General features: G+C 49.8%; 4 protein-coding genes across 13 annotated transcripts; 2 read left to right on the forward strand and 2 right to left on the reverse strand.

Annotated features, from left to right (window-relative positions):
- The first annotated feature begins 5,975 nt into the window (after positions 1-5,975).
- Positions 5,976-22,307, forward strand: LDLRAD2 (low density lipoprotein receptor class A domain containing 2). The gene is given in 6 exon segments (XM_049878203.1): positions 5,976-6,221; positions 8,379-8,819; positions 11,802-11,933; positions 21,531-21,592; positions 21,594-21,696; positions 21,827-22,307. Coding segments are annotated over 6 exon segments (906 nt in total). The 5' UTR covers positions 5,976-6,130; the 3' UTR covers positions 21,904-22,307.
- Positions 22,308-22,423: 116 nt separating this feature from the next.
- Positions 22,424-140,212, reverse strand: HSPG2 (heparan sulfate proteoglycan 2). 10 transcript variants are annotated; one of them, XM_049878195.1, is made up of 97 exons: positions 140,062-140,212; positions 96,915-97,050; positions 95,787-95,831; positions 87,148-87,257; positions 86,978-87,036; positions 86,528-86,688; positions 84,389-84,517; positions 83,858-84,103; positions 83,648-83,767; positions 81,406-81,537; positions 81,087-81,231; positions 80,843-80,994; positions 80,605-80,751; positions 78,113-78,276; positions 77,035-77,214; positions 76,743-76,939; positions 76,488-76,635; positions 75,666-75,793; positions 75,259-75,345; positions 75,115-75,173; positions 74,860-74,927; positions 73,861-74,001; positions 73,576-73,752; positions 73,206-73,385; positions 72,964-73,082; positions 72,188-72,299; positions 71,920-72,033; positions 71,710-71,837; positions 71,208-71,294; positions 70,645-70,694; positions 70,234-70,328; positions 69,796-69,936; positions 69,270-69,461; positions 63,256-63,348; positions 62,840-62,920; positions 62,220-62,450; positions 60,515-60,628; positions 59,180-59,307; positions 58,955-59,041; positions 57,860-57,918; positions 57,491-57,655; positions 57,249-57,359; positions 54,575-54,675; positions 54,300-54,480; positions 53,381-53,506; positions 53,073-53,225; positions 52,852-52,994; positions 52,000-52,135; positions 51,764-51,912; positions 51,350-51,500; positions 50,435-50,604; positions 50,202-50,349; positions 49,569-49,720; positions 49,254-49,389; positions 49,005-49,156; positions 48,132-48,267; positions 47,798-47,949; positions 47,169-47,307; positions 46,918-47,069; positions 46,118-46,253; positions 45,872-46,023; positions 45,530-45,668; positions 43,990-44,141; positions 43,631-43,778; positions 42,223-42,374; positions 41,668-41,809; positions 41,175-41,326; positions 40,640-40,781; positions 40,379-40,519; positions 39,889-40,023; positions 39,467-39,648; positions 38,665-38,860; positions 38,244-38,423; positions 37,686-37,946; positions 36,177-36,387; positions 35,226-35,323; positions 34,508-34,774; positions 33,424-33,533; positions 33,057-33,204; positions 32,860-32,976; positions 32,088-32,199; positions 31,122-31,266; positions 30,938-31,037; positions 30,681-30,790; positions 30,453-30,561; positions 29,455-29,553; positions 28,655-28,876; positions 28,124-28,368; positions 27,590-27,761; positions 27,373-27,495; positions 27,210-27,266; positions 24,908-24,983; positions 24,713-24,791; positions 24,483-24,553; positions 24,232-24,315; positions 23,772-23,875; positions 22,424-23,600 (listed from the first exon to the last, which is right to left on the reverse strand). In XM_049878195.1, exons 1-97 carry the CDS (start codon positions 140,125-140,127, stop codon positions 23,428-23,430), a joined length of 13,203 nt encoding a protein of 4,400 aa, XP_049734152.1. In that variant the 5' UTR covers positions 140,128-140,212; the 3' UTR covers positions 22,424-23,427. The 10 variants fall into 10 exon arrangements, with proteins under 10 accessions (XP_049734152.1, XP_049734151.1, XP_049734150.1 ...); XM_049878194.1 differs by having other exon boundaries at positions 57,491-57,658; XM_049878193.1 differs by having other exon boundaries at positions 73,861-74,022.
- An 11,218-nt stretch (positions 140,213-151,430) lies between these two features.
- LOC126072808 (uncharacterized) lies at positions 151,431-152,288 on the reverse strand. Its single transcript, XM_049878485.1, has one exon. It carries the CDS (start codon positions 152,286-152,288, stop codon positions 151,431-151,433), a length of 858 nt encoding a protein of 285 aa, XP_049734442.1.
- A 42,849-nt stretch (positions 152,289-195,137) lies between these two features.
- On the forward strand, positions 195,138-203,198 carry LOC126072686 (proproteinase E). The gene is made up of 8 exons (XM_049878214.1): positions 195,138-195,190; positions 196,538-196,623; positions 198,137-198,234; positions 198,353-198,487; positions 199,611-199,747; positions 200,367-200,509; positions 201,402-201,554; positions 203,115-203,198. The coding sequence occupies exons 1-8, from the start codon at positions 195,151-195,153 to the stop codon at positions 203,130-203,132; spliced, it is 810 nt and encodes a 269-aa protein (XP_049734171.1). The 5' UTR covers positions 195,138-195,150; the 3' UTR covers positions 203,133-203,198.
- Positions 203,199-233,162: the final 29,964 nt, after the last annotated feature.

A 233,162-nucleotide genomic window follows, 5' to 3' on the forward strand; every position in this document is an offset into this window, starting at 1 on the left:
CACACTAGCTCTGCCACCCATCCATCTGACTGCAGATCTTGTTGTTGTTGTTATTAGGTGCCGTTGAGTCGGTTCCAACTCATAGCGGCCCCCTGTACCACAGAACGAAACACTGCTCGGTCCTGCATCGCATCACAATCTTTGCTGTGCTTGAGCCCATTGCTGTAGCCACTGTGTTAATCCATCTGGCCTTCCTCTTTTTAGATGACCCTCCACTTCGCTAACCATGATGTCCTTCTCCAGGGACTTGCCCCTCCTGACAACATGTCCAAGGTATGTGAGAAGAAGTCTCACCATCCTCTCTTCTAAGGAGCATTCTGGCTGTACTTCTTCCAAGAAAGATTGCTCTTTCTCATGGAATTCCATGGTATATTCAATATTCTTTGCTGACACCATAATTCAAAGGCTTCAATTCTTCTTTGGTCTTATTCATTGTCCAGCTTTCACATGCACATGAGGCGACTGAAAATATCATGGCTTGGGTCAGGCGCACCTTAGTCCTCAAAATGACATCCTTGCTTTTCAACAGTTTAAAGGAGTCTTTTACAGAAGATTTGCCCAATATAAATCTCTAGGTCTTACATAAATGCAAATGAGGTAACTAATATTTGACAAGAAGCACTGCTGGTGCAGTGGTTAAAGGCTCGGTTGCTACCTGAAAAGTTGGTGGTTCTAGCCCATCAGTGGCTCTGTGGGAGAAAAGACCTGGTGATGTGCTCTTGTAAAAATTACAGCCTAGGGAACCCTATGGGGCAGTTCTACTCCTTCCTGTAGGATTGCTACAAGTCAGAATCGACTTGATGGCACACAACAACAATGACAATATTTTGACGCTAATAAGATGAGAGGTAGCCCTCACTGGAATGCAGGCAGCCCTGAGATGTTGGTATTGATAAGATGCTATGGATAGGAGTGGGACATAATTCATAAGCATGTATACTCTACAACTCACACCTTGGCTCTGTTACACTTAGAATACTTTACAACAGGCCCAAATCAATATCATAATCATAGCAAACGAGGCATGTTCTTTAACTGGTAGTGTCACAATGTACCCAGTCACTCAGGTCATATCAAACCCATTGCCATGGAGTTGATTCCAACTCAGAGAGGCCCTGTAGGACAGAGTAGAACTGCACCATAGTGTTTCCAAGGAGCAGCTGGTGGATTCAAACTGCCGACCTTTCGGTTAGTAGCCGAGCTCTTAACCGCTGTGCCATGGAGCTCCAGGTCATTTCAAGAGTCCCACAAATGCCCATAGCACATAATCTTGCCAAACCAAACCAGGAAGAGGCATACCTCCATCCGTTGCCTCTTTGTTGTAATTATTCCATGTAACTCTTCAGCTTACCATGTTCAGTGTCTATGAGTGTTCGTGACATCCTCTGTTATGTCTGTTCTGTTAGTTCTTTTTCCTAATGGCCCTTGAAATCCTTTGATGATGTTGTTGTAAATCTGCTCCATCTTTAAGTTCATTTGTCTCCCTTGAGGAAGTGAAAAGGTGTTATCATTCCTGTTGGCTCTACTGTTGGCAGATGCCTGTAAGATAAGGTTCTAAGTCTAGGCTGAGGCCCACAGGGTTTGTGTCTGGTGCTCTACTGTTACTGATACTTTTCTGATGGAGTCAATTTCCCCACTTGGGATCCCTTTGTCTGAGATTATATCTACCTTATCCAGGCAACCTGAGGGGGTCAGATGACTTTTACCTTCCATGAGAAACTGGACCATTGCTCTTTTTCTCATGACAGTTGTAGTTGGACTAATAGGATGTATTTTAGTTATTATAAAATGTTCTTGTATCCAATCATGTTTTGATCCAGATGGGATTTTCATCACCTTGGCAATCAGGTTGTGAAGTCAACTTATCGAGTTATGGTCAGTATATTCACAGGGAAAATGGGTGTATAGTGTCGAGATGATTAGAATGGTTACAATAATGTCTATCAGTTGTCATTATAAATATATATATTTTTAATTCTGGAAGAGCTAGCACAAGGCTGTTGCCTGAGATATTTAAGAGTTTCCAAGGGAATTTAGTCGCCCATGACTATCCATTTCATATTGGGGATGCCATTTACCCTGGCCTCCCACATGGTGGGCCTTAGTGGAGTAACAGATGTATACTCTCATGACCCCATAATCTTTAATATCTTTTAACTTGTTGAGAGGACTAATATTTTGGCTGTTTGAATAGCTCTAGGATGTCAGGAGGATAACTGTTTATTATGTAATTTAGACAACTTTTTCTGTCAGAATGCTCCTCTTTTTTCCATTTATTTCACCCCAAACCTGGATTTAGGTATTTTGTTAAGAGCCCATTAAGCCTTTTTACCATTTTTGCTGTTGCTGGTTTACGAGATGTGTGAAAATGTCATAAGATCCCTCTTATGGATTGAATTAGCTGGGCCATGATTCTCAGTATTGTGTGATTGCCCACAGTTTTATGTGATTTTCCTGTCTGTTGTAAATCCTATCACTATGATGTAATAACATGGATTAGCGGATTATATTGATGAGGTGTACAAGAGTAGGTAGTGTCTTAAGACAATCTCTTTTGACATATAAAAGATAGAAGTGAACAGAGAGACATGGGAACCTCCTACTACCAAGAAAGCAGTGCTGGGAGCAGAGCGCATCCTTTGGACCTGAGGTTCCTACACTGAAATGCTCCCAGACCAAGGAAAGACTGATGACAAGGACCTTCCTCCAGAGCCGGCAGAGAGAGAAAGTCTTCCCCTGGACCCGGCACCCTGAATTCAGACTTCTAGCCTACTGGACTGTGAGACAATAAACTTCTCTTTGTTAAAGCCATCCACTTATGGTATTTCTGTTATAGCAGCACTAGATAACGAAGACAAGCCCCTTCTCAACTGTGGATTGAACCTAAACACCATGTTTGGCTGTTGGGGGCATAAGCCCATTCCTTCCAAAAAGGGGTACTTCCTAAGGGTTCTGGGTAGAAGCAGACAAAGGTGGGCTCTTTAAGCCTTCTGGGCTTTGCTAGTGTTTTTCCTTCTGTCTGGAACACTGCTGACCCTCTCCTTACCTGGTTAGTTACTTACCTGGCTAGGTTCTATTCAGACTTCAGATTTCGGCTCAGACAATTCCTGGTCTGGGAAGGCAGACTGTTTCCCCCTTTTTAGTTATATGACATTGCTATACTTTGCTGTGCCTCAGTCTCCTCATCTATAAAATGAGGATGATAATAGTATCTACCTCATGGCACTATTGTGAATACATGAAAATAGTCCCTGGCAAACAGTAAGCACTCAATAAGTTAATATGATTAATTTATCATTAAAGATAATTTTTTAATACTAATTTATTATTAAGTGATTTTATTAATAATCATTACTTTTATTAATAATCGTTAATTTTATTATTCCTTGGCTTTCCTGGATACCCTAGTGGTATAGTGGTTAATAGCTACAGCAGCTAACCAAAAAGTCAGCAGTTCGAATTCAGCAGGCACTCCTTGGAGGAAACCCTATGGGGCAGTTCTACTCTGTCCTATAGGGTCGCTATGAGTTGGAATTGACTCAACAGCAGTGGGTTTGGTTTTTTTTTGTTGTTTGGTTTTCCTGCTCCAGATGGGGTTGGGATCCCTCCTCTTTGTCCCCATTGCCCTAGCTTTTATAATGTTAAATGATACTTTAAGTTTGCTTGTCTGCGAGGCTCTGAGCTGCTTAAAGGCAGAAGGATCCAGTTCCTAGAGCAGGGCAGGGACCTTCAGGATTCAAGGTCAAAGTGGGATGGCATAACAGGAAGAGAATGGGACTCGGAGCCCCATGCAAATTGTCAGTTCAGGCTCTGCCTCCCACTTGCTGGGTGACCTTGAACAAGTCTCCCAATCTCTATGAACTGATTTCCTCATCTGTAAAAGATGATTATACCACCCTCAGGGCTTTTCTGGAGTGAAGGTATTCAAAGCACCAGGCTTGGAGTTGGTGTCACTTAATAGTTTCTTACTAGTAACTTATCAAATACTTGTTGCCTGAAAGAATGTGACATATGAGATGTGACATCTTTAATGCAAAAACATCAGCCCAAAAGGAAAGAGCCCTTAGAGGTGATCCCATCTCGCTGTCCCATTTTATAGAACAACGATTCTGCAACCCAAGGCCACATCCATTAGGTGAAGCAATCGTCCCTCTCTGCAGTGACTTGAAGGAGCCCTGGGGGCTCAGTGAGAAAGCAGTCGGCTGCTAACCAAAAGGATGGGGGTTTGAACCTACCAGCTGCTCTGTGGGAGAAAGATGTGACAGTCTACTTCCATAAGGATTTACAGCCTTGGAAACCCTATGCAGTAGTTCTCTGTCCTATAGGGTCGCTGTGAGTAGGAATCGACTGCAGTGGGCCAACTTGAACAGGGAGCAAAGAGACCACAGAGGCCTCAGCCCAGAGGTGCTGAGTGCTTGCATTCTTGGGTGGAGCCAGTGGCATCACTAGGGCTGGTGTCACCCAGTGTGGTAACTCAAGTTGTCACGCCCCCGTGGACCACCTTCTGTCCCAGACCATTAAGAATCCTTAGTAATGTTTTTTATATGAATGTTACTGGTAAATCGTATTTCTCGTATATCACCCCTTGTTTTCCTTTAACTGCTACTTCATTCTCAAAAAGTTATTGACGTAGGTTCACAAATACTATTAACCACGATATTGTAGCTAAATACCAGAAAATTTAACAAAATCGCCAATTATAAAAACACCGGCAGCAACGAAAACAGCAGCCTGTGCTTGTAGCATGCAGACGAAACCACATGAGTGATTCGAAGGGTCGTTGTAATTGGGTAATAGTGACAGCTCTGACTGGAGCACGTTAGAAGGTTCAAAAAGTAAATTAGCATAGAGTTTTAGCCTTGTAGGTATGTTGATACCTGTTAGCTGGGCTTACCAAAAAAAAAAAAAAAAGTCTTTTTGTTGTCATAACTAACTACAGCGGTATTTTAATGGACATTTTGGTGTCACCCCCTCTGACGGTGTCACCCGGTGTGGTCCGCACTCCTTGCACCTCCCTACTGACACCACTAGGTGGGGCCTTAAGTTGAGAGGTGGCCTACAGCCTCCTAGGTGGCTGTTTCTAGGATGCAGGGCAGGGTTCCTCACTCTCATGTTGGCTTTGACTGCCCCCTAGTGGAAATTTTTCTCCCAAACGGGTACCTGCTGAATTTCCCAGGAGATCACTTGGGGCACTGTTCCAAATGCCCACTGTCCCATAGCTCTGTCCTTGGCCTTTTCCTCTTTCCCTATCTCACTCTCGTGGCAATCTCGCCCTGTCTCATGGCTTTACGTACCATCCATGTGCTGACCACTCCAGCAATTATGTCCCAAGTCTAGATTCCCTCCTAAACTCTGGTGAGGTGAAGGAGAAATCAGAGTGAAAAGGGACAGCACTTTGAACAGATTGTGGTTAAAATACCTTTTGTAAATTTTATAAAGACATGTAATTCCACGCAAGTGAGGGATCTTAAAGCTTAAGCTTCATGAGCTTCATGGTAAATCCACACCCCCAACCCCCAGCTGAGGGCCGATCTGAGTCCTTGGAAGTCCCTAAATGACCAGAAGAAGGCAGCCATGGGACACTGTGGGAGAAGAGCACTCCAAGCAGAGGGAACTGAGTACGCAAAGTCCCCGGGGCAGGAATACTTCAAGTTAATAGTGGAGCCGACTCCTGTTCCAGTGCTCCTTCACAACTTGCTGCCTCTCTAGGCCCTCAGAGAGGCTCTCTTGGTGTCTTCCGTCTCCCTCAAGCTCAGTTCCTAAGGTGCCAACTTGTCTAGGAAGGCCACAGCTGCCGAGACTGTGGGTCCGCCTCCCGGAAGCCCTGTTGCTGAACAGGACCTGAGTTTCCTGGTTTCCACCTGGCAGGGGGCAAGCAGACATCCTCTCTGCTTTTTCTCCCCAGGCTCCAGCCCCAGCCCCAAATCTCCATGGCAACCTCCAGCCACAACCCTGACCTGAAGGAGGATCTGGAGTGGGGAGTACAAGACCATTGTGAAGAGACCAGAGGAGGTGGTGGACTTGCCTCCCCTGCTCCTTGTGCCCTGAGGGCCTTCTCCCCTGGCCCGGTGAGGCCCCCAAAGACCCCAAGCTGGAGATTCTGCAGGTGTTTCCTGTTGCTAGGCACAGCATGGCCTGGATGAAGGTCTATCTCCTGCAGCTGCCCCAGAGGCTGCTCCTGCTGGGGGCAGCTGCCGTAACCACGTCTGCCCTGGAGACGGGTGAGTATGAGGGGGCTTGGCCAGGGCAGGCAGGAGACTTGGGTCCCCATCACTCTTAGAGACTGCCACTTCCCCAGTCATCACTCACTCCAATGGGCTGGGACTCCTTGAGTTGGGGGAGCCCAGGAAACCCTGTGCCTGGTTTTGCTTGATGCCACCAAACTCACCCTAAGCTCCTCTGGAAGCCTGGAGCAGCAAGTCACCTAGAAGCAGCGGCCTGGGAGTAGGTGGGACACCCCTCAGGGCTGGCAATGGGAAATATTGTGGACTTTGGAGTCAGACAGCCCGTGTTCATGCATTTACTCTGCCTATTCCAACACAGGGAACCCTGGTAGCGTAGTAGTTAAGTACTACAGCTGCTAATCAAAGGGCTGGCAGTTCAAATCCACCAGGCGCTCCTTGGAAGCTCTATGGGGCAATTCTACTCTGTCCTACAGGGTCGCTATGAGTTGGAAACGACTTGACAGCACTGGGTTAGGTTTGGTTTTTGGCTTCCTGCATTTGTACCCCCGAAACGGTTCTTTAGCCTAAGTTTCAGTTTCTTCAGTTGTAAAATTGGAACCATTGTGGGCCTAATTATTATTACGTATATAACCCAAACCAAACCCACTGCCATCAAGTCGATTCTGGCTCATAGCGGCCCTGTAGGATGGAGTAGAACTGCCCCATAGGGTTTCCAAGGCTGTAAATCTTTACTGAAGCAGACTGCCACATCTTCCTCCCACAGAGCGGCTCGTGGGTTCGAACCCCTGACGTTTTGGTTAGCAGCTGAATGTTTTAGCTTCTGTGCCACCAGGGCTCCTTATTTTAAGTGTATATAGCATGAGATAAACCACACAAGACACTTAGGACAGTGCCTGGAACATAGAAGGTGCTCGTTTTGCTCATTATGTAAACCCCGTCCCTATACCCTGAAAATGCTCCCACATCCTGAGCCCCGATGGAGAACTTCCTTCCTGAGAAGCCACATCCTTGCTGCCCTCAGCCACCCACTGGTGCCCCTGCCATGTACCAGGAAACCCACCTCGTCTTTTCTTTCTGTCCTTAAAAAATCAAAGCTAGTCTGAGCATTTATCTCATTTAATCCTCCCAACAGTGAGGATGCTTTGGGCTGTAATAGATGCCGAAACCGGGGCTTAAACCATAAGGACATTTATTACTTCACTTAAAAAGAGTGGCCTTAGGTTGTTTCAGAGATGGTTAATTCCATGTCTCAATCACGGCAGGGCTTCTCTGTAATTCTCATGACCTCAGGCTTACAAACTAGCTGCTGCAGCTCTGAGCATCACATCGTCATTCAACAGCTTTCAGCAGCAGAAAGAAAAAGGGGCTGCTCACCATAGTTCTCCTTCTTTTTCATCAGGAATGAAAACTTTTCCAGAAACCCCCAGCAGATCTCTCATTAAATCTCATTTGCCAGAACCAGGTCACATGCCAATTCCTAAATCTATCCGGTATAATTAGGATTACAAGGTTTGGTTTACACCAGTCGCCAAGGGAGCTGGGTTCATTGCTTCCTGAGAGCTGAGGGAATCAGGAATCTTTTAACCAGAAGAAATGGAATGGTTGTCAGGTGGGCAGGTACCAACTGTGTCTGCCTCATCCTTGAATAAGATGATAGTAATAACGAACGTTTCTATAACACTCATTAAGTGTCAGGCACTGGCCTAAGCAGCCTTTTAGTTGCAGTCCCAAAATCTAAAAAGCTCTGAAAACTAAAATTTGTCCTTAAGTAATTAATTGGCAATATCTGACCTGCACTGAGAGAAGGCTTTTTATTGCTTTTATTTGCCTGGTTTAGATAGAATGGTCATACAATTGCTCTAAAAATATGAATGTGTTTGAGCACGAAGGAGTGCTGCAGACTCCACTTGGGGCTGGAACATAATATACTGCATATCATCTTAACCATTCTAAAATCCAGAAAATTCTGAAACACATCCTAGGTTTTGAATAAGGGGTTGTGGACTTGAATTAAATCATTTAATCCTCACAAAAATCTGAGACTGGCACTATTGCTTAATCATTCCATCTTACTGATGAGAAAACTGAGGCTCAGAGGGGGTAAGTGACTGGCTTAGGGTCATACAGCTAGCAGGGGGCAGAACCAGGCTTGGAACCAGGTCACCTGGCTCCACAGTCCCTTTTTTCCTGCAGCGGACCTGGTGAACCTCTGCAGGCAGAAGTGGCAGGGGGACGGGCTGCTGTTGTGCTCGCATCCTGCCTCCCGCAGGTTCTATTTCGTGGCCCAGGACACTGACTGCGGGCTCTGGTGGTGGGCAGAGGCCCCCAGCAACAGGGTCAGGTTCCAGTTGTGCTTTTTCCTGGTCTACATCATGATTCCTGCGTTCCCAGTGCCTCTGGAATCCCTGGCCTCCAACACCTCCTGCCCAGAGTGGGATCCAGGCGCTCCTGGCTCCTACCTGCAGTTCTACAAGGGCCCATCGGGGGTGCCCTGGCCCCTGGGGCCCCCTGTCTGCGGCCTGACCATCCCCGCCCCAGTGGCATCCTCTGGATCCTCCATGGGCCTGCGCCTTGTCACTAGAGGCTGCCAGCCTCGAGTGAACTTCGTGGGTGAAGTCACCTCTTTCTGGTTGGGTGGGTCGGGGTGAAGGCCAAGATGGAAGATCAAGGCTGGGGGCAAATGCAGGCCGTGGAGCCTGGTTGCACCAAGAAGGGCCCAGCCCCATGGCTGCTGTGCTAATAGAGAGAGAGGTGGGGAGGGAAACTAGGAGGTCATGAGAGGTGGGGTCAGAGGGTCACAGCAAGGGACATTCCAAACCCAAAGAACCAACTCCATAAATCTGGCACAGGTGGATATGTATGCCGGACTGCCCTACCAGCCCTTGGCACACACACATTTGGGTATGCCTCTTACTCACACACACACACGCACCTCACACACATATACTTCCCACAGTAACATCTACACATTCACAACCGCCGCACACACACACCTCACTAACATATACCCCGCACATTCACACACAACTCACACCCACCTCGCACACCCACATACACCTCCCATAATACACACACTGCATGCATACCTCACACACTTACATCCTGCAACAGTCACACACCTCACAAACATACTCAACACACACAGCACATACCTCACACACCCACACATTTCACACACTGCACACTCACACACAATTCACATCACATGCTTCACACACAACACACCTTGCACACTCACACACACACACTTATGTTCATATACTGGCTCCTTTGTCTGGAGTGAGGCCTTCAGATGTCTGCAGGGGGGAGCAGTCAGAACTCTTGAGGCTGTAAGTAACAGAAACCGACTCAAGCAATGAAAGGGACCTCTCAGAGTTGATATTAACAATAATCGTTTAACAAGTATTGGCTTTGATCCTTTGCATGCTGGAGCTAATCTGTTCCTCGCAGCAACTCGGCCCTGCTGATAGCCTCATATTTGTAGATGGGAAACAGGCTCAGGGAGGTTAAGTGACATGCCCAGGCTCTCCCTGCTCATAGGTGAAGCAGCTGGGCTTAACGCTAGAGTATGTCCTCCCGGTCAAATTGAGCTCAAGGCTGTAGGCCCAACGGGTTCCCCTGGACTGGAGCACCTTGCTGATGTCACAGCAGAGGATGTCTCCAGTGATGGCAAGCAGATGAACTGCCAAAGCCCAGCAGATTCCCAAAACAGGAAGCGCTATCACGATCTCTGGCATAATATTCAGACTGGACAATTCAGCATGGACTTGTGAGCACTTCAAGACAAGAACGTGGGGTCTGTGAGAGCCAACACACATTCAGCAAGAGCTAGACCTTGCCATGCCTGGCCCTGGACGGCCCTTTAACACCCAAGCTGGTCGGAGAGCGCCCCCATGCCATCTTATTTGTCAAGTTCCACCTTCTTTCTTCCTTGCGTATGCACGTGGTCTGAATTTTGCGCGTGGTCTGAATTTTGGATTTGAGGCTCTCTCTCTCTCTTCCCTATTGAAGTCTCTGGCTCTGGAATGAGCTACGTGACATGTGCATCTTAAATCATGTGGCCATGATCGATGGTGCCTGGGGTCCCCTTTCTGGTTCCTGTTAGCCGTAGCAGGCCGTTTCTTTTTCTGTCACTTTGCAAACAGTTCTCACTGGCTGATTGGAAATTAGCCCACGGGCGTTGTCCTCCTCCCTCCCTGGGGTCTGTCCTCCTTTGAGGTGCAGCTGTCAGCCAGGGAGGCAAAGAATGTTGCAGCTACTCCATGGTTTTAGCAGGACTGAGCTCCAGACAGAAGGGGGCAGTGGTGAAGCCTTATCCTGACTCTGGCTTCCTTCAGTCCATTTTTTGGTCTGAATCAGGAAACTTTCGTTTTGCATCCTCGGATCATACACACATTTGAAGTTGTTCACACCTGCAAGCACACCCTGCTCACATATGACTCTCCATACATTCCCACACTAATGTTTGGGTTTTCTCCCTGACAGACATTCACTCTGACTCCTGAGCACTTCCTACAGAGCATTAGCTTTCATTTACAAATGAAAGGAACCCAACTCAAACTGGTTTAAGCCAAGGGAGATCTTGGGGTAGGGGGATCCTAAACTTGGATACTAATGGGTGGATTCTGGCATTGTTGGATCCAGGAGCTCGAATAATGTCACAGAATGGGATACTAGATAAGCACACGTGTCTGCCGTACTCTGCACACCATGTCATATAATTCTTTTACCTGGGTGCACATTCATTCATTTAATGAATGTTAATTGAGCACCAGCTATGTGCCAGGCACTGTTCTGGGCTCTAGGGATATAGCAGCAAACAAAACAGAAGTCCCTGCCCTCTTGGAGCTGACATTCGAGGGGGAGGTAGACCTTAAGCAAATAAGCAAGTAAATATGTAGTCTGCAGAAGGTGGTAAGTGCCGTAGAGGAACCCAAGCCAGGGAAAGGAGGGTAAGAGTAGTGGCATGTGTTGAACGGATGCTGTCCTTATAGGGAGGTCGGGGAGGCCTTCCAGATAAGGTGACGTTTGAGTGGAGGTCTTAGGGAATGAGCATGCAGTAACCTTAGGGAAGAGAAATCCAGGCAGAGTTCACGGCAAGAGGTGAGTTCTAAGTGAGGATTTGCTGAGAGTATTTAAGTTTACTGGGATTTCTAGATTTTCCATTGCCCTTTATAGAAACTTAGGGTGCATGTGCACACACATGCAAACACACACATACACAGTGTTTATGAGCACAGACTACAGAACCAGCCTGTCTGAGACTGAATTCACCTTCCGCTGCTTAGATATGAGCTGTGTGGCCTTGGTGAACAGCCCTAACGTCTCTGTTCCTCAGTTTTCTCATCTGTAAAATGAGGTTAAGAATAGTACTTACCCCACTGGGTTGTTGTGAAGACTAAATGAGCTGGGATGTGAAGTGTTTAAAGTCAATAAATGTCAGCCATGATCATCATCGTCGTGACCCTACACCTCTCTCCCCGTGAAACACGCATCCATACTCTTGTCGGCACGCACAAGATAACAAGCCCCCTCCTGCTCACACCTCCCACATGCCTCATTGTGTCACAGGCCCTGCCCAGGGTCCTCACCCCAGGCCTCCCCTCTTGGTCCCAGGATTCTGTGGTGGCTACTTCCGCCGTTGGAACGGCAGATGCATCCCCCCAAGTCTGGTGTGTGACCGCTGGGACATAGACAACTGTGGCGATGGCAGTGACCGGGCCTCCCAGCCACCAGCCAGCTGTAGAGGTTAGTGACCTATGTGGCTTGAGCCCCACTGAGCAGCTGGGATGTCTAGCCTTTATTCTCCTTCCTGGCGGGTAGGGTCTCAGTGAGGAGGCAGGAGGCAGGTGCATAAGCCTCCTCAACAGACCGGGGAGACTAAGGTGAAAATGTGGCTGTAGGGACTCGGGTTAGACCAGTGGATTAAGGATCAGAGAATGTTAGAGCTAGTACAATGCTAGAGATTATCCAATCCAGCTGTTTTCAAATGATATTTTAGTGGTGGGAATTTTCCCTAAATGGAACATTGCGCAGAGAGACCCAAGACAGCAAAAGAAGAGATACTGGGTTTAACTGGGGTGGGGCTCTAAGCCCTGGCTCATTGATGGCCCCCTGAACGCCCCGAGTATTGTCTTCAAGGCATATATATATATATATATATATACACATACAGGTATACATACTGATTTTTTTTCATTGTGGTAAAAAAAATATATATATAACAAAACATTGACCATTTCAACATTTCATACATACAATTCAGTGACATTAATTACGTTCATCATATTGCACGACTATGTGAATTATTTCAAATACAAGAATTAGCACAAAGCCAATTCCTATGAGGCAGAGGTCAAATATATCTCAGGCTTCCAATTCTCCAAGCTGCAGTACCATTCCATCTCTGACATTGGCCGCTCCCCCTCCCCTTAGCACTTGTGAAAAATAGTGGGGCAGGGGCATCTGAACTCCTCCAACTTCACGAGGGGAAGGAGAGTCAAGATCAACAGCCCAAGGCTGATTCCTATGAGGCAGAGGTCAACCATACCTCCTCTCTCCAAACTTTTTACCAATCCTGACAGCAGCCGTCCCCACCATGGCACTCTCTACTTCTCTGCTGAGTTTGACAATTCATTGCAATGGCCACACAGAACTCACAGACCATACTCACAGTTATGGGGTTTATTAGGGAAGCAACATGTTACAGTTCAGGATCAGGAACAACTCAGGATACAGTTCTTTGATCAGAACAGCCTCTTCTCAGCTGTGCCCACAGGCAGGCCTCTCTCTCTGGCCTTCCACCCCTCTCTCGGCCCCTCGGTCCCTCTGCCCAACCTCTGCCCTGCTTGGGCAAGTATTACAAAACTCTTTAGCTCCACTAGTAAGTGTCCAGAGGCAGGAGTGAATTAACCAGTAAGCAAGGTATGCACAGGCTTACATTAAGCATGAAACATGTGGTGAAACCCATGTGAAATTTTGCACTACAGATTAGTAAGTAAACACAAGTAAGCCCATGCATACCTTGCTTTTTGGGTAATCCTTCCCTGCCTGGGGGCACCCCACTTTGTCAAAGGCACTCAGCTCTGTCACTTCATGGGTTGGTAAGCCTGGCTCTGCTAACAAGTGCCCAGAGGCATCCCACTCCACCAGAAAGCCTCTTGTCAGAAGGTGCTTAGCTCTCATGCTCTGTTGGTTGGCACACCCACTGTAATCACCTTGCTCTGTGGGCCAGGAACCCCACTGTGCTGTCATGCACTGGTCTCCTGATGCTATTTCTCTGCTGCTACTTCTCACCATCTTGCGCGGTCTCTGGTGTTACAGCTCTCTCCCTCTCTGTGTCTCCTGGGTCTAGGAGGTTCTCAGTGCAAGGACGCCAGTCCAAAGGACATGCTCTGCTTCCCTCTCTTCTTGGTGGTAATGATTACTCCCTGTCCACCTCGGGGTTGGCTCATTTTAAGCCTAGTGGGATGGCAAAACTGACTAAATTCCCTCATTAAGGTTTCATACACTTTATTTGCATGATTCCATCCCCACAAAGGTGCCACGCACCTTATCTGCATTATTAGCCAACTACCCAATCCCCTTGGTGGGCAAGTAGAGTCCCACCCAGTCATTTGGTGGGAGTTACAAGACCCTGGTGACAAAGGCCATATAAAAGTGATTCATTGCACTGTAGCACACTTCCCTCCCCTGAGTGGGTTTGGCAATTCACTGCAACATCTTATGGAACTCATAAATTGTACTTACAGTAAAGTGGCTTATTAAGGAAATGACAGGGTCCAACTCAGGATCAGGGTTAACAGACTACAACTCAGGATCAGGATCAGGATCAGGATCAGGATCAGGATCAGGATCAGGATCAGGATCAGGATCAGGATCAGGAAGCATATAGCAAAGTCAGGAAGGTGGACCCGAAGTGAAGGGTACATCACACAGTTCTTCAGTACAGGAGAGCCCAATCAACTTCTCTCAGCCATGCGAAAAAACAGGCCCTTCTTTCTGCCTTGCACACCCCCTCTCAGTCATGCAGGCCTCCTCTTTGCCATGCACACCCCCTCTCAGCCGTGCAGGCCTCCTCTTGGCCATGCACACCCCCTCTCAGCCATGCACATCCCCTCTCAGCCATGCAGGCCTCCTCTTGGCCATGCACGGCCCCTCTCAGCCATGCATGCCCCCTCTCAGCCGTGCAGGCTTCCTCTCGGCCATGCATGCCCCCTCTCAGCCATGCACACCGCCTCTCAGCCATGCAGGCCTCCTCTTGGCCATGCATGCCCCCTCTCAGCCATGCATATGCCCTCTCAGCTGTGCTGGCCTCTCTGCCTTCGGCCTCTCTGCCATCGGCCTCTCCGTTGCTTAAGGACCGAGCTCATAGCCAGTGTAGCAGCTTTGTTCAGCTCTCTTAGGTGCACTCCTAGCAGCAGGTTTCTGCCATTACCACTGACGTCCACTGCAGGGCCCCTTCTGGGCCTGTTGCCACTGGCTCTGTCACAGGGCCCCTTCCAGACCTCTCACTATCTTCAGTGTTACAGCTCTTAACCTGTGTTACTGCTCATTTAGGAGGTTCCTCACCTCCTCTCTCTCTGCTTCTTTTTTCTTCTCTCTTTTTGCCTCTCCTACCTTTTCTCCTTTTCCTCTCTCTGAAACCTCTGTGGGATTGGCTAAATTTATAAGCAAAATTCTTGTTAATTTCAAGACATGACCCTCCCAGCAGGGCCATAAACTGACTGATCCTCTCAGTGGATCATAGTCACTTCATTTGCACAGTCTATAGTATATTGACCAATCCCTGCAAGGTGTGTAAAATAGACCAATCACAGGGCAGGCTGCAGCACCCGCCCAGACAAAAAATATCAAACCCTCATGTTGTTTATAGCTTACCCAGGAACCTGGACAAAAGTAACAAACCCTCTGGGGTAGAAAACTAGGGCAAAGGTAACTCCCCAGGGTATAGGGGAAAAATCTCTCAAGCTGTTTTTCCAAAGAACCAAGAAAAGAGGTCACATAAAGGAACTCATTTCACCACAGCAACCATCATCACTATTTCAAAATTTTCCCATCACCCTTATCAGAAACCCAGGAACTCGGTGTCTCAAGCATACTTTGAAAATCATTGATCCAATCCAACTCCCAAACTTTACAGATGGTGAAACTGAGGCCTAGAGGAGAGAAATGACTTGCCCGAGGTCACAATGTCAGCAAGTAGCATAAGCAGGAATGACTTCTGTGGACAAGTGGGACAAGGATATCCTTCCTAAGGGTCTGGAGATGTCCCACCCACCCATCAGGATGAGACTGAGGCAGGGTTGCCATGCATAGGTGAACAGTTTATTCACTGCAAAAAGGCACCTGTCTTTGCATACCAAGCACGAGTATGGTGTTAGGGTTGGGGACAACACATCTGCCCAAAGAAGGGTTATCTTTTTTCACTCAAAGTTTCCATGGGCTTATTTAAACCCTGTACCTGCTGGGCTGTGGCTGCCTAGATTGGGTGCCATTTTCCAATTTGTATAAAGGTGCTACATAGACTAATAGCAGGCCTGGCTGGAAGTGGGAAGGGTGGTCAGGGGAATAGATAAACTGACCTCCAGCGACCTCCTTTAACCTGAGGATCAGGGTGAGGGGAAGTCACGGCCTGGAGCTGGCAGAGGACAGATGGGAGCTGGGGAAAGGGTGGCACTGGGGAGGGGGTGTAAGCTCTGGGAAGGCTGCAGCCTTGTTGGTCTTCCACCTCTGTGTCCCCAGTCAGCACCTGGCACGTGCCCACAAAGCAGGTTCTCAACAAACAGCACATGTCGAATGGAAGACTCTGGACTGGATGTCAGCTGCGCCTTGGAATTGCTGCCTAACTTGTTGCCTCCATTGTTTCCTCCATGAAGGGTCTTCCAGGGTCAAATAATGTTTCTTCCAAAGCTCCATAAAACTGACAAGAGGTTAGAAATCTTACAGGATGGAGGCAGAGGACCTGGGATGTCCTAAGACGCTGGTGTGGTGGAAAGAGGGTGGGCTTTGGAGATGGACAAGCCTGACTTCAAACCCCTGTTCTACCCCTTTCTAATAATGAGCCTTGGGCCCTGGGTACTCACCTCTCTTCATCCATGCCCATCTCCTGAAACTTCTACCTGTTACTGGGGATGAACTGTGTGCCCACCTCTGAAGCCAGTCCCTCCGTGTGTGCACTTACCCTATTCCCTCTTGCCTACCCAAGGACCACACTCCTTCTGGTTCTCCTATACCATGAAACCTGGATCACTGCCATCCGCAGGCCAATATGTTGTCATTTCTGCCATCAAAACAGCAACATCAGAGAATTCTTGATGCCTCTACCTCCTCCAGCTACCACCCCATTTCTCTGCCCTTTTATAGCAAAAATCCTTGAAAGAACAGTCTAGGTCAACTGTGTCCAGTTTCTCCCCTCCCAGCCTCTCTTGAATCCACTCCAAACAGGCATTTGCACCCACCAGCCACTGAGACTGCTCTTGTCAAGGTCACCAGGGACCTCCACATTGCTGAACCCAAAGGCCTGTACTCAGTGCTTATCTGACCTGGCCTCCCAGCAGCATTGGACGAGCTTCATCGCTCCCTCCTCCTCCCAGGACCCCACAAGTCACACTTTCTCAGTCTCCTTTGCCAGTTCCTCTTTATTTCCTGGAATCTCCAGGTGGCATGAATGATTAAGTGCTCAACGAGCTCAAAGGTTGGTGGTTTGAACCCACCCAGAGGTACCTCGGAAGACAGGCCTGGTGATCTGCTTCCAAATGGTCACAGCCTTGAAAACCCCATGGAGCAGTTCCACTCTGCACACATGGGGCCGCCAGGAGTCAGAATGGACTCTACGGCACACAGCAGCATTATCTCCCTGACTCACGCACGGCACCTTGAAGCATCATCCCAAGGCTCAGTTCCTCAGGCCTTGTCTCTGTCCACACTCATTCTCTTGGCGACCTCATCTACTTGCGAACAATGTGCCCTTGACTCTGGCTCCGCATCACCAGCTGGACTTGTCCTTGAGCTCTAGTTGCATGACTGTCTCTCTTCTCGACAACTCCACATGGATGTGTAGGTGGCTGGCACCTCAAACTGAACTTGCAGAAGCTCAACTCCTGACCCCTCTCCCCACCCTGCACCTGGGCAGCCCTCCCCTTCTCACTAAGTGGCAACTTGAGATCCCAGTGGCTCAGGCCCAAAGCTGTTTAGAGTCACCCTTCAGGCCTTTTTTTCTCTCACAGCCCATCTAGAGGCCATTCACAGTCCTTCCGGTCCTCATCGGACTCTGCCACTTCTCATGCCTGCTCGGCCCATCTTCGGTTCTGAGCCACCACCATCTCTTGTCTGGGTTGTTGCAGTAACTTCCAAACTGGTCTCCTCCCTTCTGCCCTTTGCCCTACTGTGTATTCTTCCCAGGACAGCCCAGAGGAGCCTCTTTTCCTTCCTGCTTTCCTTCCTTTCTTCTTTCTCTCTCCTTCCTTCTTCTTCCCTCCCTCCCTTCCGCCCTCTCTCATACACACACTCTCTCCCCTGCCCTCCCTCCCTCCTGTTTTTTAACTTTTAATAGACTTTCTTTTTTTACAGCAGTTTCAGATTTACAGAAAAACTGAGAAGACACTATAGAAAGTCCCCAATCTACCCTGTACCCAGTTTCCTCTATTAACATCTTGTGTTCATATAATACATTTGTTACAATCAATGAACTGATACTGATACATTCTTTTTCTTTAATAATTTATCTTTGTTGTTGTTGAGAATATACACAGCACGATATACACCAATTCAACATTTTCTACACGCGTTGTTCAGCGTCGTGGATTACATTTATTGATGCATTATTATTAACCAAAGAGGGCATAGCGGTTCAGAATTCTTGCCTTCCATGTGGGAGACTCAGGTTTGCTCTCCAGCCAGTGGACCTCAGTTCAGTCACCAACCATCGGTAGAGGCTTACATGTTGCTATGATGCTGAGCAAGTTTCAGTGGAGCTTAGACACCAAGACGGACTGGTGATCTACTTTTGAAAATCAGCCACCGAAAGCCCTATGGGCAGCATTTTGTTCCATGGTGCGTGGGGCTGACTTGATGGCAGCTAACAACAATGACAATTACCAAACTAAAGTTCAGCCCTCTAAGAGCTGAACAGAAGATTTCAAAGGGCGGCTCGAGAAGACAAAGTATTATGGTGACATGTGCAGAGACCTGGAGATAGAAAACCAAAAAGAAAGAGCATGCTCGGGGTTCCTCAAGCTGAAAGAACTGAAGGAAAAATTCAAACCTCGAGTTGCAATATTGAAGGTTCTATGGGCAAAAAAATTGAATGACGCAGGAAGCATCAAAAGAAGGTGGAAGGAATACACAGAGTCACTGTGCCAAAAAGAATTGGTTGGCATTCAACCACTTCAGGAGGTAGCATATGATCAGGAACCGGTGGTACTGGAGGAAGAGGCCCAAGCTGCACTGAAGGCATGGGTAAAAAACAAGACTCCAGGAATTGACAGAATACCAACTGAGATGTTTCAACAAACGGATGCAGCGCTGGAAGTGCTCACTCCTATATGCCAAGAAATTTGGAAGACAGCTACCTGGCCAGCCGACTGGAAGAGATCCATATTTGTACCCATTCCACAGAAAGGTGGTCCAACAGAATGCAGAAATTATTGAACGATATCATTGACATCACACGCAAGTAAAATTTTGCTGAAGATCATTCAAAAGCACTTGCAGCAGTACATTGACAGGGAACTGCCAGAAATTCAAGCCAGATTCAGAAGAGGAGGTAGAACAAGGGATATCGTTGCTGATGTCAGATGGATCCTGGCTGAAAGCAGAGAGTACCAGAAAGATGTTTACCTGTGTTTTATTGACTCTGCAAAGGCATTCGACTGTGTGGGTCATAACAAATTATGGATAACATTGCGAGGAATGGGGATTCCAGAACACTTAATTGTGCTCATGAGGAACCTGTACATAGGATCCTCATGAATAGAAACCATTGTTTGAATAGATCAAGCAGAACAAGTGAATACTGCCTGGTTTAAAATGAGGAAAGACGTGTGTCAGGGTAGTATCCTTTCACCATACTTATTCAATCTGTATGCTGAGCAAATAATCCGAGAAGCTGGACTATACGAAGAAGGACAGGGCATCAGGATTGCAGGACGACTCATTAACAACCTGTGTTATGCAGATGACACAACCCTGCCTGCTGAAAGTGAAGAGGACTTGAAGCACTTACTGATGAAGATCAAAGACTATTGCCTTCAGTATGGATTACACCTCAACATAAAGAAAACGAAAATCCTCACGGCTGGACCAATAAGCAACATCATGATAAACAGAGAAAATATTGACGTTGTCAAGGATTTCATTTTACTTGGATCCACAATCAACACCCATGGAAGCAGCAGTCAAGAAATCAAAAGACGCGTTGCATTGGGCAAATGTGCTGCAAAAGACCTCTTTAAAGTGTTCAAAAGCAAAGATGTCATTTTGAGGACTAAGGTGCACCTGACCCAAGCCACGGTGTTTTCAATCACCTCATATGTATGTGAAAGCTGGACAATGAATAAGGAAGACTGAAGAAGAATTGATGCCTTTGAATCATAATTACTGAATAATTATAAGAATATTGAATATACCGTGGACTGCCAGAAGAGCAGACAAATTTGTCTTGGAGGAAGTACAGCCAGAATGCTCATTAGAAGCAAGAATGGCAAGACCTCATCCCACATATTTTGGACATGTTACCAGGAGGGATCAGTCCCTGGAGAAGAACATCTTGCTGGGTAGAGTAGAAGGTTAGTGAAAAAGAGGAAGGCTCTCAACGAGATGCGGCTGCAACAAGGGGCTCAAGCATAACAACAATTGTGAGAATGGCACAGCACCGGGCAGTGCTTTGTTCTGCTGTACATAGAGTCACTAGGAGTCAGAACAAACTCGATGGCACCTAACAACAACAACAACAACAATATCCATTATCTATTCCAGGCTCACATCCAGGATATCAGGTTACATTTACTTATCATGTTTCTTTAGGCTCCTCTTGGCTGCGGCAGTTTCTCAGACCTTCCTTGTTTTTGATGACCTTGACAGTTTTGAGAAGTTCTGGTCAGGTGTTTTGTAGGATCCTTCATTACTGGACTTCGTCTGATGTTTCCCCTCACTATAAGACTGATGTTATGGGTTTTGGGGAGGAAGAACACAGAGGTAAAGTGCCACTTTGATCACATACAAGGGTACATACTATCAACATGATTTGTGACTGCTGCTGTTGACCTTGATCGCCTGACTGAGGTAGTGTTTGTCAGGTTTCTTCACTTCAAACTTAATCACTCTCCCCCCTTGCCATACTGTACAATTTGGAAGGAAGTCACCATGCACAGCCCACAAGTAAGGACTGGGGAGTCTAGGGTAGCCTTTGAAAAATCAGTTTGGCTGATGTCACTCCCATGCTCAAAACCCCTCTGCTGAGCCCCCAACTCACTCAGCAAAAGCAAAGCTTCACAGTGCCCCAGGGGCCCTGCACCGCCTGGCTTTGTCACCTCCCACTTGCCTTCTTGCCCCCTTGGCTCGACTCCAAGGGCCCCCTCACAGTTCCTCCAGCCAAGGTGCTGCCTCTTGGGCTTTGCCATCCTCACTTCTAAGACTGATTGTTCTTTTGGCAGTCCAGACGCATGCATAAGTTGGATAATGAAAAAGGAAGACAGGGGAAGTGATGCATTTGAACTGTGGCGTTGGTGAGGACTATCGAATATACCATGAACTGCCATTTGACACGATATATTAATTTTTCTATCTTGCCAGTCTCCCAGTACTAAAATGCCAGTCTCATGAAGACATTTTTGTCTATTTTGTGCACTACTGTATCCTCCAGTCCCTAGAGCAATGTCTAGAGTGTAGTAGGCATTTGAGAAACACTAGTCAAAGGAGTGGAAGAATGACCTCCATGCCTCAGTTTCTTTATCTGTAAAATGTGGATGACATGCTTACCTTTCAGAGTTGTCACAGACCTGGAGTGTGATTCTATAGGTAAAGGGTCCAGCACAGAGCACAGTGCTTGGTGCACAGAAATCGCTCAGCACGTGTACATCCTCCTTCCCTTCCTCCCAGCAGCTTGTGTGCATCTTGAGAAGTAGCTCTGTTCATAAACCCTGGGTCCTAAAGCTACACCGTGTGAGTTCAAGTCCTCCCCTATCACTTCCAGCCGTGTGAACTTGGAAGAGACTTATTTCTCTTATCTTTAAAATGGGGATATTAATAACTACAGCCTCAGAGAGGGGGTGTGAGGATTAAAAAAGACATGAATGCCCCAGAAGGGGAAGCTCTCAGTGTTAGCTCTGTCATGTCCCACTGCAGGTCCTACCCCCATGTCCAGCCAGGTCTAGAGCACCGACAGTGACGTCCCCCAGCCCATGACTCTCTCTCTCCCCAGCTCTTGGATCTGCAGGCCCCCTCCGGACTGCCGCTGAGAGGACTACCCCTGCAGGCCAGGATCCTGCTCTCCAGGGTGCAGCATCAAAAGGTAGACAGATGGCTCTTCGTTACTCCTGTGCCCTGCTCCTCCTGCCAAGATCATGTGTCCCTCTCTGGGCATGAGGATGGGAGCAGCATGTCCAGGCTGGCGCCCGAGTGAGCTTTCTTTCTTTCTGCAGGGCCCTGGCTACGGAAGGTGGCACTGGCCTCCTTACTGCTCCTGGCCTCCACTGGCCTCCTCATTGGCCTCCTCTGATGCTGCTGCTCTCCCAGCCAGCTGGCCTGGTGGGCTGGGGCCCGGGGACTCTGTCTGAGCTTCAGTGCAGCCTGCACCATCTGCTATGCATGTCCCGGCCGGGTTGCCCCTGGGGGACCGCAGCCAAGCAGGCCAGCTGTCCAGGGTCAGGAAGGCCATCCCTAGAGAAGCTGCAGGTGTTAGAGGAGAGAGTGGGCTCTGGGGCAGACAGTCCCTGAGCTCTAAAGCCCTCTTAGGTGGGTCACTTAATCCTCTGAGACTCAGTCTGCTCCTCTGGAAAACGAGATGATTCCTGCCTCACAGGGTTGCTGTGAGGGCCACAGAAGTAACCTGGTACACAGTAGGCAGCCCTGCAGCTTGGGTAGTGGCTGGCACGGTTAGTGAAGGGCAGGACTGGCACGCCAAGGTCAGGCTGTGGGGGCCTCATTAGCCTGAAGCTGCTTTGCTTCCCTCTCAGACCTTACCTGCATTGCTGTGCTCCAACCCAGCCCACCCTAAGGTTCCACTATGCCAAGCACTAGTCAAAGACACAGGAGATAGCCCTGGCGGGGATAGCACCGTTTATTTAAGAAAAACCAAGACAACGACCACAGGAGGGTTCCTTCTAGGGTATGGAAGCCAGGTGGCCTGACCCCATGGTCTGGGGCTGCTGGTGGGAGGGCACTGACCCCCAGCTGGATCCTCAGGCTTCCTCTACCCCACAAGGCACTAACTCCGGACCACCGACACCTTCCCCCACTGTCCCCTGGGCCTTCACTTCCAGATGGGTGGTGGGATGCGGCCTGGTGTAGGTGGGGAGACCCTCTCAGTGCTGGGCTCGGCTGGTAGCAATTCCTGGTAAGAGTTGGGGTGGGGTTTCTCTTGCAGCCCCTGAGGGCAGGGTCTCTGGGCTGATGTTGGGGGGAAAGCAGGTCAAGAGGGCTTGGTGGGAGGAGGGGAGGCTGGCTGGGAAGAGGTGGAAGGGCTGGGGCATAGGCTGGTGAGGGTAGGAAGCTGCTGCCCATGGGTGAGCTGCCTTTTACTCCATAGCTGGCACTCAAGAGCTTTCACGATCCAGGGGAGGGTGCAAAGGCTGCTGCTGGCACCTTCCCTCTCGGGTAGCTGGTGAGGCACCACGTTGTAAGCTGAGGCTGGAGTGTCTGAAGGGCTTTCATAGGAATGATGGCTGCCCAAGGGCTGCAGAGATGGGGGGTCCAGCTCTACCTTGGGGAGTTCCAGCTGGGGGGCGGGCAGTAGGGGCAGTTCTGGGTTCACCCAGCCACCAGGCCCGGCCCCAGTTCCTGCAGGCCTTCTGAGACCCAGTCACATCCAACCTGCCCTGCCTGCCAGCCTTGTGGCTTTGGCCAGGTGTGTGTATGTGGGGGTGGCGTGTCCACCCTCTAGTCCAGCCCAGGGCGGTAGCAGCAAAGCGTGGCATCGCCTCAGTTTCTTACAAAAAATTCATAATAATAATATTAATAATAATATACTTGACATTGTCAGGCTGGGGCGCTGCCCAGGAGTCTGTGTGGGGCAGGCAGGTGCCTACGAGAGGCAGGGGCGCGTGTTGGCCCCTGCCTGGGCGCGGTGCTGCAGGTCCAGGGGCTGCGGGGGTGGGGCGCCAGGCCAGGCAGAGTGCAGCACCAGATTCTTGATACAGCCCGTGATGCCCGCTGAGAACCTGCCCCCAGTCAGTGTGGCCACGTTGGGGGCCCCACCTGTGGGAAGATAATTGGTAGGGGGAGCTGTCAGCTGCTGGGCCTGGGCTCTAGGAGCCCAGGAGGGGAGGAAGGCTGTGTTGGCTCCAGCTCTAGGGGAGCCCCGTTCCCTCCCAAAGACCACACAAGCCCAGGTCCAGGCCCACACAGAGACCTGAGCATAAGACATACCGATGTAGATGCTGCCCTTGGTGTTGACCGCCACGTTAGGGCCTGGGGACTGGCCGCTGACCAGCTCCTCACCGTCAACCTGGATGGAGCCTCTCCGGCCCTCTCTGCAGAGGAAATGGGTCAGGCTCCTCCCCAACCTCACCTACCCAATGCAGAGTTCCACCCTTTGCCACAGAGACTTCAGGCTGAGAAGTCTGCCCTTTCCTCCTCCCACTAGGGGAGGCCTCTAGCCTCACAAACACAGCGCCCTAGTATGCCTCCTGCTAGAGTGCTTGCCTGACCCCCACCCCTGGGCTTCTATCCCACCCTTGAAATCTGTACTGGCATATTCTCCCCCTGCCCCTACTTCAAGTTCTGCCTCCCCAGAGCTCAGTGCTGGCTTCCCTGCCCACGGTGGGGGCATCCCGTCCCACGTCGCAACGCTGGGCCCCTTTCCCTAGTGCCCGGCCAGGCGTCTTACCGCAGCACTGTCACCCGATGCCACTCGCCATCATTGATGGGGTCCTCAGAGACAAGGCGGGCCTCCCCGCTGCCCAGTTGGTAGCTGCAGGTCACATGAGTTCAAGTAGGTATGAGCTGGGGCAGGACGGACGGTGTGTGTGTGTGTATGGCTGGGGAGCTGGGAGCTGCAGTTTCCCATGGGGCTGGTCAGAGGGGAAACCATTTGATGGGGGTGGGAGGGAGATGAGTTAGGGTGCTAGGACCACCTACCTGAAGACAAGCTGCCCATCCTGAAGCCCGAGACTGATGAAGTCCTTGCCTTGGCTGGTCTCTCCCACCATCTGCCAGGGAATCATGGGGTCTCTGGGGTCCCCAGTCTAGAGAGCTGGGCCCCGCAATGCTGTAGGTCCTCCTTCCTCTCTCCCCACTGCCCTGGCCACCAAGAGAGGCTAACTCCTGCCCCCAGGCCACCCAAGACTCCAGGCCCAATGGCCACTCACCACGCCCTGCCAAAGCAGGAGGCCGTTAGCTGTGCTTGTCCGCACCTCCAGTTCTATGGTCTCGGGTGCCTCTGGCAGGCTGCATGAGGAGCAGCAGGTGAGAGGCAGAGGGGTCCACATCCCCGGTCCCCTTCCCACCTTCCTGGGACCTGTCCTCCCCACTGGGCCCACCAGTTCACCCAACACTCGGCTCACCCCCTGGAGAAGCTTCGGCCAGGTAAGGCGAGGAAGCCGCCGTCATGGAAGTAGGCTCCGTACTGCCCTGGGGCGTCTGAGGGAGAAGGGGGAATGGTGTGTCACCTGCTTACCTGCAGAAGTGCCCATCCTTCCTCAGCTCACCTGATCCCCACTTCCATGCCAACATGTACCACTACCAGGGCTCTGAACCTGCAGCCCCGGAGACCCAAGGGGCCACGGACAGAATTCAGGGGGTCTGTGAACCTGGAAGTAGGAGCCCTGGTGGCACAGTGGGTAAACAGTTGGCTGCTAACCGAAAGGTCAACAGTTCAAAACCACCAGCTGCTCTGCAGGAAAAAGATGTGGCAGTCTGCTTCTGTAAAGATTTACAGCCTTGGGAACCTTATGGGGCAGTTCTACTCTGTCCCATAGGGTTGCTATAAGTTGGAATAGACTCCATGGCAGTGGGTTTGGTTATTTTGGGTTTGTGAACTTGGATGCGGAAAAATTACATGCGTATTTTCACTCACTTTGCACTGAAAACGAGCAGTTCCTTCAATTATGGATATAGGCAACAAATCACTGTCGCAGTAGTGGGACCTGAGACTTTGTAACTAACAGAAGTCACACATACTTGTTTAGCACATGAAAGTAATTGCAAATCTTTCCAATTATTATTTATGCTTAGCACTGACTCAAAATTGTGGTAGCTATTAGACCACCACTAGATCTGCTTATTTAAAGCGTCAATAAAGAAGTGCATATAATATAAATCAACAAGTTTAAAACGTATTTTGATAACCTTGTTTGGGTATCATCGGTTTCCTTTGAAATACTATGCATCTAATTTTGTGGAGTTGATGAGGTCCATGGAGGGTGACCAACCACCCTGTTTGTCTAGTTCTGTCCTGGTTTTAGTACTGAAAGTTCCACATTCTGAGAGAAACCCCCTTCAAAAAAAAAAATCCCAAACCCACTGCTGGTCGAGTTGATTCCAACTCAACGACAGACAAGAACTGCCCCATAGGGTTTCCAAGGCTGCAATCTTTACGGAAGCAGACTGCCACATCTTTCCCCCGCGGAGCAGCTGGGTTTGAACCGCCGACCTTTTGGTTAGCAGCCAAGTGCTTTAACCACTGCACCACCAGGGCTTGAGAGAAACCCCCTAGTTCTGAGCAAAGAGTTGGTCACTTAGGTCTGTGGCACACAGAAGTTTAGGAACTCTTGTGTTACCTCCATGTGATGGATGGGAAGACAGCTCAGGGTGATGAGGGGACTTTCTCAGTTAAGTGGGAAGCCTGGATCACAACCTAGGCCTTTCGGCTCCAATGTCCATACAGTGCATGGCACCCACATCCCTGGCCCTATCTGCTCACTGCCCATCCTCCAGGCCAGTGCTGGCCACTGTACTACAAGGTGCTACAAGGGTGGGAGACGTTTTGCCAGCCTCCACCCAATGATGAGGATAACAGCTTATATTTATCGAGCACTTACTATGTGCCTGCCACTGTGCTGGGAGATTCATACGCAGTTACAAACATCGTTTCGTTAGCTGAGTCCTTAGAACCACCCACCCTGTGAACTAGATACAATATTAACAAAACTAACGTTCTGTACTCGCTCTATACCAGACACTGTTCTAGGCATTTTAAATACATTAAATCATTTTACCCTCACACGAAATTTCATCCAAAGCATCGTGGAAGGATGTTACTTATCTTCACTTCATACATGAGGAAACTGAGGCACAGAGAGGTTAAATGACTTGCCCCGAGTCACACAGGTATTAAGTGGCAAGGTTAGGATTTGAACCAGGCAGGCTGATTCTACAGTCCGAGTTTGTAACCAGTATACCATTGTCCCTCCTATTATATTAGTAATAAACAAGAAGTTATGTGTCTATAAAGCAGTTTGCACAGTGCCTGGGACATAGCAAATGCTCATTGAGCATTCATTCTTAATATCTTTACTTTAAAACAGATGGTGGAATCTTTGAGAGAAAGGGTTCTGCCTTATTCATTTTAAACTTCCTGGTCGCAAAGCAAGGCTGGGCACACAACAGATGTTTGTTGACTGAATACATGACTACAGAAGAGGAAATTGAGGTCAGAGTGGCTCAAGGACTGCCCAAGTTTACTTAGCCAGTAAGTATGGGGCAGGGCCCAGCTCTGCACGGCTGTGCTCTTTACTCTGCCCATCTGCCCACGGAGCCCCTCACACGAGCCTGTCTTGCCTGGGGCCAGAAATAAGGGTGTGGGTCACTGGAAGAGGAGGAGACAAGCCCGCCCAGCTCTTCCGGCTACCCACGGCAAGTACATACCATTGCCCCCACTGCCTTCAAGATGCCAATCGGACTCGGCTGTGCCATGTCCGGAGCCTATGGGGGAAGAACAGAGTCTAGTTGGTGGGCACAGACACCTGTGGGTACTGTGTCTAGCTCCAGGGCCCAGGAGGGAGGTGGAGAGAAGCTAGGACTGGTTTACCTTGTTGGCAGCGTGGGCCAGAAAAGCCAGGGGCACAGAGGCATTGGGTGCCTTTGCAGGTGCCCCCATGCAGACAGGGCTCGTCAAGCTGGCAGGGGTTCTCCTCGTGCTCGCAGAGGTCTCCTATGGGACAGGGCAGAGTGAGTGGGCATGGGCAGTAGCTGTCACTGACCACCCCCCACTCCTCCCTCCTAAAGCTGGGGACAGGCTCACCCACCTTTGAAGCCATCTTGACACAGGCACTGGAATTCATACTCGCCAGCAGGCATGCAGGTGGCGCCATTTTGGCATGGCTGGCGCTCACATGGGGAGCTGTCGTAGCACTGCCCGATGCCCCGGCTGCCCAGGAAGCTGTAGGTGAGGTCCAGCCGTTTTCCATTCACCGACACCTGTGGGCACAGGTGCACTGAGGGACTAATGGGGGCAGAGGAGACAGAAGCACAGGGGTGTGCCAGCAGAGTAGCAGAGGGTAGCTGGGAGCCCAAGTTGGGGCTTGAGTGGTAGCATGAAATTCCCTAGGGCTGGTTAGGGAGGAAACTAAGTTGGGTGCCTACTATGTACCAGGAGCATCCATCAGTGCAGTCGGTCCTCAGTACAAAGTAGGTGTTATTAACCCCGTTTTACAGATGAGAACACTGAGGCTCAGAAAGGTGAAGGGTCTGGTCCCAGGGCCTTGGGTTAGCTGTAGGAGGAGGGGCCCAGCTTGTACGCCCTCTTCTTCCCAACTTGTCGTTTGGAGGCTGGTCCTCACCTCACCCACGCAGCCGTGGAAGTGAGTGCTAATGTTGGTGGCCAAAGGCAGCTGCACAGACGGCTCCACACCACCCAGGTAGAGAAGGGTATTCAGGTTGAGGCCCTGGCTCTTGCCTGGCGAGGAGCGCAGCACGGGGCGTCCGCCATTCACCCGCAGGCTGCCGTCCTTGTTGACGCGCTCTGCAGACACTCGGTGCCAGCGGCCCAGGGCCAGTGGCTCGGCACTCCGCAGAACAGCCAGCCCTGGGGATGACACCAGGCAGGGCTGGGTGCACAGGTGGCCCCTTACCCTACCCCACCACATACAAGGACTTAGCAGATAGGGAGCTTCCTATAGCCTGGTTTCCAAACGAGGAAATTGAGGCTCAGAGAGGGCTTGCCTAAAGTCACACACAGAGAAGAGATGTGATGGAATGGTTTGTGCGACTCCTGAATTTATTGCACCGAGCCTCCCTGGGCCATGGAGAGCCAAGGGGTACATAAAGCTTGGCATCCACAGACCCATCTCCATTGCCTGCCCAGTGCTTACCTGAGCCCAACTCGTAGCGGAACTCCAGGTGCCCGCCAACCATCGCCAGGGACACGAAGTCCTCCACGGGCCCACTCTTTCCCCCACTGAACAGTAAGATTCCATCCGGAGTCAGCGGCTTGAACTCAATGTCCAGACGTAGCTCGTGGTGTGTGTTGGTGAGGGCGGGCAGCGCCAGGTAGGAGCCGGTGCCCGACATGGAGGGGGTGGTCACTGTCACACCTGCAGCAGCCACAGCTCAGCCAGGGGCAGTGGGGATGCCAGAGTGCTCCTGGACCCCTGCCTGTCCCCCTCCCCAATCCCAGAGGCTCAGGGCCAGCTGGGCAACAGCCATAGCAGCACTGGAGGTTCATTCTCCCTGGCGCTGCAGACCAGCCTGGGAAGATCTCCAACAAGATGGGGGTCCCCTTTGGGGGCCCTCGAGTATCAGACTTAGGCTGGGCAGAGGCTTGGCCGAGTGACTTTAAGGTCGTCTGGTTCTGGAAAAATGTTATCATCCGTATGGTTCATCATAGGATCCCTGGTGTCACAATGGTTAAGTGCTTGGCTGCTAACTGAAAGGTGAGCAGTTCGAACAAACTAGCTGGTCTATGGGAGAAAAGACCTGGCAATCTGCTCCCATAAAGGTTACAGCCTGAGAAACTCTATGGGGCAGTTCTACTTTGTCCTATAAGATCGCTATGAGTTGGAATGGGCTCGATGGCACATAACAACATGATCTATTATGGCCTCAGAGTGCCCCTGCTCAGCTTCCCCACCCTACTCGGGTCCCTGGGGGTTTTAGGCCTGGTTCCACTCACCTTCCTCACACTTCAGCCCTGAGCGGCCCAGGTGGCAGCGGCAGGTGTAGCCTCGACCATCAGGCCGGTTCACGCAGGTTGCGTCAGGCCCACAGGCCTCTGGGGAGGACAAGAACCAATGAGGACGCTGAGGTGACTCTAGAGAGGATGGGGCCCTTCTGGGTGGGGCCCTGCCCATCCCACCCCAGAGGCCTGTGTTAAATTACAGCCATGCCAGCCTGGGAGGGCTGCATCACGAACTGGGCGAGGAGGTTGATAGTTGCTGTCGAGCTGATTCCGATTCGTGGCGACCCCATGTGTGCAGAGTAGAAATGCACTCCATAGGGTTTTTAAGGCTAAGACCTTTTGGAAGCAGACACCAGGCCTGTCTTCTGAGGGGTGGGTTTGGATCGCCAACCTTTCAGTAGTAGTTGAGTGCTTAACTGTGTGCACCACCCAGGGACTCCGAGGGCAAGGAGGGAGAAGTGGATTACAGCATAGGTGGGGCCCGAGGAGGCTGGGCAGGGCTAACAGCAGGGTTGGGGGAGTGGGGTAGGTGGTAGTGGGCTGGGGGGGTATGTGAATGAGTGACTGTGGTGTTCTTGAAAAGGCTGTACCTGGATAACATTGTGAGAGAAATGAGTACCTACGTAAGAGGTAATGGGGGAGAACCTGAGTAATACAGTGGGAAGGTGGTAGGTACCCAGGGAGCAGTAACTGGGAGCAGACTGAGTATCTGAGTGGCAGCAATAGGAGGAGTAGTAAGTATGTGGGTAACAGTGATGGAGGCGGGTACCTGGGTAACAGTGATGGAGGTGGGCACCTGGGGAACAGTGATGAGGATGGGTACTTGGGGAACAGTGATGGAGAGGGGCATGTACATGGGATGGGCGGGGAGTAATAATTGGGTAAGAGTAATGTAGCATGGCAAATACCTGGGTAGCATCAGGTGGGGTTAGCTATGAAGGTGGCAGAGGTAAGTACCCAGGGTGCAGTAATTGGGTGGGTTGGGCACATACCTGGGTGGCAGTGCAGGGCCTGTGAGTGCTCACAGCGGCTCCCGGTGAAGCCGGCAGGGCAGACACACACATAGCTGCTGCTCTCTGAGTCGTGGCACTGGCCCCCATTCTGCAAAGTAGTCCACGGAAGTCAAGCCGAGAACACTCTAGTACTCCCCCACTGCCCACAGGGGCTAGCCACAGCTGAGGGTAGGGGTCAGGGTGGCTAGGCGGCATGTGCATGGTCACCTGGCAGGGCCGGTCCCGGCAGGTGGGACAGTGGGAGATGCCATGTGCTGTGAGGTTGAGGTCGTGGAAAACAATCTCCTCGCCCTGGATGCGCAGCTCCCGAACACAGCCTGGGGGGTGAGCAGGCAGGATGAGTGAGGCAGGTCCTGGGAAGCCTGCCCAGCCCCAGCCCACCCCTACAATGTCCTCCCAAGCTGCCATGGGCTCTGCCAGCCAGCCGAGGCTTGGCCCTAGTTGCGAGTAGGGAAGGGGCTCACCTACAAAGCCGCTGCTCAGCCCTGCCTTGGCAATGGCACTGTAGTCAGGGTAGCCGCCCAGGTAGAGTTCCTCATTCAGGTCCAGGCCCTGAAACTTACCCTGGGGAGGTGGGGAAGTCAGGAAAAGCAGGCAGAGGCTGGGCAGGGGTGGCGGCTGGGAGTAGGGGTCAGGGCTGGGTCTCACCTGTGAGGTCCCATTGACTGGGGCCAGGTTGCCCACAACCAGGGAGCCCTGGGTGAGGCTGCGGAGCAGGGTCACAGTGTGGAACTGGCCCAGGGCCAATGGCGTGGGGTGGCGGATGGTGGCCATGCCAGAGCCCGCGTCAAACCTGCTCCATGAGGTGGGGTCGGGGCAGAAGGTGGACACAGGGTTCATACAAAGGGCTGGGGAGGGGACCCAGCATGGGCGCAGCGCCACTAGAGGAGGGCCATGGCCATTTCCTGTAGTCCCGGCTCTGGGGCTGCTCTAGGTCCTGTTCCTGCCTTGTCCTCCCACCCCATCAACCCACCCCAGCTCACCCCATTCCTGGCACTCCCCCAGGCCATCTCTCCCTACTTTGTTTCCCTGGGAACTCTTCCAGAGCAGCCCATGAAGCTCCAATACCCCCTGGCTCCAAGGCACCCCAACCATCACCTGGCTTCATTGTCCCTTGGAATAATCTCGCTCTCGGAAATTACGTTGTTTCTTCCCTTCTTTGTCTATGGCTTATCTTTCCCTTCTAGGATACATTCCTACAAGGGCTAGAGCTTGATCTGTTTTGTTGATCTCTGCATCAGTGCCTGGCACATAGTAGGTATACAGCAAATAGCTGTTGAATGAATGAATGACTCCTGACCTGCAGTAGTCCCACCAACAAGCATGCACTCAGCATCACCAAGTGCTTCTACGCATTTCATAAATGTCCGAGGTTGCTTCCTCCATCTGACTGGCATATTGTGCCTAGTCCAGCAGATTGCGTGATCGCCAAAGGTAAAGACCACGTCTCCTCCTTGCTCTAGGACCTCCTTTGCACCACTCAGCCCAGGGTGGTGGATGCCCACAGTAGTAGATGCCCAGGGTGGTGGATGCCCACAGTAGTAGATGCCCAGGGTGGTAGAGCCTTGCTGTCCTGTCTCCCAGCCCCTGTCAATGGGAAGGTGAGGGTCTCACCGGAACTCGGGCCTTCCGCCCACAAGGCCGAAGGAGATGAAGTCAGGCTGCCTGTGGGCCAGGCTGGTGGGGCTCCCTGGGGTCCGCTTCTGCCCATTGTACAGCAGCATCCCTGGGCAGGCACAGCTAGGTCAGGGCCACCCGTCCCGCTACAAGGCTGCCTATGTGCCCTAGCCCCGGGAATGACCCCAGCTCTTCCCCGAGCCTTTCTGCTCTAACCTTCTGTCCCACCCTTTGGCACATCTCACACAGGCAGGGCCTTCTCACTATTTCTGGGTTGGTCACCTAAATAGATGGGCCTTGCTGGACGCCCCTAGAGAGAAGCTGAACTTCCTTCACTACCTGAAGGAGAAGCGGGAAGCAGAGACTCACCCGAGTAGAGAAGGAGGCCTGGATAGTGAAAGGCAGAGACCCGAAAGAGATCAGAGGAGACGGATGAGAGAGAGAGAGAAGAGGTGAGAGTGAGTGATGAAAGACAGAGAGAGAGGGAGGAAGGAGGAAGATGGGACGAGAGGCTGGATATGGATGCCCCAAGGGCAGAGGAAGATGGGACCGTGGGAGGTTCGGATATACCACAGGGATGGAGGAGAGAGGAGGCGTGAAGACAGGGGCTTGACCGGGAAGCCTGGCAGGCCTGGGGGCTCCTGGGCAAGGGATGTTGAGGGACGTGGGCAGGACTCTGGGCTGCCAGGGCTTGGACTACGATGGCAGGCTACCCCAAGAGACCCCTACCCCAGGCCAGGCCCCCCAAATCAGCTCATTTCCTGCTCACCATCAGCTGAGTCGGGCCGGAAGGTGATCTTGATCTCAAACTTCCTGTAGGCGTCCTTGATGGTGGGCAGCGGCAGGAAGGAGTGAGGGGTCTGCGTGAAGTAGGGTACCACCCGCTCTGCCGGCAGAGGGCATAGTTAGAGGGGATGCCCACCTGGGAGTGTGGGTGCTGCCCAGTTCCAGCAGGGCAGGTCTTACCTGGCACCTGCAGATGGGCAAAGGCTTTGACCTTGCCCTGGCGGTTGGTGGCAGTACAGACGTAGGTGCCGGCATCCTGGGGTCGGACCGAGGGCAGCATCAACATATTGTTCTCCAGACGGCTGTCCGGTGGCAGGTTGCCATCCAGCTGCAAACACACAGCACTTGGACCTGGCCTTGGCCCATACCTCCCAAGGGTCAGTCTCCCTCCCTGCCTCAGGGCCACCGTCAGGGCTCTGTTCAGCAAATACCGAGAACTTAGGGTGTAGCCCCCAGGAAGCCTGGTGCCAGGTCCTGGGGAGACTGGATGGTTAAGACCTGTTCCCTGCCCCTCAGATATGCCCACTGGTCCTCTACCCACACTTACCTTGGACCAGGTGATGTCAGGAGTGGGGTAGCCAGAGACCATGCAGGGGAAGACAGCTGCAGAGCCAGCAGGCACACGAACCTCTGGGGGTGTTGAGATCTGGGGCAAGGCTGGGGGGAAAGGAGACATACGTCAGCAACATGATGACAGCCACCACTTGTGTGCCTAGCACTGTGCCTTGATGTGTTTACTCTTGTTCACGTCTTAGAGGGATGTACTACGTCCCCATTTTACAGATGAGAAATTGTGCCTTAGAGGGGGAGAAGTGGCTGCTCATTCCTAGTTGTACAGATAGAACCGGGCAGAGTCAGGGTTTAGGGATAGGTCCATGTGACTCCATAGCCCTAGACTCCTACTACTTCTCGGGGTGGGAGGGAGAGCTAACAGGGAAGGGGTTTCCAGGGTAGTATACATAAATAGGTTAGGGGCTAAATCATAGGGTTTGAGGTAAAAAGAAATTGCCTTCAAAGAAAACACAGACTTGTTTCTTTGCCCTGCATTCTTTGCCCTTGTTTTATACTCTGTTTTGTGTCTGTTCATGTTTATGTTATGTCTCTGTCATCAGACCGGACTATAGGTCTCCCCCATCAGGACAGGCACTCCCTGTAAGTGAAATCTAAAAAAACCTGTTGCTGTCGAGCTGATTCCAACTCATGGGAACCCCATATGTTACAGGCTGCTCTATGGGATTTTCTTGGATATAATCAGGTCACCAGGCCTTTCTTCCACCGAGGCACTGGGTGAGTCCCAACTGTCAATGTTTAGGTTAGTAGCCGACTGCAAACTGCTAGCGCCACCCAGCCTCCAGGCGAAGACTAGGTACCCTTTTCCTCTAGATGTCCATGCCCAGCTCAATTTTGCCCCAAGGCATAGTTCTTTCTCTGTAGGGCCCAGTCTGCCTCAGGAGAGCGCTCACTTTCATCCCCTGCTACCACCACTTGCTATGAAAACTGCCCTTTAAATACACAAAATGGAAAATCCCTCCAGAGAGTAGAAAAGAGTAAAGCAAGGGGGCAGGAGGCTGTGGCATCAGAAGCCCCTGCCGCACGTCCCACCCACCACAGGGGCCCCTGCTGGCCTTCACCTTGCACGAGCAGCAGCACGTGGGACTGAGTGGTGCCGGCGGCGTTGGTGGCAGTGCAGCGGTACTGTCCTGCATCGGCCAGCTCCACGTGGGCAATCCTGATGACACCTCCACTCTGTACAACGCCAGGCCGCAGGTGTCCTCCGACTTTGCTCCAGGTCACCTGGGGCTTAGGGTCACCCAGTGCCAGGCACTCGAATTCCACAGTGTGGCCGACCACCACGGTCTGCACGGAGGTCCGGATGTTAATGAGCACTGAGGGCAGGGCTAGGGGAGAAGGGAGGCAGAGTTACAGGTGAGGCCAGCCTGCCGCAGGCCTGGCCCGAGGGAGGCTGTTGACTGCCTGGAAGAGGTGTCAGTGGAGCCCTAGGCATTCATTTCTTCCTTCATTTTTTCATTCACTCACTCATTAACATACTCACCTGTTTTGCTCTTTTTGTTTATTCATTTATTCATGCATTTATCCACTTACTCATTGGTTCACTGGTTTGTCTGACCACCCGTCCATTCATCCCACTCATCTCTCTTCTTCCTCCCTTGAAATAAATTTATCAAGTCCCCTTACTCCGTGCCAGACACGAGGATGACGTAATCCAGTAATTCTCTTTATTCTTATGCATTTAAGGGACTTCCTGGGGAGCATCATTGGAGCCCCCCACCCCTTTCTTTCCCTTCTGACCTTTGTCCCCTGCTCCCAGCGGGGAAACCACCCTCCTACCTTGGACAACCAGCTGGGCACTCGCTTGGGCCTGTCCCCATGGTCCATGGGCCTGGCACACATATGTCCCTTGGCAGCTCTGGTCCAAGTTCTGGATTCTGTAAAGAAAAAATAATAAGGCATCAGGGAGGAAAAACAATGGATGAGACTGCTTTGCAATCACATGAGAGTTCAAAGCTGCCACAGATCAACACACAGTGTATCCTGCTAGTCTCCCAATCACCACACAAGGTAGGTAAGTACAGGGAAACCTGTGAGAGCTGAAACCTGACGAGACTGCCTTGTTTTTCTGGGTCTCATGAATTTTCCACCTTTGACAGGGTGTAGTCTTACCACTTTCTATCGCTCGTTTTAGCGGAAAATATTTGAGTTTTCCTTCTCTGACAGGTTTCTGGCTTTCACGGGTTTTACTGTAGGCAGGGTGGGTGTCACTATACCCACTTTACAGACAAAGACCTTCTGGTCTAGAGCTCAAGATCCCAGTTATCAAGTGGCAGAGCTGACATGTGAGGTCATCTGTATGAATCTGGGCCCAGAGCCTGTTCTCTTTCCTCTAATAGTAACATGAATATGGGCCATTGATCATTTCAGTTTCACGTCACCCACTATATAGCTGAGAAATCTGAGGCTTAGAGAGGTGAAATGACTTGCCCATGGACACTGCTTCATGCCAAGCCCGTACAAAAAAAACGAAACAAAACCCCAAACCCGCTGCCGTCAAGTCGATTCCGACCCATAGAAACCCCAAAGGACAGAGTAGAACTGTCCCATAGGGTTTCCAAGGAGCGCCTGGTGGATTCGAACTGCCGACCTTTTGGTTAGCAGCTGTAGCTCTTAACCACTACGCTACCAGGGTTTCTGCCAAGCCCATAGGTTAGGTATTTTAACTCAGCCTACTGTGTGCCCTGGGCTAGGGTGGTCAAACCCAACCCTGCCCCCACCCCCACTCACCGCAGTACCCCATCCTGCACGCTGTGGCCAGGAGGCAGCTGACCCCCTTCCTTGAACCAGCGGAGCTGGGTGCCCCGGTCACTGGGCACAGCACAGTGGAACTCCACGCTGGACCCAATGCTCTTGGTCTCCAGCTGAGGCGTCACCTGCACAGTCGGCGAGGATCTTGCTGGGATGGAGGTGTTGGGGAGAATGCCAGTGGGTGCAGAGCCTGCAGGGACAGGGACAAGGTTCTGTGTATTATGTGTGTACACATCTTGTCCCTGGTGCTCCCCAGGGACCCAGGAAACCTCCGTCACAATGTTCAAAGGATGTTCTTCTGGTAGGCTTCTGACCAAGAAAGAGGCCTTTCACTGGCAGATCCATTCATTTGCTCATTCGGGCAGTCAGTTGTCCAACAAACACATCTAAGCCTGTGGAGGGCTGGGCTCTTGTGCTTCCGCAAGGCCCTGGCCTTTGGGAGGGGAGGGCAGCCCAAGACAGAGCCAGAGTCTTGGAAAGCCTCAGACATTTTAGGGAAGGGCAGCAAAGCCTATTCCAGCTCCAGGGAGTTGGCCATAATGACAACACTTACATGTGCAGGGGTAGACAGGAAGGTGGGTGCAAACACATGCTATCACCAGCAGCTAAGTGCCTACTATATGTCCTGGGCTTTACATATGTTTGTCTTCTTAACTCAGTCTACGTGGCAGGCACCGTTTTCTCCACCTTGTTGTTGTTAGGTGCCACTGAGTCAGTTCTGACTCATGGCGACCTTATGTACAAGAGAACAAAAGACTGCCTGGTCCTGCACCATCCTTACAATTGTTATGCTCTCCACCTTAAAGATGAAGAAACTGAGGCCCAGAGAGGTTACATGGTTTGGCTGAGGTCACACAGCTTGCAAGTGATTAAGCTGTGCTCTGAACCCAGGCCTGTCTGACTCCAGAACCCAGGCTCTTAACCACTGGGCTACACGCTTTTCTACGTGCAGAATCATGAACCCGACAGCCCTTGTGTAGCTTTGTGGCATTGACATGGGAGGCCACCTCTGGGTACGTCGGGGTAGGTGATGTCGGGGTGGGTGCCACCCTGTCACACTCATCATTGTCACCATCAAGCACTGACCCAGCCCATTCTGGGGCCTGGGGCAGACAAGCCCGGGCTGCTGAGAGACTGGGCCCAGTCAGGCCCTCCCTGAGCATCCTCACAGTCTGGCATGTGAGGCAGGAGGGGGTCTTTATGTAAACACAAAAGCCCCTGGCAGTGCTTGATCAATGCCAAGGGAGGGAAGCAGCAAAGAGAGCCAGGCCCACCTGGGGCCTCACAGAACAGGGGAAGGCCACGCTGGCATGGCACAGTGGAACTCAATGCTGTGTTCCAGGTGGGGCATTCCAGGCGGGTAACAGAGGCAGGCCTTTCCACCCCTGTGCAGGTCCCCCAGCACCTGTGGCTGAATGAGTGAAGGGTTCAGTGTTGGGCCTGCAGGGAAACTGACGCCTTCTGCCACTGTGAGGCTGGAGTGCTCACCTTGGACGGTTAGCTGGGCAAAGGCCTCTGCCAAGCCTACTCTGTTGGTGACCTGGCAGCGGTAGCGGCCTGAGTCCTCGGGGGCCGTGGGCTGAAAGTGCAGCAGCTCGTTCCGGGCGACCGCCCTCCTGGGGAGGCTGCCGCCTACCCGGCTCCACTGGAAGGTGAGCGGGGGTGTCCCGTGGGCCAAGCACTGCAGCTGTACTGTCTCCCCTGCCTGCACTGAAGCGTGCTCTGGGATCGTGGTGGCATACGGTGGGCCTGGTGAGGTAGGGGAAGAGGTGAGGGTAGGGCAGGTACAGAGGTCAGGGGGGAGCATGAAGCGGGATTCAGGCAACCTGGCAAAGGATGATGGAGCCCAGAGGACTGGGGATGAGGAAAGCAAAGGACCCAGGAGGTGCTGTGGGTTTCAGGCAAGGGCAGGCTCTGGGACCTGAGGGGCAGGGGACCCTCCGGGTAGGATTCTTAGGGTTCTTTTCAGGGTGGGTGGAGCCTGGTGGGCTCAGGCCTCCATGCAGAGCAGAGAAGGGAGACTAAGGGGTGGGAAAAATGCCTTACTATCCACGTGCAGGGCAATGGTGGCCTCCGCGTGGCCGGCAGGGCTAGTGGCATTGCAGATGTACTGGCCTGAGTCCTGCTGGGCTACCCGGGGGATGATCAGCGTGTTGCCTTCCAGCCGGTGCTGCCAGGGCAGCGGGGAGCGCAGCTTGGACCAGTGGATGGTGGGGGTAGGGCTGCCTGTGTAGTGGAAGATGGCAGAGGTCACTGAGCTGCCCCAGGGAACAGCTGCAGGTGGCGATAGTAGGAGGCTGTCCTGGGTAATCCCGTCCCTCCATGGTGGGCACTAAGTGGGCACCTCTGCCATCACTGGGAGATGCCAGCAGTGATGGCCCCTCCCCGGCATACTGGCATCTTTAGATCTCTTGTGTCCCAGGGCACCAGGGCTCTGCCTGCCCTGTGTGCCAGTCCCTGTCCACACCTGTGGCTGAGCAGCGCAGGGTGGCTGTGTGTCCTGCCTCCACGGTCAGCTCAACTTCTTCCACCTGAACCTTGGGGGCCCCTGGGGCCACGGTGCCCATGTCCACAATCACCTCCACCTGCTTCTGGGCCATGCCCAGTGCATTCTGAGCTAGGCACACGTAGGTGCCTGCATCGGATGGTTTAGCTGACGAAATCTGGAAGAAAGCAAGGAGGCTGGTTATGTGGGTGCTGAGGGACAGACTCTGACATCAGCCTCCAGCTCTCACTTGGCTTTATCTCTTCTTTCTATCATTCCCTTGGTTTTTTGCTCTCCCATCTAACTGTTGCCTGGGGGCTCATCCTGCTTGTTCATGACATCCGTCAATGCCATCCATCCAGCTACTTGTCTACCCATCCGTCCACTCACCCACCCATCCATCCACGTACCCATCCATCCATCTATCCATCCAGCCAATGTCCACCAATCCATCCATCCATTCCTCCATTCATCCATCCATCTATTGTCCATCCACCCATCCATCCATCTATCCATCCATCCACTCATCCATCTATCCATCCACCCTTCCACCAATGCTCTTTCTTCCTTTCTTCCACTTACCTTCTTTCTTCTCTCCATCCTCTAATCCACCTACCCGTCCACCTATCGTATCCCTTCCTTTCTCCCTCCATCCATTCATCACCCACCAGCCCACCCATCACTCTCTCCTCTAAGCAGCCATTCCAGGCTGGGCCCTGGACTAGGCCTCAGACCCAGAGAGGAAATACCCTGGCTTCTGGTCAGTGGGAAAGCTATGCCTCACCTGTAGCACCGTGTGGCTGTCCACATGCCCATGCATCCGCTGCTCCAACTTGTGGGGGGTGCCGATGCGGGTCCAACGAGCTGAGGAGTGGGGCTCCCCCGTGCTGACACACTCCAGGGTGACAGACTTTCCGACTTTCACTCTCACGGGGCCCTCGGGGAGCACAGACACTGACGGGGGCCCTGCCCAGAGGAACAGCCACCACTGACGCATAGGGCTCCAGTGGTCACGCACACTGTCACAGGCCCTGCCACAGTAACTGTAGGCTGGCACTAGTATCCCCATTGTACTGATGTGGAAATAGGCTCAGAGAGGGAGAATGCCCAAGGTCACAGGGGAAGTCAGTGGCAGAGTCAGGATTTAAACCTGGAGGTCTGAGCTTAGAATCTGGGCTGGAGTCCCACGGGGGTGACGCCTCTCACCGTGCACACTGAGGTTCACGACACTCTGGGCCACGCCATAAGCGTTGGAGGCCACGCAGCGGTAGGCACCGTGGTTGCTGGGCCGGGTGCCCATGATGGTGATGACAGAGCCGTTGGGGCTGATGTGGATGTTGTCTGTGGAGTTGGCATGGGGGGAGGATATGGTCAGTGAGGGTTGACCTGGCCCTGGGCTGCTATTCCTCCCTTCTAAAGCCTTGGCACTGCTAGCTGGGGCACTTGTGCCTCATGCCCCTAAAGTCTGCATCCTGGGGGTAAGCAGCTCTCAGAGTCACAAATGGATGCAGATAAGAGTCCTTAGAGACTCCTGGGTCCACCCCTTTACCATACAGATAGGGACACTGAGGTCCAGAGAGGGAAAGGCCTAACCCAGGGTCATACAATGAGTCTGGTGCCACCTTAGCCTGTTCCCCGCCTGCACCACACCCTCACACTGGCCTCCAGTCCTTCCCCCACCCCCTCTCCAGCTCACCCTCTAGCTCCTCGTTCCGGGTCTTCCACTCAAGCCGTATGGGGGCTGCCCCATCATGGATGAGGCACTTGAAGCTGGCATCCTGGCCCTGCTGCACAGTGCTACTGGGCGGGTCGATGGAGATGACAGGGCTCCTGAGGCCTGGGGACAGGGAGCCAGAGGGCTGGGCTCAGCAACGGTGGGGTGGCTTAACCAATGAAGGCCCTGCCTGGGCTCCAGGGTCTTCTCCTCCCGGCCCCTCCATGCATTCACCACACTTACGGTAGGAGGATCCGGTGCTGGGTGGGACTGTGACCGTGAAGGAGGCCTCCTGCTCAGGCCCTGAGCCGCCAACCACGCGGCACACGTACTCGCCAGAATCGGCAGAGGAGATGTGGTGGAGCCGCAGCCGGGAGCCGTGGGTCTGTCGGAGCGTGAAGTGGCAGCCATTAGGCCAAGCACTGGGACAGGGCAAGTCCCCAAGCTGGGCTTTGCTAGTACCAAGTCCTGCCATAGGCTCAGGTGTTCAGGGCTCCAGCTGATGCTGATAGAGGAAGCTTCATTCATAGACCCCTAGAAATCCAACCCACCCATATTACAGAGGAGGAAGCCAAGGACCAAAAAGTGATCTAGTAGCAGAGCCTGGAGCAAAACCCAGGTCTCTCAACTCCCAGGCTGGTGAACTCTTCCCCCCAAAGCATTGTATCCCCTTGTGGTCCCCAAGCAGGCCGGGAATTATAAGAGGTTTAGGGTAGAGAAGGGAACTGCAGGTCAAACCTTGCCTCTTCTGAAACCTGCTCCATCCTGGTCCCCGTACCTGGTGCCGTGCAGGCAAGCTGCCCCCGCGCTTGTGCCATGTGACCTGGGCGTGGGCCTGCCCGGGCACCACGCAGTTCAGATCCAGCGTCTGGCCCTCAGTCACATGAGAGGAGGAGGCTTCGACGTAGATGGGCTGGGCCAATCCTGGGGCTGTGGGCACAGGGGTGGGTGAGAGAGGCAAGGTTCTGGGGGTGGGTGGCAGGGACCTTAGGGGGTGGCACTGAATGCCAACTAGTTCCCCTGGAGGTGTGGTGGCTGGAGAGTGGCTGACATGGCTGAGCTCCCTTGACCTAAAAAGGGTCCCCATCCCTAGGGGCCAAGATGCTGTTCTGAAGCTTCCCCTGGCTCGGGGCGGGGGCGGCGGGGCAGGGGCTGCAGGGCCAACATGGAGCTGAGACTCAAGAGTCCTGCTGGGGGAGCAGGAAGGAGCAAGGCCAGGAAGGGCCCCCAGGCCTGGGTCCCAGCATTGCCCATTGCTCCTTGTCACTCACCAGGAATGGGGCCTGGGCTGGAGGCCTCAATTGTGACCAGGACGGAGGCCTCCAGGGTGCCTGAGCTGCTGGTCACTTGGCATGAGTACTCGCCAGAATCAGCTGGGGACACCTGGTTCAGCCTCAGCAGAGGGCCGTGGACCTGACCAGGGTAGGGGTGAGAGTGGAGAAGGGTGAGCTGGGAGGCTGTCCAATGCCTTCAGATGTCTAAGCCCTCTGGTACCTGTGCCCCAGGACTGCCATGTACAGTTAGGTAGGTTCCATCCTTCCAAGCCACCCCCTTTGACACCACAGTGTAGAACGTAAGTTTATTGAGCACTTTTTCTGGTGGGAGGAAGTTAAGTGTCCTGAGTAAGAGGAGCCCTTTTCTGGTTTGCACCCAGGCACTGTAGGACCAGTGGTGGCCCTGCTGTGCCCAGCCTACTCTCAACCTCCTGACTTCTGCCCCAATTCTCCCCAAGCTCCCGTCTCTGGGACCACCTTCCCTTCTGGGCTGCATTCAGGCAGACTGCCCGGGGTGGGGGAGCCCACTTACTGCCTTCTCCAGCTCCGTACCTGGTGCCGGGCGGGGAGGCTGCCTCCACGCTTGCGCCACGTGACCTGGGCGTGGGCCTGCCCGGGCACCACACAGTTCAGGTCTAGCGTCTGCCCCTCAGCCACTCGAGAGGAGGAGGTCTCAATGCGGATGGGTGGGGCTCCGCCAGAGGCTAGGACACAGGGAGAGGTCAGGGAGCTGGGACACCCACCCCATGCCCTCAACCCTATACCCAGGTGCCCAGATGTTCAGACCAGAGACCTCCACAAAGGCCGCTAATATTTCCCAAGCTAGTGTAGTATGGGGCTGAGCACAGGCTCTGGGGCCAGTCTGCCTGGGTTCAAATTCCAACTCTGCTCTTCATGAGTTGTGTGACTTTTGGAAAGTTATTTCACCTCTCTGTGTCTCATTTTTTCAAACTGTAAAATGGAGAACAACTATACCTACCTCAAAAAGTGAGAACGAAATGCGTTAATATGTGTAAATGTAATGGCAGTCAGCATCTAGCAGGGGCTTATCACGCTTAGTACTTAGCAATTCCTGTAGCAGTATCCTGATTTTTCCTATGCCATGTGTCCCCTGTGCTATTAATTACTTTACATTCCGCTTTCAATTCATTCATTATAAAAAAAAAAACTTAAATACTTAGCCCCTTATAGGCAATGCTTTCCGTGAAATCATGACATGCTTGACGTGTTGCTTTTTCCTAGTTGTTATTGTTGCCATCAACTCAGCTCTGACTCATGGGGACCTTATGTGTAACAGAACGAAACGTTGCCCACTCCTGTGCCATCTTTCCTAATATGAAACTAAAAAACCAAGCCCATCGCCGTTGAGTTGCTTCCAACTCACAGCGACCCTAAAGGACAGAGTAGAGTTGTCCCATAGGGTTTCCAAGTAGTGCCTGATAGATTCGAACTGCCGACTTTTTGGTTAGCAGCCGTAGCTCTTAACCACTATGCCACCAGGGTTTCCTTTCCTAATATACCAATATTAAAATAAAAGGTGTTTATCAGAGTGCCATCTAAATCTTGCATATCCCCAGAGGAACAGTTCCAGGTTTTGGAATACTCATTTAATGGTTGAAAGAGCTCAACTATCCCCATTTCACAGATGAGGAAGGTAGAGCACAGAGAGGGGAAGTCCCTTGTGGGCAGAGGAGATGGACTCAAGCCCATATAGGCCAGACTCCAAAGTCTGTGCTCCCAGAGATGAGTAGGCACTGCCCACAGGCCAGGGACCTGGCCTGGCTCATTGGTCCTGGGTCTTCCCAGCTGACCCGGCCAGGCTGACCTTGGAGGTGGGCAGGAGGCAGAGGCCTGTTGTCACCAGGTGCCAAAAAGCATTTCCTTCCCCCAACCTCTGCCTTCTGGCCTCCCTCCTTCCCTCCCTCCTCCAGCCTCCCAGCCCCACTGCAGGGACTCTCACCAGGGATGTGGACGGCGCTAGAGCCGGAGGCCTCAATAGTGACCAGGACTGAGGCCTCCACTGGGCCAGAGCTGCCCATCACACGGCACACGTACTCGCCGGAGTCAGCCGGGGACACCTGGTGCAGCCGCAGCCGTGAGCCATGGGTCTGAGCAGGGACAGGATGGGGAGACAGAGGAGCAGAGTAAGATACCCATATGGAATCCCTGAGGGCCTGGGGCTGGGGTCTAACCCTGACCAAGGGGCACTGTACCCCAAGGGGCTCCCTGGCCTTCTTCCTGGGCAGAGGATGGAGGACAAGGCCCCTAACCAGAGTCCCTATAGCCAGCAGCCCTCCCACCATCTCCTGCTCCACGTACCCGATGGTGAGTGGGGAGGCTGCCTCCACGCTTGTGCCATGTGACCTGGGCATGCGCCTGTCCAGGGACCACACAGTTCAGATCCAGCGTCTGCCCCTCAGCCACATGTGAAGATGATGACTCAATTCTGATGGGCTGGGTACCACCAGAGGCTGGGGGGTACAGAAGCAGGAGCTCAGAGCTTTGGACACAGTCAAATTTGGGATCAACTGGAATGGTGGGATTCCCAGCCTCAGAAACCCCTAGCCCGTGGGTAATAATAGTAAAAAAAAGCAAAAAATCAGTTGCTATCTAATCGATTTCAACTCATGGCAACCCCATGTGTGTCAGAGTAGAACTGTGCTCCATAGGGTTTTCTTTTTATTTTATTTTTTTGTTTTTGTTGTCGAGAATATACACAGCAGGGCATACCAACTCAGCAATTTCTACACATACAGTTCAGTGACATTGATTACACTCTTCAAGTCGTGCAGCCATTCTTATCCTCCTTTTCCGAATTGTTCCTCCCCCATTAACATAACCTCACTGCTCCCTAACTTTCCTATCTAATCTTTTGAGTTGCTGTTGCCAATTTGATGCCATATAGTTCTTAAAAGAGCACAATGCTCAAGGCAGATATTCTTTGCTAATTAAGCTAAACTATTGTTTGGTTTAAAGAAAACTTTAGAGTATCTTTTTGGTTTACGGTTTAAAGATTATCTCAAGGCACTAGTTTTGGGGTTCATCCAGCCTCAATGGCTCCAAAAAGTCTGGATTCCATAAGAATTTGACATAGGGTTTTCAATGACTGGTCTTTTGGAAATAGATCACCAGGCCTTTCTTCCGAGGCTCCTCTGGGTAGACTCAAACCTCCAACCTTTTGGTTAGCAGCCGAGTGTGTTAACTATTTGTACTCCAATAATAATAGTATTTATTAAGCACTTATTCTTACAGTGTGCCAAGCACTGTCCTAACGAGTCGATAACGACTCATAGTGACCCCACGTGATGGAGTAGAACTGGCCCCACAGGATTTTCTAGGCTGTAATCTTTATGGGACCAGATCGCCAGGTCTTTCTCCAAGAAGCTACTGCGTGGGTTTGAACAGCAAACCTTTCGGTTAGCAGCTAAGTGAGCGCTTAACCATTCTTGTGCCAGCAGGGCTCCTTATTAACTCATTTAACCCTCATGAAATTCCTAAGCAGTACTGCAACAGACCTTTCCGCAATGATGGAAGTATCCTATACCTGCTTTGTCCAATACAGTGGCCATGAGGTACATGGGCTACCGAGCACTCGAAATGTGAGGAACTGACTTTCTAGTTTAATTGAATTTGAATTGCCACATGTGGCTTGTGGCCACCATACTGGACAGTGCAGTTCTGTGAGGCTGGAATTATTGGTATGCCTGAGAGGAAAGGAACTTGCTTAAGTCCCTTAGTGGTGCAGCCGGGGTTTGAATCTGCAGCTTTCTGTAGAGCCCCTGCCTGGACCACCACTGGGTCTGAGGACTCTGACTCCAGAACTACTCCTGCCTCGTTTCTGGGCCCTCATGAGACTCACCGGAGGGGACACTGGTGCTGGGGGAGACCGAGACCACGATGGAGGCCTCCTGGGCATCGATGTTGTTGTTGGCCCGGCATACGTACTCGCCTGAGTCAGCCACGGACATATGGTGCAACCGCAGGCGGGAGCCGTGGGTCTAGTGGGAAAAGGGAGTCGGGGACTAGCAGGATCACTGACTGGCTCAGGTCTCCTCCCAGCTTCCCTCGTCGGACCCAGGGCAGAAGGGAGGCTCCCAGGATTCTCAGCTAATGCTTCAGCCTCTCTGTCCATGGGGCTGCCTGCACTGCCCACCCCAGGAGGTAGGGGTCCCACCCCCACTACCACGGCTCCACTCTGTACCTGGTGCCGGGCGGGGAGGCTGCCCCCACGCTTGTACCACGTGATGGTGGCCTGCGGCTGCCCAGCAACCACACAGTTCAAATCCAAGGTCTGCCCTTCCAGAACCGTGGGGGATGAGGACTCGATCCTGATTGGTGGGGAAATGCTGGGCACTAGGGACAGAGAGGAACAGGCAACACAGCCAAGTCAGATGCCAGGAACGGTGCCAGGAAGCGCTCTGCCTCCCCCTGCCCTCTTTACTCTCACCGTGGGAGGAGCCGCTGCCCTGGATGGTGACGATGAGTGACGTCTCCTGGGAGCCAGCACCGTTACTGACGTGGCAAACATACTCGCCTGAGTCTGCTGGTGTCACCTGGGGGATCCGTAGCCGGGAGCCCACAATCTGAGGGAGAGCAGGTGTCAGCAGGTGGGGCAGTACCTCCATGTCTCGGGCGCTGCTGCTGCCTTCCACAGGACCCTAGGAGCCTCCCTGCTTCCCAGGGGCAGAGAGGCTGAGTGGGGCCCAGTCTCCATCACAACTTCCTCCACAGCTTGCCTAAGGCTCAAGCAGAGTACATGGCCCCTCTCTAGACTCAGGGGGGTGGGGACAGTGTCTCCAGCCTCTGTCCTGTTCCTACCTGTCACCTCTCTAGAAAGCCTTCTGAGAACTTCCCTGGCATCTGTTTGCACAGTGCCCTATGCTTCCTTCTCCTATGGCTCCTATCACACACACTGTGCTGTCGTCCTGCCTCCCTCCAGTACCAGGGGCTCCCCAAGGGCAGACACTGGGCCTTATTCAATTCTGGGTCCTCAGCGCCCAGCACAGGACATGGCATGGAATGGATTCTCAGGAAAATTTAGTGAGCGAGTGAATTATAGAATGTTCAGCTAAAATACAACATCCATCTGAAGTCAGAGGATTTCTTTGTGTATCCTCAACACTGGTATGGGGCTTGCGGAAGTATGCTCAATGTCTGTTGAATGAATGAATTGAACATAGAGTGTGGTGCTGAGAGCCCCTCCTCACTTCCATCAGTGCCAGTGTGCCCTGCCTGCTGGCTCCATACCTGGTGCCGGCTGGGTAGACTGCCGCCACGCTTATACCAGGTGATGGTGTGCGGGGCCTGGCTGGCCACCAGGCAGTTGAGGTCCAGGGTATGGCCATTGGCCAGGGAGGCCGAAGAAGACTCGATGCGGACAGGGTACACCACACCCTGGGCTGGGAAAGCAAGAAGGGAGGCAAGGTATGGGAGCTGCTGGGGGTGGAGCTGGGCCCCTAGCAGCCCCTCACCACTTGCTATGATGCTGAGACACTCACTATGGGAGGGGCCAAGGCGCTGCTGGACAGTGACGAGAACTGAGGTTTCCTGGGTGCCTGCGCTGCTGGTCACGCGGCACACATACTCCCCAGAGTCGGCAGGAGTCACGTGGGACAGCCGCAGCCTCGAGCCAAATACCTAGGCAGAGCAGGAGGGAAGCAGACTCAGAGACTGGACACTGGGGCTCATGGTCAGGCTCCCGGCCCCTTCCCTGGCTCCTCCCAGCCTGGCCCAGCCAGCTGGAACACAATGGAAGCTCTTTCAGGGAGGACTGCCATTTGGGACCCTTCTATTCTCCTGCCCCAGGGCTAAGTGGGCAGTTGGGCCTCAGAAATGGGTCCAGCCTACCACCTTATCCATGCCATGGACCACTGCAATTGGGCACCAGGGAGAAGCGGGAGACCAACATCTGTTGTCATGCTATAGGATAGGTGAAGTAGGTAGTGTGAGCCCATTTGACAGATTAGGAGATTCAGGATCAGGGAAGTCAAGTGACTGGCCTAAGGTCACATAGCAGACAAGTGGCAGAGCCGCATCTGAACCTGAATATGCCTGAATCAAGGCCTGTGCCCTTTATGCTGCAGCTATGACAGTCCTTCAGGCTCCTGCTTCGCTCCCCGACTCCTACCTGGTGCCGGGCAGGGAGGCTGCCCCCACGCTTGTGCCATGTGACCTGGGCGTGGGCCAGCCCAGAAACGAGGCAGTTCAGGTCCAGGGTCTGCCCTTCAGCCACATGTGAGGAAGATGACTCAATCCGGACTGGAGGGGTGACTCTGAGTGCTGGGGACAGAGGACAGAGGGTCAGTCCTCGGCTGGGAGGGGAGGAGAAGAGGTGTGAGTGGAGGCAGGGGCTACTAGTCTTGTGGGAGGTGGAGCTGGGTTTTTCCTCTTGATCCTGCCATTGCTGGATTGGGAGGCCCTGGAGTGGGCCCCCAACCCTCCCTCCCACCAGCATCACTCACCAGGCACAGAGCCTGCAGGCTCAATGGTGACCAGGACTGAGGCTTCTTGGGGCACAGAGCCACCCACCACGCGGCACACGTATTCTCCTGAGTCAGCAGGGGACAGCTGGTACAGTCTCAGCAATGAGCCGTGCATCTGGCCAGGACAGGGGGCGGGGTCAGAGGAAGCCCTCATAGGATCCTTGTATGTATCATCTGCAGCCCTGCCTCACTCACTGTCTCCTGAGGCCTTGCCATCAGCTCCAGATCCATTTCCCTGGCCTGTTTGGGGGTAGGGGAGTGAGCTCTTGCTCCAGGTGTGGGGTGGTGTGCAGGAGGAGCTATAGGGGATTGGGTGAACCCTAACACCATACACCATCAATTCTGAGATACACTTTCAACATCGCTGAAGTCAAGCTGCATCTCATATTATCTTACAATTATAACTGGCAGTTTTTGTTTTCTTAGAGGTATATAAAATAATAGTACATATTGCAATCAATGGTGTGCTAAAGTCTATAAACTACGGTAATATTAACAGCTAATGATATTATGGTAATACCAGTAGCTCACAGCACTTTCTATGAGCCAGAGCTCTGAGCACTTTGCATACATATTAATTTATATAACCTTCAGATAGTATCATTCCCATTTTACAGAAGCTGAAACCATGGCACAGAGAGGTTAGGTAGCTTGCCCAAGGTCATACAGCTAATGAGCGGTGGCACCAGGATTCACACGTAGGCTGGCTGGTCCTCGAGTCTGGGCTCTAACCACCGCACAGGTGCTTCTTCAATGGGGCCCAAGGTCTCCCTGCTCTGAGAGGAGCCTCCAGCCTCCCACCACCCAGGGGTCCCCTTCTCCTCTCGGTCTTTCCATTCTTCAGCTCCATACCAGGTGCCGAATGGGTAGGCTGCCCCCGCGCTTGTGCCACGTGACCTGGGCATGGGGCTGCCCAGGTACCACACAGTTCAGATCCAGGGTTTGCCCCTCGGCCACATGTGAAGAGGAGGACTCGATGCGGATGGGCTGGACGCCTCCAGGGGCTGGTGGCATAACATGGCCATGGTCATTCCAGTTCTCCAAAGCTGTTCCCACGCATCCCTATTCTCCCTCCCGGCTTAGCCTGGTGGCCCCACTCACGGTAGGCCAAGTTGGCTCCCTGGGTCCCTGTTACAGTAACTGTGATGGAGGCCTCCACACCATTACTGGCCCGGCAAACGTACTCGCCCGCATCAGCTGGGGAGGCCTGGAAGATGTACAGGCGGGAGCCGCGGACCTGGGCAGCCGTGGGCAGGAGAGTGAGAGGGGGGCTTCCAGAGCCCAGCACCCCTGCTCCCCTGAGCTAAGAATTACAGGTCCTCAGCTCAGAGGCCACTGGGACCCCCATAATCCACATGCCTCCCATCCCTGGCTTGGCCCTGGCCAGCTCCCACCCACCCTCCTGGCACTGTGTACCTGGTGTCGGGCGGGGAGGCTGCCCCCACGCTTGAACCATGTGACTGGGGCATGGGCCTGCCCTGCCACCACGCAGCTCAGATCCAGTGTCTGCCCCTCGGCCACTGTGGGAGATGAGGACTCGATCCTGACAGGTGGGACAGGTCCTGGGGCTGTGGGCACAAGGGTGAGGGTGGCAGATGCTCCTCCCAAGAGAGGGCAGGGACTGTACCCTGGAGCCAGCTCAGCCTTGTCTTCTGAGACCAGGCCCACGGTGTTGGGGTTTGGTGGCCTGGGCTTGATGTCCTCAGCTGAACAACCCCAAGGAGAGGTCAGGGTGGAGGAGGAAGGAAGTGGGGGAGAGGAGGGTAGCTGAGGCTAAGAGAGAGGCAGGAGAGGCAGGGCAGAAACAAGGAGGGACGTGGCATAGAAAGGAGTGATGAGAAGATGGTGGATGGAGGCTAAGGCCCAGAAAGGTAAAATAACTTGTTCAAGACTGACAAGGGGCAGAAGAGCCAGGATGTGAACCTAGGTCAGTCTGATTCCCCTGGGCTCCTGCCCCCAGTTCAGCAACAGGCAGAGTCACTTGGTCCTCACCACCTTGGAAGGCTTTTGACCTCTTTCAGCTTTCCACGTTATTTGGGAGTCACTCACCAGGGATGGAGCCAGAGCTGGAACTGGAGGCTTCGATGGTGACCAGGACGGAGGCCTCCAGGGGCCCGGAGCCAAGGACCACACGGCAGATGTACTCGCCTGAGTCAGCAGGGGACACCTGGTGCAGCCGCAGCAGTGAGCCGTGGGTCTGTGTACAGTGAGAGTGGGTTGGGAGGGGGCCAGAGCACCCTGATCCAATCCCTCCAGCAGGCTGGCCTAGGGGGCTGTTGTACCTGGTGCCGGGCAGGGAGGCTGCCCCCACGCTTGTGCCACGTGACCTGGGCATGGGCCTGTCCCGGTACCACGCAGTTCAGATCCAGTGTCTGTCCTTCGGCCACATGCGAGGAGGATGACTCGATGCGGATGGGCTGGGTACCGCCTGGAGCTGGGGCTCCACCGGGGGCTAGGGCACAGAGGAGCTGGCTCAGAGGCCTGGGATCCTGAGTCCCAGTCCTACAGCCCTGGGCAGAGGTGCTGGAACATGACCCGAGCTTGGGAGGCAGATGTGAGGCCTTTCTGATGCTAAGACCATGCTCTTCTGCCCCTCAGCATGGCCTGCCAGGCACCTTCTCACCTCTCTCACCTCCAACTTGGACTCAAGGCCCATTTGCCTGACCATGACCTCTTGATCTGTGATCTTAGTCTGCTCTGGCCCACAGGAAACCAGGGACATTTAGTGTCCAGGCCGCAGATGATAATAATACAATTCCTTTGTGCTCAGGAAGCACTTGACATGGGTATCATCTCATTTAAACCATACCATAACCTAGCAGGTGCACAGTATTGTCCCCATTTCATAGATGAGGAAACTGAGGTCCGGAAAGGTAAAGTAACTTGTTCAAGGCTTATAAAGGGCAGTGCTGGGATTTGAACCCAGGTCATTCTGACTTCCAACTCAGTGTTCAACCCTGCACTGCTGTTTCCTGACAAATTTTGAAAATAGCACCCTCATCATGGGGCCCCAAGCAAGCCAGATCAACCTAATCCCCATGCCCAGCCCCTCCTACCCATCTCCTGGAGCAGGGAGTAGAGGGTCAAACCTGCCTATAATGTCCTCCCTGTCCCCAGGCCCCTGGAGATCATAGGCACCTTCCTTGGGAATAGTGGGGAGATCCTAGGCTCCTGCCCAGCCCTGCCTGGCTCCTCACCTGGGGTGTAACTGGGGCCTGGCTGGGCACTGTGGACAACGGAGACAATGATGGAAGCTTCCTTGGGGCCTGACCCATTCTCCACTCGACACACGTATTCTCCAGAATCGGCTGGTGAAACCTGGGGGAGCCGTAGTCGGGAGCCGTGGACCTGGGCCAGGTAGAGGAAGAGGTATGAGGACAGGGAGGGGCCGTAGTCACCACGCCCTCTGAGCCTTAGTGAGTCTTTCAACAAACACTCACTGGCGCAGCTCTAAGCCGCCCCACACAGAAGTTGGGGATAGAAGGCCTTGAGATCTGGCCCCGCTTAAGGAGAGTGCCCTGGGCAATGCGAAGCCTCCACCTGGGCAAGATCACCCTGGCCAGAGACTTGCAACCCTAGAACCTCTGCCCCGGGCTCAGGAACCCTCATACCTGGGCGTGGGGAGGGAGGCTGCCCCCTCGCTTATACCATGTGACCTGGGCGTGGGCCTGCCCTGCCACCACACAGTTGAGGTCGAGCATCTGTCCTTCAGTCACAGAAGGGGATGAGGACTCAATCTTGACTGGCGGTGTGCTGCTGCCTAAGGCAGGGGGCCAGAATGGTGTAAGTTGGCCTCAGGGGTGCCCTGGCTGGCCCTCCCTGCTCCCTAGCCCTGGAGGCTCCTCACCTGGAAGGACGACCACCTGGATACGGGCCTGGGCGGTGCCTGCCGGGCTGGTGGCCACACAGAGGTAGAAGCCGGCGTCGGCGGTTGTGATGGCTGGGATGAGCAGTGTGGCAAAGTCTGTGCGCTCCGACCGGGCCTGCCACGGGGGAGAAGAATCAGCCATTAGAGAGTGCAAGGCAGCCTGGTAAGGGCTCGCTGACTCAGGAGAAAAGGGGGAGCATAGAAGGTAGAGGCTGGCACAGGGCCAAGAACAGGGAACAGTAGGGCACTACCAACCATCTGCCAATTTGTTGTACAGTGGTGGCTTTCGTGTTACGGTGATGCGGGAAGCTATGCCACCGGTATTTCAAATACCAGCAGGGTCACCCATGGTGGACAGGTTCCAGTGGAGTTTCCAGACTAAGAAAGACTAGGAAGAAAGGCCTGGAGATCTACTTCTGAAAGTTAGCCAGTGAAAACCCTATGGATTACAACAGAATATTGTCTGATGTAGTGCTGGAAGACGAGCCTAGTAGGTTGGAGGGCACTATACAACAGCTGCAATAGCGGACTCAATGCCAATAATCATGAAGATGGCACAGGACCAGGCAACATTTTGTTCTGTTACACATAAGGTCACCATGAACTGGAGCCGACTCAATGGCAACTAACAACAGAGCACCAAGGAGGCCTGAGCAGGTAGCAAAACAAGAGGCGGACAGTTGCTACCTGCTGGGACGTACCGTCTGAGTAGCTTGCTGTCTTGGAAGGGAAGGGAACCAGCAGACAAGGCGATGGGGTAGGAAGTGGAGGTGGGAGGGTCGGGGTGGGTGTGAGGCGTCTGCTGGGCCTGAGCCGGCCTGATCTCCTCACCTGTGGGGGGAGACTGCCCCCTTCCTTCCTCCAGGTGATGGTGGCACTGGGCACCCCTGCAGCCCTGCAATACAGCCTAACGGTGCGGCCTTCGTGTACCTGGGTCCTCTCCGGGCTCACCTGGACCCTGGGCCCACTGCCCCCTGCAGACACAGCCCGTGAGAACAGCTCCTAGGCTGTCCACCCGGTTCCCAGTCCCCACCAGCAGCCCGCCCCCTTACCGTGCACGTGGAGCATGGCCCTGGCCACGTGCTGCCCAGCGCTGCTGTGGGCACGGCACAGATACTGGGCCTGATCTGAGGACTCCACGGCTGGCAGGCGCAGGATGCCACCATGGATTTGTGCCTTCTGAGGGAGCTGGCCACCAGGGCCCCCTGATACGGAAAAGTGGGGTCAACATTCACTGGGTATGAGGCTGCCCTAGCTCTCTCCAGCCAGAGTTGTAGACCCCACAGCCTGAAGTCCTGCGCCTGCTCTCCCCCACCCAGGAGAGCCAGAGCTCTGAATGTCATTCCCACCACAGCCTCACCTGTCCACTCAAGGGTGGGTGTGGGGTTCCCCGTGGCACTGCAGCGGAACTCAGCCAGCTGCCCAGGCTGCACCGTGAGTTGTGGTGGGTGGATGGAGACCACAGGGGCAGATGGGGCACCTGAGGCTGACAGGGGAAGAGAAGAATACATGGTTAGGGTTGGGAGTGTTGTCTGATCCATGGCTACTCGCTTGGCTTCCACTCTTGCTCCCATGGCCATCTGTCCACACAGCAGCCAGAGGGAGCTTTTAGAACATCAAGGAGGTCTTGTCACTCCTTCACCTAAGACTTGGCCGTGGCTCCCCGCTGTTTTTAGAATAAGATCCAAACTCCTTACTATGGTCCACCATATTCTGCATGCTCTGGATATCCTCTACCCACGTCTCAAGGTTCCTCACTACCCTCCCTCCCTCAGCTCTAGCCACACTGGCCTTGATGTTCCTCAAACACACCAATGTGCTCCTGCCTAAGGGCCTCAGCATGTGCTGCTCCCTCGGCCAAGAACACTCTGCCAGCTTTTTACACAGCTGGACCCCTTCTCTTCCTTCGGGTCTCAGCTCAGATGTCACCTCCTCGGAGAGGCCCTCCCTGGCCACCCCAGTTAGAGTGGCCCACCCTTCCCCTACCTCATTTCTCTTTTATTACTGTTTATTCCTGTTCCAGCACTCATCACCATGTGTAATGATTTTGTTTATTCATTTGTTCCCCTGTTTATTGTCTCCCCAGCTAGAACATATACCTCAGGAGGGCAGAGATCCTGTCTGCCTTTCTTTACCCTGTATCTCTGAAGCCTAGACCGGGACCTGGCATATCGTAATGCTCAGAAACTACCAGTGAGTGAGTAAACGGTGCCCCGGTCCCGATTGTCCTAGGAGACAGCGGGGGCTGGGTTGATCAGGTAGAGGGGTGAGGGGCGTACCTTGCACATGCAATGTGGCTGTGCCCTGGTCCATGGCGAACATGTTGGAGCCAGTGCACACATAGGTGCCCGCATCACTCGGCTGTACATTGCGAATGGTCAGGATGCCATTGAAATCCATGGCTCGGGATGGCAGTTTTCCATTGTGCAGGCGGGTCCACACCAGCGTATAAGCTGGAGACTGCAGGGCAAGGGGGATGGGGTGGGAGTCATGCGTGGGCTCAGAGACCCCAAAAGATAGACCCCTTCTTGTCCCTACTCTCTGCCCTGCCCACCTTGCTCTTGGCTGTGCAGATGAAGGTGACGTCAGATCCGGGGCGCACACTCTGGCTCCGCTGCTCCTCTATGGTCACTGTGATGGGCTTGCTTGGTGCCTCTGTGGGGGTAGGAGGCTCCCCTGGTGAGCTGGGGCCTGGCCGAGACCCTATCTTATGGTCACTTTCTCCCTCCCCATCATTCTCTCTGGACCTTCCTTCTTCCTGGTCCAGCTTAGATTCTCCCAGCCCCTCCTTCCCCCCCTCATCTTGGCTCAACCTAACCTCCCAACTTCTCTCATCCTGCACCCAAGCAGCCAGCGGAGGTAGCTGGAGAACATCACACCGTGAGTTCACTTGACTCAAATTCATGATCACAGACCTCAAGTGAGCTCCTGACACTTCACACTTCCCCTCACTCCAACTGGGTTTCTCCCTCTGGTTTGAGTTTCTACACTCATAAATATCTCACATTTGTTGGGAAAATAGGAACTACTCATCAGGAATTTTCCCATCTTCCCAAGTCTACTACCTTCTCATTCCCCAAAGATGGGACCCTTCTCCCAACCCAGTCCCACCCCTCCTTCTTCTGAGTGCTGGATCCCCTCCCAAGGACTCCCTCCCATGGCTGTCCCCTCTCTTGCTACATCAGTCTCTCCTCTCTATCTCCACGGGCTCACTGCACTCCATAAATACGTTCTAGAATTTTCCATCTCTAAAAACCTCCTGCTTGACACTTCCACCAAACTACTGTATCATGTCTTGGACTCCTTCAAAGCCAAGATCTTCAAAGTTTTATCTACATTTACAGTCTATACTTCCTGCCTTCTTACCATTCTTTGCCTTATTCCAGCCTGGTTTCTACCCCATCTCTTCACTGAAAACCACTCTTCTTAAAGCTTGATCTCCAAGAGTTATTTCTCTGTTCTTATCTTACTTATCTATTAATACACTCAGCTACTAACCAAAAGGTTGGAGGTTCAAGTCCACCCAGAGGCACCCCAGAAGAAAGGCCTGGTGATCTACTTGTGAAAAATCAGCCATTAAAAACCTATGAGCCTAGTTCTACTCTGAAACACATGAGGTCACCATAAGTAGCAGTTGACTTGGCGACAACCGGTTGGTTTATTTCTCAGTGGCATCTGGCTAGGCTGACCACTCCCTCCTGGAAACATTTTCCCATCTTGGCTACCATGACACCACCTTCCCTGGTTTCCTCCCCTCTCACTGGCTGCACCCTCTTGGTCTCTTTTTCTGCCCTTCCTCCTCAACTAGACATGTCTAAGCTGGAGCTCCTTGGGGCCCTATCCTCCAGCTACATTCTACCTGGGTGATCTCACCCTGCACCATGGTTTTAAACACAATCTATGCCAGTAGCTCCCAAGTTTAGTTCTCTGGCCTGAGTTCAAGGCTCATCTTCAAATATCTGACAGACGTACCCCCTTAGATGTTCTCCCAAACATCTCAAACTTCAACAAGCTCAAAACCAAACTCATGCTTCCCTATCATCTGTTTGTAGCAGGTGTTGCTGATGCCCTGCTGTTATGGATTGAATTGTGTCCCCTTAAAATATGTGCTGGAATCCTAACTCCTATCTATACCTGTGAATCTAATCTAATGAAATATAATGTAATCATCTTCCACAGTGTAATCTAATATAATCAATTAATCAATCAGCTGAGGTCCTACCAGTGTAGGGTGGGTCCTAAATCCAATCACTTCTGGATTATAAAAACAGCAGAATGGACACAGAGACATGCACACGAGGAGGAAGACAGATGTCACATAAGGATAGTCTATAAGCCAAGGAACCAAGGAATGCCTGGGCCTACTTAAAATGAAGGAATTGACACGGCCAAGACCCTGATTTGGACTTTTAGCCTCCAGAACTAAGAAAACTAACTTCTGTTCTCTAAAGCTACCACCTTGTGGTATTTGTGTTACAGCAGCACCAGGAATCTAAGATATCTGCCCACATCCCCTCACCCTGTCACTTTGGTACATGTCTGCTTGACCTCTAGCTGCCAGTCCCTGCATTTCTTTGCATGAGGCCTTCTCAGACCACTGGAGCCCACTCTTCCTGTGGTGGGACAGAAGTGCGTGGGAATTGATGCTCTGGAATAGACCTACATCAATGGCTGATGGGAGCTGGTGTACACATACCCCAGCTCCCTCAGCCCCAGGACAGGGTGACTCCGAACAGCATGTGTTTCACCGGTCCCCAGAGTTTCCTCTGCTGGATTAAACAACAACTGCCCACAGTGGTAACTCACTTTATTGGATGCCCTCCCTCCCGCCTCACCTCCTTCATTGTTTTTCCCAGGATCCCCTCCCAAATAAATTATTTGAACTCATGTACTTGTATCAGGCTCTGCTTTTGAAAGACAACTTCCTCTTGGAGCCTCCCTCATCTCAGTAAACGGCACCCCTACCTACCCAGCTGCTGGGATCCAGACACCTGGGCATCATCTTGGACATTTCTCTTTCCCTCACTACCACAAATGAGTCCTGCCAATTCTGCCTCTAACACTGGTCTTGAATCCATTACTTCTCTGTTTCTCCATTGCCCTCATCCAGGCAGCCTCCATCCCTTCCTGGTGGATGAGCACAGTAGCTGCCTGGCTCTGCAGTCTGCAGCCCAGGTCAGGATAGGTATTCTTGGGGACAGATGGAGAGGAGGGGGCCAGGGACTCACCAGTGACCAGCAGCTCTGCCCGGCTGGTATTGGCATGATAGTGATTCCGGCAGGTGCATATGTAGACCCCTGCATCTGAGGGCTGGACACTGGGGAAGTGGAGCTCAGAGCCTGGTGGGAGGGGGATGGGAACTTGTCAGAGCCAACATACCCCTTTTCCCTCCTATCCCTATATTCAAAGATAGGTCCCCAGCCCTTCCTGAGGCAGCTCAGGGGGCTGCAGGGCCTGGGGCCATAAGTACCTTGATGGCGCTGCTGGGTGCTGCTGGGCACAGGCCGCCCATCCTCACGAGACCAGTAGAAGTAGTGGGGTGGGTTCCCACTGACCTGGCACCGCAGGGAATGGGAGCCACCTTGGGGCACTATGCTCCGAGCAGGGTGGACCTGGACCACCAGTGGGGCTTGGTCTGCTGTCAGGGGACAGGGGAGGCCATTCAGACAGGAGGACCCCAGCATGAGGCATTGCCTTAGATAGCTCTGCCCTCCCAAAGGTGCCCCTGGAGTGATCTACCCTCGGCACCGTCCCCACAGCTAATATCCCCCAAACACTAGAGATCCCCAGGCTCCCTGCCTTGTCCATCACCCCCATCCTGGGCCATGGTCTCACTTACCCTGTGGCACGCACCGGCCCCCCCGCACATTGGGGTTACCCACATAACCTGGGGCACACCTGTAAATTGGAATAAAGAACAGCTTTGTCAGGTCCCAAGGGACCCAGTGCCTCGTGGTGCGTTTGTGGGGGCCAGAAACTCAGCCTGCAGGCTCAGAGTTCTGGAAGGACCTCAGGGACCAAAGAGACCCCAACATAGGGCCTTGGTGAGCTGAGGGAAAGGGAGTGTATGCATGTTAGTAGGCTGGGGAATTGGGGAGGTAGGGCCTTTATTCTCTAAGGAAAATTCATTCAACAAATGTTTATTAAGCAACTACTAAATACCAGACACTATGCCAGTGTTGGAAATACAACAGTGAACACAATGATGTCCTTGCTCTTATGGAACTCGCTATCAAGGAGGGAAACCAACATAGAAACTCTATGTAAAACGAGAGTGAGGGAAGTGAATGGTGGCTGGGAGGGCACAGAAAGGGCCACAAATCCAGCCCTGAGAATCAGGAAGTCTTCCCAGAGGATGGAATTTCTGACCTGCTATATTCCCTTGGAAGAGGCTATACTCTTCTTTCAGAAAACTTATCATGGTTTGTATTTATATATTTGTATGATTCCTTTTTCTCTATCTTGTCTCCTATCACAAGTGGTGGACTCCCTAGGGGACTGGGACTGAATCTGAATCTGTTTTGTTCACCACCTTCTGCCACTTGGCCCACTGCATGGCACACAGTAGATGCTCAATAAAAATTTGATGAGTAAGTGAAGGAAGCTGAGTCTTGAAGGCTAAGTAGGAGTTAGCCAGGAAGAGGAAGTTTGGGGGTGAAGAATGTTTCATGCAGAGAGAATAGGATGTGCAAAGACCTGAACGCTAAGTCATGAAGTTAAGCCCAGCTGAAGTATAGAGTTTGGTGTCAGAAGTGGGATGAAACCTAAGATTGGGCTACAGGGGTGCCTGGTAAGACTGGTAAGGGCCTATTCTGAGGGAAATGGGGAATCTTAGAAGAGTTTTGGGCAGGGGAGGAGACCTTCTTGGGCAACACCATCCAGGACTCTTGCCTAGGAGTCCACTCTATGACACGCCCTTCATTTATAAACTTACTGCTCACAGTACTGGCCAGTGTAGCCAGGTTCACAGGCCGTGCAGCGGTACCCACCGGCTCCCAGGCTCTCACAGGTGCGGGAGAACCTGGTAGGGGGAGGCAAAGGTCAAGCCATGAGAAGCCCCTCCCCATCCTGCTCCTTCCACTTCTGCCTTGGAAGCCAGAGCAGTGTCCTCCACCCCTCAGCGAGAGCTCTTCCTTAGGCCTTGGACAAGGGCACCCACATGTTTTCAGGGTTGGTCAGTGGGCAGGCACAGGGCTGGCAGTCCTCAGGCGTCCCAGCCGTGGCATCTCCATAGTAGCCGGGTACACACTGCTCACAGAACTCCCCAGAGGCATTGTGCTGGCATTGCTGTGGGACACAGGGATGTCAGCCACCAGGCATTGGCAAAATTTGCCAAAAGCCTTACAATTTTGTGATCTCTATATAGAAATTCCATTTTTGTGAATTTACATTAAAAAGACAATCACGGAGGAGCACAAAGATTTCACTACAAGGATGTTCATCTCAGCAGTGTTTACAAAAGCAAAATGCTAGAAACACACCTAAACATCCATGAACAGGAAAATGGATAAATTAAAAAGTATACCTGCCCAAATAGCTATCAAAAAGGATGGCGTCGATTGTATTTCTGACATTTTTCTGCCGGAGGAAAGTAAATGTATACACCTGGGTATCTGGGGGCAAAGCTTTGAAAATACATATTTCATCATAAAAATATGTGTGGGTTTTATATTCTCCTCCAAAGATAGCCATGTTGATTTCATTAACATAGCAAGTTCTGCTCCAGGTTTGCTAGTGGCTCTGTGACCACCTGAGTCACACCTGAGCACCTACCCTGGACTATGCACATACCACCTGGAAAAGTCCAGGTATAAACAAGACTTAATGATATAGTAAGCTGTTCATGAAATAGTAAGTGAAAGAAGTTGATGACCAAGCAGGATGATCCTAGGTTTACTTTTAAAATGAAAAGTGTACCAGTATGTTTAAGTATGTGCCCAGAAAAGTAGAACTCTCCACTCTGATGTTGACAGTGATTATCTCCAGGTCATAGGACTGCAAGTGGCTTTTACTCTCTTTTTGGTTTATCTCTGTAATCTGACTTCTTCTACAGAAAACATGTGTCACACTGGTGATAATAGCAAGCACCAGAGTTTTCTTTATATTAAACCCATTACTGTCAAGTCAATTCTGACTCATAGCAACCCTGTAGTACAAAGTAGAACTGCCCCACAGGGTTTCCAAGGAGCGCCTGGTGGATTCGAATTGCCGATCTTTTAGTTAGCAGCTGCAGCTCTTAACCACTATACCACCAAGGTTTCCTTCTTTATATTAGAAGAATGTTATTCCATAGCTCTGGCCATCGCCCACATTCCTTGATGACCAGGCCTGCTGATCCACAGTCTTCGTCTCCACAAGGCCAGACTCCACAACCTTGCCCCTGACCTAGGAGTATCTTGCTGAGGCCACCTCTCCCTATCCCATAGCCAGCCCTGGTCCCCACCCCAGGCCCAGCCAAGCTGGTCCTCCCACCCTGGCCCTATTTGCATCTCACCGAGCAGGCCCCAGTCTCTGGGTGGCACAGGTCTGAGTGGCCATTGCATTCACATAGCTCACAGTGGCCGAGGTAGAGGCCACTCCCAGTGCGGGTGTAGCCTGGGGCGCAGTCCTGGAAGGCAAAGAGGAAGGCTGGTCTCCATGCAGACCCGGAATCCCCACCTCCCCACCAGGCATGAGCACCAACTGGGTGTTTCAATCCGGAGTCCATTCATTGGCTCCTGGAGAGGAAAGCCTGGGCCCAGCCCTGCTCCCCATGTGTCCCTCTACCCCACAGGCCCCATCTGGAGCAGGGCTAGTGTCCACCCCATCTTGTCTGGCCTCTCCAGCCACTCTGAATTTACAGAAATAATATGTCATCCTCAATGGGCAATCCTTCCCCATCCCCAGGCCTTTGTTTTAAAAATCCTTCTGGCAGGAAAGGTCTCTATTGAAACACTTAACCCTAAATGGAAAAAGAAGGTTCAGGAGGCCTAGATCTGGAAGGAGTCCTTGAAGATCCTCACAACTATGTTCACACTCACTAAGAGTCGGGGGAGCACAGACAAAACCAAGGACATTTTTGCACATTCTAGATGAGTAATAATGAGTTCTGAAAACAATTCATTTCCACTCACTACCCCTTCTGTGAAATCTCTCCCTCTCTCGGCCACCATCTCAAAGGGATGTTTATAAATCTGTTTTGCTTTGCTGCAAAAATGTCCACCAGGGATTCTGCTTCCCCCAGGGGTGCCCTTCAGAATGTTTTACATTTTATAACTTCGAGGGATGGAAAATTCATATATTTGGATTAGCAATTCTCGCAGCCACAGAAGAGGTGCACAGATATCAAACTGCACAGGTGAGGATTGCCCACTGGGGGGTCCTGAGATGGGGAGCTTGCTGGGCCCCACACCTGACAGCCCTGATGCCCACCTGGCATTTCTGCTCTGCCCCACCCTGCCATCCCACCTTCCTCCCATGAATCCTCCTTCTCTCAACTCCATATTCACTCATCAGCTGTTGCTTGTGCATCCCTACGAGCCTGGGGGTTCGAACTTTGCCCTTGTGGAGTTCATGGTCTCCAGCCATGCCCTGGAGAGGCCTTTGCTCTAGCTGACTGTCATCTGTTCCACCCCTGCCATCCTTCCCTCCAAATTCCCACCTCCTGTTTCTCCCCTGTCCCATCCAGCTAATTCACTACTGTCAGGTGAGTTTTCCTGGAACCCAGCTTAAATTGTGTCACTTCCTTTCCCTACTGATACTGATTAATGTCATGTTCAAGGCTGTACAAAGTGGGGTCCTCCTGGCTTTCCAGGTGTGAGCTGCTGTATTGTCTCCCTAACTCTGGTGGGGACCCCAAGGGCATGAGCAGGGGTCTTATCCTCTGGAGACTGCAGCCTGGAACTTGAGGCAGAACTTCCCAATGGTTAAAGACATACTGGCTCTGGGGTCCATCAGACCTGGGCTCAAATTAGCTTCTGCCACATGTTAGCTGTGTGCCCTTGAGTAAGTCACTCACCCCTCAGGGCCTCTATTTTCTTATTTGTTAAAGGGGGTTAATTACACATAGCTGAGGGCCATTGGGAGAAAGAAATGAGCTAATGCAAACACAGGCAGCCATTTCAATTCTGACAGTAATCACGGGCCATGGAAATGCCAGTTGGTCAGCTTGCTGATTCTGACGTGCCAGAGCACAGGTGGCTGGGCCACCATGCACTCACCTGGCAAGAGGAGCCGATGTAGCCAGGGGGGCAGCGGCACTCCTCCACTTCCAGGGCTCGGGGTCCGTTTGAGGGCCCGGGCTGGGCGACCTCCAGGCTGACTGCGCTGATGCTGGCAGCCAGCGGCACCGAGGAGAACGTAGCCCGGACCAGGAGCTCATCCAGGTCAGCTAGTGCCATCAGAAGGTGCTCGCGTGTGGCTGGCTGCCCATCAGGCCGGCGCCAGAATTCCTGGGTGGTGGAGAGTAAACGTGGGTGAGGGGTGTAGGGCTTTGCAAGACTCTCCTGCAGCAACCGCCTCCCCAATTCCTGCCTTTCAGGCACTGATCAAGGACTAGGAGGTAAGGATAGAGCAGTGGGAAGCAGGTGTAAAACCAAACCCGTTGCCATCGAGTCAGTTCTGACTTGCAGTAATCCTACAGAACAGAGTAGAACTGCCCCCACAGGGTTTCCAAGGAGAAGCTGGTGGATTCGAACTGCTGACCTTTTTGGTTAGCAGCTAAGCTCTTAACCACTGTACCACCAAGGCTCCGAGAGGCAGGGGTAGCAGGGCTCAAAGCCAGGCTCCGAGTCAGGGTAGGGGGGTAGGATCAGACAGTGCATGGCCAAAGGCCCCTCACCTCCCGGAACACGATCTCATAGCTCTTCCTTTCAGAGCCCTGTAGCGCCGGTTGGGAGGCCACCAGCATGATGTTGTTACCCTGGGGAGACATCGGTGGGATTGGGAAGAGAACCCAGGAACTGAGGGAAATCCCACTGTCCCCCACCAGCCCCAGCCTCCCCATAACACCCCGCCTCCCATCTCTCCACTCTCCTAGCTTCATGTGCTCAAAGGAGTCGGGACTATGCCCACTGCCCCCTTCTGCCAGCAGCTGAGCCTTTGCCTGGGGAGCATCCAGTCAGGCAGTGGGGGGCATAGGCCTACCCTCCGACCTGTGCCAGGCCAACCAGGTGCTGACTGAAAGGGCAGTAACCCCAAGGGGTCCCTAGCTCCCACCTTTCCCTCTGCCAAGCCAGCTTGGAGCCCGCTGCTCACCGTGATCTGGACGTCAGGGTCGGAGTGTGGGCTGCCCTGAGCCCCAGCGGTGTAGGACAGGGTGTAGTGAAGTTTCCCGCCATACGCCGCCACCTGCAAGGAGGCAAGGCCAGCAGTCGTCACAGCCTTACTCTGCCCTCCTCTGGAGGTGAGAGGGTAGAGCTTCTTGAGGCCTTTTTGTACCTGTGCTGCCCCCACCCCATAGATGCAGGTGTACAGAGAGGCCTGTGGCTACCTAGGACACGGGCCATGTCTCTCTCAGTTCCCCCACAGCCTCAGACATTGTGGGAATGACCCTGAGCAGCCTCTTTTCTGTTTTGGGGTTCCCCATTCCCCATTGCCTGACAGTCCCCAGGAAACAAGCTCCAAGTCCCTTTTCATTTTAAGGAATTTCCCCTATATCAGACAGGGTAATGGTAGTGACCACCATGGGGAGGCAGCTTCCAAAGTTCTCAGTTATGGGGGTGGGGCTGGTAGTGGCTCCCAGAGGCCTTGTGCTCCTGGATAGGTGGACTTTGCTCACAATCCATTCCCCTGCTTTCTGCAAACAGCACTCCTGGCTTCCTTTAAAGAATGGCTCTTCCCCAAATGCAGGCCATGTTGTTGGAGGAGCTTGCACTCCTCCTGCTTCACCGTGGGGACATGAGCCAGGCCTGGCCTGTCTGCATAATGCACCCCCTCCCTCCAGCCCATCAGGGTGGGCATGTGAACCAGGTCTTCCAAGAGGACTTGGTCCTGGCACTTCTGCAAGACAGAGAAACTCCCTTTTCTGGTCTGACTGTAAGCTAATACCATGGAAAGCCAGAGAAGAATGCCAAGTGAGATGAAGTCCTAACAAGCCCCTGGATCCAGCCATGCCTGATACCAGATGTCCTTGGACTTTGTAGTTAAATAAGCTAGTAGATTCTTTGTTGCAGACTAGCCATCTGCATTTGGGTTTTCTGTTGCTCACAATGGACCGGAAGAGTCCACAGGCTTACCTCAGGGGCCTTTCGTGTGGGCAGCCAAGGCCCCAGCTCTGCCCCATGGGGCTTTCCTCTCTCCTCTACCACCAGGACAGTGCTCATATCAATACCCCCACTGCACCAGGACTACCCCATTTATTCATTCAGTTGGTAAGCATTTATTAAACGCCTACTGACTACTTGCCAGGCTACCTCAGCCCTGGAGGTGTCTTCAAAAAGCTCAGGGTGTGGCAAGAAATTCATGGAGCATAGCCAAAGAACCATGAAACTACTGGTTTCCTGTTTGCTTTGAATGCCAGCAAGCTCACAGCCACTTCTGTGGCCAACTGTCCAGCAAGTTGCAGGTGTGCACAGCACAGTGGCTGAAGGAGCTGCCTCTGTAGTCTGAAAGACCCAGGTTCAAGTTCCAGTTCTACAGGCTGAGTAGGTTTGGGCAAGTCACTTAACCTTTCTGAGCCCCACCTTCCTCATGTGGAAGTGGGAGTGAAAATAACACCTACTTTGCAAGGTATTGTAAAGATTAAGACAGGACACATGAACTACTACACTCTGTACAGGCCAAACACTCAGCTTCAAGGCTGCGGGGTTTGTCATTACTCCTAGCTCCACCCTTGGCTTGAGCAGATCTTTCACCTTTGCCCTGAATGTCTTGCCTATTTCTCTGAATGGTTTTTTCTCGCGTATTTATGTGTGTTTTCTTAACTGGCACTTGAAATCATTTTTGGAACAAGATCAAGGTGATATCAATATTAACACTAAAGCCAGTGCCAATGCTAATAGTAAAAAAATGCCCAAGATGATAGAATAAGAATCAGACTATAACTGTGAGCTCTGGGAGCCCAGGGGCCTCTTCTGCATATACATGATCAGCATACAGTAAGTGCTTAATTAACGCTTCTTGGATGAATGGATGGATGAATGCAGTACTTATTGCTGGGCCAGTGATCTGGGAACAGAGTAAAGGAAGCCCAAAGAAGAGGTGCTAGGGAGATCCTCCCAAGTGAGACAACCCCTCTACCAGGGGCCAGGGACAGGTGAAGGCTAAGCACAGAGATGGGTTCAATCCCAGCTCGACCTTCATCTGAACATGGGACCCTGGGGTGACTCCCTTCTCTCCCGACCTCCGTCTACCCATGTGTGTCATAAAGTGCTTTGATGTAAAAACTGATATTTTAGGATTCTGTGACCCCAGTGACCCCAACAACTCCATGTTACCTTGTCCCCCAGGAAGGCCCGGGGCAGCTGCCAATAAAAGAGCCTTTCTGGAAGCAGAGAGAAGCCTTCGTAGGAAAGAGAGAACTAGGATAGAAGGACAGGCAGTGAGAGCTGATTGGGAGCAGGAGGGAGACCGAAGGCAGAAAGGGTCCTGACAGTGGTGGACAAGGACGGGAGGGACAACCAGCAGCAGGGCAGAGGGATAGCACCCCCACCCCCACCCTGATAGCTTAGGGTCTGACCTCGCCCTTGGGCAACATGCATCCCCTCTCTGGGCCTGGATATCCCAACTGTTCTCTCTGGGTGGCGTCTCTTCACAGCTGGCCTCTCCTCACGTCTGTATGTCCTTCTTGTGGGCCCAAGAGGATTTACATGGCACACCAGTAAATGTTCTCAAATGTAATGGCTATTTCAATGTATATTTTAAAATGTGTAACTGTTTTTTTTTTTTTTTAACTGGTGTAACTGAACTGGGTTATGATTGATTTAAAGGAACTGTTGAAGTAAACAGTCCAGGTCTTGTGCAGAAATGGAAGAAGCTGTGAAGTAGGTTCAGAAATGACTAGAGTGAGAAAAGCATGGTGGGTGGGGGTCCCTTGGTGGGTGCCTGGGCACATACCTGAGAGCCTGCTGGGAAAGGCAGAGAAGCTGGGGAGGAGGAGGAGGAAGAAGAGTAAGAGGAGGAGGAGAAAGATGGAGCTGCTCGCAGGGCGGCTGCAGGCTGGGGATCGGGGGCGAGCCACTGGGGAGGGGGGTGAGGGTGGGCAGCAAAGCTGGATAGGAGCTGCCAGATCTCAGCATCCATCCGCCTCTGGGCCTCGTCCACCTGGGGAACCAGAGAGGAAGGACAGGCAGAGGGAGGGAGCAGGGAGGAAACAGGAAGGATGCCTGTGAGGCTTTGCCTCACCCAGGCTTTGCGTAGGCCTAGTCAGTGCCCTGTCCCCAGGCTGCCCACTCACAACTGCCCATTCCTGATGCTCAGCCCTGTACCCGCTGTCCTCTGCTCCTCATCAGCCTAATGGGGATGCACTGGGACGGGCCCAGCTGACCAGGGGCGGTGACTGATGGGGAGAAGCCCACACAGAGAAGAATGCAGCTCTGCCCAGCTCAGGCCAGAGGGGCTGGAGGCCACCCCAGTGGCATTGGTGGTGGGGGCACCCGAGGCCCCTTGGGTCTGACTCTCCACAATGCTTGTGCCCCCAGCCTAAGCCACTACAGCTCTGGAATGTTTCCCAAGGACAACATAGAGTGGGCTGGGCACCAGGCTGGGGACTGAACGGGCATGGGGGGAAAAGGCGCAGGAGGGCTGGTGGCTCAGCCATGGCTCTTGGTCTAAGGACTGAGTTTTGGGTCTCTTCCCTGGGGCCCCAGACACAGCCTGCCCGGGCTAGGCCCTCAGTTACCTGGGATGCCCGCTGGGCCCTGCCCCTGCCCTCTGGGGGCTCCAGGATCCTGCCAGTTGCCACAGGTGCCCGCAACTGCTCCTCTGAGAAGGATGTGCTGTTCTAATGGGATGGAGGGCAGTTCAGACCTCCCAGGGCCCCAGGGCGGAGCCATGGACAATGTCCTCCAGCCATGGACACGGTGGTCAGAAAAGCCCACACTGACTAAGGTCAAAAACACATCCTCCCCTTCCTGGGCTTGTACACAGGGTTAACTCCAGGCCCCCTCAAAGGGACATGTGCACACAGGGGGTTAATGGCGCTGCTTGGGAGCAATGCTGGGACAAGCTCGTGGACAAGGACTAGCACTGAGTCCATTTCCCTGCCACCTCAGTCACTACTCTGGCCACAGACGGACAGCGCTAGGACCAGACTGCACAGCAGGTGAGGCCAGGTGTGGAACATAGCCCTCCTGGCTCTAACTCCCAGGGTCACAGGACTGGATACAGCAATGCCTGCCCTGGGGGCCATCGGGCACTGTCTGGGCTCATGCAGACAGGCATTACTGTGGGTACTGAGTATCATCTCCTCACGCAGTGCTTGCCCTGCCCCAAAACATGACATGCTCACATCACAGCAACTTCACACCACGCATGGCATGGGCCTACCTGGTGAGCCCGGCGCATCCGCGCAAAATATGGCTCCCTCTGTGGGGTGCAGGGAGATGCCAGGAGAGGGAGTCAGAGAGAAAGGTCTGAGAACTGTGGGGTCAAGGCAGCAGGGAGGCAGTAGAGAGGCAGACAGGGGACAAGAGAGCAGGAACTCGAGAAGGGGGAAGAGAAAAAGAGGCAGCCAGCTTGGGAAGAAGGCTGGGATACTTGGGTGTGTCTGAGTAACAGGAATGAGGCAGCCCCAGATCTCTCTCAGAAGAGTCCCTGACCTCCCTGAGGCCCTGTGTCTGGGGACATGTCTGCTGGGTACTGGCCTCAGCCAGCAGGGGACTCCTGGACCAAGCCCACTTTCCCTGGGCATCACCAAGTGGCCTTGATTGTTGGGAAGCACGATCACCCTGGAGTCTGCCCCTAAGGCCCTGCCCCCACAAATACCACCATCACCACCACATTCCAGTAGACCATGGGTGGGGGTAGCAGAGTCAGGTTTGTCTCTGACTACTGCAGCATTTTAAGGGCAGCCTCCAACCTGGGTTTGAATCCAGTATTGCTACCTGCTAGCTGTGTGACTTTGGGCAAGTTACCTAACCCCTCTCTGCCATAGTTTCCTCATTTATAAGATGGGGCAGTAGCAGTATCTGCCACCACCTGTTTGTCAGTTTGTTGTACTGTGGTGGCTTGTATGTTGCTATGATGCTGAAAGCTATGCCACTAGTATTTCAAATACCAGCAGGGACAACCACAATGGACAGGTTACAGTGGAGCTTCCAGACTAATACAACCTAGGAAGAAAGGCCTCGTGACCTACTTCTGAAAATTAGCCAGTGAAAACCCTATGGATCACAACAGATTATTGTCTAATACGGTGCTGTAAGATAAGCCCCCTAGGTCGGAAAGTGCTCAGGCACGCAGTGGCCGTAACAATGGACTCAGGCATACCAATGATTGTAAAGATGGAGCAAGTCTGGGCAACGTTTCGTTCTATTGTACAGCGGGTCACCACAAATTGGAGCCAACTCGACAGCAGCTGACAACAACAAGCAACACCTAGCTCATGTGATTTATTACATGTAAAATTGCTTGGAAGAATGCCTGGCACATAATAAGCACTCAATAAACATGATCCATCACCAAGCACTGAGCCAACAGTGTGGACGAATGAACTGTGAGTAAGCAAATGATGAAACTGAAACCATGTTCTCGTTCTTCCTCTGTTTCCAGGGGCTCACCCAGGACCTGTTTGTTCAATGTCGTTAGGCGTCATCAAGTCAGTTTCAACTCATAGCGGCCCCATGTAACAGAGTAGAAAGCTGCCCCATAGGGTTTTCTAGGCTGAAATCTTTACAGGAGCAGATCACGAGGTCTTTCTCTGGCAGAGTTGCTGGGTGGGTTTAAACTGCCAATCTTTCGGTTAGCAGCGGAGAGCCTAACCATTGCACCAAATGTTGCCACTTGGTTGCTGAATAACTGCATGAAAGCTAATGGTCATTAGCGCTGAGCACTTACTATGTGCCAGGCACGATCTCTGGTCCTCCCAGCCACCCCGGAGCTGAGGTTTCTCAGAAGGTGTCCAGCTGGTAAGTGGCAGAGCTGGGATTTAGGCTGAGGTCTATCTGACCCCAAAGGCCGTAATCATGATGGCAAATGCCAGCTGAATGGCTGGCTAAGACTGTCCTACTGGGGTCTGAGTTACTGCTGGCCCCACTGATCAGCAGGGGCTTGGGATGGAGCTGTGCTGGGGCGCTGGGGGAGGGTCTGCCATCCCACACTGTGTGTCACACCTTGTCTCCCTGGAACGTCTCCGGCAGCTGCCAGTAGAAGGACTCATGGCCAAGCTGAGCGAAGTTGCCAAAAGAGAGCTGGGCCCCGTCGGGCACGGGTTCCACGGTGAAGCTGCCTGTGAGGCGGCTGTTCCGCTGTGGGTTCACCAGGGCGAAGCCCTGGAAGTCCCCAGGGGCAAAGCGGGTGGAAATCTGGAGCAGAACAGATACGGATGTCAGCCTGGGCACTGGGCAGGCACATTGGTGGGTGTGGGTGTCCAGGAAAGGCATTAGAGTGGGTAATGGGGGGGTTGCTGAGGGAACAGGGAGGACATTAGGGTCAGGGCTGGAGGCTCTGGGCTTAGGGCTGAGATGAGCAACACTGAAGTCATGGCGAGGGGATCTGGGTAGGGGTGAGGATCAACAGGATGGGCGCTTGGATGGGCAATATGGGGACAGGGGATGGGCATCTTCATAGGCAGTGGGGACACCAGTGGGACCAGGCTCCTGACTTGCCCTGACGATGACCCAGGGAGCAGATGCTCACCAGGTGGCGGGTGTAGGAGGAGCTGGCGCACTGCTGGGTGACACCCATGCAGAAGCAGGGTAGGCAGCCATCGGGGTTGCTGGCGCTCAGGTGGAAGTGGTGGGGCCGGCAATGGCTACAGGTGAGGCCTTCCACCTGGGCCTGGGTGGAGGGACGGAAAGATGGACACAAAGGGTGCAGGAGCTTGTGTGGGTCTCCTGCACTCCAGCAGCCTCTAAGGCCACCCTTACCAACCACTCCCAGCAGTTCTGGGGAGTCGCTGCCCACCCCATGTCCAAAACCCCACTCCCATCAGATGCCGCTTGATTCCCACCAGACCCCATGCAGCGGGGCAGAGACGAGCCCTCAGGGGGAAGGTGGGAGGGGATGGTGAAAGGGAAGGCCTGGCAACCGTGGTGGCTGTGCCAGGGCCTCCCGGGGGGCAGGGCTCAGACTGACCTTGCACTGGCATTGGCCGGCAGCATCACACTGGCTGCTGACACTGCCCTGGGGGTCACAGTCACAGGGGACTGGCTGTGGCAGCTGACTGTCTCCTGAGGTTGAGGGAAGCCACAGGTGGAGCCCCAAACCTGCCACATGCACCCTATTCCCACCATAATCTGGGCATCTAGCTCACCATTGAGAGAAGGGGTGTTTATTCTGAGCACCCACCATATACTAGGCACCTTACACTTTCACTATAGCCCCCGGGGTGGGTCCTATTACTATCCCCATTTTAGAGATGAAGAAACTGAGGCTGAGAAAGGTAAAATCACTTGCTACAGTCAAAGGAGGGCACAGGCTCTGTCCCAACTTCACCCTAGGGGGACTGGGTACCTGAACCCCAATGGCCTCCCCAATCCTACTCACTTTGGCATGGCTGGCCCTGGCTGGGGTTGCCATAGTAACCTGGGGCACACCTGGGGAGAGAGAAAGCATTTGATGAAAGGAGGGTAGAACCACAGAATCCCAGAGAGCCTGCTCTGAGCCCAGGACTGCTGGGGGCCGCATGTTGAAACTCAATGACCTCACAGAGCTGGAAGAAGCCGATCAGCCTGACTCACCCATTTTATAGATGGGAAAACTGGTAAGAAAAGACCAGAGATATGCTCAAGACCACACAGCCCGTGAGTTAGCATGACCAGGCATTAAGCCAAGGACCTTCATCAAGAATGAGGGGTTTGCAGGAGGATTCTGGCCTGGCTGGGGCAGGGGATGTTGCAGGTAGGAGGTTAACAGCAGGCCAGAACCTCTGAAGGCCTTGAATGCCAGGCTAAAGGTTTAGTCTCCCTGGGAAGGGAACTGAGTATCTTCTTGGGGCTGTGTGAGGTCAAAGCAGGTGGCTCCTCTTTCCTCCTGGCCAGGAGGGCCGGACCCAGCCTAAGGACCCTAGGGATAGCCCCTCCTGCATGCCCCACCCCGCCCTGCCTCACCTCTCACAGCGGCGCCCGCTGTGGCCTGGGGAGCATGCATCACAGGTAGGGTGGCCATCTGTGTCCAGAAAGCAAGTATGCGTAGCCCTGAGAGTGGGGGTGGTGGTGGGGGGAAAACAAATTTCCAGTCAGATGGTTGGCTGCCCTTCCTCCTCTCCCTGTTCCTTCAGATCCAGGGAAGCAGGGGAAGAAAGAGTCTGGCATGTGAACTAATGTGTCTCAGTGCCAGGTGTGTGCCAGGCACTATGCCAAGAGGTCCATGTGCACTCTCTCATTCAATTCTCCTACAAGAGACTGAGGTGGGTATATCATTACCCCCATTTCACAGAGAAGGAAGTAGAGGCCCAGAGAGTGACGTGTATCTTATCCAAGGTGACACATGTGGGAAGCAGCGAGGCCAGGACTTAACCACTGCCTCTCAGAGGGGCTGGGAGGAAGGGGGCCTGAGAGGGATGGTGGACATTTTAGGGAGGGGCAGGGGCAGGCTGGAGGCTGGACGCACTGGCCAGCAGCAGGGGCTCCATGGCACGGGCATGGCTGGCAGTCCTGTGGCGTCCCCCGCTGGGCATCCCCATAGTACCCCGGCTGGCACTGCTCGCACTGAGGGCCCTCCGTGTGGTGCTGGCAGCCCTAGAGGACAGAGTGTGGGTTGAGAATGGGCCCCTGGAGGCCACAGACCCCTGGAGAGGAGAAGAAAGAGGGCAGGGCTCACCTGGCAGGCACCTGTTTCAGGTTCGCAGATCTCTGTGTGGCCATGGCAGCTGCAGCGTTCGCAGGTGCCCAGGTAGAGGCCACTGGACGTGCGTGTGTAGCCTGTGTCACAGTCCTGGGGACAGGAAGGTGGCAGTGGGAGGGGTTTCCCCAGCAGGGTCAGTTCTGGGCAGGGGGCACAGAGTGGCCGGGGCTGGGGTGAGGCCTGGGGAGGTGGGAGAGCTAAAGGAGGAGGAGCTGGCTGGACAGGTGAGGGGGGCAGGGCTCACCTGGCAGGATGGGCCACGGTACCCAGGCGGGCAGGCACACTGCTCCACTTCCAGTGCAGGGTCCTGGCCGGTGTCCTCAGGCACAGCTACGTCCATGCTGATGCCAGAGATCCTGGGCGTGACAAGAGCCACATGAATGAGCACTTACTCTGTGCCAGGCACCCCTGGAGCCTTTTACACGGACTATCTCATTCACCCTCCAATAGCCCCGTGGTGGAGACTATTGGGGCCCCGCTCAGATATCCAGCTGGGTACCTATCCTGAGCTGCTGTGAATGCTGTGACTAGCAGTTTACACCTGCAACTTTCACCGGAGACTCTAACTTTCTTGCCCAGAGGGTTATACCCACCACCCACTCCCCAGAGGTGACCAATGACAGTCTGATACAGAGGACGAGCCTGACCCCTTTGCCTCAAAGCAGGACAACTCTGCAGGGCGATTCACACTCCAAAACTGCCCATGGGATGAGGCTAGGGCTGGACTTGCCCTGAAACCACATCCTTGCTGGGGCCCTTCTCCATGCTGTTTCCCTCCTCCATCCCCTTACACCTTACAGGTTCTCCTTGTGAGTCATATGCACCCAATCCCTGCCTCAGGCTCTGCTACCACGGAGCCCAGCCTAAGACAAGCCCTGCAACGGAGGCACTGTTATTATCTCCATCGTACAGATTGGGCTATGAAAAAGGCGTGAGGCCACAATATCCGTAAGTGGCAGAACTGGAGTTGGCTCCGAGACCTGAGTCCCCCTCCTGTCCTTCGGCCCTGGTCCCAGGCACCTGGTCTCAGCTGGCTGCTGGGTGTAGGACGCCTGGATCAAGAGGGTGTCGATGCCCGCTAGCGCCATCAGCAAGTGCTCCCTAGTGACTGGCTGCCCGTCAGGCCTCTGCCATGCTCGCTGCCCAGGGAAAAACACATGTGCTGCAACCCTTGACATACTAGGGTATCAACACCCTGAGGGAGAAGAGCCCAGGGGCCACTCTCCACACACAGGAAGCGCTCCTGGGACAGTGTTGCTTACCTCCCAGAAGGGCACGGTGAAGGTGCTGGGCTGGCCAGGACTAGGCTCCTGGGACACGTGATGCTCCAAGACGATGTTGTTGCCCTGCAGCACCACCAGGGGCTGCCCGTGCAGTGGCACAGAGCCAGGCTGGGGCCGCTGTGTCACTGTGAAGCGAAGCTCTCCCCCATAGGAGGTCACCTGTGACACAGAATGGACAGGGCACTCAGCTGGACATCCACAGTCAGGCCCTGCCACTACTCCAGTCACATCCTCCATGCAGAATGTCTCGGTCTTCTCCAAAGACACCATGAGAGTCCTGCTTCCAAGCCTTTGCCTATGCTATTCCTGCTGCCTGGAATTCTCTTTCCCTTCCCCCCCTGGTGCCTACCTTGTCCCCCCGGAATCGTGGGGGGAGGTTCCAGAAGTAGGGTCCAGATAGGAGGCTGTGGAAGGAGGAGAAGACTAGCTCCCCAGCTGTGGGTGACGAGATGCCATCACTGGTGGTGTGGGTGCCTGCGGCGTTGGTCAGGCTGAACTGGGTGGGCTCCTCAGAGGCCCCATGAACCTGGAAGAAGGAGAAGGGGCTGGGATGGGGTCCTGGGCTTGGCGCTCAGCATCCCCAGTCCTAGGGTTGGAGGTCCCACCTGCCTGCCAGCCCGCCTCGCACAGGTACCTGGGCACGGCTCCAGGAGGAGCTGGTACACTGGCGGCTGACGCCCATGCAGAAGCACTTGAGGCAGCCGTCCGGGTTTCGAGCATTCAGATTGAAGGAGCCATCAGCACACTCGTTGCATAGGCGCCCCACCACATTGTTCTGCAGGCATAGAGCTGGGAGCTGCAGGATGGCCCATTGGAGGGGCTGCCTGGAGCTTCCGGCCTAATTCGCTCACATGCTAGATGGGGACCCAAGGCCCGGGGGAGCCATGGAAAGAGTACAAGTCTAAGGCATCGCTACCACATGAACACTCACCATCATTACCAATTAATGGGAGTTTATGTGACCAATTGTTTTTCCCTTTTCTCTTTGGCTGTCAGGATGCTCACAAATAAATTTAGATTTCATATATAGCAATTTGGTAAAAATAATTATTGCTACTATTTATGGAATATTTATGGAATGCTCTTAAGTACTTTGTGAGGTATGTGTTATCTCCATGCTTCAGACGAGGAAACTGAGGCTTGGGGATATGAATGACTTACATAGAGTCAGTCAATTTGCTAATCCACTAGGATTTGAGATCAGGACTGCCTGACTCCAAAAATCTGTCCAGGTGTTTCCCCCACTGACACTTGATTCTCCCTTCTCTGACTCTCTGTTTCCTCATCTGGCAAATAGGGATGCTAATACCGACATTACTGCGTCAACATGAAGATTAAACTAAGGCGAAAGCAAATGTATAGAGCAGACACAATGGTCACACAAAGAACAGGTGGCAAAGGATTTGGGAATTGACCCTAGGTCATGCTAGGTCATACTCCCCAGCCCGGGCTCATTCCCCAACGTCAAGCCACCTCTCACGGGGCGGAAGACTCGCCAGCCAGGGCTATCAGCTTCTGGCTAGGTACCGCCCACCAGTCAAGGACCTCTAGAGACGATGGAGCCTCCTTCCTGCAGCTCCTCCCTCCCTGTGTCCTGGAGGCTTCTGGGGTGGGGTAGGGACAGCGGGTGTACCTTACAGCGGCAGGCCTCCCCAGAAGTCCCCATGCTGCCTCGCTCGTCACATCGCACAATCTGCTGGGCTGGGGCACAAAGTGGGTGTTAGGAGGGCAGGTGGGAAATGGGCAGACACGGTCTGGGCAGACAATGAGGACAGAGTGGGGTAGCTCTCCAAACATCACAGGGTCTGGGCTGGGCTCCAAGACTGGAGGCTGGGGTAGGGAAGGGGAGCCTGGTGGGTAGCCAGGGGACGGTGGCTGCTATACTCACTGACAGGCCTGCACTTTCCGCCTGGCTGGATGGGGTTGCCCTCGTATCCGGGGGCACAGCTAGGGGAGACAGGGGACCATGAGTGGCACTTCCATGCCTCCACCCAGTATAGCCTGCTTCCCGTCTCCGCCAGCTCCTCCTCACCTCTCACAGCGGCGGCCTGTGTAGCCTGGCGCACACGCATCACATGTGGCTTGGCCATCTGTGTCCAGGAAGCAGGTGTCTGAGAACCTGTGGGTATCAGGTGGCCAGGCCTTACATCCCCACCCTGTGAACTGATCGCTGTCCACATGGACATAGCATGCTATGATGTTGTCTCCTGGCACACCTGGTCTTGATCTGCAGCCTCATAGCCACACTAGGAAGACAGATGGGCCCATCATGCAGAAGAGGAAACTGAGGCCCAGAGAGGCCAAGGGGTACAGAACAACTTAGTAACCAGGTTGAGATTTGAACCCAGGCCTCCCACATCCCTGCCAAGAGTATGTTCCTCACTCACTAAACTGCCTGCACCTTCCACCATATCTGTCGCGCCCCAAGCCGGGTCTGACCTGCGGGAGGCGTCGATGTATGGGCAGGGACAGGGCCGGCAGGCAGTGGCCGTGGCCTTTGTAGCATCCCCAAAGAAGCCGGTCTTGCATTTGTTGCACTGTGGTCCCTCTGTGTTGTGCTGGCAATTCTGGAGGAAGGGGGAAGGAGCGGCTCAGGTTCTACACAGCAGGCCCTTCCCTTCCCAGGGCCATACTGGGCCAGATGACAAGCTCTGGGATGCGTCCCTGAGGCCATCCAGCTCAGCCTCCTCCATCATGCTAAAATTACTCCACAGCTTCCAAGACAGGTCCTCTTTTGATGACAGGGAGCTCGCCACCTCACATGGCATCCTGTCCCATAGAGGTCCCTTATGCCTACTTTATACTAACCTAAACCTGCCTCCATCTGCACCCACTAGCCAGTTCTGCCCTCTGGAGTCTGTTTTTTCTATACCTGACAGCTCTGAGATTTGGAGATCATAGCTTTGCCCTGCTTGAGCCTTTCCTTCTGTCAGCTCCACAATCTCAGTTCCCTCCAGTACTGCTAAGAAATAAGGTATGACTTCTAGGCTCCTTCCTCTTAGGGCTAACCTCCTACAGGCCATACTTTGGATGGTACCCTCCAGGATTGGTCTGACCAGAGCAGAAAGAAAGTGGGACCTTCACCTTCCTTGTCCTGGACACTATACTTCTATTAATGCATCCAGAGATCACGATCGCTTGGCTGGCAGCCGTAACAGTCAGTGCTAAGCTTGTGGGCACAAGAGAAGCTTAGTTTGCCCTCCCATGCTGCCCTTCCCCCCATCACTGTCCATTGCCCAAGTGCCAGCTGGCACTACTCACCAGGCAGTGACCATACACAGGGTCACAGGAGCTGGCATGGCCATTGCAGTTGCAGCCAGAGCAGGTGCCTAGGTAGGGTCCACCAGGCACCCGGGTGAAGTGGGTATCACAGCTTTCGCAGGACAAGCCGGAATAGCCAATGGGGCATCTGGGGGGTAGGACCAAGAGAGTGGCTGCAGGAACTCTGACGCCCTGCTCTTTCCCTCTTATCCTTGCTGGTGTCCCCGTGTTCCCCAGCCCTGCCAGGTCAGGCACCTGCACTCCTCCACGCTGTGGGCGCGGCCATGGCTGGTGGTGTGGGTGACAGTGGTATCCATGATGATGTCACTGAGCCCCACACTGGCCATCTTGGTGTTGTACACTGTCTGGATGAGCACAGCCTCTAGGCTCTGCAGCACCTGCAGCAACTCTGCTCGCTGCACTGGCCGGCCAGACTCATGGACCCAGTGCTCCTGGTGTGGACGAAGGAGGGGGGGCCACACATCAGTATCCACCCCACCTGCAGCCTCCCTGCACCCCCAGCCCTGATGGCTGAGGCACCACCCACCTCAGAGAACTGGACCTGGCGCTGGTTCACAGCACCAGGCTGGGTGGGTGTGTGACCCCGGGAGAGTAGGCGATATCCAGCACCCACAAGGACCACGTCTGGTCGCTGTACCGGCTCCAGCGTGCCACGTGCCAGCTCATAGCGCACCTTGTAGCGCAGGGAGCCGCCGTAGGAGTCCACCTGGAGAGACAAGGTGGATCAGAGCGGGGCAGCCATGGGCACACTCGAGGCTCACTGTGTCCACCATGAGTGGCTACCTCACCGTCTACGTGCCCACACTCACGACTGATGCTCACTGTGTGCCTGGCACTAAGCTGGGCACAGGGATGCAGAGACGGGTGAGACTCAAGCTCTTCCTTTGGGGAGCTCAGTACAACGAGGGGGTATGATGGTTAATTTTGTGTCAGCTTGGCTAAGCTATGGTTCCCAGTGATTTTGCCAAACATTAGACTTGTTGCTGTTCCATAATGACATCTAATGTAACTTAATGTAATCATCTTTCCACGGTGTAACCTAATGTAATGTTATCAATCATTAAAAGAGGAGTTCCTTAGGGTGTGTTCTACCTCTAGACTACAAACAGATATTCTGGCAGAACTCAGTCTCTCAACTCTGCACTCTTCCCGTTGTCTGACCTACGGATTTTGGACGTTCCACCCCCTACAATTGTGTGAGCCAATCCCTTGAAGTAAATCTCTCTTTTGCTGGTTCTACTTCTCTAGAGAGCCCTAAGACAAGGGCAATATGAAAATGCTGTGCAAAAGGTGCCCGGGGAAGGCCACAAGAGGGGCACCAGACCCAGCCCAGGTATGCGGGAGTAGTCAGGGAGCGCTTCCGAGAGGAGGTGATGCCGAGCTCTTCCCAAAGACTGAGTCATCATTCCTCCCAACCTGAGAGTGGCTGGCAGAGACCCTACCCTGAATGAATGAGGGCTGCGCTGGGGCATGACAATACCCCCCCCAGAGCTGAGTCTGCCCTGCTGCCTACCAGCTTCAGGGGGAGCAGAGCTCACAGGCTCTGGGCATATAACGAGGAGCTCAGCCCATTCCCCACCCAGGGCAGCAGCCTGGCCCCTCACCTTGTTGCCCAGGAACTGCTTGGGCAGAGCCCAGAAAGAGTCATGGACAAGGAAGCGCCGGGACAGGTCGACCAGCTGGAACTCCTGGAGCGCGATGTCAATCTGCAGCTGGGTAGAGGAGAGGGGCTGCACGCCAGGCTGCGTGGGCATCGTCACGTTCACTCCTGTGGGTGGCAGAGGGGCTGGTGAGGTCCATAACACTGCATGTCAGGACTGCCAGAGACCCAGACCAAGGGCTGGGTCCTGCGCCTGCCTGAGACGCCCACCTCAAACAAGATGGGAACGTTCTGGTAGAAATTGAATTTAAAGAGAACTTTGGGTCTCTCTCTCAAAATCAAGAAAAAGCAGTTTTTTTCCTACTAAAGTTTTGAAGTAACGTTTCTCCCAACAAGCTCTGGGGAAAGCCAAAGCTGTGAAGTTGAGGCTGGGACCCATATGGGAAACACAGAGTCAAAGAAAGGTCAAAGGGATTCTTTGCAGCAGGACTTCTCAGAGCCTTCCGTTTGCAAACAGATCTTGGAACAGCCCTCAGGGGGCAGAAGAGAGCTACATGGGGGCTGAAGAGCACCGGCTGGAGCCACAGTGCTGGGCCCAGGTCTGGGCTCCACTGCTCCCCAGGTGTGTGAAGGACAAATGTCTCAGTTTCCCTATCTGTAAAATGGGGGTAACAGTCACCTGCTTCATGGGATTATTATGAAGATCAAATGAGCGAATTAATGTTAAATGCTTAATACAGAGCTTAAAACAAAGCAAGTGCTCAAAAAATGTTTGGCTATTGTTGCTGTTGTTATGATGGTCATCTAGTCTGATCCTCTCCTACACACAGACACACATGCATGTGTGTCTGACACACACACGCAGAAATTTTCTCTACTGCATCGTTGGCGATCTCTAAGCCAGCAGCATCTAAAAGAACTTTCTTTGATGATGACGGAAATGTTCTCGATCTGCATTGTCCAATATTCACCTTCCACGCATAGGCTACCTGCTCTCCCTGGAATCCCTGCCCACCCTGACCATCTACACAATTCCAGTCAGACAGGCCCAGGGTTCTAGCTCTCCTCTAAACAGCTGTGTGATCCCAGGGACAGCCCGCAACCTCTCAGAGCCTCAGCGCTCTCATCTGTAAAACAGTAGAAATAGCCCTGGCCTTGCAAGGATCATTGGCAATTCACGGACTGGGCATGTCACGTCCACGCTGCAGATGTGAGAACTCAACGGATGGTGGCCATGACCATTATTATCCTAAATAAACTGGGGGACAACTTTGGGAGCAAACTTAAGTTTCATGCAAATTGCTCTGAGGTTCCTTAACCAACAAAGGGACGTAATAGGCAGCATTTACTGTACACTTACTGTGTGTGGAGCTAAACCCTCTACATGCATTTAATCCTCTGTGATGAAGGACATAAAGCTCAGCGAGATGAGGGGCTGCCTGATGTCAGGAGTTAAATGACAGAGCTAAGACTTGAACCCAGGTCTGCCTGATGTCTGGGCCCACAGCTTAGCTGCCCTGCCATTCTGCTTCCGTGAAGGGGGAGGAGGGGGAGAAAGGGGGAGAGAGGGGGAGAGACGGGAAGAGAGGGGGAGGGGAGGAGAGAGGGGGGAGAGGGAGGGAGGGAGAGGAAGAGAGAGAGAGAATTCAGTCCAACTGCCTTCCTTTATGTTTGGGAAAACAGGCCCAGAGAGGCCAAGAGATTTGCCCAAAGTCACACAGGCAGGAAGTGGTATAGCTGGAGATCAGCCTGGGCTAAGAAGACATCAAAGTCTGTGCTCTTATGCTCTGGGGACCCTGCCACCTCTTGGTCTGAGGATGATGACATTAGCAAACACTTAGCGGGTGCTTACCATGGGCCAAGTACTATTCTAGGTGGCTTGCATATATTAACTCATTAAATCCTTATGACAACCTTACTGTTGTTGTTAGCTGCTGCCAAGTCAGCCTCTGACTCATGGTGAGCCCATGTGTCACAGAGTAGAACTGCCCCAAAAGGTTTTCTTGGCTGTCATCTTTACAGAAGCAGATCGCCAGGCCTTTCTTCCACAGCACCAATGGGCACATTCAAACCGCGAACCTTTCAGTTAGCAGCTGAATGCCAACTGTGCCACCCGGGCTCCTATAACAACCTAGGAGGTAGTTATTATCTTATCCCCATTTTATATATGTTCAAACTGAGACACAAGACAGTAAGTAACTTGACCAAGGGCACACAGGCTATAAGTATCGAGTCAGGATTGGAACCAGGCTCCAGAGTCCATGAACTTCATAACCTGAGGCGGGAAAATACCAAGTATGGAGGTGGTTTTTCCTAAAGGTGTTTGTTTACCCTGGACCGCTTTGCTTACAGAGCTCAGCAACCCTGTGTCACTCTGCTAACCTGGCCCCCATCTGTTCAGCGTATGCTGCTCTCCCGTATCTCCATCTAAGCCCCCCAGGGTCTGGTGTCTGCCTCTCATTCACGCAGCACCCGCCTGCCCGTCTGCCCACACACCTTTGAAGTCATCAGGCTGGTCAAAGCGCAATCGGATCTGGTCCCAGAAGCGGCGGCTGCTCTGGCACACATTGGTGATGCCAAAGCAGAAGCAGGGCAAGCAGGAAGCACTGTCCTCCAGGTAGAAGTGCCCATCAGGGCAGGGGCCTGTTGGGATGCATGGGTATGGGAGTGGGCTTAGCTGGCAGACAGCCCTGCCCCACCCCACGCCAGCACCCACCTGTCCCCTGCCCCGCACCTCGCTGTGGGATGAGCTCCAGGACCCCGTCGGGAACGCCGAGCACCATGCCACGGGCATTCATGGCCTCGCAGGTGTAGGCACCTTGGTCTGCTTCCTTCACATCACGGATGGTCAGCGTGCCACGGCCACCCTCGCTGGTCATTGTCACCCTGGTGGATACCGAGATAGAGGAGGGAGTCAGGCCTGGGGCACTGGCCCTGCCTCCCCTCATCCCCACCCCTGCCAGGGCCCAGAGCTGCACCTGGGGTGCAATGGGATGTGGCCCCAGTTGAGCCTCCAGTTGATGATGGGGGTGGGCACACCGATGGCCACGCAGGTGAAGGTCACCGTCTGGCCCCGGGAAGCCTGGATCAACTCCTGGGGAAGGGTCACCACCTGGGGGGGCACTGGGGAGACCAGAGCAGGAGTGAGGGGTGTGAGGAGCCCAGGGAGGAGGAGTGGGGGATGACCCAGAGGAGTTAAGCAGGAGAAGCATAGTGCCCAAGGCTGTGGAGAGGAACTGGAACCCTGCCCAGGCCCAGCGCCCAGATCTTGGCCCTGCTTCCCAGCTCCCTGCTCACTGCAGCCAAACTCGTCGCTACGGTCGGGGCAGTCGCTCTCCTCATCACAGTGGAAGCTGGCTGGGATGCACGTATTCGTGGAAACACAGCGGAACTCTGTGGGCCCGCACACGTCCTCGGGGCGCTTGGCAGCTGAGGGACAGAACCAGGGGGTGTGGGCACTGGAGCACTGACCTCAGGGAGGATTGATCCATTTCCTACCTGTCCCCAACAGCCCACCTTGTTCACTCTCTCTAGTTGTCCCCAGGGCCACTCATCTTGTCCACACGACACACAGCTGCCTTCACCACGCCCGGCCCTTGCTGCCACAGACTGTCCACAACACCACACCTAGCATGACACCGTCACAAGTCTATCAAACAGTATGTTGTGTCCCCAACAGTCACTCCATCTGCGTCCCCCACAACAGAATTACACCCGTCACCTCACATCACAGCCAGTGTCCCTCAGCCCCTCAGAGTCACAGAAGCACCATCTTGCCCACACAGACAAGCTCTGTCATTCTGGCACAGCCAAACTGGCCAGTATCTCTAGATACCGGGTAATACCCAACAAGGTTCTCTACTGAAAATGCCTTGCAAGTGGCCTGCAAACCCTAGTCCCCCGCAGGGCTCAGTGCTCTGGACCATAAGGCCCTGCCACCCAGGCCCCACTAACTAGCCCAAGAACGGTAGCAGGCCCCAGGGCAGCCACCTCTCAACTGGCAGGCGCCAGAGGAGGCTTGGCATCAGGCTGGGCCCAATGGAGAATCTACTAGGTGGCAACCCGGTGTTCTTCCTCAGGGAGGCTGAGTTTAAGAGAGACACTGAGACAGGGACAGGAGGGAAGACTGGTGCAGGAATGGAGGCCACACATCCACAGAGAAGGAGCTGAGTGGAGGCTAGGACCATTTGCCAATACCACCTCAGGGTCTTCTGTGTCTGGAATCCTGAAGAGGCCCAAGGCCATGCAGCTTTCACATTCTCTCTATTCTGTGCTTTGTCAACCAGGACTCGGCCTTCCTTTTACGTTTCCCCAGCAGAAGCCTCTAAGACTAAAGTCCTCAACTACTTGCTGTCTCCCAAGGGGTCACTGTTGTCAGATAATCAGCAAGCTTGGAGCCACAGGACGAGTATCATGAACCCGCCAGTCTGTGACATGATGCTGCTTCTCCTGCATTTACTGTGGGGGCAGGGAGGGTGAGGGAAGGCATAGAGGAGAAGCTGAGTCAGCTGACAGGAGAATGTCAACATGTACTCAGAGACCTGATCCAGGGACAAAAAGAAATGGTGTGGAGATTAACCTTCATCTTGGAATAACAAACCTGAGGCTGTACCTCACAGGACCAGACACACAAAATGCTCCCCGATATGGCCTCTGACTCTCCAGCCTCAGGCAACCTTTACTACGCCTCATCCATTCAGCTGACAGCCATAACATCGACTGATAGGTGGATGGGTAATGGACAGACAAATGGATGGTTGTCTGGATGGATGGATAGATGGATGAAAAGGAGGAAGGATGCTGGACAGATAAACAGATGAATAGATGGATAAAGAGCTGGGCAGATAAGATGATGGATGGACGCTTGCATGGGTGGATAGAAGGATGAGAGGATGAGAAGATGTTGTATGGATGGATAATTGGCAAATGGACAATGGATGGATGAATGTATGATTGGACAATAGAAGGACAAACAGAAAGATGGAAGAAGGTAGGATATTGGACAGATGGATGGGTAGACAGATGGACAATGGATGGACGATTGGTTGGATGGCTAGATAAATAAATGTGAGGAAGGACACAGGACAGACAAATGAAAGGATGAGTGGGTGCAGATCTAGGCATATGGATGTACAAATAACTCAGGGCCAATTCTAGATGAAAACTCTCTAGACTCAAAAGGGCAAGGCTTCGGCTCACATATACATCAAGGACCCCATCACCAAGGACTCCAGCATATCAAGCCATCTTGGCCATTTATCTAATCCACACAAAAGCATCAATACCAAAAAGAAAAGTAATGGTAACAAAAATGAAGAAAATAAACAAAGAGGCATTAGCTACAAGCAGTAAGCCACATTGCTTGCTACGAGGGCCAGCTCAGAACGAAGAGGCCTCACCGCACAGGTCAGAGAGATGGATACACCTTAAAATCTGTCCCCAGGGCCTTCACCACTCATGCAGGGAAAGCAAAAGAAACCTGCCCAAGAAGGGGCAGGGCAGGGGCAAGCTAGGCCGGGACGGGCCCCTCGGCACTCACGACAGTTGGCTTCATCGGTGCGGTCCTCGCAGTCAAAGTCACCATCACAGCGCCACAGCTTGAAGGCACAGTGCCCATTTCCACAGGCGAACTCGTTGGGCTCACAGGGTGGCGTGGGGCCTGGGTAGACCAGGCAGAGTTCAGCCAGCACCCTCCCCGGCTGGCTCCCTCCATCCCCAGCACCCCCACCTCCACGTGCCCAGTCTTCACCACAGTCCAGCTCATCGCTGCCATCCTTGCAGTCCTCCTGCCCATCACAGAGGTAGTCTTTGGGGATGCAGTGCCCACTGTGGCATGCAGCTTCATGGGATCCACAGGGCCCAGGTGTGCCTTCATCAGGGAGAGGCTGGGGAGCAAGAATGTCTGGTGGCCGCTGCACGATGGATGCTTCAGGCTGGGGTGGTAGAGGTGGTGTCTCCACCAGAGAGGGTAGCACAGAGCTCGGAACCAACTCCTCTGTGGACAGAGTCTGCTTTGAGCTGACAGGAGGGGGCGGCTCCTGCCCCTAGCCCTCCACACTGCCCAGGCCCTCCCTGTACCCCACAAAGACTACTCCCCTCCTTATCCAGTACCACCAGACTGACCCTATTATCACCCTACCATGTCCCTTTGCCTACCTCCCCTGGGTCCCTCTGCCTGCACCAAACCCTTGCAGGCCCCAGACTGACTCTGGGACCCAGGCATACCCCTGGCCCTGCCCTGCAGCCTGCAGGCCACTTGTGTCCTCAGATAGCTACTTACCACAATTGAGCTCATCAGACATGTCTCTGCAGTCGGGCCTCCGGTCACAGCGATACTCCAGGGCCACACACTCGTTGTGGCTGTGGCAGGCAAACTCGGCCTCAGTGCAGGCCCTTGAAAACTGTGGCACTGTGGGAATTGGGGGGAGTCAGAGGTGGCAGGTGGGAGCTTGGGGAAGGGTGGAGGGAGGGCACGGGCACCGCATGTCTGGAGCAGGCAGTGGCGCCCTGTGCCAGGCCATTTGTTTCCAGCAGACACAGCAAGAGCAAGGCGTACATGGTGGAGACACATCCACAGCACACATGGGACGTGGACACCAGCAGTGGCCTCACCTATCCCTTACAGAGACCCCATACACAGTCGACATGCCACACGCATGCAACCACACCACACACATGCAGGCCACAACCTGGCCCAGCGAGGACAAAGAAGGGCAGAAGGGGCGGCCTGTGGGCTGAGCCCAGCCATCTTGCCGTCATCCTTCTTTACCCTCCAGCCATTAACTTTTGTAGTTCCCCAGCTGGGTCTGGGCCAGGTTTACATTCTCACCTGGTGTCACTGCAGCCGCCACTGCGGCCTGGGGGGGCGGGGGTGTCTGTGCTGGAAAGGAAGGTGTGATCAGCAGCCGCCCACCTGGGATCTGGGAGGTGTGGGCTACAGGCTTGGGTCAGACTCATCCCTCTTGAGGTATCTCTCTTGCTCAAGAGAACCATGAAAAAGTAGGGGAAGAGGAGGCTGGACCCCGAGCAGTCTTTAGACCTGGGCCTGGTGATGCCAAAGGAGCAAACCTGATCTTTGGTTGGATTAATTGAGGTCAACTGTGCTGAACGAGGGAGGTGATGGTTGCACTATTTTTTTCCTGAGGCTACACCACGACAGGAATGGAGTTTGTTCAGTTCCGGGTTCCACTGAGTCATGGACAGTGACATGTTGAAGCCTTCTCAGAGAGAGGGGACTGGGATGGGGACAGGGCTGAGAACTACAGCCTCTGAGGAACAGTTAGGGGAACTGGGACTGTTAAGACTAGAGGAAAAAAAAGACTCAGGGTGTCAGAAACAGGAAGATGGGGTGCAGTGGAAAAAAAACCTGGGCCACCCAAGAGTACAAAGGCCAAGTCTTTGCACCTAACAGCTGTGAGACCTTGGACTAGTTTCCTATTCTCTCTGAGCTTCACTTTTTCATCTGTAAAATGAGGGCTGATCAGCCTTGCTTTCCTCACAGGTCTGGCAAGGCTGGCATAGACTCATGGTTTGGTTTAAATTGTGGCTTTTCCAATATCTGCTTATGTGAATTTGGACCAGCCACTTTTCCTTTCTAAGCCTCACTTCCCTCATTTGTAAAATGGGAGGAATAAGATCTACTTCAACGAGCACAGTGGTTAAGTGCTCGGCTGCTAATGGAAAGGTTGGTGGTTTAAAACCACCCAGTGGCTCCATGGGAGAAAGATCTGGCAATCTGTTCCCGTAAAGGTTACAAAAGAAATACCAAACCCATGGCCGTCGAGTCGACTCCGACTCATAGCAACCCTATATGACAGAGCAGAACTGCCCCATAGAGTTTCCAAGGAGTGCCTGGTGGATTCGAACTGCTGACCTTTTGGTTAGCAACTGTAGCACTTAACCACTATGCCACCAGGGTTTCCCCTGCAAAGGTTACAACCTAGAAAACCCCACTAGGACAGTTCTACTCTGTCACATGGGGTCGCTATGAGTTGAAAATCGACTTGACAACACTTAACAACAATATCTACTTCATAGGAATTCTTGTGAAAATGGAAGGCTGGATAGAAGGGCCTTAGCATAGCACCTCGCATATAAGCCGTGCTCAATCAACAATGGTTGGTTGTTATTAAATGTAAATGTGTTTTGGGCCCAAAAGTGTTGTATGAAGACAGGAATAACAGAGGGCTCTATACGTATTGGGCAGAAACCAGGTCTAATGTCTACAGATCAGAGGAAAGAGACCAGGCTCTACCCAAGCCAAGGTTGCAAAAAGATTAATGGTACAAACTTCGAAGGCAGTGAGCTCTCTGTCCCTGGTGGTGTGCAAGCCTAAGCTAGGAGCGCTCATGGTGGGGACACTGAAAGGAGGCCCACATGAGTGCGAGAACCGGAGGTGGGGACTCCAGGATGGGCTCACCTGTGCCCAGGCGTCGGAACTGGAAGCCCTGGGGAGAGGTGACGTAGGAAGCAATGGAGCCGCTGGAGATAACGGAGTGCAGCACATTCTGAATCTGGGCCCCGTCTGCATTCCCTTCTGAGCCCACATCCAGCTCCACAAAGACCCAGCCATCTAGCTCCCTAGGAACAGGGGCGGCGGGTCGGGGAGAAGGTGAGGAAGATGCCTGAGGTCTCAGAAACTCCAGTAGCCCCCTGTTCCATGCTCAGCCCCAAGCTCCTGACACTTCCCTGTTCCTGGGTGGCCTGTACCCAAAGTAGGGCAATTTAAGGTCCAAATTATCCCCCACCGATTCCTGAATTTCCACCAATAGAGATTTATCACATTAAGTCTCTCCTCTCCCAGTGTGAGCCCGGCTCCCCCGCAGGCTGCCCTCCAGGCCCCCGCCAGCCCCCGGGGGACCCTTCTCACTTGATGAACACCACGCTGACAACCTGGTCTCCGGGGATCTTCAAGTACTCCGACTCCAGCTGTGGAGGGACGCAGCAGTACACAGCACCCTCAGCCTCCAGATCCCATCACCCCACCCCCAGTCCTGCCCTGCCACACCTGGGGAGCTCCCCAAAGCCCCTTCACCTCACCGTGTCTACTACAGCCTCGGACACCTCTCGGAACTCCTCGGAGCCCGCGTCCTCCAGCTGGGGGCTGTAGTCCATGGAGTGAGTGAAATTGACCAGTGCCCGGAAATAAACTGTGGAAAGGAGGTGTCACCGTGAAGGGCCCAGCCTGACAGCAGATGGTCTCAGGCAGCTAGACCAATGGGTGGGGGTCGGGGGATGGTCTCTGGAGGTCTCTGCACAGGTTGATACCTGTGTGTCCACAGCCAGGCCCAGTACTGCCCATAATGAGCACGCGCAGCTGTGGTCCTGGAAGTCCTGCCCAGGGTCAATGCTAAGGCCCTGCCCTCGAGTGAGGGGCTTCCATTAACAGGGAAAATGTCCCAATCCAGAAATAAGGCGATAGTGCAGAAGGAGACCTCAGTGGCTCAGAGGAAGACTAGACAGGTAGGGGTAGCTTCCAGAGGAGGCTGCCCTGGGATGCGGACTACTCGCGTGCCTGGGACATGCTTCCCATTCTTCCTGGCCAGCTCCTACTCATCCCTCCGGCTCAGCTCCTCCAAGACGACTCCCTGAACTGCCCTCTTCCTCCAGTCCAGCCCTCTTATGGGCTCCCACAGCCATTAGCGCACCTTCCACAGCATTGATTCTGAATGGTTACACGTGGGCTGTGGAGCATCATGGTAAAATTCAAGGGTTCTGAGATCAGCCATGCCTCAGGCAGCTGACCTCGCCTACTTGAGCTTCTGTTTTCTCCTCCATAAAATGGGGATATTAACTGTATTTACCACACTGGGCTGCTGTGAGCCATCTTCCTGTACACAAAGAACTAGAAAATCGGAAGCTGCTGCCATTTGTTTTGTTTTGTTTTAGTCATTCTCCACCACCACGGACTCTAAGCTTGACGAGGGTGGGCACCCTGGATCTCATCCACCCTATATCCCCAGTGTTTGCATTGTGCCTGGCACATAACTCATTGCCACCAAGTCAATTCCAACTTGTAGCAGTCCTATAGGACAGAGTAGAACTACCCCACAGGGCTTCCAAGGCTGTAATCTTTAGGGAAGCAGACTGCCACATCTTTCTCCCTCGGAGCAGCTAGTGGGTTTGAACCCCTGACCTTTTGGTTAGCAGCCGAACGCTTAACCACTGTGCCACCAGGACTCCTTCCTGGCACACATACACAAAAACCAAATCTGTTGCTGTCGAGTCAATTCCAACTCATAGCAATCCTATAGGACAGTGTAGAACTGCCCCTTAAGGTTTCTAAAGAGCAGCTCGTGGAATCAAACAGTCAGCTTCTTGGTTAGCAGACAAATGCTTAACCACTACACCACCAGGGCTCCATTCCTGGCACATAAACCCATAGCCATCAAGTTGATACTGATTCACAGCGATCCTACAGGACAGAGTAGAACTGCCCAATAGGGTTTCCAAGGAGTGGCCAGTAGATTCACACTGCGGACCTTTTCGGTTAGCAGCCAAATGCTTAAAACAATACGCCACCAGGGCTCCTTCCTGGCACATACAGTAGGTGCTTAATAAGGGTCGGCTGAATGAAGTCATACCAGACTGGTGTGAACGCACACATACAGCAATCGTTTCTTAGGCACCTACTATATACAAGGCATTTTATAAATATTAAATTTCGTAAAGGTCATGAGTTCATATACAAGTTATAAATGAATTAATACGAGTTGCAAATGTGTGTGTATATATGTACATACGTGTGTTTTTAGATATATAACATATACAAAGTGCTTATATGTAAAGAGTATAAGTGGTACAGTGGTTACATGCTTGGCTGCTAACCGAAAGGTCAGTGGTTCAAACCCACCAGTGGCTCTGATGTAGAAAACACCTGGAGATCTACTCCCATGAAGATTACCGCCTAGGAAACCCTATGGGGCAGTTCTACTCTGTCCTACAGGGTCATTGTGAGTCAGAATCGACTAGATGGCATGAAACAACAACAATAAAGTGCTTAGAACAGACCTGGCACATAGTAGATGCTAAATAAATTATGCCAAATCAATTTATAATACACAGACTGGTATGTACACACATGCAACAATCTTTCTTGAGCACCTATTAAGTGCAAGATTTTTTTTCCTTAATTTTTTTTTTATTGTGCCTTAGGTGAAAGCTTACAGCTCAAGTTAATTTCTCATACAAAAATTTATACACATATTGTTTTATGATACTAGTTGCAATCCCCACAATGTGACAGCACATTACCCCCTTCCACCCTGGGTTCCCTGTGTCCGTTCAGTCAGCTCCTGACCCTTCCTGCCTTCTCATCTGGCCTCCAGACAGGAGCCGCAATTTGGTCTTGTGTATCTGACTGAACCAAGCACAATCCTCACGTGTATTATTTTTTGTTTTCTAGTCCTGTCTAATCTTTGTCTGAACAGTGGACTTCAGGAATGGTTTCGGTTCTGGGTGAACAGAGCACCCAGGGGCCATAGTTTCAGGGGTTCCTCTAGTCTGTGTCAGACCATTAAGTCTGTTCTTTTTACATGACTTTCAGTTCTGCACCTCACTTTTCTCCTGCTCCGTCACGGATTCTCTGTTGTGTTCCCTGTCACGGCAGTCATTGGTGGTAGTAGGGCACCATCTAGTTCTTTGGTCTCAGGCTGGTGGAGTCTCTGGTTTATGTGATCCTTTAGTCTCTTGGGCTAATGTTTTCCTTGTGTCTTTGGTTTTATTCATTCTCCTTTGCTCCAAGTGGGATGGGACCAGTTGAAGCACCTCAGGTGGCCCCTCACAAGCTTTTAAGACCCCAGACACCACTCACCAAAGTGGGATGCAGGATATTTTCTTAATAAACTTTGTTATGCCAACTGACCTAGATGTCCCCTGAAACTATGGTGTCCAGGACCCAGCTCCAGCTACTCTATCCCTCAAAGTGTTTGGATGTGTCCCGGAAATGTCTTAGCTTTGTGTGTAAGATATCTTTAATGCATTGAATCTCATAATATTTATTAATTAAGGTGTGAGTTATAAATGAGTTACAAAGGAGTTTAATAGAGTAGAAAGTGCTTAGAACTGAGCCTGACACATTAAAAAAAACCCAAACTCATAACATGGAGGAACCTGGAAGGCATTATGCTGAGCAAAATTAGTCAGAGGCAAAAGGACAAATATTGTATAAGACCACTATTATAAGATCTTGAGAAACAGTAAAAACTGAGAAGAACGCATACTTTTGTGGTTACGAAGGGGGGAGGGAGGGAGGGAGGGAGAGGGTTTTTTATTGATTAATCAGTAGATAAGAACTGCTTTAGGTGAAGGGAAAGACAACACTCAATACATGGAAGGTCAGCTCAATTGGACTGGACCAAAAGCAAAGAAGTTTCCGGGATAAAATGAATGCTTCAAAGGTCAGCAGAGCAAGGGCGGGGGTCTGGGGAACATGGTTTGAGGGGACTTCTAAGTCCATTCGCAAAATAATTCTATTATGAAAACATTCTGCATCCCACTTTGAAATGTGGCATCTGGGGTCTTAAATGGTAACAAGCGGCCATCTAAGATGCATCAATTGGTCTCAACCCACCTGGAGCAAAGGAAAATGAAGAACACCAAGGTCACACGACAACTAAGAGCCCAAGAGACAGAAAGGGCCACATGAACCAGAGACCTACATCATCCTGACACCAGAAGAACTAGTTGGTGCCCGGCCACAATCGATGACTGCCCTGACAGGGAGCACAACAGAGAACCCCTGAGGCCCCAGGAGATCAGTGGGATGCAGACCCCAAATTCTCATAAAAAGACCAGACTTAATGGTCTGACTGAGACTAGAGGAATCCCGGCGGCCATGGTCCCCAGACCTTCTGTTGGCACAGGACAGGAACCATCCCCGAAGACAACTCATCAGACATGAAAGGGACTGGTCAGCGGGTGGGAGAGAGATGCTGATGAAGAGTGAGCTAATTATATCAGGTGGACACTTGAGATTGTGTTGGCAACTCTTGTCTGGAGGGGGGATGGGAGGATAGAGAGAGAGGGAAGCTGGCAAAATTGTCACGAAAGGAGAGACTGAAAGGGCTGACTCAACAGGGGGAGAGCAAGTGGGAGTACGGAGTAAGATGTATGTAAACTTATATGTGACAGACTGATTGGATTTGTAAACGTTCACTTGAAGCTTAATAAAAGTTAATAAAAAAAAAAAAACCAAACTCATTGCTGTCAAGTCAATTCTGAGGGTTTCCAAGCAGCGGGGCGGCTGGTAGATTCAAACTGCTGACCTTTTGGTTAGCAGCTGAGCTCTTAAACACTGTGCTATCTGGGCTCTGAGCCTGACACACAGTCGGTACAAAATAATATGAGCTATGATATTATGAAAGGCAGCACTGCTTAGTGGTTAAAAGCCCAGACTTGAGCAAAATTGTCCTATACAGCCCTTGGGCAAGTTACATAACCTCTCTGAGCCTCCATTTCCTCATCTGTAAAATGAGGATAATAATAGCCTCCATCCCAGAGGCTGTTGTGAGGATTAAATAAGCTAATAAATGTGAAGTGCTTAGAACAATGTCTGGCACATAGGAGGGGCTACATGGATTTGCTATTATTATCATCTGGTCTTTGTGACACACACAAGGAACGGGTCTGGTTTGTTTTATTTTTTCCCGTTGAGAGAGGCATTCCTTTCTTTCACAAATCTATACTGAGGACCTACTATGTGCTAGGCAGTGTTCTAGGGCCAGGGGATATAGCATGGAACCAGACAACTTAAAATCTCAGTCCCTGTGGAGATCACCTTCTAATGGTGGTGGAAGGAAATAAAACAAATGAGCAGGGACTATACGGCACTATGGAAAAAAGGCCAAGGAGGGCATGCTGGGAAGGGTGGGCTGCCGTTTTCTACAGGGTGGCCAGGCAAGGCCTCCCTGAGAAGTGCGTGTTTGAAGGAAGAGTATGAGCCACACCACACAAAGGTTTCTGGGAGAAGAGCATTCCAGGCAGTGCAACGGCAAGCGCAAAATCCCTGAGGCAGAAGTGGGCTCAAAGAGGTGACGGATGACCAGAGCAGGGAGAGGCATCAGGTGTGCCTAACCCCAGGCCTATCCTCCTTCTGCTTCACTTCCTGTCCATCAGGCCCATCAGCCTGCACTTGCCCCTGTCCCCAGCAAAGCCAGGACCCTTTCCGTGTGTGGCTCAGCAGAAGAAAGCCCTGGGGGATCAGGATGGGGTGGGCCATGCAGGGTACAGGAGTGGACTCCTACTTTCTCAGTGGCAGGAGAGGTACTTATGAGGCATGCTGCCTACTCTGATCCATAGGGACCACGCTGGCCTGGGCTCCCGGGTGCCCGGACAGGCGGGGCTTTGCAGGCTGGAGTGTGGGGGCCGTGAGCTTGGCCACAGAGGCTCCTTGTGAGCCGGCACAGAGGCCCATTGACGGTCCCCTACCCCGGCCCCTGGCCTCAGCCTCACGGCCTGCACGGACAAGGAGGTCGGGCCTCTGCCCAGGAATGTGCCCGCTCCTGGGTGTGGGGGCCGGGCTCCACAAAGCCCCTTTCTACTAGGGCTTGGGAAGGGCTGCAGACCCTCCAGCAGGACCCCACCCCCTTCCTTCTCCCAGCCCAGGAGCAGGTCAGGGCGAGCACCCTCTCTCCTCTACCCTGTGCTGTCTCCTGTGGTAGATGCCCAAGGCTCGGGGCAGAAAGTGAGGCTGTGCCTGCTCCAAGAATCTGCTCCAGAAGCCAGGCCCCCAGAGCTGAGGGGGCCAGGGTGGCTGCAAGGGAGTGAGGCAGACTTCGGGACTGAGGGTGTTCTTTGGGTGTCCGTCCTACCTACCTTCTCCCACCAGGCCCTCATTCTGACCTCATCAGGAGAGCTCACTTGGAGCCAGAGGTTTGGGGGTGGGGGCCCAGAGCTGCCCTGCACCCAGGGTGGTGATGGGGTACACAGCTGACTATCCCTAGCTCAGAGGCAGCTGCTCCACCAATTTCTGCTGCCCACTCCCTGCTCAAAAGAGCTCCCCACACCCAGGCCCCTGAACTCCAGACCTGGGTCCCTCTGGGTCCCTTGAGGGGGCCCAGGGTCAGCCTGTCCTAAGGTGGATATTAGGTGCCTCCAGACTCTAGGGCCTTGCTCCCCAGGGGGCTGCTGTGCCCAACCCTGCCCAGTTAACAACCCAGTGGGGAGGAGCCCAAGGTCCCAGTCTATTGGGTTTAGATCCCTGAACCCAGATGGGGACTAGCTGTGCGTTGGGTGGGGAAAAAAGAGGAACAACTAGGGAGGGGCAGTGGCTGGACTCTGCAGGGAGGAGTCCCTGAGATTGGAGGAGAGAATAGGGAGGAAGGAGAGAAAAGGAAGAGCTGGGTGAGAGGGTGTGAGGGAGGCAGGGGAAGACAGAGGCCCCAGCTAGCCCAGGCGGGCCTGGGTCACTTACTGAGAGGGGACTCCTTATCAGGCTTCGAGACCATCATGCCAGCCACAGGAGGGCGACCCAGGGTCGGCCCAGAGCCTGCAAAGGGAGCAGCAAAGAGCAAGACAGGAGGGCAAGGAGATAGAGTCGGACAGAGACGTGGAGAGGGAGGGAGACAGAATCAGAGACAGAGACATGGAGAGGGAGGGAGACACAGGGAGAAGCAGAGATAGATAGAAGGAAGGTGGAAATGAGGGACAGAGAGATGAAGACAGAAACACAGAGAAGGCAGGGAGAGAATGAGAGAGAAAAGGTGAGACAAAGGCAGAGGGGAGGGAGGGATAAGGGTCAGAGATGGAGAGCCAAAGAGACAGAAAGAGACAGAGATACAAAGAGGAGAGCAGAGATAGCCAGGACGGCGGGGGGCGGGGGGGGAGATGGAGACAGGTGTTGCAGCAGGACAGACAAAAGCAGGAAAGAGAGATAAAGGTCAGAAGGTGAAAAAAAAAACTGGGTGAGGGGAGGTGGGAAGGGGTCCCAAGGAGGCAGGCAGAGCCAGGGGCTGTCAGGGAGGGTACTGGCACACTGGTGGGGCTGGGGACAAGGGCTATGGCAGAGGTAGGCAAGCCACAGCCCTGCTTGCAGGAAGAGAGAAGGGAAGGAGGAAAGAGGAAGAGTCATCTCAGAGGCTAGACTCAGGTCTGAGGTGAGGGACACAGCCTGGGCAAGGCCCCATCACAGGCAGGTTGGCCTTGCTTGGAGGGCACTGTTCTTGAGTCAGGACAAAGCAGGCACTCTGAGACGCACCTGCTGCCTCCAGCTGAGATTCAACCCAGCCCTGGGCCCGCCCCCAAGGGCAGTGGGTGGTACCAGCTTTTGAGCTGGGAGAGGCTAGGCCTCACCTCCTCCCACAAATGGGCCCCCATTCACAAGGAAAGGTCTTGGGACCTTCCCAGCCGCTGTTCCCCAACCTCACTCCTTCTCCCACTCTGGCCTCTCCCGCCCTCACAAAGGCTTCTCAGGGAGGGGAGGTGGGTGGCAGGGACTGCTCAGAGTGGGAGCCCCATGCAGAGGTCACAGATGTTTCCCAGGGAACTGTAGCCTCAGCAGGTAGGCACAGCTTGGCAAAAGGCAGCTCCTGGGGGCACACTGGCAGAGGCCACTCTGGGGCGTGGGGTGGGTGTGTGGGAACATCAGCAGAGGCCACTCTGGGGTGTGGTCTCTCCCCGAGCTCTCAGGCACCCTGTAGCCCTGCAGAGACCTGCATGTGGAGGAGCTTCAGGCAGAGTCCCAGTCCCAGGTGCTGGGAGGTCACAGTCAGGACTAGGCTACCCAGGGCCTAACCCTCCTGTCTGTACTGGCCAAGTTAGAATGCCAACCACTGGCATTTGGATGCCCCAGATATGCCAGATGAAGGGGGGTGGCCATCACTCTTAGAAAGACCCAGGCCAGACTCTCTGAAGACCTGTAGTTTGGGCAACACTGGATGGAGTGAGGCCACCCAATGGTCAGTCTGAGTCGAGTCCTCACTCCATCCTTGACCCTGATAACTCAGTGCCCCAGGTGCTGGCTCCCAGTGAGAGCAGTAGGGACTATATGGAGCTGCTGGGCCTCGTCACAGAGTAGTTCCTCCTCTACCCCAGACCCCAGGGTAGAAGGACGCAGGGCCTCGAGCCCCATCCCAGTGCTAGCTGCACAGTTCAGGTGCTGGCAGAGAGGGCACCTGACTCCCTTCCTGACACAAAGCCCAGCTCTCATCCTTCAACTCAGAACTCTTTGCCACCCAGCAGATGACCCATCATCAGGCAGGAGTTCCTTCCAAGTCCAGGTGGGGCTGATTCCACTCTGTCGGCCTGCCCAAGCCCCCTACTCCACAAAGCCCGTCTGTTCTTCCCTCCCCTGCCCTAGGGCCCCCAGCTCTATAGCAGCCACCCTCAAGCAGAGCTCTGGGGAAGCATGTCACAGCTGAGCTGCCCTGGGAGATGAGAATTTTAGCTCTGAATGCTGGCCAGCTGGCTTGCAATCCCCATCAGAACTGGGCAATTCCTGATCCCTGGCCTGAGCCTGCGGCACAGGCAAGCACAGAAGCCTGGCCATCCCGAGTGTTGCAGGGACCTGCCACTGGGTCCACACAGCTGTCACTCAGCAGGTCAGAGAACACCCCATGCAGCTCGCTCCCCACGGGAGGCCCCAGGAGCCCTTGAGACCCTCGGCCCAGGTGACGGGGCTTCCGTGCCTGGGAAGACCTGCTTGGGGCTTTCTGGGGTGCGGCAGAGCCTCAGCAACTTACCCATTTGGAAGTCCCCACTGCCCACGTCCCCACTGCCTAGGTCATCTGCAAGCAAAAGAGAGGAGACTTATTCAGCAACAACAGTATTTGTTGAGTACCTACTGGGTGTTGGGCATGGTTCTAAGCACCTGGCACATAGTGGGGAAGGGTAATGAAACCACAGAACTATTACCCTCTTTCCTCCGTGTCTAGGGATGGCTGGCCTGTAAAAATCAGCTTGGAAGCCTCCATCAGAGACGGTGTGGACCAAGGACCCAAACTCCAGGGACTCAATTATCTCTCTGGATGACCGCAGAGAAGAGGTCAGGTCAGACCTCAAGGTGAGAACAAGGAGGAGGCAAAGTAAACCCAAACCAAACCCTCTGCTGTCGGGTTGATTCTGACTCAAAGCGACTCTATAGGACAGAGTAGAACTGCCTCATAGAGTTTCCAAGGCTGTAACCTTTACAAGAGCAGGCTGCAACCTTTACGAGAGCAGGCTGCCGCATCTTTCTCTCTCATAGCTGGTGGGTTTGAATTGCTGATCTTTCGGTTAGCAGCTGAGTGCTTAACCACTGTGCAACCAAAGTTCTTTATGGAAGGAGAGTAGAACCAAAAAAAAAAAAAAAAACCCTGTTACTGTCAAATTGATTCTGATTCATGATGACCTAACGTGTTACAGAGTAGAACTGTTCCATAGGGTTTTCTTGGCTGTAATCTTTACAGAAGCAGGTAGTCAGGCCTTTCTTCCACAGCACCACTGGGTGGGTTCGAACTGCCAACCTTTAGGTTAGTAGTCCAGTGCAAACCATTTGCACCACACAGGGTCCTTCAGGCAGAGTAGAGGGGTGGGGTCATCATCCTATACTATGCACTGCCAACAGCCTTCCCAGGCCAGTCCTGACAGTCCAGTGCTATGAGAAGGAGGCTCCAGCGGCAGAGAGTGCAGTCGCTGGCCCAGGGTCACACAGGTGATGGAGGGAGACGCCGGGGTCACTGGGATGAGGGCTCTGGACACACAACTCTCAGCCCATCCTGAGGGGCCACCTGTGCAAGCTTCAGTGTGTCCCTCTAAGCACCAGTCTGCACTCCAGGGAAGAACACAGCCCCACCCATCAGCCCTCCACTCCCAGCCCCTGGAAACCTTACCTCCAGAGGCACTGTCAGCCAGCAAGTCCTCGTCATCAGAAAGGTCCAAATAGCTCCAGCCAGCCCGGCCCACCGTGACAGTCTCTGCGTCCTCGGGCAGAGACAAGCCATCGTAGGCCCTCAGCCCAGGGGTCACCTGTGGGGAGACCAGGCAGCAGACTGAGTCATGCCCTCCAGCTCCTGCCAAGCCCCAGAACCCTTCCCTCCCTTCAAGGGCAACTCAAGACTCACACCCCAAAGCCCCCAGTGCCTCAGTCAGACTTAGTCTGGTGAAGAGAGCCAAGCCAGGACTGAACCATGGTTCTTGACTTAGTTTCCCCAAATCCCATTAGCCCTTGGAGGCCTCAGAGCCCAATCCAACTCAAACAAAGCACACAATAAAATTAAAATCACTTTTGTAAGTGATGGCTCCTCTTCCTTTGGAGAAGACCAGGGACATCTGGGACATGAGTAGTGGACAGGGGGACAAAGGTGGGTAAAGAGGTGGCCTGGGCCAGCAAAGATGGAGGACACAGGCAGAATCACGGGTGAATGGGTGACAGTTGTTGCCTCCACCAGCAGCTCCTCCCCACCATTGGGCCACTGCTTCCTGCCTCAGTCCAGCCTCCAAACCTCTAGGCCTCAGGGGACACATTCCAGCTGGGTTGGAGAATTAGCTCTGGCACTTGTCACCACACTGACAGGCTCACCCCCAGCAGGGGGTGGAGTATAGCAGCTGGGCCAAGAAGGGGCAGGTCAGGTGTGGTGTCAACTCTATGTGACATCACGCTAACACTGAATCTCCCGAGCAAGTGTCACCTAAGGCTCCTGGCCCTGCCCCCATAGACCCAGAGATGAAGGCCCCAGCTGCCACTACACTTGCCTTTCCCAGGTAGGGGAATGGGCAATACATCTTTCCCCTTAGACAAGTTCAAGATGTTTCCAAAGGAGTTTTACCAGGTAACTTAGAGGAAAACAAACCCAGCGGGGAGCCCAAGGGAACCCAAGAGCCCACAAGCATGCACTCACCATGGCCCCATTCAATGCACTTGACCCAGTGACCTGGTATGAGGGCCTTAGGCCCTGCTCTGCCCTCTGCTGATCTAGCCAGAAGGAAATGGTCTTGAGTATGAAAACCAAACCCAGCCCTCGTTGGCTATGCAGGGTGGGGACAGCAGAAGAGAGGCTCAAAAAGGAGGGAAAAAAAAACCAGCCAGCCAGTCCCCCCACCCCCCAGCTCCCTACAGTCCAAGTCCCTGGCACCTTTGTGCTTTTCCTCATGCTATTCCCTCTGCTGGAGTGCCCTTCCTCCCTTTAGTTACCTGGGTCACTCCTACTCATCTCCCAACATTGAGCCTAAGCATCACCTCCTCTAACTACTCAGTAGTAAAAAGGAATACATCACTGATAGGCACAGCAACATGGGCGACTCTCAAACACGTCACATTGAGTGAAAGAAGCCAGACACAAAGACCATACATGATATGATTCCATCTATCTGAAAATCTATCGTTAGGTGACATCTAGTGGGTTCCGACTCATAGCGACCCAATGAACAACAGGACGAAACACTGCTCAGTCCTGCACCATCCTCACAATTATTGCTATGTTTAAGCCTACTGTTGCAGGCACTGTATTAATCCATCCCGTTGAGGGTCTTTCTCTTTTTCGCTGCCCCTCTACCTTACCAAGCATGATGCCCTTCTCCACGGACTGATCCCTACTGATAACATGTTTAAAGTACCTGAGATGAAGTCTCAACATCCTTACTTCCAAGGACCACTCTGGCTGTACTTTTTCCAAGATAGACTTGTTCGTTCTTCCAGCAGTCCATAGCATAGTCAATATTCTTCACCAACACCATAATTCAAAGGCATCGATTCTTTGGTCTTCCTTATTCATTGTCCAGCTTTTGCATGCATGGGGCAATTGAAATTACCATGGCTTGGGTCAGATGCATCTTAGTCCTCAAGGTGACATCTTCGCTTTTCAATACATTAAAGAGGTCTTTTGCAGCAGATTTGCCCAATGCAATATGTCGTTTGATTTGACTGCTGCTTCCGTGGGCATTGACTGTGGATCTAAGTAAAATGAAATCCTTGACAGCTCCAATCTTTTCTCTGTTTATCATGATGTTGCTTATTGGTCCAGTTGGGAGGATTTTTGTTTTCTTTATGTTGAGGTATAATCCATACTGAAGGCTGTGGTCTTTGATCTTCATCAGTAAGTGCTTCAGGTCTTCTTCACTTTCAGGAAGCAAGGTTGTGTCATCTGCATATCGCAGGTTGCTAATGAGTCTTCCTCCAATCCTGATGCTGTGTTCTTCACATAGTCTAGATTTCCCAGATTATTTGCTCAGCATACAGACTAGGTATGGTTAAAGGATACAACCCTGACACATACCTTTCCTGATTTTAAACCATGCAGAATCTCCTTCTGTTTGAATAACTGCCTCTTGGTCTATGTACAGGTTCCTCATGAGCACAATTAAGTGTTCTGGAATTCCCATTCTTCCCAATGTTATCCATAATTTGTTATGATCCACACGTTGAATGCCTTTGCATAGTCAATAAAACACAGGTAAACATCTTTCTGACTTTCTCTTCTTTCAGGCAAGATCCATCTGACATCAGCAATGATATCCTTTGTTCCACATCCTCTTTGAATCAGGCTTGGCTTTTTGGCAGTTTCCTGTCAGTGTACTACTGCAACTGTTTTTTAATTATCTTCAGCAAAATTTTACTTGCGTGTGATATTAATGATATTGTTCAATAATTTCCACATTCTCTTGGATCACCTGTCTTTGGAATGGGCACAAATATGGGTCTCTTCCAGTTGGTTAACAAGATAGGTATCTTCCAAATTTCTTGGCACAGACAAGTGAGCACCTCCAGAGCCACATCCATTTGTTGAAACATCTCAATTGGTATTCCAACAATTCCTGGAGCCTTGTTTTTCTGCCAATGCCTTCAGTGCAGCTTGGACTTCTTCCTTCAGTACCATCGGTTCTTGATCATATGCTACCTCCTGAAATGGTTGAACATCGACCAATTCTTTTTGGTACAGTGACTCTGTATTCCTTCCATCTTCTTTTGATGCTTCCTGCATTGTTCAATTTTTTTGGCCACTGAATCCTTCAATGTTACAGCTTAAGGCTTGAATTTTTCTTCAGTTCTTTCAGCTTGAGAAATGCTGAGCATGTTCTTCCCTTTTGGTTTTCTAACTCCAGCTCTTTGCACATGTCATTATAATACTTAACTCTGTTTTCTTGAGCTACCCTTTGAAATCTTCTGTTCGGCTCTTTTACATCATCATTTCTTTTGCTTTAGCTAATCTATGTTCAAAAGCAACTTTCAGTCTCTTCTGTCATCCATTTTGGTCTTTCTTTCGTCTTTTTAATGACCACTTGCTTTCTTCATGTATGATATCCTTGATGTCATTCAACACTCGTCTTGTCTTTGGTTGTTACTGTTCAATGCATCAAATCTATTATTGAGATGGTCTCCAAATTCAGATGGGATATACTCAAGGTCGCACTTTGGCTTTCATGGATTTGTTTTAATTTTCTTCCGCTCCAACTTGAACTTGCATATGAGCAATTGATGGCCTGTTCTGCAGTTGGTCCGTGGCCTTGTTCTGGCTGATGATATCGAGCTTTTCCATTGTCTCTTTCCACAGATGTAGTCGATTTGATTCCTGTGTATTCTATTCAGTGAGGTCCACATGAATAGCTGCCATTTATGTTGTTGAAAAAAGTTTTTGCAAATGAAGAAGTCGTTGGTCTTGCAAAATTCTATCATGTGATCTCTGAGGTTGTTTCTATCACCAAGGCCATATTTTCCAACTACTGATCCTTCGTTCTTCTTTGTTTCCGACTTTCACACTCCAATCACGAGTAATTATCAGTGCATCTTGATTGCATGTTTGATCAATGTCAGACAGAAGTAAGTAATTAATGGATGTTTGCAGCTGTTTCTTCTCATTTTGAGTAGTGCCATATCAGCAAATGAAGGTCCCAAAAGCTTTACACCATCCACATCATTAAGGTCTGCTCTACTTTTAGGAGGCAGCTCTTCCCCAGTTGTATTCTGAGTGCCTTCCAACCTGGGGGGCTCATCTTTTGGTACTATATCAGACAATATTCTCCTGCTATTGGTATTGGTAAGGTTTTCACTGGTCAATTTTTTCAGAAGTAGACCGACAGGTCCTTCTTCCTAGTCTGTCTTAGTCTGGAAGCTCCACTGAAACCTGTCCACCATGGGTGACCCTGCTGGTATTTGAAATATAGTGGCATAACTTTCAGCATCATAGCAACTTGCAATCTACCACAGCAGGACAAACTGACAGACACATAGTGGTCTGAAACTCCAGGGGGGAAGAAATCTAATCTAGAGTGACAAAAAGATCAGTAGTTGCCTGGGACCAGGTGTGGGGTGAGGTTGGCTGGGAAGGGGCACAAGGGAAGTTTTCAGGGTAATGAAATAGTCTGTATCTTGATTGGGGGCAGGGTTCCCCAGGATATCTCATCATTGAAGTGTAGACTTCAAATGGGTGCACCTTACTAGACGTAATTTGTACTTCAATAAGGATGACTAGGGGCCCTGGTGGCACAGTAGTTAAGTGTTTGGCTGCTAACCAAAAGGTCAGCAGTTTGAATCTACCAGCTGATTCTTGGAAACCCTGTGGGGTAGTTCTACTCTGTCCTTTAGGGCTGCTATGAACAAGAATATCTCCTCTGGGAGACCTTGTCCTGACCCCTTACTCTTCACAGGCACCTCCACCCCTAGGCCAGGTTCTGGTTCACCTTGCAATTATCTGTACCCCCACTGGGATGGAAGCACCTTGAAGGCAGGGACTCTGAAGAATGCATCTCTACCTTCTCAGTACTTCATGTTCACTAAACGCTCAAATGAATGAACAAAAATGTTGTTGCCTATTGATTCTAGCTGCATTCTGAACATGACTTGCTTTGGAGGTACCACTCACCCCCACGCCCTCACTACATGCATCTCCCTCCCCAGGCTATGAGCTCCCTGACCAGGGCCTGGGTGTCATTTGGTCGATTTTGTGTTTGCAGTACTATTATCCCTACTTGTAAGGTTGTTCTGCCCACATCTTATTCTCTCCAAAGCCTAGCACCCCTGCCCCCACAACAATCCATAGGTCAACTCCTCCTCCTGTTCCTTCTCTTTTCTTACCTCTGAACAAGTGCCCATCCCTGTCCTGAGTGGCCAGTGGACTTCGAGGGGTTTGCATCAAGGAGTGTGCTTTTGAACTTCCAGAAGCTGCTTAGAAATACAAATTCCTGGGTCCCCACTCAGAGCTACTGGGTCAGGCTCTCCCCACACCTGGTGGGAAGGTCAGAGTTGTACATGCCCAGGCTATGCTGACAGCCACTAGTTAAGAACCACAGTACCAGCCCCCAACCAGGGCCTCTGCCTCCTTCCCTGAGTTGGGGTAGAGGGCAATGTTCCCATTGGGTGGTGGTGGGGGTGGGGTCCGGGGCAGGCCCTGATTGACCCAGGGGGAGTATGAGGCTAGGGCTGGTGCAGGAGCACTGACCCTGGGCAGAGGAGGTGATCTAGGCAGGGACAGGCTTGGATTCTCCCCACCTGGGGAAGACTCTCCCTGTCACTACTACCCCCCTCCCTCAATCCCCAATGGAAGCAAGGTCATAGGGGGCATGCATGGGGCACAGAGACTCCTGGCACCCCCTAGACACTGCTGTCTGGGAAGGAAAACTCTGGTGCAGTGAGCAAGCTCCAGAGCTTCTCCCCAGAAAAGAGGGAGTCGGGGACAGGGAAGAGGGCAATGGGATTGGGACCAGACAGGAAATAGCTAACTGAGATTCAACTTGAAAAATCATTAGGAACACACATCTGCAGGGAGAGGGGAAAGAGAATCCAAGCATGTCAGGACCTGGCCAGACGCCTCTCCTACCCTCCTAGGGATCCCGGGGAATGGGACCCTTCCATATGCCAGCCTGCCCTTGCTTGCAGCCCCTTCCCAGGTTCCATGACTCCGGGTCAGGTCAGGGCCTACAGCAGGCGACAAGTCAGCAAGAGCAGAGACTTCATTTGTAAAAAGCTGAAGATCAAAAGATTCTAGCAGTTATATTTCACATCTGGGAGCGGAGATGGAGCCAGACAGGAAAGAAGCTTCTGGAAAGAGCCGAAAGGAGCCTGAGACGACCATAGAAGAGGACTTGGATCCGTATCTGGAAAGTCTAGGACTTAGTTGGGGAATAATAAGAACTAATGTTTATTGAGCACTTACTATGCACCAGGCACTGTTTTAAGCATTTTTTATGTGTGTTTTAAGCAGGTGGCACTATTAACAGTCCTACTGCAAAGATGGGGAAATGGAGCAGAAAGAGCCAGGTAACCTGCTTGAAGATACTAGCATGTGGTAGGGCTAGGATGTGAATCCTGGTGGTCTGGCTCCAAAGTCCAAGCTCTTACTATTGTGCTATACAGCCTCTGTAACCAGGGCTGTGGAACGAGCCAGAACTGCGGTCACTGACAGTCATTCCCACAGAGACTCTCAGCTACACTGTACTTCACAGTTTACAAAGCATTTCCTCAGCCTCAGTGTCATTTGACCCTGACAATGACCCTCTGAGGTAGCTGGACAAGAGTAAATGACACCCTTTTACAGAAGAGGGATCCGAGACCCTGGGAGAAGTCACTTGCCCAAGATCACAGGCGAGCTAGGACTGACTGCGACCTCCTGGTTTCCCACACAGAGCCCTCCAGTCACCAGGAAGGGGGAGGGGCTGGGCTGGGCCTCCAGGTTGGCCATGAAGCTTAAGCAGAGGGGCAGCGCCAGGAAGCCCAGGTTGGCTGGTCCCCATCCCCACATTGATCAGCTCTACCAGGATGCCCTGCAGGATGCCCAAGGTAGCAGAGGCCTGGACCCATGCAGGGTGTGCCTGATGTCCCAAGGAAGGCAGAAGGCAGAAGGCAGAAATAGAACCCAGATTTCCTGCCTTCCAGCCCGTCTCTGACCGTGAGGGAGCCCAGCTTCCTCCCAGAGGAACCCAGTGATTCAGGCCGGCACTGAAGCCGGATGGCGGGGCTGCAGAGGAGGGGTCCAGAGGGCAGACCTGGGCCAGAGAGGAAGGAGTCAAGCAGAGAGGGGGATTTTCCAGACCCCATAGATTCCTGGTGGAGGAAGAGGGGGTGGTGTCTGATTCATCCAGGCCAAGGCCAGAGGTTTGTTATAACATGCTGAGAACAATTGCTTAGGGTGGTGGGGGCAGGGGGCAGTGGAATCCAGCGGGCAGGCTCTCCCTCCACATACGCGGGGGCCAGATGGGAGGAGCAGTGGACAGGCAAGAACTTCTGGGAGCACCCACTTTCTGAGGCTGGGTTCTATTTAGGCCCCCTGGTGAGGATGGGGGCGTCCAAGGCCGTCCAGGTCTAGGTCCTGTAGAGGCCCTTGGGGACAAGAGATGGAGGTTGAACCTCCTCTCCCGGCCTGGGTGGGGATACAGAGGGAGCCAAGGTCCACTGGGAAGGATCTGGAGTGAAGGTAAAAGGTCGAGCTGTAAGAAAGGGGTACAGGAGAGAGAAAAAGTTTGGGCCCAGGGGGAGGTGCAGATACAGATACAGGGTACAGAACCTAGGGTTGAGCTTTGTTTTTAATTGTAGTATTTCTACAATCTTCACATGTACAGTTTAGTAACATTATGTTCATCATGGTGTTCAACTATCACCTAATAATGTTCCCCAATTTTTCCATCACCCTTAACAGAAGCTCAGTGTTCCCTAAGCGTTGTGTTTTCCTTACCCCTCCCTCACCCTGGCCCCTGGTAACCATTAATAAACTTTCATCTCTGTACACTTGCCTGCCTGTTCTAGATGCTTCATATAAGTGGGATAGTACTAGGGTTTGAGGTTTTTAAAGGCTTTTTTTTTTTTTTTTAAGTGAAGATTGTGGGCCTTGCAAAGGTTATGTCTGTAGACAAGTTTCTGCTGCTGCTAAAATCAAAGCTATAGAAAGATGGTAGCACAGTGAAGAGCTGACAGGAAAAACAGCCTCAATCCATGCCAGGCCCTGCCCTAAACACTGTGCCTGGACCATCTCATTTAATCCTCACGGGGACCCTGGGAGGGCTGGCACTACAAGGCCACTCTCCTTTACCTGCCCTGGTGGTGCAGGGGTTACGTGTTTGGCAGCTAATCAAAAGGTCAGCAGTTCAAATCCACTAGCTGCTCCTTGGAAACCCTATGGGGCAGTTCTACTCTGTCCTATAGGGTTGCTGTGAGTTGGAATGGGTTTATCCTTTACCTTCTATAATGAAAAACAGAGAGTTCTAAAAACCAAACGTGTTTTTAAAAATATTTTTATAACAAGCTCACTGGGTGCCAAGTCCTGACCTGAACTGACAGGGAGCTGTTAATACCTTATTCACTCTACTTAGGTGCAACAGTCATATGTTTTGGTACAGAAATATTAACGTCTTTGATTACGGGGTGTTGTCCCAGACTTCCCTGAGGGTGTCACATCACAGCTGGCACATGCCCTATGTCACCTTTCTTTCAAATTTGAAAACTTCTGAATTCCAAAACACATCTGACCCCCAGGGTTTCAGTTAATGGACTATGAATGTGTATTATTATTTCTATTTTACAGATAAGCAAACTAAGGCTCAGGAAGTTTCAACACATAAATGGGATCAAGCATGTCTGGTGTTCAGTGCAGTGCCTTGTATACAGTAAGTGCTCAGTGAATACTAGTACCATGCAGAAGGTGGGGCACTGGCTGGGGATGGATAACAAGGTTTGGCTCCAAGGTTGAAGTCATCTGCCTGCTTTAAGGCTGACTCTGAGGCTGACCCCAGGACTGCAGGCTTCCCACTCTGGCTCAGGCCAGAGACATTCTTCACATGCCTTGAGCAGCTGGCCCACCCCTCCCATGGCCCGGCCCTCCCATGGCCTGGGCTGGGGACTGAGCCCCCCACCACCCCCGCAGCTGGGCAGGAAGGTCTGAGCCCCTCACAGTCCCCAGGGTGGCTGCAGCTGCCCAGGGCAAGACTCCAGGCATCTGGGCTGGAGTGAGCTCACCCCATCAAAATCCAGAGACAGCACGGGGGTGGACACATGAGCCCCTAAACTGCCCACCTGCCTCTTCCCCCGCTGGTCTGTCAGCAGGCCTAGCCTCATGGCCCATGGTGAAGGAGCCAGCACATGCATGGCCCATGGCCCCCAAGTCCCCAGGGAGGGACACGAACCCAGACAAGTTGCCCCTCCTACTCTGCCATGCTACAGACTTCCAGACAACCCCCAACCAAGCCATCCCTGCAACTCAGCTACAACCCAAGCCCCAGACCCAGGGTCAAGGTGCCCCTGCCCCACCCCCAGGCTGCCTGGTGCCCTGTCCATGGGCAGCAGACAGCAAAGAAAAGGAATCTGTTGGGGCAGCACTTTGTTGTGCAAACTGCCAGGGCGAGTGAGCCCCACACAAAGGCCAAAAGGCCTTTAATCCCCTGGCAGTTTGAAAGGGGCGCCGGGCCGGAAAGGAGGTGGCCACAGCCTCCTCTGGCATGCCTGGGTGCCCGTGCCACTTGGGAAGACTGCCAGCTTCCCACACTCGGGCCCTCGAGGTGGCAGGACCTTCGCCAGTCAGTCAGCCAGAAAGAATAGCGATCTCGAAGAAAGGAGTAGGGCCAATGTTCACCAAGTGCTTATAATGTGCCAGGTGCTGGGCTCAGGTGTCGATAGGATCACCTCACTCAAACCCCACGAAGCAGATACTGGTGGCACCTTCATTGTACAGATAAGAAAACTAGGTGAAGCCACCTGCCCAAGGTCACACAGCAACGGCAACAAGAGTAGGGTTTGAAACCAGTGCCTCCTCTGCTGGGCTCACTTCCCTACTCAGCTAGCTCAGAATCAAAGCCAGCAGGTCCCTGCTTCTGGCCCCTGCATTCTTTAAGGTCAAACAAGGACTGGGACCTGGAAGGGCTGTGGGTTCATCCAAAGCCCAGTGGGAGCACTGGGGACAGGTCAGGTAGGGCCATCAGCTAACACCAAGGGACAGGGGGCTAGAGTCTGGAGTTTTCTAGTCTCAGCTCTGCCCCTAACTCACCATGTGGGCTTGGACAAACCCCTTGGCTCCCTTCCCTTTTAGCAAATTTTAAAGAGTCCCTACTATGTGCCAGGCTTCCACACAGGCCAGCTCAGTTGATGTGAAGGTAAGTATCATGAGGGCTGTAATTTTCATATGTTTTGATCATTGCTGCATCTCTGGAACTGAAAAGAGTGCCTGGCACACAGTAGGTGCTCAGTAAATATTTGTTGACTAACTGACAGACTGAATGAACAAACTTTCCCAACAACCCTGAGGCAGGAATTAGCCCAAGTCAGCGAAAAAGAAAGCAAAGTTCAGAAAGAGTAAATAAGGACTCGCCCAAGGCCACACAGCTAGAAAGTGCTAGAATGATCTCTGTGCCTCAGTTCCCCCAGCCATAAAATAGAAACCATAACATCTCATCCCAAGGAAGGAGGGGGATAAATCACATGATCCCTGAATCCCACTGTTAAACACCTTCCACCCTTGAATAACAATCCTTCTGGGCCTCAGTTTCCCCAGTTATAAGATGGGAGTGGAAAATTCTGCTTTGACCCTGTGTTGCCTCCTTCCTGGGCTGTTGGGAGAGGCAAGTGGAATGAGGGAGTGACCTGCTTTGGGAAGGGAGGCCAACGACACTTGTGAGAGAACTCTTTCCTGAACCTGCTATCTGTCCAGCCATTGTCAGGCAAGCCTGACATGGTCTCTGCTGTGCAGGCCCCCATAACTAGCTGGGGTGGCGCCTGAGCTGGTCTGCTACTGTCCAGAGCTGAGCCAGAGCATTTCCTCTGAGTCTCAAAGAGATGTGGCTGGTGGGGTGGAGAGAGCCCGACTCTGGTCTCAGATACCCCTGACTCCAGGCCGCCTCCGCCTCTTTCTGGCTATGGGGCCTTAGGTCCCCCATTTGTAAAAGGATAATCCTAGACTTAAAAAAAAAAAAGGAAATCACCCATTTTATACAGCTCCAGGGCTGCATTTTGGGTTATATTATAATGGGACAAGTAGCAGTACAGATAATATGAAAGCTAAGAACAAACAGCAAAAAAGAAAAAGGGATAATCAATCAGACCTGCCCCATGAAGTTCGATTCAAGTCACTTCAGCCTTTATTGAGCACCTATTATGTTACCGAGGCCCTGGGTGGCACAAACCGTTAAGTGCTCAATCACTAATTAAAAGGCTGGCAGTTTGAACCTAGCCAGAGGCACCTGGGAAGGAAGGCCAGATGATCTGCTTCTGAAAGGTCACGGCCTTGAAAACCCTACAGAGCACAGTTCTGCACACATGGAGTTGCCATGAGTGGGAACCGACTTGAAGGCAACTAGTTTGGCTTTGGAACTATGCTGTGTGCTGGGAGCTGGGGATAAAAGGAGGAAGTAGATAGATATGGAGCTCTGTGCTCCCGGGGCAGACAGGCCATTAAAGCAAGAGATGACAACACAGTGTGAAAGCTCTGAAGAGAAGGACAGGGGACTGAGAGAGCCCAGAGGAGGGTCCCCTCATCTAGTGGGGGCCGGGGAATTTGGGGAAGGCTTTCCAGAGGTAGTGACAATTAAGCCGGGGCTGAATGACAAATTCCCTAAAGAGAGGAGAAGGGGGATGAGTGTGTGCCAGGCAGAAGGAAGGGCACATGCAGAGGCCCAAGTCGGGGAGGGCCTGGCATGTTCGGGGGACCGGAATAAGTTTGGTGTGGTGGCACATGGTATGCGAGGTGGCAGGGGATCAGTGGGGAGCAGACCCAGCAGGCTTTTCCACTTAAAAGTGCTGGGCCCCTTGGCTGTGCTGCTGACATGGTGCTAGTCTTGGAGCTGAACTCCCTCCAGACCCCCTGAGCTCCCCTCCCGTCCCCACAGATACCCAAGAATGGGCCTCCCCTGGAGCTGAGTGAGCTGCCTGCTGGCTTAGAGGGAGGAAGCAGGAAGCCACTGGGAAATGCCCCCGCCCCACCCATGTGCCAGGTGTGGCCAAGGTGGTGGGGGTGGCCCAAGCAAGAGCAGCTTCTGGGCTGGGCCGTCCAGCAAGAAGATCTCTAGGGGTTGAACATTATCTGCCAAGCACTGTTGGTGCCAACGGTGCCTGTGGCATTCACGTGCCCGCCACCTGCCCACGGCCTGGCTTGGTTCTCAGTTTCTCTGGTTCCTGGGGTGGCCTGCTGCTGTGGAGTGATGGTGTGTCTGTCTGGCTTCAGGACAACTGACTTCAAGGCCTGCCATCCTGGTTGGGTCTACCCAGGCCCTCCAGATGTCATGAATGAAGCCCCTATCACAGTACCAGGCCCATGGGGGTACGGAGAGAATGTTCCACACATTTTTGTTGAAATGGGACAATATTAACAACAATGACCACTTCCTGAACCTGCTAGATTAGGTTTTTCTATTGCTCTCAACTCCTCCAAGGGTTACATGACAGGCCCTTATTCTGGCTGACGAGACTCTACATGATCTGATACCCCAACTCTCCAACCTCATTTCCTACGACGCTCTCCTCACTTCCTATTTTCTAGCCACTTCCATCTCCTGGTTAGTTCTCCCACAGGCCAAGCCCCTTCCCACCTCGGTACCTTTGTACTTGCTGTGTCCCCTGCCTGGGACATTGGCCCCAGATATTCAGTGGCTCACTCCTTCACTTCCTCTGGCTTCTGCTCAAATGTCACCTTCACAGGTCCTATCCTGACCATGTCCCACGTCCAGAACCTATTACAGTTCTTTGTCAATCCCTGCGCCTTAGCCTGTTTCATTGTTCTTCATGGCACCTCACCACCTGACATGTTCTATATTTACATGTTTATCTGTCTATAAGGAGCCTTGGTGGTGCAAACAATTAAGCGCTCAGCTGCTACCTGAAAGGCTGGCAGTGTGAACACACCCTGCAGCTCGGCAGGAGAAAGGCTTGGTGATCTGTTTCTGTAAAGATTACAGTCAAGAATACCCTGTGCGGCAGTTCTACTCTGTCACACGGGGTCACACAACATCTGTCTATTATCTATCTCTCCCACTAGTACATAAGTGCTGCAGGGACAGCGACTCTGTCCATTGTACTCACAGCTGTATCCCTAGTATCTAAAAGCACCTGGCACATAGTAGACTCTCAATAATATCTGTTAAATTAAATGAACGGATGAGGTTTAGAAATATGGAAACTGAGGCTCTGAGACATGACCTACCCACAGTTGCAGCTGGAAGAGTTAGGACTTGAACCCAAGACCCCTGGTTCCAAACCAGAACTCTGCACTACCTCATGTCTCCCCACCCCCGCTGGCCATCTCTTTGGCCCCTGACTCCCATGGCTTTCCTGCTAGGAGGTCTGCCTTAAGGGGAACAAAATGCTGCCAACCGTTGCTGAGGAGAGACCTGTCCCGCTGCCCAGAACCAGCATCCCGGGGGTGGGCGGGGGTTCAGCGATATGCAGGGGCCGGAGCTCCAGCTCCAGGACCTTGCGCAAGGCAGCCAGGCAGCGAGGCCTTGGTGACCCGCTCAGCGTCTGCTCCCGTGGGTATCCGCAACAGGAAAAAACAGGCTGGAATGGCAGCCCAACAGCTGCGGCCAAGGCAGCCAGCTCCCCCAACCCCGCCGCCCCCCAGGGCTTTCCTCATCTGCTTCCTGGAGCGGGGGAGGGGGTAGGCAGGGCCGAGCCCATTGTAGAAGACAGGCCTGTAGGCAACACAGCTGGAAATAAGAGGAAGGCCCCCTTCCTTTTGAAGTGACCCCTGTCCTCTTTCCTCATGGCTAATGTCTACTCCGGACACACTGATTCTGCGGGCAGGAATAGGTATGGGGGGAGTGTCCTGCAGACAAACACATCTGGAAAAAGTTGGTTAAACAAAGTCAAGCTACTTCTATAAGTCTTAAATGACTTGAACACCATCAGGGGGGAAAGTAGGGGAGGGCACAATTAATGTTTCCCAAACCTGCTTAACTTGGAACCCTTTCTTTATGCAGAGCTCACAGGACAGAATACATTCTGGGAACACTCACCCCAAATGTACTGCCTTTCCCTCAATGAGCTGCCAACGGTTGTTAGGTGTTGTTGAGTCGATTTTTAGCTCATAGTAACCCCATGTGACAGACTAGAACTGCCCCATAGCGTTTTCTAGGCTGTAATCTTTATGGGAACAGATTGCCAGGTGCTTAACTGTTGTGCCACCAGGGCTCCTTAGCTGCCAACTAGTTCTCCCTAAATAGGCTTCAGATATAAGATGTGACCTCCTCCCCCAGGTGTCCTGAAGGGGGGCTCCTGAAAACAGAAGAGCCCCGAGGCCTGCTGCAGAGAAGTGCTGATGGAGGAAAATCAGGCCTGGTGACCGGATAGGTGGCGGTAGCAGGGGCATGTTCTCTCCTCTGCTCTGAGACCCTGTTACTTGAAAAACCTCGCCAGGATCTGCTCCTTTCTTCCTTGGCCACCAGTCTGCCCTTCTCAGGTGGGGGCAGAGAGGGTGGCTCAGTCCCTGTTAACTTCTGGTCCCCTAGGACCATCCAGAAGTCCAAGGGTGCCTGCCCCCAGAAAGGGCGGGAGCTGACTGTTCTAAGGGAGAGTTCAGCTGCTGAGTGCCAAGAATGGGGGCTTGATGCAAGACGGGGAGAGCACAGGAGCTGGGGCTCATCCAGACAGCAGAGAGGGTCATGGACTTCCAGCTGGCCCTACTCTCTTGGATAAGGTCCTTCCCTTCTCTGAGCCTCAGGCCCCACTCTTTGAAATGACGAAATAAGCCTAGGTCAATGGTTTCCAGTCTGTCCTCAGCCGCCTCCAGAGCCACTTTGGGGGGTGGATAAAACTGAAGGGGAGATGGGGGAGTTTGGAGGACAGGCAGAGTTCAGGGCACCTCCCCTAAACGCTAGCTTCAACCAAAACAAAATCCATCTTTTTCCATTTTATATCCTGACCTACATAATACGTCTAGTTCAGCTATTTACTAGCTGTGAGGTCATGGGCAAGTCATCTCACTGCTCTGTGCCTCAGTTTCCTCTATTAAATAGGCATGAGAAATAATAGTAATCATATCCACCATGGAGCCCTGATGGCACAGTGGTTAAGAGTTGGGCTGCTAACCAAAAGGTTGGCAGTTCTAATCCACCAGCTGCTCCTTGGAAACCCTACGGGGCAGTTCTACTCTGTTCTACAGGGTCGCTATGAGTTGGAATCAACTCGATGGCAACGGGTTTGGATTTTTGATTTATATCCACCTCATAGGAATGTTGTATTAAATGAAAATGTAAAATGCAACAAGTAGCACCCAGCACAGAGTGAATGTTTTGTAAGTGCTTATTGGTGATTATTACTGTGATTTGGATTGAAATAAGCATTTCATTGCTTAATAATAAGATTAAGTTTAAAAGCTATCAATTTAGATGATCCCAAAAGTTCCTCTGGCTTTGGCAATTTAGAACATTAAAACCCTGAAATGTTAGGATTCTAAAATTCTAGGCTATGGCTCCCACCAGCAAGGGGGGTGGGGCGAGAGGAAGGAATTACAGGCCAGGACCAAGCCATAGGAGCCAGACTTTGGGGAACTGCCCAGCAAAGGGTTATTATTATCACCACCATCATTCATTTATTTATACCTCCCCCTCCCACCCTGTTTCAAAAAGATTCAAGGGGGTTACAAGGATGCACACACCACAGCAAGAGAAAATAAACTCAACACACATAAGAAAAACTAGGGTGGGCAGACAGATGGAGCCTGGAGTAAGGCGAGTACACAACAAGCACACACCAAATCCCTGAGGTCTGAGAAAGGGGATACTCATTTGGTGCTGAGCTTTCCAGTGGCCAATGGGAAGAAAGAAACTTGACCAGTCCCTGGATTTCACGTACCATGAGGTAAAAACAAACCTGTTGCTTAGAAGAAGCACAACTGTTCTTGATACTAAGACCAGGGAATGTCCCAAGGGACAAGGTCTTTCTGGAGCCCTTTTTTGCCCTTGTGAGTGAGGCCGTGTCCCCTTGGTGTCCACTGGACATGACCCTCTAAGGCCGAAGCCAGGGGCAGAGGCTAAAGCATTCAAAGATTCAGGCTGGCTGGGATGGCAGGTCCAGAGAGCACACTCGCCATCCTCACGCCAGCATCCGTGGTCTGGGCAGGATTATCCATACCTCCCCAAGTTTGAACACAGCCAGTGCCCAAAATAGACACAGCCGGAGAAGGTGCCAGGAGGCCCTGGGCAGGGGCCCTGGAGTGGTGGAGGGGTAGGTGGGCCAATACACACACACCCCTGGTGGACAAAGGGGCATCTTCACTTTGGCACGAGGTCTCCCTGGAGTCCCCGCCCACCAGGCTCCTCCACAGCCTCACGCTGCTCACGCTGCTCACGCAGGACCCAGGCTGCTGCTCCACCCTGCCCACAAGGCGGGCCTTCCTGCAGGAGCCAAATGGAAAAGTCTTCACAGAAAACACTGCCCGAACCATATAGGGAAGTGCCCAGACCTCCTCCCTGCTTCCCACCTCCACGGGCAGCCTCCCTGAGGATCTTCCACTCCAAGTCAGCTCCTTTCAGGTCCCCCAGCTGTAGGCAAAGACAATGGGGGCTATTCTGGGCTGCATGGGGGTATTTAAAGCTCTGGCTGGGCTCATCCCTGGGGAACAAGAGGCCTTGGCCTTGGCAAGACCTTCCTGAAATTGTTGCTGCCCAGACTGGCGGCGACTGCAGCCCATATTTTTCCCAACCTCTCCTGCTAATCCCTGAGTCCCTGCAGGATTCAGCGCAAGTACCCACTCCTCCAGGAAGTCTGGAGGGTTCTGCACGACTGGCTCGTCCTCCACGGAGCCCTGGTGGCACAGTGGCTGAAGCACTGGGCTGCTAACTGAAAGGTCAGTGCTTCGAACCCACCACCCACTCCACGAGAGAAACATGTAGCAATCTGCTCTTGTAAAGATTACAGCCTTGGAAACCCTATGGAACAGTTCTGCTCTGTCCTATAGGGTTGCTATGAATTGAAATTGACTTGACAGCAACCGATTTGGTTTTTTTTACAGGCTTAGTTCTCCAGGAAGCCTTCAGGCCATGGGGCGCCTCCTGCAATAAGTAGCCTGACACGCTCGCTTAGATACCAAAAAATAAAAAACCTAACCCATTGTTGTGGACGACTCTGACTCATGGTGACCCCATGTGTTACAAAGAAGAACTGCTCCACGGGGTTCTCTTGGCTGTAATCTATGATGTCACTGGGTGAGTTCGAACTGCCAACCTTTAGGTTAGTAACTGAGCGCAAACCATTTGACCCTCTGAGGCCAAAGCCAGGGGCAGAGGCTAAAGCGATCAAAGATCCAGGCTGGCTGGGATGGCAGGTCCAGAGAGCACACTCGCCATCCTCACCCCAGCATCTGTGGTCTGGGCAGGATTACCCATACCTCCCCAAGTCTGAACACAGCCAGGGCCCAAAATAGACATAGCAGGAGAGGGTGCCAGGAGGCTCCACGTGGGGCCCTGGAAAAGGCCGTCACTTAGACACAATCACTGGGAATGAGAAGAGTTGACACCTGGCCCTGCTCTGCCACTTGTCGTCTCTGGGCCCCTCTTCTCACCTGCAATACTAGTGTGGGTAGTGTTTCCGAGGCTGCAGCGGGCTTATGAATGGAGCACTTCGTGATACAGATGAAGCTGGGTCTCCCCAGCCACCATGTAGGGTAGAATGTAAGCTGGACAGGAATTTTGTCATGACTCTTTTTCCAGGACCTGGCACACAGTAGGTACTAAATGAATATTTGTTGGCTGATAGGAATATTCGTGGAATGGTGTCTGTAACTCCCACAGAACCACCCACAGGGCTGGGTGCATAGGCGGCTGATACTCTTTGATGATAATATTACCAGCTCTCATTTTCCAGCACTCAGAACATGCCAGGCCTTATGCTATTTAATTTGCTCAACAATCCCGTGGTAGGTATTATTATGATTCTATTTTACAAGTGAGAAAATGTGAGTTCCAAGTGGTTAAGGAGTAAGTGGCCAAGCTGGGACTCAAACCAGGAACCCTGACACCTCTATAATCCTGCATGAACACACCTGGAAGAAAGGCAATGGAAAGAACACTGAGCTGGGAGCCAGAAACCTGAATTCAGCCTCAAGAAGCTGTGCGATTTTGAGCAAGTCACCTGGCCTCTCTGAATCTGTTTTTCTCTTCCTTAAATTCAGAGGCAATTGCTTCCTATTTCTCAGGGTTGTTAGTAGGGTCAAAGGAACTAAGAGATGTGACCATGTTCCCATATTAGCCCCAACCCCTCCCCAGGGGCAGAGGCCATGAAGGATGAAGAGAATAGGGGCTGGGAAGGAAGGGGGCCCAGCGCTGGCTCTAGAATGAAGCGCAGCAGCTGCTGACAACGGGAGACGGGCAAGAGTTCTGGGCCTGATCCAAGCAGGGGGAGAAGGGGTGGGCTGGGAAGTCACCTCTGGCCCTCCTCTCTCACCCTTCCCTGCTGACAGCTGCTAGGGCCAGAGGGCCTCAGGCTTCGCAGCAGGCAGGGTGGGGGTGGGGGAAGGGACAGGCTGTCTGGGGTCATCTCAGACCTCATGCTGCCAACTGCTCACGTCCCAGGGTGCCCCATTCCCACTGGGCCCAGCAGCCAGGACGCTGGCCTTGCTGCCCCATCCCGTAGCCCCATAGCCCTTTACCCAGTTCCTGGGGAAGTCTGGGGTTGGGGTGGAGGGGTGAAGGAGCTGAAGAATTGGCAAAGTTCTGTAGACTGAAAGAGCAAGCTGACTGACCATGGCTTGCCTGGGGCCTGGGCTGTCCCAGAGACCTCACGGGGAGGTGGTGGGCAGGGCTGAGTGGGACAGTGTCCTAGGAGAGGCCTATGGTATTCCTGGCGAATGGCCCCAGTTGCAGGCCCTTCGGTGAGCCTTCCTAGGAAGCTGTGAACTCAGCCTCACACACCCTTGTCCCTGGCCCTTCTCAGCCCCCTCAGAACCCGGCGGGCCCAGCTCCAGGCTCAGCTCTGTGCCAACCCTTTTCAGCCCACTCCAGCCCACAGGAGTGGCTCTCTCTCTCTGAACTCTCCCGCACCCATAATTACCGTTGACCGTATTTTCCAAAGCAAAAATCAAGAAACAGTTCAACAAAGGATTTTTGGGATACTTCAGCATGTCAGAGGCAGCCTGGGAGATGTAGTTTGGCTGCAGCGGCATTCCGATTTCTGGGGCATGGCAATAGTTGGTTGGAAAGATACCCTATTTTATTAACAAATCAAGGCCATCCTAGGAAATGTGTGTTGGCCACACACCGTCCCCACCATGGGGAGCTGGCGGGACACTACATATCACAATCCATTTTCTGTGTGTGTGTGGCAGGCTCATGGCTAGCAGGACATGGCTTTGGGGCCAGTTAGGCCAGGTTTGGAGCCCTAGCCTGGCAACTTCTAGCTGTGTGGCCTGAGGCAAGTCACTTGACCTCTCTGAGCTTCTGTTTCCTCATCTGTAAAACAGGGATCAAAATGGCCACTTCACAAGCCTGCTATGAAGATTCAAGACGACGATCTAAGAATTAAGCCCAGTACCAGGCACTTACTAAGTATAAGTGTCACTTCTTCCGTTCCTCCCTCCCACACCTATTCCTTCACACACACCAAGACAGTGGGCTCTCCAGAACATTCCGCCCCCCTCCTTGGAGAATAATTCCTGCTCCACCCCCTCAAGACTAGGTAAGGCTTAAGAGAGACCAGCATGTAAAAAGCTCCAATAGAGTCCTTGGGCTCAGTGTGGGGTTCAACACCTGGCCCAATGCCCTCACTTAACAGAAGGGGAAACCGAGGCCTTAGAGAAAGAAGGGAAGTAAGAACATCAAGGGGGACTGACCACTATTCGAATCCCATCTCTGACACTTACTGGCCACTGGGTGACTTTAGCCCTTTGAGCCTTATTTTCCTCACAGGCATAATGGGGCTATTACTAGTCCCACAAATAAAGCTGCCGGAGGATGAATGGGATAAGGTACACGCAGCGCTTAGAACAATGCCAAAAAAAAAAAAAAACCATCAAGTCGATTCCAACTCATAGCGACCCTATAGGAAAGGGTAGAACTGCCCCATAGGGTTTCCAAGGAGAGCCTGGTGGATTTGAACTGCCAACCTTTTGGTTAGCAGCTGTAGCTCTTAACCACGACACCACCAGGGTTTTCATTAGAACAATGCCGGGTACATAGTAATTCCTCGGTAATGTGGCAGTTCAAAGAAGGTGGTGGTGGAGGCTGGCTCAGAACCAAGTCTCCTGTCTCCTAACACAGGGTCTTTCACCTTCCACAATGTCTCCTCCTTCCCTTCCTTGGGGTCAGGGACTCCCCAAGGCCAGGGTAAGTGGCCACACAGATGAGGACTCCAGAACGGTGATATTAAGCTGGGATTTTGTTGGGGGATGATCAGGGCCTGAGACCCCAGTCTCAGCCTCTGTGGCTGAGAGCTCATCCCTCCTGCCTCAGATAAGTTGCTAAGCCCCAGACAGACAAGCCCAGCCAATGAAATGGCAGGAAGAGGTAGCAAGGGAGGGGTGCATGCATGTCCTTGGCAGGGAAAAGGCAACTTCCAAGGGACTCGGGTTACCGGAAATGGTAAATCTCCCTGCTGCCTGTCACCTCCAACCAGGAATGTCTGAGGCCTCAGGGAACATCCTGTCCACCTGCCCCAGACAGCCCAGGGCCAGCCAGGGACCTGGGCCAAACCTCTGAGACCTTGGGTTGGCCTCTGGGTATGTCCAGCCAGAGGGTACCTGCCATTCTGGGGCACTGGGCATAGCCATAACTGACCAATGACAGGAGAGGAGGAAGAGAGGGCTAGAAGGCGGGATTCTGAAAAGATTGAAAGCCACCCCTAAATCCAATCGAGTCAATTCTGTCAAATGTGGATTCTGAGCCCCAAATCTGGGTGAAGGCTCTGACCCCATTACTAATGTAGGAGGCAGCACAGTGAGTTCTGGGGTAGGACTGGCCCCAGCTGGGTGGTCTTGGGCAAGTCACTGCAGCACCTCCCACCCACCAACTCTGATATGGAGGTGGCAGCAAGCCCTCGACATGGGGTTCCTGTGAGATCCATGGAGCCACGCTATGAGTTGCTTAGCACAGGGCTATCAGGTATCGGGAAATATGGAGAAGGAGAAGGGAAAGCAACAAATGAATGTGAGCACATACTATGGAGCGGACATTTTAGTTGAAGCCGGATGGACCATAAGTTAATAGACTAACAAATACACATCAAAGGATGATAGGGCTAAAAAGAAGAATATAGCAGGGTGAGGAAGACGAAGAGTGGCTGACTGGGGAATTGCTATTTTACACAGGACGGCTAGGGAAGGTGACATTTAACAGATACAAAGGAAGCAGGAGTCCTTGGATGGTGCAAACAGTTACACGCTCGGCTGCGAACTGAAAGGTTGAGATTCAAGTCCACCCAGAAGCACCTTGGGAGAAGGACCTGGTGATCTACAAAGTCAGCCACTGAACACCCGATGGAGCATAGTTCTACTCTGATACACAGGGGGTCAACTGGTACAAAGGAAGTGAGGGACTAAGTCACATGCACTTCAGGCACAGAGAACAGCAACTATAAAGGCCCTGAGCCAGTGTTCTTGGAATATTCTGGAAGCAGTCAAGAGGAGAGTTACCTAACCCCCTCAACTGCCTTAGAAAAGCTAGGTATAATTATCCCCATTCCCCAGATGAGGAACCTCAGGCTCACAGAGGAGTTGGGCTTTGCCCAAGGCCACAGAAGAAGTAAGTAGTAGGGCCAGGATTCCAATCCTCCTCAGCAAAGTGCCCAGGGGCTACTCTCCTTAGGGCTCCGATGGAGAGCAGTAGGAGAAAACACAGAAGGCATTTGAGTCAGGGTTCTGATTGCTCCACAGACTGGCTGTGTGACCTCAGACATGTTATATCTCCTCTCTGGGTCTCAGTGCTCTCATCTGCTAATGGACCAGGGATTCTGCTCTATCCACTGTCCCACTGATGAGGGAGGAGGCCCGAAGAAGGGAGAGGGAGTGTGGTTCTGGGAGGTGACCTTGAGCTTCTCAGGTGTCTCAGACCACAAGCTCCTCCCCACCCCTTCCCTATGTGGTTCCTCCTCCTCCTGACAGGTGTGAATGCTGGGTGCAGACTCAACCAACCTGAACCACCCCTTGCCTGGCACCCAAGAGTTCTGCCTAGGCCTGCCTGGGCCTTGTCCCCACTCAGACCCAGGGCCCAGACACAGCCACGGAATCTTCCCTGCACTCCAGCTCCAGGTGTCTGCCGTTACCCCAACCCCCAGAACCCAGGACCAAGCCCAGGAACAGCTCCTTGTGTCCTCGACCAGGCAGAGGCCTGCGACTGACCGGCCTTTGTTCCCAGGGGTGCCAGAGCAGGCTGGCCCTCATGGGCGCTGAGCCAGCCCCTAAGGCCCAGGCCAACTGCAAACAGCATGCTTGGCGCCCAGATACGGGTGTGTTGGAGTGGGCAGGCTGCCCACTGCCCCGTCACAACAAACCATCTCCGCCCTGCTGAGAGGGGCCCGGCAGCCGGCATCTCTGCTGGGAGCTAGGCGCCAGGGACTGCCAGGGAGGCCTCCTCTCGTACCCCCGTCCCCCAGGGCAGTAGGAATCATAGAGGCCGAATATGGAGAATCCAGGTGCCAGGGGCTGAAGGTGAGATAAGCAGGGACAGGCTGAGGAGCACGTGAGAAAATTAAGGGAGGAAGGGTGGGCTAAATGAGACACTGTCACGGATTTTTTAACATTCAGGTGGCGTCAGGGGAGGGAAGGTCCCTGGGTGGGGCAGACAATTCGTGCTGGACTATTAACCTAAAGGTCGGTGGCTTGAACTCACCCAGTGGCACTGCAGAAGAAAGGCCTGGCTTTCTGTAATAATTACAGCCAAGAAAACCCATGGAGCAGCTCTACTCTATAACACATGTGGCTGTCATGGGTCAGAATCAACTCGAAGGTAAGAAATTTGGTTTGGTTTTTCAGGGGAGGGATATTGAGACAACATCTCTGTAGCGACTCCTTACCGAGCCACACGCTGTGCATCCAGCACTATATATCCACCAGCACCACCCAATAGAACTTTCTGCAATGACGCAAATGTTCTATATTTGTACTTTCCAATAAGATAGTCACTAGCCACACATGGCTATTGAGCACTTGAAAGATGGCTGGTGCAACTGGGAAACTGAATTTTTAATCTAAAAAATTGTAATTTAATTTTAACGAACTAAATTTTAAATGTAAATAGTCACATGTGGCTATCGGCTACCATGTCAGACAGTGCAGATTATACCATCACTGATCCATAAGCCAAGCCTGCAGGAGAACAAAGAAGGAAACTGAGGCTTGCCCAAGGCCACGTAGCTGGTAAGTTGCAGAGGCATAATCGGAAGCCAAGCTTGGTCCCTCTGCTTTGCTCCCCATCCGGAGTTATATTGTCAATTCTGCAAAAGACCAACAGAAATCGTACACGTGTGGGCAATAAGGCTGCCCAGCTAATCAAGACATTGTCTGTTTGCCTTTGGCCCAAATTCTGTAAGCTTCACTGTCTACCACACGCTGACCAGAAGCTCTTAAGGGCCATTTATAAAAGTCTTTTGATTTCTTAACATGAAGAAAGGGCAGAATGATGACAGAATAATCCAATCAACAATTCCAGCTGGTTTGGAGCCAAGTCTTTGAGAATATTGGGAATCTTTAATGGCAAGAAGGCTGAACCTTGCCTTCCCCACCTCGTCACCACAGACTTCCACACTGTCCCTCAAGACTCCTAAAACTGGACGCCACCCTCCCAGGGGAACGTTGGGCACGTTTTCTTGCCTCTAGGCCTTCGTGCGTGCTGTTACCTCCTGCTGCAATGCTGTTCCCATGCCTCCCAATCTAATCTACTTATCCATCCTTCGAAGTTCCGCTTAGCCACCACCTCCACTCTGAAATCTTCCTGGATCCCTCACAAAGGCATCTTTCTCCCCCACACATCTAGAGGACTTAATTTCTACCTCTCAGAGCCCTGGAGATTTGGCTTTAATCATAGTCACCTGAATAAATGTCTCTATTCTCCTGCCAGAACCAAAGCTCCTTGGAGATAGACAGACATCAGGTTGGTTGTTTTGGTTTCTTTTAAACCTTTTTATTAATCTTTGGGTTCCCCCCAATGTCCAGCACCTAGTAGATAATAATCAACTGAATTAAAGTGAATTGAATTGACTCACAGTGGCTTACAGCCCTGGTGGCGCAGTGGTAAAAGCACTAGGCTGCTAACCGAACGGGTTGGTCGTTCGATCTCACCAGCTGCTCTGTGGGAGAAAGGTATGGCTGTCTGCTTCCATAAAGATTTATAGCCTCGATAGAAATAGAAATACCATATGATCCAGCAATCCCACTCCAAGGAATATAACCTAGAAAAATAACAGCCGTCACACGAATAGACATATGCCCACCCATGTTCTTTGTAGCATTGTTCACAATAGCAAAAAGATGGAAATAACCTAGGTGCCCATCAACAGATGAATGGATAAACAAACGATGGTACACACACACACACACACACTGGAATACTACGAAATGATAAAGAATGATGACTCTGCGAAGCATCTCACGACATGGATGAATCTGGACGGCATAATACTAAGTGAAGTAAGTCAATCACAAAAGGACAAATATTGTATAAGACCACTACTATAAAAACTCATGAAATGGTTTACACACAAAAAGAAACAATCTTTGATGGTTACAAGGGAGGGGAGGGGTAGGGGTGGAAAAAAGCTAAACAGACAATTAAAAAAAAAAAATCCATTGCCGTCAAGTCAGTTCTGACTCATAGCGTCCCTATAGGACAGAATAGAACTACCCCATAGAGTTTCCAAGGAGCGCCTGGTAGATTCGAATTGCCGACCTTTTGGTTAGCAGCTATAGCATTTAACCACTTTGCCACAAGAGTTTCCAAATAGACAATAGCTAAGTGGCAACTTTGGTGAAGGGTAAGACGGTACACAATACTGGGGAAGCCAGCACAACTTGTTTGGGTAAGGTCATTGCCTTAGTCATCTAGTGCTGCCATAACAGAAATACCACAAGTGGATGGCTTTAACAAAAAGTTTATTTTCTCACAGTAGAGTAGGCTTTTTTTTTTTTTTAGAGTAGGCTAAAAGTCCAAATTCAGGGTGTCACCTCCAGTGGAAGGCTTTCTCTCTCTGTCTGCCTTCTCATCAACGTTCCCACGGACTAGGAGCTTCTTCGTGCAGGGACCCCAGGTCCAAAGGATGCACTCTACCCCCAGCATTGCATTCTTGGTGGTATGAGGTCCCCCTGTCTCTGCTTGCTTCTTTCTTTTATATCTCAAGAGCTTGCCTCAAGACACAATCCAATCTTGTAAATTGAGTCCTGCCTCACTAACACAACTGCCACCCATCCTCCCTCATTAACATCATAGAGGCAGGATTTACAACACATAGAAAAACACACAATACCAGAAATCGTGACCCAGCCAAACTGATACACACATTTTTGGGGGGACATAATTCAATCCATGATAGTCATAGAAGCTCCATGGACAAATCCAAACTCCCTTAGGGACTGAATTACTGGGCTGAGGGCTGTGGGGACCACGGTCTTAGGGAACATTTAGCTCAATTGGCATAACATAGTTTATAAAGAAAATGTTCTATATTCTACTTTGGTGAATAGCGTCTAGGGTCTTAAAGGCCCGTGAGCGACCATCTAAGCCACTCCACTCGTCTCAACCCTTCGGGAGGGAGGGAAAGTGAAGAAAACTAAAGACACAAGGGAAAAATTAGTCCAAAGGACTAATAGGCCACAACTACCATGGCCTTCAGGAAACCCTGGTGGCGTAGTGGTTAAGTGCTACAGCTGCTAACCAAGAGGTCAGCAGTTCAAATCTGCCAGGTGCTCCTTGGAAACTCTATGGGGCAGTTCTACTCTGTCCTATAGGGTCGCTATGAGTCGAAATTGACTCAAGGGCAGTGGGGGTTTTTTGGTTACCATAGCCTCCACCAGACTGAGTCCAGTACAACTAGATGGTGCCTGGCGACCACCACTGACTGCTCTGACAGGGATCACAATAGAGGGTCCCGTGACAGAGCTGGAGAAAAATGTAGGAAAAATTTTAACTCAAAAAAAAGACCAGACTTACTGGCCTGACAGAGACTGGAGACACCCCAAGAGTATTGCCCCCAGACACCCTTTTAGCTCAGTAATGAAGTCACTCCAGAGGTTCACCTTTTAACCTAAGATTAGACAGAGCCATAGGACAAAACTAGGCTAAAGGGGCACACCAGCCTAGGGGCAAGGACTAGAAGGCAGGAGTGGACAGGAAAGCTGGTAAGAGGGAACCCAAGGTCAAGAAGGGAGAGTGTTGACATGTCGTGGAGTTGTTAACCAACGTCATAAAACAGTATGTGCACTAACTGTTTAATGAGAAGCTAGTTTTTTCTGTAAACCTTCATCTAAAGTACTACTAAAAGAAAAAAAAAAAAGATTTACAGCCTTGGAAACCCAATGCGGCAGTTCTACTCTGTCCTATAGGGTTGCTGAATCAGAATTGACTTGTCGGCAGTGGGTTTGGTTTTTTTTTTTTTTTTTTATAGTGGCTTTTTTTTTTTTTTTAGAAGCTAGAGGGCCCAAGTTCTTATGGCTATACCCCAATCTCCTGTGATTGTGGCAGGTGAGCCCTTCCCTGCTTTGGACCTCAGTTTGTACATTTGTAAAATGGAGGCAATAATAGTACCTGCCTTGACGGGAGATTACTTGTATTTATTATATTTATTTAATAAATACTTCCCATGTGCCGGAGTCCCTGGGTGGTTCAAACGTTTAATGTGCTCAGATGCTAACCAAAAGGTTGGAGGTTCGAGTCCACCCAGAGGTGCCTAGGAAGAAAGGTCTAGTGATGTACTTTGGAAAAAATCGGCCACTGAAAACCCTATGGAGCACAGTTCTACTCTGACACACATGGGGTCGCCATGAGTTGGAATGCAACTCAATGACAACTGGTTTGGTTTGGTTTTTATGTGCCAGACAGGTGACAAATACTAAGTTAATTTCATAACGACTCTATGAGTAGGTATTAAGTGCTTGACTACTAGTTGAAAGGTTAGTGGTTGGAACCCACCCAGAGGAACCTCGGAAGACAGGCCTGGCGATCTGCTCCTGAAAGGTCACAGCCTTGAAAACCCTATGGAGCAGGTCTACTGTGCACACATGGGGTCGCCGTGAGTCAGAATTGACTGGGTGGCAACTAACAACAACCTATCTTATAGAGGAGGAAGATGATGGTAATATCAAATAGATGAAAAAGACAATGCAAGCGAAGTGCCTAGCACAGTGTAAGTAATAATAAATTGTAATTAGTTTTTTTCTCTCTATAATGAGGAACCTACAGAATTAGGGAAAATTTAGGATATTTCCTCAGGGCTGGGCAGGTAGTAGGTATTCCTCAAATGTCTGTTAATAGAATGACTCGGTCCTGGATGTCCCAGTGATGGGCAGGGTGACCTTCACTAAGCCCCAGGGCTAAAGAAGCCTGGCTGGGTGGCCCCTGCTCTGACCCCCCCACCCCCCGCTGGGCTCCTCTTCCTACCAGTGACCTTCGGGGCAGCAGCCCCTGACTGTACTGCAGGCCCGTCATCGGAGGATCCCCTTCCTACTCCCCTATTTCTCCAAGGACAGGATGAGAATGGACTCAAGAGGTATTTGCAGAATGACTTTGGGGAACTGACCTCCCCCTGCTATGCTAATCTCATGGTGAATGGAAAGCGAAAAGTCTTGACTTTTTCCAGTCTGCCAGGGGCTTCCACATCCCGTCTCTCTCCCCAGCTCCAGCCCAGACAAAAAGAGGGAGGAAGAGGAATGAGCATTGATGGAGCTTCTATGTGGGTCATCTCTCAGGGTCTCAGTTTTTACAACTGTCAAATGAGGATAATAATAATACCTAGATCATACGGTATTTTCCAGATGAAATGAGACAATGTATGTAAAGCAGCATGTCTGAAGCTTTAATGAGCACACAAATCTGGGGATCTTAACAGGTCGATTCTGATTCAGCAGGTATGGATGGGGTCTGAGACTCTGGCTTTCTAAAAGCGCCCAGGTGATACTCAAGTTGCTGGTGAAGGCCCATCCTTTGAATGTGAGGGTATAAAGGGATTAGAACAGTGCCTTGCACATAGTACGCCTCGATAATGGCTGGTTGTTGTTGTTTGCCATTGAGTTGATTCTGACCCATAGGGACGCTGTATGACAGAGTAGGACTGCCCCATAGGGTTTCCAAGGCTGTAATCTTTACAAGAGGAGATCATCGGGTCCTTTCTCCTGCAGAGCCATTGGTGGGCTCCAACTGCCAACTGTCTGGTTAGGAGCCAAGCACTTAACCACTGCACCACCAGGGCTCCTTCAATAAAAGTTAGTTATGCTTCTTCTTGTGATTTAACCTGTAAAGGGATTTAATTCTAGGGAATTGGAACTATTATCCCCGTTTTACTGCTGATAACACTGAGGTCCAGTGAGGTTGAGTGACCTGACCAAGCACACAAGGCTAGAGCGAGGCAGAAGCAGGATTCAAGGCCAAGTGCCCCAATCCAGGCTTCCCATGCATCATGCCACCCGAGCCCCACCCGTCTCCAGCAGCAGCCAGAGGCACGGAGCTGAGGACACGCCACCCTGCCCCTCAGCCCACCACTGGCCCCTTGCTGGGCCAGCCGGGCCTCCAACCACCAGCCCAGGCTCCCCACAGGAGTGACGGTGCCCAAGCAGTGGTGTCACTAAGGGGGTGCGGGGGTTGTGAACCACACTGGGTAACACTATCAGAGGGAGTGACACCAAAATGACTATAAAGTTTTTGTGCAGTGTTTCAGCAAAAATTTATTATTTTTTATAAAAATATCCCTGTAGTTACTTAGGAGCCCTGGTGACATAGTGTTTAAGGAGCTTGCCTGCTAACGAAAAGGTCGGTAGTTCAAGTCCATCAGCCGCTCCTTGGACACACTATGGGGCAGTTCTACTCCATCCTATAGGGTTGCTATGAATCAGAACTGACTAGACAGCAACAGGTTTGGTTTTTTGGGTTTTTTTTGGTAGTTATTTATAACAACAACAACAAAACATCTTTTGTAAACACAGCTTGCATGTATCAATATACCTACCAGGCTAAAACTCTGCGCTAATTTACTTTTTGAACGTCCTCAAGTCAGAGCTGTCATTATTACCCAATCCCAATGCCACTGAAACACATCGCTTTGTCTGCACCTGCTACAAGCATGCGCTGTTCTTGTCATTGCTGCGGGTGTTTTTATAGTCACTGAATTTTGTCAAATTTTCTGGTGTTTTGGCTACGATATTGTGGTAATTAGTATGTGTGAACCTGTATCAATAACTTTTTTGAGAATGCAGTAGTAATTGAAGGAAAAGAAGGAGCGATATACAGGAATCATGATTTGTGAGTAACAGTACAAAAAACATCACCAAGGATTCTGTATGGTCTGGTACGGGAGGAGGTCCACGGTGGGGGGAGGTGACACCAACCCGGGTGATGCCACTATGCCCAAGCCTGCCTACCCTTGGGTCCTCGCCTCCACACCCACGGCAGCAGCTCCAGCGGCCTCCCCCTTCATCGCTTTATAAAGCGGCCCCACGCTGCAGTTTTCCAAGTTGCAGTTTAATTTTATATGGAGTGAACTAACGGTCCTCTCCCTGCAGCCTTGGCCTGACTGCTTCACACATTCCTGCTGGAGCACCATTACCTAATTTAACCATAGCCCCAGCTCTCTGGGCTCTCAAAATAGCAGCTGCCAGTGGGAAAAAATGCCCTAATGTCATCAAAATAAATGATTCTCCCTCGTCCCCCCTCTAGGGGCTGCACCAGCCTCAGGACCCAGCCTAGGAAGAAACGGAAGGTGGGAGGACTAGGGTGGGCCTGGGGTTATGGGGAGACCCCCCCAGATTCTCACTCCCTCCATCCTCCCTGCCCTTTCAAACATGCCTTCGTCGTACACGCTCCTAGGATCTCCCCATGCCCCTTTCTTTCCCTAAATCTTCCAGCTCATTCCCACAGGCCACTGTTGCCCTGGCTACCCAAGATTTGGAGTCAACTTTCACTTTCTTCTAATAACAAAAACGATAACTGTAATATAATATAATAATTGATACATTCTCTAGGTATTAATTATACACTAAATACTTCCCACACCTTGGCTCACTGACACCTGCAAAACAGAGATTAACATTCCCATGTTTCAGATGAGGAAATGGGAAGTGATTTGCCCAAGGTCACATAGCCCGGAAGTGGGAGAGTTGGGATTGGAAGCCAAGTCCAGCTGCCCCACAGCCCTACCATTACACCACCTCTCACCTGGGACCTACTGGCAGGTTTGAGCCGGGAGAGGAGGAACGCAAGGGCTTTTTGGTGCTAGAAGGGGCTTGCCTGCCTGGTGTATTATTGTCGGGTCTGCTCACTAGGCTAGCGCCAAACCATAGGGGCCTGTTATTACCCTGTAGCTCACATTTCACCTAGAACCTTGGGCCCCAAGTCCCCAGGACTCAGCACTCGGGGCTGCCTTAGTGAATCTAAGCCCCTGCCCCCGCTCCCCCACACCACGTGCCCCAGAGCAGGACTACCACATTAAAGCAGGGAACACCCAGGCGACTGACATACCTCAGGTGCAACCAGCGGTTAAGGAGCTGGGAGGGCGGGCCTCCCTGTCCCTGCTCTCCTGCTCAGCTCGCCCACAGTAATCATTAACCAGACAGACCCAGGGTGGAGAGCCAAGGCAGGAGCCCAGGCCAGACCCAGGTCCCGCCCCAGCTGGAGCATCCGGGACCACCTTCCCAGCCACGAAGCTGAGGAGGGGGTGGCTCAGACCACCTGGCCAACTCAGGCTGGTGTCACTAGGGCATGTGGCCCAGCAGGTGCCTGGAAGGCATTTACAAAGCACCTGGGCCCTCTTTACTCATAACCCTTCCTGCCCCATCAGTGAAGAGGATTGGGAGGGGCTGGATCCTGGGTCTGGGGCCTTCCCAACATGGGGGCAAAACAAACCCAAGGTCCTTCAGCTTTACCCAGGACCAAGTACAGTCTTGAAGGGAAAAAAAAGAAAATCACAAAATAATAGTTCCTGTTATTTATCAGGAAACCCTGGTGGCGTAGTGGTTAAGTGCTACGGCTGCTAACCAAAAAAGGTCAGCAGTTCGAATCCACCAGCTGCTCCCTGGAAACTCTATGGGGCAGTTCTACTCTGTCCTATGGGGTCGCTATGAGTCAGAATTGACTTGACGGCAATGGGCTTTTTGTTTGTTTGTTTGTTATTTACCGGCTGCCTACTGGCTGTAGGAGATTTACACAATCTCTAATTATCAATAAAACTCTGCAAAGTAGGTATTACCAGTCCCAGTTGACAGACAAGGCTCAGAGAGGTTAAGCTACCAGCCCAGCATCACACAGCAATAAAGTGATGAAGCTGGAACAGGACTCAGGGCTGTGCTTCCTCCCATGGCACTGCCCCAAAGTCTAACTTGCAGAATTAATGAAGGGCTAATACGCCACCTAGAGAAGCCTCTGGGCTCTTTTCTGGGCTTTCTTGGAGCCCTTCAGCTCCCTAGCCAGGGCTGTGGGCTTTCTAAAATCAATAGTGTCCTGGGCTCAGAAATTCCAGCAATGAGAGAGCTGGGGATGGAAGTGGGATGACAGGGAGGGTGGCACCCAGAATCTGGAAGTGCCAACCAAAGGTGGTCCCTGGGGTTTCCAGCACCTGTCAGGACAAGAGCTTGGCCTTCTGGGATATGGTAGGAAGGGAAGGGGCAGCTGAGGCCCACATGAGGTGGGGTCCTCTTGGACTGTGGAAGGAAAGAAGGTAGACTTGCACACATACCCCACCCCCTCCCCTGGGGGCCGTGGTCCTCCAACCTCCAGCCAGCTAAGAGAATTACCCTCAATTGCTCAGGCGAAATCAAGGTGAGGCCCAGGCAGGCTGAAAGCTTTGATCTTATCACACATTCCTTCCCTAGCCAGTCCCTGTCCTCTCTCCCCCGACCTGGGAGGTAGGGAGGTGGGGACTAGGCTAACTTAACCCTTTCCTCCCATTTCCTAAAGCCAAGTCTAGACTTGACCTAAGATCTCCCTGCCACCTCCTCCCCCAGCAGAATGGGGAGAGAGGGAGGAGGAAGGAAAGCTCAAAGCAGGAGCTCAATGCCCATTCCCTCCTTTAACTCATTCAATGCCACAGAACCCCAAACCTGAGCTCTGGTGGCAGTGTCCATCCCTCCTAAGTTAAAACAACCAGACCCAGTATAAACAGTCCGCACTATTTTTCACATTCATGAGCTCATCTGCGACTCACGATAAAATTGGTTTGCTTGCCTCTCCACCCCGGTGGGTCCTCTCCCCTGCCCTAGCCTGGAATCCCTCTTCTCACAAGTTAATTGCCAAGAGAGAAACACACTGTGCATTAACTAGAATAACAAACAGGGGCTGGAGCAAAGTCACAAAGACTGGAGGTATCTCCCAGAGTTCTTTTGGCCCTGAAAACCTGCTCGAATGTTGCCATCAGATGATACACTCCTTCAACTCACGGCTGCTGTTCACACCCCAACACAGGGACTGCCACAGAGTTGGCACTCAACAAATGTTTGCTGAATGAATGGATGAATGGCCCCATTTTACATATGGGGAAAATTTAGCTCAGAGAAGTTAAATGACTTGCTCTGGATCACACAGGCAAGGTCAAGAGGAACATCTAAATCTTGTGACTTCCAGTCCAGTGCTCACTCACTAAACAGATATTTCCAGCCCTGATGGCATAGTAGTTAAGTACTACAGCTGCTAACCAAAGGGTCAGCAGTTCGAATCCACCAGATGCTCCTTGGAAACTCTATGGGGGAGTTCTACTCTGTCCTATAGGGCCACTATGAGTTGGAATTAACTTGATAGCAATGAGTTTGGGTTTTCTTTGGATGTTAGCTCAGCAGCAGGTGCCCAAGGGGCACAGAGGTGAGCCCATGTGGACAGACAACTGCGGGAGTGATACCAGATCTGCACAAAGGACAGGACAGGCTTCAAGGTCTAGGGAGCAGGGGGCAGCTCCATTGTTTCCCTAGCCCAAGGCCTGGCATCAATGTAGGAAGATGTGCATTGGTAATATGGCGGGTTCCTCAACATGACCAGCACCCCATGCCTGCCATCAACTCTTGCGGAAAGCTAGCAGTTTTCTCCAAAATCTCAGAGTTCCTTTCCTTTGACTTGGCAGGTGATCAAACAACAAGAAAAGAGCCCACTTTGTAGCTAGGAAAAGTGAGGCGCAGGGAAGAAGGCAGTTGGCTGGCAACCAAGTGGAGTCCCAGGCCTTGACCTCTTACCTTCTGGTCTAGCCAGGTACAGGGCAGAAGCGGGGGTGAGGGCTGGTATGGATGTCACCTCAGCTATCTTGGGAACTTTCTCTCATTCTTTCAGTGCTAATGACTCCAGCAGCAGGCATGGGCCTTCCTGCTTACACACTCAAGGACAATGCAGACAATACTGGAGGAATCCAGGGACAATGGAGACTCCTGGACCCCTGCCCTCAAATGTCTTCCCTCTGCACCGGCCAAATCCTCCTAGCTCCTTAAGTCTGACTTCCGCCAGAAAGCCTTTCCAGAAAACTTGGGCCAAATCAGTCTTTTCCTTCCCTGACAATTTGCTATTGTCTGGAGTTAAGAGTTGTGCTGGGTAATTATGACTTGTGAGTCCTGCCTCTCCAACAAAATCCAAAGCTTCTGGAGAGTAGGGACCCTGGCATGAACTTCTCCCAGGAGAACTGGCAGAGCTGGATTCAGCTCCAACCTTCTTCTGCACCCAGTTGCATTATCTTGGGAAGGCAGTGCTCTCCTTTCGTCTGTTTCTCATTAGGAAATGGAGGTCTAATCCCAACCTCATAGGAAAGTTGATAATGCACGTAAAACACTTAGCATAAAGTCTGGCACATAGTAGGTCCACAGGCAATGTTAGCTGAATGACTGACTGGATGGATGGATGGATGGATTCTTGAATCTTCCACTGCACAGGATGTTCAAACGACACAGTTTGGGACTTGCATGGAGATCATGCCTCCCAGTTGGGCCATGTGCTTCTGTGCCTTGTATTTCACTCACCTTCCCAGTACTGAGGTGGGCACAGGGCCAACTCAGAGCACATCCAATCAGCAAAAGCTCCTTGTCCTCCCAACAGGACAAAACCTGCAGACCCCATGGTGAGCTTGGGATTTGACTGAGAAGGTTCCCAAGGTTCTCAGTCCCAGGGAAAGCCACTCCATCTCTCTGGGGAATGCTATCACTTGAGCAGAGGCCAAGGGGCAATAGACACCCACATCTGAGAAGCAGGAGCTGGAAAAGCCCACATGGCAGATACACAGCTTGGTATATCCCTGCCAAGGCCAGCCCAGGTCTGCCTCCCCCATGCAGCCCGTCCTGACTATACCAGCCCTCCCAGGTCAGCCTGTCTCCAGATCCAGCAGCCTGGGCCCACTTGAGAAGGAACGACAACTTTGCAGTCAGACAACCTATATCCCACTCCCAGCTGTGCCACAGACTAGATGGGTAACTTGGACTAGCCATCCCCCCTCACTGTGCCTCAGTTTCCTCCTCTGCAGAATGGAGATAGTAATGCCCACCTTATCAGATTGTTTCAAGGATTACATGAGATAACACCTGGAAAGACCCTGGTGAAGGGCCTGGCTCAAGATATGGTGATGGTTTTGATCAGAAGGTGTCAGCTGATGACTTAAGTGACTGAGGTCACTGGGAGGAGACCCTGGAGGTCCCAGGGCAGAGAAGAGACTGCTCTGTCCTCAGAAAACTCCTAGGCCTCTGCTCCTCTGGCCCAAGGGTCACAGAAAGGCAAAGAGAGGAGAAGGAGAAGAGGTGTTAGAGTTCTAGGGGCCACTGGGGCTAGGATCTATGGGGCCTGAATTTCAATCATCCAGCTCAGCAGAAGATCCAAAAAGAGGCATGATCCCAGTTCCCAACTATTTGAGAACTGGAAACACCAAACAAGGAGAGGGATGAGTCAGCTGGGGTGCGGAGGGGAGACCAGGACCAGGAGGTGGGGACCAGAGCCAGCTCCTTGGGGGAGAGCCATGGGGAAGCAGGGGAGAGGGAAGTGGGGGCAGGGACCCAAAGGGGGGTTGGGAAGGGGCCAGAGGCAGCTGGGATTTCCTAGCCCCACCCCAGGACAAGCATTTGCAGGGTCACCCAGGGCCACCTCTGAAGCCCTCCCCATGCCCAGCTCCAGGCTGCTCCTCCCTCCTGATCCATGGACTGAGATTGGAGAGCGATGGGGAAAGAAGCTAAATGTCAAAAATGAAACACCTGGATGTGATCCACCCTAGTGGGGAGGGAGCCAGTCTTACCCAACAGCCTGAGCCCAAGGCCCAGAGTGGGGTGGCAGAGATCTCGGTGCCTTTGTGTTCCTCTTTCTCTTTAGTTGTTAGTTTCTTGAGAGTCCATGGGTGCCGGATTTAGACCCATGCGGAACCCCCAACCCTGGCAAGTGAGTGCTCCCTGGGCAGGGTCCTGCCTCCTCCAGCGTGGACCTCAGGGAGGAGGGGGCTGGGACCTCGTCTGCCTCTCTGTTTAAGATGCATGAACATCCCTTCTTCTGCACCCAGGGGAGCCACTTGGCCACACCACTTGTTGCTCAGGGCCCACCAACTGCACACATCTGGGAAAGGGACAATGCATCCCCAGGCTCCAGCCTTTCCCAGGCCACACCCTGGGGTGTGCCCCCCCCTTCTCCCTCTCCAGGAAGGAGCAGATCAGGGTGGAAGGGTGGACTCTGTCCTGCAGCTGCAGCCTAAGTGGGAGGAGGGGGTCAGGCCAGATCAGATGCACTCACATCCGGGACTTTCAGATGGCAAAAGAGAACCAGAGGGCGCAGGAAGGATTCCTTTGCTAGTCATTCACTCAATAAACATCTGCTAAGCAACCACAGTGGTACAGGCCAGCCGCCGGGAACCCTGAGTCAAACACCCCACTGGCCTTACACTCAGCAGGAACTAACTAGGCTGACAGGGCAGCTACCGATTTTCCAACACCGATCTGATTACAGGCACCGCTGAGTGAGGTACAGCCACCTGAACATCTCATAACCACCTGATCATCTCACAACTACCTTGCATCATGATCCCTATTCCACAGCTGACCTGAGGCTCAGAAAGAGGAAGCAAATTGCCCAAGGTCACACAGCCCACCAGGCCAAGTCAAGACTTTCCCCGTGGCCACACTGCCTGGAGAAAGGGGCCCTGAGTCCAGTGAGGGAGCAGACAAGTGGCAGAGGGCAGAACAGGCATCCCAGTTTGTCCAGCATCCTCCAGGTCTCCGCAGAGAGCAGAGGCTCAGAAGGACAACTCCATGAGGGGCCCAAGGCAGCCCCTTTCAATCCTCAGCAAGGAGCCTGGGCCTTCTAGGCCTGCTAGCTTCCTCGTTCATTCACTCAACAAATGTTCATGTGTACCTACTGTTTTTTACCTACTGTCTACCTAAAAAAACCAAACCTGTTGCCAATGAGTTGATTCCAACTTATGGTGACTGCTTGTGTTACAGAGTAGAACTGAACTCCAATAGGATTTTCTTGTCTGTAATCTTTACAGAAGCAGATTGCCAGGACTTTTTTCCATGGTGCTGCTGGGCGGGTTTGAACTGCCAACCTCTCATTTGGTAGCCATACTTGCTCCTCCATCTCAGTTAACGGCAGCTCCATCTTTCTGAATGCTTAAGCCAAAGATCATGGGAGCATCCCTGATTCCTCTTTTTCTGTCTCATCCCATACCCAATCCATCAGCAAATCCTGTTAGCCCTACCTTCAAAATATATTCAGGATCCAACCTCTTCTCCCCACTTCAATTGCTCGTCTGAGCCCCCATTGTCTGTGGCTTAGATCACTGCTTCCTTGCTTCTGCCCTTGACCCCTAGGTTTTTTTCTCCACACAATTTGGCTCCTTCAACAACTTCTCATCTCACTCAGAATCAAATCCAAAGTCTTTTCCACAGCGAGGCTCTGCAGCCTGATCTCCCCCTGCCAAGTCTCTGGCCACATCCCCTACCACGCTCCCCCTCACTTATCCGGCAGACATGCCAAGCACACTCCCACCTCAGGGCCTTTGCACTAGCTGTTCCCTCTGCCTGGAATACCCTTTCCTTAGATATGTGCAGGGTTCACACCCTCACTTCCTTCAGGTCTCCTTCTATTCAAATGTTATCTTATCAGAGACTTTTCCTGACTACCCGCCCCATCTCATTGCTTTCTCTCCTCTTCCTTGCTTTAGTTTTTCTTTCCAGCATTTATCACCACTTGACATATTAGATTTATGTCTGTCTTCCTGCAGTGGATATAATGCAAGTCCCATGAGGGGAGGGAACTTGACTGTTTTGTTCCTTGCTGTAACCTCAGCACCTAGAACACGGTCAGATACTTAGAAAATGTTCAATAAATATTTGTCCAATGAATTTGAAGACTAACACACAGGCAGAGAACTTTACAGAATATTTAATCACAGACATCATTTGTTCATTCATTCATTCATTCATTCAACACACACTGTTAGCCTTTGTGCACCAGAAAAGAAACCAAAAAAAAAAAAAAAACCTGTTGCTGTTGAGTCGATTCCAACTCATGGCAACCCATGTGACAGAGCAGAACTGCTCCATAACATTTTCTTGGCTGTAATCTTTACGGAATCAGATCACTGGGACTTGCTTCCACAGTGCAGCTGGGTGAGTTCAAACCACCAGCATTTAGGTTAGTGTTGTTGTTGTCGCTCTATGCCATCGAGTTAATTTCAACTCATAACAACCCTACAGAACAGAGTAGAACTGCCCCATAGGGTTTCCAAGGAGCGGCTGGTGGATTCAAACTGCCGACCTTTTGGTTAGGTTAGTAGTTGAGCACAAATCGTTTGCACCACCCAGAGACCTCTGTGTACCAGTAACCCCTCTAAAATCCCAAGCAACAGAGAAACAGGGCACCCTCTCCATGCCTCCGGGAAAGGGTTCTGGCAGGTAGCTGCAAGCTGGTCCCAAGGACCTCAGGAATGCCACGGATGCCCCACTGATGCTCTGAGGCCCCCACAGCCCTGGCAAAAGGGGCATCAGGGAAAGGAGGGGAGGGTGGGTTATGGGGGTGGGTGAGACTTGAAAGCCCCACATTCTCCGGCCTAAAAGAGCCACCTTGTTCACGGGGTTTTCAGGACGGTGCCCCCAGCCCGCCACCCCCAGCAGCCATGAGCCACTCCCCTCTCAAGGCTGCTATTGACCCAGCCCGACGCCACCAGGCTGGGCAATGAGGCTGGCGGCTCCCCGCGAAGCGAGTTCCACACATACTTCTGGGTTTCAGTCAGCCAGCTCTGGGAGCTAGGATGGCCAGCAGGCTCCAGCCAGGCCCTGAGAGCAGGAGGGGGCGGCAGGGCCAAAGAGGCCACAGCCGGGTTGTGGCAGCATTCCAGCAGGGCCGGGACCCTTAGCCCAGCCTCCCCTTTCCTGGCAGGAGGGAGATGGTGGGTAGGGAAGGGCACAGTGGTTCCAGGGAGATGGTGGGGGCAGTGGGGTCAGGAGCTGCTGCGGACCGGCTAGGAACGCCTTTCTCCTTCTCTAGCCCCTCACCCTCACCGGCGGACTGGACCCAGGGAGACAACATGCCCCAAGTGGTCTCAGCATCCAGAACCCACATGTCCAGCCTGCTGGCGGCATCTGAATCGTGGCCCAGATCTTTCCAGAGCCTGGGACGCCCCTCCCGCTGTCCCTCCTCAGACTCCCTCTCTCCAAGGCCAGCAGCCCTGGAGCGCCACAGACTCACCGTAAACCTCAAGCCCCCAGGGAATAGCCAGGGAAACCCAGGAAGGGCTCCATGCTGGGGGCTGGACCCTGGCTGGGCTGGTCGTTCTTCCCCCTCCCCAACCAGCAGCTCAGCAGGGTCGAGGGTCCCCTCACTTCCCACCGCAGGGTAGGACCAGCCTGGCCCACTCAGGCTCTCAGGCTGCTAGATGAATTCAAATATCTATAAAGACTCAGGGAATACTGGATGAGGAAATCAACGAATTAACAAACCTACAGATGAACAGGTAACCCCACAAATGACTCCCCGAGAGTTCAGTTTTGTCCTAAGTCCCACCAGGGCAGGCCTTACTAGGAGGTCCCGTGACACCGAGGCACATATCCTGAGTGCCTCTGTCACCATAGACAGTTCCTGTTATTTCCTGCCTGAGGTAGCCCCTGCACTACCTGGGACCTGAGTTCTTACTTTTATCAACTTCAATGCCAGTGGCTAACTCCTACTTACCGAATAAGGAGCCCTGGTGGCACAACAGTTAAGTGCTCAGTTACTAGCCGGAAGGTTGGCGGTTCGAACCCACCCAGTAGCTCCATGGGAGCTCCATGGCAGAAAGACCTGACAATCTGCTCCTGTAAAGATTACAGCCTAGAAAATCCTATAGAGCAGTTCTACTCTGTCACATGGGGTCGCTAAGAGTTGAAATCAGCTCAACTGTGTCTAACAACACTGACTGCCTGCTACAAGCAAGCAAATGGGGTGGAATGGTTAGGAGAATTTCATCCGGCTTCAAAACTTAGCTCGTGGCACCACCAGCTATGTGTGTGTGTAAGTAACTGGGCAAGTTACTGAACCTCTCTACGCCTCAATCTCCTCAGCTTATGGAATGGAGACCATACATGCAACAAAAATGTTTATAGAGCGCTTACCACCTACAGGCACTAGAGATACAGCAGCGAACAAAAACAGGTAAGGTCCTGTCCTCGTGGAGCTTAAACTGGGCAAAGGGAGGGGTGAGACAGATAACAAAGGAGTGATATGGGAAGAGAAGTAAAATAAAGCCGTGTGAGGGGACAGAGCATGATGGACAGCTGTCAGGCACCTGAAGGAAGTGAGGCAGCAGGCCATGAGATATTTGGAGACAAGCGTTCCAAGAAGAAGGAACACACAGCACATGCAAAGGCCCTGAGGTGGGAGTGTTTGACGTGTTCAAGAAACAAAGACCAGGGCAGCTGGAGCAAAGCCAGCAATGGGAAAACTGGCAGGAGGTAAGATCCCAGAGGGAGTGGGGAGGCCAGATCTCACAGGGCCTTGTGGGTCATATTAAATCAGGAGCAATACTGGGAGTACAGGGAGGTTCTGAGCATGGGAACAATGTGGGTTACAATGAGGACTAGTTGAGAAGTTCAGTGCTGGCACACAGTGGGCACTGAAGAAACGTAAACTATCCATACTGTCTGTCATCATCTTCCCACCCCGCCACTCTGCTCACATGACTTCCAAGTCCTGAACCCAATCAGTCACCTTCTGCTGCCCTCCTTCCGTCCCTCTCCTGGGCCGGGCCTCAGACCCACAGATGCTGACTTGCCTGTGCTCAGCCTGAGAACAGGCCCAGGCCAAGCCAGGCGGGGTCCAAGCCAGGCGGGGGCCACAACTCCCCTACACAGGAGAAGGAGGCTCCACCTCTGCCCCTTCCAGCCTCGGCCTCCCTCCCCAGACTGGGAATCCCCGGAGTACACTCAACTCCTTCCCAGTGGGTCTGGAGAAAGGGGGCAGGGTCAGGGGACAGCTATGTCAATGGAAGGGCTGAGGTAACTCTGCAACCCACTGAGGAGCAGCCAGGAAGGAATGGCTCCTCCAGTTCCCGGCCTGCAGTCTCCCCAGCTGAGGCAGGAAACAGGTATCTCAGTGACTTCCCTCCTCAGCCCTGGGAAATACCGTAATCACTGTGGCCTCCTCAAAAGTTCTCTCTCCTGGCAGCGTTGGCCCCAAGAAAGGAAGGGCTAAGGCCCCAGCAGGAAGAAAAGGGTCAGCAGGCCAAGGCAGGCCTTTAGTCACCCAGGCTCAGCCCCTTCCCCCAGCAGGCTCCCCACCTCCTCTGAACTTACTCCCTCACTTAATCACAGACAACTGTTTCCTGCAGTCCTGTCTCCTGTTCCTGGTGAGGTCCTGAGCTCCCTAAGGACCATCTTACCCTCTGCTTGTGTCCTACCCACACCCAACCCACTACTGGCTGGCAGACATGAACTGGAAGGCAGAAGAGATAAAAGGCAGCAGGCAAGGAGGAGCTCAAGGCTTACTGGGGCACTGACCTAGGAACCTAATCTCACTTATGACTCACAACAAACTTCTTGCTCCCATTTTACAGGTGAGGAAACTGAAGCTCAGAAAGAAGAACTTGTCCCTGGTCACACAGCTGGTAAATGGCAGAGCTGTTAGGCTATGAGCTCTTTGCAGTCTACCACCATCAGCTTGGAGCGGGAGAAAGAGTGAAGACATCGGTCAATGTGGTTGCTGAGGAGGTCTACAGCCCCACAGGATCAGAGGTGTCTGTGATCAGAGCTCCCAACTATGGCCCACGAGCCTGTGAGTTCTGGGAAAGCATAGACAGGGCCTGTTCTTACTCACCAGTGTAACCCCAGCCTGGTGTCTGGTGCACAGTAGGTGCTTGGCAAATAGCTATCGAATAAATGAACAGCTGTACTCCCAGTCACCGCCATGGAATGTCGCTCAATGAAGACTTGTTGAATGAACAAGTGAATGAGACGGTTGGCTGCAGTTCGGGAATCAGAACCCCCTACGTGGAAATTCCTCACATATAGAGCAAACAGCCCCCACACCCTCCCCATTCCTGCCACTGTAAAGCCTGTGCTATGTAGCCAGGAGCCCCTCACTAGGGGGCAGAGCAGGGGGAAGGTCAGGAAAGGAAGAATGGAGGGCTGTTAAAGACATCCTATGTGCTGGGGGACTGAAGGTTCTGTGGGGCCTTGGGGAAACAAAAAATCAGTGTTGGGAGTGGCATGTTCAGATGGGAACAACTGGATGTGTCCAGGTGAAAGGCTGAGACAGGGCATTAAGGCGACTGCCCAGATTGGGAGTGGAGGAGGTACTAGGTGGATGGGGCAAGTGGGGTGAGGGGTCAGGCCTGGGGTGGGGGGTTAACGAGTGACTCAGGAGGGCAGAGGTGAAATGAAGCCATCAAGGCAAGAAAGGGAGTCACTGGTGGCCACCGATTCAGTCACTGGGTAAACACTGGCCCAGTAGAAAAGTCCCTCTGCAGGCTCCAAGGACAGCAGGGTGGAGGCAGGGACCGACCGTGACCACCTCAAAGGGGTTTGGGACAGCTCTATGGCTCACTGTGCTGGGCAAGCCCAGCTCCCCAGATGTGCTCCCACCCACATCTGCCACTAGCTCCCTGCCCACTGACCGTGCCCCACCCTCCTCAAGTTCACTGAGGTCCTCCTGGGGCCTCTCCTGGCCAAGCACCTTCTAGGCTGTGGGATTCCTGAGCCCAGGATTCTCTCTTCCTTGAATGGGCCCATCCAAGCTCTGAGCAAGGCTCCCCCACTCTGCACCTTGCGGACCTAGGAAAAGGAAAGCTGAGGAAACTCAGATCCACCGGGGGTCCACTGCACACCAGGCCCACACCGGGCACTTTCACTTACATTCCATCCAATCCTCCCAGCCACCCTGAGGCTATGCACTTTGAGGCTATGCATTTCCAGTTCCCTGTACACAGGGAGCCGGCCTCAGACAGGTTGATTAGCTTCCCCAGGTCACACAGCTACTCAGGGCACTGCAGGGATTCAACTCCTGAGCTGTTCTGACTCCAGGGTCAGAACACAAGCCTCAGATCTGTCCCCAACGGTTCTTTAATTGCCCCTGCGCTGGTACAATCTCCCCAACGGGAGAGATGGCAAGGTAAAGGTCAAGTGAGGCTTGATAGGGTCCCTATCACCACTGAGTGCCCCTTCTGCCAAGTTGGCGCAGAAGGGGGTGCCCTGGTCCTGCCAAGTTCCCACCCTGCTCGAACTTTCTTCTCCTGGTCCCCAGAAATGGCAGGCCAGGCCACCATGCCCAGCGCAACTCGGAGACTCGGCAACGTGGCCCGAGGACCCACAAGCTCCCACTCGGGTCGGTCTTGCCCCCAGCCCCACGCAGGGTTCCCTGAGCACCCTCCGGGGCAGTCCCCACTGCACAGGAGGGCGCCAGCCTGGGCCGGCCGGGGATCCCTGGCGGGCGCCGCCTTCCTGAGTTGGAGTCCCGGCCACGCAGCCTCGGGCGCCCCCGCCAACTTGGTGAGCTCGGCGAGCTGGCCCCGTGGCGCCCCCCAACCCCTCCGCTCCGAGCACTCACCGCTAGCAGCTGTCCATGCAGCAGCAGCAGCGCCAGCAGCAGAGCGCCCGCCGCCCGCCGCCCCATGGCCCGGCCCGCTCAGCTCGCTATCTCCTCCGCGCTCGCCGGCCTGCTGAGTCCTCAGGACAGCGCGGCGCGGCCCGGCCCGGCCCGCTCCCTACCTCTCCCGCCCCTCTCCGCCCGGCCCCGCCCACGCTGCCGCCCGCCCCGCCCCCGGGCCCCTAGGCCCCGCCCCGGACCGCCCCCGGGCCGCCGGCTTAGCTCGTCCAAGCCGGCAGCGCAGCCAACTGGGCCTTTGTCTGGGCCCCCAGCCCCCGCCCCGCGGGCCGCAGCCCAATCCGGCTCTCCGCCAAACCCGGCCTGGAGTTTCGGGTGGGACGGGGGCCCTGAGGCTCGAGGGGCGCCAGAGCCCTGAGCGCGGGACCGCTCCCTCCTTCCACTCGCACCCCCTCCCGCATGCTCACCTGCACATGCGACAGGGCCCCACCAACTTTCAGACAACTAAAACCCGCTCTCACACCCTTTCACACTCCACAAGACGTGATTCCACACACAGGCCACTTCAAGAACTGCGAACGCACGCAGGCGCACGCAGACACACGAGCACACACACGCAACTTTCGCACACATCACGCACACCCGACACCCACGAGCAGCTTTCACCTGGACAGTTTCATACACACCCACGCAGACTTTGACAACACGTTCACACCCACAACTTTCACGCATTAGCGCACTCGTACGAGACCCATGAACACTCCACAGACAAACTTTCACACTGTTGCACTCACCTTTGATATACTAAAAACTTTCCTCACAGGTTCACGTGACACTATCTCTTTACAACTTTCACAGACTCAAGCCCTCACCTATACAGGTTCAGCCATTCACATTCGATTCACGTTTTTACACACAGACTCACATAGGTCAATCCCAACAAGGCAGGAAGAATAAAGACAAATTTTCACACACGAATTCCTCACAGAGGCTCACAGTTCCCACATAGGCCCATGTAGTTTCTCACGTCCATATCAGTCTGTAGTTTTTACATTTTCTTACACAAATTACAGTGCCTTACAGGGGCACTCAATACTCACTGAGCTCACTGAATGCCCACTACCCGCACCACCATCCACGTAAACCACTCATAGACCAATTCTAACTCACATAACACCCCAGAGCCAGAGATACACCAACATACACACCCAAGGCCCGGACACGGACAGACCCTGCCAAAGCCCCAGTCACGGATGCTTGAGTACTAAATCACAGCCCCGGATGATCCACCTCTGACCCAAGCTCACAGGCAGCACAGACCATGCCCGCGGGCCTTAACACTGCCTACTCTCAGGTCTTTTCTGCCTGAAAATTTCCAGGGCAGCCCCAGGCTAATAGGTGGAGAAAAAAACTGTTGTGTGTATGTTTCTTGAAGCTTTGAGGAAAACCTTTGAGTAATGATAAAGGGAGGAGAATAAAAACTGAATTTTCCATTGTTTCTTCCATGAGTTGCTAGGTTCCAGAGACTCAGGACTGGGTCTGCAGCCAGGAGTGAGGTGAGCTGTGGATAGAAACAAATGCCCGCACTAACAGGGCGGCACCAGGCCTGGCTCCGGAAGGCGTGTTCTCTGCGATAGGGTCCTGTGGGCTCCCAGACATTCTGGGGCCTTCCACCAGGGCACCTGGGACATTGAAAAAATGCTTGCATCTGACTCCTGTCCCAGCCAGATGTCCCATCTCCAAAACTCTGGGTTCTTCTCTGCCCTGTGGGGCACACTGTTGGGGGTCCAACTCAGAGCTGTGAGGGGCAATAACTACATCTGCACTGGTTCAGTCAACTCCCTGGCCCCAACCCAGACCTCAGGCACAGCAGCAATGAATAAAGCCTATCTCTGCTTCAGACAGGGAGATAGGGGTGATCAGGGGAGGGAAGGACGTCCAGCCTCTGCTCTCAGATGGGGAAAAAGGACATAGTCTCTGTTCTCATGGAGTTCTCAGTCTGATAGAGAATCTCAGCTTTATCACCTACTACCTGCTTAATCTTGAGTAAATTATTCAACTTCTCAAAGTCTCAGTTTCTTCATCTAGAAAATGAGGATAAAGTTAAGACCTCCTTCATGGTGTTGTTATGAGGATTAAGATGAATTTATATATATGAACCAAAAACCAAACCCAGTGCTGTTGAGTTGATTCCAACTCATAGCAACCCTATGGGACAGAGTAGAACTGCCCCAAAGAGTTTCCAAGGAGGCCTGGTGGATTCGAACTGCCGACCTCTTGGTTAGCAGCCGTAGCACTTAACCAGTATGTCACCAGTGTTGTTCCCAATCTGATGGTGAAATGCAGTCCCCATGCCAAGGGTCTGTAGTCTGATAGAAGGTGACAGCTTTGCACTTGGGAACTCCCTGTCTGATGAGGAAGGCTTCAAAGCTCCACTGACTTCAGGCTTGGCAGGTGGCCAACCCCAGTGGCAGGATTTTTCCAAGGCTTTGCCTGTCCGTGGAGGCTCAGCATCCATGACAAATCACGTTTCGTGAGCTGTCTTGGGTTTGTTCCCCACCTCGGGCCCTTTAAGTCCTAGAGCTTTGGCTTCTTGGATGATTTGCTCATGAGCAAAGGGGAAAAGGAGAACAAGCAACCCTTTGTAGATGTTTGGTCAAGGCTAAGCCAGAGCTATAAGTCTGCTTCCTAAAAGAGTTTGAGGAAAGAGAGTGTAGGCTGACTGGGGACTGGAAGGAGCTGGGCTGACGCGGAGGGCAGGAAAATATGCCCTGTCTAGAAAAGTCTTACAGAGCAACTCCACCCTACCCCACCCCTGAGGATTGGTCATCCACCTATTTATTCTGCATCCTCTCCCTCCCTCCTAAGAGATTTGGCTGGGTCTGTTTTATTTTGCAGTCCCTGATATCTTTAGTCACGCTCTCAAGTTGCTTTGTCTAGGCCTTAGCTATCTCCTCATATGGCATGGAAGAGGCACAGAGGCAGAGCTCCTGGGCTTTCCGTAATTGTACTGTATGTACTCACAGCTCAGGGTGCTCCTCACCCTCTTTCAAAGAGAAGCCACTCAAGTCTCACACAAGGTTCTTTGAGTAACGAGGGGCTGCATGAGTGGGTAGGCAGGGATGGCCCACCAACCTGAGAAACAGGAGCTGGGGAACTTCTGGAACCAGCAGCAGGGATTTGTGGTTCATCTGTCCGTCCCTCCAAAACTGAGAGGACCCAGCTCTTCCTGGCTTCTGTTCCCACTCTGAATCTTTTCTCTGCCTCAGAGTTTCTGCTCACTCATCTTACTTATGTTCCTTTGTTTATTCATTTGTCCATTCAGGGTTGCGGTGGACGATTGAGCAGGTTGTTCACTGAGCTAGGGGTACACAGCCAAGTGGCCAAGTAGGGGCTGCAAAGCACCCTGGCAGATGCAATGCTACATCTGCCCACAGGGGGTGCCTTTTGTTAATATGCACAAAGGCTCTGTATGGCCTAGCAGCTGGTGCTCCTGCATTCATTCAATAATGAAATTAAATACCTACTAAGTGCTTTTAAGTGCAAGGGCTTCAAGGCTTGTGTGGAAAATAGATGTTGGCAGAGTGAGGATCTATGTTTTTGGATGGAACAGGAAATTGGTGTGAAAAGGAATTGGAATGGAGGAAAGGAAACAAGGAGATGGGGCTGGAAAGAAGAGGAAGAGGAAGAAGGAGACAGTTCTAAGCAAGCACTGAAAGTTTCCGTGAAAGGGAAGGACCCCACGAGACCCGGCAAGATCCAGCCCTGTACACCTCTCCAGCCACGTCCCTCCCCGACATGGTCTTTGCAGGTGCTGTTCCTTCTCCTAGAATATTCTTCCCACCCAACGCTGCCCCCCACCCGTCACCCTACTTCTCTCCTTCAGGATTCAGCTCAAGCGTTCCATCTCCAGAGAACCTTCCTTGACCTCCCAGGCTAGGTCATGTCCCCTGCTACACTTTCCCACAGTTCCTTTGCTTCCCGCTCTTCACATTTTGACAACTGTAATAATTTGGAATATCATTTAATCTTATGAGGCATGATGAAGGCAGGGAGTCCATCTGTCTTGTTTCTGTCTTGTTCTCAACTATGTCCCCCGTGATGAGCACAGTGCCTGGCACAAAGTTGACACTCAAATAATTTTTACTTGAATGGAAGAATGAGCTGGTTCAAGCATGGCATAAGGCTTAAATGTAATGTCCCTCTCCTGGCTTGTACAGCGAGACTTGTGAGAGCTGGAACTCAACGGTACTGCCCTGTTTTTCTGGTTCTCGAAAGTTTTCTGCCTTTTCCCGCTTGCAGCCTTACCACTTTTCTATCGCTTGTTTTAGTGGAAAATATTTGAGTTTTCCCTACCTGACAGGTTTCCCTCTTAAACAGATTCTGGCTTTCACAGGTTTTACTGTATTTTCTGTATTTATGGATAACTTTGAGAAGAATGAGAATTCCAGAACACTTAACTGTGCACATGAGGAACCTGTACATACACCAGGAGGCAGTCATTTGAACAGAACAAGGGAATACTGCATGGTTTAAAGTCAGGAAAGGTGTACATCAAGGTTGTATCCTTTCACCATACTTATTCAATCTGTATGGTGAGCAAATAATCCGAGAAGCTGGACTATATGAAGAAGAACACAGCATCAGGAATGGAGGAAGACTCATTAACAACCTGCGTTATGCAGATGACACAACCTTCCTTGCTGAAAGTGAAGAGGACTTAAAGCACTTACTGATGAAGGTCAAAGACCACAGCCTTCTGTATGGATTACACCTCAACATAAAGAAAACAAAAATCCTCACAGCTGGATCAATTAGCAACACCATGATGAACTGAGAAAAGGTTGGAGTTGTCAAGGATTTCACTTTACTTGGATCCACAATTAACTCCACGCTTTTTTTTTTTTAAGCAGAAGTCAAGAAATCAAACGGCGTGTTGCATTGGGCAAAATCTGCTGCAAACTATTACGAGCCCAAGAGACAGAAAGGGCCACATGAACCAGCGACTACATCATCCTGAGACCAGAAGAATTAGATGGTGCCCGGCTATAACCGATGACAGCCCTGACGGGAACATAACAGAGAACTCCTGAGGGAGCAGGAGAGCAGTGGGATGCAGACCCCAAATTCTCATAAGACCAGACTTAATGGTCTGACTGAGACTAGAAGGACCCTGGTGGTCATGGCTCCCAGACCTTCTGTTGGCCCAGGACAGGAACCATTCCTGAAGCCAACTCTTCAGACATGGATTGGACTGGACGATGGGTTGGAGAGGGATGCTGGTGAGGAGTGAGCTTCTTGGATCAGGTGGACACTTGAGACTATGTTGGCATCTCCTGCCTGGAGGGGAGATGAGAGGGTGGAGGGGGTTAGAAGCTGGAGAAATAGACACGAAAAGAGAGAGTGGAGGGAGGGAGCAGGCTGTCTCATTAGGGGGAGCGTAATTGGGAGTGTATAAAAAAAAAAATTGGGAGTGTATAGCAAGGTGTATATGGGTTTTTGTGTGAGAGACTGACTTGATTTGTAAACTTTCACTTAAAGCACAATAAAATTATTTTTTAAAAATCTGCTGCAAAATTTTAAAGTGTTGATCTATTAAAAGTGTTGAAAAGCAAAGATATTACTTTAAGGACTAAGATGGACCTGACCCAAGCCATGATATTTTCAATTGCCTCATATGCATTCGAAAGCTGAACAGTGAATAAGGAAGACTGAAGAAGAACTGATGACTTTGAATTATGGTGCTGGCAAAGAATATTGAATACACCATGGACTGCCAGAAGAATAAACAAGTCTGTCTTGGAAGAATAAGTCAGAGTGCTCCTTGGAAGCGAGGATGGTGAGACTTCGTCTCAAGTACTTTGGACATGTTATCAGGAGGGACCAATATCTGGAGAAGGACACATGCTTGGTAAGGTAGAGGTCAGCAAAAAAGAGGAAGACCCTCAACGAGATGGACTGACACAGTGGCTGCAACAATAAGTTCAAACATAGCAACGATTGTGAGGATGGCACAGGACTGGGCAGTGTTTCATTCTGTTGTACATAAGATCGCTATGAGTCAGAGCCAACACAATGACACCTAACAAAAACAACTGTATTTCGGGCAGAGATAACCCTTCCCAGCATTTGATCATTAACGCTGAGTCCCATTTGATCACCACCACAGCCCTATGTAGTAGACAAGCAAGTATATTTTATTACCACCTTGGGTAGTGAAAACGGTTGGTGACTCAAACCCACCCAGTGGCACCTTGGAAGAAAGGCCTGGCAATCTGCTTCCATAAAGATTACATTCAAAAAAACCCTATCGTACAGTTCTACTCTGTAACACATGGAGCCACCACAAGTCAGAATCAACTCAACGGCAACAGGTTTGGTTTTGGGGTTTTTTTTCCAGAGGAAGAAACTGAGGCCCAGAGGATGAAGTGGCTTGCCTAGGGCACATAGTCAGTAAGGGGTGGAGCTAGGATTCAGGTCCTTGTCCTCATCTGTCTGACTCTAAAGCCCACATTCTAAACTATACACGATTCTGCCTCCACCTGAGTTCTTCTCAACTCTGTTAGTTCCTCCTAGGCCAGGCTCTGAAAACAGCCTTCGATTTGTCCTCTCTGTCCCCTCCTGACATCTCCCCACAACCCAGAGTCACTATCCAATTGCTCTCTTGTGGAGCTACCACCTTAATTCCCAGGCCCAGTACAGAGTTCCCACGCTGTACCTCATGGGTTACCCGCCCTCCAAGATGCTCCTTGGAAAAGGGGTTTCCTGGTCAAAGCAGTTTGGGAGCCCTGCTCTTGTTCCCACAGTGACCATCTCAAGGGACCCCGATAGAGGACAGTTTCTGAGCAGACTTCCGGGAAAGTTGCTTAATTCAGGATTCCTCAGCATATTTGAGAGTGGAACTCACTTATTTTTCTGGGAGAAACTTTGAGCATCTCACAGGACTGGTGTTTCTCATAACACATTTTGCAGAGACTGCCCCAGAGCGTGGCTCCTGCGCTGGCCATAAATGGTCTGTATAATTTGGATTTGTCGCTCACCCCTCCACCCCCAAGGCTCCCCTCCAGCCAGGCTGGAATTCTTGTGGCCTCCACACACCCCCTCACATTCCTCCCCCCATGCCCCTGCTTCAGCTATAGAAGACCTCTGTGGGGGGAAGGGGCACACAGTTGGAGCTCCATAAATGTTCCTTCCTCTTCCTTTGTTAATGGGTGTGCATGCATTTTCCCTCGCCGTGATCAGTGCTGATTTCAGGTCTTGCTTTTCTCACCTGACTTTTCTTTTTTTTCAGAAACACAGTTCTGTGTGTCAGTAGAGCCCAGAGCTACTCAAAATTGGGTTTGTGGACCAGTGCCAGTCCCTAAACTGTTTATTATCAGTCTGAGACGAGATAAGGAACTTGCTCCAGAGGGTAAATCAACCGTGTCACTCTCAGTTGAGCTGACATTTTTTTTTCTTTCCCCTAGCAATACTTGCTTCATGTTGGAAGCAGTGCATAGATTTACTTTCTGGCAGAAGATCCTTATTGCAGATGGTAAACATTAACAATTCATGGATCAGCTACTTTGAAAAGCATTGATGGTGACCTCACACGGATTTCGAGGGCAGTGATGATTCAGTGGTAGAACTAGAATCTTCCATGTGGGAGACCTGGGTTTGATGTCTGGCTAATGTACTTCAAGCACAGCCACCACCCATCTGTCAGTGAAGGCTTGCATATTGCTGTGATGCTGAACAGGAGAGCTTCTAGACTAAGACAGACTAGGAAGGAAGGCCTGGCAATCAACATCTGAAAATCAGCCCATGAAAACCTTATGGGTCCAACTCCTTTGTATATGGGGTCACCATGAGTCAGAGCCTGACTTGACAGCAGCTAACAACAACATAATATTTCGAATTAGTATGCAGTGTTGGGTCTTATCAACACACCACAGTTCATTCATCCTATCCTGTAGCTGGATGTTTGGGCTGTTTCCAGGTCTTGGCTGCTAACCAAGCATGGCTATGATTTTTTTTTTTTAATATGTGTGTTTATCTTTGTGGCTCCCTCAGTTTTTAAGGCCCACACATCTGAGGCCAGGGAGGTGGATGGCCTCCACAGGGTCACAAGTGGCCAAGACAGAACTCACACCCAGGCCTCTGCCCTGCAGTCCCTGTTCCTTCCTCCTCCCTACTCTGCCCTTCCTCCTGGGCCGATTTTCCGTCCCTTTCATGATTTTCTTTGCTCGCCTATGAGCCTTCTGCAGTTTTCCCACGTGTTGTCTTTGGGACCTGGAGAGAAATCCTTTTGGAATGTCCTGTGCCTTCTCCCTCAGAGTTCCCGGCTTTGTTCAATTGTTCAGGAGAAATTCCTGCCCTGGTAGGAGGGGCCCAGGAGGCTGTTAAAGAGTTTGCTGAAATGGCGGTACCAATTCACTCCCTCCTGCAGATTTCACCTTAAATGAGAGCAGCGTGGATGCAGTTTGGTGGGGTCACGTGGGAGTAGGGGGTAGGGGGGTACCACCCATTCCCAGCTTTATGTTTTCTGTATGGAGTAAGCAGGAGCAGTCATAGGCAGACAGGAAAGGCCGTAGAGATAAAGTGAGATTCAGAAATGGGGTAAGGGATGGGGTGGTCTAAGACTGAGAAGGTTCTGTTCAGAGATAAGGAAAGGTTGGGGTAGAGCAAGGGTCAGGAACAGGGTGAGCGTGTCTATCTCACATGTTGTTGTTGCTAGGTGCCATCGAGTCAATTTAGACTCATAGCAATCCCTGTGACTGAGCAGAACTGCCCCATAGGGTTTTCTCGGCTCGAATCCTTGTGGGAGCAGATTGCCAGGTGTTTCTCCCGAGAAGCCGCTGGGTGGGTTCAAACCACCAAGCTTTCGATTAGCAGCCAAGTGCTTAACCATTTCAGCTCAGGGCTCCTTCTATTGCACATGTACCTTGGTAATACGAAAAGCTGCATTTATTTTCTAAGATCATAAAATAGTTACAGCAAATGACCACAACAGATTTTTTTTTTAATATACAAAAAGTTCTTTAATATCGTGCATCTATACCCAGTGATCCCAATAATGGAATTCCCAGGTGGTACAAAAGGTTAAGCACCCAGCTACTAACCACAAAAGATTGGTGGTTCAAATCCACCCAGAGGAGCCTCAGAAGAAATGCCTGGCAATCTATTTCCAAAAGATCATAGTCATTGAAAACCCTATGGAGCACAGTTCTACTCCCACACATGTGGGGTTGCCACGAGTTGAAATCTGCTCCTCAGCAACTGATTCGGATTTTGTTGTTGTTGTTACATCCCATGATACCAGATGATGCAGGGACTAACGGATCGGGCAACTGAGACTACAGGTGACCTGTGAGGGAAATGTCTTCCTTTGTTTACTATTTACTGGAAACAGCATATTCCAGGTTCAGGCTGCCCTGTTCAGAACATCTGTTCAAGGGGCAGCCCAAACCCCCAAGTTGAACACCATTTGTGTTTTGTCTAACTCACTGTGTATTTTGGAGGCCAAGACTTGTCCCTCTTTCTCTTGGAATCCATTCAATAAATACTAAGAAATGGCATTTTGGCTAGGAAGAGTATTGGTTGAAGGTCAGAGCCCTAGGTTTGAATCCCAGCTCTGCTACTTGCCAAGAATGGGAGCTTGGGAAAGTCACTTTCTCTCTCTGAGCCTCTGTTTTCCCCTCTGTAAAATAGGGGTGCTAAAAGTTAGTCTGGAAGGGTGAAAGGGATTGAGAGCCTATGTTTAAGACCTTGGTAGGATGCCTGGCACACAGCGTGAGTGCTCAATAAATGACAGTGTCCTTCCTCAGGTGCGAAGAATTTTCCTCAGCCACCTCCAGCCTCAGGGAACCTAGGCCTCCTCTGTACACAAGGTGGACATTGAAGCAGGCTGAGGAATTGTTGTGTAGCCAGCATGCTGCTTCCATTTACTTGGACCCTGCAGGTGCAAAGCTTGAACTGTGTGTTGTTGGGGGGGGGCTTCCTGTGGCTTCGCATGGGTACAGGGAGCAGAGGACCTTCTCTAACCAAAAGGCTTGTTTTCTCTGGACTTGGGCTGAGGGACTTGAGGAGAGGGTTCATGGGCAGTGAGTATCTATGCTGAGTAGCAGCTGGGCCAAGGGCAGAGATTCTGTTCCTAAAGGGTACAATCCAATCCCCAACCAATGGGCAAAACCTCCAATGAGCACCTACTGTATACTGAGACAGAGAAAGGAGTGTGCCCAGAGAAGATCCTCCTTGTTCCCCAGAGATGGCAGTGGAAGTGAGGGTGAATTCTATGGGCCAGGGGTTTGGTGCCCTCATGCCTCCTTCTGTTCTGTGACCACCATGGTGATCTCACAGTGGGCTATTCAGGCTTGCCACTCTTTCTGCTTGGCCACAGGGCCAGGCCACAGCAGGCCACTGCCTTCAAACACCGTGGAACCTTGTAGGCCTCCAGGTTCTGCATTACTTCAGAGTCAGCCCCATTCCATGCATCGGCTTCTCTGAGCTGCTATTGACCGACCCCGTCGCCAAGGAGATGAGGAAAGCTCCAGCACAAAGGGACTGGGTCTGAAGTTCATAGCCACTTAGAAATGGGCTCTAAGGCCTGAAACAGCCCGTGGGCAACCTGGGAAGGTCTTACAACTCAGGCCTGAGTTCTTGGGTCTGAGTATTCTCAGTTCTCCCCTTGGGAAGCCCCAGACCTGGCCTGGGACCAGGAAGACAGAATAAGAAATATCAGAGTCTAGAGGGCCCTTTGAAGGTCCTTGAATCAACCAGAAGGTTGATAGTTTGAGCCCACCCAGCGGCACCAGGGAAATAAAGGCTTGGCAATCTGCTTCTTTAAAGATTACAGCCAAGAAAACTATGGAGCTCAGTTCTACTCTGTAACACATGGAGTCACCATGAGTCAGAATCAACTTGATGGCAATGAGTTTAGTTTTTTGCTTTTAGAGGGCCCTTAGAAATCATCAAACCTACCCTCCTCATGTTACAGGTGGGGAAATTGAGGCCTGAAGAGGGGAGTAGGGGCATGCCCAAGGTCTCAGGGGAGGTTGGTAGCAGAGCTGGGCAGGAATCCAACTCTAGATTCCTAGCTTCTCTTGAAAAGGCAACAACTCACTTGAGAGCTGGGTAATGGCGGCTATCTTTAGACCAGGTATTCCTTCTCCTCTTAGCCACAGTCCCCACCACCCCCTGTTGCCACCCATCACTCAGACCAATTCACTCATTGAACTTTTACCTGCCTGGTCCCTCAGGCCCATGAGTTTGTAACCTCCAGTATAAATGGCTGTTTCACTCCAGCTGAGTCTTGTTAGCAGCAGTTTGCCACAATTTATTTTCCAAGACTGCAACCTGGTATGCATGCACCCATTTCACGATTAGCATTGGTGTCACCACCAGCTAGAGGGTTTGGAGATGGGCTCGGGGGTGTTCCAACCCGAGCGAATTGCCTCCCAGAACTTGGGCAGACGACCTAAGGAAAAGACCCCATTGCCAAACAAGGGGAGCTCAGGCAACTTCAGGCCTGGCTTCTGCAGGAGCATGGGAGTGAGGGTCCGGCTACTGAGCTGGTGCATGTAACCCATGTTGGTGACATCGTCCATGCACTCCAAAGCGCTAGCACCCCTGGTCGATGGCACCATGGAGGTGCTGTTGTTGGTGCTGGAGTGGTCAGGGGTGGCCATGATGGTGTTGGGGTTGGAGTAAGTGTTTTGGGAGGAGTGGTCCAGTTGGTCCAGGTGGAGGGAGTTGGTGGCTCGTTCCAGGTAGTTGGCTGCAAGCCTCGGCAGGCTCAGAGCTGTTTTGGGGCAGTTGGTATAGAAGGAATTGGTGGATCGGTCAAGATAGTTGATGCCTTTGATGAGCTGGTCCAGGAAGGTGGGGCTGGAGGGGCCAGAGGGACGATCTGTGCAGAGCAGGCAGTGGGGGTTGCTAAGGCAGGCTGGCCTTCTGGCCACCTTGGGGCGGTTGGCCAGATGGCTTGTCTCCACACACTTGGAGTTGTATGGCCGGCCCATGCAGATTTGCCCCAGTGGGAGTCTGGGGGAGCCGGGACTAGTCGGACACTCTGTGGAACTGCTACAGTTGCTGAACTCTGAGCCACTTGGTGTGCGGGTGCGCTTGAGGCTGCTGGTCCCTGTGAGATTGGGGCAGTGGGTCCAACCTGAAGTCCGGGCTGGAAAGGACACATTGTTGGGATGATTCAGGCGGCCGTAAGTGTTAGAATGCCCCACATGGCGCCCAGACATCCTTCCCAGCTGAGAGGATAAAGTTTCCTGGTGCTGAGTTGCTGGGAGCACGCCTGGAGGTTGGTTACCTGTGCCTGGTGAGGAGAGAGGAAAGTCAGCTCACCTCAGCTCCCTGCTACCTCCTGCCAGACTGTCTCTCTCCAGGTGTCCCTTCGGCTCCCAGAGGTCTAGCACCTCCCTTCTCTCTCTCCCCTTCCTACGCCCAGGCCCAGGGATTTTCAAACCGGAAAACTGACACGCTAGTCTTCAGAAAACCCAGGAAGAAAAAAAGACCTTCAGAACAACCAAAGCCAGGAGACCCCCTGGAAAAAGTTGAGCAGCCTGCTTTATCTATTTGCTCTAGTCCACATTCTGAAATTGCCATTCATCTTTTAAGCAGGGACTCCAGAAGGCCACAAAGGCCAAGGACTGATTCTGTAATGGTGAAATTCCAAGCACTGAGACAGGGTTTTTATTTTTTAAGAGGTAAAATCGAATAGCTAACAGGTCCAGCATTTCATCAAAGCTAAAATAAAATAGATTGTAAAACATACTGTTATTTTATGTGTGGCCAAGAAATAAAATCCATTGTCAATTAAACTACAAGATCCTATCAGCTATACAATGCACCCTGATATTAAAAAACATGTTTTAGAATCAAGGCAATACTCTATTGCACTTTCAGTATGTGCCTGGCCCTTTGCTGTGCATCCTGCGTGGATTATATTAATTCTCACTACAAACCAAAGAGGTAGTTACTATTTTATTCCCAGTTGACAGATGGGGAAACTGAGGTTCAGCGTGACGGCATGACTTGCTTAAGATCACACAGCTTTTAAACGATGGGGCCGGAGTACCATCTCAGATGTGTCTCATGACCCCTGACAGACAATGCTTCGTCGTCGGGGTGACTTTGGTGCCCCCCACAGTCTACTAAGGTTGAATTCTCACCACCCCTCCTCTGCCTGCCTGGGTGGGGACACTGATAGGGAGAAACAAAATGTCGGGGGAGGCCCTTGCTAATCCTGTAACGAAGTTTATCCTGACTTTGGGAACCCCAAATGAGGGTGGAGGGCAGCTGGTGTGACAAGTCTGCTGATGGCCCTGGATTTGTGAAATCAGAACACTTCAGGGTACCTGGTTGTGATCCTCTCTGAGCGTGGAAGGTCTCTCTGCCCAGCCCACGAGAGGAGGGGATATTGGGATCCCCACTTCCCCTGGTCCACAAGTAGGCACTTCATGGGGGCTTAGGACCTTACCACGCCAAAGAGTTGCCCAGCCCACTGAACTCCACCCCCCATCCCTGGAGCTGCCAGGGCTCAGCCCAGGGTGTGTGGTCCCCGTCCTCACTGGCCCTCTGCTTCCCAATGTCCCCCTTTGCCTCCCAGCCAAAATGAGGGCTCTGACCTCTCTCCCCCACTACTGCCAGTTGATGCTAATTTTCCACTTCTGCTGGTACGAACGGAGCAGTATTTCAGCCTGTCCCACCCAGAAAACAGCTGTCCGCCTCTCTCCCAGCCTGCAACCCCACAGCTGCCCCTGTCCTTTGGGTAGAATTGGGTGGAATGTCAAGATCCTTGTCTCTTCACTCCCAGGTCTAACCCCACCCTGTCTCCTCCTCCGCAAAGACAGGAGGTGGCTGAGGGCTGACCCCCACAGGTCCCTGGCCTGCCCTCCCCAGTGGACTGGGCCCCATCTGCCACAAGGGCCCTCTCCCACTCTCACTGTTTTAGGAGGCAGATGACTTAGACCTCCTCTTGTACTCTACTGGGGATGCCCTCATGCTGCCACTCCAGACTGCTGGCCATGTCATAGAATCATGGAATCCTGGAGCTGGGAGGGGCCCCCAGAGGTCATCCTGGTCATGCCCCTGCCTCAGGGCCAGCAGCACTTTAAAACACTTTAATAAGGACAGATGGGCCTTATTTTTAAAAAGAGGCTGGGGTGGACAGTTTCCAGTGTTCCTTGTTGCTTTTCTAGTGGTTATTTATGCTGAGGGTCAGGAAGTTCCATGCCAGGTTTAATATAACCTCTGCTTGCTGTGGCCAGCATTGAGTTCACCTCTTTTCTCACTGGGTCAGCAAAAATGTATCGAGTCTCCCTCAAGTGCTGTCTCTTGGGGTGACTCATTTGTGGGCACGATAGCAACTCCTTTCTTCCCTTTTCATCTCTCCCTCACGAAGTCAGCAGTCCCAAGTTGAGCACCTACTATGTGCTGGGCTGTGGCTAGACCCTGAGGATTCTTCAGAGAGCAAATTTCAGCATTCCTTTTGGGATCCCACGCCCCTCTTCTAGGTCTGCTCCATAGCGGGCATGTAATTGTTTGTTGAATGAATGGACAAAATTCCTCTTTGAATGTCTCATGGTATTAGCCAGAAAAAGTCTCCCCTTTCATCATTTTCTTTCCTCAAACATTGAAAATAGATTTTTACTTTTAATTTTGAAAAGCTTTCAAATTTACTGAAAACTGTGAGTTTATGGTAACGGTGGTGGAATCATTTGGAAAAGGATAGTGAGAATGGGTGTGCAACTTGCAGGATGTAATCAATGTCACTGAATTGTACACGTAAAAATTGTTGAATTGGTGTATGTTTTGCTATGTATATTCTCATCAACAAAATAATTTTAAAAAATTTACTGAAACTTACAAGATAACGAACTCCCATATATTCTTCAAGGAGCCCTGGTGTCACGGTGGTTAAGCACTCAGCTGCTAACTGAACCCACCAGCCACGGGAGAAAGACGTGGCAATCTGCTTCCGTAAAGGTTTACGGCCCTGGAAATCTTGTGGGGCAGTTCTACTCTGTCCTATAGGGTCTTTACGAGTTGGAATCACTTGATGGCAGTGGGTTTGTTTTTTTATATACCTTCATCTAAATTTGGAAACCCTGGTGGCATAGCGGTTAAGTGCTACGGCTGCTAACCAAAGGGTCGTCAGTTCGAATCCGCCAGGCGCTCCTTGGAAACTCTTACGGGGAAGTTCTACTCTGTCCTGTAGGGTCACTATGAGTCGGAATCAACTCGACGGCACTGGGTTTGGTTTCGGTTTTGGTTCATCTAAATTTACTAATTATTAACAGTTTGCCACATCTATCAGTCCGTGTATATGCATGCACATACATGTATATATAATAAGTATTATTATTTCAAGAGTAAGTTACAGCAACAACATCTTTTACTGTGACTATTTCAGTACATAGCCCCTAAGAATAAGGACAATTTCTTACATATCCACACTGTAATGATCAAATCCAGGTATTTAACACTGATGACATTGTTTGTGTACCGTATGCATTATCTAATATATGGTCCATATTCAGACCCCACGGATTGCCCTTCTAATATTCTTCCTGGTAATTATTTTTCCAATCCAGGAACCAATTCAGGATCAGGAATTGTATTCAGTTCTCATGTCTCCTTAACCAGTGTCTTGGTTATCTAGCTAGTGCTGCTATACAGAAATAACCACAAATGAGTGGTTTTAACAAACAAATTTATTTTCTCCCAGTTTGGGAGGCTAGAAGTCCAAACTTGGGGCGCTGGCTTTAGGGGAAGGTTCCCTCTCTCTTTTGGCTCTGGAGAAAGGTCGTTGTCTCTTTGATCTTCTGCTGCTGGGCAGTCTTCATGGGGTTTGGCATATCTCTTCCCCCATCTCTGCTCCTCTTGCTTGCTTCTTTAATCTCTCTCCTAGCTCAAAGAGATGGACTCAAAACACACCCTACACTAATCCTCTTCATTCACATAACAAAGACAACCCATTCCCAAATGGGATTATAACCACAGGCGTAGAGGTTACGATTTACAATCTCTTTTGGGGGGACATAATTCAATCCCAAACAACCAGTAAACCAGTTTGCTGTAGAGTTGATTCCAACTCATGGCGACCCCACGTGTATTAGAGTAGAACTGTGTGCTCCATAGGGTTTTCAGTGGCTGATATTGTGGAAGTAGATTCCAGGTCTTTCTTCTTTGGGTGGACCCAAACCTTCAACCTGTTGGCTAGCAGCTGAGCTCATTCACTATCTGCACTATATATATGTCTCTTTTTTAGTCTACTTCAATCTGGAACTGTTGCTCAGTCTTTCTTTGTCTTTTATGACTTCGATATTTTTGGAGAGTACAGGCCAGATGTTGCGGAGAATGTTCTCCAAATTGAGCTTATCTGGTGTTTCCTAACGATCGGATCTAGGTTTACAAAGCACTTTAACATAGAAACTTCTCAGTAGACTCTCCCCAGTCCACAATGACTGACAGTGAAGGGCCTTTTGCTCCCAGGGGGCAGTGATAGTCTCCAAAAAGGGAGCCAGGAGGAGGGGTTAGAAGGTCCCCAAGAGGAGGAAGAGAATCATGGAGGAACTCATTGAACCAGGGAAATGGCTTTGACAGTTTGCTCGTGGGGCCTGAGCCAGGGTCTGGTTCTGCTCTGGGCTGGGGGCCTGGCAGGCAGGCAGCCAGCTAGCTAAAGGGTTGGGCCTCTGGGCTGTTTGTCCTGAAGGTACCCAGGCATTGAGATCACTGGCTGTTTCTGGCCTGGGCACTAAGAACTTCTGGAAATAGCTCCAGGACAATTATTTCAGGAGGAATGTGCCATTCCTCCATCTTCCCAGAAAGCTGGACCCTGTCCCATAAAATCAGGAAAGTTCCTCTCAAGCCTCCCTAACCCCAGGCCCTCTGGGGGCCACATCGACCTTCAGAGCCAGAAGGAACTAGGAGCCTTGATGGGGCCAAGGAGACTAAAAGCCCACCTCCCCCAAGTTCTGGGCTCTCAGGGCCCAGCCTGGAGTCAGGCTGGGCCGGCAGTGGTCCAGCTGACTCCAAGCCCAGGACACATGATGGAGGAGCTGTCTGCTCACCTCCTGCCCAGGCTTATCCTGAGAAGCTGACATCAGTGGAGCACTTACCATGTGCCAGAGATCCTGACATTGTTGAAGCCGACCCCTCGCATTCACCCTCACAGCACCCCTGAGAGGTAGGTATCTTGTCTGCTAGATGAGGTCACTGAGGCTCAGAGAGGGCAAGAGACTTGGCTAAGCTCTCACAGCAAGTCAGAATTAGAACCTAGTCTTTGGGCTCCAGAACCTACAGTTCTGAGCACTGATCCAGGAAGAGGGTGGACCACCTCCTCACTCCATATGTGATCCTGTGAACTGAATAGGGTTGGGAGGGACTCAGACTGGAGACAGAGGCTGGGGGGCACTATGCCCTCCCCTCCTATCCCCCAGCCAAGCCTGACCGCCCCTCCATCCCTAGCATAGTAGGACCTCATAATGTCCTGGGTCGGTGGGATGCCTGCCCCGCATAGTCTCCAGGACCAGTGGCCCCAATGTGCCCCGCCTGGGCCACCTCCGACCCTGGGCCCTCATCTCCATTGCCTAAAAACCAAAAAACCAAATCCAGTGCCGTCGAGTCAATTCCGACACATAGCGACACTATAGGACAGAGTAGAACCGTCCCATAGAATTTCCAAGGAGCACCTGGCAGATTCAAACTGCCGACCCTTTGGTTAGCAGTCATAACACTTAACCACTACACCACCAGGGTTACCTCCATTGCCAAACCAGTTGCAAATCATCATCGCCGTTTTCCCCTGCTAGACTCCTTCTCCCCTCACTTCCCATCCCTGCAGGGGCCATAGTCCCACCCACATCCTCCTCTCCACCCACCAAGACCATCAGGGGACCTTCCCCCACCCCAGGCAGGAAGAGTTCAAGGGCATCCCATTCCCCTAGGCTCTTCTAGAGTAAGGGGAGCAGTCCCCTTCTCCACAGACCTTAGGGCTCTGCCTCTCAGTGCACAGGCTACTCATTAACCCCTCACTTGCCACTCAACAGCTTCTCACCCCCCTTCAAGATGGTAGGAGCATCCCCTTGTCCCTTCAGCCACATGGCTTTGGGGACCATCACAGGTAAGGAGCAAGCCCAGCTCAGCAGCCATATGTGTGTGACATCCATGTTACTCCAGGCACCAGCTGAGCCAAGAGCCATGAAACCTTTGGTTCCTCCACCCCACCTGGAGGGCACATTTGCCCAGCCTTCGGTGGCTGTTGGCAGTGTGAATCACCTGAGCCCTTACTTGGCACTGGGCCAGCTTGCCTGCAGGGCTGAAAATCTCTCCTGGGCTAGGCTTGGGCCCTCCCTCAGCTGCAGCTTTCCACCCACCAGAGCACCATGAGTCATGAACCCTCATCCCTCAACACCCTCAAGGCTAAGGGGCCTCTGATTACCATCTGCCAAAAACAATGCTTCCCCAAGCCCCCATGTGGCAGGCACAAGCCAGGACATATCTGAGCTAAGGAGCACTGGAGTAGGTGTGGCTTGTCAGGAGCCTGAGCCAGCAAGAAGGTCCCTCCTACTAAGCCAACTTGGGGCTTTTGGAATAAGGGTGGCCAGTCTTGGAGGGGACAGGGTTTATGGGGACTGGGAAATTCCCTCTAAGGGGGAGATGATGGTCTTATACAGGGCAAACCTTGCTGAGAGATACAGTGGCCATGGAATGTAGGATACCAAGTAACTGGCTTGTGTTAGGACCTTGACTAAGTAGCTAAACTTCTCTGAACCTTACTTTCCTGTTCTGTAAAATGAGGTAAGGAGGGTGCCCAATGAGCACTATTGACTTGATGACTTGCCATAATAATGAGTGTTCATAAAATGTTCCCTGTGTTCCAGGCACAGTTCTAAATGCCCCCATCAACTTACAAGCTTTGACAGTGATGTGCTAGAGCTAGGTTATACTGGCTCACAAGAGTCAATTTTTTAATATTCTGGAATTTAGTGAACTACTGTTGGTAGCTTGAAATCAGTCATGGTGGGAATATTTACACCACCAAAAAAATTTTAAAAAACCCACTGCCCTCAAGTTGATTCTGACTCCTAGCAACCCTATAGGACAGAGTAGAACTGCCCCATAGGGTTTCCAAGGCTATAAATCTTTATGGAAGCAGACTGCCATGTCTTTCTTCGGCGGAGCAGCTGGTAGGTTCAAATAGCAGACTTTTTGGTTAACAGCCAAGTACTTTAACCACTGCACCACCAGGACTCCTATTCACACCACAGTACTTGGCAAGTTCAAAATTTATTCAAATTTATGCCACTAATGTCAAAAATGGAGAAATTGAAGATTTTTACCAACTTCTGCAGTCTAAAATTCATCGAATATGCAATCAGGATGCATTGATAATTACTGGTGATTAGAATGGGAAAGTTGGAAACAAAGAAGAAGCATCAGTAGTTGGAAAACCTGGCCTTGTTGCATGATAGAATTTCGCAAGAGCAACAACTTATTCATTGCAAATATCTTTTCTTAACAACATAAATGGTGACTATAGATGTTAACCTCTCCAGATGGAAAACACAGGGATCAAATCGACTACATCTGTGGAAAGAAACAATGGAAAAGCTCAACGTCATCAGTCAGAACAAGGCCAGGTCCTGACTGCAGAACAGGCCATCAATTGCTCATATGCAAGTTTAAGTCGAAGCTGAAGAAAATTAAAACAAATCCATGAGAGCCGAAGTACCACTTTGAATATATCCCACCTGAATTTAGAGACTGTCTCAAGTATTCTTTGACGTTTTGGACACTAACAACCAAAGATCAGACGAGTTGTTGGATGACATCAAAGACATCATACATGAAAAAAGCAAACGGTCATTAAAAAGAAAGAAAGAAAGAAAAGACCAAAATGAGTGTCAGAAGAGACTCTGAAACTTGCTCTTGAAAGTGGAGTAGCTAAAGAGAAAGGACAAAATGATGAAGTAAAAGAGCTGAAGAGAAGATTTCAAAGGGAGGCTCGAGAAGACAAAGTAAAGTATTATAATGGTATGTGCAAAGACCTGGGGTTAGAAAATCAGAAAGCAAGAACATGCTCAGCATTGCTGAAGCTGAAAGAACTGAAGAAAAAAATTCAAGCCTCGAGTTGCAATACTGAAGGCTTCTATGGGCAAAATTCCCATTCTTCACAATGTTATCCATAATTTGTTGTGATCCACACAGTCGAATGTCTTTGCGTAGTCAATAAGACACGGGTAAACATTTTTCTGGTATTCTCTACTTTCAGCCAGGATCCATCTGACATCAGCAATGAGATCCCTGGTTCCACATTCTTTCCTGAATCCAGCTTGTATTTCTGGCAGTTCCCCGTTGAGGTACTGCTGCAGCCGCTGTTGAACAATCTTCAGCAGAATTTTATGTGCGTGTGACATTAATGATATTGTTCAATAATTTCCCCATTCAGTTGGATCACCTTTCTTGGGAATAGGCATAAATATGGATCTCTTCCAGTTGGTTGGCCAGGTAGCTGTCTTCCAAATTTCTTGGCATAGACAAGTGAGCACTTCCAGTGCTGCATCCATTTGTTGAAACGTCTTAATTGGTATTCTGTCAATTCCTGAAACCTTGTTTTTCGCCAATGCCTTCAGTGAAGCTTGGACTTCTTCCTTCAGTACCACTGGTTCCTGCTCATATGGTACCTCCTGCAATAGTTGAACATTGACCAATTCTGTATGGTGACTCTGTGTATTCCTTCCATCTTCTTTTGATGCTTCCCGAGTCATTTAATATTTTCCCCATAGAATCCTTCACTATTGCAACTCGAGGCTTGAATTTTTACTTCAGTTCTTTCAGCTTCAGAAATGCTGAGCATGTTCTTCCTTTTTGGTTTTCCATCTTCAGGTCTCTGCACATGTCATCATAATACTTTGTCTTCTCGAGCTGTCCTTTGAAATCTTCTGTTCAACTCTTTTACTTCATCATTTCTCCCTTTTGCTTTAGCTACCCGGCTTTCAAAAGCAAGTTTCAGAGTCTCTTCTGACATCCATTTTGGTCTTTTCTTTCTTTCCTTTCTTTTCAATGACCTTTTGCTTTCTTCATGGATGATGTCCTTGACGTCATTCCACAACTCGTCTGGTCTTCAGTCATTAGTGTTCAACATGTCAAATCTATTTTGAGCTGGTCTCTAAATTCAAGCAGGATATACTCAAGGTCATACTTCGGCTTCCGTTGAGCTGTTCTAATTTTCTTCAGTTTCAACTTGAACTCGCATATGAGCAATTGATGATCGGTTCCACAGTCTGTCCCTGGCATTGTTCTGACTGAAGATATTGAGCTTTTCTATTGCCTTTTCCCACAGATGTAGTCGATTTGATTCCTGTGTATTCCATCTGGCGAGGTCTATGTGTATAGTCACTGTTTATGTTGGTGAAAAAGGTATTTGCAATGAAGTCATTGGTCTTACAAAATTTTGTCATGGGATCTCCAGCATCATTTCTATCACCAAGGCCATATTTTCCAACTAGTGATCCCTCTTTTTTGTTTCAAACTTTTTCATTCCAATCACCAGTAATTATTAATGCATCTTGGTTGCATGTTCAATCAGTTTCAGACTGCAGAAGTTGGTAAAAATCTTCAGTTTCTCCATCTTTGGCCTTAGTGCTTGGTGCGTACATTCAAATGACAGTTATATTAACTGGTCTTCCTTGTAAGTGTATGAATATTACCCTATCGCTGACAGCATTGTACTTCAGCGTAGTTCTTTTTGGCAATGAATGCAACGCCATTCTTCTTCAAATTGTCGTTCCTGACATAGTAGTCCTTTTCAGCTCACTAATGCCTAGGGTATCAATGTTTATGTGTTCCGTTTCATTTTTGACGACTTCCAATTTTCCTAGATTCATACTTCGTATATCCCTTGTTCTGATTATTAATGGGTGTTTGCAGCTGTTTCTTCTCATTTTGAGTTGTGTCACATCAGGAAATGGAGGTCCCGAAAGCTTGACTCCATCCATGTCATTAAGGTCGACTCTACTTTGAGGAGGCAGCAATTCCCCAGTCGTCTTTTGAGTGCCTTCCATCTTGAGGGGCTCATCTTCCAGCACTATATCATCTTCCGCTGCTATTCATAAGGTTTTCACTGGCTAAATCTTTTCAACTGGACCAATAAGCAATATCATGATAAAAAGGGGAAAGACTGAAGTTGTCAAGGATTTCATTTTACTGGATTCACAATCAACACCCATGGAAGCAGCAGTCAAAAAATCAAAAGATACATTGCACTGGGAAAATCTGTTGCGAAAGACCTCTTTAAAGTGTTGAAAAGCAAAGATGTCACCTTGAAGACTAAAGTGTGCCTGACCCAAGCCGTGGTGTTTTCAATCGCCTCCTATGCATGTGAAAGCTGGACGATGAATAAGGAAGACCAAAGAAGAATTGATGCCTTCGAATTGTGGTTTTGGAGAAGAATATTGACTATATCATGGACTGCCAAAAGAATGAACAAATTTGTTTCGAAAAAAGTACAGCCAGAATGCTCCTTAGAAGCAAGGATGTCGAGACTGCGTTTCACATACTTGGGATATTTTTTTCAGGAGGGATCAGTCCCTGGAGAAGGACATCATGCTTGGTAAAGCAGGGGATCAGCGAAAAAGAGGAAGCCCCTCAATGAGATGGACTGACACAGTGGCTGCAACAATGGGCTTAAGCATAACAGTGGTTGTGAGGATGGCACAGGCCTGGGCAATGTTTCATTCTGTTGTACATGGGGTCTCTATGAATCGGAGCCGACTCAACAGCACCTAAAGACATGGGCAAAATATTGAATGATGCAGGAAGCATCAAAAGAAGATGGAAGGAATACCGAGTCACTGCACCAAAAAGAACTGGTTGATGTTCAACCATTCAGGAGGTAGCATACAGTCAAGAACCAAAAATACTGAAGGAAGAAGTCCAAGCTGCACTGAAGGCATTGGTGAAAAACAAGGCCCCAGGAATTGACGGAATACCAGTTGATAGGCTTCGACAAACAGATGCAGCTCTGGAGGTGCTCACTTGTCTATGCCAAGAAATTTGGAAGACAGCTACTTGGTTAACCAATGGGAAAAGATCCATATTTGTGCCCATTCCGATGAAAAGTGATCCAACAGAATGCGGGAATTATCAAACAATATCATTAATATCACAGGCAGGAAAATTTTGCTGAAGATCATTCACAAGCGGTTGCAGCAGTAAATGAACAGAGAACTGCCAGAAATTTAAGCCATATTCAGAAAAGGATGTGGAATGAGGGAAACCATTGCTGACATCAGATAGGTCCCGGCTGAAAGCAGAGAATACCAGAAAGACGTTTACCTGCGTTTTATTGAGTATGCAAAGGCATTTGACTGTGTTGATCATAACAAATTATGGAGAATGTTGCAAAGAATAAGAATTCCAGAACACTTAATTGTGCTCATGAGGAACCTGTACATAGATCAAGAGGCAACTGCTTGAACAGAACGAGGGAATATCGCATGACTTAAAATCAGGAAAGGTGTGCGTCAGGATTGTATCCTTTCACCACACTTATTCAATCTGTAAGCAGAGCAAATAATTCCATTTTCATACCATGTGCTCTGCAGTCACTTAATCTTGTAGGACGTAGCACAGTAGATTGTTGTCTGGAAGCAACTGGTCTTTTTTCCTCTGTTCAGTTATTCTACACATTTTTTGCCACCTCTACTTACCAATGAGTATTTCTGAAAACATATTTAGGCAATGATTGTGTATTAAAATGTCTTTTTTAATACACATTGGGAAGCGCATGCTGTAGCAATGAGTGCAATCCTGGAATCATACACTCAGATTCTAGATGCCTTAGAAAACATTGCTGAAGACCAGGCACAAAAAGGAGATACCAAAAGAGAAGCTGAGAGCATCGCCAACAAAATGCAAACACTAGAGTGTGTGTTTATGTTGGTTATGTGGAATAATATATTGCAGCATTTTCACTGGGCAAGTCAAACTCTCCAAGATTCAGAAGTAAATTTAAAGACATGCACAGATCTCTACCAGTCATTAACAGGGTATTTACATATTTTAAGAGAAAATTTTGAAAACACTCAAAACAAGTACTGCCATTTGCTGATTATCAAGCAGTTCACTGTCTGCAGAAGCATCTTAGAAAGAAACAAGTAAATGAGGGAAGTGCTCCAGAAGTATTGAGTGCCAGAGATCAGTTTCGCGTCACCACATACTACGCCATCATTGACACACTTGAATCTTGCATGAAAAGAAGGGCAGAAGTATATGAAGTTCTCTCAAATAGACTTTCCTTCTTAAACAACATAGATGTACCTGATGAAGAATGCATGGAGGCGTCCAAGAAATTAGTGCAGGCTTACCCCGATGACTTAAATACAAACCTCTACGGAGAGGTGCGACAGTTTCATTCTTACGTTAGAACTAAGTTTACAGATTCAGGAAAGACAAATTTTACTCATGCAGGCTTGTATGATTCTATAATGGAAGATAAAATACAACTCATATGTCCCAATATTAAAATCGCTTTACGCATATTCCTAACTTTACGATCACAAACTGCACAACAGAACGCTCATTTTTGTCCCTAAAGAGACTTGAAAACCCTCAGCATACAAAAATGATTCAAGAAAGACTTGGTTCATTATCCTTATTACATACAGAAATAGATATTGTTCAGGAGCTTAATTGTGACGAAGTCTTTGAAGAATTTGTAAGAGCAAAGAATAGAAACGGATTTTTTTTTATTGTAACATGTTAGTGATGAAAAATCTATCTAAAAATGAAATATAGTAATTTATCGTAATATTTGTTTTCTGATCATTAAATTTTCTTTTATGACATCTTTTCATTTATAACTATAGCATTTACTATGAAACAAACATCAACACTGAGGTATGAAGCGTTTAAGGCAAAGTTGGTGGAAGTCAATTTTTCATTGTGGGAGATCAGCAGAATTTTACATTGATTGTTGAAACAGCTAAATTCACTGACTCATTTTCTTTGTTATAGAACATGTGGCATATTCTTTTTGTAGAAAATGTGGTAAATATTAAGAATTCACTAAAAATTTTATAATTCAGTTCATCTCATTCCACTAAAATGGTACATGCCAATTTTGCATTCAATTGCTAATATTCTAGTCATACTTAGAAGTTACATCATGGACAGCTAAGACGCACACACACACATACATATGTGTATATATACACCTCACATATCCTGTTCGAATGCGTGAGTAAGCAGAGAAGGGGGCACCACAGATTATCAGTGTTTAGGGCCCTCTGATGCCTCAACCTGGCCCTGTGGTGACCCCATGCACAACAGAACAAAATGCTGCCCGATCTTATGCCATCCCCATGATCAGCTGTGGATCAGACCATTGAGATTAATACGGTTTTTACTGGCTGATTTTCAGAAGTAGGTTGCCAGGCCTTTCTTCCTAGTCTGGAAGCTCAGCTAAAATCTATTGAACATTATAGTAACACGCAAGCCTCCAATGACAGACAGCTGATGACTGCTCGTGAGGTGCACTGGCTGGAAATCAAGCCTAGATCTTCTGCATGGAAGGCGAGAATTCTACCATTGAACCACCACCACTATTCACGGATGTTAATCCAAACCAAACCTGTTGCCCTCGAGTCGATTCCAACTCATAGCAACCCTATGTCGGACGGAGTAGAACTGCCCTATAGGGTTTCCAAGGAGCCGCTGGTGGATTTGAATTGCCGACCTTTTGCTTAGCAGTTGAGCTCTTAACCACAGTGCCGCCAGGGCTCCACAAATGTTAACAGCATGCTCGTTTTCCAGAGAGGAGACTGAAGGGCGGAGGTGAAGTAACTCTGGAATACTGCCAAGATATAAAGTCAAGCAATCTGGCTCACACCTGCCCTCTAACTACTGCACCGACTGCCCCTGTGACGATAATTGCAGTTGCCATTTATTAGGTATTTACTGAGCGGTTTTTTTTTTACTGAGCAGAGACACTATGCTAAGGGCTTTCTGCTTGTAACAGGTGTACCCCAAAGTCATCCAGCACTCTATGGCCACCCTTTCCTTTAATAATCAAATAAAATAGCTCAAGCCTTCATCCTGTGTACCATGGGAAGTTCACAGCCTTCCTCATTACTTCTGAGGAAGCTGAGCGGGGGTTGGGGGTGGGGGGTAGGGGGAGCTGTTATGATCTCTTGTCCCCTCTCACTCTGAATCCCTGCTTCTGGACCAATCTCAACCCCCTGTTGCTACCCCACCGACTGTGACTGTCATCTTCTCTCTGCAAAGTTACGCAACCCCACCGTGACCACTACTTCCTCCTCTTCCATGTCCCCAGGCGCCACAGCCATGCACCTGGTACGCATAAATGGACTTTACCAAAGGTCCAGGGTGACAAAGGGAAGAATATCGAAGCAGCGCAGAACAGAAAACAACTTGGCACTGAAAATAAAAGATGATTACATTGTTCTTCAGGTCTCTTGGCCTCCTTTCTCCTCAGGCCCAGGCCTCCTGCCATGAAGCTGGTGTTCACTAGCCCACAGGACACCCTTCTCCATCTCACCTCTGCCCCTGGTTCTGGGGCGCCCACTCCCACAGTCCTCCCCGCTTAGGCTGCTGATGCCAAAGTCAACACTTATGGTTTAGTTGTGCAGTCAATTTGCTCCTGAGTCCCTTGATTCTCACCTGGGGAGAAGGGAAGGCTCACCTTCCATAACTTCAGTGAAGGTGTTTTCCTTAACAATCGAGCAAGCTTCCTTTGATCTCTCCTGCTAAGATGTAGAAACAGCTGCAGACAGATTTTTTCCATCCTGTAAACATGCATTAGATGACTATGTCCTTTCAATAAGACTGAGGTAACAACCATTGTTTTCCCTAGAGAGGAATTTAGCACTGAGGTTCTGCTGCATACCAGTCCCAGGACCTTGGGCAAGTTACTTCACTTATCTAAACCTCAAACTCCTCATCTGTAAACTGGGGGTAATAAGAATACCTGTCCCCCAAGGTGACATAGTATTCTGGCTGTCATAGTTATCTAGTGCTGCTATAACAAAAATACCACAAGTGATGGCTTTAACAAACAGATTTATTCTCTTACAGTCTAGAAGGCTAGAAGTCTGAATTTGGGATGCCAGCTCCAGGGGAAGACTTCCTCTCTCTGACGGCTTGGGATGAAGGTCCTTGTCATCAACCTTCCCCTGATCTAGGAGCTTCTCAGCACAGAGTCTCCGGGTCTGAAGGATGTGCTCCCCTCCTGGTTCTTCATTCTTGGTGGTAGGAGGTCCTGCTCCTCTCTGCTCCATTCTTTCTTTTATATCTCAAAAGAGAGTGACAGAAGATACAATCTAATCCTGTAGATTGAGTTTTACCTCATTAAAATAACTGCCTCTAATCCTGCCTTATTAACATCATAGAGGTTAGGAGTTACACCACTTAGATAATCACTTCAGATTGCAAAATGGTAGACAACTACACAATGCTAGGAATCATGGCCTAGCCAAGTTGATACACAGTTTTGGAGGATGCAATTCGATCCATAACACTGGCACGTGGTTGTTGTTGTGTGTCGTTAAGTCAATTCCAGCTCATAGTGACCCTCCCTATAGAACAGAGAAGAACTGCCCCACAGGGTTTCCTAGCTGTCATCTTTTTTTTTTTTTTCTTATTGTGCTTTAAGTGAAAGTTTACAAACCAAGTCAGTCTCTCGTACAATAGCCTGTCATCTTTATGGGAGCAGATTACCAGGTCTTTCTACCAAGGAGCAACTGGGTAGGTTTGAACCACCAACCTTTTGGTTAGCATCTGAGTGCTTAACTATTGCACCAATAGGGCTCCTTTAGGCACATAGTAAGAGCTCAATATATTGTTGAGCACTCAATATGTCAAATGTTGTTATCATTATTAGACTGGTGAGCAAATTGGGTTGTAGGCCCAGCTCTGTTCCTGACTTGATGAATGACCTGGGCCTCAATTTCCTCAGCTGGAAAAGGAGGGACCAAGTGGTCGCTAAAGCCCGTTGTGGGCCTGTCATTCTCGTTAATGACGTACCTGTTCCCATTGCCATTGAGTTGATTTGAACTCTTAGCGACCCTATAGGACACAGTAGAACTGCCCCATAGGGTTTCTAAGGAGCGCCTGGTGGATTTGAACTGCCGACCTTTGGGTTAGCAGCTCCAGCTCTTAACCTCTATGCCACCAGGGTTTCCTTAATGACTTACACAAGTCTTTAAATTGTGTCTCCTTTCAAAGAAACTTTTACATAAAGCCCAAGCAAAAAAGGAGTCCACAAAAGGAACATGTCTTAGGAAACAAGGAGAGGCTCTGGTTCAGGCTGGGCGGGGCAGTGCCAGTTACTGCTGCCCTGGAGATGTGACAAAGCTTGGTAGCATGGTACTATTCTCTAAACTTTTCTGTATGCTTGAGACACTTCACAATCATACCCATTGCTGTCAAGTCAATTCCAACTCATAGTGACCCGAAGTGCAGTGAATGACTTAACATGGTCCTTCTAGCTATAGTCTTTGTAACCCAAATGACCGGGTGGGACTATGCTAATGAGGTGTTAGTGGCCCACTAAGGGATTGGATATCTTGTTAATAATGTGCATAAGGTATATAGCACACTCGTGGGGTAGGACCATGCAAATAAGGTGTATGGAACCCTAAGGAAGGAATTGGTCAGTTTTACCATCCTGCTAGGCTTAAAGAGAGACAGAGAGAGTGAGGAGCTATAACACAGAAGACAGCAAGAGATGGCAGCGTGAGGTGGCAGGAACCAGGAGATCGGTGCAAGACATCCACAGAGCTAAGAGGTATAACACTTGCCTGAAAAGGTCCCCAGTAGGGCCTGGTGGCTGAACGCCCCCAGCAGAACCCAGTAGCAGCAAGGCCTTAGCAGGGCCCAGTGGCAGAGGGCAAGAAAAAGCTATCCTGATCAAAGAACTGCATCCTGAATTGTTCCCGTTACTTCCAAGTTGATCCCAATCCCAAGTTGTATCCTCTTATTTCCCTAATAAACCACATAACTGTAAGTACGGCTCATAAGTTCTATGAGATATTGCAGTGAATTACAGAGCCCAAAGGCAGGAGGAAGAGTACTGAGGGGTGGGGGAGTAGTTGGTGTCATAGATGATGGAGCGGGACACCAGCCTGGAAAAGTTGGATGCTTGGGACATCTTTAACTCCCACCTCATAGGAGCCAGCTTTGTGCTATTCTTTTTTTTTCAGGCAGCAGGGCAGGAACTTTACCAACAGATGGTCATGCAAGGTTAAGTAAAGATATTCGGGTCAAGCTTACCCAGGCAATCCACCCTCACATTAGAAAAACAGTATAATGGCAATAGGCATCTCAGTGACGGCCTTCCTCAAATCTGTTTCTTGAGTCGCACTGTTTCAGTCTGGTTGAGTGTGCCCTTTATATTTGGCATACAACTTTCTTAGGATCATACTTCACTGTCATCCTGGGGAATTCCTTTTGTCTTCTAGTTCCTTTTTCTTTTAATAAATTTTTAGAAGCTTTACAGGAGAGAGAATGTAAGGGTTGGGAAGGGCCTCAGAAAGAGACTTCTAGGATGCTGGCAATATTGAGTTCTTGATCTGGTTGGTGGTTCCATGACATAGTCGAGTTATGATGAACTGCACTTAATATTTCTTGTAATTTTGGTTTGGTTTTTGCAAATTCCCTAAACTTCTGTTTATCTGGAAATGTCCTAATTTCACCATCATAATTGAGAGACAGTTTTGCTGGATATATAATTCTTGGCTGGCAATTTTTTTCCTTCAAGGCTTTATATATGTCATCTCATTGCCTTCTTGTCTCCATGGTTTCTGCTGAGTAGTCCGTGCTTAGTCTTACTGACTCTCCTTTGTAGGTGAATTTTAGTTTATCCCTAGTCGCTCTTAAAACTCTCTCTTTATCTTTGGTTTTGGTAATTTTGATTATAATATGTCTTAGTGACTTTCTTTTGGGATCTACCTTGTGAGGGGTTTGATGAGCATGTTGGATAGATACCTTCTTATCTTTCATCAGAGAAGTTTTCTGCCAACAAGTCTTCAACAATTCTCTCTGTATTTTCTGTTACCCCCTGCTGTTCCAGTATTCCAATCACTCGTAGGTTATTCCTCTTGATAGGGTCCCACATAATTCTCAGGGTTTCTTCATTTTTTAAATTCTTTTATCTGATTTTCTTCAAATATGTTGGCATCAAGTGCTTTATCTTCAATCTCACTAATTCTGACTTCTAATGCCTCAATTCTGCTCCTGTGACTTTCTACTGAGTTGTCTAATTAGGAAATTTTATTGTTAAATCTTCTGGGTTTCTGTTTGCTGTCTGTGGATTCTTGCAGCCTATTAAATTTGTCATTATGCTCTTCTCTAGTCTTCTTAAGTTCCTCTATTGCTTTGTCTGTGTGCTGCTTGGCTTGTTCTGCATTTTGCCTTATCACCTTCCTGATCTCTTGAAGGGTTCTGTATACTAATCTTTTGTATTCTACCTCCAGTAATTCCAGGGAATTCTCTTCATCCAAAAGATTTCTTCAGCCCTGGCCCGGATGGCTTCACTGCAGAGTTCTACCAAACTTTCAGAGAAGAGTTAACCCCACTACTACTGAAGGTATTTCAAAGCATAGAAAATGATGGAATACTACCCAACTCATTCCATGAAGCCACCATCTCCCTGATACCAAAACCAGGTAAAGACATTACAAAAAAAGAAAATTACAGACCTATATCCCTCATGAACATAGATGCAAAAATCCTCAACAAAATTCTAGCCAATAGAATTCAACAACATATCAAAAAAATAATTCACCACGATCAGGTGGGATTTATACCAGGTATTAAACCAGCCTTTTGCATTAAAAAAAAAAAAAAATTTTTTTATGCAAGGCTGGTTTAATATCAGAAAAACCATTAATGTAATCCATCACATAAATAAAACAAAAGACAAAAACCACATGATCTTATCAATTGATGCAGAAAAGGCATTTGACAAAGTCCAGCACCCATTTATGATAAAAACTCTCACCAAAATAGGAATTGAAGGAAAATTCCTCAACATAATAAAGGGCATCTATGCAAAGTCAACAGCCAATATCACTCTAAATGGAGAGAACCTGAAAGCATTTCCCTTGAGAACGGGAACCAGACAAGGATGCCCTTTATCACTGCTCTTATTCAACATCGTGCTAGAAGTCCTAGCCAGGGCAATTAGGCTAGACAAAGAAATAAAAGGTATCTGGATTGGCAAGGAGGAAGTAAAATTATCCCTATTTGCAGATTACATGATCTTATACACAGAAAACCCTAAGGAATCCTCCAGAAAACTACTGAAACTAATAGAAGAGTTTGGCAGAGTCTCAGGTTATAAAATAAACATACAAAAATCACTTGGATTCCTCTACATCAACAAAAAGAACACCGAAGAAGAAATAACCAAATCAATACCATTCACAGTAGCCCCCAAGAAGATAAGATACTTAGGAATAAATCTTACCAAGGATGTAAAAGACCTATACAAAGAAAACTACAAAGCTCTACTACAAGAAATTCAAAAGGACATACTTAAGTGGAAAAACATACCTTGTTCATGGATAGGAAGACTTAACATAGTAAAAATGTCTATTCTACCAAAAGCCATCTATACATATAACACACTTCTGATCCAAATTCCAATGTCATTTTTTAAGGTGATAGAGAAACAAATCACCAATTTCATATGGAAGGGAAAGAAGCCTCGGATAAGCAAAGCATTACTGAAAAAGAAGAAGAAAGTGGGAGGCCTCACTCTACCTGATTTCAGAAGCTATTATACAGCCACAGTAGTCAAAACAGCCTGGTACTGGTACAACAACAGGCACATAGACCAATGGAACAGAATTGAGAACCCAGATATAAATCCATCCACGTATGAGCAGCTGATATTTGACAAAGGACCAGTGTCAGTTAATTGGGGAAAAGATAGTCTTTTTAACAAATGGTGCTGGCATAACTGGATATCCCTTTGCAAAAAAATGAAACAGGACCCATACCTCACACCATGCACAAAAACTAACTCCAAGTGGATCAAAGACCTAAACATAAAGACTAAAACAATAAAGATCGTGGAAGAAAAAATAGGGACAACTCTAGGAGCCCTAATACAAGGCATAAACAGAATATAAAACATTACCAAAAATGACGAAGAGAAACCTGATAACTGGGAGCTCCTAAAAATCAAACACCTATGCTCATCTAAAGACTTCTCCAAAAGAGTAAAAAGACCACCTACAGACTGGGAAAGAATTTTCAGCTATGACGTCTCCTACCAGCGCCTCATCTCTAAAATCTACATGATTCTGTCAAAACTCAACCACAAAAAGACAAACAACCCAATCAAGAAGTGGGCAAAGGATATGAACACACACTTCACTAAAGAAGATATTCAGGCAGCTAACAGACACATGAGAAAATGCTCTCGATCATTAGCCATTAGAGAAATGCGAATTAAAACTACGATGAGATTCCATCTCACTCCAACAAGGCTGGCATTAATCCAAAAAACACGAAACAATAAATGTTGGAGAGGCTGCGGAGAGATTGGAACTCTTATACACTGCTGGTGGGAATGTAAAATGGTACAGCCACTTTGGAAATCTATCTGGCGTTATCTTAAACAGTTAGAAATAGAACTACCATACAACCCAGAAATCCCACTCCTCGGAAAATACCCTAGAGAAACAAGAGCCTTCACACAAACAGATATATGCACACCCATGTTTATTGCAGCTCTGTTTACAATAGCAAAAAGCTGGAAGCAACCAAGGTGTCCATCAACGGATGAATGGGTAAATAAATTGTGGTATATTCACACAATGGAATACTATGCATCGATAAAGAACAGTGACGAATCTGTGAAACATTTCATAACGTGGAGGAACCTGGAAGGCATTATGCTGAGTGAATCAGTCAGAGGCAAAAGGACAAATATTGTATAAGACCACTATTATAAGATCTTGAGAAATAGTAAAAACTGAGAAGAACACATACTTTTGTGGTTATGAGGGGGGGAGGGAAGGAGGGAGGGAGAGGGTTTTTTACTGATTAATTAGCAGATAAGAACTGCTTTAGGTGAAGGGAAAGACAACACGCAATACATGGAAGGTCAGCTCAATTGGACTGGACCAAAAGCAAAGAAGTTTCCGGGATAAAATGAAAGCTTCAAAGGTCAGCGGAGCAAGGGCAGGGGTTTGGGGACCATGGTTTAAGGGGACTTCTAAGTCAATTGGCAAAATAATTCTATTATGAAAACATTCTGCATCCCACTTTGAAATGTGGCGTCTGGGGTCTTAAATGCTAACAAGCGGCCATCTAAGATGCATCAACTGGTCTCAACCCACCTGGAGCAAAGGAGAATGAAGAACACCAAGGTCACATGACAACTAAGAGCCCGAGAGACAGAAAGGGCCACATGAACCAGAGACCTACATCATCCTGAGACCAGAAGAACTAGTTGGTGCCCGGCCACAATCGATGACTGCCCTGACAGGGAGCACAACAGAGAACCCCTGAGGCCCCAGGAGATCAGTGGGATGCAGACCCCAAATTCTCATAAAAAGACCATACTTAATGGTCTGACTGAGACTAGAGGAATCCTGGTGGCCATGGTCCCCAGACCTTCTGTTGGCACAGGACAGGAACCATCCCCGAAGACAACTCATCAGACATGAAAGGGACTGGACAGTGGGTGGGAGAGAGATGCTGATGAAGAGTGAGCTAATTATATCAGGTGGACACTTGAGATTGTGTTGGCATCTCCTGTCTGGAGGGGGGATGGGAGGATAGAGAGAGTGGGAAGCTGGCAAAATTGTCACGAAAGGAGAGACTGGAAGGGCTGACTCATTAGGGGGAGAGCAAGTGGGAGTACGGAGTAAGATGTATGTAAACTTATATGTGACAGACTGACTTGATTTGTAAACGTTCACTTGAAGCTCAATAAAAGTTAATAAAATAAATAAATAAAACAAACAAACATAGACCCATTGCTGTCTAGCTGATTCCAACTCACAGCAACCCTACAGGACAGAGTAGAAAACTGTCCCATAGAGTTTCCAAAGCTGTAATCTTTATGGAAGCAGACTGCCACATCTTTCTCCCTCGGAATGGCTGGTGGGTTCAAACTGCTGACCTTTCGGTTTGCAGCTGAGCATTTACCCACCGTGCCACCAGGATTCCTTTAAACAAACATACTCACCCATAAAAAGAAATGAAGTCCTGGAGCACACCATGACATGAATGAGCCTTGAAAACATCATGCTGAGTGAATGTCAGTCGCAAAAGGACAAATACTGTATGATCTCACTGATATGAAATAAGCAAATATATTCTGTTTTTGTTGTGTGCCATCGAGTTGATTCTGACGCATAGTGACCCTATAGGAAAGAGTAGAACTGCCCCGTAGGGTTTCCAAGGAGTGGCTGATGGATTTGAACTGCTGACCTTTTGGTTAGCAACCTGAGCTCTTAACCAGTGTACCACCAGGGCTCCAGCAAATATATAGAAACCAAAAATTAATGGTGGTTGCCAGGGTGGGAAGGAGGGGGAAATGGGGAGCTTTTGCTTAGGGTGTGGTGAGCTTATGTTAATGGTGGTAGAATAACTTGGAAAAGGAGGGTGAGGATGCTTGTACAATTTGAAAAATGTAATCGATGTCACTGAATTATACATGTGGAAATTGTTGAATTGGTGTATGTTTCACTATGCATAATTTCACCACAATAAAAACAAACCAAAAAAAACCTTAAAAAAAAAAAAAAAGATTTCTTGATTCTTTGTTTTGAGAGCTTGCTGAAGCAACCATGGTCTGCCTCTTTATGTGATTTTATATTGACTGTTGTCTCTGAGCCTTCAGTAAATTATTGTATTTATTTATTTTGTTTGTTTACTGTGTCCTAGCTTCTTGTTTTGTTTTGATATGCCCAAATAGGCTGCTCATGTGAGCTAGTTTGATTATTGTCACCTTTGAAGCTCTAACATCCTGTCACCAGGCGGTTAGAGCTTTTACTAGGTATGTGAGCCCAGGAGTCCATTTACTTTTCTTGTACAGGTTCAGCAAGTCGGTCACCAAGTGTGTGGTGCAAGCTCTCACCTACAGTCCTAGATGTGCAGGAGTGATTGGTGTAGGCAGAGGTATCTGGCTGCAATAGGGGGTCATGTGCTGAGCAAGGCAGTGGGACTGACAACCACACTTGTGTGTCTGTGAGGAAAGCATGTCCCTGTTTCCTACAGCACGTAGCTGGGTGGGTTTTGCAGCCGGACTATGGGCACCCAGTGCTGTTGGCTGTAAAGACTGGAAGGCACCTTTTATTCTTGGATCCCTGTTGCGGGTGGCTAGGTAGAGTGGGTGGAGCCCCCAGTCCTCAGGCCCCTGATGTGGGTAGGTGAGGACCCTGCTTAATAGGCAGAGTGGTGTCAAATGTCACAAACCTGCCACTCCACCATATAGCTGAAACAGTTGAAGTTAGACATCAGGTATATAACCTTTTTACTGTACTAATGAGGGCCTATGCTGTTGAAATGGGCCCACATAGGTCTATGCAGGGGTGAAAGGCATTCAAAGACCGTGGACCCCTTATGCCTGTGCCTAAGCAAAGGAGCTGTTTCTGCCCTGAGTTCTAGGCTTAGGGGAGCCGGCCAATTATCTTTTCCCTGTTTGTAATTTGTTCCTCTGCCGTTCTTATAAAAGAAATTTATTCATTTATGACCATATAGGACAGAGTAGAACTGCCCCATAGGGTTTCTAAGGTGGTAATGTTTATGGAAGCAGACTGCTACATTTTCCTCCCATGGTGCAGGCAGTGGGTTTGAACTGCCAACCTATCAGTTAGCAGCCAAGCGATTAACCACTGTGCCACTAGGGCTCCTTTCACAATCATGAACATTTAAGAAAAAATGGACATGGCATGGGATGCTGTAGAAAGGAGTCTGGATTAGGAGTCTGGAGCCCTGGGTTCTGGTTTTAGTTACGCCACTGGCCCACTGTGTGACCTTGAGCAAGTCACACCCCTTCTCTGGGCCATACTGGTGAGTACCTTACAGGCCTTGCAGTGCTAATATTTTATTGGATAGTGTTCATTCATTTACTTCAATTCAAAATCCGCAAGTGTCTCTTAAAAAGAAAAGACCAAACTCAGTGCCGTTGAGTCGATTCCAACTCATAGCGACCCTATAGGACAGAGTAGAACTGCCCCATAGAGTTTCCAAGGAGTGCCTGGTGGATTCGAACTGCTGGCCCTTTGGTTAGCAGCCATAGCACTTAATCACTACGCCTCCAGGGTTTCCGAGTGTCTCTTAGGTACTTTTTATTTATATGTCTAGCCTTCCCACTGGCCCCCTGGAGGGCAGGTCTGTGTCCTCATTCCTATCTCCCCACTGTCCCATGCAGGCCCTGGCACTTTCTGGGTTCATGGAAGGAAGGAAGGAAGGAAGGGAGGGAGGGAGGGAGGGAGGGAGGAACAGGATAATGAACTCCTGGTCATGTCCTGGAAACCCTGGTGGCATAGTGGTTAAGTGCTACAGCTGCTAACCAAAAGGTTGGCAGTTCAAATCCACCAAGCACTCCTTGGAAGCCCTATGGGGCAGATCTACTCTGTCCTATAAGGTTGCTATGAGTCAGAATTGACTTTACGGTGATGGTTTTTGGTGTCATGTCCTGAAACAAGCCGTCTCAACCCCTGAAGAGTTTGGAGTCTGTGGTTGAGGTTCCTGGACCTCCTCAGGACCTGCCCGTGCCCCTGGGGTATGCGGGTTGGGGTGGGAGGTGCTGGAAGCTGCAAGAGCAGAAGGTGGCCCCATGAGGGGAGAGCCGTCTTGGAGGCTTGGAGGCTCAGAGGCTTACAGACTCCACTTCCTGTTCTGGAGGGCATGCCAGAACCTGGTTCCAGCCTAGACCTTTGACCTGACCAGGAGAGCAAAGCCAGGAAACCTCCCCTGGGCTTGGCCTGGGCCCAACCTCCTACCAGGTATGGGCTGAGCCCTAAGCCAAGGGGCCAAAGCCTGCCCTCCTTGTCCAGCCCCACAGAGCCCAGCTGCTCTGCTCCAGCTCCATAGGCACCTACTTTACCCCCGAAACCACCACCAGCACTTTAGTAAACCCCGAGCAGTCTGCTTGGGCAGAGAGGGTAGCTGCGGTAAGGAGATCTGGGTTCAATTCCCACCTCTGTCTCTCAGAGGCTGTATAGGCATGGGCACATTACCTCATCCCCCTGAGCCTCAATTTCTACATCGTCGTTCACACTTAGGGTTGTTGTGGGGATTAAAATAGAGGAGGTCTCATATTAATTCCCGTTCTTTACCATATTCAAGGAACTAAAAAATAAGTTCCCCTTGCAGATAAAGTTGAAGCCACCTCCAGCCCTTTCCAAGTCCCACTCTCCCTTCTTGGAGAATACCCTGAACTTTGTGATCTTCTCTCCCATGCATTTTAATTCTAATACTGCTGTTGTTGGGTGTCATCGAGTCAATTCCAACTCAATTCCAACTCATAGGGACCCAGTATGACAGAGTAAAACTGCCCCATAGGGTTTTTGAAGCTGTAATCTTTATGGAAGCATCAGGTCTTTTCTCTATGGAGACACTGGGAGGTTCGAACCACCAACCTTTCAGTTAGAGCTTAACTATTATGCTGGTAGGGCACCTTATCCTATTCCTACACATTGCTATATGATGTGTAGTATGTTTTCAAATGTTATATGTATGTATGGTATTGCATTGAATGTATTTTGCAATTTGTTTTTTTATTCAGTGAAGTGTTTTTGAGATCTGTCCATACTGAGGAAACCCTGGTGGCGTAATGGTTAAGTGCTACGGCTGTGAACCAGAGGTCGGCAGTTTGAATCCGCCAGGCCCTCCTTGGAAACTCTATGGTGCAGTTCTATTCTGTCCTATAGGGTCGCTATGAGTCGGAATCAACTCAACGGCAGTGAGTTTTTTGGGTCCGTATTTATTGATCTATGTAGCTCAGGTTCAATCATTTTTACTGATGTTTAATATTGGATTGTATGATACACCACATTTCTTCCATTCCTCTATACATTTGTTTCCGATCACTTTTTATTTTATTTTTTTCTGCTATTCCAACCAACACCAAAATAAATATCCTTGTATGTGTCAAAAACTGAATTCAGCAAGAATGGATATCTTCAGCGAGCTTACATTCATCAGCCAGTGGTATTCGCTATCCACTTAGATGACATTATTTTCTGAACCTCAAATCAGGGCAAACAACCTGATAATGGGACAGGCCATTTGCAGTTGGGACTCTTTGGAATATAAGAGCAGTACTTGTCACTATCTGTTGAATGTGTTCTACAGGCCAGGCCCTGTGCTAAGTGCTTTGCCTTCTCAAATTCTCACAAAAACACTATGAGGGAGCTACTGGTATTATCCCAGATGAGGAAACCAAGATGCAGAGAGATTAGGTATCTTGATTAAGGTCACACAACAGTGGTCGACTGGAGTTCAAACCTGGGTCTGTTTGACTCCACAGCCCATATTTTAAGCAGAGCACAGGAGCCCCAGTAGTACCCACCCAGAGCTGTTGGAGCATAAAGGAAGGAGGGACTGATCCCAGCTAGAGTCTGAGGGAGGCCTTCCTTAAGGAAGTACCAGTCCCAAATGGCCTGAAGGATGGGCAGCGGCGAGCAGAGGTGAAGACACTGAGGGCCAAGGCACTTCTTTCAAATTCTTCTCTTTTTACCTTGTTTCTCCTCGGTCATCTCTTCTCTCATTCTCCCACTATTCATTCATTCATTCACTCACTTTCTCACTCATTCACTCACATCCATTTATCTAACATGAGCTGAGCATTAACTCTGTGCCAGAGCATCAGAGCCTGGATGATACAGACCCTAGAACTGGTGGTGAGTGCATTCACCACACTCAGCTCAACCCCGTGAGGAAACCCTGAGACTTGTCCTCGCCCTCAAACACACCCCAATACTCAAATCAAGCTAAGCAACCTACTAGAAAGACCTGTGGAGACATTTGTGGCTCTCTGGCACCCCCTGCTGGTAATATTAGAGATTACATGCTAGGCTGGCTGAACCCCAGCGCAGCTTGGGGAAGGGACTTCTCCAGCTCCCCCATTTCAAACCTCTTGCACTGCAACTTGTGCCGGCAATTTCATTTTAGGGTCCTTGTCAGAAATAGTTAACTCCCTCGCCTTTTCCAGGCCCAAACCAAAGGCTGAAGCAGTGAGAGAGACATGTTTGGGCTATGTACGTGTTTGTTTTATTTGGGAAAAGGTGTGTTCTGTAATGTGTGTATGCACTGTGTGCATCATGTATGTGTGTGCCGGTGTTGTGTGTGTAATGCATTGAATTTTATCCTTGCAAAAGATATATTAAAGTTCCAAGCCCTGTGCCTGTGACCCTGTTCAGAAATAGGGTTTTTTTCTTTTGTTACCTTAATGAGGCCATACCAGAGTAAGAAGGGGCCTAAAACTAATGATTTCTGATTGTTCTCTTCAAAAAGGGAAAACAGACATGAAGAGACAGACACACAGGGGAAGACAAACAGTATGTGACGATGGGGGCCCAGGAACACCAAGGATTGCTGGCAGTTACTGCAAGTTGAAAGCTAACTCCCTGAATTCAGACTTCTAGTCTTTTGAACTGTGAGAAAATAAATTTCTGTTCTTAAAGCCACCCGCTTATGTTTCTGTTACAGCACAACTAGCAAACCAACTCAGAGTGGGTATTCATGGGAGCACCAAGGTGTAGATTCTGAGTATGTGCTCGTATACCGTGCCATGTGCACGACGGGGATGTGTGTTTGAGTGGCCCCCTCCTGTGCTCTCTGTGTGTGCTCTGGGCACACGTGTGGGAAGATGGGTAGGCAGCCTCCTCGCATTTAGATGGAACGACTCTGAAGTGTTGTCTTCCAGAGTTCCCAGTGGGACTGGGGGCCCAGTGGTTCATTAACACACCCTGTTCTGGCTTCCTTCCCTTCCCTGTTTTACTTTCCTGCTCCTGTATGTGTGCTTCCTGGGATCCTTTCCCCAATAAATGTGTTTTTATCATTAGCTGCTGTCATAGACTGAATTGTGTCCCCCCAAAAATACCTGTCAGCTTAACTGGGCTACGAGTCCCAGTATTGTGTGATTGTCCACCATTTTATGTGATTTTCCTACATGTTGTAAATCCTTTCATGATGATGTAATAAGATGGATTAGCAAAGGTTATATTGATGAAATCTACAAGATTAGGTAGTGTCTTAAGCTAACCTCTTTTGAGATATAAAAGGGAGAAGCAAGCAGAGAGACATGGGGACCTCATACCACCAAGGAAGCAGTGCCAGGAGCAGAGCGCGTCCTTTGGACCTGAGGTTCCTGCCCTGAGATGCTCATAAACCAAGGGAAGATGGATGCATCACAAGGACCTTCCTCCAGAGAGAGACAGCCTTCCTCTGGAGCTGATGCCCTAAATTTGGACTTGCAGCCTACTAGACTGTGGGAGAATAAATTTCTCTTTGTTAAAGCCACCCACTTGTGGTATTTCTATTATAGCAGCACTAGATGACTAACACAGCTACCATCAAGTTGGTCCCAGGCTCACAACGGGACAAAACTACCTGATCCTGTGCCATCCCCACAATTGGAAGGCATATCAGACCATTGTGATAGGGTTTTCATTGGCTGATTTTTCAGAAGTAGATTGCCAGACCTTTTCTCCTTGTCTATGTTAGTCTGGAAACTCTGCTGAAACCTGTACAGCGTTGTAGCAACACACAATCCTCCAAGAGAGATGGGTGGTGGCTGGGCATGAGGTGCATTGGCTGGGAATGGAACTTGAGTCTCTTGCATGGAAGGGGAGAATTTTACCACTGAACCACCATTGTCTCCATCCCAAATAAACTGCCTCCACTTTAATTGTTGTCTCAGAGTCTGCTCTTGGGATAATGAAGGAGGCAGCCCAAGAAGGGAGGCCAACATCCTGAGGTTGCCAAGAGCTTGGGTCCTCAGAGATGTTGCTGAACCACTGAATTAGCCAATTGCCCCACCCCCCACCTTCTGGTTCAGTAAGATAAACCCTTACCATTTAAAACCAAAAAACAAATCCATTGCCACCAAGTAGATTCCAATTCATGGCGACCCTATAGGACAGAGTAGAACTGCCCCTGTAGGGTTTCCAAAGCTGTAAATCTTTATGGAAGCAGACTGCCACATCTTTCTCCTGTAGAGCGGCTGGTGGATTCAAGTCACCGACCTTTCAGTTAGCAGCCGAGCGCTTAACCACTGTGCCACCAGGGCTCCTCTCTTACTGTTTAAGTCTCTTTTAGTTGGATCATCTGTACTTGTGGCTGAGAGTCCTCTAACAGTACAGCACCCCAAAGGGACTTGTTCTGTGTGAAGGGCAGGTGAGGACTAGCCCGAGTCAGTGCAGCACTGCTGAGTGTGCATGTGTGCATATGCACAGTGGCTGCGTATGCACACCCCATGCATTGATTGCGCACCTACTGTGTGCATGGCCCTGTGCTAGTGGCTGTGTACCTGAGACACAGAACTGGGTCATCTAGGCATGTTTGCGCAGATCTTGTGTGGTTCCTCGGTGAGTTCCAGGCTTGCTTTCTTAAGGACCTCCCTTGTCCTCAGCCTATCTGCTTCTCCACTGCCCACACCGTTGTTACCTGGACAGCCTCTGTAGAAGCCCATCCAGCCTCCCTGATGGTATTCTTTCTCCTTTTTAAATTATTTTCCACTTAGCAGCCAGAGATATGCTTTGAGAATGTAAGTCAGATCACGTTGTGCTGCTGAAAATCCTTCAACGGCCCCCGTGGGCCTGAGGCGCCTGCCGTTACAGGGGTCTCCAGCCCCATCTCTCCCCTCATCTCCCAGCCCTTTGGTGTATTCTGCAACCTTCCTGTGCTTTGCTCTGTGTGGTGAGCAGGAGGGGTGGGAGGACTGACCCCTGTAGGCTGTATTTCCCAGGTACCTGTGACAGCAGGCTTCCAGCTGGGTTCAGCTGTTGGAAGGCACTGCGGGGGATGGAGGTCCCTGGATGGCGCAAATGGTTTGCACTCAACTACTAACCTAAAAGTTGGCAGTTAGAACCCGTACTGCAGCACCATGGAGCAAAGTCCTGTAGATCTGTTTCTGTAAAGTTTACAGCTAGTGGAACTCTTATGTGCTATTGGTGGCAATGTAAAATGGTATAAGCATTTTGGAAAATGATGTGGTGCCTCCTTAAAAAGCTAGAAATAGGAATACCTACAATCCATCAACCCTACTCCTAGGAATATACCTAGAGAAAAATAAGAGCTATCACACAAATAGACATCCGCACACCTATGATCATTGCAGCATTATTCACAATAGCAAAAAGATGGAAACAACCTAGATGCCCATCAATAGATGAATGGATAAGCAAGCTATGGTACATACAATGAACTCTGCACAACGATAAAGAACAATGATGAATGCCTGAAACATCTCACGACATGGTTAAATCTGGAGGACAGGATGTTGAGTGAAATAAGTCAATCACGGAAGGAAGAATATTGTATGAGACCACTATTATAAAAACTGAAGAAAAGATTTATACACAGGAAAAAAAAACTTTGATGGTTACTAGGGAGTGTTGGAGAGGGGAGATCACTAACTAGATAGTAGGCAAGAGTTAACTTTGGTGAAGGGAAAGACAACACACAATATAGGGGAAGTCAGCACAACTTGACCGAGACAAAGTCATAAAAGCTTCCTAGACATATCCAAACACCTTGAGGAACCAAGTTACTGGGGCTGAGAGCTGGCGACCATGGCCTTGGGGGACACCTAGGTCAATTGGCATAACATAGTTCATAAAGAGAATGTTCTACATCTTACTATGGTGAGTATCGTCTGGGATCTTAAAAGCTTGCAACAGCCATATAAGATACATCTGCTGGTCTCCCCATCCGCAGAGCAAAGGAGGATGAAGAAAACCAAAGACACACGGGAAATGTTAGTCCAGAGGACTAGGTGACCACGTGAACCGCAGCCTCCACCAGCCTGAGCCCAAAGGACCGAGATGGTACCCGGCTGCCACAGCCAACTGCCCTGACAGGGGTCACCATAGAGGGTCCTGGACAGAGTGGAAGAAAAACGTAGAACAAACTTCAAAACCACAAAAATAAAAAACAAGAAAAAGACCTGACTTACTGATCTGACAGAGACTGGAGGAACCACCAAGATTATGGACCCCAGACGCCCTACTAACTCAGAACTGAAGCCATTCCTGAAGTCGACCTTTAAGCCAAGATTATATAGGCCTATAAAACAATAACAACATATGCGAGGAATGTGTTCCTTAGATCAATCAAGTATATGAGACCAAATGAGTAATACCTGGCCAAAAGCAAAGACAAGAAGGCAAGAAGGTACAGGAAAACTCAATGAATGGGCACGAGGAACCCTGTGTGGAATGGGGGATTGACACATTGCAAAGATTGCAACCCATCTCACAAAATAATTTATGTACAAATGTTTTTGAATGAGAAGCTCATCTGTGGTGTAAAATTTTACCTAAAGCACACACACACACACACACAGATTACAGCCAAGAAAATCCTATGGAGCAGTTCTACTCTGCAATACATGGGGTTGCCGTGAGCTGGAATCAACTTGATGGCAATGGGTTGGGTTTTTGGTGGGAGATGGAGGGTATGAAGAAGAGAGGAACCAGGGTATTTCTCTTTCTACATCTCCTCCATGGCTCCTAGGGGACAGATCCCAGCTAACAGCATCTCCTCCCTCCGTTCCTCCATCCTGGCAGGCAGCTGTAGCTAACCTATGGGTTTTCTCATCATTATCTGTTGGCTTCTCAGTTCCTGCCTCACCTGAGTAAGCAGTTTCCTGGATTAAATTCTATTTCAAATGCTTGAGACTTCTGTTTTCTGGTTTGACCCTGACTGACACAGGCAGCCGTTTTACTGCCAGCCTGTGTCAGGCAGGGCCAAGGGGACTACAGAGAACTAAAGTCTAAACCTAGGTGTGCCTCCCTTGTGCTCCCCCTGCCTCTGGACTTGAAGTTCTGTGAAGTGATAAATCTCATAATTGTTTAAATTAGTCAGGGCTTCCTGTTGCTCGCGTTTGATAACATCCGTGGCATTTTGTGGCAAAGACCTGTTGTTGTTAGGTGCCCTCAAGTAGACTCTGACTCATATCTACCCCATGTGACAAAGTAGAACTGCCTCCATAGGGTTTTCTAGTCTGTAATCTTTACAGGAACAAATCACCAGGTCTTTCTCCTGGGGAGCAGTTGGGTGGGTTCAAACCTCCCACCTTTTGGTTAGCAGCTGAGGGCTTAACTATTGTGCCGCCGGAGCTCCTGCAAAGACTTGTAGCTGCCTCTAATACCCATTTTCCCTTTCTTCACTGCTAAGAGAATTTTTCATTATGCACAGGGCTGTGCAGAATAAAAAACACATTTCCCAGCCTCCCTGGCAGCCAGGTGAAACCATTGTGCTAAGTTCTGGCCAATTGCAGAAGAGATGTACACAAATTTTGGGTTGGGCAATTAACGCTTTCATATATGAATTTTTTTTCCTTTGAATTTTTGGTTAATATTAAGTGTTTTCAGTAATGGAAGGCATTCTGAATCAAGGAGCATTTCTGAAATTTTGTTGTGAAATGTGGATTTTGATAAACTATGTCCCTCTGCACTACGCGTTCTCTGCATCCCTGTCTAGATCCCTTGACAGGTGCATACAATGTATGCCACCTGAAAATGAGGTAATCACACAAACCTGAAATCTTTGCAACTTCCAAATAACACACCAAAGCCAAAAACCCGCTGCCCACTGAGTCAATTCTGACTCAAAGCGACCCTATAAAACAGAGTAGAACTGCCCCATGGATTTTCCAAGGCTGTAATCTTTGCAGAAGCAGACTGCCACATCTTTTTCTCACAGAGTGGCTGGTGGGTTTGAACCAGTGACCTTATGGTTCACAGATAAGTGCTTGTACCACTGTAACATCAGGGCTCAAATAACACTCAGGAACCCAGAAATATACTTACAAGGCTTATTATCCAGTAAAAAAGCCCACAGTGAGAAAAGTTTTGAAAAACCACACCTCCAGGATGCAACACCTAATACATTTTCATCGCAGTAATGTGGCACCAATGCCCATATCTTCAGTTTCACGAAGTTAGACAGGTCCTCGCCTTGCAGCAGCACACACTGAAAATGGGAAAGCAGCTTCCCAAGAAACCTGAGAGGCGGAAACTGTAGGTGGGCGAATGTATATCCTGTTACCTATGTTAAAGAAAAAGTCCATGCTCTCTCCTTGCCCTTTCTCTGTCTGGAATGTGGGTGTAGAATAGGAGCCACTGCAAGCCATGTGGATGAAGACACCCTAGGGGTGGAGGAGCCACAAGATAGAAAGAGACTAGGATCCTGATGATGTCACAGAGTGGATCCACAATCCACAGCTTGGATTTTCAAGTTAAAACAAAACAAAACATAGCCTTCTATTCAATTCCAACTCATAGCAACCCCATAGGGTTTCCAAGGCTGTAATCTTTACAGGAGGAGCCCTGGTGGTACAGTGGATAAGCACTCGGCTACTAACCAAAAGATTGGTGGTTTGAACCCACCAGCCACTCCATGGGAGAAAGATGCCACCGTCTGCTTCTGTAAAGATTTGCAGCCTTGGAAGCCCTGTGGAGCAGATCTATTCTGTCCTATAGGGTCACTATGAGTCAAAACCGACTCAAAGGCAACGGGACCCTTTAGGGAAGCAGACTGCCACATCTTTCTCCCAACAGCTGGTAGGTTCTAACCAACAGTCTTTTGGCTAACAACCCAGGCTTAACCATTGCACCACCAGGCTCCTTCCTTTCAAGTTAGAAAAGACTAAACTTCTATCTTATTATATGTAGTTATTTGGGGCCTCTGTATGCACTCAACCAAACCTGTATCATTGTATCAATCAGGGCCCTGAGAGGGAGCAGATGTCAAAATCCCTGCTTCTTAGAGCTTCATCCTATTGTTGTAAGGTGCCTTTGAGTGACTTTCAACTCATAACGACAACACGAGACAAAGCATAACCGCCCCGTAGGGTGTTCTAGGCTGTAATCTTTACGAGAATGGATCACTAGGTCTTTCTCCTGTGGAACTGCTGGATGAGTTCATACAGTCAACCTTTCAGTTAGCAGCTGAATACTTAACCATCATGCCACCAGGGCTCCTTAGCATCATTCTAGGGGATCCATTTATTATGGACCTCAAGGGGTAATTGAGAAATATTTAATAAAAGTGCTGGGAGTTCCTGGGTGGTACAAATGGTTAATGTGCTCAGCTGCTTACCAAAAAGTTGGATGTTTGAATATACCCAGAGGCACCTCAGAAGAAAGGCCTGGAGATCTACTTCCAAAAAATTAGTCATTAGAAACCCTATGGAGCACAGTTCTACTCTAACACACGTGGGGTCGCTATGAGCTAAGATAGCAGCTGTGGATGAAGAAGAAGACTGACAGGAGCCAGGGCCTTTAGTGGAGGGAGGCAGCCACTGAAAACCTGGGGCCTCGCGGGGAGGGAACCAGGAAGTCTCCCCACCCTTTCTCTTTTCCTGCCCTCCAGTCTCCTGCTGGTGCCTTCCATGCAGGGCTGGATTAACCAGTAAGCAATGTACACACTGGGTTACATTAGGCAAGGTACACATGGGCTAACTTGTGTTTACTAATCTGTAGTGCAGAATTTCACATGGATTTCACCACATGTTCACTGCGGATTAGTAAGTATGCAAAATTAAGCCCATGTGTACCTTGCTTATTGGGTAATCTGGCCCTGCTGCCATGGACTGAAGGAGCCCAGTGGATGCTGTCCCTCAGGTCAGCCAAGAGGGGCACAGAGCAGGGTAGCGAGCAGAGGGAGAGGGCAGACAGAGGATACTCAACAGACGGAATCAGAATTCCTGCTGTTACAGTCCCCTGCATAGGCTGTAAGCTCCGTGAGGGCAATGACTTTGTCTTCTTCACAGATGGGTCCCTGGTGCCTAGGACAGTGCGTGGAACGTAGTAAGTATGTATTTGATAAGTATTTGTTGAATATGTACATGCCAAGAGGCAGTAGAATAACAGCAATGGAAGCAGGGAGTTTTTCACACCTCAGCCCCTTCTTCACTACCATCATACACAGCTGGTCGGGGGGCTTCTCCCACACCAACCCTGCTCAGCCCCGGGAAGGCATGGCACTGGCTGTGGGAAGAAGGCTGTCCCTCTCACCCGTCCCAATGCTACAGCCCCAAAATCCCCTTGGTCCCAGTCACCTAGGGCAGACCACCTTCCTTGGGGCAGGAGTCACCTGCACTCTGTCCCAGCCCTGGTTCCCCGGAGTGGCATCTTTGTGCCATTGTAGGGCAGATGGGATACCTGCCTGATCTTGAGGCTTCTTCCCCATCCCTGAGGCTGGACTGTCCCATTTGAGAGGGGTGAAGCTGATAGTTTGGGAACTACAAGGCAATGAGGCACCAGAGAGTCCTGGGGGAGATTCGTAATGAACGTTGGCATGTTAAAGGCTCTGATCAATTCTGCAGGAAAAAAATCCATTTGAACTTTGTATAATCTTGTATTTCCCAATCCCATTTGACCTTTGATTTTTTATTGTGTGCCCGCTGGGCTCTGTTTTTGAAGCTGAGGCCACAACAGTGAGCAAAGCAGACAGAAATTCCCACCTCTTGGAGCTTCATTCTAGGGGGTCCATTCATTATAGAGCATCTGTTAAGATCCTGTAGAATGCTGTTCTTCAGAACCACCGTTCAAATGCCACTGCTGAGCTTTTCCTGAACACACAGAAGGGCGGTTTCCAAATGTGCCCTGTATGAATTTCAGGGTCAAGTGGGCTTTCAGAGTAGGAAGAGTCAAGTGTTTGAAGAGTCCTTCAGCTTTTGTTATTCATTCATTACCTCCTTTAGTAAATACTGTTGAGTATGTGCGCTGAGTCCCTTTCTAAGCACTTGGGATTCAAAGATGAGTAAGATAAAATTTCTGCCTCGTGAAGCTTCCCATCTAGTAAGGACTAGAAATAATGAAAAATCCCTGCAAAGAAAATAGCTCCTCAGCTTTCTACTCTTCTACTCTTCCCCTATCTTCCCTCCCCAGCTTCCCCACCACCTGTCTCTTCTCTCTATTCCCCATCGTTGTTGTTAGCCGCTGTCGATTGGCCGACTCATGGAACCCTAGGCACAATGGAATGAAGTGTTGCCCAGTCCTGTGTCATTTCCATGGTCGGTTGCAGATTGAACCATTGTGATCCAAAGGGTTTTCCCTGGCTGATTTTCTAAGTAGATTGCCTGGCCTTTCTTCCTAGTCTGTCATAGTCTAGAAGATTTTCTGAAACATATTCAGCATCATTGCAACATACTAGCCTCCCCTGAAGGGTGATGGCTGTGCATTAGGTGTGTTGGCCAGGAATCGAACCCAGGTCTCCTGCATGGAAAACGAGAATTCTACCACTGAACCACCATTGCCCTCCTCTCAATGTCTACCTCCTAATTCCCCACACTCTCCCACATGGCCCCACCTGCACCTCCCATTCAGTGACTGGATTGTTTTGTTTCAGGCCATGACCCAAATTAGACCTGACCCCTGATCTTCCCCGGCCAGCTCCCTCTTTCCAGGGGCTGGGAGTTGGTCATTTTTCGGGATTTTGTTCAATCTGCTCCTAGGCCAGAAAATCCCCAGACGGGTGAGTGTATTGACTGACTTAATCAGCTGCACAGCTGACAGTGTCCATGAGGCCTTGAGGGTGAGGCAGGTCTGGCAGGGACTGTGATGGGGAAGTCATCCTAAGGGGTCCATCTCCCCAGATCCAGGCAGAGGGCCAGGGTCTCTGCCTATCTGTCTGCAGAGTCTACCAGAGAGACTGGGACTTGCACAAGACCACCTAGATAAGGGCTGGGGATGCTTATTGTTTGAAGTTGGGGAAGGGGGAGTGGGCCCTCCCTGCACCCTTGCATTTCCCTCTCCCAGGCCAACCAGTGACAAACCAGGGGCCTTGAGCAAATTCCATCTTTTCCCAGGATCTTAATGACCTCATCCGTAAGAGAGGAGAGGTTGGACCGGATTATCATTCAGGATCTTCCTGTTTCCAACATTTTGCAGTGGAATCTGAGAGAATCCAACCTGCCTGTCCCTCCTTGCAGCCACCTTCTCAGCCCCTCCCTCCTCTTTCATCAGATCAGGGCCTGGGGAATGGTTTTAAGCTTCAAAGCTGAGCAAACAAACATGTCCAGGCCTGTGGGGAACATGGGCTAAAGGAAGGGCACGGCTATTTTTATCACAATTTGAAGGATTTTCACAGCTGCATCTGTTGAGTCCACACTCCCCTTGGCCCAGGCTACTGGAGTAGCAGTCAACACTATGGGTGTGGGTGGAGGTGGCGCTCTCCTAAAAGAAAATCTGCCCAGACGAAGCCTGAAATGCCACCATTAGGGATCCATCTAAAGCAGTTAAGCATTGCCTTTCTCCTATGCTTCCAAACTGTACAAGCCCCAAAGATGGGCTATGCAATGAGTCAGTAACACCCTAGTATGAAGAAGTCTGGCAGTTCTTAGAGCATGGGGTGCTGGGGAGACAGAAGCGTTGTTCAGGAAAGTCTGAGAAGCCAGTTTGCCTTATTCAACAAACATTTATTGAACTCTGGGCTGGGATGCCGTTTCTAACAGCCAGGAAGGATGTGCCAAGGCCTTCTCTTTTCTACAAATTAACATGAATTAAGTGCATTGACATAGTGCCAGGCACCGTGTGCAACACCAGAGATGACCTTAGGTTTTGTTCTACCTCCAAAATAAACCCTGCTTCCACCCATTTCTATTTGTCTCCACCACCCCAGGGCAAGTGGTTCCCCTCCCTGCCTCACCCAAGCCATCACAATAGCCTCCTGCTGGTCCCCTTTTGTGGAAATGGCCACATGGCAACCTCTAACCTGTGACATCCGACCTCCTCTAACTTTGCAAGGAGGGAAGAATCATTGTCAGCATCAGCAGCTCCAGGCTGATTCCTACGAAGTGGGGGTCACACGTAACCCCTCTCTCCAACCGTTTTACCAGTTCTGACACCAGCCGTCCCTCCAATGGCACTCTTGACTTCTCTGCCGGATTCAATAACTCATTGCAATGGCCACACAGAACTCACAGGTAATACTCACGATTATGGGGTTTATTAGTGAAGTAGCATGTTACTATTCAGGATCAGGAGCTATTCAGGGTACAGTTCTTCTATTAGGACAGCTTCTTCCCGGTCTTACCCACAGGCAGGCCTTTCTCTGGCCCTCGGCTCCTTGGCCCCTCGGCCCCCCGGCCCCTCAGCCTCTCAGTCCAGCCTCTACCCTGCTTGGGCAAGTTTACAAAGCTCTTTAGCTCTGCTAGTAAGTGCTGGGGGCACCTCACTCCACCAGTAAGCCTCGACCCAAAGGCACTCAGCTCTCTCTCGCTCTGTGGGTCAGCAAGCCTAGCTCCACCGAGTACCTGGAGATACCCCACTTCATTAGGAAGCCTCCTAACCAAAGACTCTCAGATCTCTTGCTCTGTGGGTCGTGGGTTGGCATACTCACTTGTAATCACTGTGCTCTGTGGGCCAGGAAGCCTGCAGCACCGTCTCATTCCGGTCTTCTGAGTTCTGCTGCCACTATTTCTCTGCCACTGCTGCTCACTGTCTCATGCTGTCTCAGTACAACAGCTCTCTCTCTCTCTGTCTCCAGGGTGCAGAAGGTTCTCAGTGCACGGACCCCAGGTCCAAAGGACGTGCTTTACTCCTGGCTCTTCTTTCTTGGTGGCAATAAGGTCTTCCCTCTGCTCTGGGATTGGCTCTCGTTTAAGCCTAGCAGGATGGCAAAACTGACCAATTCCCTCATTAGGATTCCATACACCTTTTTTACATGGTCCCATCCCCAACAGGGGTTCCATGATCCTTATTTGCATTATTAGCAAGCTGTCCAACCCCTTAGTGGGCCACAAGCAGCTTATTTGCATAGGCCCACCCTGTTACTTTATAAGAATCACAAGAATGTAGCAAGAAAGGCCATATAAAAGTGATTCATCCCACCACACCTCACTCTCATACTTACAATCCATTCTCTAAGCAGCACCCAGAGAGATTTTTAAAGTATAAATGAGATCCTAGTTTCTTCCTGTACTTAACTCTCACCCACCCACCCACCCACCAATGGCTTCTCTTTACACTTAGAATAAAGACCAGACTCCTCATTACCTTGACCAGTTGGCTTCCACAAAAATTTATAGCTTTGTAAAGCCTGTGGAGCAGTTCTACTCTGTCCTACAGGGTTGTCATGAGTTGGAATTGACTCCCGGGGACCTGAAGCCCTGAATTTGGACTTCTAACCTACTAGACTGTGAGAAAATAAATTTCTCTTCATTAAAGCGATCTACTTGTGGTATTTCTGTTACAGCAGCACTAGATGACTACAAAAAATTGGATTAACAATCATCTTCAATCCATGATACACTCTCGTTCTTGGACCAGATGTCATTAGTCCACTCACTGAACACTTTTATTTTTATTGTGGTAAAATACGTATAACAAAACAGCTGCCATTTTAAAGTGTAAGATTTTGTGACATGAATTATATTTACCATGTTGTATAACTATTTCCACTATCCACTTTCAAATGTTCTTCGTCCCCCTAAACATGTTATCAGGAGGGACTACTCCCTGGAGAAGGATGTCATACTTGGTAAAGTAGAGAGTCAGCAAAAAAGAGGGAGACCTCAATGAAATGGATTGACACAGTGGCTGCAACAATGGGCTCAAGCATAACGATTGTGAGCATGGCATAGGACGCGGCAGTGTTTCATTCTGTTGTACACAGGGTAGCTATGAGTCAGAACCGACTCAACCAGCACCTAACAACAACAAACAGGAACTTAATGCCCCTTAAGTAATAACTCCACATCCCCCCCTTAGCCCCCTGCCTATTCTAAAAATTTCATATAAGTGGGGTCATACAATATTTACCGTTTTATGTCTAACTTATTTCATTTAGCGTAATGTTTCCAAAGTTCGTCCATGTCATAGAAAGGTATCGGAACTTCATTTCTCTTTATGGCTGAATAATATACCATTGTGTGGCTATACCACATTATGTTTATCCATTCACCTATTGATGGATGCTTGGGTTGTTTCTGCCTTTTGTTGTTGTGAATGATGCTGCAATGGACATTGGTGTGGAAGTATCTCTTTCAGTCCCTGCTTTCAGGTCTCTTGGGTGTATAACTAGAAGTGGAATTACGTATAGTAACACTATGTGTGGAAACCCTGGTGGCGTAGTGGTTAAGTGCTACAGCTGCTAACCATAGGGTCGGCAGTTCGAATCCGCCAGATGCTCCTTGGAAACTCTATGGGGCAGTTCTACTCTGTCCTACAGGGTCGCTATGAGTCGGCATCAACTCGACGGCACTGGGTTTGGTTTTTGGTTTTTTAATACCGTGTGTAACTTTCTGAGGAACTACTCACAATGGCTGTACCTTTTTACATTTTCAGCAGCAATGGATGAGAATTCCAATTTCTCTACATCTTTGCCAACCCTCGTTATTTTCTGTTTTACTGACATTAGCTACTGAGTTATTTTACATAATGTATGTAGTTGAACCTCTGCCATCGAGTCAATTCCAACTCTTGTGTGTCCGAGTAGAACTGTGCTCTGCAGGGCTTCCAATGGCTGATTTTTTGCAAGTAGATCACCAGGCCTTTCTTCTGAGGTGCCTCTGGGTGGACTCTAACCACCAACCTTTTGGCTAGCAGCCAAACTCACTAACGGTTTGCACCACCTGAGACTTCAAATAGTGTAGTTCTCACTTTTAAAACCACATCTAACAACAAGGACAAATCTCAAAAGCATTATGCTAAATGAAAAGACGCTCAGAAACAAAACACACCTATATGATTCCATTTGTGTGAATTCTAGATTAGGCAAACCTCTAGTGACAGAAAGTAGATAGGGGCCAGGCGTGAGGGTAGGGATAGGATATAACTAGGCAAGAGGGAGATTTTTTGAGTGATACAAATATTTTATATCATGATTGTAGTAGCGGTTACACGGCTATATATATTTGGCAAAATTTGTTGAATTTTACATGTAGAAACCACTCAAAGCTAGAACCTTGACAATAACTGACATTGAATCCATCTTGTACCCCTACTAGGGATCTGAGCTGACCATCATCCAGAATCCTATGTTTATCATGCCTTCACTTCCCTTTTGATAAAATTTTGTCTTTTCGTATTCTTCTGAAAAGGATATTTTAAAATTTCGGTTGCTTGAAATTCTATGAAAAGGGTATTAAACTGCATTTAAAGGAGGCCTGGTGGCACAATGGTTAAGCAGGTTGGCGGCTCGAACCTACCCAGGGCTCCATGGGAGAAAGACCTGGGGATCTGTTTCAATAAAGGTCACAACCTAGAAAACCCTATGTAGTTAGCACCTTCAAAACCATCTCTCTACTTTGTCACATGGGGTCATGGTGAGTCAGAATCAACTCGACGGCACCTAACAACAACAACAAACTGCATTTAATATTCTGAGACCTACTTTTTTAATTTATGTTCCTAGGAATTATCCACATCGTTGCATGTCACTGTGATTCATCCTTTTGACTGCTGATTAATATCCCACTATGTGACTATACTACATATATTCATCCATTCACCTTTATGGACCTTTGGGTTGTTTTAGGTTTTTGCTACTGAGGACTGAGCATGGGGCTGCCGTGAACATTCTCATGCATGTCTCTGTGGGCACACGTGCTTAGGAGTGGGAGCTGCCGGATCACGTGTGAATTCAGCTCTCAGAGTCACTAGAGCTGACTCTTCTCCCACCACTTTCCACTTTGACCATTGTGCTCCAGCCACACTGCATCCCTCTTCTTGAACAAGCCAAGCCCACTCTAGCCTCCAGACCTTTGCACTTACTGTCTTCTCTACCTGGGGTGCTTTTCCTTCAGTGCTTCCCACGGCTTGCTTTTTTCTTCTCCCTCAGAACTCAATCAAATACCACCTCCTCAGCCCAAATGTTCCTCTGTCTGGTTCCTAATCTAAACTGTTATTGTTGTTGTTAGTTGTCATCAAGTCGCCCCCAACTCAAAGGGACTCCATGCACAACGGAACGGATTGCTGCCTTGTCCTGTACCATCCCCACAATCAGTTGGGGATTGGATCCTTGTGATCTACAGGATTTTTATTGGCTGATTTTTCAGAAGTCGATTGCCAGATCTTTCTTCTTAGTCTTAGTCTATAAGCTCCACTGAAACCTGTTCAGCATCATAGGAACACACAAACCTCCATCTGACAGATGGTGGTGGCCGCACACGATGTGCATTGGCTGGGACTTGAATCCTGGGTCTCCCATGTGGAAGGTGAGAATTCTACCATTGAACCACCACTGCCCCTAGTCTAAATTAGTTATCCCCATTCCCACCACTGCAGTCACCACACTCCCATGTTTCGTAACTTTCATAGTGCACACTCTGCCACGATCAGAAATACCTTTTATTTATTTTTGTTGATTTGTCATTGTTTCCCAACTAGACTCAAGTTCCAGGAGAGCTGTGGCCAGGTGTGCCTTGTTCAGTGCTGTATCCCCAGAGTCAGATTGAAAGTGCGCAATAGTTTTTTTTTTTTTTTGAGGTAGGTACTAATATTAATAATGTATTAGAGACAAGAAATCTGAGGCTCAGAGAAGTTAAGCCATGTGCTCAAAGTCACAGAGATTGGAGGTGGCAGAGCCTGGATTTGAGCCCAGGTCTAACCAGTTCAAGAGCCCACACTCTTGCCTGGAATAGACTGGCTTGTTCTGACCTAACCTTTCCTTCCCCTTCCCCTGTTATCAGCTGGCCATTCAATGCCACCTGTGTAACTGCGTGTTGAAGAGACCCTGGGTCCTTCCGTTGGCTGTCATTCTTCCTCCTGCAGTAGGTAGAGGCCATGGCCTTGGACCATGGGAAACCTGGCGTTCCACCACCTGTTCTAGGAAGGGAGCCCCGTACAGCCCTCCCCACCTGCCTTCTGCCCTATATTAGAGCCCCAAGCTCTAATAACTTTCATCATTTCTCCTTCCATCATTTGGAAGCTCACCATGCTGCGGCTGCTAAGTTTCCTCCTGTTTGTGGCCCTTGGTAAGACCCCAGCCTGCGCCTGCGCTTCTTGATCTGTGTGGGGCCAAGAGCCCTTGAAATCTGCCACCCACCCTGGGCCCCACTGGATCTAACACCTGGTTACATGGGGGGCGTTTCAGCTTGTACCTGGCGCAGGATTGTGGGGGCTTTCAGCCTGGCACTGGAACAGGAGAGTGAGGGGAAGTGAGTGAGAGAACAATAGCATCAAAGGGCTGTGGTGGGAGTCCTCAACGGGGGCAGTAAACAAAGTCTGATGGCTACAAGTGTGCGTCCTGTAGTTAGGCTGCTTGGGTTCAAATTTCTGCTCCTATGCTTAACACCCACCTCTTCTCTCTCACTCTTCCACCCGGCACCGTATCTTGTGGTCTAGCGTTTTCCTGGCCCCTCTGGCATATTACATTATAGCTCAGGGTCGCCCCCTCCAAGCAGCCTTCCTTGACTGATGATTATGGTAACAGATAATATTTATTGAGTGCTTACTAGGCATAATGTTAAGGGTTTTCCTTGTATTATCATTTGCAGTCTCATGTAATACCCATAACAGCACCCATGAGGTCAGTACTATTACTATCCCCATTTTATAGATGGGGAAACTGAAACTGACCCTTAGAGAGGTAAAGAAGTTCATCCTAGAATGAGGGGCTGTCTTAGTTATCTAGTGCTGCTATAACAGAAATACCACAAGTGGATGGATTTAACAAACAAATTAATTTTCTCACAGTTCAGGGGGCTGGAGTCTGAATTCAGGGTGCCGGCTCTCAGGGAAGGCTTTCTATCTCTGCTGGCTATATTCATGTGACTTGGCATGTCTTCCCCCATCTCTGCTTGTCTTTTTATCTCTTGTAAGAGATGACTCAAGACACACCCTACACTAATCCTGTCTCATTAACATAACAAAAAACTCATTCCCAGATGGGATTGTAACAACAGGCGTAGAAGTTAGGATTTACAAAGCTGTATTTTGGGGGGCCACAATTCAGCCACAACAGGAGCAGAGCTGTACTTCGAACCCTGGCAGTTTGACTCCAAAGCCTTCACTCTTGATGAGAATAGCTGTCATTTCTCAGTAGCTCAGGGGGCACCAGACACTGTTCTAAGTGTATCAGCTCCTTCATTCCTCCCATTGAAGGAGGCCACATTTTTATCTCTATCCCCGGGCCCCTGGGACTCTGAAAACCCCTGTTTTGCCCTGTTCACTGTTCACATATAGCCACTGAAGTCCAGAATGGGGAACAGGTTTGCACGGGGTCACACAGCCAGTTTGTGGCACAGCTAGGACTAGGACTCAGGCCTCCTTTTTTCTTCTGGAACTCCCTGGCTGACTGACACCCCCACTCTCCCCTCCAGCCTCGGGCTGTGGCAGACCTTTCTACAACCCTTTAGCTCGCGTGGTCAATGGTGAGGATGCGGTGCCCTACAGCTGGCCCTGGCAGGTAAGAGCCACACCATCTGCAGTAATTCCCACCATGGGCGCTGGACCCCAATCTCTGATTGAGAAGCACCCAGTCTTCACCTCCTGCTTCCCTTACAATTCCCGCTTCAGCTTCCAGAGCCCAGGAAACATTTGGACAATCTACTTCACACAGGATTTTGCCTGTTCAATCTACAACCTTCACTGAGCTGTTTGTATTTTAAATGTGGAATATGCAGGGGGAGGGGGGGCAAAGGTTAACTCAGGCACTGTATTTAGGGAGAGAGATTTTGAGGCACCCGTTTCTGGAATCCTCAAATTATACAACAGGGCTATAAAATCAGAGAGCAATAAGGTCGGTGAGGGGCTTTTAGAGACCAGGGGAGGGAGATTCAAGGAGCCCTAGTGGCGCACTGGTTAAGGGCTCAACTGCTAATCGAAAGGTTGGTAATTCGAACCCACCAGTGGCTCAAACCCACCAGCAGCTCCACAGGAAAAAAGTCCTGGTGACCTGCTCCAGTAAAGACTATGCCCTAGGAAATCCTATGGGGCAGTTCTACTTTGTCCTATAGGGTCGCTATGAGTTGGAAGCGACTCAACGGCACACAACAACAACAATGGAGGGAGGCCCAGGGGAGCAAGACTTGATGCACTGTCCAATACAGTTGCCACCAGACACATGTGGCTATTTAAATTTAAATGAATTAAAATTAAATAATGTTAAAAATTCAATTCCTCACTTGCCACATTTCCAATTTTCAGTAGCCACATACATGTGGCTAGTGGCCACCATATCGGCTAGCATGGATATAGAACATCTCCATCATCCCAGAAGGTTCTAATAGATACACTGATCTACAGCAGGGGTCAGCAAACTTTTTCTGTTAAGGGCCACGATGTGTAAATATTTTCAGTTTTGTGGGCCATGTGATCTCTATTGCAAGGATTCAGCTCTGCCATTATAGGGTGAAAGCAGCCATAGACAATGCACAAATGCCTGAGTGTGGTTATGTTCTAATAAATCCTCATGTACAGAAGCAGACCATGGGCTAGATTTGACCCATGAGCCAGAGTTTGCTGACCCTGAACTAGAGTAAACTTTTGAAAATCAGAATGTGTAGGGAATCGGGAGTGAGGTACAAGACTTGGTAGGGTTGTACTTCAGAGGGCCCAAGAGGCCTTTAAAGATCTGCAGTTCAGAAGAACAGGAGGCTTGACAGAAAGAGGGCCTTACAGGACTCTCAAGATACAGAAGGTTTGGGGATAACCTAGGGTACAGAGAATGTTGGGGTCCACAGAAAGTTCACAGTGCCTAAGAGGGCCTTGGATAGTCAGAGTATGATCCCAGTGGAAAAGCAATAGAGCCACCATGAGCAGTTGTGCAGGTTGGGCCCTGCACATTTCTAGAGGGTTCCACTCTTCTCTGTGTGAATGGCACCCCCTAGAGTTATGCAGTGCACAGACTACACAGCCATTGATGACAGCCCTCACTATGGGGTCCAGATCACTCAGGGCTCTCTCTCTCGGGCCACCAGATCTCCCTGCAGTATGAGAAGAATGGGACCTTTTATCACACCTGCGGAGGCAGCCTCATCGCCCCCGACTGGGTCTTGACTGCGGGCCACTGCGTCTCGTGAGTTCTCTCACCTGCCCCTGTCCCTGCATGAGATCCAGGCAGAATGGGGCAGGGAGCAACTAGGGGAAGGAAGAGAGGCTTGTCAGGCCCAAAGTGACCCCACCTCCACCTGCAGGAGCTCCCTGACCTACCAGGTGGTGTTGGGCGAGTATAACCGGGCTGAGGAGGAAGGCCCTGAGCAGGTGATCCCCATCAACGCTGGAGACCTCTTTGTGCACCCACGCTGGAACTCCAAATGTGTGGCCTGTGGGTGAGTGAATTCTCAGGCCAGAGACCCAGGGCCTCCTCTCCTCGTCCCTCTGAAGCCCAGAGCTAGTTCTGGGGAGACTCCCAGAAACGTGTGGCTAAGTCCGACAGCCCGTGCCCAGGTCCCACACACTGAGCATTGGAAAGGTCACAGCCTTAATGATCATCCATGCCAAACCTCTCTCCTTACAGAGGGAACAGCAGGACTCAGAACTCCGCCAATACCACTTGGCTTTCCCTCCCTCCCCCCATGCAAAATCCAAGGGTTCCTCCATTCAACAGACATTCCTCCAGTGCATCCTGGGTTCTCAGCACCATGGGCAAAGGAGGAGCACTGAACTAAGAGTCAGACTCTGGCACTCCCTTGCTGAGTGGCTGGGTCAAGTCACTGCCCTTCTCTGGGCCCTAGTTCTACCATCTGTCAAAGGGTGACCATGAAGCTGGGCTTCCTGGGTGGTTGTAAAAATCGAAGAGACAATCCTGGGTAAGAATGCTAAAGCCAGGCTTCAGAAGCCCCTCAAATGTATGCAAAATTATGTGTCTGTGTGGCTCAGCATTTTTCTGGTAAAAGAGTCAGAGAAGGGTGCAGAAGACCCCAAAGTGCAGCACAGAAGTGAAGGGCTAGAAAAACTGAGATCCTGAGCCCTCCTCACTGGGCTCCTAGGGCAAATGGGGAGAAAAACAGAACCCAGCTGCAATGACCTGAGTGACAAGCACGAGGATGAAGACTTAGTGCACTGGTTCTGAATGTGGTCCCTGGCCAGCAGCATCAGCATCCCCAGGGAACTTGCCAGAAATGCAAATTTTTGGACCTCAGCCCAGAACCACTGTATCAGAATCTCTGGGCTGGGGCCCAGCCACCTGTACTAAAGCCCTCCAGGTGATTCTGATGCAGGTAAAGTGTGAGAACTGAGAGGCTGAGGACAGCTGTGAAGGCCAAGGGTTGGCGTGGGCGGACTGGCCAGGCAGGCTTCCGAAGGCTGCTCAGCATTGAAAATGGATGGAATTTGGTGGGAAAAGGAGCAGACAGGGCTTCCCAGGGATGAATGTGGCTGGAGCAAAGGCTGGAGGTGGGATGGGGTCTGGTGGGAAGACCAGGTATCCCATGACTCTTCTCTCCTCCCCAGCAATGACATCGCCCTCATCAAGCTGTCACGCAGTGCCCAGCTGGGAGACGAAGTCCAGCTTGCCTGCCTCCCTCCTGCCGGCGACATCCTGCCCAATGAGACACCCTGCTACATCAGTGGCTGGGGCCGCCTCTATAGTACATGCTGATCCCTCTAGCCAGCTACAGGGACAGGGGCAGGAAGACAGGGCCTGGGGGTAGGGGTCGGAGGCAAGCACAGGACCAGTCCTTGCGCTTTTCTCCCGTTTTTCCCCCAGCTGCAGCCTCCTCTACATTCTCCTCCTCCCCTCCTCCCAGCATGTTCAGTTGAACGTTTCCGAGTGTCTCCTGTCTGCTAGGAGTCTCTGGGCGGTGCAAATGGTTAAGTGCTCGACTGCTAGCACCAGAGGCGCCTTGGGAGACAGGCCTGCAACCTGCTTCTGAAAGGTCACAGCCTCGAAAACCTTATGGAGCAGTTCTACTCTGACACATATTGGGTCACTATGAGTTGGAATCGGCTCAACAGCAACTAACAACAACCACCACCTGTGTGCTGGGCCATGTGGTCTCTATTGCAACCTCCGGGTGCTGGGGATGTTATGGTAGATGCAGCAGACATATAACCTATAACCTGGTGGGAGGCATGTCACCATTAGGCCAAAGGAGCTTTCGGTCTTGGGACCATGCCCCAACTCAGGGCTCCCAGGCCCTGACCCCCAGGCCCAACCTAAGCCCTGCAGCCCAGTGGCCCCCCACTCAGTGCTCCCTATCCCCACAGCTGGTGGACCGCTCCCAGACAAGCTGCAGCAGGCCCTGCTGCCCGTAGTGGACTACGAGCACTGCTCCAGTTTGGACTGGTGGGGCTTCTCCGTGAGGAGGACCATGGTGTGTGCAGGAGGGGATACCCAGTCTGGCTGCAATGTGAGTCAGCTCTTCCCAGTCTAGGTAGCTCTGGGGTACGGACACTTAGCAGGTGTCCAAGGCTTTGGGATACCTCTGCCATCTGCCAGAAAGTGGAGATGGTATCTTGGCTGCTTGCTCCATTCAGCTTCCAGACCAGATAGGACTTAGAGGAAGTTGGCATATTCCAGGGATAGTGTCCTGGCCTGGGAGTCAAAAACCCTGGTCCCAGGAGCTCAGTGTCCCAGCTTGAACACTGACTGGACTAGGGGCAAGTTACCGTCCCTTTTTGGTCCTCACTCTTCCCCATCAGCAAGGCAAGGGGTCCTGACACCACAATCTGAAGTCATCTTCAGCTCTATGGTTTTGAAGTTATAATTAAAATTAAGGATACTCTCATTGTATTATAAATGAGCGTGAACAATAAAGAGCCCTGGTGGTACAGTGGTTAAGCACTCAGCTGCCAAGTAAAAGGTTGGCGGTTCTAACCTACCAGCCACTGAGAGGGAGAAAGATGTGGCAGTCTGCTTCTGAAAAGATTTATAGCCTTGCAAACCCTATGGAGCAGTTTTTACTCTGTCCTATAGGGTCGTTATGAGTCGGAATTGACTGGACAGCAACAGGTTTTTTGGTTCTGTGAACAATAATATGAATAATTAATTGTGGTACTAATAATGGCAACTGTCATTTATCAAGTGCTTCCTCTCTACTAAGCATTGTGCTAAGATCCTACATTGTTGTCTCATTTTATTTTCACAAGATCCTGTAAGACAAATATTGTTATTTCGCATCACATATAAACAAACTCAGGCTCCGAGAAATGAAGTAATACAGAGATTTCTCTAAATCCCCAAAGTTGGGAACCAATTCCTTAAACCTCAGACCTGACTTCACCTCTGTCCAACCATTTCAGGGTGACTCCGGGGGACCCCTCAACTGCCCCGCTGCAGATGGCAGCTGGCAGGTCCACGGTGTGACCAGCTTCGTTTCTTCTCGTGGCTGCAACACCCTGAAGAAGCCCACGGTGTTCACCCGAGTGTCAGCTTTCGAGGACTGGATCAATGAGGTGAAGAGACGGATAAGTGGGAGGGCTCTGAGGCACAGGCTCTTCCTGGAGGTGCTGGGGCGATGGGTGAGGGATGGCAGAGCCTGAGGAGGGACAGGAGGGACGCTGGAAGGTCAGTGGTGGAGGGGCCCTTGGGTTTGGGTCTGTTTTCTGCTGCAATGTAGCCCCCTGGTCTTGATGAAGGAACCCTGGTGGGGCAGTGCATAAGACTCGGGTGCTAATTGGAAGGTCAGCAATTTGAAGCTACCACCTGCCCTGAGGCAGAAAAGACCTGGCAATCCGCTCCCATAAAGATTTCAGCCTAGGAAACCCTACTGGTAATTTTACTCTGTCCTATAAGGTCACTATGAAATGGAATCGACACTATGGCAATGGGTTTGGACCTTGACAGCTTCTGGGTGGAGCTTTGAACTACAGCTGAACTTCCTCCTTTTAATGAGTATTTGTGAAGTGCCCCCCTGGCCTGGGTCCTTTCTTGGTACGGAGGGTAGAGACAGGTGCCAATCAAAGCACAAGCTGTAAGAATGAAGTGTGAAGTGTGGTGAATGCTGTGATGGGGGAAGCAAGCAGCAGTGAGAGTGCAGGCCCTGTCTGGAGATGGTGGTCAGGGAGAATCCATATTGCTCGTGATAGCAGTGATCCCATTTATACCAAACCAAAACCAAACCCATTGCTGTCAAGTTGATTCCAACTCATAGTGACTGTACAGGACAGAGTAGAACTGCCCCATAGGGTTTCCAAGAAGTGGCTGGTGGATTCGAAGTGGCTGGTGGATTCGAACTGCCGACCTTTTGGTTAGCAGCCAAGCTCTTAACCACTAAGCCACCTGGGTTCCAGCCCCTGTTTACAGACGTTTCAATATATACCAGGCATTGGGTTGAGCACCTTTGTTAATAGTTTAATCAAGAACCCCCATGAGTTGCTGTCTGTATTTCAACAAAACCAAACCTGTTGCCATCGAGTCCATTCCAACTCACAGAGACTCTACAGGACAAAGTAGAACTGCCCCAGATTCTACCCCAAGGAGCAGCTGGTGGATTTGAACTGGCAACCTTTTGGTTGGCAGCTCAGTTCTTAACCACTGCACTACCAGGGCTCCATATTTTCAACAAATAAAATAAATTACTTAAAAATAATAATGTAGTTTACCTTACCAAAACTGTATTGGGCCAAAGGGAAGACATGAAGCCTAGTGACTGCTAATAAGCACCTTTTTGTTTTTGTTTCCCTATAAACCTGTGTAGTGGTAACTTCCTGAGAGCCAAACGGGGTGTTTTCATGATGAGAAATTCAATTAGTAAATAATACTTTGAAAAAACCAGAAAAAGGATTTCCTAATTCTGGCAATAAAATGGAACATTTCACATGTTATTCAGTCAAAAAAAAGGAAACCCCATGAAGTAAGTACTACTATTACCCTTATTTTACAGATGAGGAAGCAGGCTCAGAGAGGTCAAGTCACTCTCCCAGCATCACACAGCTAATAAACAGTGCTGCTTGGAGTTGAACCCAGTTCCACGTGGCTCCTCACTAATCTACTTTTCTTCACTTGTCTTTCAGACCATAGCAAGCCACTAGAACCAGGACCTGGCTGGCAGTGCTGGCTCACCCCCTCCCAAAATAATAAAAACCTCTCAGAAAGTCCTGTCTTGTGCCTTTCCTCCTTCTGTGGCTCACCTCTTCTCCTCTGGCCCATTTCTAAAATCCTAGATCTGATGTTTAGAGACAAGATGAGATCAACCCTACCTTTTGAAGATGAGGATAAAAAAAATTAGTCTAGAGAGAGGAAGAGAGTTGCTATAGGGTGACCAACCATCTCAATTTGCCTAGGTCTGAGGAAGGTTCCCAGGATGCAGAATTTTCAGGGCTGAAACTGGGAAAGTCCCTAGCAAACCAGGACAAGTTGGTCACCCTAGCTTAGAAAAAAAAAAAATTTTTTTTTTTTTAGAGTCAGATATAAATCAGTGGCTTTTCAATGCAGGCATAAAAAACATGATGGAATCTGCAGAAAAAACAACCTGGCCATCCTCTCAGGAGGCTCATCATGGAGTGGGAAGGACTGTGAATTTTCTGCTTCTGATGATGGGCTGGAGAAGGGAGCTGTGGTCATTCAGTCATTCAACAAACATTCCTTGCTCCAGAGGGGGAAGACATGGTTCCTGCCCTGAAGTGGCTCATTATTTAGAAAGGAAATAAGCCTATCAGGGGCATGTATTAAACATTTACTGGGCTCCTGCTCTGTGGCAGGTTCAGGGTGGAGAGCATGGAAGTGAGTATGGATTGAATTGTGTCCCCCCAAAAATATATGTTCTAAATCCTAACCCCTATACCTGTGGTTATAATCCATTTTGGGAATGGGTTTTTTGTTATGTTAATTAGACAGTATGAGTGTACTGTGTGTCTTGAGCAGGGCTTCAGACTAGTTCATTTAGACTCAACCACCTGCTGAGAATTCGCATTTCCACCCCAGATATACCCAATCAGAACCTACTTTTTTTTTTTTTTTTTTTGTGGCTCTACATTTTAAGGAAATCTCCAGGTGATTCTTATGGATCCTCTGGGGATCTGGTTAAGATGTAGATTCTGATTCTTTAGATTCTGGTCTTGAGTCAATCTCTTTTGAGATGTAAAAGAAATTAAACAACCAAGTGAGGAAGCAGAGATGGGGGAAGAGAGATGCCAAGCCACATGAAGATCACCCAGAAGCAGAAGCTCAAAGAGACAAAGACTTTTCCTTAGAGCCAACAGAGAAAGAAAGCCTTCCCCTACAGTCAGCGCCCTGAATTCAGACTTCTGGCTTTCTAGGCTATGAGAAAATAAATTTCTGTTTGTTAAAGCCACCCATTTGTGGCATTCCTGTTATAGACAGTGAGTAATACACTGGCCTTGCCCTCAGCGAGAGCCCCTTCTCCAGGGGAGAGCGGACTGGCATGCAGATACACGCACAATGCTGCACACCAGTTCGGAGCCCAAGGAACTGCTGTTGAGGTGAAAAAGCCGCTGCCGGGCAACCAAATGCATCATAAAAACAACTGAACTCATAAAAACAACTGGCCCCAGCAAGGACAAGCATAAGCATATATATATTTATTTTAATTTTTTTATTGTTATAAATATATATATAACATTTGCCATTTTAACTTTTTCACACGTACAATTTAGTGGCCTCAATGACATAAATCATGTTGTGCAACCATCACCAATGTCCACTGTCAAATTTCCATCACCATAAACAGAAACTCACTGCTTCCTAAACAATGACTCCTCCTTTCCCTCTCCCTCCCGCCCCTGGTAACCACTAATAAACATTGGTCTCTATACATTTGCCTATCCTGGTTATTTCACATGAGTGAGATCATATGATATTTGTCATTTTGTGATTGACTTACTTCACTAAGCATAATGTTTTCAAGGTCCATCCATGTTGTGGATGACTCCGTCAAGACTTCATCTCTTTTCATGGCTAAGTAATATTCCACTGTATGTATATACCACATTTTCTTTTTTTAACCCATTCATCTGTTGATGAATTTGGGTAATTTCCACTTGTGGCAATTGTGAATAACGCTGCAATGAACATTGGTAGTATTGAAAACCTAAATGCACACAGAAACACCAAAAATTAGTGTAACAAAATATATTTATTGTGAGGAGATAGGATTCAAATCCAGCAGTGTTAACCTGAAGGTTTTGGGAAGGTGAAAGCAAGGTATGTAGGTTGTTATTATGTTAATTTTTCAGGAGATAGCATAAAGTATAGTGCAGGGATTCAGGGTGGTTCTGTTACAGAGCTACCAAAGACATGCCATACACTCTAAAACACAACTTCTAGTCAGACCCTGGAGTTCCTGCTTCTCAAACCTGGCTGCATATAGATAATTTTTCAAAAGAACCCAATGCCTAAGGCAAAACAATCTTAGATAAGCTGCATACTAGGCTGTTGTTTGACTTGAAGGTGACTCCAGTGAACCGGATCCTTAAAAGGCTCAGGGTTCAAAAGGACACCTAAGGGCAAATGGCCCGGATAGGATAGTTCACCCTAATTCCAAGAACCCAGAAAACAGGGTTCCAGGAGAATCAAAACGGTTTTGCCTGTGTATGCGTGTCTGCAGCACTGCTTTCATATCTCTTCGGTATATATTGTCCCATTGCATCCTTCCTTTGAAAATTATACTTTGAGTTTTTAGAAAACTGGGAGCTCCTAAAAATCAAACACCTATGCTCATCCAAAGGCTTCACCAAAAGAGTAAAAAGATTACCTACAGACTGGGAAGAAGTTTTTAGCTACAACCTTTCTGATCAGCATCTGACCTCTAAAATCTACATGATACTGCAAAAACTCAACTACAAAAAGACAAATAACCTTATTAAAAAATGGGCAAAAGATATGAATAGATGCTTCACTAAAGAAGACATTCAGGTAGCTAACAGATACATGAGGAAATGCTCATGATCATTAGCCATTAGAGAAATGCAGATCAAAACTACAATGAGATTCCATCTCACTCCAACAAGGCTGGCATTAATCCAAAAAACACAAAATAATAAATGTTGGAGAGGCTCTGGAGAGACTGGAAGACTTATACACAGCTGGTGGGAATGTAAAATGGTACAACCACTTTGGGAATCGATTTGGCGCTTCCTTAAAAAGCTAGAAATAGAACTACTATATGATCCAGCAATCCCACTCCTTGGAATATATCCTAGAGAAATAAGAGCCTTTACAGGAACAGATATATGCACATCCAGGTTTACTGCAGCACTGTTTACAATAGCAAAAAGATGGAAGCAACCAAGGTGCCCATCAATGGATGAATGGATAAATAAATTATGGTATATTCACACAATGGAATACTACCCATTGATAAAGAACAGTGACGAATCTGTGAAACATTTCATAACATGGAGGAACCTGGAAGGCATTATGCTGAGTGAAATTAGTTGCAAAAGGACAAATGTTGTATAAGACCACTATTATAAGAACTTGAGAAATAGTTTAAACTGAGAAGAAAACATTCTTTTGTGGTTACGGGGAGGGGGTGGGAGAGGGGCATTCACTAATTAGATGGTAGATAAGAATTACTTTAGGTGAAGGGAAAGACAGCACACAATACAGGCGAGGTCAGCACAATTGGACTAAACCAAAAGCAAAGAAGTTTCCTGAATAAACTGAATGCTTCAAAGGCCAGTGTAGCAGGTGCAGGGGTTTGGGGACCATGATTTCAGGGGACATCTAAGTCAATTGGCATAATAAAATCTATTAAGAAAACATTCTGCATCCCACTTTGAAGACTGACGTCTGGGGTCTTAAACTCTAGCAAGCAGCCATCTAAGGTGCATCAATTGGTCTCAACCCACCTGGATCAAAGGAGAATGAAGAACACCAAGGACACAAGGTAATTATAAGCCCAAGAGACAGAAAGGGCCACATGAACCAGAGACTACCTCATCCTGAGACCAGAAGAACTAGATGGTGCCCGGCTACAGCCGATGACTGCCCTTACAGGGAACACAACAGAGAACCCCTGAGGGAGCAGGAGAGCAGTGGGACGCAGACCTTAAATTCTCATAAAAAGACCAGACTTAATGGTCTGACTGAGACTGGAAAGACCCTGGTGGTCATGGCCCCCAGACCCTCTGTTGGCCCAGGACAGGAACCATTCCCGAAGCCAACTCTTCAGACATGGATGGGACTAGACAATGGGTTGGAGAGGGATGCTGGTGAGGAGTGAGCTTCTTGGATCAGGTGGACACTTGTGACTATGCTGGCATCTCCTACCTGGAGGGGAGATGAGAGGGTGGAGGGGGTTAGAAGCTGGTGAAATGGACACGAAAAGAGAGAGTGGAGGAAGAAAGGGAGCTGTCTCATTAGGGGGAAAGTAATTGGGAGTATGTAGCAGGGTGTATATGTTTTTATGTGAGAGACTGACTTGATTCGTGAACTTTCACTTAAAGCACAGAAAAAATTATAAAAAAGAAAATTATACTTTGAGTTTTGAAAAGTTTAAAAGATACAACATGGAGAATAATATAGCAGAACACTCCTGAGTGAACAAATTTCACATTTTTATTGCTTCTTTTTTTAAAAAATAATACTTGCAGTTCATGTGGAGGTCTCTTTGTACTCCTCCTGGAGGTCATCATGGGTCTGGGATTGTCCTTTTGGGCACGTAGTAGGATAGCTCTTGCCTGCCCCCTGAAGTTGGGTTGGGCCATATGGCTTGCTTTGGCCAAGGCGAAGCTTTGAGAGACAGGACAATTTGCCCAGCTCTTTTTCCCTCTGCCATGGTAACTGGTGGCTGCTGGTCAGCCTGGTTCCAGAGTGGGAGACATGGAACAGAGCCTCAGCTGACCGCTGATGACATGTCGCACAAGCAAAAAATAAACTTTGTTCCTATTAAAAAACAATTGCTGTCAAGTCGATTCTGACTCATGGAGACACCCTGTGTGTCAGAGTACAACTGTGCCCCATAGGATTTCAGTGGCTGATTTTTCAGAAGTAGATTGCCAGACCTTTCTTCTGAGGTGCCTTTGGGTGGACTTGAACCTCCAACCTTTCGAACATTTTAACCGTTTACACCACTCAGGGAATCCTTGTTATAAGCCACTAAGGTTTTGGGTGCTTATTACAGCAGCATGGACCTAACCTACCTGACTGGTAACATGAGTTAGGTGTTTATTCTTCTACTCCATGCTTTTATATTTTTATCACGTATACTAATACCCATGGATATAACCCTGGTGGCGCAATGGTTAACAGCTTGGCTGCTAACCAAAAGGTTGGTGGTTCGAATCCACCAGTTGCTCCTTGGAAACCCTGTGGGGCAGTTCTCCCCTGTCCTATAGGGTCGCTATGAGCAGGAATTGACAGCAATGGGTTTATACTAACATCTATAAACAACATATTGCATTGTTTGGTTTTCAAAAAATACATGCACGGCATTATGGTACATGTATTGTTCTGCAGCTTGCTTCTTTGACTCAACATTATGTTTTTAAGGTCCATCCATGCTGATTTTTGTTGCTGTTAATTTAATAGCAAATCCCCTTGCACAACACCACTAGCTATTTCTCTGCTTTCCCTTGCTGATGGACATTTAGAACAGTGCCAGTTTTTTTGTGATTATGAACAGTGTTTCGGTGAACGTCCTTGGACGTATCTCCAGGTGTGCATGTTGAGGAGTTTCTCTGGAGTAAATTCCAAGAAATGGAATTGCTGAGTGGGAGGGTGTGCTCATTTTCAACTTTACCAACGGCCAAATTGCTCTCCAAAGCATATCCACAATACTTCTTAAAATTCCTTTTTTTCTTTTTCCATCCACTGCCCACACATTACAACTGCCCTGAATTTTTCTCCTAAAGCCACTCCCACATCCCCACCCTCCTCCACAAGTCTCCTCCAGCCCTCACCCCCACTCCAGATGCTTGCAAGAGACTAAAAACTGGTCTGGCAAGGCTGGCTGGAGGTGGGAGCAAAGAAGAGACTGAACCACACAGAGCAGAGATCATGGCGGGGCGGGGCGGGGCGGGGGGGGCAGGAGAAAATTCTAGAACCATATTTTTCTTCAGTCAGACAATGCCAGGTGACACATACAACTGTCATGAGTTCCCGAGGCACAGCAGGGTTACAAAGGCTGAGTATCAACCTCTACCCAATAGGTCAGGGAAGGGCCCTCAGATAATATACCAAAACAGTTGGGCAGTGGCTGGGCAGTGGGTCCTCAGGGTCTCTCCATCCAGCCTCAGGGAGAGGCTGGAAACTGCTATGATCCCCTTCTCACCACTAAGAGGCAGCAGAGAGGCAGGAAATCTTGCCTGAGAGTGCCAACAATTCAATCAAAAATTCCATTTAATTTTCGTTTCTTTTTTAAATCTACAAGTCTCAACAATTGAAACCTTTTAAAAAAACTGTAAGTCAATAATTTAATTTTTTGAGTAATTATTGGAGTGTCAATGCCAACTATTTTGGTTTTTTTTTTTTTTTTTTTTGTAAATCATAAAGGAGTAGCCATTCACTTTTTTTAAAAAGGCACAAAGTCAATAATTCAATTCCCTTTTGAAAAATGATAAAGGATCAGTGTTGCAATGTTCTCTTTTTAATCATATGGTATCGACGATAGAGTTCTCATTTTTAAAGTGTCAATAATTCATTTTTTAAATCTTAAAAGAGTGAGCAATTTCATTCTCTTTTCCTTTTTCCAGAACATTAATATCGATCACGTTTTAGAAACTTGCACTTTGGGAAACGGATTTTTAAAAACCAAGCACATTCCCACCTCTCTCACACAGCTGCTGTATCATTGACATGCTTTCTTCCACTTCTTTTTCTTTGCTTTTAGAAAACCTATCAGCAATTGGAGGCAGTGGTAGTTCAGTGGTAGAATTCTCCCCTTTTATGAGGAACAGCCAGGTTCGAATCCCAGCAAATTCACCTAAAGCTCAGCCATCACCTGTCAGTGGAAGCTTGTGTGTTGCTATGATGCTGAACAAGTTTCTGCAAAGCTTCCAGACTAAGACAGACTAGGAAGAAAGGCCTGGTGATCTTCCAAAAAATCAGCCAGTGAAACTGTATGGATCACAACAGTCCAAACCCACTGTGCATGCATCACTATGAGTTGGGGGCCGACTCGACAGCAGCTAACAAAGACAACAATTAGGCTTTAATGGCCATTGACCAAGCACCTAGTGGCATTCTGGCATGTTTTAGTTGTGAGTTAAAGTCAATCTGATAAAGACTACCAGGGGACACACCTGCAGTTTGGCAAGTTAGGTTTATTAACTTTACGTGTCAGGAGAGAAAGCACACTGGAGGACCTGCGGGCTGCCTCATTAAGCAGAGGAAGAAACAATTAGGTTTTAATGGCCATTGACCAAGCACCTAGTGGCATGGAGCAGAGGAAGATGACCCAAACTCAGGCCAGGTCCTCAAGGAACCTGCAGTTCAGCTGGGAAGCCAAGGGGTGCACACTAGTAGTGATCGTGTGAGGCCAACTTGGTTCTGTGTTCTAATGGAGGTCAAGTGACGTGGCTAGTGCCTAAGGAGCCGAGGTCACATTGGAATGGGAAGTTCACGATGGTCCTCAGATCAAGATGATGGAAGCATCAAGGCATCCCTGCCAGATGTGAATGTCAAACCTTCTTTTGTTGATTAACACCAGAACATAATGCTGACCAGCCGTGTTCTCTAAAATCAGAAGAAAGCCAGAAACTTTGCTGTTTGAAATCATGTCAGTGAGAACAGAGCAGCCCACTCTTGCCTCATGGGTATGAGCCAGATTCGACACAGAGAAACAACCTGGATTTCCAACCCAGGTGCAGAGCTTCAGAAAGAGTTTTTTGGGCACAACAGTCCATTTTTCTCTTAAACATCATGTCCAAAGAAACAGGCCCCTGAGTCCACTTCTCGGCCCAAGCCAGATGTTAACCCCTTTATACACAGCGCAGTTTGCTTTGAGCCTATCAAAACGCTTCACTTCAATTTCACCTAAGTTCCACCCTCCCTCCAAATCCTATGATAACCCTGTTTCTTCCTCTGCTTAATGAGGCAGCCCGCAGGTCCTCCAGTGTGCTTTATCTCCTGACACATAAAGTTAATAAACCTAACTTTGCCAAACTGCAGGTGTGTCCCCTGGTAGTCTTTATCAGATTGACTTTAACTCACAACTAAAGCCTTCTCTGTTCATTCATTAATTCAACTAATTTTACCCAGCATTGCCTTGGTTTCATTTTAGGCACTGAGGAGATGGTAGTGACAGGACAAACCAGGTCCTTGGCTTTGTGGCCCCTGCTACTAATGGATGAGATAGAAAATAAACAGGTAATCATAAAAGTGGGGTAACAGGCTAGAAAGGGACTGGATGGGCATCTTTAGAATAGGGGAAGGGGCAGAGAAGGCTTCTCTGGAGAGGTGGTGGCATTTGAGCTGGAACCTGGATTTACAGATGTCAAGAAAGAGCATTGCAAGCAGAGAACAGCAAAAGTAGTGAAGGTGAGCTTGCCACATTTGCAAAATAACAAGAAGGCCAGTGTGCCTGGAGCAGAATGAGTGAACAGAAGAACAGAGAAAGAGGAGGAGCATTGGGGCAATGTACAAAGTTTGAATTTTACTCTGAATGATACAAAAATCTTATGTATATATGTATATGTTTATATATATATATACACACATACATGTTCGTATGGAAACCCTCGTGGTGTAGCAGTTAAGAGCTACGGCTACTAAGGAAAAACGTCGGCAGTTCGAATCTACCAGGTGCTCCTTGGAAACTCTATGCAGCAGTTCTACTCTGTTCTATACAGTCACTATGAGTCGGAATTGAGTTGATGGCAATCGGTTTATTATACTTTCATATAAATTTATAAACCTATAAATTGGAGCTGCTCTGGGGCCCAAAGTCCCCTCTGCCCCAGTTTTATGAAGCAATCCCAAAACAAGCTTAGATTTGGGGGGACAGCTGGAAGCTATTGATCTAATCCAACTCTCTCATACTACGGAAGGGGGACACCTGGAAGCTATTGATCTAATCCAACTCTCTCATACTACAGAAGGGGGAACCAATCAAGGCAGAGGGGGACACAAAAGGTGAAAACGTGGTTGAAGGAGTGAGTGGGAGATGGGCTTCAGGAGATAGGGGTAGGACTAGAGCAAGGAGCCCTGGTTCCTGGATCACCAGCTGGAGTTACTGGCCCTATAGGAGTTTATAGATCAGAAGTGGCAATGCAGACAAAGGGCACATCTTCCCTTCCCTAGTAATACTGGCTCTGGGGTGTTAGCCCAGCAGAAGGCCTTTGAGCTGCCCCTCCTAATACCCTAGTCCATTCCACTTGGCTAGGCCAGTTGGATGGAGAGTGGGATGAGCTACCTGAGTGCCTCTCCCTAGCAGCCATGTCCTTTCTCCTTCAGGGTTAAGAGTGAGGTGGGTAGGCTGCCTTGGTTAGCATTGCTGTGCTTCCTCTTTCTGAGTGTGTCACTTAACATGTGTGCTCAGACTCAAACCAGGTCAATAATGCCTTCAAAGCTTAACCATCCAGCTACAGTGCATAGTCTGGTGGCAGGTGGAGAGTCTTGGGGGAAGAGGCACAGAGGACTAAGACTTAGCCTCCCACACATGGTGTCTTCCCCTGCACAGACTGTGTCAAACACCCACGGGTACACGCTCACTGCTGTCTGGGTACACTGAGGCAGGACCTTCTTAATATACTGTGCACTTTGCCTCATCTGGAGTGATTCCATGAGGCGCAGACAGGACCACTGCCTCCAAACAGCAGATAGCCATATCTCTATTTTGATTTCATTCCTTTGAGTGATGAAAAAGTTCAGGGGTGTAACCTCACTCAGGGCAGGACACTAACTCAGTTGCTGGCTGCCTCCTAAAAAAAAAAATCCTAGAGTATCTCAATTCCCGCTTCAACTTCATCTCATTTTACAGTTGGGCAAATTGCAGCTCAGAAGGAAAGAATTTTCCCGAAGCAAAAAAGCTGCCTAGGCTGTGTCAAAGCTCACCAGGGTGGAAAGACTGAAGAATGAGCGACGGCACAGACCAAAAGCCCACAGAAGGTTAAAATCAGGAAGCCGAGGACACCATCAAGTCCTAGCGAAAGACCCCTCCCCTCTAACTTAGTCACCCACCCTTCCGCGTCCAACTTCCGGGCGAGGAGGCGCGGTTTCCGGTTCCGGCGGCGCGCTACAAAGCTCTGGGCCGAAGAAGTGGTATCCCCGTTTCCGGAGTCAGGTGCCTGGGTCCGAGTTTTCTCCTGCTCCTCCCCGCTCCTGTTACCCCGCCCCTCAAGGCGGCACCTGCGCAGGTGAACGCTTCCCTTCTCACCTCCTCCCCCGCGCACTGCCCGTTGGGAGCACGTGGCTCCAACACCGGCCCAGGGAGGGAGGAGCTGTGCCGGGGGGTTTTGCGGGCTCTTGGGTCTGCCGTGGTCTTGCACCTTGCCTCAGCCCAGGAGGTGGAGATACCCGTACTGGAGGGCTGGAACCCCATTTCCCGGCTCCACTTTGGTACTGGGTAGGGCTGGGGCCCCTGAGCCGCGCCCATCTAGTGGGAGGCGTAGGGCTCAGCTCCCCGCCCATACTTCGGGGATTCGTTTCCTAGGCTGACGGGTCCCACCACTTCGCAGCCGCGTGACCTTGGGCAAGTCCCACTCTCGGGGCCCCAGTTTGCTTATCTGTGAGTGAAAATGAGAGTATTTGCTCTGTTGAGTTATCGGGAGGGTTGGATGAGAGAAAGCTATGGGGTGCCCGCCCAGTTAAATTCAAGAAATAATAAGAGCTGTTGCTGGTGTTACATGGAGACAACTGGGGCAGCAAAGAGCCATCTCAAAAGTGGCTAAGAGGATCACATAGAGAAGAATGTATGTAAAACGCTCAGCAAATGTCACATACAAAATGCTTAGTAAACTGGTGAGAATAAGCTTTGTATTTGGCAGGTGGTCTTTTAAAGCTGATAGGATTTATAAGCCGGGTAAATTGTAGAGCTGGTTCATTTTTCAGAGCAAACCTTAAGGACCGCCCTACTGACAATTAAGACTGTTACTAGAAGCTGGAGTTTTACAGACCAAAGGTGCAAGGTGCCAGGAATTCGAGGAATTAATAAAACGGTATTTTTCGAAGTGTATTACGGTTTTCACTCAGGAGGGTCGTGGGCAGGAGGGGAAAGCCTGACAAGTTTTCTCCTTTTTGAGTTGTTATGAAATTAATGCATGTTTGTAGGGTCACTATGAGTCAGAATCGACTCTGGCAACAGATTGTTTTTTCTTTTGTTTGGTACTTTACAATAGAGGGGGAAAAAAAAAAAAAAACCCAGTGCCCTCCAGTCAGTTCCAACTCATGGTGACCCCACAGGGTTTCCAAGGCTGTAAATCTCTAGGGAAGCAGAATTCTCCCCAGGAGCCACGGGTTTTCTCGACCCATCGACCTTTGGTTAGCAGTCGATCGCTTTAACTACTGTGCCACTGTTAGAATTCTCCCGAGTCGGTTCTGACTCAGCAGCCCTATGTATAACAGAACTGAAACACTGCCCGGTCCTGTGCCAGCCTCACTTAAACTGCGCCACTAGGACTCCTTAAACAATAAAGATATAATAAATGCCTCTCTTCTTTCCTCTGTGTTTTTGTCTCTCTGAGGTAAAATACAATTTCTTAGATAATCTTCCAGGCATTGTTTGTGGATATATAAAGTCACGTATGCTTATGTATATGTATTTTCAAGGCTGCACAACATTCCACTGGCTGACTGGACCATACTTTATTTACTCTTTTTCCTATTGATGGTCACTTGGGTTGTTTCCAGGGTTTTACTTTCCCACAATGTTTCAGCCAGTCTTTTCTTGACTAAATATTTCCTTTTTACCCAAGGTATCCTTGAGTTGTGGGGGTATTGTTTTTGTCCTCATCACCCTGGGTTAATAACCACTTAGTTCTGGGGATGAACAAACTCTTGACTGAACAAAAACCCAGGTGACTATATGAGAACCGGTACTCCAAGAGTATCTAAGACCCAGGATTTTGAATCAATTCAAGGCTTCTAGAAAATACATCAGGCAACCTTTAGAGAGTAGGTGACCAGGTGTATGGATCTAGTAACGCAGGGCAGCTGATCAGTGTTGGTGATTGTTGGCCTCTCTATCAGTCATTGCCCAGGAAGCAGATGGAGAGAATTTGAATTGGGAGGGATTTTAAATGTCAACACTCCTGCTAGGTAGAACAGAAGAGGATAATATTTTGGGGGTCGGGGGAGTGTGTTAATGAAAAAAGATCTGATTCTTGAAAAAATGACCATGTCAAACATACCCTTTGATTAGGTGACAGTGTACTGGTAGGCGCCAGAACATAACCTGAAGTGAAAATTTAGTCATTCTGTTCTGTCATTTGAAGAAGTAGGTCTTTAAAAAAAAAAAAAAAACAGGATGTGGTTTTTCTGTAAATAACCCCTATTTAGAATTCAGGCCCTAACCCTAATGAAACAAAAACTTCCTCCTCTCCCTGTCTGTGGAATTTTACTGGCTGATTTGCAGAAGTATTTTGTTAGGCCTTTCTTACCTAATGTTGGTAGTTGCTGTCAAGTCGATTCCAACTCACGGACACCCCACATGTGTAGAGTAGAACGGCTCTATAGGGTTTTCAAGGCTGTAATCTTTCAGAAGATCACCAGGTCTGTCTTCCGAGGCACCTCTGGGTTCAGACTGCCAACCTTTCGATTAATAGTGGAGCACTTAACCATTCGGGCCACCCAGGGACTCATGGTAGCTCACAGTAGCTCCTAAAGTGGTACTTTTAAATACTTGGCTATTCTTTCTTTCATCACTGTGAAAGGGGCACGGAGCAGAAGAAAAGACAGCAGAGTCGATGTAAAGGAACAGACCTATTCTCCTCTATTTCGGCACCTCTTCATAAATTGCTTTGTGTGTCCCTAAGTTTCTTTAAGACATAGCAAATGTTATGTAATGTAGTTGGAGAAAGTAAACACCCATGATTTTATAGGGTTTCCCCCTCCAGAGGTCATGTGCATATATAGTTCTTTTTGTTTTTAACACAATGCAATATACTTCATAATGGAAAAAAAAAAAATGGGTGAAAGATTTTTTAGCCACAAGGCCAGCATTCTTCATTCTTCTTTGAGAATCTACATTTTGGTATCCATTGATATATTTTCTCAATTTTCTAAAGCTTTGCTCCAGCAAGAAGAAAACAACAGTAGAATTTATTAAGAAACCCTGTTAAAAATGGGCACACCAGCCCAGGGGCAAGGACCAGATGGTAGGAGGGGACAGGAAAGCTGGTAACGGGGAACTCAGGGTCCAGAAGGGGTGAGTGTTGACATGTTGTGGAGTTGGCAACAGTGTCACAAAACAACATGTATTAATTGTTTAATGAGAAACTAATTTGCTCTGTAAACCTTCATCTAAAATACAAAAAAAAAAAAAATGTGTTAAGATCAAATTAACAGCAACTGAAAAGGCTAAAGAAACTTAGAGGACAGTGAGTCCATGATAATGGGATAATTCAGAAAAGGAAGGTAAGGATAGTTGTACAACTTGAAGAATGTAATCAGTGTCACCGAATGTAGAAATTGTTGAACGATTGTATGTTTTGCTATGTATATTTTCCAAAACAACAAAATTATTTTAAAAAGAGAAAGAAACCCTGTTAAGGCTGGAAGCCTGATGGGACCTGGTTCTGGACCAGATCCATGAGATCAGAGTGGTTTTAATTGTCTTTGTGCTCCGATTTCGCTGATCTCAATTTGTCTCTTTGTGCCCAGGAGTCTGAGACGTTCTTTTCCAGAGTTCCAGAATGGAGACTGAAGGATGCCCAGAGACACAAGGAAATAGGAAAGTTCACAATGGTCAAACAAGGTCACCACCAGATGAGATGATGGCTAAGGAGGTAGAAGTCATCCTAGTTCCCCAGATCCAGGTTTCATTAGAACCTGTGGGGCTCCCACCAGAGAGCCTTGATGAAGACTCTGTCGAGGACCTCGAGGCCATCCCACGAAGGAATCCTCCCAACCCTGCAGACTCCCTGCAGAGGTTCAGGCAGTTCCGCTATGAGGATGCTGCTGGGCCCAGGGACGTCCTCCGACATCTCCAGGAGCTTGCGCGACAGTGGTTAAGACCTGACATCCACACAAAGGAGCAAATTGTGGAAATGCTGGTGCAGGAGCAATTCCAGGCCGTCCTGCCAGAGGAGCTCAGGGCTCGGGTGGAGAGATATCAGCCCGGGGTCAGAATTACTGGCTAAGTCTCCCTGCTTGCTTCTTGCTCAGCCCACATGCAAAAAGTAAGCCAAAGTTCTCTTCACTGCCAGATCCAACTGCAGCAGTAGGAAATCTGAACTTCAGTTTTCTTTAAGCTGGACCTCTTTTTGGCTGAGGCAACTTTATTTCCCAGGACTGACCTCCAGAAGGAATTTCTTTGCCCTCTTGTTAGGACAGTCAGCCTGCTGCTTCAGGCTCCTTCAAGAGCATGTATTTGCTCTGCTGAATGGCTCCTTGTTTGCACTTTGTGATATGCTTTAATGTATTTTCATGTATCCAAAGAGTAATCAACTTTAAATCTCAGAGTTCTTGCTTCTCGCTGTGGTAGCATGAATGGAACCTTCTGTAACCCTGCTATACTCATTAGGGATGCCCTTGAAATAATAAAGTTTGGTCCTTAATAAACATGTCCTGTGGTGATTGACCAGTATAGTTCTTAGTGGTCAGCATTTGAGAAAGGTGAGATAGTTACCAGGAGGAGGTGTGAGTCAAAAGGTAAAAATTATGACTCTGGTGGGCACTGAGCAGGGAAGTAGAAGCAAGCCTGGGATTTATTTTAAAAATCAACATAAATTGGACAAAAGTCAGAAAGGGGTAAAACAGGGTTATAAGAGGTAAGGGACTGGGCAGAGCTGCTAGATTTGCTCTTCTCCATTTCGATCACCTCTATTCTACAGCTTGTCCTGCAAGAGAACTCAACTAGAAAGCCATCTGACAGGATGCTGCCCTGCTGTCCCCACAACAGAGGTCATCCTTGCTTTTCTTTGTGTGGAGACCTGCACTTTGGCTGACAGCTGAGACAGATCAGTAGCTGTGGTTGTGACAGGCACAGAGTAAACAGCAGCTGCTTCCCCAACCTGACCCAGTCCTGAGGAACCTTCCTGCCACTGTGGCCTGGCTCTTCTTGGACTTATAGATCCATTCTTGTGACAAACTTGGTGCCAATTCAGAAACTAAGCTTTTGGGATAAGGGCTTGGTTAGCTCCATACTGGAACTCATATTTATTCTACTGATGTTCTTTGGTATTGCCTGTGTCTCTGGGACTGTTCTAGATGCTAGAATACAAATACGAAACCCAGTTTAGAGGAAATCTATAGTTTTTGAGGAGAGAAGAAGAAACCATCAAAATATATTAGAAATGCTAGAATACTTAAAACTAGTTTTCCTTTTGGTATCTTGATTTTGAGATAACACTAAGAGAAAAAAAACATTTCCTATTTTTTAAAAATGTTAAAAGCAGAGAAGAGAGGAAATAGGCAAGTTGAGGAAGTGGCATTTTAGTTGAACTTCAGAAGAGGAGTAGGAGGTCCTACTTGGCAGAAGGCTTTTTAGAACAAGGGACACCTTACGCAGAAGCATGGGAATACAAAGGGACGTAGTGTTTGGGGAATAGTGAATGTACAGATGAGTGAAATATACCTTTTATTGACTCTACGTTAAGCTTTTCTAAATTCTAATACTAAAATTTTAAAACTAGGAAAAGAGTAACCCTGTAAAAAAAATTTTTTTTTAAGGTAATAGTATCTCCAGTATGTCAGTTTTGGAACATTCTGAAGGAATTTCCCTTAGTTTGAAGGGATCAGGAACTCCTGGTGTTCAGGAATTCCTTGGCCTGTGCCAGTTCCTTAGCTGCTTCAGTGGTCATGAATTTAGGATGCAAGTAAGGAGCCCCTTCCCAGGTTGACCAAGAAACTTTTACCTTAGAGGTTTTATGGCAAGGCAGCTAAGGTTTTCTTAACTGAGATTTCTCAGCCTTGGCATTATGGACATTTGGGGCCAGAAAATTCTTTGCTATTGAGGCTGCCCTGTGCATTGTAGGATGTTTAGCAGCATCGCTTAATGGTGAATTAAGAATGCTGCAGGAAGAGTAGTATAAATTGGGATTTATATTCCCTTTATGTGTTTGGGTAATGTCACCTACTCTTAAAAATCTTAAGCTCTTTGGTATGAAGAATCTTCAACTTTTAAAATACTTCATTGGGATGGATCAGGATCTATATTGTATACATTCATGCTTCATTTAATCCTAACAATTCTGTGAAGTAGGTAGTACATTTACCCATCTCACAGATGAGAAAACTAAGGTCCAGCAGTTAAGCAACATGGCCAATAAGTGGTGGAGCTAGAATCTGAGCCTTGGATTTCTGTATCTCTGGTCTTGTGCATTTTTTATCCAATATGGAGATGTTAATAAACAATAATCAATGTGTGAGATGTTTCTTCTTTTGCTTTCTTTATCTTTACCTTGCAATTTAAAATAACATTTCTTAGATTGATTTAATACAGATTTTTTTTTTTTTTTTTTAATAACCCATAATCTCACTGCCCAGGTAACTCCTTGTGATCGTTCAAGTTGTGTGTCAACTTGGCTGGGCCATGATTCTCAGTGATTTGACAGTTATGGTGTAGTTTGGCAGTTATGTAATTATGTAATCACCGCCATGATGAGATCTGCTATGAGCAGCCAGTCATTTGAAAGGGAGTTTCCTTGGGCATGTGGCCTGCATCCGGTAGATATGGACTCCCTGGCAAAGCTCACTGGCTTTTGCTCTGCTCCGTAGCCTGCATTTGGCTCGTCATCATCTGACCTCTGGTTCTTGGGACTTGAATCAGCAGCCTGCCATCTGGCCTGCCAATCTTTGGTTTGTCAGCCCCCTGTGGCTACTTGGGAGCCCTAGTGGTACAGTGGTTAAGAGCTCAGGCTGCTAACCAAAAGGTTGGCAGTTCAAATCCACCAGCCACTCCTTGGAAACCCTGTGGGGCAGTTTTACTGTGTCCTATAGGGCTGCTATAAGTTGGAATCAACGGTAACAGGTTTTGGTTTTTTGGTGGCTATATGAGGAGGCCTCCAGCCTGATGTCTGACCCACAGACTTGGGACTTTCCAGCCTTTACAACTGCATGAGCCATTTCTTTCATATAAATCTCTCTCTTTCCACACACACGTATATGTATATACATATGCATTTCACTGGTTTTGCTTCGCTAGAGAACCCAGCCTAAGATACTCCTATTGGCATTTTTTTATGGTAAAGAAATACTTGCACGTGGATAGAAAATCCCAACATTGAGTAGCGAGTGGGGTCTTAAAAGCTTGTGAGTGGCCATCTAAGATATTCCACTGGTCTCACCCCATCGGGAGCAAGGGAGAATGAAGAAAACTAAAGACACAAGGGCAAGATTAGTCCAAAGGACTAATGGACCACAACTATCACAGCCTCCACCACACTGAGTCCAATACAACTAGATGGTGCATGGCTACCACCACTGACTGCTCTGACAGGGATTACAATAGAAGGTCCCAGACGGAACTGGAGAGAAATGTAGAACAAAATTCTAACTCACAAAAACAGACCAGATTTACTGGCCTGACAGACTGGAGAAACCCCGAGAGTATGGCCCCTGGACACCCTTTTAGCTCAGTAATGAAGTCACTCCTGAGGTACACCCTTCAGCCAAAGATTAGAGAGGCCCATAAAACAAAACGAGACTAAAGGGGCATGCCAGCCCTGGGGCAAGGACTAGAAGGCATGAGGGGACAGGAAAGCTGGTAGTAGGGAACCCAGAGTCAAGGAGGGAGACTGTTGACATGTCATGGGGTTGGTAACCAACGTCAATATGTACTAACTCTTTAATGAGAAACTAGTTTGTTTGGTAAAACTTCATCTAATGTATAATAATAAAGCAGCCAGAATCTAAACCATAAAAAATATAAAGCCCAGCATTATAAAGGGTATAAAAAGAAACAGGAATTATACATACGTAAGCAAACGTGTATACACACACACACTACACCAGATATATGTTATGGATGTGTAGTACTTTTTCTTCTCACAATAAGTCTTTTGATATTGACATATAGACATTTACTTTTTCTTTTCATCTTTTCTAGCAGCTGTGTTTGGCTTTTTGGTTTATAGAAGTCTATTGTATGGCTATAACCAGCCTTACACTTTCCAGTAAGAAGTGTAGGGCAGAGGATTTATGTATAGAGCCAAACCTCCAGAGCCAGGACTCAACCCCAGCATTGTAAACCCAGAACTGGCACAATTCAGCACAGCCCAGCACTGTCGCACGACAACCCTGCAGTACCAACTCATCTGTGGAAGTGAATTTGCAATTGAGATTCCTTGTCCCAAATAAACCCAGTTGGTGGAGAAACTGGAGTTATCTGGCTCTAACTGCATGCCCTTGCCACGAGGTCACACTGCCTGGACGTCACAGAGTAGTTCCAGTGTTTCAAGAGCTCTGTGGGGATTTGGGAGCAGAGTAATTCCCCATCTCCATTGCCACCCCCTGAGATGGTTCCTGTGTTTCCTCTAATCAGCTAGTCAGCACCACCCACAGTTACCACCTGTGTCTGTCATTGTCATCTCTTGGGCCAATTGAGACAAAAGACCCTTAAGCACGTTGAGTCTAGTGAGTGATGGGGAAGGAGAAGGGCAATGTGAAGGAGATAGAGGGAAGTATTTCTAAAACGTCTCCTGTATCCGGTTTCCCCTCTGTGATTATTTTGACTCCACGTTCCACAAAAGGATAATTTCATCTAGCCACTGAAAAGTGCTCCTGCCAGAATCCCTGATGGAGCGGGAGAACAGTGGGATGCAGATCTCAAATTCTTATAAAAAGACCAGACTTAATGGTCTGAGATTGGAGGGACCCCAGAGGTCGTGGCCTTCGGGCCCTCTGTTAGCCCAAGACTGGAACCATTCCTGAAGCCAACTCTTCAGACAGGGATTGGACTGAATTATAAGACAGAAAATGATACTGGGGAGGAGTGAGCCTCTTAGCTCAAGTAGACACATGAGACTATGTGGGCAGCTCCAGTCTGGAGGTGAGATGAGAGAGCAGAAGGGGACAGGAGCTGGTTGAATGGACAGTGGGAATACAGGGTGGAGAAGAGGAGTGTGCTGTCTCATTAGGGAGAGAGCAGCTAGGGTTACATAGTAAGGTGTGTATAAGGTTTTGTCTGTGAGACTGACTTGATTTGTAAACTTTCACTCAAAGCACAAGAAATAAAAAAAAAAAAAGTGCTCCTGCCAGATGGCTGCTGGCAAAAACCAGTGCTGGGACCACAACGTAATAAGAGATTCTTAGTAACTGGCTGGTGCTGTGGAAAAATATGTCATCTGTTGGGCAGCTACTCCCTGAGCAATGAATGGGTGCCAGGCTCTAGCTGCTAGAGAGGAGGCCAGCTCCAGAGGGTGTGGGGCCATGAGGAGTTCACCATGGTGGTGGTGGTGGCCAGAGAATTCAAGTGCAGCTGGCCTTCGCCAGAGGGTCATATGTGGCCAGTTTCCATAGGCAGCTCAGTACAATGCACACTGACTTGACTCTATTTTGCTAAGCATTTTCTTTCCACCCACTGCAAGCATTTATCCGACAATTCCCTTGGCCTGGAATACCCCTCCCCCACACCTCCCTAGTCTTTGCCAGCCTACTTCTATTCATTCTTTATGACTCATACAGACATGGCCACCTTCATGAAGCCACCTTTAATTACTGCCTTGAACCAGCATTTGGAAACCTCCTCTGGGCTCCTCTAACACTGGTTCTCTCAGTCCCTGCTCATTCGGCAAATATCTATTGTGTACCCAATGTGGCACACACTGTTCTAAGTATTACATGTAGTACAGGGTCTTAGTTGTGTCTCCAGCCAGACTCTAAGCTCCACGAAGAAGGAATCTCTGTGTTTTTGGCACCCAACACAAGGCCTGCACAGGGTTGATCCTCAAGAAGCATTTTGACTTTTGTGGGAGACACACGGTTGCTCCCTGTTTTGAGGCGTTTCCTTCTAGTGAACACAAATAACTACAGCTCATTAGAGACCATGAAGTGTTACATTGAGTGAGAGGAAGTGAAATTATTAATTGCTGTGGAAGGTTTGGGGATGAAGGTGAAAACAAAAAAGAGAGAAGATTCAGTCAGGTGGCTGGCTTCTCTCTCTCTTCTGCACCTGACCTTGTAACTAGGTAAGGTTAATGAGGTGAGGTGAATTGCCCTTGGTTGGCCCTGCTTGAAAGCTCAAGGGCCCCCTTGGTGCCTAGCAACAACTCGACTTCCCAGAATGATTCTGAAGCTGGGTGTGTCTCCTGAGCAGGAAGCCAGCAGCACCGCCAAAGGAGCCAGGGCCTCCCCATCACTTCCTCTCAGCCCAAACTCCACCTCCAATTGGGGCCAATACTTAGTGTTTCTGAGCCTTGTTTTATGAGCACAATTAGGAGGGTTCTCGCATTGATGACTCTACCACTTAGGAGGTGGGCGGTCTCAGATGAGTCATGTCACCTCTCTGAGTATCAGCTCCTGCACCTGTCTTGCTCCTAGCTAGGGTCACCCGGCACAGCATAGAGGGCACAGAAACAATGGTATTGTACTGGAATCTGCTTGGTTAAGGGCAGATTCAGCTAGCGATTCTCTCTCAGCTGTCCCTCTGATCTTGTTCTTTTCTCCTGAGTCCCTCTTATGAACCAGCTCCATCTTCTTATGACTAATTTCTCTACATAAAATCCCCTCCTGACCATGCCACTGCTCCTCACTCCTCTTCTTTTACTTATCTTTTCCACAACCACTAAACCTCATCGTCAAGACTGGCAAAATTTCTCCTCTTCAAAATTCGCAAGTGTTTTGTTGTTGAAATCAATACTGCTGCTGGAGTGATCTTTATTATTATTGTTTTTAGTTTAAGTGTAACATGCATCCTGTAAAGCGCACAAATCTTAATCGTACAGCTCAATTAATTTGTATAAAGTGAGTACACCTCTATAACCACTCCCAGATGAAGATACAGAATGTTACCAGCACCCCAAAAGCCTCCCTCTCACTCATTAACCCTGAAAGGTAACTGCTATTATAATTTCTATATAATTTGACTATACAAAAGCATTCAACTGTGTGGAAGAATGGGAATTCCAGAACACTTAATTGTGCTCATGTGGAACCTATACATAGCCCAAGAAGAAGTCATTTGAACAGAACAAGGGGATACTGCATGGCTTAAAACCAGGAAAGGTTTGAGTCAGGGTTGTATCCTTTCACCATATTTATTCAATCTGCGTGCTGAGTAAATAACCCAAGAAGCTGGACTATATGAAGAAGAACAGGCTATCAGGATCAGAAGAAGACTCATTAACAACCTGTGTTACACAAATGTCACAACCTTGCTTGCTGAAAGTGAAGAGGACTTGAAGCATTTACTGATGAAGATCAAAGACTGCAGTCTTCAGTATGGATTACACCCCAACATAAAACAAAAATCCTCACAACTGGACCAATAAGCAACATCATGATAAACGGAGAAAACATTTAAATTTTCAAGAATTTCATTTTACCTGGATCCACAATAAACACCCACGGGAGCAGCAGTCAAGAAATCAAAGGACATATTGCATCGGGCAAATCTGCTGCAAAAGACCTCTTTAAAGTGTTAAAAAGCAAAGATGTCACCTTGAGAACTAAGGTGCACCTGTCTGAAGCCAAGGTATTTTCAATTGCCTCATATCCATGCGGAAGCTGGACAATAAGGAAGACCAAAGAAGAACTGATGCCTTTAATTATGGTATTGGTGAAAATACCATATGGTATTGAATATACTATGGACTGCCAGAAGAACGAACAAGTCTGTCTTGGAATAAGTACAGCCAGCGTGCTCTTTGGAAGCGAGGATGGTAAGGCTCTCACATACTTTGGACATGTTACCAGGAGGGACCAGTACCTGGAGACGGACATCACGCTTGGTAAGAGAGAGGGTCAGTGAAAAAGAGGAGGACCCTCAGTGAAACCGACTGACACAGTGGCTGCAACAATGGGCTCAAGCACAGCAATGATTGTGAGGATGGCACAGGACTGGGCAGTGCTTTGTTCTGCTCTGCATAAGGTCACTATGAGTCAGAACCAACTCAAGGGCACCTAACAACAACAATTATAATTTCTAAAGGGCAATGGGGTTCAGTGGTAGAATTCATGCCCTCCGTGTGGGAGACCAAGGTTCGTTTCCCAGCAAGCGTGCCTCATACACAGCCGTTACCTGTTTGTCAGTAGAGGCTTATGTGTTGCTGATGCTGAACAGGTTTCAGTGGAGCTTCCAGACTAAGATAGACTAGGAAGAAAGGCCTTGCAATATACTGCCAAAAACCAGCCAATGAAAACCCTATGGATTACAATGGTTCAATCCACAACTGATCATGGGGATGATGCAGGACCAGGTACCGTTTAGTTCCGTTGTACACGGGGTCACCATGAGCACAGGGCTGACGCCATGGTAGCTAACGACCACATTGTAACTTCTGCAGCCCTAGAGTAGTGTTGCCTGTTTCTGAACCAAATGGGATCATACAATATATATCCTTTTGTGTCTGGCTTCATGTGTTCAACATCAGGTCTAGGAGGTTCATCTATTCCCTGAGTATCCTGCTTTTCCATGATCATATGCCTGGACAGGCCTATTCTTTCTGCCAGGACTTGGCATACCCCACCCTGGCCTGGCCAGTCTGTGCAGGTCCTCCTGACTCAGATCAACCCTTGCTCCTTCGGGAAACCTTCCCTGATCAGCTCTGGATTGCATCTCAGCTTCTCTACCTACCAGCTCTGCGACTTTGGGCAAGCATTGCTAACCTCTCCTCGCCTCATTTTCTTGAAGATAACAGCTTCTATATTCTAGGGTTCCTGTAAATTTTAACTGAGATAATGCATATTAAGTACTTAGAACAGTGCCTAGAACATAGGAAGTACTTACTAAATGTTAGCTATAACTGTTGTGAACATTCTGCTTTCTTGTTCACTCAGATCCTGGTACATTCCCTTGTCTTAGTGCTTATTACAATTTTAATTATTATTTGTGAGACCTGAAGTCCTTCAAAGTAGGAATTGTGTCTTCATTCACTGTATTTCTTCAATACGTATTTATTGAGTATGCACTATATTTTAGAACTGGAGATACAGTGGTAAATGAAGGGCTTAAATTTACTTTTTAATAATCAGAAAAGCAAATAGATGAGATCATGTTGGATGGTGTGAAGAAGAGGAAAGCGAACCGCAAGTGCAAAGGCTCGGAGGTAGGCATAGTAAGCTGGGGGTCTGAGGAACAACAAAGAGGGCAGCATGGCTGGGGCCCAGGGAGTGAGTATGCGGTCCAGATGAGGTTAAAGGGGTGGCTGAGGGTCAGCTATTTGAGGTTATAGGTTTGGATTTCATTCCAGGGGCCAGGAGAAGCCACTGAAGGGGCTAAGCAGGGGGATATAGTTCACCTTTACATCCATAGTGTGCAGGTTCTCACTAACTGTTGAATAAGGAGCCCTGGTGGTGCAATGGTTAAGCGCTTGGCTACTAACCAAAAGGTGGATGATGGTTCAAACACACCCAGCAGCTCTGCGGAATGAAGACCTGGTGATCTGCTTCTGTAAAAATTACAGCCAAGAAAACCTCATGGGGCAGCTCTATTCTATCATATGGGGTCTCTATGAGTCGGAATCGACTCAATGGCACCTAACAACAACAACAACTGTTGTATGTTGGTTAGAACATGTCCATGACCAATTGGCCCACACGAGAGATTCTGAGATCGTTTTCGGGTTAAAACTTCACCATTGTGCCATATGCCTATGGGATTTTACTAAACCCTACTGGATGGGGATGGAGTTGTTGAGTTATTTCTAGACTTTTCTCTATCCTATCTCATTCTCCCTGCTTCAGTGACCCAGATTATCATCTTCGCCAGAGTTGTGTTACACAGATGAAGGAGGCAGGCCTGGGCCAGTTAGAGAAAAGGCAAATAGGAAACAGGTTTGGTCAGTTCCTCTTCTTTCTCTGCCTTCAAGAACCACCAGGTCCCTGGACAATTGTAAGGATGCCCAGGAGGGGGGCTAAGGAGCAGGAGGGGCTGTGGATGGAGTAGGCCCCTCAGTTTGAGCCTTGTAGAGTAGGTTGCAGCTTCAGCATCTGTCGCCCCACATGGTGCAGCAGGCCAAGTCAGGATCACACTGCAGTCCTAGGAACTGAGTGACAGCCAAAGGAGGGAAAGACCAGCCAGTACGTCAGGATGGTGGGGTGAGAGGAATTTATACAGCAAAGTCAACCTTTTAGTACTTTCAGTAACAACCAAACCAGTTGCCATTGAGTGGATTCTGACTCACAGCGACCCCACATGTGTTAGAGTAGAGCTGTACTCCATAGTGTTGTCAATGGTCAAGTTTCTGGAGGTAGATCGCCAGGCCTTCTTCTGTGGTGTTTCTGTCTGGGTAGACTCAAACCTCCAACCTTTTGGTTAGTAGGTGAGTGCTTAATTGTTTGCACTACCACCTAGGGACTCCTTTAGTAACAACATATTTTATTTTATTAGTTTTCCAGACCTGAGTTTGTAGACTGAGATCCATTTGTGTAATTAACACTGATATTACTGTTGTAAATTGTTGTTAATGGCTGTTGAGTTGGCCCCTGACTTATGGCGAGTCCATGCACGATGGGGTTGGATTGTTGAGATCCACAGGTTTTCACTTTTTGGAAGTAGGTCACCAGGCTTTTCTTCCTAGTCCCTCTTAGTCCGGAAGCTCCACTGAAACCTGTTCAGCATCATAGCACATGTAAGCCTCCATAGACAGATGGGGGTGGCTGCACATGAGGTGCGCTGGCTGGGAATCAAATCCATGTCTCCCACACAGAAGATGGGAATCCTAACACTGAGCCATCAATGCCCCATTTTATTATTTTTAACCTTCATGATTCTAAAATATTACACATGAGAAAAGTACATAAAACAAATATACAGCACAATGAATATAAAGCAAACATCTATGTATTTCACCGCCCAGGTCATGAGATAGAACGTTGCCCACACCGCTCCCCCAGGCTTCTACCCAAATGTATCCTTTCCAGATCACAACCCCGTCTCACTCCTGGAGAGGCAGCTAAGGATCATTTTGACTAGTTATAAGCGCTATGAAGGAAATAAAGCAGTGTGATGTACAGTGGGTTGGGATGCTACTGAAGCGGGGCTATGGGGGCATCTTCTTCAGGAGGGGTGACATTTGAGCGAAGACCTGCAGGGTGAGAAAGAGCCAGGCAAATTTTTATGGTAATCACTTCCTTGCTTTTCTTTGTAGTTTTATTGTCTATGTATCACACAGAAAGTCTTAAACTAGGACTGTCTCATGTGAATCCTAAAAGTGAAGACCACAAAGGAAAATCTCTTTAATGTAGATCCTCCCCTTCTTTATAAAGCCTGGCAAGCCCTGGGGAGATGGAGGTGGATTTGCGGTCTCTGGCGCCTGGCAGAGAATGCAGTTTGAGGCTTTGCTCATCCAGCCAGTGTTTAAGTGCTCACTTTGTTCAAGGTACCTGAAGAGTAGTGAGCCTGCCCCTGGGAGCAGGGCAGATAAAGCATGGGTAAACATGATCCGGCTGAGGGCAGTGGTGGTGAAGGGCAGAATTCTCACTTTCCATGCAAGAGATTAGGGTTCAATTCCTGGTCAATGTACTTCATGTGCAGCCACTACCTGTCTGTCAGTGGAAACCTGCAGGCTGCTGTGATGCTGAACAGGTTTCAGCAGAGCTTCCAGACTAAAACAGACTAGGAAGAAAGGTCTGGCCATCTACTTCCAAAAATCAGCCCATGAAAACCCTATGGGTCACAACGGTCTGATCTGCAACGGATTATGGGAATGGTGCAAGGCTGGGCAGCGTTTCATTCCGTTGTGCATGGGGTCACCCTGAGTCAAGTGGCCAACTCGATGGCGGCCAGCAATAACAACAAACTTGATCCAATAGGGTGAGGACCTAAAGAAGGCTCAGGTAAGTGCAATGGGAGTTTAGAATAGGCAGAGATCATTTTTGGCAGCAGGAAGCAGAGCCGGCTTTGTGGAAGAGGTGGCATTACATTCATTCATATATTAGACATTTTTGAGGCCTGGCAGTGTGTCAAGATATTAAGTAAAGGGATGCAAAAATGAATTAGATAAGATCCTTGCCTATTCATGGCCTAGTGGTTTAGTTAGCACAAACACAAATATCTGTGATGCAACTGCTAACTGAAAGGCTGGAGGTTCAAGTCCACCCAGAGGTGCCTGAAAACAAAGTCCCGGTGATCTACTTTAGAAGACTCAGCTATTGAAAACCCTAAGGAGCACAGTTCTATGCCGATACACATGGGGTCACCATGAGTAGGAATCAACTCAATGGCAACTGGTATACTTTAGATATTACTGGAATGACTGGCTGTCTGGGGTTGTCAGGGAAGGCTTTAGAGCCAAGGTCTACCCTAGTCCTTGAAAGAGAGAAGTCTGGCAGACAGAGAATGGAACCACCGAATATACAGAGGCATAGAGGTGAAAGGACACAGCCCATTTAAGATAAGAGCAAGATCAGTGTTGGCGGAAGGTTCAGTTCATAGTGGGAAGGCAAGTGGGAGTTGAGAGATAGGATGTATGAGTGGGAGAGGTGTGCTAGGCTAGGGGAACAGTGTGAGCATGGTCACAGAGGTGAGAAATCACGGTACCTATATGCATAATCCTAAAGTAATTCAGTCTAGCTGCAGCTTTAAGTGTGTGATGGAAAGGAAAGGGGAATAAGGTTGGAAAGATAAGTTGGTGCCAGATCATGGGGGACCCAGAATGCCTGGCTAAAGGACTTTGAATTTTATTTTGAAGACCAAGGAGGAAGACACTGACGGTTTTTGAGCAGGGAGTGACTTAATCAGAGCTGAGATCAAGATTAAAACAGAAAATCATAAAGCAAGCCTCTAGAAATTGGATATTAATTTTGTGGGCATGGGGTTATACACCTTTTCTCTGATGCAGCAAAGGTTGGGAAATCCTGAATATAGAAGGGTACAGAGGCCAAGAGCAGATATAGGGACCACAGAACCTGGAGCAGGTGGGAGCTGAAGGATGATTTCACTGTTGCTAGTGGAACTCAGGGAGCCCTGGTGGTGCTGTGGTTAAAGAGCTTGGCTGCTAACCAAAAGGTCAGCAGTTTGAATCCACCAGTTGCTCCTTGGAAACCCTATGGGGCAGCTCTACCCTTTCCTATAGGGTAGCTGTGAGTTGGAATCAACTCAATGGCAATGGGTTTTGAGTTGGTAGGACTTCTAGGTAGCTGGAAATTTGGAAATAGGGGTGGGAATAGGGGTTGGAGGAGGTAGAGACTTGGGAGTCTTCTACATAGAGGGTGGTGGCAAGTACCACACATGGGCAGACATAGGGGCCAGAGGTGGCAAAGCGAGTCATCAGGGGTCTTGTAGTTGCAAGCGACAGAAACCTACTCACCCTGGCTTAACCAATAGAGAGAATTTATTGGCTCATGTGATTGAAAACTGGAGCAAGGCTGAGTCTAGGGACTCAAACAATGCCACTGGGACTTGGTTTCACTGTCTCCATCCATCAGCTCTGTTTTTCCCTTTTTGTCTTGGTCTTATGCTCAGACAGTCTCTCTCCTTGCAGTGGGATGGCTGCCAGCCGTGCCACGATTACATCCTGCCCTCAGCAGATATATTCATTCAACATGAAGGTTCTGATCAAAGTCCCAGAATTGAATCTTATTTGTTCTCATTAGGTCACAAGTCCATTGCTGAAGTGCTGTGGCAAGAGGACTCTCTATAAATTCTTTGATTTGCCAAACCTGGGTCACATGTCCATCCCTGCAACTGGAGGTAGAGCCACCTCCTCTGGAGTTACAGGAATCGAGAATTGGGTAAGAGACTTCTCAGGAGAAGTGAAGTGTTGTTACCAGAAGTAGGAGAAATTGACAGTGGGCTGGCAAACGGAGAGTGGGGGAGGGAGGGCTGGATATCCACGGGCTGCCTCTCCTGTTAATATGAAGCAGCTGTAGCCAGTGGGGCAGTGAGGAGGAGACACTAGCAGGCTGGGCCAGCAGCAAGGGATGGGGTAGACTGGGGTCAAGTTGTGATGCCACTGACATTTGGGGCTGTGAAAAGGTCTGGGAGGGCCTTCCTGATAAAAATCTGACAACATAATAGACAAAGTCCTTGTCCTCTGAATGAAGGCAAGAGAAGTTGAGCAGTTGGGTGACACCCCATCAAGATATTGCTGCTATGGAAAGGGCAGGCATTGTCTGGGGACATTCATGAGATTGTGAGACGGGATGAAGGAAATGTCATTGCAAACTGGCTTTGCAGAGGGAGAAAACACAACCACTTTTCAAGTTTCAGAAACTAAGCTTACGCATTTTTACAGTAGTCAAAAATTTACAAGTTTTCAAAAAAAATAAAATAGCCAAAAGCAGCCTAAGTCTTGAACAATAGGAGATTGGATAAATTCTATAATACCCATATAGTAGAACACCAAAAAAAAAAACCAAAAAACAAAAACCCAAACTCACTGCCGTTGAGTCGATTCCAAATCACAGGACCCTACAGGACAGAATAGAATTGCTCCATAGGGTTTCCAAGGAGCGGCTGGTAGATTTGAACTGTCGACCTCTTGGTTAGCAAAAATGTTGCTTTATTTGACATGGAAAGATGTTCATAATGTTTTGAGAGAGAAAAGCGGGTCACGATCTTATTTTGGTAAAAATAAATGTATATATAAACCAAACCAAACCAATAGCTCTTGAGTTGATTCCAACTCATTGCGACCGTATAGGACTGAGTAGAACTGCCCCATAGGGTTTCCAAGGATGTAATCTTTATAGGAGCAGGCTGCCACATCTTTCTCCAGCAGAGTGGCTGGTGGTTTCTAACCACTGACCTTTTGGTTAGCAGCTGAGTGCTTAACCATTGTTCCACCAGGGTTCCTTAAACATACATATACATAGAAAAAAGTCTGGAAAGGTACTCACCAAAATGTTAATAGCTGGTATCCATGAGGGTAGGATTAGACCTGAAGTTTATCTTCTGATTTCTGTATAATAAACCTACTGGGTTGTAAGATAGTGTAGTGGTCAAACTAGAGCCAGGCTCCTGGGTCCAAGAGCCTAGGTCCAAGCCCCTCCTCTGCCACTGCCTGGCTGGGTGACCTTTGGCAAGTTTCTTAACATCGCTGAGTTTCAGTTCACTCATCCATAAAATGGCGACAATAGTGCTTACTTCACAGGGTGATTCTTAGAAATTGTTTACTCCTACATGCAAAGTTGTTAGCACCACGCTTATAGTATACACTGAAAAATGTGGTTATTTTTTGTGGAATTAAAAAGTCCAAGAGAAAATATGATGATTAAATGAAATATATTGGAATTTTATCTTTGTTGGCGAAATAGCTGTGGCAGTAAGCAACATATTAACTATTACTAGGATAAACTATTTTTCTCTGAACATTGGGAAACATGTGAGAATAAGACAGAGAAGGTTCCTATTCTCCCGGAGCCTGAAAGCTAGCGGCGGCAACATAATAAACAGGTGCTCTGAGGGTTTTTTTTTTTTTTTTGAGGGTAGGAGAAACCCTGGTGGCGTAGTGGTTAAGTGCTACTGCTGCTAATCAAAGGATCAGCAGTTCGATTCCACCAGGCTGCTCTTTGGAAACTCTATGGGGCAGTTCTACTCTGTCCTATAGGGTCGCTATGAGTTGGAATCGACTCGACAGCGCTGGGTTTGGTTTTGGTTTTGGTGAGGGTAGGATGATAGGGAAGACCGGGACGTTAGAGGGCTGAGAAAGTCAACCAACAAGTGCAAAGCCCTACGGTGGGGAGGAAGTCTCTGAAACAAAAGAAGACCTTTGTGGCTGAAGCGAGGGACAGTGGGGTGCACGCAGCTCTCACACCACAGCGGACTGAATACAGACCTGGGGAGCCAGGAGGCCACCCACTTGCTGTGTGATCTCGGGTAAATCACTGCCAGTCTCTGAGAAGCCTCTGTCCTCTCTGCAAAATAGGAACGATAATACTTTGCTTCCCAGGGTAGCAAG

The sequence above is a fragment of the Elephas maximus genome, chromosome 3 (assembly GCF_024166365.1).
Source record: "Elephas maximus indicus isolate mEleMax1 chromosome 3, mEleMax1 primary haplotype, whole genome shotgun sequence".
NCBI classification, from domain to species: Eukaryota; Metazoa; Chordata; class Mammalia; order Proboscidea; family Elephantidae; genus Elephas; species Elephas maximus.

Excerpts from the sequence above, each read along its gene's own strand:
- HSPG2 (XM_049878192.1), bottom strand. The coding sequence starts at position 140,127 with ATGGGGCGGCGGGCGGCGGGCGCTCTGCTGCTGGCGCTGCTGCTGCTG. Across the intron at positions 49,157-49,253 it reads GGGAGCCAACTTGGCCTACC|CCCCTGGAGGCGTCCAGCCC; the intron begins GTGAGTGGGGCC and ends TTATGCCACCAG. Across the intron at positions 27,496-27,589 it reads GTGTCAAGATGGCTTCAAAG|GAGACCTCTGCGAGCACGAG; the intron begins GTGGGTGAGCCT and ends CCTGTCCCATAG.
- LOC126072808 (XM_049878485.1), bottom strand. The coding sequence starts at position 152,288 with ATGTCTGGGCGCCATGTGGGGCATTCTAACACTTACGGCCGCCTGAAT.
- LOC126072686 (XM_049878214.1), top strand. The coding sequence starts at position 195,151 with ATGCTGCGGCTGCTAAGTTTCCTCCTGTTTGTGGCCCTTG. Across the intron at positions 198,235-198,352 it reads ACTGCGGGCCACTGCGTCTC|GAGCTCCCTGACCTACCAGG; the intron begins GTGAGTTCTCTC and ends CTCCACCTGCAG. Across the intron at positions 200,510-201,401 it reads ATACCCAGTCTGGCTGCAAT|GGTGACTCCGGGGGACCCCT; the intron begins GTGAGTCAGCTC and ends CAACCATTTCAG.